We start from the raw sequence: 288,358 nt of genomic DNA, 5'->3' as shown, positions 1-288,358 counted from the left end.
TAAAGAGTGACCTTGCTTATCACATTGAATAAGAGGGACCAGAAGTGGTCTGTACCCAGAGCATTCAGCTAGGTAAAGGTAATCATATTTTGTAGAGTTAGGCTTAAAGTGCATGGTGCTACAGTCCAGCAACAAAGCACGTTGCTTATGTTATGGGAATAAAAGATGCCTCTCTATTGCAAATGGTACGTACGATGAGAGTCAGCATGTGTCAGATCCTCAAAGCCTCAGCCATTAATGAGGACATCAACCTGTGTTACCCATTACCTGCCTTTTGAAGGGGCTAACTGCAGTCAGCAGTGAATCACTTCATTTGGAGATGAGGAAAAAAGTTAAAGTTTTCTAAGGACACGAACCAAAATGATTTATTTGACATTCATACAGCTGTCTGCTTCACACCAGCAGAAAAATTGGCAGTTTTTGTTTGTTTGTTTGTTTGTTTTTCCTGTTCTGCCCTGTTCACCTCTGCCATGTCAGCTGAAGGCTAACAATCCACTGATGTTGTCAAAGCCTTGCTGACTCCTAAGGGGGTCTGACTGCCTTGAGGAGCTTTTCCTCAGATGCCTTGAGCAGGCAACTACAGCAAAGTGCAGCCCCCGCAGCTGTTCAGCTGGACTGAGGGGCAGTACTGGTGCAGCCTCCAGCTCCCATTCCCACAGCCCCACACACAGCTGCCCCCTGGCTGAACCACACCAAAAACCTGGAAAAGGGGCTGTCCCCATTGGCATGGCACAACCAGTGTCGGAGTCCCTCAGAAAGCAATGGCTGAGGGAGGCATCTTGCACCCAAGGGCAAGTCCAGAGGCACAGCACACCAGTGGCTGCCAAATGGCTCATACCCACGGGTATAGCAGCTGAGGGTTTAAACACTAATTGGCACAGAGATAGAATTAATTCTGTGCTGAAAACGCCTGTTGTGTGGTGAGGACTGCATGGAGGGCTCTGTGTGCCGCACCAGGGTGGATGGATGAAGGTACCCCCACACGGGGTGTCTGGTGACCCTCAGGACTTCCTGCTCTGACTGGGGAGAAGCGGGCTCTGCTTCAGGGCAGGACAACCGCCTGAAGACAGTGCCCTGCTCTGCTCACCTAGGAGTCACCAAAAGGGTTTCAATGAAGCCAAGCAGTGAGATGAGCCAGCAATGAGGCAAAGCGCCATGTTGATGAGATGGCGTCTTGCACCCGTGTGTCCTGGGGCGGGCAGGAGCAGCTTGCTCCCCCCAGCCAGCTGTGCCACCCCACACTGGGCTCCTTCCAGCAGTGCTGGGGCTGCCACGTGTGGAGGGGCCAGCAGCCCGGCAGCATTATCATTGTGGTGCTACTGCGAGCCGTGGTTTGTTGTCAGTGGCGCTATGTTATGATAGTCATTATGGTTTTAAATGACTCATTTTCCACTTAACTGTATTATTGTGGCTTATAGAGCATCTGGAGCTCTGCAGCAGTAAATACATCACTTTGCTACAACAATATACTAATCTATTTCTTTGAAGGATTTAATTCAACAAAAGACAGTTGTCACAGGCAGGTGCATACAGACACCCAGCCTGTGCCTCAGGGCCTGGCCCACCACACCTTCGTCCTGGTAGCGCACCAGCATGGGTCAGAAATATCATGCTGCTGGCATATCTGCAGAAACCAGTCTACATGTCTTTAGTATGACTTGCTGCAGCAGCGATTTGGCATCTTTTTATGAGACATAGATTGCCAGATATGTGTGAGAGACTCTACGTTTGTGCCAAGGTGGCCTTTGAGGCATTGGTGTCCTGGGGACCAACGTGGCTCTGCTCATACCAGTCGGTCCTGACTAATAAAACCCCTCTAGACTCTTCGTTTTATTCATTTTATTTCGTTTTTACTCAGCTTGAGCTGAGCTTTGTGTGGGCACGGCCGGGAAAGCGGCTGCAGAGGGCAGTGTGGGAGAGAGAGACAGCCGAGCCGACATGGCGGCGGGCTGCCGGCCCGGAGGCGCGCTCGGACGCTAGAGGGAGACGCCTGCCCGGCGGCGCCTGGGAGCAGGCTTTTTGAAGCCCGAAAGATGGACTTCTGGGTCTGTTTGCTTTCTTAAAAAGTCTCAAACAGATCTGTCTCTTCCACGGCCTCCCAGGAGCTCTTGTGCCGGCCCGCAGCGAGGCGGCAGCTGGTGCCCCTCAGGCTGCTGTGGTGTTCTCAGCAAACCTCAGCAGTTCCCACTTCTGATTTGAGACCCCACAAGGTGTTAGGATGAGAAAGCTCTAATTTGATGTTATTTTGATAAAGGTATTTAGAGAGACATCTCGAGGAATGCAGAAAATTGAAGTAAATACAAACAAAAAGCAACAGCTGTAAGTTAAACTGTCACCGTTGGTGAGTTGAAAAAATGAAGAAATAAGAAAAGGAACAGGTACGGTAAGGCTCTTAAAATGTACTTATTTACTTGGTATCAAAAGGCACTGTAAACTCCTGTCTTTCTCTGTCAGTACCTCTGAATGCTGTCCCTCACGGATTGGGTGTACCAGACGGTGGAACCAGGTTGTCCATGTGGCTGCGAGCCTGGCGGCACAGGTGGGTTTGGCAGCTGGAGAAGGTGGAATGGGAAAAGCGTGAATTTTTACCTCAAATGAGGAGGGGAGGGCTCTGGGGAGCAAGATCAACTCTTGGTCTATTGCTCTGTGCCAAAGATTAGTTTTATCTGATACATTTGTTTGGGAAGGGTGTTTGTAAATACCCTCATGGCACGTCCTTACCGGCTGAGGCAGCGTGGATGGCCAGCAGGTCAGTGGGTGCCGGGGCAGGCAGCTTGTCTCTTGCTGTGCTCTCCAGGCAGCAATCACTCCATTTTTGTACCTGGATGTGCTGTATTCTCTAGCCTGTGTATAAGAAGGCTTTTCTGATTGAAATAGTGCGCATCCCATCTTGATGTTCAGTGTGCTAGCCAGACTCGAGCTCTGCAAACACGGGGATGCAGCCTAACCATATTGAATTACAGGTACAATTTGTCCTCACTCCCATGGTATGAAGATAAATTAAATGTGTGTTGTTATGTAGCATGTTTCTGCAGATGATTGCTTGTTGCAAAATTGTATTTCAAAGCAAAGAACTAGCGGTTTGAGTTTTGATTTCTTACCTCATCTGCTAGGGACTCTTTAAGAAGGTCATATTAAGAATCTGTGCCTGCTTCTTTCTCTGTGATAAGACTCTCTCAGCCCCTCACCTTTTTCCTCCTGTAAAGAGCATGGACGTCTGCTTTTGGAAATTCTGCGTGAGAGGTTTCATGGTGCAGCTTTGGTTTTATTTGTTTCCCGTTCTCCCCCACTGCATTTGCTAATGTCCATCAGCAATGTGCTAAGTCTGTTCTGGCAGGTTATTCAGTTATATCTTTAGGTTGACTTGAATTTGGAGGGATTACAGTCAAAGTGGGCATCAGATTTTGAGAATTATTCTGCAATGACTGCAACAGAATTAGCAGCAATATAAAGCTAAACTCTATTTGGCATCAAATTAATTTGTTCCCAGTCTCCACAGTGTTGTGAGTTTTACTCTGAATGGCACCAAGACTTCCTGATAAAACAGGGAACAGTCTATCTCCAGGAAATCTACCATAAAGTATTTGGGTCTCTTTCTAATTGACTGTTTACATGAGTCTCCATTAAATTCTGGCATCCAGACTACAGTGGGATCATTCTGGACTTTTTTTTTTTTTTTTTAATGCACGTACTTTTCACAACTTCAGTTTTACTCAAATATGCAGGACTGAATTTGCCTGTCACTGCAAGGCTATATCCAGAATGTCCTTGACTTTCACTTCCAAAATACTTTGCATATGAATGTCTGCAGCATTTTGGTGAGTGAGCTAAGCACTATGTTAAACCTAGTGAAACTGAAAAATAAGACAACTCTGCAACACTATACTTACCAGGGATTTATTCTTTTGGTTTTTGTTACCTTAAACATATCCCACTATTGAAACTGCAGTGAAAGACCATCGCATTGCAAGCTGAACTCCTCGAGACAGGAAAAAGACCCTCCCACAGATATCTATATATATATTGGATGGGAAACAGTAAAAAGAGACAAAAAGTGATGGTTAAATATAGGTTTGTAGGATTTTCTTTTATCTAGAATACTAGATTAGGGGTTTGGGTTTTTACAAAGGAAGATGAGTTTGCTGTTTCCTTTTGTCATGTGGCTGTCTTCAGGCAATTCTGAAGGATTCTTGGAATGGCTTAAGTATTGGCAAACAGGGAGTTTAGTGGCCTGTAAAAACAGCTGATGGGTATAAAAACAGTGCATTAACACTAGCCTGGAAGAGGATGTTTTGAGAGGATGGTTTATGAGGATATTTATGATTTTAAGGAAAGGACAGAGGATTGTCTAACAAGTATATGAACAGAATGTCAAAAAAACTATGAGTGGGAATGATCTTTATGTAATAGAGTACTTGGATACAAAATAAAATGTTTTTGATGTGAATATCTGAACCTGCAAGTGGTGCAAAGGCAGGTTAAAGGCTGATGAAGCTTGTGATTATTATTATTATTTTTTTCTGTATTGTAGGTAGCTGAAGGTGATAACTCTTCCATTCTTTAGCATCAGAGAAATCCCAGGAGTTCCTAAATTTGCCACAGGTAGGAATTTTTTTTATTAAATTTGTTACTGGAAAAGTTATGGCAAAATCACCTGTTTTGGTTCACTAAACAAAACTGTTGTGCTTTTATTCCAACTGTGGAATAGAAGGGAAACAGGCTACTTGGCAACGTCACCAGTTTGGGACTGTGAATTTTTGTATTGTCTTTTCAGCTAAGTAAGACACTTGCAGGATTACATATTTTACCAAGTATCAAAATAAGTCTAATTGTCCAAATTTCTCTATTATATAATACATTATGCTTGAATCCCCATCCTGTAGATCTATGAAAACAATAAATAAAAAAGTCACTGTTCTGGGTAGAGAATGCAACTCTCCTGCTAACTTAAAAGGACAAAACAGGAAATGTCATTTTGAAGTAATGTTAAAGCCCCAGCACAACTCCAGTCTGAGATTGTTTGCCACCAGATCAAACAGAAAGCTGGGACCATACCAGCTTTAGGAAGCAGAGTTCAGCTCTCTGGGAATGGTAACAAAGCTATATGTACTCCACAATGAGACAAGTTTCTCAGGGCTGTTAAGTCCTGGGTATTCTCAGTAACCAGACTTTCAGGTTCCCAAAATGCTGGCAGACCAGTCCAGCAAACCCAAAGCAGTTTCTAATGAAGGTATTTTCCTTTGAAATTTGACCAAAGGCTCACTTCCCATATTTTCCCTGAGAGATCCACAGACCATAAATTTGAGTGTACTGCCAGCTTTGGTAGGTGCAAGTTTCTGAAGGCTGTTGGTCCGGTAGCACTTAAACTAAATTCCCTTTCACATAATTCGTGTCTTCTCTGCCTGTGATGTGAAATCCCTGCATCCTGCTAGCTGAAAATATGGGGGAAATTTGCCTCTGTTGTTGGAAGCTAGTATATTTCCACGAAGCATTTATGGTTTGGTTCATTGCATTTTTTCCAGTGTTTTCCTGAAAAAAAAATCAGCAGCTCTAATTCTGCCTCGTGTGTTTAGGTGGCAAATGCTGCAGGGCACAGCCTGGCACACTGAACGTGTGCATGCGGTACTGAGCCAGCTGAGTCATAATGCCTGAAGTCGTAATGCCACAAAACTCCAGATTCTCAGTGAGCCTTGTAATGCTTGCCTTAGGTATGTTTTCCACCACGTCACAGAAAATACATCACACCTAGCTGAAAAGGCTTTGATACTTCACTTACGATCTCATGTAGCTACAGAAATGACACGGAGGGGAGTTGCTGCCTATTGCACCAAGAGGGAGCTCAAAGCAGCTGCTACATGTTGAGCCATGATGACTTACACTGTTCCGAACAGGGCTATTTGTTTGTTTAGATTTACTTAGTCTTGGATCTGAGTTACCTGTGCTAGACTGTGCAATGCAGGAAAACCAGGCTCACTACCCAGGTATGAAACATCCAAGACTGCACAGATAGCCTTGCCTTGACAGGATGGGCTTTGGTGCCAGAGCTTTTTCAGTGGTTTAAGTGTTGTCCAGTTTTTCAGGTAATAAAGAAACACTTAAGGCATAATTTGATGGAAGCTAACACCAATAACCTACCTTTCAGGTGAGCTTCTGCTGTAGGTAGGAGGTGATAGCATGGTGGAAAGTAGGTAGGCATTTGCTTGTAGGCTACAGCTGCTCGAAGGCTGGCTTCCTTCCTTCCTTCAGTCATCCTAATCCAGGCTAGGGTACTGAAGAATACACTTAGCGTTTTACAGCACCGTAGAAAATACTTGGAGATTTGCTCTGAAGGCAGAACTTTGTCAATCTTGTGGAAAGTATTTTTATTCCTAGAGGTCTTGATAAGTCTTGGATTTTGCTGATATCTTAATGTGTGGAGGGCTGATTGTCTAATGGTCAGAATGACCTCAGAGCATATAATATCTCCACATCTCACACACTTAAATGTGTGCTATTTTTCTTTTCCTGTTTTGTTTGTTAGGATGCCTTCAAGAGGCATCTTATAAATGGGGAATCTGGCCAAAGGAAAATGAAGTCCAAGACTGCATAAGCTTGATGAAGGAGGAAGTGAGAGCTCAGCCATGGATTCCATAGTCTGTCCTTCTCCCCTCCTCGGTAGACATTATTAGCAGTCTTGTTATTCTACAGAGCAAGTATCCAGATGAATTATGAGTTAGAAAGGAGAGAAGGGATATAGAATAATGTTTTAAGCCCCAGAACAGGTCACTTCAAACGATGAACGACTTTTGTTTTGTTGGAATTCTTTCCAACATTGCCAGTGCTCATGCTGCTCTTTACATGAACAAAAGGCTTGTCTATTCTGGGTTGCAGTGCAGCATTTTTTGCCTGCCCTAAATTCACTTAATTTTAACTTAATCACTCCATATTTTTTCATGTTTCTGTGAGGCTACCATATTGCTGTCTCAGCAGTAATAGTGAGAAGTTGAAAGAAGTTAATCGTGCTGAGTAGCTCAATGCCTTATGGTTTATTATTAAGAATAAAGACAAGTACTCCACTATTTAATCTCTAATGTGCAGTTAACTTAATTCCTAATCCTCTAAAGAGATGGTGTTCTTCCTAATGCTTTGGCTTCTGCCTCGCTTTCAAGCTGTGCACGAAACTTAAAAGCCAAAATACTCAGTGCTGAGAAAATTTTAATAAATGCATGCATAAGTCAGTCTGCATTTGCTTCTGCTTAAACATTCAGGGAGAGAAGTTTTCCTCTTACTAGCGTGCCTGACTGAAATGAATGCTTAGGGGGCTGCTTTCCTGTTCTTGTGCTACTGACACCTGGTGCAGCACACACAGCCTGGCCTGATACGGGATTAGCTTAGTTCTCTGCTCTAATTGTTGGTAACTGTCTAAAATACCTCTTTCTCCTTGTCTGCTAGTTCTTTTCTTAGCCTGGCCGCCTCCTCCTCCCTATTATTTTCAGAGTTCCATGCTAGATCTGACTGAGTATTCACTGAGGACATGTGGGCTGTGCTACAAGTTAATAAGCTTCTGCAAGCCGTTAGTTCTTTACCGTGATAGTTTTCTTTACTTTCGGTGTATTATGGTGCGGTGGCATTTAACAAACAAGTGTCAACTGCAGAGTTTTGGTATTGTGCTTTCACTCGTGGAAAACGTTGCACTTGTCCCTGTTTACTCTCCATCTATAAGCTGGGGTATGAGCCCCAGAATTGTCCAGACAACATCCGTGCTCAGGTTATGTTTTCAGACTGCATGTAGATGCCAAAAGCCTGTTGTTCTGGTATTTTGTTTTCATTGCCTCTCCTTTTTGGCTATGTTTAACTTTAGCCTCTTTCAATCTTCCTGTTTTACTACTATCCCGCACATTTGTTTTATTCCATTCAGCTAATTGGATTAATGCACTTAGTGTATTTATTGCACAGTATTGATTTGATAATACCTCTCCCACTCTTCACCATAATCTCTGTTTTTCTTGGACAACACTAAATGCTTCTCCACCCCCACCTTTGCAGACTTCATGGATAACATCACAGCAGTGATTAAACCCCCCTGAAGCTAATCATGCTCTGCCCTGCAGGCCCGGTGTGCCTGGCTGACTTCTCCTTAGCCTTCAGTGCTTAGGAAAGTGTTGGCTAATGCTTTCAATAGCTGCTCAGTGCTGATGTAGATGATCTCGCAAAATCTGAGGCTTGTGTTTTTGCAAGTGGTTAGTCACTTGAGTGCTGAGCTTTGGTGCCTTTGGGGGAGGTTAAATACCTCAAATATTTGCTTGCCTATGCTTACTTTTCAATGTTCAAACTTCTGGCAAGAGCTCAGCATCCAAATTCCCCAATGACCTGTGAAAATCTCTGCCTAAGTGTCTAAAGCATGTAAGTCTAAAGCTTTCCTAGAGTCAAGAATTGTTTGCAACATGCAAACACTGGAATTATCAGTGGCTTTCCAGAAATTATGGCAAAACAGAGCCTGTGTTGATCCCCTCTCTGTTGTTGTTTGACAGTCAGGTGCGTGTTCACGTATGTGTGCTATGCGGAGTTTTCAGCTTCACGTGTATCTTTATTTTTATCCCCAATTCCTGAAAAAAAACATGTTCATTATATAGACCGCACTCTCTAAAAACCTGAAATGGTGTGCTGGGCTGGACAGTGGTTTTCCCCAGCTTCTCCTCAACTGAGCTGAGGCTTCTGCCTACCTCATCTGCCTTTGCTTGCCTTCGTGTGGCCGTGCTGAGTGCAGCCGAGGCCTCGTGTGCTGCCGAGGCTGTCTGAGGCTGGTCCTGTGCAAGGAGCTACTTGCGCACAGGATCCTGGCAGCTCTCCCATCTCCTTCAAAACAGCAGCATGATGATGAAATAGTTTGGTGCAGAGGGAATGGGAAGCAAAATGCTCTGCCTGCCCCTTTTTGGAGTTGATCTGGCACTTTGGAAATAGGGCTTCCGCTGCTCAGAGAGGTTGTGGAGCCCAGAGCAGAGGTTAATGCTTTCTCAAGCAGAGAGCGTGCTCTCCAGGTGTAGGCAGTTTTATTTTCTGTCTCGCTCTGCAGTTGTTGCTGAGTGGTAAAAGATATTTTTATTATACTAAGGCAGTTGTAAGACATTACCTCCATTTGACAGCTTCTACACCAGCTTGCTCCTCTCATCAGACAGATCCATTTCTTTACTCTCAATATCAACACGTCACTTTTCTGAGATCCAAAGCTGTGGCATGAGGAGAGGACCATCAGAAAGTAACAGGCTGTGTACACAGGGTGTCTGGGAATGCTGTCACATGGCTACCAAAGGAAGGTGGGGTTGTGGGGGGATTTTTGTGTGTGTGCTCTATATGACAATACATTGACTGCAATTTTAAGTTAAAAATAAATCATCTTGAGACTAAAACTGCAACCCAGAACAGCGAGTTCCTTGGGGTAATTTGCTTGTGTTAGTGGGAAGTTAGAGCCCCTAACTCTCCCTGGAGACTGGCAGGGAGGTTTTTGTTTGTTTGTTTTTAAGAAAAAAAAAAAGGCAGGGAGGAGAAGCCTGCAGTCTCTGCTTGCTTCTTGTCCCTTTCGAAGCCAGGCAGTGTCGTACCTCCTGTAGAAAAAGAAGCTGAGTCAAAGCAATCTCTCTAGAGACAGTCGCACATTGGGGTTTTATAGCCTCATCTTCTACAGCTTACCCTGAGCCAGCCTCCCCTGTATGAGGCTGTGACCTATTTAATTCCAGACCCAGGAGGGAGGCGAGTGCTGGGTTAGGGCAGAGGGTTTGGGTTGTGCTGGGCTTGCTTGCTGCTGCGTGTTCCCATGTGGCCTTCTGCTTCCATGAAGCAACTCAGGTAGTGCTTCATCTTGAAAGCTCAGCATTGCTGCGTTTTTACATACAGCAGACAAATATCTCATCAGTGCTTTGAGGTGCTACATTAAGCTGGTTTCAGGACAGCTTTGAGGAAGGAAACATTTGGGATGCTTTTTTTTTTGCCTAAAAGTGTTGCTTGAGTAAAAGTAACTCCTTTTCCAAGTGAGTTTCTGCTGTCTGTAACGCTTCTTGCAGCTTCTCTCCAACTCTAGGGCAGGCTGTCAACAGTTACCTGTCACTTTCTTTCTTTTTCTTCCTCCAAAGCATTTTCCAGGTTAACTTTCTTCCCCCTCCCTTTCTGCAGGATGCCTGTTCTCTGGGAGCCCCGTGGGATGCTCGGCACAGCCTCAGCACCTGGAGCAGGGCAGCAGGACTGGGGCTGGGTGAGCTCACAGCAGGATTTTGGGGTTGATTGCTAGTGATTTCCATGCAGCCTGGGGACAGGGATTAGCAACCAGTCCCTTTTGCATCTGGAGGGCTGGGGCTGTGCCTTCGGGGCAGGAGTTGCCAAGCAGTGAGCGTGTGCTGCAAAGAGAAGGGCCTGGGGAACTGTGCGGGGCTTTGGGAGGCAGGAGGGCATTAGGTCGGATGGTGCATTAGCTGGCTTTTTTGGAGCAGTGGTGGATATATCTAAGAAGACAGACCATTTGGAAAAGGCTGGAACTCCTCTCTAGGACCAAGTAGAGGCCTAAGAAAGGTAGGGCAGGATGCCTTCTGTCTGTTACCATCAAAAAAAAAAAGGCTAATGCCTGAAATAACTCTGATTTTCATCCAGAGTGAGTGTAAATGCATTTCTGACTGGCTTGTGTTTGCTATCTGACTTGAGCTCTGTCGCCATATAGGGCAAGGAGAGTAATGCCCCCTGCTAAAGCTGTTGGGAATGAAGGATTTTGAGAGTGAAAGATCCTTTAATTGTCCTTTAATAAGGCTGCTTCCTTTTGAGCTGGGAAGAAAGCAAATATTAGCTGCTGCTTCAAGGGCTTAAGCATATCTGAACTTCGTTTTGCAACATCTCATTTCATGTCCCCTACAGATACCTTGCATGGTATCTGTACTGCTGTCATCATCAGGTGCTGGATGGTTGGAAGTGTTAGCGGCAGAGCTACTTTAATACTGAAGAGTGAAGTGCCAGACCCTGCAGCGCAACGCATGACAAATGGCTTCTGCTAAAGCAGGCTCTTCAAGATAAAGCTAAGGGACCTTGGCCCTTTATTTCAGGATGAGCTTGGACATGTGGCACTAATGCTAGTTATATTTGTGTGCCGTTACTAGTGTAATGGCAGATGAAACCATTTTGTCTTAGGAAATTTCCTGTTTTCTGTGCTGTAATCCACAGTGATGCAAGTCTGAGGAAATGGGTTACTCAGCACAACAAAACCCTGTCTGATGAGAGTTTTCTTAGGAGCTCTAGCGCCCAAGCTAGATTACAAAGGAGGAGGACGTGCTATTGTAGCCATACTCCCATGAGAGCACCTGTGTGATCCTTGTTTTCTATTGACCACAACTGTGACCTGCAGAACTCAGCACAGAAATAATCCTACTGTGAGCTGCTTTTGATGCCGAGAGATGATTCTCAAATTGTGCAACTCCCTGTTTTCTATTCAAAGATTGTGCCTGAGTTGTCTTTCTGCATTTGATCCACTGAACCTTTCTCTTTTGTTTCTTTTTTCTTTTTTTTTGCCAGTTTCTGTTGCTTTTCTACTATGCGCTTCAGAGACCGAAAATAGCTACACTGCTGAGAATGAGTAGGGAGGCAGAAAAGCAGCTGGAAAAATTGCTAGTTGTATCTGCCTAACCTGAGCCATTATTTGACAAAATAAACCTTTTTCACTTCCTTCCCTTGCGACAATTTATCTCTGACCAAAGTTTCGCTTTTATTTCTTTATTAATAAATCTATTTACCCCTCAGTGAAGAGGATTACTTACTACTCTAATTTGCTAATTCTTCACACCTTATTTTTAACAGTGTAATAGGTGATAGCCTGTTGTTTATGGGAGGCCCAGCCTTGGGCTGCAGCTAGCTCGTGAGCTGTGAACAAATGTTTTTCTAGTCTGGGAACTGTCTTAAAACAGCAGTGCAACGCTCGTGAAATGGGAGTATAAACTAACTTATAACGTACTGTTCTTCTGTTGTGATGAAGCAAATACTTCACAAGGCAACTGAGCACCTCCAACCAGCTCAACTGCCTGCATCCGATGTGTGTAGCTGTGGGTGGAAGTTCTGGTGGTGTTCCTGAACAGAGTGCAAACAGGCTTGTTACTGCCTGGCTATATTCACATCACTGGGTAGAAATAAGTCTCTGTCAAACCGCATTGCTTTGTAGTGGCTGACCTTGTTTAAAAACCTGAACTTACAAAATAGGTTTTGTTTCTGCCAGTAGTTTCTCGGCAAGTTAAGTCATGCTTGGCAAGTACCTGAGGGGCAGGAACATCCTCCGGTAAAATTTAGTATCGGCCTGTTTAAGGTGAGTACCACTTCAGCTCAGCAGAACCAGCAGAGGAGAGCCTTTGAGGTGCTTAACCAAGGGATTGGTGTCAACTTTTGGGAAACAAAACAACCATACTTTCTCATTAAATAAATATAATTGAAAAGCTGCAGTACTGTATATTTTTGGTATACTTTGCCTGTAAAATGTCTTGAAGTTTGATGCAAGCTCTTGAGGAGTATTTACCAGAGAATGCATTCCCCATGTAATGAGTTGTCTCGTAGCTTCAGTTAGGTGAGATGGAAATACAGAAGTCCTTAAATAGAGGAAGTGGCTGGGACGCCAACCTGCCAGGGCGAGCTGCTGGGTCAGTTAGGCTGACAGTTGTCTTTGTGCCGCCCGTGGTTTGTGTGCAAGTCTAGCACCAGACTGTCTAAGCAAGATAAAACTGGTTATGATTTTAAGAGCCATGAAAGATGTATTAAGAGCCAGGTTGTAACAAAAATGGAAAAGTTTATATAAATGCAAGTGTCTGGTTGCACAAAAATAACAGCTAACAGGTGGTTAGTACTAACAAGGTAAATAGAAATAAATTATGGTTTGGATGCAGTGCTGTTGCCTTGTTGGAGATACCTAGCGATTTAATAAGCTCCAGGAACATAACAAATTCCTAAGGGCCTGGTCCTGCAATGCACTCTGCAAATGGATTTAATTGAATTGTAATGAGGCTAGTTATGGACAACTGTTCCACTTACACGCAGCTTATTGCAGGATTAGGTTTAAACTCCTCAGTACAACATATGTTAGAGTGTTACTTTAAAATTAAAAATTTCAAGCTTTGCGGTGGGCTTGTGGTCTTCAGAACCTATGAGGTTGACAGTATACTGAAAACAGTGGCATGCCCTGTGTTCCTGTGATAAACAAGCAACTCCATTAATAAAGAATATGTTCCTACATCCTTAAATATTAATAGCCAAACCTGGGACTGTGAGAGAGATCATTCGGAACAAGATGTTTTTTTTTATTCCTGGAAGTGTTTGTGTATTGACAGTTTTAAAAGAGCAACAAACACCTCCAAATATTTGTTTAGAAATAAAATTGGCTATAGGGCTGACTAATGTTGCTGAGGATTGGGATCCAATTATGTGACATATCAAAGGAGACTGGCAAGCTCAATTCCCTGAATGGGAGCTTTGAGGTAAGATGTGGTCCCACAATGGCAACTTGTGCCACACCATACAATTTTCATCCTGAGATGTTTTCTCTGGAGGTGAGAGAAGCATGTTTTGGTAAATGTATGATTTCATCATCTTTTAGGTGGAAAGCAGGCAAAGTTTGAGGCTTCTATATGAATCATGAGTTGAAGTCATTTAACCTACATCCCGCGTATCAGGTACTTTTCTTCTCACTGCAGACACAGTATTTGTCCAGTTCTAATTAACTTGCTCTCAGGCTTATGTATAAACCTCTGCTGAAATATAACACTATAATTACTGCCCAACTATTTTTAAATAGGTAAAAATGACCTATCAATACATTATAAACAGAGATAACTGCATATTTTATTAATGTTTTCTGAAAGCGTCAATTATTTCTATTTGGATATCAATTAGTTTGCTTTTAAACAGAATTCAGAGTAGTAGCATTCAATTCACTTACTCTAAATTAGATGGCAGTATGTTTCACTTAATATAAATTGTGTGTGATTACTTACAATCAGTTTAAATCGATAAGTTTGTGATGGATTTTTACCCTGTGCTGTGGTTTCCCAGTAATAAATCCCTTGTTTAGTCCAGAAGGCATCGCTTCTTTTGGCAGCTTTCCACGCGTTTCAGTAATGAGTATTGGATAGGCACAGTTTTAACAAATCAGCGTTTAAGAAAAAAAAGTCCCTGTAGAGGATAAATGCATTTAAAAAAATCAATTTAACTCAACTAGCCCCAGTCCAAATGAACAGAATACCCAGCTTTAAGAATCTTAGAGGCCGTTCCTTGTGGCAGATACTTGTACATATCCTGGCCTAATAATTTTAAATTTATTAATCAGAATGCTTTGTATGTAATTGAAGGGTTGGAAACTTTGCCATAAGTTTACAAAATCCGTGGAGGATAGGTGCAGAATGTTATTTTAGTTTGCTTAATTGAGTCACAAGCTGGGTTGACTTGTTCCTGAGGCTGTGCCACCAATCTGCAGAAAACATTGTCTTTACCCCACAAGAGAAGGCTAATGTGAACCAGAGGAGTTGTTCTGGAAAATGTGCATTGAGGTCACAGAGCATAATAAAAGACATCCTCTCATCTCCAAAATGGTTTGTTTGGATTTGGGTTTTAATGGGAGTAGGGAAAAGAGCTCCAAAAGCGTTAGTAAGGCAGCAGGCACTTATGGATGGTGATGCCCTGGGTTTTGTGGATCACTTTGAAGTGATAGCTTGCTGGTGAGATGGGTGGGAAAGCTGCTTGTGATCTCCTACAAGCTGAAGGAAGACACAGGCACTAGTGGTGATGGAGCACAGTGAAAGCCAGCCTGGCTGCGGCACTGCACTGGCAGGAATGACAGCCTCCAGCCTCCCTTACTGTTGAAAATCCTGGTGGAAAATCTGTTGGTCTACAACATATACTCGATTTAATCACATAGGAATGGCTTTAGTAATTAATTGAACCAGAGTGCAGAAATCAATTTTCATCTTTCTGGAATGGAAAGCTGCTTCTAGGCCAGGAAGCTGTTCCCCATGTCTCCTGTGAGCTCTATTCTCAGACTCATTTATGCTGTAGTGTGAATATACGTATGCTCAGTCTTTCTCCCATTTCATGCTTCAGCTCCTGGTTATAAAAGGCACACACTAACAGAGTGTTGCTTCCCAAGCCTGAGCAGACTTCATGAAGCAATTCTTAGATGAAATAAAGCATGGAAATGAATTAGTGAAATCCTGAGCTTCAAAGACCACCAAAAAAGCCAGGCAGGGCCGAGCACTGCAAGGTCAGGCAGTTGGGAGGCAGCGAAGTAGTGAAGCTCTGCAGGAAGAGAGCAATGCAGTATAAAGCACCTGGTTGTTTGGTGTCAGCATGGTAGGTTAGGGCTAACTTGGATAAAACCTCTGAACTTTAATGCAAGCATCAGGGTTGAAAATGTACCATTGTTGGAGGCTCCTCCGAGAAACAGGTAACTGTTGAACCAGCTGTGGCAAGACTGCACAGACAACTTCCTGGGAAACCCCATGGAGCAGCTGAGCCTTTCCCTGGGATAAAACTTCAGCTTTCTGCTGCAGTGCCTCGAGAGACAGCCTGGGCCGTGGGCTAACCTGCCGTCAGGGGAGGCGTGTGCTCTGCAGCAACAAGCCCCACGCAGGTGCCTCCTGACTGCCTTGCTTCTGGGCTGGCCGTGTTTCACCTGCTGGCTGCTGTTCCTTTGTATACATCAATCCGTTTTTCATTCTATTCTCGAGCACTCGGGTTGTTTAGGAAGCAGGTGGCAATCATGGAGCTCCTGCAGCCAGAAGGGTGGTGAAGGGACATTTAACAGCATGGGTTGCCTTTTGTTTTTAAGGGATCTGCTGGCTGCCTTGGCAAGAAACAGTAACTGTTTGTGGCTATTTCTCTTCAGCAGAACAAAGTGTGCTGGGTTGTACGTTCTGGTCCTTCATCTGTTTTCCCTGGGATGGCACAGGGGTTCTTAGCGTTTGTTAATAGACTAACCTACAATCTCCACATATGTGCTCGGTGTGTTTGTGCCAGGCTTGTGCCCCAGGCCTTTCTCCTGCTGCTTTTTCAGAAATATGTTATTAGTCCCTCAACATGAAGGATTATTTTTTATCTGGGCTACCTAAGTGCTCTAATTTGTAAAGTAATTTCCACTGAATTCAGGTCTGGCATCAAGACTAACGCCAAAAGAGCTATTCAAGGTGTGCATGCATGTGTATAATTTTATGCTTTTAATTCATTTGATTTAGCTGAGGCTGTTAGATTCCTGTTGTTCACAGTATGGCTGACTATTTGTAGACTACATAAATTAAATATTCCTTTCCTGGTACTGTGTAACTTAACAATTAAAACTACTTAATAATATTCTCCCATATGATTCCATCACGTGCTCTTTAATCTCAGAAATACTTCACAGGGGTAAGGTACAATGCTACCACCCCCATCCCCTCCACCCCAATTTTTCCTTAAATGGCCCAAAGTTATATTGCACTCTGATCCAGTTGGCTAACTTACACGATGGCTGAGCTAATAAAGTCCCAAAGACCAAGTCTGTAGTCAATTCCTCCCATGCAATGACTTCACTAACCTTTTTTTTTTTTTCCACTATACAGACTGGCCAGCAAAGAACAACATCAAAAATTGTGTGTCACATTTATGGGATCTAAGATTGCTTCAGAATCAGTCATTTTCTTTATAATGAGGATGGATCCTCTTCCCAATAGCAATTCTCCTGGACTCCAATGTAGAACAATTTGTATTTATTCCTTTGGTGAACCATTTTAATTTGGCGAATAGATTAATGATAACCAGCTAATGAGACCACTGCGCATGTTGAGAATTTACACTTGTTCCAATAGGAATTGTGACTCTTGTGTGACAGTATATTTTTTCTGTCCTGCTTTGTTTGTGTGCCAAATGGTAGTTGTGTTCCATGCTCATCTCTCATGCTGTTTTTCAAAAGCTTCTGATGGTGGATACCACACTTGAATGCTAGCTGAATCTGTATGTATTCTATCATTTGTGGAATGCATATTTAAAAAAAAAAAAGTTTATGCAAATTAATTTCTTCTGTATATCCATTGGAACTTTAAATTTAGGGGGGAAATGTTTGCCCATGTTATTGTCATCGGGCCTCTCATGTTAAAAGATTTGTTGCAACTTTCTGTTACTTCTAAATCTAGAAAGCTATCTCGATCTGGAGGGTGTATTTTTACTCTTAAAAACAGGGATGTGGTAGACTAGACCAAACTGGCTACTTGCAAGGAACACCTCTGGAGCAGCTGTAGTTGATGCCCAAAGCTCTAGGATGGTATTTCTTCCTTCTGACTGCCTGTACTAAGGAATTGTCTTTCCATTTCAGTCTGCCTGCAAATCTGTCTCCTCGGGCTGCTGCATCGGAGTTTCAGAGTGGAGAAAACTTCCTATCCTGAACACTTGTAAAGGATTTGTTTTTTCTAAAGTTTCAGTAGGAGTAATTAACTGCTTTGTCACAGGCCATAATATGGACATGTGCTCTTAAGTAGTCATCTTTCTCACCCATATAGTAACCGTCAGAAAACTTCTCTTCGTGTCCAAGACAATTCACGGGGAGCTAACAAGCCTGCTCTGCCACTCGTAAACGTCAGTTTCAACATCGCATGTGAGACATGTGACAAGTGCCCCACTGCCTGTATCTCATGGCTTCTGTGAGCCAGGGCACGAGGAGGTTTGTGTCCAACTTGCAGTGTGTGTGGCAGGGAGTCAGTCACTTCTACTCGGATAGAAACTGGTTTTGAAAAATACTTGCCTGAGAGGAAAGCTGAAAGTAATTGTAACACATGAGACCAAAGTTGGAACCGTTGCTGATAGGCAGTGAAGAATGACTGTCCATTGAAGACAGTGCCCATCCTTTTCTCTTTATCACAGTGTCTGGTTTACAGTCACTTGGCAGTAATCGCAGCAGTTAGCATTTCCCAGCGTTGGAGCCTTTCAGGTTTCATTCCTTCAGTGCCATAACTACTGGACTTCCTGACCTGTGCTTTAAAGCCCCTCTTGAAGTGTTGCAAGGCGATAGTTTAGGGAAGAAATATGTTCATTACGCTAGCTTTTACTCCTTTTTTCTCTGCTTATGGAATCCACAGCAATTGCACAATAGCAACTGATAAGGAGCCCTGTGATCTTAAGTGGAGTTACAGCGAGGTACACAAGCCTGTCACAGTGGTGCCTAAGGGTTTGCAGTTACCTTCAGCATGTTTACTGCATCCAAAGCAGGCCAGATGAAAATGGGTTCTTGTGATGGGTATTCACTGGCCATATATCCATGCTGCCATCTTTGCTTTTTTTTGGTATTGCTCAAGACCATTTGCCAGTGCATCACAGTGCTATTTTTCTTCCTGTGCCTTTTAGGCAAGTATCTGAGCCAATGCCTGCAAAAAGTTTTGCATAAGGCTGTTAGCAAAATTCCTACCCGTAGCCACCTACACTCCTGCTGAAGCCTCTGGCTGAGCAATCCTGCTGTCTTCAGTAGGAAAGGCAGCAGCTACAGACTGCAGCTGAATCCTGAGAGGTAACAAGCCTGCAGTCAGGCTGTGATTCGCAACAGAAGCAATTTCCTAAACTCTTCACCCAGGAAGGACGCATGTGCTTAGTGGGTGCAGGATGCCCTGAACAGTGGGGCATGGGTCTCCTCTCCCACCTCCCTTTGCAAACTGGTGTGGAATAGTGTACCTGGCACATTGTTAAGCACTTTGTGATGCAAGGCCAGTCCTTTGCTCTCTAAAGCTGCTTTGTGTGAACAGACTGCATGCTTTCCCCTGGCCCTTGCATGTGGCTTGAAACATGAGGATGGTTCTGGTGGAGGTACGCTAGAACACCTTGAGATTAGCCATTTGGAAGTCTGATTTCTCCATGCCTTTTAGAGCAGTGGTTCTTTCCAAGGATTCATTAGTATGCTGCTGTGTCACCGCCCAAATGCTTTTCGTCTTTGGGTAGCTGTGCCCGTTACTACAGGCTTGCCAAACATCTCAGATCTTTGCCGTTGTTACAGCTGATCCATATTCCTATGGATGATTTTGCATTTCAGTGTTGTGAAATTTCAGAGGGGACTCAATTGCCTTAGTTTTGCCTTCTGCTCATTAGTCACTTCTGGAGACATCCCTGCTAAAGCATACTGAACTCTGACAGGTAATATGGCTGCAATCGGAGGAGGCAAAAAAGTGTTCTCTGCAAAAACTCTTCCTCCCCTTGTTCTCCTTTCTCCAAGAAAAAATACATGAGCTGGAGGAAGCTGAATCCAAACAGCAGAAGGTGTTGGGTCCTGCTTACCTCCCAGGGAGAAAGGGGAGTGACAGGTTTAAACTCCCTATTGCTCTCCTGGCTTGCTGGGAGAGTTGTGTGCAGCCTTGTGTCAGAGGCATGGGAATCTACCCAAATGCTGCATGTCTGTTCATGTGACAAGTAGCGTTCTTTAATCGTGGATTGGTGTGAAGGCAAGCTACCTGAAGGAAGAAGTGGAGTCAGAGGAGAAGGAAGCATTGCTCCACCAGAAGCTGGGAGGTCTCCACTCGCTGCTTTTATTTTTATGCTTTACAAAGAATGGACAGGAAGAGCGTGAGACTCCATTCATAAATAAAATCCTTTTTGTAGTTTGCAAACTCAGGCAATTACATTTGTGCTCAGTTGGTGTTAAGCCACTGAAGATTCAGTGCAAATGCATTCAAATTTCCCTCTCTCCAGTCTAAAACCATTTATCTCACGTGAGACTGGGAGGTAGCCTCTTGTGAAAGTACCTGCTGGTGAACAAGTGATCTGCTAAAGAAAATACATGCTTCTTTTACAACTGTATTTTAAAGATTTCTGTATGTGCTTTCTTGTGAGGAAGTGTTTTCTGCAAGGATCTTGTGGTTCCTTTGGTGAGAGGTGACTTGACAAATGGGCTGTCCCTGTAAACAGAACAGCTGTGTTTTCTGAAGTATTTTGATCCACGTAGAAGGGATAGATTTCCCCCCTCCTCCCCCCCACCCACCAATTGCATTCTTAGGTTAAGTTGCAAGTCTAGTGAATGAATCAAGGACTTGGCTTTAACCAGTCCCTACTAAAAAAAAAAAAAAAAAAAAAAAAGAGTGGGGAAGCATTGGGATGAGGCTTGTGACATTTCTTCTCCCCTCCTCCCATCTCTTGCTGTGAAGGTGATAGTGATAATTTTCTGTTGTCAAAACATTTCACGGAATCACAGAATCACAGAACAGTCTAGGTTGGAAGAGACCTCCAAGATCACCGAGTCCAACCTCTATTTGACCAGTGCCTTGGCCTCTGTGTATCTAATGACCAGTGAACTTGAGTTGAATGTAGAAGCTTACAGAAGCTTAGGTGGGAGCTTGCAGGTTAGCTACAAGACAGAGCTGCTTTTCATAGTGGCTGTGTGCTCAAATAAAAAGGTGTTTTTTTTTTTTTTTTTTTTTTTTTTTCCACTGCTATGCTTCTTGACATTTTGCAGCTTGCATCCTCTCTCTGCCTTCTGACTTAGAAAAAGAATTGTCTGCATGGTTTCTGCTGTGGTATGTCTTCATTTCAATTGCAAGCTGTGGCTATTAGTATTCCACAAATAACCATTCAGGCACTTGGGTTTCTCAGCAAAAGGAGAACTTAAAACAAGAACGAATGTGATATATAAGATAGATGTTTTCAGGAAAGCTTATGGGTTTTGCCCAGAGACTGCCAGACTTCCTTAGTGACCTGGGTTGATTTTATAATTGTCCCCCAATGTTTTTTACATGCAGTTTTTCACTTTGTAAGAAGGACAGATCATTAAACTTGTGTTGTATTCTTATTTCCCTCACCACCCGCCCCCCCTAACACCACCACCATTAGGCACAGGGAGATTTCCTATTGCTTAATTACCAAAAAACAAAAAGGAATTAAGTGCTTTTTCCTGAAGGAGCTTGTACCCATGGGGACCTCAGGAGCTCAGGGTGCTAGGAGGGAGCCCGCTGCTCCTCTTGGGCTGTGACACTCAGTAACCATCCCCTGGCTCTGTCCTGTGGCTTTCTCCTCAGCCTTGTATTCTGACTCCAGTTCATCTGTGTCGAATAAGCATGGATAAAGCTGAATTGCTGAGTCCCTGGGACTGCAGTGGAGTTGGTACATAGCAGCTAACTCCTCAGAGAAGAGGAGCAGTTGGTGCTCGCCATGGCTGAGTGCATCTGAAGAACATAAAGGAATTTGGGATGCACAGACTGTAATGTCTTTCATCTTGCTAGTGTATTACCCTACAGGATCCTTTCCAGTAGCTTTGAAATTTTTCACGATTAAATGGAGGTCTCAAGTGACCTATTCACTTGTCCTCCCGTTCCTGTAAGGGCGGGAGTCTTGGATCACTGGACTGTTAGCACGAGGACAGCTTTAATGCAGAGAAGTTGTTTGTTGTGTTTTCTTTCTATTTTTCTAATAGTTGATTTGGGCTGGTTCCAGCCCAAATTTATAACAAAGCCCTTCTGTATGTTTTGAAGGGCTGAAGGCATAATCACTACTTTCTCATTTAAATTCTAAAATTGCCTTTCAAATCTTACCTTTGTCATTTCTTTTGTAAAAGTCTCTGGCCTTTTGAGGGATGAGCAAACACAGTTTCAGTACTGTGATTTCTGTAAAAGGCTATAAACTACTCCCTGTGCTCTTAACACAAAATTTACATAATCTCAAACCGTGCTATTGAAAGAGTAACTTCTAACCACTTTACTACATTTAACTTCCGTAAAGTTGGATCCCTGTCTGGGGAGTGCTGGGGGATGTGGTTTGCTTGCTTGCTCTTCATGGTTTGCTTTATTTTTAAAGCTGTAGTTGGGCAAACGAGAGAGCAAGGTGCTGCTCTGCCTTCATTTGCTTCGGATTGCTTCTGTGCAAGAGAGATGCTCCCTCCATGGAGAGTCGCAGCGCTCAGCTGGGAAAGACCAAGGTGCCTGGCAAGCACCCCACGAGCAGCAGTGAGGGGAATGGGGAGCAGACCCACAGCCCAGCCTCAGAGACGGAGCACCGATTCCTAGAGAAGAATGAAAAGGTGGCAAGGAGAGAGGGCCCCTCAGTTTGCCCCTGCCTCCCCTTCCACGTTTGCCCAGGAATGGCGATACCTGTTTCATACCTTTTGTTTTGATTTGTCGCACTCAGTGCATCTGCATTTTTGCTGTTGTAGAATTTAACCTGCTTTGGTTTGTGTTTTCCAGGTAGCTCTGGAGATTCAACACTCTTTAGGTATTTTTCCTGTCTTCACTTTAAAGGAGAGGTGTAGGCAGATCTCCCAGCTGCAGCTGATGCAGGATACTGTCACATAAATCAGAGCATCAGAATGTGCTCGCTATGGAGGAAGGTCTGCTTTTTGATTATACTACCTTATTACCAAATATATTGCTCAAAGGCAAGTGTGGGGAGCCTTTCCCTTGCTAAAGGCTATGTAGACCTTTCAGATAACTTTGACAAGCTATACATTAAAACTCACAGTTGTGGTTTTTACCCCTTATGTTACTGTTGAACGATTTTGCTGTGGGCTTTCTGAAATAAGTAGCAAGCTATAGTCAGCCAGAGGGTTGCAGATTCACCACATAGGCTTGACAGACTAATAAGCATTCTCTTAATAGTGTCTAAGAGCTGATGCTGCTGCAACTGCAGTGTCATTTCTCAGCCTGAAGTCAGGTACTTCCAGACATGCCTGCCATGCTTTCCCAGCTGTGTTAGCCACGGTAGAGCAACCACACCTTGTTGGCAATGTTGATAACTGAGGGTATGTCTTACAGTGGGATGGCCAGGTATTTTTCTGGCCCTTAACTGCCACTCACACTATGTCTTTAGGAGAAGAGATGTTGTTAATGCACACATGCATCAGGATTTTGAAGCTGGGAAAAAGAAAAATTACCTCGTGAATAGAAGCCAAGTTTGGCAGATGTCCTTTGGGCTGTGTCTTTCCTTTTGAAAGAAATTTGGAGGGGGAGGAGAGCAGGGGAAGGAGTTTTGAGTGAAGATGAAAGGCTTCAAATATGTCAAAGCTTTCCAATTGATGGTTAAGTGAATGAGACGCTGAAATGACTTGTCTTTGGAGGTAGTGTAGTCTTCATCATTGGAGGCTGCTAAGGTCAGGTTGGGTAAATGCCTTTGAGGAAAGGGGCAGATTGCTGCTGATCCTGTCTGAGGCAGGGGGACCAAGGAGGAAACTTCTCTTCCTTCTCCCTTCCTTAGTATCCTGGGGCTTGCAACTCTGGAAAGTAGCAGTGGCCTAATCTTTGCAACTTCAGAAAGTAGCAGTGGCATCTTCTTCACGGTACACGGTGACCCAAACCCTCAGCATTTTTCCCAAAGAGGATTTTGAACGACGGCAATATGGTGCTTGCAGCAACTGGTGCTTCAGTGGTGAAGGAATGCCGGCCAAAGGTCAGCTGTGCTGCTTGCTTTTAGAGAACAGCGCTGGGGAAACATGCTTCAGGATATAAAACTGTGAAGGAACTTCTCTACTTGTTCGTTTTGTCAGTTTGCAGCTTGTTAGGAATGTGAGTAGGTTATGGGTGAGGTCTGTAAGTGTTACGTTGGAGCTTATCTCCCTCAAAGTTTGAGGGAGAAGTCTCCCTCAAGTTACTAATGACTTGTATAAAGGAGTGCGTGAGTATGAAAACACTAATGAAAGCATATAATGGCCTTTGCAGACAATTAAGTAGAAGATTGCTTTTTGGCTCTGGAAAGAGTAAACAACTGGAAAATTATGGTCATTGGACAGCAAGAAATCTATTTTTTGTTATTACTGTGTATTGAAGAGATCGGTAAACGACTGTTTAAACCTTGATCAGTCACCAGCCCACACAGGATCTCTTTCTTCTTCATTTAATTTCATTGCTGAGATTGACAGGTTCAAGTATGAACAGCTTTAAGTATGCGATCACTCCCATCTCGAGGATTTGCCTGGCTTTTTAGTTTTCAAATCTCATTTCAGAATACATTGCATTAAATGACATGAAATTACCAAGCACTTTAATTACTTTTTTTGTTGTTGTTGAACAAACTGTTTTTATCTATCGCTATTGCTTACAGACTCTGTGGCACAGCAAAGCATAATAGTTTGCTGTTATAATGCCCTGGTCCCTAATTGTATTACGCTTCAGGATGTGAAGTTACTCAGCTACAGCTACTGAGGGACGCGCAGCGCAACTTCCAGTGCCAGCACTAGAGCTGGGTAAGACTCCTTCTTTGGAAATATCTCCAAATCTGCAGGGTATGGGAGGGCCAGCTGTGTGTCTCCAGCTTCTTTTGCAGAAGAGAAGAAGCTGATCATTGATTTGGAAACGAAGATGAAGGGGTTGTATTATATTTTTAGGTGTTGCTTCTAATATTGTCAGCGATGACTTGCTGCTGATGTAAAGTTTTGTAACCCAGGAAGGAGAGAAGAACAAAAGCAGGACAAAATGGAGTGAGGGATAAATTTACAAAGCTTCCAATAAAAAGAATGGTGATGAGGAAAGAATTGTTGTTTCTAATTGGAACGGACAGTGGGATCTTCCCATACAAATTACCATATCTAATTGACTTGTAGCAGAGTGCTTGCTGTGGTTTTCCTGCAGTGGTGTTGCTAGGAAATGTTGCTAGGCAACCATTCAATGACTGAACCGACCTTTAAGATAAATATATGTATTTTTTCCCCATTTTGGTGCTGGAGAGCAAACCTCTATTTTGTGTCTTGTGCTGGCCTTTCTCTGGGTGGTAGGAGCTATTTGGGCATGGGGATTTCTTAAATAATAGTCGGGTTAAGGTTTGGCAGAGCTGTTTTGCAGGCACAACCTTTGTGTTTAACGTTTTCAGGAGCTCAATTTATTCCTTTTACCATGAGCACCAAAAGTTAGTAAATAATGTTTTGAATAATTTATCTGATTAATTTTGTGGTTTTATTAAATAAATCATTGAAGAAACATTCTTCCTGGCTACACGGGGACAGGCAGGGTGACAGGAGAGCACAAGATGACTTGGTGCAGTCTGACTAACGGGAATTTAAAGGCTCTCATGTTGACTAGGCCTTCTAATAATAAGCCTGGTGGCAGAGCACAAAACAGCAGTCGGGACCTACTGGGAGTGTTTTCTTTTTGCCAGCTGTCTTTGAAGCAAATCCCTTTGTTTATTACCATGTTCGAATGAATTATTCTCTTAATTTTTTGAATGCTTTTGCTGGTCTGAAGTGAATTATTGCATTTCTTCCTCCAGAGGAGCAGTTTGAATAGACTCTGAGCCTCATAATTTTAAAAGTACCTCTAGTTACAAACAACTTGCAGAAAGCTACAGAGATATTCTGGGGTTTTTCTTGGCTAAAGTTGGAGTTTCAAAATGCTGAGGCTTGCTGAGTGAGCACTGAATGCCAGCCATAATGGAGTCCTATACGGTGTCACATCAGAGAGCCGATACAAGGGGGGCAGCGCCTGCTCCTCCGAAATGCACAGACATCTTTGAAGCTGTCAGGATCAGGTGTGCAGTCCCTTGTCAGCACAAAGCCGTGAGGAGGAGGAGGATCCTGAAAACTGAGGCAGAGCAAGTCGGTTTGTTGCTAGGAGCTGGATGGTGCTGATCCCTCTTGCATCCGCTCAAGTAGCACAGTGGGAGGCTGAAAGAAGAGGGTAGAAGGCAAGGGAAAGCACAGACCACCTGCAAGGGCCTCTGAGGAGAGAAAAGGGAAAGCAGCCACTTACTGCAGGGGAAGCAGGTTTTGCTCGGCTGATGCCCAGCAGCCCTACCCCATCACACACCGTGTGGCTCTGCTCCCTTCTCTTCTCCCACAGACCTTGACAGAACTGTGAACAAGGATATTCACTCCCCACCTCTAAACTTCTGGGTAACTTCATAACTGTCCCTGGATGAATGTGCAAGCAGTCTTGGAGGATGCTGTGGTTGATTTCCCCACCCCCCTCCCCCCACCCCGCTGTTTTTTTTTTTTTAAGGAAGGAGCTATGGGCACAGTACATGGATGAACAAAAGAGTCCAGAGAACTCCCCCTTGTCCTGTCTGCCATCCTTTGTCAGCCTCATTGAACTTCAGATCTCCCCTTCCAAATGTATTGCCTCCCTCCCCTGTATACATGCTATGTCCTAAAGGGAACTGATTTCTTTCAGTGTGTGGTAGAGGTGCCCCACTGGTGCGTTGCCTGTTTTGAAATAAACCCAGATATCCACCACTGTCTAAATTAAATTAGATTTGTTCCAAGCTTTACGTTATCAGATACAGATTACCCAGCGATTGCCTCTATTGTGCTTGTTGCCAAGGAGGTTGTCCTCGGGTTCTGCTTTTCCAGGCATTTCAACCAGTCTGTCCCTAGGTACAAAAGAGATGGACTCTTCCTGATGGAGATTTATCCATCCTTTGCACAACATCTGTTGTGGTGGAGGGATTTGTTTTCTCCCCTGGTTGTAGCTAGGTCAGAGTATCTGTGTCCGAGCAGAACAGTGGAAATGAGAATGAGACTGCCAGGGAGGAGGAGGACAGTCTTGCAGTGAATACCTCTGCAATAATTCCTGAAAGAAGGCAGTTTCTGCAGCACTCGAGGTGTGGTAGGACCATTCTTGCTATGTGGGATGATTAGCATGGAATTGAATTTTGAGTTAATCAAAGGCAGTAGTAGGGTGCAGAACTGACTAGCAGATGATTTCATTCTATCTGATCCCTTAAATAACAAGAGACCTTCAGTCCAAGTTTGAGAGGGGGCCCTCACTCCTGTGTGGTCTTGGGAAGGAGTCAGCGCAATGACTGGCCTTGCTATGGGAGCAGAATTCTGTGAGGCAACCCAGGGCTTTACTTATGATGAGGCAGACACTGGCTTATTAGCATTTGTTTTTGTCCTCACTTTGTGCTGTATGCCTAGGAGCAACAGTTCTCGTCAATTTGGCCAGACTGGAAGTATGAGTGGATGGTGACAGGGTATTTTGTAATGATTGTAACACCAAATTTTTCAATATAATAGGTTTAGTAGCCTTCTGATTACAAAAATAAATATAGTCTTCACTCTGAACCTACAGATGGACTTTCCTCATTTCTTGTTTGGAGAAAGTATCACAGATGATTGTAACACCTTGTAGAGGCTAAAGGCTTAAGTTTCTGTAGAAAGTCTAGAGTTTGCAAATACTGAACTCTTGGCATATGTCTGGTCAGAATGAAATTAGTGACTTTAAACTTTTCAAAACCTTAATTTGGAGGAGAGAGGTCTTCACTACCTTTCAACTGTAGAATGCCAGTCAGTTCTTAAGCGCTTTAGCAAGCATTTATCATTGCTTTCATAAAACCTACAGAAACGTAGTTATTTGAGATTTTGGCTTAAATACCCATTTAATACATAGATGTTACTTGGAAGTAAAGCATTAATATGTATTAGGCTTTGCAGTGTTAAGTAGACTCACTACAACATTCCTCAGTCCTTCCTGCAGGCTACTGTCCTCTAAAATAGTGTGCTGTTGTGGAGAAATTACTTTTAATTGAAAACATCAAAAATGAGTAGCTTGTGTAGCTGTGAGAAGGATTCAAAATTCTACAGCTTGCCATAGACTACCCCAGCTTTCAGAATATATTGATTTCACAGCATTAAACAGTATATGTGGTGTCAGGTTGTAGATGGAGAATGTGTAGAATGAATAATTTACCACCTAGAGAGAACGAGCCTGTCTACAGGAATAATAAGAAAAACAGCCTTGTGAACTGAGACTCTGATCTCAAAGCTGAGAGCTTTCTTGGAAGTGGGAGCATCTGATGTTGAAAGACCTCTGGAGGTTTGTATGTGAGAAATTCTGCGCAGCAAACAGGAAGAAATGAATCTCTCATCTCATGGTTTCCCTTCCCTGCCTGAAAAGATAAGCTCTACAGATGCATCTTTGACCTGGACAAGGCTTCACGTTGTCCTCCTTGGAGGAGCCAGGCTGGGGTTAAGGTTCAAACCCTCATGTGAACCCTCAGGTTCAAAACTGCCTCGTGATCCTGGGGCTTGGCTGCAGCCACAGGGTTAGGCAAGGGGAGATGGATTAGTTGCACATCAGAGGAAAGCCCTCTTGGAAAGACTGCCTCGTATTTAGCTCCTTCAGGTTTTGGGGTGCAGGTTTGTTGCCACAAGCACCCGGATGGCTGTTACAGAATTTGCTCCTGTTTCCTGTCGGTTGGGTTAAAGGATGAAGCCATCTGGAGAGTAGATTACCTAGCACAGCTAGTCAGACCTGGGGATCATTTCACAAAAAATGAGAGCAGTGGGTTTTTCCAGTTCTGTGGAAACACTGAAGTTTGGTACCCATGCAACAGAGGTGCTTTTCCATGAATCTTCTCACGTCATTAGCAAGGCTGCTTTCCAAGTGAGATTTTGGACCGTTTTCCTGTACTAATTTAATTGATACTGTTAATTAAAAGAAGGCAGTTCCTCTGTCCTCCTCCTTCACCCAAAACATACATATTCCACCTCCCCACACCATTCCTTTTGCTAATAGGACAGTACAAAAAGAATAAAAATAAGGCAAGTAGTAACTGGCAACAATTAACATACATTTCAAGTAAACAAGCAAGCTCTCACTTAGTATGATAAGTGAAGGAGGAAAGCAGAAGTTGATAAAACATGAAATGAGGATATTTTTCTACAAGCAAGCTAGGTATGGAAAAAGATCTGTCAGTAAAACATCATTCCTTCCCTCTCTTCTTCTCTGTCTCTTTAGCCTCCCTTTGCTTGGACTTATGTGAACGTTTGTGATTCAGAGGGTGTTGTGTCTTTGCCAAATGACCACAATTGAGGAATATGTGGACGTGGGCTCATATCCTGCTCCACTAGTTTTCATGAGCACATAGTTTCATGTTGCTGAGCCGCTAGTTCCCCTCTCTCTGTGAAAGGGGGTAACCTCACATGTCAGTTCAGATGCAGACCCTAGGGAAATGTATAGAAAGAGACTTCCAAAACCCAGCAGGTTGTATTTGAATCTCTGGGTAGGATCCCAATACAACTTTTTGACACTTTCTATCTGCAATGGCACTCAAATGCTCATGTCTCTCCTGAAAGCCAGGTTACACAGGGAAATTAAAATACATGCTGTGAAACTCTCTGGGATGCTTACAAGTGCTAATGGATATTAGTTGCACTGAATGGGTCAGTTTTTGGTTTTCCAAAATTAACACCACCACCCTTTATGTTGACTTGTGTCTTAATTTAAGGTACAAGTTCATCACAGCACAGATTCTTCACTGTAATTACTATTTTCAGTGTAAAAATGGAGAGTCCGGTGTTCTCCTTAGTTTACCTGAAGGGTAAATGTGAAGCAAAGCTCCAGTAAATTGAAGTTCTAAGTTAAAGTAGGATCAAGAAGAGGTTTTTAGTTGATTAAATTGTGCAAGCTGTAGAGGGTGATAATGTAGATGACAGATTGTGCTATTTGCTTGTGGGGCTGTAATCAGATAACCTGTAGGCAAATGAAAGTGCTTACTGACTTGAGCAGTTAGTGCCCTCCTTACTGTCACCATTGCTTCCTCTTGCACCTTTCAGAAGCCTGTAATGTCCCTATAAAAATGTTTTTGTACTATTTGAAAAAGCTGGTGCTAATTCGACTTCTGCTTAACAAAATGAACTTGCTTTGAAAGACACTTCTGGAAATGAAGAAAGCTCTTTTTCCATAATGGCTGCAGATTTTTAATTAGAGGCAAAGGTATTGCCACTGCTTGTTGCACAAAGGGTTGGAGCAGTACTTCACTTTCCTTATCTTCTTGTGTGACAAGAGTGCTAAGAATGTAGTGTAATATGAAGGCAGATCTATAGGCGCTGAAGCTGGAGAATTATGTGCGTGCCTTGGTACAGATCATAAGAGCCTCAGGTTGTACCCGCTCAGCAGGAAGAGTCCTGACTGTGCCGCAGGTGATACAGCAAGAAGGTGGTATTTGAGAAGACTATTCTCAAAGCACTCTTCTGTGAAGTATTGTTTTGCATCAGGCATGTCAAATTTTGCAGTTTCCCATTCACTTCAGAAATCCTTGCTTTCTGAATTTCTTCAGTTCATTGTGCTCTTCTGAGCCACTTCTTCCATTTTCCTTCCCAGGTTTGTTTCTCTAACTGGGAATAAGTAGTTTAACTTCAGGTTTTGTTAGTTAACAAACCACATGGAAAACTAGCACTTCCCAATGGGAAAACCTCAAGGGCTATTATCTGCACTAACCCCTTGCTCTCAAAAACATTCCCCCAGAAAGCAAGCAAATGATTCTCTGCAACTGCATATTTCCTGATCAGCATTACGTGTAACTGTGGCAAATTTCTTCAGTCCAAGAGACTGAAGATACCTGAACTTGTGATTCCTTAGGTGACCCAGAAAGAATGTGGGTCTACGTGTATCTTTGCAGGGTAGGTGATGTGGAGAAAACAGAAGGGGACCTATATCTGATTTACACCCGTGGCTTTGTAATGAGAGCACTTTGTTCTAGAGGTAATTGTGTGGGAGGGGATGCAAGTTTGGAAGGCCATGCTGGTAGCTTTAATTCTCATCTTCCTGGGCCACAAGAGGTTACAAACAGGTTTGGTTTGTCACTACTAAGTTCAGCCCCAGCCCTCTTCCCATACTAGCTCTGAAGCCCTGCAGCTCTATTCAGCCCTTTCCGTTCTCTTTCCCTGTTCCCATACCTGGAATGTCTGTGCAAAGCCTGGCTGTTCCCACCTTGATACCCAATAGTAGGATCTTGCCCTGAGCCCTTTGGAAATTCTGGGGAGGGGAGAGCTGTGCTGGGGCAGACCTGTGCGAAGTAGCCCACTGGGTTTCTGCTGTGTTACCAGCTGCAGAGCTGTAGTGGCTTTGCTAGCTGGGAGCCCCCTGGGATGTACCAAGAAGCTATGCTGGCTCTACTGCCTGTGCTTAGATACCCAAGCCCTGATCCCCCATCACACAGCAGGACTACTGAAGTACTTGCAAGAAAGCACAACGTTGCCTCTTCATTCAGCCTCAGACCTGGGGCAGCCTACATTGCATCCGGAAGGTGTGTTCAGAAATTAAAACAAGCTTGCGATACGTTTGATAGGCTTCATGAGTTTAATGCCTCTTGACAAACTGAATTCATCATGATAGTAAAATACAGGAGTTACTAGGCAATTAAATTGTTTTAGTTTCTAGGCAGGGTATTTAGTGAACATATTTGTCTGATACTGTGTTTTAATACTAGATAAAATTATTTCCTGCCAAAAACTTTTTTAAATGTGGGAAGCTAGAAATATCTTTAAGCCTAAAAGTGTTGTTTAAGAATTCATGAAAGAATATTGGAAAAATGCTGCAGAACGTATTGCTAACTCTGCTTTCCTTTTTAAGGGAGAAATCTTGTTAGTTGGAAGACCAAGTATTCATTTTTCTGTTAAAAATTAAACAGGGCTTTCTGCAAGAAGAGAAGTTTCTGGTTTTAGAAATCCATGCTGAAGCATATCAAATACATTGGTTAAAACTCAGAAACTGCCTATAAGCCTCTAGCTCTAACATCTGTTCAAGAATGAATAGAACAAAGAAAACATAATGGCTGTGAACAATATGAGGGAGATAGTATTCTTTCTCTTCTGAATAGGATTGTTTGTACCACAGTCACTACAGTAACATTTGAACGCTTCCCAGTAGTAAATTAAATAATGGGACTAACATCGGTGTTCTCTTATCTACTTTCAGAGTGTAAAGAATTCATCTGGCTTGCACAAGTGGCTATCTTTGTTCCTATGGCCACACACAAGGTGGTTGCGTATCGCGTTACTGGCAGTCAGGACTCTTCGAAACAGCCTTTATCTGCCCATTTGCTTTTGATACAGTTGTTCACAGCACTGCCGTGATAAGTGGAGAACAAACACGTGGAGCCTGTACGGTTCAGAAAACACACAGGGCCTGGGAGTCTGCTTGAATGCAAGTCTGCCCGCAGCAGCATCTGGCTCTCACCTGAGTAACGTTTTCTAGAATGAACCTGCAAGTGATACAGGAGGGCTTCCACATGCTTCATGCCAGAGTTTCTCATCAGCATAGATCCTTGCATGCAGCTAACTAGAAGGAAGAGGACAAAGTCTATACTAAAATTCTCCATATGCAGTAATGAGATACCTACGGTTATGTTTGACTGCAAGGGGGAAAAAAAGCTTTGAAAAGTGAAGGAGAATGATTACGCTATCACCAGCAGTTGTTTCCTTCTAACCTCAGGGATGGAGGCAGTCTAATGCCCCCCTAATGTCTTCAGTAATCTACTGAAATATGTCAATAGTATATAGAGAAATTGCAGAACCGATTTACCATTGTTTAAGTGCACTGTGGGACAGTAAGAAGTTCACAAAGCTACTTTTTTTGATTGCTTTCTGTTTAATCCCCAGGGAGAAACTTCAATGACATGCATCTGCAGTGGGTGTAATACTTTGTTATAATGCATCAAATTCATATTTTTGAGTCTGTACAGATAAATATTTTAGGAAGCCTAACTAAGGAAGTTGAGTATTTTTTCTTGTCCACAAGGGATTCTTTGGCCTCTGGAGAGGATGCTTCCTGGGTTAAAAAATGAGACATTCTTTGGTTATATTTGGCTAATGTTTGTTGCATAGACTCTGTGACTTGCTTATGAATTAGCATGAAAATTAATCTCCTTCTTAAGAGGATATATAGATTAGGGGAAGCTTGAGAGATTATTATATCCTGTTTGAGAACATACCAATTGAATAGAGCTTAATATTAGTCATCACCATACATTTCTATCTGGCATTAGCATAATATACCTGTATAGTAACTTAAGAATCTATTACTTTATTACTGAAGAGCATTCACATGTTTACTGCAATGTTTCAAACCATCACTTTTAGCTGTGAGTAAAAGTACGATTTAATACAGTTGTATTTTTGACTGAAGGCAGGTGAATATATAGTTAATAAAGTCTGTTGTACCAGTGCAGCTCTCTTTGAGAATCATCTTGGGGTGAAGTTCCTGTTTTAAAGGCCATAGCCACAAATGAGCTGTGGATGGAGAAAATGGTGCATCTCTGTTAATGAGAGAAGATTGGCTGCTTTGCTTTATGGATGAACGGGGGCTTTCTCTTAGGTTACATTAATTGAGGATAAATGGACAGATTTATGCCTGTAACTATGAAAAATTAAAGCCATTTCTATTTAACCTCTATCATCTTGTGCTCCATTATTTGTTGCTTCTTGTGGTATTGTCAAAACAACGTCCACAGAAAACAGTATGGCTCAAAGTACACTCGGGAAATGTTGAGACTGTCTTGTTTTTTTCCTTTTCTTTCTCAATACCTAACTGAAATTTTAATTACCATCCTGTTCTGACTTCATCTTGTAAGTAAGGGTTTGTGTAGCTGGTAATTTGCAGATGTTGGGAAAGCAATATTTAGAATATATTAGGATTTGTTTTCCTTTTTAGAATTGTAAACAATGTTAGTGTTGACCTATGTAGCCTCAGATTTTTTTTAAACCTAAATTGCTGCATTGGATACTAATTATAGAATACTCAAAAATAAATTAGTAAGCCCTCTGTAAAATTACATCAGAAGCAACATTATTTCCCATAACATTAATAAGCACTTTTTGGGTGTGATTTATTTTTGCAACAATTACTGTAAAGTCTCCTGGAAGATGTATTTCTGTGTAGTTAATGTAATATACGTGTATGCAATTTTCCATTTTAGTGCCTATTGATTGCTTCATTTTTCATCTGTATTACGCTATTCATATAATTTCCTTCAGGCTTTCAGAAATGGCAGACATCAAGGGAAAATTTTAGTGGCAATGCCCTATGGAAAATGCAAAAAAGCAAATAGATGAGTCTCAACGAAAGGACTGAGTTCAAGTGCACTTGTGTTGTGAGAATTTAAACTGCCTTTCAACCTTTTAGAGATCTGAAAATATTTTATTGAAGTAACCTTGCTTTCATGGATTTTACGGAGAGATGAATTCTAATTGTGAGTGGAATGCACATGTAAGAGAAGTGTCCATTCTGTTCTCTTTGGCAATCCGTAAGTTCAAAAGGTGAAGGTTAACGTTTCTCAGTAATGAGCTGTGTCGTTTGAAAACTTAAGTTCAAGTTATGAGTAGCTCAGGGAATTTATTGTAGATGAAGAGTCCCCCAGATTCAGACTTGCTACCTTAAATGCCCAGGTTTGTAAGGCACCCTAGTACCAAAATGTAAGAGAAGGTAAAAAATCTACCAGTATCCAATACATGTGCACTTAAAAACATTAAAAAACAAAAAACAAACAAACAAACAAAAAAAAAAGGCACACAACTCCTTATAACTAATTATAATTAATTGGTTCCTTTCTGCTTTCACCTCTCACAGCCTTCCCACAGCAGCGTGTTCAGAGGGGACACGTTCTGTTTTCAGTTCAGGTGGTGTAATGGTGGTTTGGACTTAGAGAAGTGAATCTATCTTCACAGCACTGAGTAAGGTAATTAAGTAACTTCTCATTAGTATATCTTTAGTGCCACAGTATGTAGCTGTTTATAATGCAGTTTGAGATAATGTAGTTAATTTATGTTACAGTGGCAGTTGCACCCATAACTGTTTGCTGTTTTAATGGTAACTTGTGTTTTTACAATAACTTCACAATGAAAAGGGTCAGGCAGCAGATTTGGCTGAAATTGAAGAGCTCAGGATCAAAGTTAGAGTAAAGGAGCCGACACCTAATATTTTAAGACAACATTGATCTGCTGAGATCGCAGGCGTTAATTAGGGGCATAGGTGAGAACAACTAACAAACTCATGCACAGCTCCAGACAAATCTCTCCATCCTAAATTAGGTCTATGTGGCCAGTCTCTTCTTGGGGAGAGAAGTGGGTGATTCACCCAAACTCTTAAGGTAAGTGCCATAATTTCAATTGATGAAGGTAGGAGAGAGAAATCCAATATATCCAGGTTCAGCTCAGGTTCAATAAACATTGTCATTTTTGTCACAGAGAACAGTAGCATCAGAATTGATAAACTAGTCTACCAATATGAATGCATGATTTTCAGAGGGGCCAATAAAGGAGTTAGCAGATACCCAGTAAACATTTTTAGATGGATTTGCAAACCTGACTTCCTTAGCCTACTTTGAAAAACCTAGTGACATTAAGTTTTCTGTATTGAAGACTTTTGCAAGTTACATGGATGAAGTGTTGTGCCTTTTTTCACTTTATGCATTTTTTGGTGCACATAGCAAAATGTTTTAAAGAGGTGTTTTCTTGAGAAGGGTAATTTGGAGGTTATATTTATGCCCTTCCAGAAAGGTCAGCCTCAGAACTCCCTTGCGAGATTAAACATGGGGTTAGAAACAGATATTAAACAAATTGTATAAAAGGCAGAAGTTCAGCAGTCTCTTCTTTGAATTTCTTTAAAGCTCTTGGGTGAGCACTGTGTTGTGCTTGTGATATGGCACTGTGCTTTCTACCTTTGCTGTAACCTCCACTTCAAATTCAGGTACGTCTTCCAAGGCTGCTAGCTCCCACAGCCTCAAGGGAGGAGAGGCTTCTAGCACTGAAACCTTTCAACGGAAAAATACATATATGTCTATATTTATATATCTTTTTATAATTATTTTTATTGCAGCCTTACCTTCTGTGAAAGCTTCTTTTCCAACTTGATCTTCCATTGGCTCAACAGGCTCTCTAACAAGGTTCTGTTTGCGCAGAATCATAGAATCACAGACGGGTTTGGGTTGGAAGGGACCTTACAGCTCACCCAGTTCCAACCCACTGCCATAGGCAGGGATGCCACCCACCAGATCAGGTTCCCCAGGGACCCATCCAAACTGTCCTTGAACACTTCAGAAAAGTGGCATCCACAACTTTATTGAAGGGTTTATTACTGAATGCTAGAACTTTTGCAAGTCATCCCGCAAAGTGTTTTTGGCCTCTCTTGTGCTAACTCTACTGTCAGCCTGCCAGAGTAGATTATGCTATTTTCTCTTTGGGGTACAATTTCATTTTCCTGAACCTTCCATGTAGTGTCTTTATGTGACCTCTCTGCCATCTGCAAGGATCTTGCTCTTTCTGAGTGTGCTTCTGAGGTTTATGGAGTTTTTCTGAATGTAGTTCAAGTTGTTTGCAAAAGTTGATTGCAAGAAGTATTTTTTGCTTTTCTATTATTCCAAGGTGGGCCATGAATTTAAATACACAGCAGTCCATGGGCCAAAGATGAACGTGAACAGGAATGAAAAGTGTGTCCTCAGTGCTTGCCAGGGCCAAGTCAAGAGTTTTTTTTTTTTTTCATGTGGTTCGCTAATTAGCCACCTTGTGAAATAGTCATTAGTGGTACTGAAAAATGGGTGTTGGCATTGTGCCAACATACTATGCCAGACATTTATTTGACATATATTTGTATGTGTTTGTATGTATTTGACATTATTGTATGACATTTATTTGATGCACATGGGAGTATCTGATTCTCCCATTACAGCTGCATTTGTTGCTACTGAGTTTCTCTGTTGTCCCTGAACACTCCAAAATTGTGGCTGCTCTCAGCAATAGGCAGCTGGGAATATTGTTCTGTTCTTATATTTCTCTTTTAATGCCCGGAAGGTGCTATTGTATACATCCATTTGTGTTGAGAACAGGGACCTGGGACAACTGTCTTCGGCTCTTACGATGCAGCCTCATCAAGCAGATACTTGTGTGCATAAAGCAACTGCATTGGTTTGCCAGCTTTCTATACCTGAATACCTCTTTTCCTCATATACTCCAAGCATTTTAAAAGCAAGATTATATAAAACACTGGATGTCCTCAGGAAAAGAGATCTTTTGAAAGATGAGGCCTTGTAGAACACGTTTTGTATATAACAACCTTGAAACCCTGGTTAAAGCTATTGGGAAATCCTCACTCCTTGAGCGGGTTTTGCCATGCCCATGATGTAGATAGCAACCAATCTTTTTAGTATCATTGACTCTTCAAATGTTCTCCTGCTGCAGGAACGTGCCGATTCCAACTGCACAGACTTTGCTTCTGTTCCCTAAACTGTCATCCGTTCCTGTCTTTTGGTGGGGCTAAGGAGCTTCATGATTTGATTTATTTTGCCATTTTTAAGCAAGTTTCTTAGAGTAGTACATGCATGTGCTGTTCTACATTTTTCTGGGGGTGTCATAAAAATAAAGAGGGGATTTTTGCCAGGGAGGAAACAAGCTCAGAAGAGCTGAGGGTAGGAATATTTAATTACCACTCTGCTTATTGCTTGACATAACCCACTAACGTTTTCATTGACTTCATCAAAGGTGAGTACAACTAACAACTATAACTTTGGCTGTTTTTCTGAAGTAGACGAAGTTATGAAAGCCTTCCTAGCATCTTTCTACACTATGGTTTTGTGGCAGTTTCTTTACTGGGAGAATATAACCTTATTTTTCCCTTGAGCAGGGAAAAGTTGCTCAAAAAAATCTGTTGAGATAAATCTCGAATGTTTTGGTGATGAGTTTGAAAGGAGGACTAAAGTGGAGGGCAAGAAACAGAAAATTAAGAAGGCAAGTTATGTCGTCCATGAGCTGACTGCTTTCAGGAGGACCAAGACTTTTTTTTTGTAGCATACCAGAAAAGTTTTGTACAGACACAGATTCAGGAAAAAGCAGAGCAATTCAAAGATCATCCGTCTCTTCCAGTGATAATAATTTCTTCGCTTTTATATCTTTTATATCTCCATGAATCTAAAAGCACTTACAAGGAAATTGATATAATTTTTCTCCATTAGCCTGTGGTCAACTAATAGCTGCACTAGAAATTGAACTTGAGTGCTGGGTTGTCAGTCCAGTGAAGCACACTGGTACTGGGGCTTCTGCCAAGCTCAGGAGAGGCGACTCCTGACTGTCAGAAGTAGTTATGGCACTGAACTTAGCTGGCTTGTATTGCTATAAACCTTCTTCCATTCTGGATCACAGGTGGGTCGATATGTGGGGTGTGTGCAGTGTGCTACTCATGCTCTGCCTCAACTTATGAGCCAATTTGTTCAAGTTTTGAACTGGGCAAAATGGTGAGGAAGGCAGTTTTTTTATTATTATTATTATTATTATTTTTACAAGACCTTCTGGTGGCTGGTCTGATTTGTCTTGGGAAGAGAGCAACCCTCGTAAATGTTTGTCTCAATATTATTATAGCTATCCAATGATAATGAGTGAAAAATCCCAAATTCTTTTAATTTCCTGAATCTGTTTTTATCAGATGAATTCTTTTTTATAGGTACCAAATTTATTCAGGAGATTCATAAGGAAACCCTTGAAGCTATAGTTGAAATCCTATATGTCTGAAGCATAGGCTGGTTGTTTTTTAAAGAAATAAAATACAACACTAGGAAACTAGTCAAAAAACAGCAATTTTAATACATCAGAGAGTGGTGCAATGACTACAGGCTGATTAGCTATTTCTTGTCTTCTGGATCAAATTACTTGCACGTAAGTAAATCATATCTGAATCCCCAAAACAGGTTTTGATATTATCAGTGGATTATAAAATGCTTGTAATAAGCATGATGAAGCAGGTATTCTGTCTTTACCCAAGGAGCAGATTAAAAACTTACCCTAGGTATGTGCAATAACATGAATGTATGTCATATCTGGATTACTTTTATATCTTCTTATTCCTGTTGACAACAAGAGTCAGATGTACCAGATATGCTTAATCTGGAAAAGTGTCAGCACTATCATTTATTTCTGCTTTCATATTTCCTGCACTTCTGAAACTCTAGCCTGCTGATCTGATTTCTCCTGGCCATACTTTTCTGTGTATTCTTTTTCCTGTTTCTCTTGCTTTGTGCAACTCACTGTATATAATCTACATATACCTTTACATGGCTCTTCTCAGAGGAAAAGAAACTACAATAGGAAGTGAAGTCTGGTAGGTGGAATGAAAGTAGAAATAACGTACCTCATGTTTGTGACTGTAGGCTACTTCATGGCAGATCTGTGTTTATTTTAGGAGTGTCTTAGTTACTGTTAGCTCTTTTATGTCTTCCACATTTTAAGAAATTTACTGATGCTTTTCATATAGTAAATGGAATGATAACATCATACAGTTTTAAAAACAATTGGAAGAAAAGCCACTGTTTCATACTGAAAACATTTTAAACTAATAAAAAAAATCAAAATCAGAAATAACAGTTGAGAACAAATGACACTTTTTGAGTGGAAAAACTTGTAATTTAAAATACTGAATTCAAAATCTCTCCTGCTCTACGTTTCCTGTGAGAGTCATAATTTCCAGGTTATTGATTATTTGGAGATTGATATATCATAATCTCTGCATCGGAATATATTCCACTTTGTGCAGTTTGAATTAAATCTCCCATGTAAGTGAATGGCCACGCTCATCGTAAGTCTACCAAATAAATCCCTCAGATCTGATTTTGTAGTAGCACTCTGGAGGGGTGCATGAAGGTAACATCTGCCAAGGCTGAGGTATTGCAATAGACGTTGATTGGTGGTTTGGCCAGAGTATAAAACCTCCCTTGTCTGTCTCCATGGTGTTCCTCTGAGATGTTGTTTCAGAAAACATTTGCAAGGAGTTGTATTCTGGAAGGGGGATGATAGCTGAAACCATGAATATGAGAAAGGGTTGTAGGGTGGAGGTGGGGGTCTTTCGTTGGTGGAAACAGGCCTGAATTTATGCTTAAGGAATGTAAGTAAATGAGGAGGAGGTCAAGGTCCAGTTCCTCCTGTAGGAGGACACCATTCAGGAATCGAAAGCAGATCTTGGTGTAAATCTGTGGGAGGGACCGATCTCGTGTCTATGGAGAGAAGGAACAGTCTTTAGCGCAGACGGACTGGAATTTGCATAAAGACGCAAGGTGCAGCAAGCAGCAAGCTGAAAGGGTACAGCCAAAGAGCTTGTGTGGGACCATCAGTTCAGCTTTGTTTGGGCAAGTTGAGCCAGGGCTGCAAAAGCAGTGAAGGCATAGGGCTCTCCAGATTTTACTATGGTCTGCAGTTTGACACAGAAAACCTCTGCAATGCAACCACCCATCTGATCACTTCTACCAATACTGCGTGTTCTTATGGTCCTTGAAACAAACCAAAAGTGAAAAGAAGTGTATTGTGTTTTTTTTTTTTTTTCCCTCTCTGACCTACCTTCCCACCTGTTTTTGTTTTGTTTTTTCATATTTCTGGATAGGCTGCACCAATGGGCTGAGGTCAACTGCATGAAGTTTAACAAGGCCAAGTGCCGGGTCCTGCACCTGGGGCGTAATAACCCCAAGCAGAGCTACAGGCTGGGAGATGAGCGGTTGGAGAGCTGCCAGGCGGAGAAGGACCTGGGAGTGATAGTGGACAGTCGGCTGAATATGAGCCAGCAGTGTGCTCAGGTGGCCAAGAAGGCCAACGGCATCCTGGCTTGTATCAGAAATAGTGTGACCAGCAGGGCTAGGGAGGTGATCGTCCCCCTGTACTCGGCTCTGGTGAGGCCGCACCTCGAGTACTGTGTTCAGTTTTGGGCCCCTCGCTACAAGAAGGACATCGAGGTGCTTGAGCGGGTCCAAAGAAGGGCGACGAAGCTGGTGAGGGGCCTGGAGAACAAGTCCTACGAGGAGCGGCTGAAGGAGCTGGGCTTATTCAGCCTGGAGAAGAGGAGGCTCAGGGGCGACCTTATCGCTCTCTACAGATACCTTAAAGGAGGCTGTAGAGAGGTGGGGGTTGGCCTGTTCTCCCACGTGCCTGGTGACAGGACGAGGGGGAATGGGCTAAAGTTGCGCCAGGGGAGTTTTAGGTTAGATGTTAGGAAGAACTTCTTTACTGAATAGGGTTGTGAGGCATTGGAACAGGCTGCCCAGGGAGGTGGTGGAGTCACCATCCCTGGAAGTCTTCAAAAGACGTTTAGATGTAGAGCTTAGGGATATGGTTTAGTGGGGACTGTTAGTGTTAGGTTAGAGGTTGGACTCGATGATCTTGAGGTCTCTTCCAACCTAGAAATTCTGTGATTCTGTGATTCTGTGATATTGGAACTAGTACTAAATAATTGAAATTGAAATCATGATGAAAAGTGAGACTGCATTATTTTAAGGACCAAGCTATTTGTTTCTGAATGGAGAGGAGAGGATAGAGTTTTGAGGAGAACTTCCTGTTATGCTGGTTTACAATAAAGTAAAACTGAATGTTTACATAAGGTAAAGGAACCAGAGAAGTCTTAACTCTGGTATTCTGTTTGAAAACCAATTTCTCATGTTAATTAAACCTCTGCAGAGCAAACCTTATGTATGACATTTGGTGTTACAGATGGCATGGACTGGCTTCCTAAATCTCTGGTTTGAATCATTACTCCTGTGCAGTGTATGGTGGGCCAACCATGCATGGGATTCTTGACAAGGATAAACCCATCTGGCTCATATTAGCAGAAGCCAACATTTATTTCAGTCAGCTATTGAGTGATAGTCCTTTCAACGTTGCTCTCATTGCCAAGTCTACTTTCCAAAACTCCCGTGGACATTGCTGAATGTTGTCAGGACCAGTGATTTTTAATACTCCTACGACTGTCTCTCTTCTCTTACCCTTACTTTCCAAGTGCAAAACTGTTTTCTTCATCATCTAGGAGGAGCATTTCAACTGAATTCATATAGCAAATCTGGGAAACTCTTCCCATTTGTTCTGAAAAAGCTGTATTCCAGATGTTGGAGGATGGATTTTGTGAAAGGGAGAGTATTTGGGTGCACATGATGTGTGTGTGTTTGGTGGTTTTGGTTTCTTAAGCAGTTGAAAGAAGTCAATGAACAAGAATGCAGAATTTCAGCTCATAAGAATGAGGCATTGAAGTGTGTACAGGATCTGTGGGTCAAGAGGCAAACTTGGTGAACTTCTGCATATAATAGGTACTTTTGTACATTCACCTGTCCTGCAATGTGAACTGTACATTGTGCAAGGAGCACCAAAGCGTGTGCAGTGACATTAGGGAGGAAAACAACCAGGGAGGGAGAGTAAACCTATTTATGTTGAGATACATTGAACAATTGGCATTTACTTGAGGGTATTGAACTGCAGCCTGATTTTGTACCAGAAGACCCCATCTGGCTGAGAACTCGTAAGCAGTCCTGTTACATCTTCTGATCTTGCTCCTGGCTGATTAATCTTACTGAAGAGTAAGAGGTGTATGGAAAAAAACAAACTTGAGGAAAAAAATGTTTCTACGGTAACCCTGAGAAATCTCTTTAAAAGGAATTTGTTTCCTGTTTGACCCTCATCTGTGAGTACATTTGGATTTCATTGTGCATACAAAATATCTGGTGGTTGCATTTCACACAGTTCCTCTGTAGAACCACTGGAAATGTAAACAAGGTGCCAAAAGCTGAACTGCAGAGGGCATATGAGGAGTCTCTCAGCCTGGGGACATGAACCCGTTCTGCTAATCAGAGGAACAGGATTGCATCCATTATCACAAATTACAGTCTCCCTTCTATCCACAGAAGAGCTGCAGAGCCCATAACAGGCAGGATGATTCAACTTTTTTTAAAAATTTTTATTTTTATTTTATTTTTTTTAGTCATTGACCCATTCTTGCTCTTTACCATAATACTAGAGTATCCCAGAGTTCCTGTGTATAAAGCTCATGCCATTTTAGAGGAACGAAGCCCTATTACAGTGTCTGTGTTCATTACAGAAACGATAGCATCAGTGACCTTGAACAGAAACCTTAAGGTGGCAACTGTCTGCACTGTTCTGTTTGCCAGACAACCACCCCCACGACCACTCCATACAGAGCTGTTGTGGCCAGTTTTGCAAACAATGTGCAAAAACTCTTGTGCTTGGTGGGAGGGGGCGTCGGTATGTGTCAGAACTGAATGCGTCACCCAAGTGAGTGCTTCTGGATCCACTTGGTTGTGCTTCTCTGTAAAGTGTTTACATAAGTGCACCCAAAATAAATTATGTTCTGATTACTTCATCACTGTGAAGTTATTGTAATTGAGAAGATGGTCAGAGAAGAGTAGCTAAGAAATTAACAGGAACCTGAAGGATTTGATTAATAAGGAAAATTGCTACAAGGTGCTGAGGGTGACAGAGGAAGGGATGGAACATAATACACTATAAATATTTGAAGAACAAAATATGGAGAGGAATTATTCAAGAGAGAAACAAGGTGAAACTGGAGAGGTATGAAATAAATGCAAGGAAGAAGAAAATTCTTGACAGCAAGATGTTTCAGGCTGTGTACACAGTACCCCTGAGGGACACATGACCAATAGCATGTCTGAGAACTAAATTGAATAGACAAGGAACAATAACCTATAGTGGGCAGCCCTTTTATGGAAAGGCAGAAGGAGATGATAAGTGACTCAGACATTCGTGGCAAGATTAAGTGCTGATAGCATGGCCAGCTCTCTGGTATTTTAAAGTTAAAGTATCATGTAGGCGTGCAAATGGGAACAAGACAGTCAAGCAGTCTAGTGCATAGACCTTGTGGAAGGGAAAAGCTGAAAGCTGTTAGTCCTGTGATTTCTGAGGGAAAAAAAATCTGTCTGTCAGTACAGCTTCTAATTACATCTTGAATTAACGAAACATACCTCTGTTGCACTAAGAAATGGATTTTTAATACCTATGACTGTGTGTTAGACCTGTTCCAGTTGTTCCGGTGTGACGCAGCTGCTGGAGGTATGTGAGAATTCCCAAAACCACGTTGCAGGAGGAACCTTGTGTCTCTTAGTTTTGCTGTAGGGTAGTCTACCAACTGTTTGCTGTCTGCACAGCATGCTTAACAGAGAGCACATTCTCAAAACAACTGAAACAACTTCAAAGGGCAAACCAGACAGTTTCCTACCTAGGCACACAACAAGGTTTTATATGGAACGTCAAAGTGCTTAACTTCTCTTAAATGATCTCCACCCCTGGATGGGAAATCAGAGCTCCCTTCAGCCAGAGACAGACTCCTGCTGCCCTGAAGAGCCACGTCTCTACTCCTCCCTCCAACCACCTCCTTTCATTTAATTTCATGCTATCAGGTAGCATAAAATGAAATGGATAATCCCAGGGCTGTGTGATGTGTGTTTATATTACAATGTTTCTTAGTTCTCAAAAATCTTCTACGGGAACACATCCCAGTAGATCTGTATAACTGTCTTCAGTATTTAGTATAAATTCAATACTGTCCACAAGAAAGATTACTTACAACACTCACCTTGGATTTTTACTTTCAGTGAAGCTGAAGTCATGTCTTTTATTTATACAAGCATGTTATTATCTATAACCTAGTAAAGATGCAAAATGCATGAAATCAATTACCTACAGGCTTAAGAAATGTACATACATTTTTTTGTTTTGCTTTCACATTTGTTGAATACAGACCTTGTATTAGTTTGAATGTGAAAACACTCAGCTGACTCCTGTATGAAAATAAGTTTTGTCTTCCCTCTTTACCATGAGCCAGTTTTAAAATATTTTTTATTCCAGCTAGGAAAGTCACTTAATTAATAAAATTTTCAAATTATAAGGCTTATTAAAAATCATTTGTGCTCTAAGAGCTTATTAGTTTTTAAAACCTTCTTTTCAAGATAACTTCCAACTACACAAAAGGATTTTAATTTTAAAAAGAGTTTTATTTCCATTTTTCATTAATTTGTAGCTTGAGACAGGGTGTGGAAAGCGTTTAATTCAACAGAGCATTTCAAAATATGACTAAGCCTATAGTTTTTTATGACATGCGGAAAACATTGTCTGCTTATTTTGCAGTATGTTGTGCAAAATACTGAGAGGTCTGTCTATACATGCTAATCAAAATAGGTCTGGTAGGAATAAGCTTTTCCTGCTTTCTAGTTGTCAACCAGATTTCCATAATGTTTGTTGTTGTTAAAAGCCCTTTCTGAACTGCCTATAGCCTTAGGAATGCAAATAGCAGTAATGCAAAGCAATCAGGAAAGTTTTTGTTGGAGTCCTTTTGTTATTTTGGACGGTCTCTTTTGTTGGTTTGAGTTTTTTGTTTGTTTGTACTGACCATGAACATAATGAACGTTCTTTAACTTTCCTGACAAAATAAACATAAATGAGTCAGTAAACTATCTGGAGATCCATCCTGTGAGCAAGTCATGTCTGAAGGGTTGCTAATACTACTGCGCTGGTCTTGTTAAGATTTCTGTACAATGCAAGTCAGACTTGTTGTGTTGCTGGCTGGTTAATTAGCCTCTTACTGCACGGGACGAACGAGCAGAGTCAGTTTGGTCTCTGGGAGCTTTTGTTCCTGCTAACCCCTGGTTACCTGCAGCCAAAGGAACCCCGTTTGTTTCCCTGAGTGAGGGTGCTCACTTCGTAGGAGCCTCATTGTCCTACTTCTTGTGTAAACCTCCTCATGTTTCTTACCGATTCCTTACTAGATTTTTGCAGGTTGTATCTCCCCAGACAGAGCATCCCAGCCCAAGCAGAAGAAACTGCTGTCTGTCCGTCCTGTGAGCAGACCTTGTGTGCAACGAGAGCTATGTGGTGTGGTTTTGGGGTACCTGTAGCAGAGTGAGGGTCAGGCCAATGTGCCTTCTAACTGTCAAGAGCCTTAAATGAAGTCCTTCTAATTGGGACAGAGCACCTGAGTAATGTTTAAATTTAGGGAAGCAAATTCTTGCTTCCATAGGCTTCACTGGGACTTCTTCCATGTGTTGATTTCAGTGAATACTTAAGCGATGAGTTAGGGGATTGGAAACTGGAGCTCTTGTGCCAAACAATATAGCATTGAGCCCCAAAGACAGCTGGCAATCCTAAAACCCAGAAGGGTTTATTTTTACAATTAAAAAGTCAAAAGCTCATGAATAATGTATGTGGTTAAAACAATTGTGCACATTCAAAATGCCAGTTAATCACAGAAAGAATCAGGCTGTGTACTATACTTTAATGTTCACCATTGGGAAAACTGGGGAGTGAGGGGAAAAGGCTACTTCTCTTCACACAGCAACAGCAGCTGTACTTGGCTGGGGCAGAGGCTTGTGCTATGAGATCATTCTGGAAAACAAAATTAGTAATGGATCAAAGTTGTAAAGTTGTGATCTGACCTGTGGTTGTGTCACTACGAGTTTTCAAGGGAAGTGCATTCAAGTGTGCTTTTAGATGCTCATCGTCTAATGACAGACAGAATAAAGAGTAATTCATTAAGGAAAGGGCAAATAAAACATGACATATGCCACACCACTCAATTCCCAGTAGATAGCCAGAAAAATGTCTAAATTTATATCTTAAAATCCAGAATTGATTTAAAATGGATTTCTAAAACGCAGTGAGGGTTTGTGTATTGGTGTGCTTAAGTGGGATATACCATACCTGGGATGATCAAAGTTTTTATGTCGATTAGGCTCATGTTGGTTGAACGCATCAGCTGTGACAATTATATTGATCTTGCAGACCTACAGCTAGACAAGTTTGGGGAGTTCCTTGTTTTGTGTGGCAGTTATTTTTGTTGTTGTTGTTGTTTTGTTTTGTTTTGTTTTTTTGGGGGAGTGTCCTTCATGGCAGCTACCTTTGTACTCTAACTGGGAACAACCTAGGTAGATCTTAAAGCTTTAAAAACTCTTAGGGCTATCTGAAACTGAGGAGCCCCACAGCTGTGGATGCTGTCTCCCAGTACAGCTGGAGGCAGCAAAGTCTACAGAGATTAAGAGAAAAAATTATCTGGGACCTTGCGTCTTGTAAAAAACAAACAGACAACAACAACAAAAAAGGTTATATGTGACTTTTCCAGTATTTGACTAAAAGTCCTGTGGCACAGCAGAAAGTTGTCATGGATACTCTGACTCTAGGACACTAGAAATCTCATCTTTCATTGCATTTGTAATATCTTCACCACTTTTAAATCTGCTTTCAGTGCCATTACAAAGCCATCAGTGCCATCTTCAAAGTAGATGGTACAGTGCTATAGGAATAACTTATTCTCCTCAGGCATAGTGACATCTATGTTGTTTAAAGAACCCCCCTAGTGCCAATCAGCCATCACCTGAGCACCATTAGGACACTCTTTAATATAAACAAAGGTAAAATTTGTCGTAGTTTGACTAGAGATCCCTTACTGCTATAGAAGTGTAACTGCTTTTTTTTTTTTTTTTTTTGTCTAAGTGTTCTGTATTCCCTCACCAAGGTGAGCTATTTTGGATCCATGACATGGTTGATGAGCAAGAGACCTGCAACTCCAGAGCTCTTTGGTGTGTTTGGGAAGCTGGGAAGTGCTAGGATGAAAAGTTGACTCCTTTGTTTTTTTTATTTTAAGGATGTGGGGAGAAATTTTCTGTGGGTTAAAGCTGCAAACTGGAGAGCATAGGAAGTTGAAAATAAGAACACTTCTTAACCTGCCTTGGATTTGGAGTGGGTCTACATTTAATAGCCTGACAGGCTCAGCTAATTGCCAATTAGTGCAATACATCTCTATGCATCTCTCTAGAATTAATTTAAGCTGGGATCAAAAGAAGAAGCCAGGTGAATAGAGGATGGGTCCTGAAAGGCAACTTCTTCCATGTGTCCTTAACTATTCTTTGTATGAGCTGAGAGGAACAATAAAACCTGTTATTTCTAATAAGCAGATATAAGGAAAATTGATAAAGTATTTCAGAAAACTTAACTTTCATGCTAGATCTTAGTAAAATCCTTAAGTTGCCTCTCCAAATGAGGAAGCAGTGAAGTGCACCAGTATTCACACGATTCCCCCTTTTGGCGTTACCAAGAATGGATTGTAACTTCTGTGAGTGCATGGCATGATTCTTTGATGGCTTGAGTTTAGCAGATAGGTACCCAATTAAGGTCTGATTGAAAAAAATGTGTTAATAATAATGTCTTTAGGCCGCAGTTAGTATACTCTAACAAATCCGTGATTGGAGGTGCTGTTCACTTTGAGCTCTGCTGCTCTGTAGTAAAGAAATAAGCCTTGCTTGTCGTTGACTGCTACAATGGCCTGTGCCATTGCCTGTAACTCTTTATTGTGCACATCCCGAGCCAGAGCAGGCCTGGGGGCAAATACTGAGGCAGGTCACACATGGTAGGCTCACACCCTGTCCTGGGACAGTCACGGCACACCACAGACTCTATTCTAAGAACAAAGATGTCTGTGTGAGGGTTAAGACTGCAGAAGAGCTGCAGACAAATTCAGAAGAGAGTTGTCTGCAGGGGAGGACTACATTCCTGATTCAGAGAGGATGACCACATTGTTTCTAAGAAGGAAAACAGAGGGGATGAGTTGGTACATTTTCCTGATGAAAGTGCACACCACACTGACATCTCCTGCCTCATCCTGGCCCCGAGCTAAGCGCTACAGGCACAGAAGGCTATGACCCTTCTCTTTGGTCTGTCTGTTCTTAGCTCTGGGAAGCGAATCCAGTGACAGCACGTCCCTACAGAAAAGATTAAGAACAAATACAGCCTCCTCCAGAGCTGTGCTTCAAGGTCTTGTCCAGGGCCTGTTAGAGAGGATAAGAAATCTTCTTGTTGCCTTTACTGCGTTAGGTGCGTATTTTATACATGCAATGCATTTTTGCAGGAGCCCTCCATTACCTCTAGCTTTGTCTTGGTTTTAGCTGTGGTGTTCGTTATATTATATCCTACCCAAGTCAAATCCTGTACTAGTTTGTCTCACTTTCTATGCAGAGTATTATTCAATCATTCTTTGTGAAGTGAAGATGAGCAATAATATAATATCAGAGATGACTAGGCAAGGGGTAAACCCTCATTTCATGCTGTCAAAAAAAAATCTGTTTGCACTTTTCAACTTTTAAGTATGTAAATACAGGAAGTTAGCATTTCTTTCGATCAATATCTGAATTGGACTTGGATTATTTATTTATTTATTTTTGTGGCTGAGATGTACTAAATTGCATCAAAGAATGCATCTGTGCCATAAAATCACATATAATGAGTTTCTGAAAACGCTCATTGAAAATGGTCTGGTCTTACTTGAAACAGTAGTAATAAATACTGTAAGCCACACATCATACTAGGAGATCCAACAGACCCACCAGAACAAAAGACATTTAAGGGTGATTTGCCATAAGCTTCCTAAGAACAGAATGTTTCCAGCTGGGAGGGACCCACAAGGATCATCCACTGAGGTTGGTAGCAGTAGGACAATGGTGATCAGATCAGGCCTCTTTCAGGTGCTGGTATTGTCCATGGGGACAAACCAATGTAAAGACCCAATATTCTTCTGTAAAGAAAGAGAAAACTTTCTAAAAATAGTAACTTTTATAAAACAGTTTTGTAGGTTTGAGGGGTTACTACATTCTTGAATACCCAGGAGAAGCTGTAAAGCTGCCCTCACGATGAGGTTGAACACGTGGTTATGCTCAATCTCCACTTCAATGGATTTCCAATGATTAGCTTCAGCCTCAGGTATACTAACCATTCAAGGAGAATAAATCAAAAATGCTTAAAAGTTTTAGATATGCTGATAGCAACACCTACCTTCTGCATAGTAAAAACATCAAAAGGGAAAAGCAGGCTTGATAATAATGAAGTTTGGGAACTTGAGAAATTACAGAGGTCAATTCAGATCCCATTGGCCCTTGAGCAAAACTGTTTCAAGGCGTTTTAGTTCTTTGACCTTCTTTGTACATATTTGAATGCCACAGCTTTTACCTAAAGCATTCTAAAGAAGATTAAACAACCTTTTAACATCTGCTGTGTTCATAGTGTGTAGGAAGAGCTATCAATTTTGGTTGCTGTTAAGATGGATGGGTTTTTACTTGATTTGGAGAAGGTGTTTAAACATACTTTGTCTTATGTTTGTGTGTTCTATTATAGTCTGAAAATGGGGAAAAGATAGCTTGCTTTAATTTGGTGACTTTCATTCAAAAGGAAATAAATGCTTTAAAAACAAAGCAAACCACATCCAGAGGTCAGGTCTCTTGCAGGCATGAATAACATCATCTGTTTAGCAGCAAGCAGCAGCTCTACATGCTGCTATAGGGTAGGAATATGTCAACACAAAAGAAAACTGGGAAAAATTAGAGGACAAAAATACAGAGTAATTGTTTGAGCTCTAAGTGCAACCGATCTGTAACAACTGTGTGAAGAACTCCTAATAAGCATTGCCCACCTTCCTAGTTTTATATCTTGCTTATACCTTGTGCAACTCAGAGGGGTGATTTTGCTCAGGATGAAGCTACTCAGGGTAGAGAGGGCTCCTAGGACATCAGGACTTGGCATGTCCATGCTCATCTCCATGTTGGCTACTGAGTCTGGCTTCTCCTGGCCTGAACTGCTCAACTGCAAAAGTTTCCTCAGGTATGAAGGAGAGAGAAGAGGTGCCTCGAAGAAGGGTCCCAAGTCTTTGGAGGCACACTGTGCGTCAGTGGGCAGAAGGAAAGGCTCCAGAGGGCTCGTCGTTTGGGTACGGGGGCTGTTCACAGGCACTTCTTGGCTGCACTCATCCATGGTATTTTTGAGTCAACAAATAGCATGTAGTGAGGTGATGACTACTTCTGAGGGACATTGATCAGAGACTGCCAATGAAAAAGAGCTTGACTGGAGCAAGGAGCAAAGCACAGCTGTGGCTTAGAGCTGGGGAATTTGTCAGCACCCAGAGACCACTCATAAGTAACGAGCACCAGGGCCCTGGAGAAAGGGGCTGGGCGTGGGGCCAGGCAGTGTGGGTGAGAAGACCTGAGAAGAGTCCAGAACAGCAGTCCTCAAGTCCTTCCTATTCTCTTTTTTCATTCTGGGGGGCTGTGCATGACCACAGTCAGTAGAAAGCATCTGGCAGCACATAGCACTGAGGCCAGAGGGGAAGCCACCTGCACCTGACGGGACACTACCACGTCACTGGTGTCTGGGCTAAAGCGGAGCTCCCAATAGCGTGGCTCTGGTGACTTTTTGGTGTGGCTTTGGCTCTGATCCAGTGGAGGACCTGCATTGTTCAGTGTGATTTTGCCTCTAAGGCCTCTCATTCCAAATTCTAATCTGAATTCAGGGCTGTACTCTGCTCAATTTATAAATTCCACAGGGATCAGCTCATAGGACAGAAGAGCATCAGACATCGAAGGGGAAATGGTGTTGTTTGCAGTACACTCTAGTGCTGCTAATTAGAACCAGTGTTGCAGCGCTCTGATTCCTTGATGTTCACATAAATTCCCACTTGGGGTTTATAACCCAAGCTTCCTGCTTGAAATAGCCTCACAATGAGATCAGGAGAAACTCCTCTGGAGAAGTAAGTGCGGGTTTTTAAACTTCAGATGAAAAGCCTGTTGCTGAATCTCTTTATCCAAATTTTCCTCAACTTTAATAGCGGATTTAGCTGAGCACAGAATGCCGAGATTCAGCCTGAGTTTTCAGGGATTCAAATTTGCTGTTTCCTGATGTACATTGCCTTGCACAAATCAATTAGCCTGTACTGAGCATTGATTTTTCTTCCTGTTTTATATTTACATGCCTTGCTCAGAGCTTGCCTCTGCTGGGATTAAGGAATTGCATCCTAGTGAGGTAATTCTGATGATGAGGATAAAACTAAAGTTGAACAGCGCTTATTTCGTATCTGGGTTCTGATAATAGTGTTCTGTAAGGTACAGCAGAGGTCTCTCAGACAGGCTATCTGCATGTGCAGGATGCTTCTGCTGAGGAGCAGGAGGTTGACGAGTCTGTGACCGGCTGCTTTTGTACCCCACAGCTTCTGGGACAGGTTTCATGTGCAGCTGGATGGGACTTTGCATGCAGGCTTGAACTTCTTGGAATATCCTTACTGTCAGAGCCAGCAGGACTAATCGTGCTTCCTCAGTTCTGTTTAATTAAGGTAGTGCATCAGAGTGCAATGTGCTTCGTCCCAGGGATAAAAGCTTTTACAGCTCAGCATATTTGCAAAGATCCTCCACTACTCTCTCAGTAAGGAGATTAGTTGAGGAAATAGGTTTTGCTCCCTCAGGAACTGTGGTGCATTGCCAGTTTGTAAATACACAGATGCCATAAAAAAAAATCCAAATATTTTATCATGCTGTGATGTCTCAAACAAGGCTTTATATTCTAAAAAGCTGGCTTTGTTACTGAAGACTTGGATCTCGCAAAAGTGAATGTGTATGACTTAATTTTTTTACAGAGCTACAGCTAAAGAGTTGTAAAATTCTAATGGTGTCTATTGCTAGTGTATTTGCAGGAAAAAACAAACAAACAAACAAACAAACAAACAAAAAAAAAACACCATAAAACATCCTTCTATTGTAAACTTTATGCTGTATTTTCTGGACTGTGCTAGTCACAGTATAACAGTCTTCAGAATAGGGAAAATAGGAACATAACCAACCCGTACAAACCTTTGTAATTGCACGTCTCCTTTTGCTTTAGCTCTTAGCTTGAGTGTCCCAGATGATTTGAATTCTTATTTGGAGGAGAGTGATGCTGCCAGTTATTTTAATGTAGCTTTATATTTGTCACATGAGATATTTGGCTCAGAGAAATCGATTCCACAGTTTTGTCTTACTCAAAAACAGGAAAACGTGCAGCACACCGAGTGCCATGAATAAGCTTGAATTATTTCATGCCTGAATTTTCTTTCAAACTACAGTGCAACAAACAGCCTTCTGCAGCCTTCTCCCTAAAACCTGATGGTAGGTCGGACTGTTGACGCATGAGATGTCACCTGGCACCGTGGTCTTTGGGACCTAATCCCCTGCATTTCTGCTCACTTCTCACATAGAAGTAGGTCACTGCTCAGTTGCTTCTGGCGGTGCTGTATTAGGTGCCATTGTTCACCTCATTTTTCTTTGAACTGAGGATAAACGATATAATTTGCTCTAATCTTCTAGAACTGATGCAAAATCCCAGTGTTGAGGCAGGACAAAATGAGGATACACGAACCTATGAGGAACTGTGATGCAAACATGTTGGAGATTCCGGAGGTACGATGAATTTAACAAACACGTTTTGCTGCCATCTGGCTAAAAAGGTCCCTGCTGCAGCTTTGACATAGGGTTGACTTCTTTGAGCTTTATTGCCTTTCTTTCTAATTACAAGCAGATTCAGTATTGCGGAAATTCATGGACACGGTGGCTGCCCTGAGAGTCCACCCAGACTATTGCCGGCAGCCAGTATCTCGGCGCTGACTGCGTGCCCTGCCCATGCTGCTGCAGTGTGTCCTGCAGCAGTGCCATTTGTCCCCAGCTCCTGGGGACTGAGAGCAATCCTCCTGCTCTCTTGTCTCTCCCACTGGATAAAAAAGCTTAAAAACTTTGGGTCACTGCTTTGCGAGAGGCCCTGCTGTTTCCCCCCACCCTCCCTGTCCTCAGCACCCGGGTAAATGAAGCCAGACTCTCCTGGGAGCTGCGTTTAACAGTTCGCTCCGAGATCCTCGGCAGGAAACGTAGGTGGGGGGGAATGGAAAGCATCTTTCTATGCCTCACGATTTTAGAAGCCATAAATAATACAGTAGAACTTAAACTTTCCTGGAAAGCACTTTGTGTAATTTGAGCATTCTTCACCCCCATTTCTCATCCCTGGGAAGTATCCTGTTTTCTTGAACATTTGTTGTTTTCCTTTGGCCTAAGCCTGTCAGTGAGCAGCATCTTATTTAATGTGTATATAATAAAGGGATTGTCAATTAATAAAGAAAAAAAAAAAAGAAAACAAAAAAGAAAATGCTTTAGGATGATGATGAGTTACTGTGAGTTACTGGGATGATGATGAGTTATTCGAATTGTTGCCTTGTCCTTGTGGAGAGTCTGCCACTCAGACAAAGAAAATTTCTCAGGTTTGGTTTGGTCCCTTGAAGAAGAGTTTTGGCGAGGAGGATGAAGGAGGGTCTGCCAGCTGTGATGTGGGCTGCACTCCTGCTGTCACTGTAGGACTCCCAGGAGACCTTGGCGAATGGCTCAGAACTGAGGATCTGATATCCAAGATGCCCCCTTTGGGCCGTCAGATTCATTAATGTTGTGGGCATGATCCCTTAATAAAAGTAGCAATATGAGGTAGTTTAATAGGTAATTAAACCTGATGAGCCAGGAGGAGGTCCTTTCCCATGCTGTGAAGTGCTCTGTGGCAGAAAGAAGCTATTCAAATCAGTCTGAAAGACGGGGGGTTTGCTGAGGTTATGAGGGCAGTTCAGTGAGGGTGCTGTACAGAGGACCACACAGCAGCTCTGGATGTTTAAGGGCATTACTATTCTGGGCTTTTTGCATGGTTTGAGTGTATGTAAGCCACAGAGAGTGCAAGGCAGGCAAAGCATCAAATTAAAATTAAACAAAAATATTCACCCACCTTGGACAAGTTAATGTGCACTAGACAAGTACATACATGAACTGTATGAACACCTCCCTTCAAATACTAGCCAAAACCATTTTCCCTGTGTATGGGCTATTTTTCTTCTTGTTGTTGTTTGCCTCTAGATTTGAGATGTGCTATAGACTCTGGTTTGCTACAGGATTCCACGTGATATCAGTGCGAACCTGCAGGCTGCTGGAACAGGCATCGGATCTTTATGGGCTGAATCGGGTTGCAGCTACAAAACACAAGCCTCTTGCTGGCTGAAAAGTATGGTGTGTTCTGTAATAACCATGGAATTATGTGCATCCAGGATTTGGAAGAGAGCTAAAACTGCCAGTTTTAAACCACTGTAATTGCATCTTACCTTTAGTGTATGTTATATTTCAGGTACATACAGAAGACTAGGCTTTGCTTTTCTTATCCATGATGTGTTAAAAGTTATTGTGTGTCTGCTATGGAGATACGAATGGGATTTCTCCCTAAGTAAACTGCCACCTAGTATAAAGAAAGATGTCAAATACTAGTCCACAACAAAAATCCAACTAATGGGTATCCAATGACTGCTTTTACTGTGTAGCTAGGTGTCTTACATCTCATATGCCATAAAACTGTTGTATTTTGTATCCATGCCTAGTACTGAAGGTGAGAGATGTTAGATTTCTCAGCCTCCAATATTCTGTTTGAACATGCCTTTTATCCTCAGCCATACATCCAGCAAATGCAGAGCCCAGTAAGGTTTTCATTTAAGGACCATATGGGACGCATATGGGACATTATCTCTCTGGTTGACCTGCCGTTTATGAAATCTTTTTGTTTGTCTTTTGCTTTTTTTTTTTTTTTTTTTTGTGCCTTCCCTTGAAATTCAACTCCCCTCCCCTGATACCATTGTTTGCTTGCTGGGGAAATGAAAAAGATGTGTCTACTGAGGGTTAAACTTCAGTTTGGGGAATAAGCAGCAGTAGCAGATGAGATCCCTAATAAGGCTCTCGCTTCTGTGAAAGTGCCCTTGATGATGCAGATGGAAGGTAGATCAGTATGGAAAACATGACCTAGATGTTCTTTCTAAGCAGAATACTTGCATACATGCACTTCATATATATTATGTTGTTCCAGGCATTGGCAGCTCTTTAAAGGAGCAACAAAAGCTCCTTATTTCAGAGAAATACCACATCAACAGGCTTATTTGCCTCAGTATAGTCCCCAGTGATTAAAGGTACACCTACAAGAAAAGCTGAAAGCTTTGCCTACAAGCCTTCCTCCTTGCTAATACAGCCGAAAGACCATTCATTATCCCACCCAAGGCAGAGTTTAAAAAACAGATCCTTTCCAGACTCCCTGCACTGAAAGAGAGAGATTCAGGCATGGTCTTGTTCAGCAGCAGAATCAGCTATACACCAAAATATTTTAGCATTTCAGCATGGATTTTTGTGTAGGTTACTCATACTATGCATATATAGACTCTTCATACTTTCTGTGAGCAGTCAGTTATCTGCTTATTTGGAGATTTTGCAAAAAGCTGTTTTGAATTATGAGCATTTTAACAAGTCTAATAGTCGAGGGTTCACAGATAATTGATAAATTACAGACACAAGTAGTTTGGATATGGATAGTTAATACTAGCTAGAGAATATCATTTATATAAATAGATCTATCGAGTTATTATAGTTCATGGTTTTAAAATAACCATTTACTAAACATCAACTTAGTTAAAATTAACTCCTTGTTGCCTCATTACATGGGGTATGTCGAAGTTTATTTTCTGTTCCAGTTGAATCATAGTCCAATTTAATGTTGTGACCATGTAGCTGTTACCAGAAATAATCTCCTAAACCAGAATGGAGCTAGATAAACAGCAAGACAACTCAGGCAGACTTGCACATATGATTACTGATGTGATTCAATTCAGTGAGCTACTGTAATGAAATTTTAAATACGGGGTTTAAGTAGGCTTGAGTTATATGCAGGTATTATCCCGGCCCTTTGCAGAAGAATGAATAGTAACTTCACTGAATGATTAAAGGGCTATAATGTGTGCCTTCAGACTCCTATTACACTACTGAGGCTATCCACAGAAATAAAATGTATCTTTGCATGCAATCCACAAACAAATGGAAGAATTAAATCCACTAAATAGTATTTGCTTATTCGCTTAATCGTTCAATCTGAGTAACTTTTGTCTTCCACGTCACCAGTAAAAAGTTAACTCCAAAGCCCAGTACTTGGGATCCCAGTTTTCCCAGTAGACTTGTAGGAGATCTTGTCTAAGTGAATGGAGCTCCTGACCTTCAACAGGACTCTCTGCAGTCTTGGAGTCAGGTGTGGTAAGCATCAGGAGTCTCCATGTAGTAAGTTTTCTGCCTGTGGATCTTTGACTCAGAGGGAGAGACCAGGCCTTCCAACTGGTGGCTGCAACTGGTAAGCTTAAGACCTATGGTCTTTAATTTCAGTTATTTCAAGGGATACTCAAACAAGAATTCAAAACAATTTGTATGTGGTTCCTCTCTCTATTAATCCTAAAAATTGATAGCTGGTATACTTCTGTGCTGCTTTGAGCCTATTGAATTTAAGAAATTCAGAAGTTTCTTGTGATCCTGTCCATGATTGTTCCTTAATCTGTAGTGAACTACCTCTGGCAGCTTAGCAGCTAAACAAGCAAGTAGCTTTTCTGGTGGGTGGGCGTTATTTATTTATTTATTTATGCATATATGACACTTCCAAAATGATCTACTCAGTTTTTACTTAATGCAATTTTGTACAGGCATTAAAAAAATCCATCCACAGAATTTTTCTATTCAAGATTACAAATGCTCAGTTTGAAAGCAGGCTTCTGCTGTTTTATCCACAAAACAGTCAGTTGTATATGTTTGCTCAGAGCTATGCCACATCCATCTCACTCTCCAAAGACCCTTTCCCTGCATGCCTGTGCCTTTCTTACCAGCTGGTACAGGAGATGGCTTACAGCATCAGAGGTGGGGATGGCTAAAATTATTGTAAACAATCCTTCTTATTCCTTTGTGCTGTACTGTTTCCGAACACCAAAACAATGAATACTGAGAAGGAAAAATATGCATCTCATATTAGCTGTATTGTCTTATCTGGTGTGAATGTGCCCTGAAATAGTTGTGAGCAGCATTTCTGAGCAGCCAAACCTTGTGGTTTTTCTGTGTGAATTCTGGAAACAGGAGGTTGTTTCCCAGTGAGAGCAAAGCAGTTTGCAAAGCTGCTGTTGGGATGTGTTCAGCCTCTCAGGCCTATGAATCTTGTTACTGTTTATTTACTAGACCTTTGTGGGTCATAATAACTGTTCTTTCTTTCCAGAACTGTCTCCTCCTTACCTCAAACTTTCTGTTTGAAATATTTATATAATACTAGTGACAGCACCATGGAATGAGTCAGCTCCATGCTGCTTACACTCCGTTGAATGAAGGGATGCCGAAGACATAATTTCTTCATCACTGAAACCTGTTTTTGACAAAATTTTAGAATTCAGCTCCTCCCCATAGGTATGTATGTCTAACCGATCTAAAGCAAAAACCAAAACTCACGTAAAGATCAGAGGCACACCACTATGCTGATAGGCTGTGTGCACCAACACTTGCAGGTGCAGGACCACAAGAGAAGCAGTGCTGTGGTTAATTGTTCTGACACCTCCTTTCCTTAAATGGCTCTGAGATGAGAACATTTTTTAGGGGGAAAAAATAAATTGTTGCATACAGTAGGTTATTTGCCAAGGAAATACCAAAAATATTTTTCCTGTGAATATTATCCTTTCTGCAGTGATCACTTTACAGGAATGCAAATACACCGTCCAGGCCACAGACAAACCCATGCTGGAACAGTGTCGCAGACGGTGCCTGGGTCTGGCCCCGCTGCTGGGTTTTATCGGCCCTTCTGTCCCAGCTCTGCTGCCCCTGGCAGGAGATTCAAGCATGTAGCCACAAGCTAGAAGCTTGCCTTAAGTCATGCTCATGTTTTCTCTTTCTCTGAAGTTTTGAGGAGCATAAAGATGACCTCACCCAAAATGTTCACCAACAGTATCTCTACCCTGTGAGACGACAGCTCTTGCACTCCTCACCTGAATCACTTCCCATCTCTCTGGTCTCTTCACACCTTCTTTCACAGAAAATTTACCCTTTTCCTATTGTGTTTCATAACCCACATTCACTGGCAAGAAGAAAGGACAAGTCCAACCTTTCATAAAGGCTGGGGAAAGAAAAAGGTAGGAAACAAGTTTAGGCTTTGGCCGTACATGTGAGAATTGCAAACCGTGTTTCATCCTTGCATTCCTCAAACACGTTTTTCCCTGTCCCAGCACCCCTCATCAGACCTGCCATTCCTGTGGCAAAGCCCTTCAGAAATAGCCATGCCCTTTAGGATTAATAGGTGTGCTTTAGTGTTTCCATCTGTAGAATGGATATTGCTCATATCTGGAGGTTATGGTCAGTGCTGATGGTTCTAAAGCTCCTTCAAGATATGATATGATATAAAAATGCAAAAGCTATTTATAGTTTACTCTCTTTTATATGTAATATTTACCACTTTCCCCTGCCTTTTCGTGTAGCATAACAAACAGTGTTCTGCTTCCTGAAAATGTGTGGTAAATCAATTGCTCAACAGTTTTTCAAATATTCTTACTTAATGTTAGCTTTCATATGCAGATTTTGGAAACTGTGTAAAATGTGCCTTAAATGGCAGAATAAAATAAATACCAGGGCTCTTACAGCTTTTTCCACCTGCCTTCAATGCCGAGTTGCCAAACAATTTCAGTGTTTTATAGCCTGTTGCCCCAAATCAAATTCTGTGTTTCTTTTGGTTTAAGGGCTAATAGCTTTTTGAAATATATTAGTGCTTTCTGGTGACAGATCTAAGATTAGCTGTTTATCCATAGTTCCAAGAGGTATTCTGTAATCCTGTGCCACAGTAAACTTTATGAGGAATTTTACAAGCTTTCATGAGTGCATTGTGTTTTTAAAATGCTAAAAAAAGCAGTTAAGGAGAGAAGAAAGCAAAGCACTGCAGGGTCTCCATCTGATGTTCCACTGGTCTGTCAGGTGCAGCATTGCTATCAAGGGGGGAAGGACTGCACGGCATACAGTGAGGAAGGAAACCAGCAAGCCTAAAGCTTTGAGTGCTGCAGAACTGGTTTACTAGAAGCATATAGGCCTTGTAATTATCAGCAAGCATGGAATAACTCTTCCTTCAGCTGGTTGCTGGCAAGGCAGCAAAGCTTGAGCATGCACTCAATAGCAGTAGCGCTCAGAGAATGATGTTCCTTCACTAATTTTTTTCACTTAATGGGATTTTTGAGGCAGTGTGAAGGCAAGACCTTTGGTCTGTACGCAGTGCTCTGCTGCAGTGCCTCGAGCAGGTGGTTAAGGCAGGGCGAGGACAAGGCAGAGCGCTTCTGGGGCTGGGGCCCTTCCCTGGGGCTGAGCACAGCCGTGTTGCTCGGCTCTACTGCAAACCAGGGGTGCAGTTTGAATGAAGCCCTCCTCCTCCTTATGTTTCATTCTCCTTCTGCACTGAGTGACAGGGAAATACGCAGGTGCTACGATAACATGGATCAAGAGAGACTTGGATAGACTCTCACAGCCTTTTTCCTTAAAAAAATATTCCTCTCTGCAAGATCTTCAGTCCTTCGGGGATGCATTTTAGAAGCAGGGGCTAGTACATAATTCTCTCTCTGCTTCCTTAAAGATGTCATCTTTCACCTACAACAAATGCTATTGTGGGGGAAGAAAACAGAAAATAGTTGGCCATTCTTCTGAAATTAAAGCAGCAATCTTCAAGGCTGAAAACAATTGCTTCAGGGGAACTCAAGAACTGCTTGGACCAGATGAAAACAGGCAGTTTGTATCAAGATCAGCAACTGTGTTATCAGGCTGGAGCTACTGGTGGAGATATTTGCATCTAACCCCAAGCAGCAGCTGGAATGGTGCTTCACAGGGCACGGGTGGTCTGTGTTTGGTGACAGAGAAGATAGCTTGAATCCTGCTTTCATAACTGGGGAGAAAATAACAGGCTGTTTTGAGCACTAGCTTTCATTTGATGGAGCAAGTTGTAGTTTTTACTCAGCATGGATGAGCCTGACGAGAAAGCACAAGTCAGCCAAAAGTGACTTGTGCTGTCCCCAGTCTCCTGCAGCAGCTTCATCTAGACATTAAACAAGAGAAGGAGGAGGGGGAGATGGCAGGTTTTGCCCTGAATGACTTGCCAGCTGAGAATGCTTGGAATAAAAAGGCAACTCCTACCTGAAAAGAGCTGCTTTAAGGAGCCTCCACTCTGGGTTTGGCATCTTTGTAGCCTCTGCCTCCTAAAATCCCCACCCAAGCTCAGAGTTGGGAATATTCTGGCAGCATTACTGAGCTGAGGATTTCAGTGTGCTTCTCAGGGCTGGCTGCTTAACAACAGGAAGATACAAACAGAAAATGTAAGTTTGTGCAGTATTTGTGCAAGAGGACACCTGCCCAAGATCCCCCTTTCCCTGTAGGCACCAGTTTTTCAGAGCTGCTTGGTGTGTTGGGATTTATGTGAAGAGTAGAGTTCTGAAAATCTAGCCTCAGTTTAGTGCCTATGTGGTCCATGACTACCCTGAAAAATCACCTTGCCCAATGGATACCCAGTGAATCAACAAGAAGTCTGGAATAAAACCTGTTTGTGTATTTTTTTTTCCCACTCTGACTTTCATTGAATCCCCCAGTGAAACAGTACCTTGTATTTATGAGGAATATGTATCTATGAGGAATTGCTGAGACATGCACTTGGTATGTTTAAAAATGTGCTTCAACAAAACATTTATTTTGTTCCGGGGAATCTGTATATTAAAAGGCTTCGTGATAGGAGGGAATTCAGTTGATTAATTCAAAGTATAAACATACATGTGTCTGTTTCTTGACCTACTTATGCTTATAAACATTAGAACTGCTTTGAAGTATTTCTTTGCTGGGATATAGACCTCTTGAAATTTTTATGAGACGTATCTTTTAAATTCTGTAACAAGAGCTTTTATTAATCTTTATCAGTGAGATTTAATTAGTGTGATGCAGTACAACATGTTGGCGTTCATTAAGCAGTTATTGCAATCTGTGGTACCTCTTTATTGGGAGGTTTACATTTTTTAAGGTTATAATACTGGGTATTACTTCCAGATGGTCAGCCACCATTCCTAGTCGCAGCAGGATAAAAGCTGCCGTAGCATGACTGTAACATAGCTGAAGCACAAATCCAGTGCAAGAGATACCTTCATTATCTAAAAAAGAATTACACGGAAAAGACTTAAAGAAACAAGTTATCTGTGTGCACTGCTTTGTAAAATTCACAGTATTTTTTTGTTGCTTTTTGTTTAAGATGATGCTATTTTTGACTTCAGTGGATGGAGAGCTGGATAGATAAGGAAGAAAAGGCAGGTGTTGGTTTCCACGCGTTTTTTGAGAGCCACGTGTGGCACTCCCAGGAGTCCGTGGCTTCAGAAAACGCATTGGGTCTTTCCCTCAACCCCAAGCTGAAAACTTAATACAAAGGATAGAGTGGTAAGATATTCTTGATCATGAGCTGCAGCCTCTAGAAAGTCCTCAGAGCCACGCTTAATGAGCAGCAGGGCAGGGATGCTCCACCTCTAGGACGTCTTCTGCTGAGTCCAGACTCCTACAGGAAACAAGATCAGGCCTTTAGGGAGAAAAACTAAACCTTGGAAGGTTTAGTCAGCCAAAGCAGACTGACCTATCTAGAACTTCATGCTATATCACGTGTGCTTCTGAGAATCAAATAAGGAGATACTGCAATGTTAGTAGGAGCAGGGGTATACTACAAATTAGGCTTAGTGAGATTTCTGGATTTCCCTGCTTTCTGTTGGCATAGAGGTGCTCCACTGGTGGTGAAGGGGCTATCAGCTGTGGGTTCACCTGGAACTTGAGTTTGATGCCAAACCAAGCTCTTGGTAGTAAAAGCTCTTGGTTTGAGCCTTGCCAGGTTGTTTTTAACATCTCTTAATTTTCTTGAGAATTTAGAACCCATTTTTCAAAGATCTTCAGGTATCTTTTTGTTTGCGCATGTAACAAGAAGAAATAATAGTATTTCCTACCTCAAATTAAGGAATATGAGGCAATTAGGTGCTGTAATAACATTGGCCATGTTTGTTATCTAGTATAATACAGAGAAGCAAATGGGGATTCTTTTTTGGTAGCACAAGAAGCCAATTTTGTGTGTTCAATAACTTTTATTTTTTTTCCTATGTTTTGTCAAAATTTCAGTGAACTTCTTCTCCCTTCCTCTCAGTTTTTTTTTTTTTTTTTTTTTTTTTGAGAAAGAAACTGAACCTTTTGAAACCAACTTTAATAAGAAAATTATGTAGGAGTTAGCATTCAGAGTGATGACCAGAATCTGAAATGCAAAGCAGCAAAACAAAAGAATATTTGAGCTATAAGCTATGATTTTGCCTTTTCTGAGAGAGCTCTTTCATTTCTAAATTCAGTCAAGATTTGAAGCCATTCTGGAAACTTCAGGAGTGCTGATCCTGGAAGATACTTATTGATAATCCTTGCAAAGATCTCGTTTTAATATCCTTGAGGGAACTCTAAAGCAACCTCATAAGCTAAAAGCACAATATGTTGCTTGTTTTTCACAGTATTTCACTGATGTGTCAGTGATGAGCTGTCCATGCTCACAGTCTGAACTTAAAAAATCATGAAATATGAATAGAATCATTGTAATGTAGAACTAAATGTGTTTCCAAACTTTGAAGATGAAATTGAGGAGAAAGTTACTTTTGTGCATTAGCTAGCCATTCTTGTAGTTTAGAAAATCGTAAGGCTGGAGATTAAGGGTTCACTCCTTGATGTTAAATACATGCTTAAATTACTGCCAAAAATGAATCCAGAAGGAGCACGCAAAGTACCATCAACTTTTTACATTAGCTCCTAAAGGGATATATATATATATTTATATATATATATCACCCCCCCAAGTGCTTACTAATTTTGTGAGATCGGGCCTCACATGATCAGTGAAATTCAACCCGGTCACTGACCCTTGCAATGCCAGCACTACTGCATTTTCTGGACCAGCATTTGGACTGCAGCTCCCCACAGAACAGCCTTATGCTTTGGGTCAGATTGCAGCTACAATTCCTGAACTGAGTGCGTGCTGCGTGCATCTTACAGTGGTTTTAGCATTTCAGATTCCTGCATGGAGAAGACACCAGTGTGAAAAATAAAGAAGACATAAGTGATAGGGATGCTTGAACTCACCTGACCTGTCTCGAGGGAGGACTCTCTCAGTGGTTTCAGACAGCAGAGAAATAAAAATAAAATAATCAGGAATTCTCAAATGTTTGAGAGAAAAATGAAAGGCTGGCAATTTCTGGGCATCACCTGAAGCCTGCAAACAAAGAAGAAACCCCATTGAAACAAGTACTCTAGGCAGAATATGAAGAAGAATCTCATGGGTTTAAATGGAAGCCTTGTTATTATTATTATTATTTTTATTCTCTTGCAGATCATGATTCTTGCGGTGATTCAAAGTCACAGGCTAATTTACGCGGGTAATATGAACTTTTCTAAGACAACCCAAATGTCTGCTTTCTTGTTCCACAAATGTAGACATTGAGGCTTCCCCTGTGGGTGCAGAGCATCCTGTTGACACCCTCCCTCTGCCGGCCTCTGGGAGCAGGTGGGAGAGGACTGAGCTCAGAGGAGATGCCTGCACTGCCTGCCCTGGAGAACACAACGCTGGCAGTGGCTCCAGTAAGTAGCATGACAATGGATTTTTCTGTGGAGTGGCAGAGACTCCAGGGATGTACAAAGAGTCTGCCTAGCAGACATGGCATCGTGCTGCTGCTACGTACTTTAAAAGTGATTTGGATGAGATTACCTCTGCAAACTAAGTTATTTTTGTATTTTTAACTCTTCTTGTAACTAGCCGCTAGTGTTTGCTGTATTTTAAGGAGCAGAGATTTTAGCTAAAGGATTACTATGTCGTTAATCAATCTATTGAATATTCATGATTTAGTGGATTTTTCCCCCACAGAAGGAGAGAAGTAATTATTTTGGCTAGCACTTGAAAAGCGTGTATAGGGTTGATAGAAACTCTTCTGTACTAGGCAAAAATAGAAATTTTCTATTAGACATTAGACAACTGATCTTTTCTCCCTGATACCAATAAATACCCTTTAGTTCTTTTTTTCTGTTTTGTAATATTCCATGCTTTTTTTTTTTTTTTTTTTTTTTTTGTAAGGAAGTAATGAAAGTGCACAAACTGAGGAAGAAAATGGAAAAAAAAAATGAAACAACCTCCAGTGAGGATGAGCTAGTCCTTGTTGAATCCCTGATTTCAAGAGTGGGGTCTTGACAGACATTTTCACATTTACTGTACGCTAATACTTTGGATAGACATTTACATTTTCTTAAGTCTCTTGCTGTGGTGCAAATCTTAAATAGTGGTTGGTGGAGTGTGTGAGGCTTGTTACCGTAAAAGTGGCAAATAAAACTCTCTAAGACTTACTTTGAAATCTTAGAAAGTGCGCATTCTTTATTATCAAAGCTGTAGCAATGGAGACATGGGATTGCTCAGCCAAAATGTGTCTGCCTTATCAATGCCAACCAAACAGCCTTAGAATCACAAGGTTTACATGTTCATTACATTCATGGAATTATTTACAGATGTTCCTGCTATCTGTGCAGACTCAATGAATTGAGTCAATGGTCCTGGTGGTCATTGAGGCCTCTTCACCTTTGCCTGCTGGCTAGTCCTGAGCTTGGTTTTTGCTTTCCCTTCCTTAAATGTTATTTTGCTGATGTGCCAGCTCCAGTTGAGTTATGCATGCTGTTCCATTTCCTTCTTATCTTCCATCTCCAAGGTCGATCAACCACATGTTGCAACCCTTCCACTGCTTCCATAAGTTATTAGTGTTTAACTACATTGAATGTAAAGCACAATTTTTTTTTTTATTTTTTTTTTTTACTAGGCAGGACATATAGTACAAGGGTTCTTCCTTGTAGTATTATTCCTATCAGTTCCTTTGTATAGGTATTATTCTGGCCAAGAGATCTATCTGTACCAGGCTGTTCTCAAGACTTTTATGACACAAAGCATATTTTCTGGTGTCCTACTGGTGTACATCCTTGGTAGATTTTGTCCATACTGGTTTTTGCTCTGTAAAGCATAGTGCTTTCTCCCATGTGGGGAGGCATAAAGGCATCTGCTGGCAGATATTAATGCAACTTAGTGATGCAGATAGCCTTAGGCTATTTGGAAATCTGGTAGAGTTGGCCAACTCTTGTGCAGAGCGTGCTAGCAAGTTGTTACTCGGGAGAGCTAAAGGGCATGTAATGATCACTGCTAATTCTTTGGAGTTTGAGCCCTAGCAGTTTCTAGGATCTTGATCACCAGACCAGAAGTGACCAGCTACAAAAAGCTGAGCAAAGTGAGATGGCTCCCTGTGAGTAAAGCAAGGGCAAACTCAAACTGTTGCTGCTGGTAAGAAGTAGTAAAGGTCCTGTGAAACATGTAATGTTGCAAAACAGTTTGGAAAAGGAGAGATCAGGTTTTTTTTGTAAGGTGTCCCCCTGTCCCCAATCCTTCCCAAAAGGCCAATGCTGATTCACATTAGGAGTTTTACGTAGGGAAAGAATTTGCCCAGTTGCACCTCCTCCCCGGAGGCCAACAGGAGAAAACCTCTCTTCTGTGGAATGGAGATGTTTTGCAGGTGGGCTGGCTGAATGTCCCAGGTGATGGCCGTTTGTCAGCTCACACGGCTTCAAAATCTGTACTGTTTAGTTCTGCCTTTTATATAAAGAAAAGCAGCAACAACAACAGACACTTGGGAAAGTTTTGGAAAATCATCTTGGATATGAGTGGAGCTGTTGAATGTGGGTATTCCTGATTTATTTACAGCTCATGCTGTTTCCCAAACAATATCTAACTTCAATTTATTTTTCATACAGGTTTTTGGATGTATTTATTTTGTCCTGGCACACTGTCTTCATGGCGACCACGCACTGTCCACAGGGCCACCATAAGGTGGGTTGTGGCTTTCTTCTTCCATCCCTGCTTTGTCTGGGGACTTACTTCTGCTCCTTTCAGAAGGGGGATGGTAAAAAAATGCTCTCCTTCTCCTTTAGCAAGGAGCTGACTGAAACTCTCAAATTCAGTCTGTGCTTGCAGATTGAATTGTCCAAGGGGGGCAGTCTAGAAAACAAATGTGAAAATGGGAAGGTTATTGCTTTAGTCAAGCAGCTTTACAAACCCTTTTATAATACCAGCCTGCATTCCTGGGACTTGAGCTGCAAGGATTTTAGCAAGGTTAGAGTTAATGTTTTTTTTGTTTTGTTTTGTTTCAGTTGCATGGGGTGGTTTTTATTTTTCATTTTTATTTTTTTGGGGGGAGTTTTTTTTTTTTTTCCCATTAGGGTCATATTACATAACAGCCACATGCCAAAATTTCTTAAATCTATTTTTTTTTTTACAACCAGTGTCTTATAATTAAAATAGGTCTTGCTGTTCCTTTATAATGCAACAACGCTTAATTCAGTGGGAGCACTGTGTAATAATGGACTTGCAGGAATGGACTCTACATCCAATGCTGCTTTAAAATAAGCAGCAGGTATTTTTCTGTTTATTTCTGAATATTCTGTGTCCCATTTCTGTTTTATTTCTCAATATTTCTGCCTCCTGACAGTCTAGAGGCAATGTGGCCTTGCTTTTTGGTAAACAACTCTGCAAAGTTGTTTTTTGTTTTTGTGCATTTTTTACATTACTATTATTGATAGAGGGGGGAAAAAAAAAAAAGTATCAGTAGACAGCTCTGGAGACAGAACTCTTATGTGCCAAAACACCCCAGACGACCCCCAAAACTGCAGGTGTAATGGTAAGCTTCCCCTCAGTGCCAGGAAAAAGCTTTCATGGTTTTCAGGAATATCTGAGGTAGAGGAAGCTTCATATCATCAAAATCATTCACGGTTTTAACCCTCTTTACCCTCTCAGGTGAAAGCCCCGTAAATGCAAGCATGGATGACCGACCGACTGCCTTGTTTCAACATCTGTCTACAGGAAACGTGCCCGACTCCCTTTTCTGTGAGATTGCAGCAGCATCCTGGATCTTATGGTAGAAACCATAAGAGGTTGCATGTACACTAAGTTTAAACTCCCAGTCCTTTAAAACAATTTTAGATTTGTTTGCATGGTGTTCCCCCCCCCCCCCCCCCTTATAATTATGGCTTGAAGGTGAGAGGGGATATTCTTGCACCTCGAGAAGGTGCCTTGTATGATCCAATGAGTCAGTGTTTGAGCTTCTAATCCATTTTCATGTCATCGTTCTGAAAAACAGGGCTGACTGTGGCAAACTGATACAGCTCTAAAGAGAGAGGCTTACTGCAGCTGTTGTTAGTAGCCGCCCACTCGGATGAGAACTTTCAGTATTCTGGTACTGAAATGTTGGATTTGAATTCCTCTTTGTGGTATTTAGCATTACAGCAATGCAAACCTGGGAGCGTAGGAGATAGGAGCTGACCACCTCGGTGCTTGATGCAGAATGTTTGGGGAGAGAAAGTAGGACGGTCTGCGGCTCGTGGTTAAACGCTTGTGTGGGGACAGCCTCCATCCATGTGGGACACACAGCGTCCATCGCGGGAAGCCCCAGAGCCACGCTGGCGCAGGGACCCCGCGTCGGGCTGGGGGCTCCTCAACCCCCCCGGCACGGAAACTTTCCGAGCAGCCGCTGCACATCCCAGCCAGCCGGGGCGTTACGGCTCGGGGCAGGCCGGGGGGGAGCCTCGGGGGGGCTGGTTTGAGGGGGGTGCGGGCACACGGACCCCTCCGGTGTCCCCCGCTGCCGCCAGGCCTGGCCCGGGGCCGCTCCCCCGAGCGTGCGCTGAGAGGGGCGGGGGCCGCTCCGCGACCGCCCCCAGCTCCCCGCTCCCCGCCCCGCCGCGCTGCGGCCGGGAGGCGGCGGCTGCGGCCGGGGAGGGCCCGAGAGTGGCCGGGAGGAGCCGTGCGGGAGCGGGGAGGGAGCGGGAGGAGCCGGGAGGAGCCGCGAGGGGCCGTGAGGGCCATGCTCCCCCCGCCCCGCACCGCGCCGCCGGCGGAGGCAGGCGCGGCGCTGCCGCAGGGCGCCCTGCGCCGGGCATGAAGTTACGGCGGAGCGGGGCGGGCGGCGCCTCCCCCGGGCGGCCGTAGCCCCGGGGCGGGCTCGGCACAGCCTCGGCAGCCGCCCCGCAGCCCCCCGCAGCGCGGCGCCGGTGCCGGAGCCGTGCCGGAGCCGTGCCGGAGCCGAGCGATGTGCGCGCCGCGGCCGGCACCTGCCGCCCCGCTCCCATAGCGCCTGCTGGCAGCGCGGCGGCTGGAGGTGCCCCTCGGGAAGTTTGATGGCTTCTTTGCGGAGAGTCAAAGTCCTGCTGGTGTTAAACTTGATCGCGGTGGCCGGCTTCGTCCTCTTCCTGGCTAAGTGCAGACCCATCACGGCCAAGAGCGGTGACTCCTTCCACGACGTCCATCCCAGGGCAGAAGTGGTCAACTTGACAGCTCACGGCATTGGCTCCATCCAGGATGCAGTGCTGAAGAGGCTCTCCCTCCTGGAGGACATAGTCTACAGGCAGCTCAATGGTAGGAGCGCGTCTGCTTTTAATGCCTTTCGGGCACGGGTGGCAACGTGAGCAGAGGCGGAGAGCAAGTGCGACGATTTCGTGAAGTTTTTGTGCTAGAACTGTGCCCTTTGCTGTGTTACTGTGAACGTGGAGCTTCAGCTGACTGAATCGATTTGGTATCTGATTTCCAAGTTCTGTTCGTGTTAAAAGCTCAGAGTACCTTGCACAGGATGGGAGGAAAGCATAATAACATAATGCTGGCTTTCAGGTTTGTAGTACTGGCCAGGAAATTACAGTGTCATGATTTCTACATCAAATGAGAAGAGTGTTCAGTGGCCAAATACAGGGTTGGAGCAGCACGGCTTATGTTGATTGAGGGAATGGCTTTAACCACTGCCGAGCTGTCCTTTTTGGACAGATCTTTTAAATGGCTAAAGCACGTTATGTTGTTGGAGTGCCGAAGGTCAGAAAGCAAATTGCACTGTCTGTAATAAGTTAAGCAAACAATTCAGTATTTCCTATGGCTTAGCCTTGACAGCTGCTAATTAAAACCTCAAGTAATGCTTCTCTTTATAGTGCAGCAAAGGGATTTCTATTAAAATCTCACCAGGTTCAGTAGTTGTGAAATGTAGAAAGGGAGTTTTAAAGATGCCGTGTGGGATAGAGAAACATGCTGTGAAGATGTAAGAAATCTAGGTGAGCTATCTAATTAAAACACCAACTGTGGAAGCTATTTTTTAAAAAACTGTTCCCCATAGATTCACAACTGGGAATGTGATCTCAGTCAAGTCTTCCGCTTCTTCCTTCGCATCTCTGTAGCTCTAAATGACTACCAGCTTTTGTATTGCAGAATTAGCAGAGTTAGTGTTTTTGGCAGTGTCAGTGTGATTCCCTCCCTGACTTTTGAATGCGAAGCTAATGCATGATTCCGTGCTGCGTTCAGCCAAAAGCCAGCGTGCATCGTGTCTCTGTGCTGGATCGGAGCTATTGCTGCTTGCACTTCAGCACCGAGGATGTGAGGCAGGTGGGGGAAGGCAGCGTACCCTTCTGGTGTCTGATAGTTGTCTTGGTCAGCATCTGTGCTTTGTTGAAGGTGCTGTATGAAAGGAGAAGCACTCAGCGGAGTAGGGAAGTGTTATTTTTACTGTTACTTTATGCACTTGCATGCAATGCCTGTCCTGCCCACGAGAACAGCTAGCACCACAAGACGTTGAGGCAGCATCGTAGGGTGACAGACAAGGTGAAATGAAAGAACAATAAGGGATAAGGTGGAGAAGTGTGGGTCATGTACAATGAAACAAACTCAGTGCTGGTGGGTACTGCTCAGGGCAGAAGTTTCCAGGAAGGTTTAGGCACTTTACCTGAAAAGGGGCGACAGCTGCAGTTCAAGATAGGAGACCACATGCCGGGACTGTGGTATCGGACCTATAATCATGATGCCATCTCCCAGCCCCCGGATTCAGAGGGAGAGCTGAAATTATAAGCTAGTGCTCTTCTGTGGAGCTAAACAGGGGGGTCCCTGCTCTGATGTGCTCTGAGGGATGCTTTTGGAGCTAGCTGGTGCGTGAGAACAGTTCTGGATGTGCAGTGTCGGTGGGAGGCTGCGTAGTGCTGCGGAGCAGCCGTGCACCTGGAGAACAGGGAGGCAGAGAGGTGCCGGCTGCGTTGCCCCTACCACAAATGTGGTACTTTCTTAGGGCAGGCAGGAAGCTGGGGACATAAATACGCCGTCCTGCCTGGCCTCTGCTTGCTGGGGTGATTTATGGCATTGCTGATGAGTCTGGCTGAAAAATAGCTCTGGTGTAGCAGTTACGTAACTTTGGGCCAAGTATATATTTGGTATGCGTGATTTTTAGAAAAAGTACTACGTGCTGTGTTCCCTGAGTGAAGTCTGTGTTGTGCTTCAGCAAGGCACGGGTTCAGAGCATGATGCGGGGGGGCTGTGTGAACCCCGACAGCACCCCCAGCTCTGAAAGGATGCAGCCACAGCCAGGTGTGCCGAGAGGGTCAGTGGGATGGAGGGTGTGAAGCAGCTGAACCAGCTTCCCTGCCAGGAGCTTGCTGAGCCCCCATCAGAGCTCGGTCTTCTCCTGGGTGCTTGTCAAATAGTTAAAGCTGAAATCTTAGTGTCTGTGTGAAGTGTGCAGATGTGAGCTCATTTCATTTTTTCTCTTTTTAGGATAGGAAGGTAGCATGCTGGTGACAAGTGCCAAACAAAGCCTGCCGTATGCTCTTCAACAAGTTCTCTACGCAACGTGTCCACTGAGAGAATTTATTCTGGTGCTTGAAGTTGTCTTTAGTTTTCAGTCTGACCTGTGGTTTAGCATGTATGAAATGTTTTAGTGTCCTGTAGCATAGCACAAGGGAAGCTTGCAGCTCAGGGAGCATTGGGAAATCTTTAGCCAGAGAGAGAAACTGAAACACAGTTTGGGTGCAATCAGCTATGGATTTTGGTCTGTGTTACAGGACTTGGCTGGATTTCAGTGCAAGCTGAAGCCATCTTTAAAAAAGTGATTTTTTTTAAAGGCTGCAATTCTGTACAGATCAAATGAGCAATCTGATCATGCCATTGCTGTGTTTTTAGTTTTTTGAATCGTGGTATAAAACATATCAGAAAGAACAGCTCTCTCTGGTATGGCAACCCTCATTTTATATGTGCGCCTGTTTATTTCTGTAAGTGCTGGCTATAAAAGCAAGCTAAACAACACTATATGCCTCTGGTCTGGTAAAGGAATGATTTTACACAATCATTCCTTTTGAATGATGTTCCTCTGCATTGCCATTCTGGAAGCAGCACCAGGACGGATCTGACTCCTCAGGGTAGATGCTCTTTGTGCACAAACAGCTGTCCCAAACGTGACCTGATCTGCTGCCCGCAGTGACGTCTCATTTTCCAGGTGATGCATCTTGCTGGTCGTGTAGTGTTTTCTGGCTGCAGTGAGGTGGCTTTGTCATTGCACAACTACGAGATGCTTGTTTCGGATGCTTTAGGAAAAGAGCACTGTGGGAATACTGAACTGGGCTGGGGATTGGTGATTAATTGCATCAAATGTAGCTTAGTTTTTGCCTTCGAGTCATTCATACAGAATCTGTGAGAAGACTTAGACCTGTGCAAATTTGTCTTTTCACTCTTTTTTGGCCTAAATCTAATTGAAAACTATACGCGTACTTTGTTCTTTTTAAAAACTTATTATTGCTCTTTAGTTCATTGCACAAGTCTTGTGTTTTTTGCCTCTTGATTTTCTGTTGTTTTTTGCCAGTCTCTCATCAGATGGCTCCCACAGTCACAAAGAAGTATGTTGGTGACCTTTGAATAATCTATTGAAATGGAGGTTTTTGTTTGGGCATGCGCTTATCTCAGAATTCAGAGGATTTTTAATTTCTGTAGTCATTCTATGGATGGAATTTTCTTGTTGAGTGCATGTTAACAGAAAGCTAATGAAGGTCTGAAAGGAACATTTGCATTTTATTTTGGATATTAACCACAACTTGTCGTCTTGATCCAAAAGTTTTTTTTTTTTTTTTTTTAATGATGGCATTTACATAAGTGAAAATTGTGGTCTAGATTACCTCCAACTTGGAGGTTCACACAAATGAACTTTCAGTTTGGGTCCTTGTTCACAAAGAGGGGATCTCTGTGCCTATGTAAAAGGCAAACTAGCTAGCTAGGGAGGAGCTGGAATAAAGACTCGGAATGAGTGCAGTCAGTATCTGCTGCAACCGTACGCCCCCTGAGAAGTGCTGGGGCAAGGTTCTTTGATTTACCTGCCTTGCCCCTTTGGGGCTATTGCTGAATCCCACTAATGACCAGGAGGAATTTGAGAAATTTGTTTGTAGGATCCTGAAACCACAAAGGCAGGTCAAACTTCTTAACACCAGATTGCTGAGTCCTGAGATCAGTGGCATATATGATGAGTGTCATGATTTGAGGAAAGCTACAGCTTACCTGAAGAGACAGCTTACAAAGATTTTTCTCACTATGAGATCCTTCTTGATGGGATGCCACTCGTCTTCCCTCCTGCAAGCAAGAGCCATGGGGGAATTGCCCAGCCAGCTTTGTTTGGCAGTTTTTTCTTCCTTGAGCTTTTGCATTTCTCTGCTCCGCTTCCCTTCATCCTCTTGAGGGTGAGCTTGATCCCAGCCTGGGTATGCAAAAGGGAAATGTTCACAGCAATGCAGGATGTGTTCACCTTGAGGCAGAGAGGATAAGGCTGCTGCATGCCCTCGGCAATGCCTGCCCAAGGTAGGAGGTGTGTTAGGAGGTTGGGTGTTGCCCGCCAAGATGCTGGTGGGATGTATAGAGCCCATCAGCAGTTTCTCTTAAGTGTGCAGAGTGCTGGGGCTGCACTGATGAATGTTCATGCCAGGCACAAGGAAAGAGCCTGGATATGATTTTGTGTGTTAGTTGGTGTTTGGTGTTTTTTTGGTTTGTTTTTGTCTTGTCCCTGTCCCTCTGGGTCTGATCTTACACTGAAGTGGGCAATCTGAACCCTGCTTGCCAGATGCTCTTGAAGTCAGTATAGGAACAGTGCAGTCATTGAGTAGCGCTGCCTGTAGGAGAATAAGAATTGCAGGGGGGAGTTCTCCAAATAAACCTGTTTTGCCTGTGGGGAAGCTATCACCCATGTCTGCCATTGCTAAGCACCCTGAGCAAATAAAAGCAAATTAGGTCTGCTGCTCCCGGGCTATCTGAGGTAGTTGTTTAGCCACCTCCCTGGTGTGCTGGGGTAAACATCTGCATGGCTACTAGAGCCTGTTCAGCAGAGCTCCGGGTCGTGGGTTAAAGCCTCCAAGGAGTGTGAAGGCTGCAAAGTCCCAATCCAGTGCTTTTTGGCTGATGTACAGCAACAGCTAAACCTAGCGAGCAATCAGCTGCCTTGAAGTCAATTAGACAGGAATGATGTGGTATCTTTCAGAGGAGAGTGGAAAAAAATGAATTTCAATATCAAAGTTCTTTAATCTGTGCTAAATATTAGTAAGACAAAGAACGCTCTGAAAGGACACTGCTGACTGACTCACCTTGTCATTTAAGTTTTACTTTGTAAACTTGCAAGAGATGATGTACAAGATCAGAAGGAATAAAAGGCATTTGCAAATTGCTGAAAAACATCACTGGTGTTGGTAGAGTGGCCAGCAATGAAGAAGTGCTGGAGTGGAACTGTCCAGAAAATGGGTGAGCAGAGGTTTTGTTTTTGATTTTCCCCGTGCACTCAAAAAATCCACAAAGTAAACTGCTGCAGTAGCAAGTGTTAAAAGTTGAAGAGGAACTTCAAATTCTGTGTCAGTTAAATAGGCCTATGTTCATTTTTTTAAACAAGCTTGCATCTGTGCTTTTGCACACAGAATTATTTGCACATGCTGAGATATGAACAAGTGCATGCCAGCAGCCTCCGTGCATACAGATTGTGCTCTCGTCTGCTTATCCAATTAGGAAATTAACTTTGTGGGGGTTGCATATGGGCATGGAGGCAGATACTGAAACACAGCCTTTTGCGTGGTCTTACTATCCCTCTTGTGAAGTGGCACTTAATTAACTTAAAACACTTTAGAGATACGTGGATTTACTTCCCATAAGAATAAGATAATGCTTATCTTCTGTAACACTTATCATCTTCAGAGTACATTACAAACTTAGCTAACTACCAAGTATAGAAAATTATATATGTAAATAAAGCAGATTAAAAGCTGTTCCATCAGCCGTTTAGTAGTATGTGGTAGTGTTACACCCATAGATTAGCAATAATAAAATTTCCTAACAGGTAGGTAATATATAACTAAAGCACTAAGAAATTCTCTGATTAAGATAAGCAGCTGAATGTAAAGAATAGAGAGTAGAGAAATGCTGTTTATAGGCGGAATGGGCCAAGCTTTAATCACGTTAATGAAATCAAATCAAAATTGCTCTTCATAGGAGCACAGCCTTGCTGGGCAAAATCCTTTGATATAAGAAATGATGATGTAGAGATAAAGTATACAGTGATATGTTGTGGTGGATGTGAGTGTTCTATTAACTGATGGTTATCACACAGGATCTGATACACTGTTTTCCTGGTCTATTCCACTGCCATGATGTTTTTGAAATAGAAACTAACTATAACATTTTACATAGCCTTATATAGCAACCTGATAAAAAATTACAGCTTTAATATCAATTGTATACCTAACAGATTTGGCTGTCATAATCGCCATTGTGAATAATGCAAATTATCCACATTCGGTACGTGCTTTTAAAAGTTCTCAGCCTGATGTTGGTAACTGCTGGAGTGTGGTCTGCGGAGAGAGTCTTTGGGCTCCTGAGAGCTGCTGCCTGTAAGTTATCCTTATCAGGTCAATGGAAATTGCATCCGATACTGATCAAAGAATGAATAAAATAATAAATACTCTTTGGAGAAATAATAGAGTTAAAAGATGAGGCTTCAGATAGTCACTTAGGAAGCATCTGGAAGCTGAGACGTTAACGTGACATTTAGTTTACAACCCGGCTGACTAGGAACTGATAGATAATTTTTGTTTTCAATAGTTGTTTGGCATCATCAACCGAATATTCACTGTCATTGGCAATGAATGAGTAATAAGCCACTAACACGTTTATCATGCAGAGACAACACAGGAATCATGAGATGCAACAGCAATGACTAGAAAATAGTGACAATGATGGTATTTTATTCTTGCATATTAATTCATGGCTGCCTGACTGGAGAAATGGAGCCTTAGCTCAATAATAAATTTTCCAAATGTACGTTAGGTTTAGGCTACCAAATGAGTTACGAGAGCTTGCAGGGGTATATTTTTAAGGATACAAAAAATCCAAAACAAAGCACAAAAAACAGGTGCTGTAATTATTATGTGAATTCCTATATTATTTCCCAGCCTCAGTCCCAGTCAGTAGTGAGCTTAATAAGAGACATTTGGAACTGGATGCATTTGGCAAAACACGGGCATGTAGTGACATTTCAGTGCCCGAAGGCATCCTGCCTGGCTTCCAGCTGCCACTCCAGAAGGGCACAACTCTGCTGTCGGTGGAGTGTCACATCTGCTGGGCTCGCGCAGCATCTTGGATACCCCGAGGCCTTTCGAATGGCAGCAGGCATTGCTTAGACAACAGTCCCACGCTTGTGCCTTGGAGATCTTCTGCTTTGATCAGAGAGGACAGACAGACAAAGCTGGCTTTAGGCATGTGCTGCCAATGAGCTTGGATTTTGGGGAGTCCTTCTGCTGTGATGTTGGCCACCATTTTCCATCATTACTTCTCTCCTGTCAAAAGTTGCACATTTCCTACGTGGAAATGCTGCACATAGCATATGAGCAAAGCTGCTGGTTAGTAAGGCGTAGCACAAAAGAGAACAGAAATGAGTGTTCTCAGGTAATTGAAAAGGTTTTACTCATTTGTGATTTATGCCACTAATCTTTATATAAAACTCAACAATCTGGCCCAGATGTTACGGCAGGCTGGCAGGCTGCTCGCTCACCGCTCCTACAGATGTGCTTGAATCCTGGGATAGGTGAGGACATTCTGCACGTCAAAATATTAAACTTAAAAGGGGGACGTTTTCTGCAGAAAGTCTGTAAGCAGTTGTTCAAACTGAACAAACTGCACGGTATTGACCCTACCAATCACTCAACAACAGCGATTCGACTTCAGTAACGTATCCTAGTGGTACAATGTTATTTTCCCTAAACAGTTTTGGGAGTACTAGCAACTGCATTCTAGCCCCCAGTCCCCATGGTCAAATTTCTCCAGGAAATTGTCGAATGCTTTTACATTTTATTGCTACAAGCATGGCTAGCTCTGCCTATAAATCTAATAGCTTATCGACCCGCATTCTGACTTTCACTGACAGTTATCTAAAAATAATGTGGTAATGATGCAACGAGAGCCCCGCGCACCACGCTATGCTAAAGGAGAGCGCTATGCAGAGCCTCGCGCTGCTGACATTGAACAATTACACGCTGTGCCTCCGATGCAGCCTCATGGCTTTGATGCTTGCGTTGGTGGGGAGATGCAAAGTTATCTGAAGAAGACAGATGATTCCCTGAAATCAGGAGTGAGTTGGATAAGATCACAGCTCGTGCCTTTTCCTATTAAAATTATCCTGATCTGTACTTGTCTGCATGTTACGGTTCGAGGAGTTCCTGTGGTGCTGGCCTCCCTGGCGTTCGCTCAGATGCCCAGTACCCACAGCCCGTGAAGCCGTGGGGTATCTGCCATGGCACAGCACTTGGTCAGGCCTGCAATAGGAAATAGCCGCAGATACACAGTAGCTGTAATACAGCAGTAATACGATAACTCGTGGTGAATGGATTTTGTGAAATAGGGATCTTCCCGGGTTGCACAACCCAGGCTGTCCTGTAAGGACACTGCTCTTCCCCCGATAGGGAAATGAACGATCTCTCAAAAGCCGGGGCTGTGGCATGCAGGGTAACTCCCCGTGCCTTGTTGCACATGGTTACCTTCTGCATGCAGTGCCATGACCTGTGTCACGTCAGCATCGCACGCTGAGGAAGGGAGGGGGATCCTCCGTCCCTCTTCCCTTGGTACCCTCGCCTTCTGTGCAAACGGGCATCTTGTGCCCTCCTCCCTGCCTGGAGCGCGATGGCTCCGTGCTTCTGCGGGGTGTGGGTGACAAGGCGGGGGGAGCGCAGGAGGGCTGTGTGCCAGCCTGCCCTGCACTGCCTGCGGGCCCTGCAGCGCCCCGGCTCCATCCCCCAGCGTCCGAATGGAGAAGAGCTGGGGAGAAAGCAGCAAAAGACTTCATGGGTTTTCTTTTTTCCCCATGTCCTCTGTGTAGCAGTGGTAGGGTCTCTTTGTGTTTGCAGGCAGAGGGAATCCAAATTGTTTTTCCTTGGCGTGTCTGAGTGCTGCTGAGGTACAGAAAGCAGAAAACTGCTACAAGAGAAAAATCAACAGTAGATTAAGGTCCTCAGCCTCGGCTGAGTTATTTTGGGTGTTTTTTTTCAACCTGCAGAGGGAGTGAACAGGCATGGGAGTTAAGTAAGTTACCTCACTGCTGAGAGACTTCATTTAACCTTTGTTTTATTCTTCATTTGTGTGTGTAGCTCTTCAGACAGCGTAACAGCCCTCCATGGTTGTGCGTGTTCTCAGAGCATGAAGATGAAGTGAGAAGGTTAATATTAAGGTGAAACAATTAGAATTCCTTTCTGGGTCTTTGCCCACATTACACTTTAAATTAAATCATAAAAGCAATCGTGTTTGCGCCAAATTACTAACTTTTTTTTATTCCCAAAACAATTACTTGATGGTACTCTCAAAAACACAAAGGAGAAAAAGTGAAAATCCATTTAATAATATTTAAAAGTTTGCTTATATTCTGTTATTGTGTTTAAAATAACTTTTGTTGACCTTTACCCTTTTTAGTGGAGTGTGTTGGAATGCTGAATGCTTTAAATAGGTCGGAACATAAAAACCCTATTCTGCTAGATTTTGTTTCATTTTTTCATATTTGCGCTGACAAGACAATAACAGTAATAACCAATACACTTTTCTAAACCTGCAGTCAAGGCCATAAGCTTTGCCCTTCGTAAGTGTAAACCAAATGCCGTAATGTGAAATTTCAGTTTTCTTGAAGCTGTTATTCATATAATTAGAAGGGACGGGTTTCACCATTAAGGGCACCAGGCATTCAGGAGAAAAGATGAATGTCTCAGTTTTGCCTCGAATCTTTGTGTGATGCTGGACAAATCACTTTGAATAACGTTAGAAAAAATCTGCAAGGCAGGGGTTCAAGTTCTCTTATATATTGCTGAGTGAATGCCTCAAGGACAGAACAAGATGAAGAGTTTATATGCGGAAAATGGGATGAGAACAAAGAAAAATTGACCGATGTTTTGGTGGTTTTTAAATGCTTGCAATTGGCATTAAAGAGGTTGGAACAGAAATCATGAGAAGGAACAGAAGAGGCATTTGCCTTGCTTCCTATTCCTTACCCTAACAAATGACTGGAATTTAGCCTTGATTAAGGGGTTACCACTTGTGTGCATTAAGACCTTATTCAGTGGCTGGTTCACATCCCATATATTCAATGCTATAAACCAGTGAGAAACAGGCCGTTCCCAAGCTCTTTATCATTTAGCAAGACAAATCATGCAACAGAATGAGGCAGAAGATGGGGGAGAATTAGACCTAACATTGCGTTCATTCTCTGTGTTTTTTGGGTTTTGGTTTTTGGACTCCTAGCCCGAGGGTCTCCGTGGGCTTTGAGGGCTGGGGAGGAGTGCAGGCAGCATCACCCATCCGCTGGCTTCCCCGGGTTTCTGCCCCCAGGAGGCTGTCAGGGATGCCTTGGTCCAGAAGGAGGTAACTGTCCACTGAGCATCATCCCCTAAAGGGACGCGCGGTGGCATCCCGGTTGTCAGGAGGTGGGGTTTTGTTGTGGGGCAGGGGATGCTGGTGGTGGGGCCGGTGCTCATCAGGTAAGGCCACTTTCATTGACCGTATGCAATGCCCGAGGGAGGACAGCTGTTTTAAGCTCTCGAAGTGAAGGTCAGAAACAAAACTGCAAACGATGTGAATAATTAAAGGACTGGGGGTGGGTGAGCTGCTTTCTCTGATGTGAAGGGCTTGGTTCAAGCATGGTGCGGTTTGCTTAGTGTGGTGGGAAGGGGCAGTGTGGCAGTGCCTTTGTGCAGCTGGTTTGTGGGCACGTGGAGAGCTTTTGTTTGGAAACCTGCCCCTGTCCAGAGTGTCTGGAAGGTGGTTACTGGCCCTTCACAATGTCGTACATGAAAGGTGTTACTGGGGTCAGGTCATATTGACTTCAGTTGCCTTTGGATCAAGCGCTGAATCAATAAGCAACTTTCTGAGGGAGTTCAGTGTCTGTTCTGCACAGACATTAAAGGGGGATAGACAGTAACATGGGACTTTACACTTTCATCAGTCTTTTCTCAGGATGTTGCTCAACTTTCCAATACTAATTAATGCTGTGTTCCTTGTACACATTTCCTCCCTACTGATGCTGCCTGTTTGATCCAGCATCAGACCTTGCAAATTAGAACCAGCTGCCAGGCTGCAAGGAGGAAAGAGGCAATGAATGGCAAGGAATGGAACTGCGACATCACGTCCCAGTTTGAGGCATCTGGCATAATTTGTGGGTTTTGTGCAGCTGTATGGAAAGTTCTGAAATTCCCCTGAATGTCCAGCTCCAATCATAATTACTGGAACTGGATATCCAGAAATACCCAGCTCCAATTATAATTAGTGGAACCGGATGCCCAAAGAAAGTCCTTCACTCCAAAGTCACAGACCCAAGCGTAAGCATCTCTGTTAGCATCTTGCTATGAGGCTGCCCAACCTTTCCTATCCTGAGAAATTGCTTTCATTTGCGAATCGTTTTTCCAATTAGGCTGGAGTGGTCAGATATTGTCAAGCTCCTGTTTATCTTTAATCTCAGCAAACTGGCACAGATGTTTCTGGAGATGATGTATGAAGAAAACTCGTGCCATTATTCCTGTGGTGGGACAAACCTGGTGCAAAGGGAAGAGGAGCAGAGGTACTGAACTGGCAGCTGTGAGAAATGGGGCTGAGAAGCCAGGGGAGCAGTGAAGGGGGGAGAGCAGGAGGCTGACATGTGTGGGTGACACAGAAATTGGTGGGGAGGAGGAGAGGGGGCATAGGACAAGGTGTCCAGTCAGGGAGCAGCACCTGCCTGTGTGGGGATGCCAGGGGCATCTCTGTTTTTTACGGCAGTGTTTGGGTGCAGCGCGGTTGCTTGGGAGTTTTGTTACAAGTTGTGGAAAAACAGTGGTCTGAAAAACTAAATAAATGTTGTTTTCAACTAGATATCTTCTGTACATGAAGTATAACTAAAAAGACAGGTTCCTTCCAGAAACCTTAATACTAAATGCATTTCTACAGGTTTTGTGATTAAAGCGTTAACATGGTAGAGTGTTCAGGAGATGTGTGGATATGAAGCCCGGGCAGTTATTATTAGCCATGTAAAGCAAAACAATACAGTCACTGTGGAAAAATTATGGGTTTTGTGCTGAAGCACTTTTTTAACCTTTGTTTTTACTGCTCTAAAAATGAAGCAGTTTGTTTCTTAATGTAGGCTTAACGCTCAAAGTGTACGCAGGCTGGATTTTCACATCTGAATGTATGAAATGCTGGGCTATTAAAATCTGTTTTAACGATCTCTTTTCCCATAACTCCTAATATTTGCCATTTACTAATTATGATGTGCCTAAGTGTTTCTCATTTGTAGTTCATATTTTAAATACTGCAGCTGTCCTAGTTCCCAGCTAACTACTGGTGATTTTTTTTTTTAATTGAGTAGTATTGGCAATTTTTGCAGGTTGGCATTAAGTGTTCACCTTATTCATTAGAAAGTTTTTGATATAAAGGTCCCCGGTGGAAGCAGACATAGTTGGACTTGGCAGTGGAGCAGCAGTGCTGCAGAGCACATAGATTTTCAATGGGCATTGGTTTATGTCTTAAACTCACGCTGAGTCAGTGAGGGCATACCCAGGGGTGGTTGGGGTGAAGCAGTTTTGGATTTGCAGCCTTGCAAGCTCCCCAAGGTGCCTGTGGGGACAAAAAAGGCAGGTTTTTCCTCATGGTCCATCCTTCTGCACCAAGGGCAGTGTGATGGGGCTAAAGGCACCAGGCAATCTAGTTAAAGGCCCCACCAATATTACTGAGGACATTAACCTTAAATTCTGATGGACCTCCCTGCAAAACAAGGAGCCAAGAATGCAGGGAAAATGGAAAGTAGTAGTAATAATGAAAAAAAAAGGAAGCAGGGACCATACTTGAAGGACAAGGGGGAAATATGCAATTCAGAACAATATAGATGTTCTGCAAGCAAGAAAAGCCCATTAGCTCAGCTGTCTGTCCTCCTTGCATTTCATTTTACCTGAATTTTACCTGTTTTTTCCTTAATCCAATTTCTCGATCACCTTCACCAGAGGCAACTCCAGCTGTGATTTGACAGCTGCTACTGTCTTCTTCAGTGTGTGCTGCCAAAAATCCCAGCTGATTCTAGGGCTTAAGGCACAGTGCTGTCTATTTTCCGTATTTCTTCCCATTATAAAATGATATATTAATATTAATAATGCCCTTTCTAAATTCAGAAAACTCCAGGCCTTTTGCAATTATGTGTGTTTTTTTGAATGAATGTCTTTGGGAGGTGCATCCTGGCAGCAAGCACGGCAGCATGAGCGTGCCCCAGAATAGAGGCAGTGCTCTGGGGCTGGGTGAGTGGGCAGGACTCACGTCTGGAACCAATCCATTAAAGTCTTAAGGAAGCTTGAATGCAGGTGAAAGCTTTAGGTATAATCTGGATTTTTAGGATAGGCTGAATCTAAACCCTAGCCATGGATGTCCTTATGGGTGCATGTGTGTCTGAGCTGTGCTGGTCAGACCTAGGTTTACATACAAGGAGAGCTGGTCAGGCGTTTTTCAGTGAAACAGATTTCATTGAAAAATGTCATTTCTCAAAACGGAGACTTTTCGAAGGGAATAGTCCAGGTCCAGCCTTGAAATTCTGGTCAAAGAACAGGAAATCTCTTCTACAGCAACCAGTTACTGAGACCTGGGTTCTTGGTACCAGGTAGTAAATTCAGTTTCATTCAGAAACATGAAATAAGTGGATCCAGGAATGGTTTTGGTTCATCCAGACCCTGTAAGGATGGTATGTGGGATCGCCCTTCTCTTGCGCTTTGTTTTTTGGAGGGAGGAAAGCCATGCACACGTTTTGGAGGGGATCACTGCACACCGTGGTCCTAGCAGCCAGGGACCTCAGTGCCACGGCGTACCTGGAGCTCTCCTGCCCCTGCTGTGGGCTTGTCCTGGTCCCTACCCCTAGGGGAAGGGAGTGCTGAGAGCTGCCCCCCGCTGGGTCCCTTCGCACACCTTAGCATATCTCTGCAAGAGACAAAACTGGCGCCTTCTGTGTTCAGTATGGGTGCACTGTGGGATGAGGTTATAGGACTCTCTGCAGCCCCTGCAGCTGGTTAAGGATGCACGGGAGGGAGAAGGGCTGCCCCGTGCTCTGCCGAGGCAGCGCTGCGGCAGCCGTGCAGGTGCCTGCCTGCTCGGCTGGAGGAGGAAGGCAGAGAGGTGCTGCACCGGGCGGGGTGCATGAGAGAGACCGGGGGCAACACTAACAGGGTGAATAAAGGTGGCTCCCACCAACAGAATTTTTCTGCTTGAGCTCATCTTAAAAATCAAAGTCTAGGCAAGTAATTAGAGCTCTGTTATTGCATGTTGTTACGGTGCGTTTCCGAGGAGTTAATCTGCAATGGATTTGTCAAGTTTGTTTCCTTCTGTCTGCTGTCCAGGCTGTGTTTTCAGGAGGCTCCCGTGTGTCCACCTGACGGTTTGCTTGCAGGGTTGAGGTTCAGCAGGTGAAGTTGAGTCCAGACTGTCACTAGCCCATGCTGCTCCTCCAGGACACACAAATGTGTTCCCCAGGAGACAGGAAGCTGTTAATGGGGGTTTAATAGTGAAATGATGACCTGTGTCCAGCCTTTGGGCTTACGTAGGGATTTGTACGACTTCCCTGATGGGAGACATCTTTTGCCTTATTTAGTTGGAATAGAAATATAGATACATATTTATATGTAGACATACGTACCTGTTGTGCTTGTCAGCTCTCCTGGTTTTTCACTTCACATCCAGTGAAATAATTCCTTCTGATTTAAAAGAAAATAGCTGTGTGATGTGCTGTAGGTCCTTCTCATGCAGAATGTTAGCAACCTGCCGTAGCTCCTTCTGCGCACGTTGGCAGTCCTCACGTGGCTGCTCAGCTTATTTCTTGCTTCCTAGCCATCGGCTCCCTTTCTGCTGCATGGAAGGCAAAATGCTGCTTCAGTTAGAGGCAGCATCTGACCTATAACTTCTTGCTCTCTCTTTCCTCCAAAAGGTTTTCTTTAAAAAACAAAACAAAAAAATGAACCAACCAAAAAAACAAACAAACAAACAAAAAACACAAAGCACACACACACAAAACAGCAACAAAAACCACAATATTTTTTTATTTTTTGCTTGCTCCTTCATTTCCTTTTCTCAAGCCTCCATGCTGAGTCTTGGCTTAAAACCTTGAGCTGAAACTCAAGAAGTTGAAATAAAGCTGATCTAGGAGTCTTCTGGCTGGATCAATGGAGCAAAAGAACAGGCTGAAGTTGCACAATTGTGAGTTAGAGCTTCGTGGAACGTGCTGTGTCAGGATCTTGTACCATGTGATTATCTTCAGAGGTGCACAAAGGCGAACGCTTTTCCAGTCTTAGGAAATTCCTTTATTCGTGAATTTTAAAATGCTGTTTTTTTCTCTTTTAAATGCTGATATGGACATTCTAGTACTAATGAAATTCTTGTGGTTCATTTTCTTTAACTCATTTTTTTGATGTTACTAGATAAGTCCTTTCAGTATTTGCCTTCTGTGAGCACTGGAATTTCTTTTCATGCCTTTGAGTTGCCTTTTCTGCAATTTGCACACTCAGTTGCTGGGAGCTTCCTGCAAGGAGCTGAGTGGCAGTAGTGGGGTGGGATTTGCAGGACCTGGGGTGCCCTGAGGGAGCTCAGCTCCCCCCCGTGGAGGTTCCTTGCGTGTTTAATGCAGCTGAATTTAGAGGGTGCTGCTTGGTTCAATCACCACCACCATTTTCTATGCATCTGTATAAGGACAGCTCCAACTGCTGGTTTAAAACCCTGTAAGCCTGTCTGGGTCATGAATGAGTCTGACAAGTGGATCCTGCCCAGTTCCCTCCATATGGGTGAGCTGGGAAAAGCCCGAGGAACCCACTCTCATCATCACAGGTGCACACTGCATTGCTTCCAGTGGCTTTGGCAGGGTCAGGATCAGGCTTGTCTTAGGTGCTTCGTTACTTGGCCATACGGATTGGAGGCTGGGTGCGGAGGTTAGAGAAATGGAAATTTAAGGTCTGATTTTCAAGCCCAAATCGGTATGAGCTGGGCTTCTCTCACATCAGTCCCTTGAGCATTCACAGTCTAATTGGAGAGATTTTTTCCCCTTGCTGTGTCACTAAGACCCTTTGTATTTTGTTTGCATTATGTTAGGTCAGGGACTTGGATCTTTAGCTGTGTACCAAATGCAGAACTGTGTGGTAGATACCTGGCAAGCTTTCATTCATTTGTCACGTTTCAGAGTTTTTTGACAAATAAATACGGTTTCATATTTATACCCATGCCAGGAATAAATCAAATTAGTCTGAAATTAGCTTTTGCTCTTACAATAGTTTGCACATTTCTAATACTAAGGAGATAAGGAAAGAGGAGCAAACCTGCTTTGAAGACCAGCTAATTTCCATAGCAGGCAGAGTGACCTACTTAACAGGAGGGGGAGAGCGAGCTGAGTCAAAAATGGACTACTTATTTATTTATATAATTTTAAAGTATCTGCGTCAGTGCTCCTCTGGCCGAGTCCTCTCCTGGCACTCGCCTGACAGAGCTGAAGAACTCGGAGCCGAAGAAATGTCATTTGTCCTTCAAGAGTTCCCTTTGTGTTAAAAGACTCGTGGTGGTGCCTGGGCAGAGCTGTGCAGGTCGGTGCAGAGGCACTTGGTAGCTGACAGGCTTCAGATGGGGCTTTGGGGGAATGTTAATCAGTTTAGCATTTGTAGGAAATCTATTGCATTGCTTCGCTTAAATGAGAGGGAGCAGCATGCCTTGCGTTGGGGCTTTTATCCTGTGCTCTTGAAAACCACACTTATTTGGGAACGTCCTCGCAGAGCGCTGCCAGGCGGCGCAGCAGATCTGGAGATCCCCCAGTAGATGGGCTGGAACAGCAGATGGGTCGGGAGCTGCATTAGCTTCTATTTTTACACACTCCCTGTTGGTAGCCAGGAGAGGCATGAAGTTGAATGTATATATGTGCCATCAGATAAATAGAGAATGCACAACTTGTGGCTTTTTTTTTTTTCTTAAAAGAGGGCTCCCTCTTTTCTCGGTCTGATTCAGAGCCAGTTTTGTCTTAGGAGGAGGTCTGGCAGCTCTGCGAAACGTGTCTGGAAGGTTGGTGCTGCTCGTGGGGCTGCAGTAAGCAATGTGAGCGTGCACAGCTGTAGCTCGTTGCCCTGGCTGTAGTACGGACATTTCCTTTGGTGTAAAGTCAGCGTAACATGTGCCTAGCCCAGAGTGACCGTGACTTGTATACCAGGCAATGAAATACATGAATTTCTGTGGGAAAAGGTGATTAGGCAGTACCAGGGATCTTATAACTAGTTGGAGAACTGACGCTCACTTGGTTGCTGGAGGCTGTTGGCCGTGTCCTGCTCTCAGTATTTATTTACCCCACTGCAACCAGGCTGCCTTTATGGCTGTGTCAGCACCCACAAGTACTGGCTTGTGTTCTACAAGTTGTGTTTTGCATTGCTACACCTGCTGACAGTAAGCTTATTTGGCTCTTCCTGGTTCCATACTGAAAATGAAATGGTTTGGGTTGGGGGGGTCCTTACAGACTATCCAGTTCCTACCCCAGCCATGGGTAGGGGCACCTCCCGCTAGATCAAGTTGCCCAAGGCCCCATCCAGCCTGGCATTGAGCACTTCAGGGATGGGGCATCCACAACCTGTGTGGGCAACTTCGTTATATCCAACCTAAATCTACCCTCTTTCAGTTTTACTCATAACTTGATTTGCAGCACCAGCAGAATTGTTCACGTGTCTAGGGCCTGAGTTGGGTACATCTCATGGATTAAAAGAAGCTGTGATGATCTGAGCTTTAAATGCTGCTAAGTTCATTGATACTCCGCTCTTGCATTTAAAGGAACAAGATGTTCTGGTAGTCAGAATGGGGAGGACAGATTGTTGGTCTGAGCTTGTGATTGAGACAGTCTTGACTGAGCTGTAGCAATGAAAATTTGTTCATTTATTCAGAGAAGATACTATAAAGTTTTCTTTGCTAACCCTGCGTGGTGGTAATATTTTATAAGAGCAGCGTGCGCCTTGTCTTTGCCTGAAATATCTTCTTCCTTTTTCCCAGCACTGGAGTTCAATGAGCTGAAAACTTCCCTGCCCTGTGGGCAGTTGCATTTCACTGGGGCCATATGTTGAGTTTGCAAAGCTCATTGGGAACTCAGCAGGATCTCTGAACCAAGTTAAAAATTAAGAACTGACGAGTAGGTGAGAAAAGACTGCTCGCAGCCACCTCAGGGCGTTCATGCTCCCATATCAACTTTGCTCTACACAATTATTGTGCCCTGTTTCTTTTTTAATAGCATTTCTATTTCTGTGAGTCAAAACTTAGCTCTTTCTAAATTCCCCTCTTCACTAAGAATAGCAAATCTGAGAAGACTAGAGGAAGTCTTGTGGCCTGCTTTAAATGTTTTATATGTTTTAAGTTTCATGTAAAAGAAAAAAGTTTATTGACCAGCTGCAGAGAAGAAAGCATTTCAATTCAAGCTAACAGAGTCAAGCTAATGGAGAGAACAACTGCTCTGCTGCCTAAAATACCACCTGATTAGCTGTTCCTCAGCCTGTCCCCGGGCTGCGCTACACGGAGACGTGAAATGGCTTCATCCTTTTCTTTCTGTGAGAAGCAGACTCTGAACTGCATGATACGAAGAACATTTGTCAAGACACGTGAATCAAATGCTTTATTCCAGTGGGAACAGCTAGGTTCTTTGCGAAGGTCCAACTGCCCTGCAAGAGCTGAGCTGGTGACGCAGCTGGGAAGGGGCTGTGGCAGCAGCAGGAGGTGAGCAGCAGAGCCACGAGGTCAGTGGCAGCAGGGGCTCGTCCCCCTTTGCAGTCCCGTGTTTGCAGGAGGCCGTCATTTCCAAACTTGGCCAAGCGGAGGGACCGCCTTCCCCAAGGAGTGCTTCCCATTATCTTTTAGCAAATCATGAACTTGCTAACTGGTAACTTCCGAGACGCTCCCTGCTTCTGGTGAGGTGCAGTGTGTACCTGCAGAGCTCTGGCACATCCGCTCAGCTCATCTGCCTTGTTTCCAGGGTTCTAGTTAACTTAATTTCTCCATACAAGAAGCATTTTATTTTATTCTTTGCTCCCCCACTGCTCTGTATTTCTAGATTTACTGTACTCTATTTCTGAACTGGAATTGACTAGAGCTGCAGCTAATATTCTGCATGCGAGAGCAAGGCCTAAAATAAGGAGAGATGCTTCAGCCAGACATTAGCAAAATGGCATCAAGTGTTTGCAGTATGTGTAAGTATAATTCCCATGATTAATGTTTAAAGTGTGGACTGCTGTCCTCAGATAGACAGTTTTTCATACCCTTGATTGAGTGGTTCTTATTTTTCAAAGTCCTCTTCCCACTGTCTTTCCTGCAGTGCCTTGGTGCTGCAGAAGGCAAGACTGGAGGATTCCTTTGGTCTCCCAGATTTCTGGGTTGCTTCACAGGATCTATAGAGTCTCAGTGTGTCAGAAAAGGAGGTAAGGTGCTTAAAGCTGAACACAGAATGACATGGATCATTTAAGCTGCCTGTGGAACTTCTGACCATTAATTTTGTTAGTGTGAGAATCTAAGTTCTTAGGAGCAAATATTATCCCTGAGGATGTGTCTTGCCTGTGTAGGTGGGGTTGCAGATGGATTTTACCCCTTTTCTCTGAATGTGCAAATTGTGGAAGTTTTGGAATTCTCTCTGAGCAGAATTTGGCAAGCCTGTGCTCGTTCCAGCCTCCGCTCCACAGCTATTCCTCTTGCGCAGTGATCCTTGCAGCTCAGTCTTTTCCAGTCTTGCTTGATGGACTCTCTTGTTTAATTCCAGAAACCGGTAAGGCTTTGATAGATATATGTTTTTGGTAGCACTTGTACTTAATGTGGATGTCGATATGATGCACTTCAGATTTGTGTGTGCCGATGCTGCAGAGTATAAACCGCCCAAACTGAAACGTAAAACATCAGACATTTTACAGCATAATTGTGTCATTAAAACAAGTTGTGTCTATGGTAAGAATGTAATGATTCCTCTCAGAACGATTTATTTTAATACAATATACAAAAAACACAACCTTTAATCAGCTGAACTGTTGGAGAAATAATAAGTCAATGCTTTCTTAGCCACGTAGCCATTTGTTTAAATACTAAAACAGGTTAATTTTAATTAAAAAAAAAAAAAAAGAAGCATTTTCACAAGGTGCTTATATAATTCTGAAAAGCCAACTAATTCTTTGCATAGCCCTGTGTGGTCAATTAGAGAGAGGTGTTAGCTGAGAGGTGTAAATCTGAGATTCATGTGACGGGGCTCAGGGCCACATTCAGCATCCATCTGTCCTTAGTAGCACAGGCACTGGTACTGATATCAGCTACATGGGTGGCCTTGAACCCGCAGGACTCGGGGCTCGGGGTGCTCATGTCCAGGTGCAGGTTGCCCTTCTGAGCCGTGCTGGGGGGAAGCTGAGCCCTGGGCCACGTCCTTCACCCCACTTTGGTCAGGCATAGGCAGGGCTGAGCAAGGGCCAGTCCCACCCCGAGCTACAGCAGGATTAATGGTCATGGCTGCAGCTGTAACGTATTGGTCACAGGTCGTGGCTTGTTTTCATCTGCTCGCAAAGCTGGTCTGACCCTTACAGTGCTGTTGGAGCCAGCAGGAGAATATACTGGGGAAGGAGGATGCATGCTGCCTCCCAGCCCCGCAGGGGAGCCTCGTACCTCCTGCATGCCCAGCAGTAACGCAGCCGGTGGGCAGCACTGTGCTTGCGCTGTGTGAAAGGCTTGCAGGCAAGAGATCGTTGTCCTAGTGGTGTCCACACTGCTTGAGGAAGGTGCTGAAGAACCCATTCATGTTTGGCACTGACAGTGGTCGTGAAAGACCAAATATTGTCCAAATAAAGCAGTTACCAAAATGGGATGTTTAGTACTAGTCAGAAAGCCCATGAAGCTGTGAGAAGTGGCTCCTGTACATCAGGATTCATTCTGGGAAAGGCTGGTCTGAAGGCAGGACTTGCAGATCAGTGCAGCTTGCCAGCTGGAAGGTCTCCTAACAGGGAATCCAAAATCAAAGCTGTTTTATTGTTTGTTGTTAGATATCTGTCTTCAAACAACTGGTAAATGAAGTCTGAAGACTTGGGTTTTAGTACGGTACCCTCTTGCCTTTAGCTGAAGGCAATTTGTTCTGGGTAATGGCTTCAGCTGGCTGACGAACCATTTCCAAGGTCTTTGGGGTCCCTCAGCCGGCAGTGACCAACTCTCACAGTGCCCAGAACATTAATCTGAAGTCAGAGGTACCAAAGACATTATGGGACACTGTGAGTTGGTTTCATTTCACAGCTGAAAGCCGAGGCACTGGGGAGGTGTCTCCTAGGGCTGTGATTTAATCTGTAATACGGCTATAATACACAGACGCAGGAAGAATAAATCTCCCCACATCACGACACTTGCTTGGGGTCAGCAGACTGCTTCTTTCTCACCGTCTTTTAATGCAGTTGTTTTGTTCCTGCTGAGGTTATGAGATACAAGGATTATGCTTTATGCTTTGAAACCTAAAGCACGTCTTACCAGCCGCTCCACGTGGCCAGCAGTGGCCAGACCGTGCTGAAGCCTGGTGGTAAATGCCCCGGAGTTTCTGTCCTCGGTATTTGGTAGCTGGCGAAGTTCAGCTCCAGGGAGGGAGAGTGCAAAGACGGCTGAGTAATGATGATGACAGTGTCCTTTTTGAGACATGTTTGTCCATGCCATAGGATAAAGACATTCCTATGGGCACAGTGATCCAAATAATAACAGCGGAGCTCTTGGATGCAGTTGTGAGCGGTTGAACAGATGGGCCCTTGTGTGCAAACAGAGCGTTTTATGCGTTTGCTGGCACAGTAGCCAGTGAGTCTGTTGTAGGAATGGAGCTTCAGTAATGCCAGACCCTGGAAAAGCCCTGAAAAGCATGTTTTCTTGAGAAAATTAATTAACTAGTTGTTTTTTCCTAATACATGTAGACTTACAACTTGTGCTGTTACATGTGGAGGTTCTGCATCACTGAGCCTTACGATTTCTTCCCTCTTGCTCCTGTGATGCTCCTGTGGCTCCTTTGTGCTGAAGAGCAGCAAAACCACCGTGCTGGTGCCTGTGGGATGCCCACCTCTGGCCTCCCCTGCCTGCAAGAACGTCTACTGCTTTCCTCGAGTGCGTGTTAATGAAACGCAGCAGATTTCTGGAGCCATGGAGCGGATAAATAAATGCAAAATGGCTAAAACGTGGAAAAAGGATGGATGCAACTGCTTTAAAAGGGTTTGTGACTGGCTGCTGGCATCCTCAGAGCAAGGCTGTATCATATAAACTAACACTGTGCCAGCTGGTGCTGCTGGACAGGGCATAGCATCTGTACTGCTGGAAGAGAGAGAAGGACATTTGTAAGGGCCGTGATCCCCAGCAACTGGGGTTGGAGAGAACTTGTTTCTTAGGTGCGAGAGAGGGTGCAGGTTTTGATTTTGAAGGCAAAGGAACTTACTACGTTGTGTTTGTGCTCTTAAAACCTTGTAGACTGCACTTCATGCTGCTTGATGGGTCCTTGCTCACGTGGCTTTCCAAAGAGATCATGGGGCTGGTGTTACTACATGATCTGAGAGCCAGAAGAGGTGACTTTCACAATTCAGTGCCTCCTGTTCAGGAATGCAAGTAAAGGGGCAAATACTCCAAGCAGTTCATTGCAATTTAGCTTTCCTGGAGGGGTAGAAAACTCAGAATGCTGCAATATGTCGACCTTGAAGAAGAAAGGAGGTAGAACATCGGGGATGCAGCAGTGCCCCAAAATTTCTCTGGTTTTGGAGGCAAAGTGATGAGGAGGGGTTTTGTTGTTGTTTTGTTTTGTTTTTTCTTTTTTGCAGCCCCAGCTTGCGGCACAGCACCGCTGGTAGCAGGCATACAGCGGTGGCGGTGCAGCAGAGGTGGGATTTGACTCAGTGGAACAGCCTGGAACCAATGCGATCTCCCTGTTAAAAACAAACAAACAAAAACAATGCCCTGCAATTAATGACAAATAATATAGCCCATACTGTATGGAATTTAACGTAGAAAACTGTAAGAAAGAAAACCTACGCTTAGGGTCTGTGAAATCAGGCCTTTATGTTTTTTAATATCCTTAGTACCTGTTTTCCAAGTACTGCTTGATAGTTGCTTTCACTTGCTGAAATTTGCGGTCTGGCTGTAGCGTACCTGAGAGCTTTCAGTCTGTACCAGGCCTGTGATAAGCAGCTTCCTTTTGGCAAGAGGTCTCTGCATTCCTCCCACTGCTCTCTCTTTATGGCTTAATTTCTTCTGCTTTGCCACAATTTGATTTTATTTTACGGCTTGCAGCATGAGGTCCCTGAATCGTTTGCGTCTGTTAAACAAACATCTATTTCTGGGATTGATGTTTTAATTTAATAAAACACCTTCTAATGGGGGTCAGCTGCAGCTGTGAATTGGTAATGAGCACTTGTTGGAAGCCCTGTCAAATGGCAGCGTGTAGCAGAGTGCATGCAAGGGTGTTTGTTCCAAGCCCCCGCAGGTGGGTGATTTGTTGGAGGGGCTTCGTGTGGCTTCCATTCCTCGCTGTACTGCTGGTGTTGGATCAGCCGCTCGCACTTGTACCACCTGAGCCACCTTTCATGCAGTCTTGGAGCCATACAGGACTGATATCTGTACGAAGAAAGTGGTATTGGAAGCTCAGGTTTTGGATCAGGCTGGATATGGTTGGATCTGATATGGATATGGAAAGAGCAAATATATATGCCAAGGAGCTGGATATTAAAGGGGGTGCTTCTAGGAGCTCAGCTAGGGGAGGCTCTTTTGTAACACACACAAGATATTGCTCTAAAGTGTCCGAGAAAATTCAAGTTTGAATTACAGCACACAGACACAAGCAGTGCTTTTGTGCCTAGCCACTGGGAAGAGCCCCAGAGCAACTGTTGTTGACCGCTAGCTTGGCTGGTGCAAGCGGGTCCAGGTCAGAAAGAGATGCCCGAGAGCACCTAGTGCTGGCTTGGGCTTAGTGACCTGTTGCTTAGCATCAAACGTTTTGTGATCATCTGTGAGGATTAGAAAAGCCCCAAGACACAGACTGCTGGTCCAAGTCTTTGTTTAGGTAGAGAGTGTGTAAGCCAGCTCACAGGATTTTCATTGAAGTCTGCAGCTAGAGATGTTAACTGGGGACTTGTTTTGTTTGCTAAAGCAGCACCGAGTGATTCCAAGCTGCTGGCTTTGTTCTTGGCCCTCAGGACATCAGGCAGAATTATCTTGTATAAATTATACAAGATATATATATTAGTTTGTGGATTCTTTCAGAATGTCCTTTCCCATCTTTGCTAATCTCTAGTAAATCAGTGTTTTGGGAAAGAAAACAGAGGCATGAAAAATCTCATAGCAATGGGTTATTAATAAATTCTTCCTTAAGCCTTTCATTTAATTTTTCACTTTAATGTGCTCTGTTCTACTGCCAGTCTTTGGTTAGCATGTTGAAGTGTTACTCCTTTGCCAGAAGTTTCCAAATAGACCTGGGATGGAACATTAAACATCTGATAAAATTTTGTGGTGCCCTCCCACCCCATAGAAAATTTGGACTTCCTCCAGGTGGAAACAAACTTCTAATGAAAGCCAACGGGCTCTTTTCTATTTCCTTTATTTTATTTTTTTTTTTTCCCCAGAAATAATTTGCCTTATCATTATCTTGCAAGCTCTAACCAGGATATTCCAAGTGAGATCTGCAACCAGAATAACAAGTGCATTCTTATGGAAGTGCTGCCTACTAGGTTATAAATTTCACCATAACCTCTGATTTTATTGCAAGAGAGTTGTCAGGGATGCGTTGGACAACAAAAGCTTTGATCATCTGGGTTAAATTTCAACTGGCAGTTTTAACCGGTGAGGTTTTACACCTTTGTAAAAACCCACTGACTCACTGCCGTCACTTGGGACGGGCGGTGCATCGTGCTGTAGCTGCCCTGTTTTTTTCATCTGCTGTTCCTCAAGAGGCCCATCACTGGCTTATTTGGACCACACGTGTGGCCCAGCAGGTCAACTCCAATGATCAATGCCCATGTGTCCTTGACGAGCGGTGTTACACTATAAATATTTTTCTTCACTCTTCATGTCTTCCTTTTCCTTCCTATTCCTCTTGTTCTCTTTTTTTTTTCCCTATGCTTTATACTTATCCCCTCTTTTTTCAGCGATTATTGGAGTTGTGCTTTAGCACTGGTTTAGGGTTTATCACGTGGCTTAAACCGAAAATTCACAAGGGCACCAATCCTGCAGTGTCTGGGAGTTGTAAGTCTCCATAGGGGAGCTGGGGAGGAAGGAGAGGAGTGATGTGATGGGGAAGGTCTAGTAGAAGACCTCTGGATACAGGCAGGAAGACACTTAAGGCAGAGCTGAACTTGTCAACAAATGCCATAATTATTTTGATTGGTTTAGCTGGTGTTGGTACCCCAAGTTATGTAAACGTTACTGTCTATTGACCACCCACAGGCACCTGTTCTTCTCTAAAAATGTTGTTGATAGCTTGCAGTGAGCATTATGTTCCACTTATGACTGGAGCTTTGCACATAAATAACTTGTTAAGAGCTGTGGGAAACCTCCTGTTGTAACCATGGTCCTCTGATTGCAGGGAGTTGACTCTTTCCTGTGCTTGCCTTGTATTTCTCTATTAAGGACATACGATTATCCTGCAGCAAGTGGCATTGCTGTGCAGAGAAATCTATGCTTGCTATCTCCAGCCTTAACCATTATCATGAGAAGAATAGATTTCTCCTCTTCTGTGTATTAAGGACATGTTGTGACTTTGTGGAATCACTGCAGGAGTAAATGATGTATGAAATGAGAAATCTCTGCTCAGCGTGCACAGACACAGCCAGGGCTGTAAAACGTTCAGCTCAGATGCAGCCAGAAAAATCTCTGAAGTATCCAACGTGAGCCCCAGTTCTTCCTCTGGTAAAGCCTGTTTCCATCACTGTTGGCTTAAAGCTTTTCCTGGTGCTGTCACAAGTCTTGACTGATCGTGACAGGGAGAGATGTCGGGGAGTTGGACTCGATGATCCTTGTGGGTCCCTTCCAGCTCGGGATGTTCTGTGATTCTGAGTCTGCTCCAAATGGAGAGCTCACCACGTGCACATGATGTGACTGTTTTCCTTGAGGCCAGTAGTCGAGGACAGATGCTCCCTAGCTCGGGAGCTGTGGACCCCACCTTCCTCGTTTTCCCCAGGTGGCTGATGTGGACGAAGCTGGCAGGTGTTACGTGAAACTCAGTCCAAGCGAGTCTTGGAAAGTTTTGCAGTTTCCTGGGTTTTATTGCCGTATGTGGATAAAGCCTAAGGGCCGAGGTTAAATCTGCATATTGACACGCAGCTGTCTTTCCTCTGGCCGCTGATCCTCCTCCTTTATCCCCCAGGAAAGCACGTGCTTCCCTTGCAGACAGCTTGCAGCACAGGGTGAGAAGCTGATGGGTAAGCCCACTGCTCGGGCTGCTTTGATGACCAGTGTCCAAGCTGCGCACGGAAAATCGAACACTGCTGCTGAAGGGCTCAGTAAGGCACCACCTCCAGATACAGTGCTTGCCAACTTGATCTTAGGAGCGTGTGAGGGGATGGCAGCTTACTGAGCTCAGACAGTTTCTTTCACTGCTGTTACTGCTTTGCAGCTTATCCACAGCACTTCTCTGGTGCCCAAGAGAGATGGGTCTCGTGGACAAGAAAGAAGTACTGCAAGTGGTGACAGTCCTGCAGCTCAGGCCATGTGTGCTCAGCCCTGCAGCATGGGAAGGAGGGTGGTTACTAGACAGCTAAACTAACTGAGGACAGTTCAGTTGGGTGAAAAATGCAGAAGTGATTTTGAGAAAACTTCAAAATTTACATGTCGAATCTAAGAAATTTTAAGGAAGAAATCTCAGAAGCAACTGTAGAAAAGGTTCACATCAAAAAAGGATGCAAAATATTTTAATGGTTATTTCAGTGCTTTGGTGCATGGAACAGCCAAAAGGCATGTAGTTTTTTACACTGAAAAGTGGCAGCAGCAGGAGTCTAGAGCCCATTGTAAGGTAGGTTCACTGAGCTAGAAATGTAGCACTATATGTACCTTCTAAAATAAGCTCAGCTCCCTTTCTGGAAAAACAGATGCTTTGGTTCATTTTGAATCTCTGTAAGATCCTTGCAGATAATTCAGTTGGAGAACAATTTGGAATAATTCACAAAGGACATTTTTCTTCCCATCTTTAACAATGAGGTAGAACGACAGAGAGAGAACTCCCTTGGCTTCATGCCAGCAAGCTGCATCAGTGTTCCTGGGAGAGTGCCTGGAAGTTGCAAAAAATACATCATCTTCTTGGCCAAGGCTGGATGAGCTATCAGTTGAACAGAAAAAGAACATCTCTGTGCTGCTGTACGTGGCTCCTTCTTCCTACTCTGGTGTTGGAGGTGAGCCCTTTCCCTTCTTCAAACTTCCATTGTGACAGGCAGTTCACAAGGCTGTAGGTTGCTGCTGTTCTGCCTCGCTCAATGCTTCAGGATGGTGTGAGCGATCGCGTCTTGAAGTGACGGTGACTGCGTTGCCTCCTGTCCAGCTGCTCTGCAGAGCCCTCGGGCTGCCATCGTGCCTCCCCTGCATCCTTCTGACCCTGGTCCCCAGTGGCAGACACACCTTGCAAATACATCGCACATCGATGTGGGGCTGGGACTGAGCAGAGATAACTCCTCTTAATGTCACTTTTCTCTGTCAAAATGTTAGGTATGGATAATGTGGGCATGGCTGGCCTCTTGCATCCCTGCAGACACCTTCCCTGCTGGTTTTGGTGGTGCTTTCTTGCCACATTTGTCATGTGTGGGGAAAAATGGAGGTGTTCTCTGCCATCAGCTCCTTAGCTATCACCCTTACCAGGTCTCTGCCAGGGACAAATAAAACTAGTGAGGGAAGAGAGGTGGTGGAAAAGTATTTTTGTTGTTGACACACAGCTGTGGTCCTTTGTGCTTTGCTGTGCTTTCCAGTCATGCTTGGTAAGCTATAAGAGCTTCTCAGTGATCGCAGAATGATGTTCTTCATATGAGACTTGTAGCAAGGGTACCTGCCAGATCCTTCAAGGGTTTTCTTTAAAATCACAGATATATATGTATGGTTTTCTGTTGAGAAGAGAGCTTTATGGAGAACTCATCTGGGGGCTTCCAGCAGGCTCTGTGAGAACAGTTTAACATAGATCCTCGCACCATCTGATCTGTTATCAAGGACTCCTCTACAGTGATGCAAGCCTGGCTCTTTTCTGCCTTAGAGACATTGGAAGCGCATCTGTCTGTGCGTGCTTGTCTGGAGGTCTGTTGGCTTTCTGCATGGCATGTGGTGCACTTCTTATTTTTGCAGTGCCCTTTCACCCTTGACCTTCTCTGCCTCTGCGGACTGAAAACAGCTAAGCTGCGTGTCCTCCAGCTGCTCTCATCTGTGCCTGAGCACGTGCTCTAATGCTGTTGGGTGAAACCCAGCTTAAAACTTCCACACTTGTCCTTTGTGTTTCTGGGGTGAGACAGCTCTTGTGGGGCTTTTACCAGCACGGCAGCTACTATAGTGCAAGAGGTTTTTCAAGACTGCTATATCTGCGTCTCAGTTTTTTTTTCTACTCATTGCACACCGTAGTGGGGTTACTGTTGTGCTGAGACTTCTCACCAATGTTATGTAGCTTTGCTAACGTTTTATATTCCACTTGCACCTCAGTGCTGTTATGTCTGCAGATTTTTTTCAGTGATATGAGTTTGTTCTGTGCTGGCAGAAATAGCAGCTCAATAACTCCCGATTAGTTTCTGACCATCCCTCTTTTAACCTTCCTCTCAAACATGGATTATTTTGGGTACCAGGCAATGCAATGTACTGCAGTGACTAACTGAGCAGATGATATATGAGTAGATGGGGAGGTATCTGCCGTATGGAGTTCCACTAGCAATCTGCACCGACAGACCGCTGCGGCTGGCAGCACTGCTGGCATCTCCCGTGCACAAACGGGGTGCTTAGCCCCGGGCTGCCGCACTGCTGGGGTGGCCTTTCTGCACCTGATCAGCAGGTGCGAGCACACAGTCATTGATAACATGCAAATTGTCAGGGCATTTACATTTTAAGTCTTTTTACCATTTGCGTTTTGTAATGCATGAATGCTAGAATGTTACCAAGTTTGCTATAAATGGAGAAAAAAGCTAAGTTTGCATAGCCTGATTTTTGTTGTTAGAGTACAGTAAAGACCAGGCTATTTCTTTTTCCTGATAGACTCTGATCAGTATGTCCCCCAAAGCAATGGCACTGAATTTCCTTGTCCTTTAACATAAAGTCTAACTTGTGTCATGTAGGCTTCGCCAGGAGGAGATACCTGAGGACTTCCCTTTTGGGAAAGACATTTTATTTTTCCCTGTGATAGACCTGCAAAGGGCCCAGTGTAGTGAGCACAGCACTAGTGCACAGTGAAGTCTCTCTGAGGCTTTTAATTCAGTAGCTTTGTTTTTTTCTTTTTTTTTTTTTTTTTTTTTTTTCTTCTGTTCAAGCTTATGTCTATGAAAAACGATAATTAGCTGCTTTGGTTTAGACTTCCATCACAGTCTAATGGGCTTAGATGCATGTTTCATAGTGAAATTCGTAGTCTGTGTTAAAAATACAACCACAGAACTTGACTGGGGTAATGTAGTAATGCTGGTAGAGAAATGTAATACACTTGTGGTAGAAACCACATGTGCCTGGAAAGTTTCAGAGCGTGGCTGTGAATGGGAGCCTCTCTGCCTGGATTTTGAACCGAGGAGGGGACATCCCTCTCCTGGTTTCTGCGGAATGGTTCAATAAAGCTAATTTTGTGACATTGGGCAGGACCTCTCCATCAGGGCAAACTGACAGCCCTGGAGGCTCAAAGCCCTCTTTAAATAATCCACAGAAGAAGCATTGCATAGTCTGTAATTGCAAAAGCTTCCCAAAGAAATTGATGTCTTTCATAAGTGTAGTTCATGGAGCCTCATTTTTTGTGTGTGTGCAGGCTTGCTTCACCTAATAAAGCCAGCTGTGTGTTGTGCTATAGTTGTAAATCCTGGAGATCAATGTATTTCTTTTCCGTTTAACAACTCGGGAATGAATACAGCGCTGCACGAAAGGCGATGGTTAATGGTAGTGGTTAAGCAAGATGTTACAGGCAGGTGTGGTAGGTAGATAAGGCACCAATCCCATGGGCAAGTCTTGGTCCTGATTTATGCCATCCCCTTCTAGTAGCTAAACCTTGACTTCGTAATGAATGCCTGGGACGTTTGGGGGCAATAAGAAGTGGTTTTGTCTTGATTTTCAGGAGGGAAACATGCATTCACCCATGTGCAAGGAGCATAGCATTTGAGCTGTCTTCCTTCCCTGTGGGGAAGGGAAGGAGGAGGCCAGTAGTTACCGCCCGTCGGGCAGCTCTCGTGCTGCATTTTGGTGTGTGCCCTGGGACAGGCAGGCGGTGCGGCTGCCAGGAGGCCGCATCTGTTCCTCCTGACTTCTGGGAGCTCACACGGCTCCCTCCACCCTGCTCCCGCAAAGGAGGAGAGGATTTTTCAACCCACAGGAGATGATGATGTGCTCAGTGATCGTTATCCTGTTAAATCTGTACCCTTTGATTCCTGGCTCGCCAGGCAAATGCGCCTCGCGGTGTTTCAGCCGCAGGCGTCCTTCCCCAGCTCCTCCGCCCCCCGTGAGCCCTCCTCAGCTTTCCTCCTTTGGCCACCTCCTGCGGGAGAGGTCTCCCACCAGCAGCACATGCTGGCAGCTGGCCCTGGCTGTGTGACAAAGGCGCCGTGCTGGGGCGGGATGTCCTCGCTGGAGCTGGGGGAAGGCTTTGGGGTCGGGAGCTGTGCTAATGAACTGTGTTGCTTAAGGCTCGGGGAGCAAAAGCCGTGCACAGAGGTGCTGAGCGAGGCTTGTGTGCCACTAGATTTTCAGAGCAGGCTGTAACTGGATTAAGTCGTTGGATATACAATTTAGGCAAACCAGACAGAATTTAATCTTCAGAAATCCTGGATAATGGCTTGTGTAAGTTTTCCACGCCCAGGGTCAGTGAGTATTTGGGATATGTGCAGCTCCCCCTGTCCCAAGCAGCAGCAGAGAGAGCAGCTGAGAAGTGCTGCAGCCCGAACCTCCTGATTTGTTGTGCTGCTGTTAATGCTAATGTTGCACTGTTTACGTTAACATAATTACATTAACATAAACAAAATGTTTATATTAAAGTCATCGCAAGGCAATAATCATTCTCCTCCTTTTCCTGTCTCACATCTCCATGTTGCACAGTCTTTTTCATACCTTTTAACAATAACTTGTATCAAAATAACAGCAAAAAACAGATCTGGGAAGTGTAACTGATAAGCAGTGAGATACTTCATGCTGGAGCAGGAAGGGTGTCAGTCTTTCAGATATGTTTTTGAAAGCAAATGCTCCTGAATCTTGTTTTCTGCATAAGGAGATTCTCAAGGGGATGGCATCAGATGATCAATTCCCATTGAGCATCAAAGGGAATTAAAGGATAAATTTTCAAAAGAATTTGTGGTCTGAAGGCCAAATTTCATCAGAAATCAGTAAGACTTAGGCTTTTTACACAATTCAGGCCTAGATAGTGGCATGTGCTTAAAATAAGTTCATTTTATTAGTAGGGCTGCTCAGCAGTGTATTAAGATAAAAAAAAATATAAAAAACACACACGTTTCTGCAGGAGTGCAATCCTACTGACTTTTGTAAAATCAAAGCATTTTATTTTCATGTCTTTGGAAATCTCTTCTTGATTCTCAAGGTGTAGGTTGAGGAGCCTAGCTTTAGCTGTCCAGTATTAAAAATCTTGATCTAAAGCATGTTCATTTTGCCCTCAGAAAGCAGGCTTTTCTTTTACTGTATTGAACCCAACAGTTAGAGTAATTATAATTAATAATAATAATTGTCTCTGATATTTTTTCTATCACTCTTTTCTACCACAAAAAGGATTTTAATACATTTTCTAAAACATTCACTCTGAGACAGAAGCTTGTATGTCAAGTTTCACCCTGGAGCAAATTCCTATTTTCAACTTGAAGATACAGATTTTAACAGAAATGCTGACAGCCTTCTAGCAGCACAGCTCCCACAAGAGCGAGGGGGATAACGCATGATGCTCTGGATCTTTTATGACGTTAATCTTTCCTAGAGAAGAAAGAGATTTGATAATCCAAGTACACCAGTCAGGAGCTGTTGGTCTCTTCTGTGTCTTGAAGATGACTGTTGTGTCAGGAAGTACCTAAGGCAGCCTGTATCTTTAGACTTGCCCACTAAATTATTTAGGTATTACTTAGATATTCATATCTGCTTTTGTACTGTATTACTTCTGCGAGTGTAAGAGACAGATTTATGTAGAACACTGAAACAAAAAGGTGATTTTCAAAGTGGGCACTGGAAAGGGTACCTTTATTTTGTGCACCTTTTTTATTTGCTGTCCTTGCTGTTAAATTATTACTTCTTTCATTTGACCCAGTTTGGGACAATTTGAGGTTTTTGCTTGCATGTTTGTTTCTGTGTGCTGTTGATCCTGGCTCTTACATGTATATTGAAGTTAAGCAAGTGCTTAATGGTTTTTGTACAGCAAAGTGTACGGCTTCTCTTGGACATGCAGCTCCAATCTGGGGGAGGGCTTTTTTATTTTTTAAATTGACTTTTGGGGGAAGATGTGTTGCATGCAATGGGAGTACTCATGTTTTAAAGATGAAGCACAAACATTACACCTAAGTAGCTGCTGAACCAATGCTTCCGGCCCTGCTGCTGCAGAGGATCTGTGTGTACCCACCTCTGTGTCCCCGTGGAAGGCCATCCAGACAGGCAGGAAAGCAGCTCAGGATGTGGGGAAAGGTTGTTTGAGCTAGAGAGGAAAAGCAGAGAGGATCAAGGGTGATACCCCGGGTAATGCAAGACCTTAGTGTGTCATTGGCTGGAGTCTTCTGTAGCTTGTTGAAAAGCCTTGCCTTTTTTTAGACTGTAAACCTCACAGACTCTGCCAGTCCTCAGACATGTCTGTATGCTCTGGGGTTTTCTCGCCTCCCTTTCCCCTCCTTCCTTTGACCAGAAGCAGAAAACAGAGCAGATGCAATAAAGCACTTCCATCCAAGTGAGCATTTGTGAGCTGGGAGTAAGCACGCAGCAGCCACCTGTGGCTCTGCTCCCCCTCCATGAATTATGCAGCTCTCTCCTTCAAAGCACTCTCTTCCACACAAAAAGCGGCTCCTGGGACGGTACTCGCCAGGATTTAGGTTTCCAGGAGCATCAGTGCAGTACCTTCCCTCAGACTTAAATTCACTTTAAAAATCCATTACAGGCCCTATTATCAAGGGCACCATTAAACCTCTGTAGCATTCATCTCTTTGGTATATATGTTAAGTGGATGATCTGTTTCCAGACTAGCAGGTAGTATGACACCATATATCACAAAGCTGCAGATACATCTGTGCCAGCAGTTAGACTTGGCTTGATTTGCTCAGATGCTGAGCACATGTAGTATCCTTCGATGCCAGATGTTGTCATGTGTCCAGGTAAATTTGGTAGGAGCATTAAGCAAAGCTGGGCAGATTGTGTTCTCCCATACAAAGCTGTCAGTCCTTACTGGACGGAGCAGGTGTACGTTTCCAGGTATAAATAGCAGCAGGTACCAAACCCGTGGCTTTCTTTTGGCCAGGCATCAGATTTCCTTTCTTGCCTGTACAAATCTGCCCCAGCATTTGTTTGTGTTTCATTGGCAGCATAGCAGAGTTTTAAGATCCCAGATCTACTTAAACATCTCTTTAGCTTTAAGCTTGTTAATAGTCACGGATTGACGTCTGTTCACATGCATAGGGAAAACCACAGTAGGCTACCAAAAGCACTAACTATCCCTTCAGCTCTTCTTCTTATACTTTGCAGTCATTGCAGTTATCCCTCAATCCTATGTATTTCTTAAAAAACCAAGGGTGTGTCATGAAGCTGTATGCAGTCCATACGCATTGCCAGCAGGATTAGTTTTCTCCCTGCCACAGGGCACAATAGGCTTTGTGCATCAGCGTCCTCTGGTTTGACCAGCAGAAGCATTCACACACGTACTGCTTAGGCTGTAGGGTGCCATGGGGTGGGATTCTTGCTTACCCCTGTGCTTGAGGGGTAGCACCAGCACTTAGGACCCCAGACCTTGATCTGAGAGATCTGCATTGAGGTTCTGGCACTGTCACAGCCTGGGACAAGTCTCTTGGTGTGTGGTCGCGTTGCGTGCTGGGGATGTGCTGGGTGAACGGTGGCCAAAACTGCAGTGGTGCTGCACCTGTGCTGTGGCAACAAAACCAGGATTGCATCCTGGCGAGGACGATGCTGTGCCGTACCAGGAGGAGATCCCTGCCTTTATTCATCACCAGGGCAGTAAACATCTCCACAGCTGTGAGGGTCAGGCACTGCAGGAGCTGCCAGGTTGCCCACTGGACTTACACTTTCCTTGCCCCCCTGCTGTGGTGTGTTCGGGGAAGGATTTTGAGGCATTAGGTTTGCTGCTGGACAAATTGGGGTTCTGCCACTTTCTGCAGGCCTCCTGTGACCTTAAGGAAGTCATTGGCCTCAGATCCTTGTAAATTAATGATATTTTCAAATATGATTTAAGATGTAATAAAATTAGTGGAAATTGGAGTCTAAATGCACTTAAAGACCTGAATATCGGTTCTTGTCTCAAAATTCTTGCAGAGTATGGAAACTGTGTCTCACATGCCTAAAACAGGGCTCTGTCTTGCCCAGAGGATGGAAAACTTTTGTATGTCTTTCTGTGCCACAGCTGGAAACATCCAGGCTATAAAAGAAATGGTTCGTAAGAGGAGAGACGATAGATATTTTTTTTGTCAGCCCGTATAGCCACCAGCTGGCTCTGCATGTATGCATTTTATATGCAGCACAATTCAGTATGGGCAGGCTTTTTGCTGTTTGCAGTGAACTCCATTCAAGGTAAGAAATATATTTGTGCTGCCTCAGTGGGAAGGAAAATCTGTTGCTTCGAGGACGTAGGCTGCTTCAGTGTGCTGCGGCACGTGTGAGCATCATGCACCGACACAAGATGGAGTGGAAGCGAGTTAAGAGCTCCTGAGATGACAAATTTGCTGATGTACGCCGGCTTCGAAACGTGCAGCTCGTGCTGTGAATGAGGCCAGGGTGTGTAACAGGTTGTGATGTGCTTCAGCAGTCTGATGAGGCGATGACATGGGAGATAACTTGGGATATAGTAATGTGCTTGGATCCGCTCCAGCACACATGCCTTGTCGCTTCTGTAGTGCCTTTTCTTTAATCTCCACACATTCTTCTCCTTTCTTATCTTAATCACGTCTTGCCACCTTCGAAAAGCAGGCCTCTGATATTACTGCTATTTTATTTAGTATTTGTGCTAGCATTGCACCAGCTAGATCTGTTGTATGGTTTGTTTATTTTCAAGGGGTGCACAGAAGTGTTGAGATATTTGAAAAATAGCAGTTTTTCCAGAGAAAAAAATCTCCCTATGAAACTGCTGATTTTCATTGTGAGTCCATTAAAATGTCACTGAGTGGTGTGTGTTTTAGAGCAAAGGCTTTCTTCCTCTGCCATTGCGTATGCTGTATTTAGACTTGCATTTTAAGATCTGAAATGTTTGTGCCTCAAAGGACAAAGTCAAGAGGTCTGCTAGTAAATTTACTGTTGAGATAACATTGAAATAGGAAGAATGCCAGTGAGCTCTGGCAGGCATGTGTTGGCCCCCCGCTTGGAGGGCTTGCTTCAGCCTCCCCCCGGCTTTCAGCGCAAGCCCTGGGTGCTTTCCGGTTCCTTTTCCAGCCAAAGATGCTGAATCCAAAATTAAATACAAAGAGCCATTAATAGTGCTAATTCTTGCCTTTAATTATTATCATTGCTTATTACGGATGGAATGCCTGTGTCCCCGTGCTGTCACTTCTCCTCTCTGTCATCAGGCTGCTGTTGCAAGGCCAGCAGCAGCCCAGCAATGGCCTTAGTGCTGCCGTACCACCTGTAGGCAACTTGTCTGCCTACAGTGCAACACTCACCACCTCAAGAATAAAGAAGAATCCTTTATTTTGTAGTGCCTTAATAGCTGAACGTGTTTAGAAGCCAAGGCCCGTTGAGAGGTACAGCAAGATGCAGGAAACCCATGGTTCCTCTGCCTGGCTCGGTCGTTGCATTGCTCGTTTCTCCATCGGGCTGCTGCCCTCGCTGCTCGACTCCTACCTCGGGCTTTTATGTGTCTGCGTGCTTCTGGGTGCTGTGAGTGCTCCTGCTCCAGCAGCTGGGGAACTGAAAACTCGGGTTTGACTTTCAGGGTGTGACCGATGCCATCTCAGGTGGGAATGAGTTGGGTATCTGCTCAGCGACCTGCTGGGCTGCCGTACTGGGGAGCAGCAGCATGTGGATAACCTGAATGTTTTTGGGAGGGCAGTGGCTTTTGGGCATCCACTCCTTCCTAAAGCTCTGGCTTTGAGGCTGAAATTCTCCAGACTTGGCCTGGTCTGTCCTTCGTTAATTTAGTGTGTGGCTTTGTTAATTTAGTGCATATATGCCTGTGGACTATTTCTTAGGTATAAACAGACCTAGTGAGCCTCCAGTCTGAAAGTGATTTAACCAGCCCCTCTGTATTTCCGTAGAAATAATAGAACACACAGAAATTAGAAAAAGGTTGTGGATTACTTGCCTCTAAGGATGTTGAGGTGCAGGGGGGATTCTTGCTCTACCTTTAGCTGGAATGATTGTGTGGGGTTTAAGAATAACCCCAGCCCGCTGTGGTGCAAGGCTCGTGCAGCTGCTCGGTGCTTTGGGGTGGTGACTGCACCAACTGGAGCCAGGGCTGCTGTGGGGGGACTGGGAGAGGTCTGTTGGTGGGCTCTGCACAGCGCTGATGGAAGGGGTGATTAGACTGTCTTCCTTCTCAGACAGCTGCAGACAGCTCTAATGTGTTAGATAACATTGCTGTTCAATAACTGCATGCTAATCCAAACTCATCTATCTTCATTTACTATCCTGCTGCTCTGCTTTCCTTTTCTTTTCTCCTTTTATTAGTGTTTTGGTTGGTCGACATGATGATAGTTTATCAGCTCAGCAGGAGGAAGCCTTGGTGTTGCCTGGCCAGGAGGGTGCAGCAGGGATGCCCGTGGTGTCAGGGAGCCCTTGAGTCAGCAGCAGCTTGTCTCTGCATTATGCTGTTGCTCGTAGTAATAGTTAAATTAATTTGAGAGAGTTTAAATCCATGCTCCTGATCCTTTGTTCCTGCTAAAGAGCTCTGGGCTCTTCCAGGAACCTGGGCTCAGCTCAGCTGGCTGCATTCAGGTAGCAGATTTTCTACCTAAACCTCTGTGCAGAATCACTAGGGATTTTTTTCCCCCTTCTTTGCCAATAGGATGTTGCAGCTGCATGTTGTTACTTCTGTGTGGCTCTGTGAAGCAGCCTGTTTAAAAGGCTGATATGTTAGAAGTAGTTTAAATTGAGCTTTAGGGGGCTCTTGTTGGTAGATTGGGCCATGAGGTGTTTGCTAGCCAATGCCAATGTATGGATTTTGATTAAATTTAACATAATAATAAGTCACATGAATCGAAACACGATGTACTTACTTTAGACAGAGGAACAGTGACTGTATTACTCTGAATGTAGGATTAAACCTGAGGGAAAAAACGTGACTCAGTTTTTTCTTGGGCAGTAATTGGGATTACCTGAAAACTTTTACCAGAATCTCAGAATTTCATCTGTCACTAATAGCGGAAAATAGGACTTAGTGCTTTATTGCTAGGTCTGGTATATCACAGGAGTAGACCACATGCATGTGTAATGATTTGCAGCTGTTTATTTTAATTTTATTTGACTAACGTATAGACTAACCCAGAATTCACAAAGGCAGTTTTAATAAATGCCAGAAATACACACAGCAGGGTTCTTCTGTCTTTACATAAATAGCAAGTTACTTTCTGCAGACAATTACAGGCATGTAACATATGGGGAATTAAGGAATGAGGTCTGCAATTGCCCCATATTTATTTCAGAGTTCATATGGGAAGCATTTATCCTGCTTCGTTGTGGAGAGGCATGCCTGTGCAATCTGCTCTTTGGCACGAACACCAAGGGTCCTGCGTGGCCGCTGTGCCACCCCGTGGCTGACGCAGCCCACCCACAGCCCTGTGTTTGAAAAACATTTCTGTAAGGGCTTTCAGAGTGGCAATTTCACTGCCTTGTGAACTCCCGGTACAGTAAGAGGTAGGTGATGCCTAGAAAAGTTACATTTATAAGCATAAAGGTCAAAGAATAAGAGAAAAGTGTGATTACAGACACTGAGTTTCAACTGGTCAGCCTACTCTGGGGAGCTACGTGAGCTTCTGTGACAGCGATACCAAGAAATCGGTACGTGTTGCTCCTCAGCCACTAATAGAAGTATCCTGCTGGTAATTCGTGATGTACTTGCCTTTCCTTCCCCTCCTACCTTGTATAGCCCAGCCATAGTCAGCAGATGGGATTTTTTTTTCCCTGTATGCGATGCAAGCTCTCTTCTCCAGCCTTGATTGCAGAGGGATGTTCATTTTATAAAACTCAGGCAAGTGTTTTAAAATAAGTCAGTGGAGTAGCAGCCAATGTTGGCTGGAGGTGTGGATTTTGACATTACAGAAGATAAAGGCAGATCTGAGAAAACTGACTTTGGTCCCTGAAATCTAACAAATACAATAGTCAAATTGCATACATTTACCATTCTCAGATCCAGCATAGTTGGTGGTTACTGTTATTTTTATGTTTGCCCCTAACACACAGAGCCCTCAGACCAGGTTCAAATCCCTGCTGAGGCACACACCGAGTGATAAATTTGTACTGATTAACATCTTCCCAGAGTCTTGCAGTCACCTTAAATATATTGCATTTATTGCTGTTGTCATTAGCTATTTGTACCTAGGTAGTATTTAGGAAACCCAGTCATGTATCAAGATCCCATTGAGTTAGGCTCAGTACAAATAAACAATAAAATGACTCACACTGCTCCACAGACCTTACAGTTAATGACTTAACTAATTACTCTAATTAATCTGTGCAAAAATTGGAGAATTTGCCCTGAGACCTATTGAAAAATTAGTAAACGTATATTGTCCTTTCTTCTGTCATATATTCTCATCCTGAGGGTTTTATCTCTGCCCTTGATTATGTGGAAGCACAAGAATAGCTGTGCTGGGACGTAGGAGTAGCCCCAGGTTCCCACTTAGCCTTTATTTACTCGGAGGACCTTCCAGCGTCCATGCATTCCTGAGCCAGGGAGAGTGGGCTGGTATTTAACAGTGCTCAGTGGATTGTCTTTGGATTTGCAGGGAATCTGCACATGTTGGCTGATGCAAGAATGAAGATTATTTTAGTTTGTGTGTGGAATGTGTTGGCTTTCATTTCTCTTTGAAAAGGCTTGGTCCAGAAAGGATTTTTTATTTTTATTTTTGAGGCTGGTCTAGTTGAGCACCTTGTTTCTTAGAAGAATGCATGTATCTCGGAAGTGTGATAAATTATTTGGCCTAAAGGACATGATACTGTCCTTCTAAAGGTATCCTCTCAGCAATTTGACCTTTTAAAAAGGATTTATTATTATTTTTTTTTTTTTAGTTAAGTATTTTGTGTTAGCTCATACTGTATGTGCCTTTCTTTCCAGCCTTATAACTGTACCAATTTTGGAACTTAAATCTTGGTCAGGAGAGACCCATTTATTGTACTGTATTTTTGTGCATCTTCTTCACTCCCTTCCTACAGCGTACATCACTAAGCACCTGCATGCACGTAGAAAAACTCTGGTTTAAACCACTACTTACCCGCCTGTGACCAAAATTAGGTTTGTACCTTCAGGAATTGATGACAGGTACAAGTAAGTAACAGCAGTGATTTGTCACTGAGCAAACGTTTCCTGTATCTGAAAGGAGACTCATTAAGTATTCAGCCCCAAATGGAAGTGACCCTTAGCGAATTGCTCGCTGTTACGGAGAGAAAGGAATCTGTCTTAAGGCTTTCTGCGGCAAGGTGAAGGAGTACCTTCAAGTCAGACCACCACGAAGGCATAGCAACTTAGGTTCAGTAATTCAGATACTTTTTTTTAATCTGTAGAAGAAGGCATAGAACTGGCGAAGTATTGCAGTGTCTTTGGGTGCTGTCATGCAGGCTCCAAGGCACGTACTCTTTTGCCCAGAGATTGTGACTTTGGTTTGTGAGGCATGTAATGTACTTTAACTCACACAAATTAATATAATACTTTGCTTTGAAGTTTGTGCAGAGCATAGCATGGCATCAGCAGCATGTCAGGTTCTGCGTTATGTCCAGAGAAAGCTTTCATGGAGTTCTGAAGCGAAACTCAGATTTCAAATTTCAAAGTCCTGTGGTCTTTGTTTTAAGCCCATGTACTTACCTGAATTGCATATTGATGCCAAAGCAGCACTGGCTTCTGAACGTGTTTTACTTGGTGTTTTGGAGTCTGGATTTCTGATAGTAATATGTTTTGTCAATAATTTGAAAATGGAATAAGAGTATCTGGAGGAATATATACAGAGCAGCCTGAAGTCACACTTAACGTGGTTACATAGGAGAAAAGGTTTTGGTACCCAGGTGAGTGAGAGAGATGAGCTTAAGAAGAGAAGGCTGAATACTGTCAGCAATTAGGTACTTTAATAGCAATGAACATCAATTTTCCTCTCTCTGATAGGAAGGAGCTTTGTCATGTCACTGTCACTGGAGGATGCTTCTGAGGACCTTGAACATGTGTAGGGGTGAGATGCTCAAGATAACGTTTGATCATGGTACAGAAAACACAGGAAAAGGGAAAGGAAGGGCTGGGTGGCCAACAGGCAGGTTTCCTGGCTGGGCACCCAGGGCTGTGGTCTTGAAAGCCACTTGACTGTGGAGACAAGATTATGAGCTAAAAGTCGTCGTGGCATTGCCAGGTTGTTAAAGTGGAAGCAGAGATGTGAACTTCTGTCATAATGCAAAAACTTGACACAGGAAAAGCAGCAATGAAGAGCAGTTGCTTTGAATCTTTTAGTCTTCCTCTTGCACTTTGAGAATATGTACTATATGCTAACAACTTAAGCCCAAAATATGAGTTGGGAGAGCATCTTGCTCTCACTTCCTGCTCAACATTCCTTATTCTCTTTGAATTTTAGATCCAAGTTGTTCTCGGGTGTTGTCAAAAGGTGGCATATCCTTAATAAGTAAACACAGAGAAATGAATGTAATGCTTTTGTCTTTTCTCTTGACCTGCATCTGAAGCAGGAGCTATGTGCTCATAAATAAATGATTTTCCCAAGGAGAATTCGATCTGTGCCAACTCAGGGTGTGTGGGAGGCTTTGTCTTGTCAAGCAGGAAGAAAAAAAGTCACAGATTCTTGAAGGACATCTTTGGGAAATAGTGGGGGGAAAAGAATTGATGACCTCCAGGCCTTGTGTGCGTCAGGGGAGAGTTGGGACTCTGTCCTGCCAGAGGAAGATGTCCCTGGTTTACGCCCTCAGCTCCTTTTTCCTACCCAGAGCTCCCAGTAAGGTCTGGTTTTCATTCTCTTCCTTCCATTTATCTCCCAAGAATAGGATTCCTATTTTTTTAGGGGACTGTGAAGTAATACCTCCCTCTCCTGAGAGGAGGCATCTTTTTCATGGCATCTTTTCTACGGCATCTCCAGGACTTGCTTGAGCTGTGAAGGGATGGAGCTCAGGATTTGAAGGCTCAATGTCCACTGCAGCAACGTTTTCTGCTGGGAATCTGAATCCCTGGTAAGCCTGACCTGGAGAGGGAAAGAGCAGCTGAATGAGGTTGGTGACCCTTAGTATCTTACAGCCACCTTTTAGTCCCCTTAAGTCATTTAATCTGCTTAAGGTGAAGAGGGCAGACTTTGTGTGGTGGGTGTTAATTGGATTTCTCCCTTGATAGAGCAAGAGGAAGAAGGTATAATGCACTGAGCAGTTGCAAGATACTTCCCAAATTGTTTAGGATGCTGAATTGGGAGATTAATTAAAATACAGCCTTAATATCCTGTTTTCTTGCTGCATTTCTAGAACAAGAAATGGCAAAAGGTATTTTTTTTAATTACATTTTTTACTGTGAGTATCAACACCAAAAGAACAGCTGATTTCTGTATGCTGGGTAGCAACAGTGTTACTCATTAGCACAGGTTTTAGGGATGAATTATTTTATGTTCATGGGATCCTGGCTGGGACTCTCTGGCCTGATCATGGCTCCCCTGGCTGACTCGGGGGCACAGCGCGTGTGGCCCTGGGGACAGTGGGTACTTGGTGGGGGCCGCAGCCTTCCAGTGATGTGGTGTAGAGGGGAGACTGCCCTGCTCAGCGGGGGCTTTGAGGGACAGAAATGAGGTGCTGAGAGGAGTGGGATGTAATAATAAATGCCTGTGTGCTAGAGGGCTTGGGGAATGGGAAAGAGCGTTGAGTTGAGAACTGTGTGTGGGAAGCCGTGGTGCCACACACAAATGCAGGGCAGTTCCTCCCAGAGAGAAGGTTTGGCAGAGACGATGCCTTGTGAGACCTCTCATTTGCCATCTGGGGACCAGAAAGAAGAGAACGGTGTCAAGTGTGCTGTGTCCTGACACCGCTGGTACTCTGCCGTGGGGCAGGAGGCTTGCAGAGGCTGGTAGGTACAGAACACACCTCAGTGCTAGCTCTGTCTCCATGGGCTTTTTGTTGTCATCTTAATTGAATGCATTGCTATCAAAAAAGGCTACAAACACTCTGCTTTTGCAACAAACGTAATCTTGTCAAGCACTGTAAGGGTTGGGGCTGGCCCTCTGGATCCATCTGGTCCTTCCCAGTCACCGCACTCCCTGTGGGCCTGCTCTCAGAGTGAGGTGGCCAAAGTGAAGCTCTCGTGTGATCTGTGCTCGGGTGTTACCCATCCTTCGGTGCTGGTCGCTCAAGGGAAGAGCCTCTGGAGGAAGGCATCCTTTCTTCTGCCTGGAGAATATGATGCGACCTGTCCTAAGTCAAGTTCCTTCGCCCTTGGAAAAGACTGTGCTCTGCAGGATGTGCTTTAGGATTTGGGTGGCTTTTACTGCAGTAACATAGGCCAGATTTTTGTTCTGGAGGCAGAAAAGTTTATAATTTCACAAGAGCTCACATTCTGTCTCTAAACACTATTTTTTTCTAGCTAAGTCACCTTGAACAGATTATCTTCTGTGTTTGATCATCTAGAAAATTAGTGAGGTATGCTTTCAGGTCTGTTCTCTTGGAGTACCAAACACAATGGGACTGTGACGGCGTTGTACCATGTCCCCTCTAGAACCAAGTGTTGTACAAAATGAACAGGGACAGTCCTACTTCAGGTAGGATAAAATCCGAGTCTCATACTTAGCTCCCTCTCAGGAGTGCTTTGAGCATTAATTATGTTTTTAAAGCACTTAGTGCCTATCATCAGAAGCTCTCTATAGAAACACAACGTTAAACAGTCACAGATCAGTGACCTCTTAGGAATTGTTCCCGATGTTGCACAGAATAACCATTCATAAATTCACATTAACAGCAGAGAGCAACCTCTGGTTCTCCTTCCTTGAGACTCCTGTCTGGCAAAGCATTTAAGCTTATGCTTTACTTAAACACTTGAATAGTTTCCCCAAGTTTGCTAACTTGTGTTTGATAGGAAAGTAATTAAGTCTATGCCTTCACCTTTAGCAATACTGAGACTAAGTCATGATAGAGCAGTTGTAGCTTTGTATCTAAGAGGTGATGCTCATATATTCATTACAATAACACATAACTTAAAACACCTTGGACTTACTAACAGTGTTATTACAGAGAATGTAGATATGTACAAGAGCAGAGGCATCACAGTGGAGAATATTTCTCTCTGATGACCAAATTAATGCCTTTATTTCTATCCTTAGATGTTGCAAGTCATAGTGTGTCACCCCTCTGACCTATTTGCAAAGCACAAACAGATGGGAAGAAATTTGAAGAGCAAAAGCACTCTCTGGGGTGTCCTGCGTGTCTGAGAGCACTGAATGCACACCAGTAAACCAACAATAAATTGTTTCGGTTGCTGAGTGAGACAGCATCTGAGCACAGCCAGAGCAAGTATTATAAAAGAAATTAAATGCACTAAGCAAAACCCTGTAAAATAGACTTTCCTGACCTTAAAAAGTAAGTAGCAAGTTTATAGCTCAGTAAAAGGCAATTAGTGCAAAGAAGCACGTACACACTTGAAGATGCACATATTAACCCTGAGTTTCTCCTTTTACAGATACGCTAACATAATAATTACATGTTGGCTTCACTATGTTCTTTCTGTTTCGGGGAAAGCCTTCTGTGGGCAATGTCATCTCTATGACGTGCCTCTGTCTTTGCTAATTTAATGAGCAGGTTTATGGGTAGCCCAGGGAGGGATGATACAGAGCAGAGAGACCCTGTAGAGAAACTTGGAAACATGCTGAGGACCTGTCTGAAAAGTGGTATTTCTGAAAAGTGGTGCAGTCCTGCATACTCTTCCGTTGCTGTCTCCCAGCTTTATGGTTTGTCATCTCAGTGACGTAAGTGCTCATGGGTTAAAAATATCACCTGCACTCCCTGCCCTTCCTAAGAGAAAATTAGGGGGGAAGGAGGAAGTTTCTTGGTCAACCTCATCAACTGGGGAGATCTTATAGCCTAGTGCACTAGAGCAGTTTGGTGACTGACTCCAGTTTTTTGCCCTTTCCCTTTCTTTGGCTCCCAGTGGCTCTGCAGAGGTGATGCCCTGTGCGTGGGGCTGACACAGTTTGTGAGCTAAGTGTGTAACCTATCGCATAATGACAATAACTGAAATGGAGTATCCACCTTTGTGCTTATGATGGCTGTACTAAAGCATGGTATTTCTTAATTTCATTCCTTACTAAATGGTATCCTTTGTTCTCTCTATCAACAGACCTATCTATAGAAGGAAATGTTTTACAAAAAGGAGAACACGAACATGCATTAAAATAAACCACAAACACCACCAGCAAGTTATGGAAACATGATTTAGAAATAACAGATTCCTTGTGGCAATGAGAGTGCAGAACATGATTTTTAACCTTTGAGTGGGACTTAAAGAATGTTGGCTTGTGCTTTTGTGGGCTCTGTTCTCTTTGTACTTCCAGTACATATTTGTTCCTCCAGTTCCTGGGGGTACCTTGCTGCCGCTGTGACTCTGGTCACAGTTTCTATGGGGGCAAGGTGGATTTAAGAAATTCTTGATTCTTTGTTCTTGGCTGCATGGTCCTGTCCTGGCACTTCAGCTTGGCACTTCTGGGATGTGCAAGGAGCAGCTCTGCCTGGATGTGAGAGGGTTGTGGTGGGGTGAGAATGGACTGCATTGCCCAGAGAAATTGAATTTTACACTGGAGCATAACAGTAGCTATGCTGAGCCAAACAAAAGGCTCATCTGACCCTGGGTTTCTGGCAGTGGCTATTGGGAGTGACTGCTGAGGAAGAATAGTTTGCAGAACGGCCCCACAAACCTCTGCATCAACACAAATGAGGTGATGATTTGCTGCTGAGGGCAGAAGAGTTTGGGAACTTCTTAAGCTGTCTTTACTAGGAGAGATGGTATAATGAGCAGTGTATCCTAATTTTTGTTTGTGCTTTCTGGTGCTTGGATTGGGTCTCAAAATAAATGAGAAGATGCCAACGTACTGCTCCTGCCATCTTTTCTGAGCAGGTCTTGCATGTAGCCCTGCCTACTGCCAGGCTGATTTCCACACTGCTCAGATGGGAATGCAAGATCACTTGTGCTTGCTTGTTTTGCAATCTGGCTAGTAAGAAGAAAGTTTCAGACAATTGCTGACTTCCTCACTCAAATGGGATCTTGGCCGATCAGTATAAATATACTAGATGGCTTTTACCCTTGACCTTTCTCATTCAAGCTTCTGTGTCCCCAACTGTCTGATATGCACTGAGTCAGCTGGCATGTATGAGAATAGCTTGGCTGCTTCAGCAAAGTCCATCAAGTGGAGAATTGCGCTTAGGTGTTTGCTGAATCAATACCCCATTAGGTGCAAGGACCAGGGGCCTTGTATATCTTTTGAATGGTGATGTACCCTAAATTGATCTTCTGAAGTTACTGGAATAGTATCAGGCTTTTCATGGGAGATCCTGCCATGGTTTATATTGTATTATGTTGGTAAGCTACTTACATAGCCTCCTCTTCTGATATTTCATCAGGCTTCAGATAGCTGTATGTTAACTCATTGCAGAAGTATTGCTGGACAAAGCTTTCAGTGTTGCTTTTTAACCTCGCTGCTCCCATCAGTGTAGAGAGAAGCCATGACACTGTGTTCCTGGACAGAGCATTGACTTCTTGCAGAGCATCTGTAATAGCATTTGTGTGCCTCGAGTTCCTTGTCCTGGAACCTCAGCAGGTAACTCCCACACAGATGGTTTGCAGTGGAGCAGCCAGTCCTGCTTACATGTTGATCACTTGGCCTTAATGGGGGAAAGTATGCAAGTGCTACTTGCGTTCTTATTGCTACCTGAGCGTGATGGTATTTTGTGATGGCTAAAGCCAACTTAAAATAACAGCAAGGAGATTTCATTAGATCATTTTAAGCAACTGATGGAAATTCATCCCTGTGTGTTGGTGGGGAAATGGTTGTTCCTGCATCCCAGTAAGATTGAATCCTTGAAAGCAGGCCTTAGGCAGGGCTTAATAAAGTGAGCTCTCTGAAGCTCTTCAACATGGATGCAGTGTGCCTGGAGTCAGCAGTCTCTCTAAATGATCATTTTGACCCTGATTTTTCTTTTTGTTATACATAGCGATCTACTGCTACTAGTGTTGTTTTTCCCTCTCTCAAGTAAACAGCATGTATTTCCAGAATGTGATGGTCCCATGTGCTAGTCAGAGATATAAATTTGTATTCATGTCATAATGTGCAAGTGAGATCGCTACAGCACATTCTTTTCTTTGCTTTAGTGCAAATGCACTTCATCTATCCTCCTTTGCAGATCCACGTATGTTGTCTGGAAATGAGAGTCAGCTGCTGGTGCTGCATATGTCACTCCACTACTTGGCAACTGCCTCAAAGATACCAATACCTTGCCTGCAAAATGTACATCCTTTCTTACAAGACATCTTGCACCCACTGATGTAATGATGCAGCTTATTACAGCGTATTTAATTCCAAAGAGCATTTTGAACTGCCTGTTATAGGAATCCCTCTTCTTCCAGCTGATTCAGGATACCTTGGGTGCAACCACAGCTGCTGCACACCATGTGCAGTGGGGCACAAAGTGAAGGTGGGAAGAGCACAGGAAAGTCAGAGCCATCGGAAATCCCCACGTTCAGGGCAGCAGAGTGTAAATGGTCAGTTTGAGACAAACCTTTAATAACCGCAAGTGATTGGCATCTTGGTTTGAGCCTTTCATTTGAAAGGCAGGGCTCCCAGCAGCACAGCAGCTCGTGTGGTGGTTGTGTTAGTACAGGCATGGGAAGAGCATTGCTCTAATGAAGTTGCCAGGAGTGCTTCATACACGTCCTTAGGGTTTCCTTAGGATATAAATCACCTCCAGTCTTGAATTTTGTATCTGAATAAGATATTTATGCGTAAGTCTACTGTTTGTTCTCCCTGCTGAGATGCAGAAAGCTTTACTTAGCCAGGTCTCCTTGGTCTTCTGATTCTCAACCAGTTATGTTGCTAAATTTTTATTTTTATTTTTCTCTTTTCTCTCTCTCTTTTTTTTTTTTTTTTCTCTCAACAAGTAACTTTAAAAACGTGCAGCAGAATCATAGGCACTAATATCTTTGGACTTTCAGGGAGCATAGATCTATGTCCAAGCTCTTCTACTAGTCCCAGGTTTTAGAATCAACTATATCATTCCTTTGAACTGAATGGCCTCAGCCAGCTGAAGGATTTCTGTTATTTTGTGCCTGAGGTGAATCTTGATCAGAAAATTATTTTGCAGCCAGAACTTTGTAGTGTAATGGCCTAAACAGGGCAAGACTGGCTTGGAAATTCTCCTGATGACTGTATTCTCCTTGCAGCAGGTGTCAGTCCTCCCTCTGGCTCTGAAGGTAGTTTCTCGTGTTTCCATTTCCATATAGATTAGGAAACTTCAATTACCTGTATGTTTATGTGTGTGTATATATATACACACGTGTATAAATATATATTTATATTAAAACATTTCTAACCAGACTCCAAACTCTCTGCAGTCTGAATGTGCTCCTTTCCATTGAGTACGAGGTGGGAGGAAACCTTGGGTGTTGCCTTACTGCTTCTTTCACGATGTAAGCTCAGCAGTGCTTAAATCATTCTTGATATAGATGTCGATCCAACCTGTCCTTACTACATTTAACAATAAGGAGCTGTGCCTGTCCTGGGCAGCCAGTGTTGGTGCTTGCATAGCTGGGCTGCTGGGAAATGCAAACGATTCTCACCCACCCACCTGTCATGATTACTTAAGTGAGCTCTTAATGGTCTATTGGACCAAGTCTGTTTTAGTAAGAATTATTCAATTTTATCTACACAGGAGCTTTCTTATAGATTAAATATATTGGATTACAGGTAAAATATGCTGTGTTTTCAGTTTGTCTGTGCCTGGTTAAAATCTCTGCTTGCCAAGCGTGGGCCCAACAGAATTCATCTGCTGCTGTTTTGAGTTCACATTTGTCGTTCAGTGAGGTTTGAAATTTTCTTGAAGCCACCTTTTGCCAGTCATCATTTTTGTGTTTATCTCTGCAGTAACCCAACAAATCATTTGCATGGCAAAGGACGCCAGACAGCTCTGTCAGATCATTGCAGCTGCTCTGAAGGAAATGTTCAGATGTGCTAAAATACAGCTCACTGGAAAAGTACTGTCCAAATGGAAGTTGATAGCATTGATCCTTTAGCAAGGGGGATTTATCAGAAGCCTGCTGCAGCATTTGATGTTGAGGATATACTGGCTTTTGATGAGTGGCCAGCCCTGGGAAAAACATACCCAACACGTACACCGAATAAAATCGTGGAGGGTTCAGGTGAATACTGATTTTTATTTTATTTTATTTTTTTTTCCACTGGACTCTACTAAATACCAAGAAAGTGATCTTGTGTCTTCTAATAGCTTTACTGCTACATTTGGTTTCCTTTGCAAGAGTTTAAGGATGTTTTGGGAAAGCAGTGAGAGCTGATGGAGCCCGTTGTGTTTTGTGCTGCCTGGACACCTTCTGCAGCCCCCGTAGCGCAGAGCTGTGTGCTGTGTAGGTGTGAGCTGCAGTCTGAGGAGTGGGCATTATTTAGTGTAATAAACAGCAAGTCTGAGCGAAGACTGGATTAAAATTGTGTAAAAGCTGCTGCAGGGAGAAAAAAGAAAATGTGTTGCCAGGTCTCAGCCTCCACCAAAGCTGGAAAGGAAAATTGGTGCCTGTTAGTCTGCCAATTACCCTTATCTTTAATGAGTCCTCCTTTTAATAGGCTGTATTTGCAGCATTCAGCAAGTCAACACTAAAAACTTCAGTGGTTTTCCGTAATTTCTAGCATTACCTATGACATTTGCCCTTTGGTGTCTATTCTGGTTTCTCGTAAAATACTCCTAAAAGCCTATTTGTTGTATCCTTTCTTTCCCTCTTCACCAAGAGGTCACACAGAAGCCGTATCAGCAGTGTGACACAGCACATACTAGGCCATTCACCTAATCTTTTCTGATTATTTATTTTTTTTCCTGAATCAGAAATTTCTTTTTACCCTTCAAATCTCTGGCTGAAGTGAGGCCAGAAGTGCACGTCCCCGTGAGAGCCATTTGGGTTGGATGGTCTGTAGAGCTTAGTTCAGGAAGAGCTCTACTTTTCAAAGCCATTTCCTTTAATTTTCTCTTTATGCTTCCCTTATTTTCAGTTTCAGAGGGTTGTTTTTTGCATTGATTTCTTCTTGAGAAGGGACGACTTTGTGTCCTTTCTTGGTGAAGGTGTAGGCATGCGGCTTTAAATCCAGACTGCATGCACTGTCTCACATAGTGGGATGGCATAAACAAATGATGAGGGATGCAACTTACAGTTTTTGCTTTTTATTTGCCTTTTCAAAAATCTTTCCTGTGTGATTTCCCCCCTTCCTTTCCCTTCTCCACCTCCAGTGTTCAGGCTCAGGACCCCTGTTTTTCTGAAAAGCCACTCAATTTCAGATGCTTTTCTCTATTCCCTGGCCTTCTTAATGAAAGAAGTTTCCTCGGCTTAAGTTTGTCTAGGTAGGGTTAACATTTTCTTTCATCTAGGCTGACATGTAGCAAAATGCTTTTCCAACAAGCCTGCTGCCTGGGGAGCCTGTTTGGCTGGGCGCTTTATAAATGAAGGCTGTGTATCACATTATATTGTATTTTACCAAAGGTTTTCTCTATCCCTGAAAGCTCCAGTCTCCTTATGAAACATGATGCCAGTTTAAGAAAGGAATAATATATTTACTGTAGCTGTACTCAGTCTAGGAATAATTTGGCTTCAGAGATTAAATTTTTATATCATCTTGAAGAAAACCAACTCTTTGTCAGCCCTCAGGGAATCCAGTGTCTGGCCTTTTCAGCAGGAGGGGCTCAAATATTAGCAGGTATAAGTGGTGTCTTTTTTTTTTTTTTTTTTTTTTTTTTTTTTACTTCTATTCCTGCAGCACGAGCAATGCACTCCTGTTGTTTCAAAGTACAGATGTTTTAGGAGATTTTGAGAAAAATCATCTTTTCATTTCTAAGCTACTTGTTGGGTGAATGTGGCTTAAGGATGACTGAAGCTCAAAAGTGTTCAGAGCTCTGATCCATACGGGGCATCTAATCTAGATGCAGCCCATTACCATCTCATGAGCTTGCAAAATTCACTAGGGAGCCTCCAAAGATCAGGCTTTTTGTGGGGGCTTAATGCTGTTTATCGCTATAGATAGGCTGGAGCAGGCATCAGGAAAGATGTTTTGGCAGCAATTCAGCACTTCTGCTTTGGTGCCTGCCCAGAATGATAAAAGATTTGGTCTGTGACTTGGAAAGGGTTCTGACTGTTTTTACTTCTTAGCCCAATTCTTCAAGGAAATAAGCTGACTCGATCATGCTCTTGCTGTTTCTTGCTCTGTGTGTAATTTCTGGCACTGTGTGCCCGTTTCAAGCAGGTTTGGCAGAGGGCTGGAAGTTTTAAAAGAGCAAAGATGCTGCAAGCACGTTGCTAGTAAGAAGCCACAGCAAAAGGCTGTGCTGAAAACCAGCCCTGGACAGTTGTGTGTTGGGAGCGACCGGCTTCAGAGGCGATTTCGTCTCTGTTTCTGCATCACCAGAGGTGCTTAATCGTTCATTTGCAGCGTTACGCCATTTGAACATGGTACAAGAGATTGCTGGTCCTTCGAGAACCAAATGGTGTTTCCATGCAGGCTGTGAAGGGCAGACAGAAAACGAAAGAAGATGCATGTGCCACCGCCAGGAACCTGCACGTGTAGCTCTAAGCTCCCAAGCAGTTTGCTTGGCTCTGCTGGCTGGGCATCGGAGGGGTGTCCCGGGCTGTCCCAGCTGTGGTGACCTGGGAGCACAGTGACCAGACACCCCTTGGGGGGGGGGATTTTGGGTGTTCACAGCCTCTCTGCCTTAGGAGAGCCTGAATCTGTTGACCCTGCACATCGTGACCAGTATCCAGACCAGGCTGTTGTCTGTGCAAGCAGGGACTGGAAAAGCAATTCAGAGAGCATCAGGGAAGACAGGATTTGGGGGATTGGACTAGATGATCTTTAAATGTCCCTTCCAATCCCTAACATTCTGTGATTCTGTGAAGGGGAGCAAGGAAAGGAGGGGACACGATTGCATGCGGGAACCCTATCTGAAAGGTTCGCTCCTGGGAAACACAGGGGTGTTTCTGTGCACCTGGCTGTGGGTTAATGCAAATCCCAGGATGCTCTGTGCTGAGGAACAGCTTCCTCTGGGCTGAGGCTGATTTCTGAAATTGTCAAAGATGTGTAAGGACTGTGGGATTGTGTCCTTCTTTGTGCAGCCCTAAAACTGAATGACTACGAGCAAATGAATGGATTGATGGGATGAGGGTTGCTCTATCAGTTTCTTTTCAGTCCTGCCTCTTCTGAGGCACCTTTTCAGCCCATTGGAAACCAACTTCCTCCTTCTCTGTTTGGATGTGAATTATCTTTCTTACTAAACATTACTTGAATCTTGCATCTAAGTGCCATAAACCTAAGTGATGCTCCAGTTGTACGGCTGAACCCTTCTGAGAGCCTCAGCTGGAGGGTGACATGCTGACCAGCACACACGTCGATCCTCCCACTTGCATTGCCCTGGGGAGTTGTGACTGTCCCTGCGGGTGTTTTTGCTGTTTTGGGTAGGGAGTGGCATTGGTGGCCTCGTGGCATTGCCCTGCCCAGCGCATACGAATCAATCACCTTCATTGATGCCTTTGGTTAAAGGACCTGGATTTACCTCTGCTTACCAAGACAGGATTCGTAGTAGTAGAAGGGCTAAAGCATGGGCATGGAACACAGAGAAGTTACATGCAGAAGTAAGCTTAGGGGAACGTAATGAGTGAGTAGAGAGAAATGTGCGCTGGTATGTTGGTATGTGTATGCGTTTAGTTGTCTCGACCACAATCTTGGAAGAAAGCAGTTAATGGCATTATAAGCTTGTCAGTCAAAGCTGCTGAATATTAAGTCATGTCTTGGCATTTCTCTGGTGCCTCTGCAATAACAGACGCTTCGTTTTGCTAGGACCTAGATGTCCCAGCAGAGCCTGCTACCTTGTGACAGCTGAGGGCAGGGGCACAGGTAGGTCTGTTTTTACTCTGCCTGCACCCTGACTGCATTTTGGGAGAGGTGAAACATGCTTTCTTCTGGAATGAGGCTATATCTTTCTTCTTCTATATCTTTCTTCTGGAATGAGGCTACAGAGGGGCAGGGGAGGAGGACGTCATTGTGCTCCCCAGCAGTTCCCACCCTGTCCTCCACGGTATACCCTGCTGGTGGGTGAGGATGGAAAGTTTCGCTGGAGAGTGCCAATTTTTTTGCAGCCTGCAAATTTCAATGTAGCCAGCCTGATTCCTTGGCAAAGATGTCCTTACTCCAGGCACCTCCTACTGCTGCTAATCCTAGCTCAGGTCCACCAGGCTGAGCAATGCAGGATGAGCTGGTATAGCTAGCTCCTGTGGCTGTTGGTGTTTTGAATACTGAGAGCTGGATTCTTCCCATCCCACTTCAGGTGTTGTACTGAGGTAACTGGGAGTCCAGTTACCTCAGTCAAGGCAGAGACGAGCACCTCTGGAGACTGGCTCAGGTCTGGTGGTGGAAGCCTTGGAGGGGTGGGTCTTTCCCTGCTGACTTGGAGTAGGGAGCTCTGCGAGAGGTGCTGCCTTGGTCTGAGTGCAAAAAAAAATATAATGAGTTGATAATAACCTGAGCTTATTGTTCTGGTTTTGGCTAGGATAGAGGTAATTTTCCTCCTCGTAGCTGATACAGTGCAGTGTTCGTGATTTAGGATGAGAATAATGTTGATAACACGCTGACGTTTCAGTTGTTGCAGAGCAGCGCTTACACCAAGCCAAGGACTTTTCAGCTCCTCGCTCTGTCCTGCCAGCGGGCAGGCTGGGGGTGCAGCAGGAGCTGGGAGGGGACAGACCCAGGACAGCTGACCCCAACTGGCCAAAGGGATGTCCCATACCATAGGATGTCATGCTGAACAATTAGTATGGGGTGGCTAGGGGGACAGCCTGCTTGGGGCTAGGCTGGGCATCGGACAGTGGGTGGTGAGCAATTGCGTTGTGCATCACTTGTTTTGTACACAGTAGTAGTAGTAGTACATTATTATTATTATTACTTTCCGTTCTTTTCTGTCCTAATAAACTGTCTTTATCTCAAGCCACAAGCTTTCACTTCCCCCCCCCCTCCCCCCCCCGATTCTCTCCCTTATCCCACTGGGGGAGGGGGGGTAGGGAGAATGAGCAAAGGGCTGTGTAGTGCTGAGCTGCCGGCCGGGTCAAACCTGCCTCAAACAGAGCGTGGTGCTGTGATGTTAGCAGCTCTGACGGCCCACAGGGTGGGAACCCCAGGTACCGTTGCCCTGTGCCTGGGTCCAGTGTCCACAGAGCCTCTGCCAGCCCTCGCCCAGCTCTGAAAGCCCCCACCTCTGCTCAGCCCTTCTGGCCACTGTGTAGTTCCAAAGCACCAGTAGCAAAAGCACTGGGAAGTGAGAAATCTGGTGAAACGAATGAAGAAAAGCAACATCAAGCTTTTAAAGCCAGCTGGTAGATTTTGGAGATACCTGTAGTGGAAGTAAGGGCAGGCTTTGAAAGGACTTTATAGCTCTGCGTTACAGTCTTTCTGGCCAAGAAATGTAATTGCCAGGCAGTAAGATGATTTCTTACAGATAGGTTTTGGTAGAAACATTTCATAGGGTAGATGAAGGAGGAGGAATTGAATTTATGAACTGAATTCCATTGTAATGTATCTGTTAGTGATAAAACCCTCAGCTGAGCAACTAAGGAAGATGTTTTATCTTTTTAGAGTAACAAGAAGCAGGACATGATCTAGGGTACTCTGTGGGAATTTGTGCATTGGCAGGTATGCTGTTCCTGAGTAGAAAAGGTGTTTTTGATAAAGCAATAGGTGTTTCAGAAGAATTGTCTTTTTGTGAAAATATTAAAAAAAAAATAAAAATATTGGTCTTGTTGTTTTGGAGTCCTTGTCTGAAACCCTGGACGCTGCCACAAAAGGAAACTGGTGTCTCTTCTATTTGGAAGTGAGCTGACCCTTCTCCTTCCCGCTGCTTGGGGTTAGGTTTGCAGAGTGGTCTGTTGGTCTTCCGCAGGCACAAAGGCTTCCCCTTAACTATCTTTATTGGTGCACTCCTCGGGCTGCTGCTGAGCTTACAGATGGAAGAAGGCAGCTTGGGTATGTAATCCATCCCCATGTCACAGTCAGCTTCTCCTCGCAGTTGATTTGTTAGTACTGTCCTCGGATAAAATCTAATCAAGCCCCGTGCGGTCAGAGAGACTCCATCAACTCTCAGAAGCTCTCTAGCAGGGAGGGCTGTTTAGAGGTACCTTGTCAGAAGGAATAATAATAATTTCCATTCAAGTGTTTCAAACTGTGATTTATATTCATAGGTGATTTTCTTACTGCCTCGCAATACTGCTTTTTAAGGAAAATAGTGTTAAAATCTGTATCTTGTAGATGGGCAGGCAGCGTTTGGTCTGGGGCAACAGAAATCCACAGCAGGTTTGGGAGCTGGGCCACACGCTTGGACCACCGTGCCCAGGGAACAACCTGAAGGTTGCTGTCCTTTCATAAATACCAGTGGTGAGGACAGTCCGTTCTGCTCTCAGAATCAGAAATCTGCCATTAAAACAAAAAGTAATATATCCTGGTGTCTTAATTAAAAAAAAAAAAATCAGATTTTTTGTTTTCTGACAAAGAAAAGTGTGAGTCTCTGCTAATGAAAAATATTAAAATTCCAGGTGTCCTGTGTAATAAATAATAACATGAGCATGAACTTGGCTTGCCACAATCAGCACCAAATCATCAGTATAGCTTTTTTTTGTGTGCAGCTCATTTTGAACTTTACCTATTTCCTTGAGCTATGCAGATATAAATAAATAATTCCACTTGATAAAGGTCTGGGAATGCTATACTTTAAAAGATAAGAAGCTTTGAGGGGAAATTGTTTTTAAATCCATAGCATTTGTATGCTGTTCAGTGTTCATACTGAGCAAAAATTCATTCAGCTGGCAGTTAACCAACCCAATTTTATTCTTATTCTGTGTTCAACCTATGCTTCTCCTGGGGACATCTAACCTTATATGTAATTACATCTCGTAGAGTGGGAAGGAGGTCTAAATAACCTTCTGAACAACTAAATAAATGCACAGATCCCTAGGACAGGTTATCGGTTGGATGCAGGTAGTAAAGCATTGGTAACAGTAGGCCTGAGCCATGAAGAATTTCAAAATTTGAATCATTTTCCTTCCTGCGTCAGACCAAAGATCTAGAATTGGAAATGTTTTCAGAAATCCAAAATAAAACACTGGCTTTTCAGATTGTTTTTCTTTCTTTGTTGGCTTGGAATTAACAGTGATGAATTTAACAGTGACGGTGGCTTTCTTTCTCTCGAGGTCTGTCCAAGTCACTTGGTCTCATTGAAGGCTATGGTGGACGTGGCAAAGGTGGGCTTCCAGCCACCCTGTCCCCTGAGGAGGAGGAGAAAGCTAAGGGACCCCATGAGAAATACGGCTACAACTCCTACCTCAGTGAGAAAATTTCACTGGATCGTTCCATACCAGATTATCGTCCAACCAAGTAAGTACCAGTTGCTTCATGAAGGAGGTGTTGCCCAAGAGCCAGGAGTGGTGGTTGCTTTCATGTTCCTGGGCGAGACTGTTTGCTCTTCCCTGCTTGCTGTCCGCCAGGCGATGCTCAGTAATGAGCAGCCAATGCAGTTTGGCTGAAATCGGGATTGTTCATAAAGACAATTTATCAGGGAAAAAATCTGGCTGGTTTCTTCCCACTCTTCTCTCTCTACTTCCCTGAAGCAATATATTATTTTGGGTGGTAGTAATGTGGTCAGAAGCTCACATCTACCCTCATCAGCAAAGAGCTGTTTACTGAGCTATTGGCCTGTGGTGTTTATTATACTGTAAACACGTGCTAGGACTCACCCTCCCTCCTCCTCTGTCAGCTCCTTCATGTCCCTGCAAGACCTCCGGGGCTCTCCGGCTGCCTCCGCGTTCCTCCCAGCGCAGTCCTGCTGCAGTGCTGCCGGGGGATCTCCTGTTGGCTTCAGTTGTCCCCAAAGGGATGCTACGAGGCAGGGGGCTGGAGCGCTGTAACCCTCTGGCACTGCTGTGGCAGGAGGACGGCATGGGAAAAGGCTTAAAATACTGAGCAGAAAAAGTAACAGCTATCTCCTGGCAGTGACGCTGCTGTGCAGATGCCTGTGAAGGGATCCCAGTGGCAATATGCTCTCTATACTGTTTCACCAGATGACCTTTTAAGGTGGTGGTGATGATGGTGATTACCTACTAAGCACCATCTCACTTTAAATGAGATGCCAAATCATTGTTAAGAGTGCGAGAGAAGACATACTGTAAGTTTATCTTCATGAAAGTTAATTTTAGATATGGCTAGTAAAGTGCTCCTCAGAATAGGAAAGCGTCAATTTGTTAAGGCTGGAGTGATAGCTCTGATTAAAAAAAATAAAAATAAAATGGCTGAGAGAGATTTAGATTCTGAAAAAGACGTGTCTTATGTCTGTGTCATTAGGGTGGTGCAAAGCTATTGCTTGGCATCTGCAAACCACTGAAAATCATGCGGCAAGGGGATGCAGCTACATATCTCCAGCATCCTCGCAAATTGTTAACGATGTGAGAGCATGGAGAGCTTTTGTTCCTTCACTTCTCTGCATGCTGCATGAATTTCAAGCAGCCACTCATAGTTTCCAAGGCTGTCAGCCACTGACAACAGAAATATTTGGATGTATTTTCAAAGGAGTGGAGGCCCAGCCTCCAATTCTGCTGGTACGGTTTGTCTGGACAAAATGAATTGCAGGTAGAAATTGCACCTTTGGCTGTATGATATGCAAATCCCTATACAATGACAAATCCTTGAAGTGAGACCTTCTCTAGCAGTTACCTGAGTCTGAGCTTCTTATTTTCATTTCTCATCTAGAACTCTGACTTCTAGCAGAGCCGGCATTACTTTGTGAGAATTAATTTGAGCATTAATGTTTTTTCAGATCTTCTGGGGAAGAAAAGGATTAATTCTGACATTTTTAGGTTTGCATTGTATTTTCCTCAGTACCACTATCAGTCATTTCACAGGAGGGTGGTGGAGAGGACAGAGCAGACACAGCAATTTATTAAATATGCGTAATTTTGGAGCTAGACTAACATTTTGGAGGAGAGAATTTGTGGGTACTGCAGTTGCATAACTTAGTGTATTTTATCTATGTAAGATCTTCAGGATGGTGTTTTGGTTATTGCTGCTTTTTTATTTTGAGTTCAGTTGCCTTGGTGGTGTAAGAGAGCAGTTGGTCTGGTTGTGAAATAGGTTTTGATTTTGCTGGAAGATTTGAAAAGTTTCAGCTTTTTTCTGCTTCTGACTTCAAGATCCATTCGCTATTTTGTGCATGCAATTTTATGGCTGATTTTATGAAGGGTTTAATGCAAACCATTTAAGTCAAGTATCCTGGTCTCTGATTAAAATAGATTCAAGTCAAAGGAAATTAGCCTAAATGGTTTTGAAATTGCAGCATTAGTGGGAAAAACTGTTGAAAACCCTCCAGCTGATAAGCATTACAAAGCATGTATTAGTTTTAAATATAATAGTGAGGCTTATTTGGTTCCACTAAAGGCTGTTCGATGTCCGGAATGCCGATGGTCGCAGGCTGCTCCTAGCAGTGGCTGTCACTCTTGTGATTAAGTCCTTTTAATTTTCTATTTTTTTAAAACAAAAAGATGAATGAGATCAAGTGTCGCTCTCCTGAGTGCTGAGCTGTGCTGGGTCAGACCTCGTGGTTCTTTTTCCTGCCTCCTGTTTGTGACTGTGGCTAAAGCAAAGGGAGATTTAGGGGAAACATGACTCATTTTATAGTTTCACTACATTTCAATGCTCTGCACCTTGTGGTCAACGTGGCTAAGGAGGGGGAGGGGGGTCAGAGACACAGGTGTCCCTGCTCAGGGTGATCAGCAAGCAGATGTTGGCAATGAAGAGGTATCAGGAGTCTCAGCTAGGGGCCTTTGAGTCCCTCCCCGAAGCAGTGGAAAGGACAGAGGCCGCTGGCCCTGGAGAAGACCCTCCAGGAGGTGCTGGGTGTGGGAGGGTGCCTCAGAGAAGCTTCGGAGAAGATAGGATTCTTCCCTTTGTGATGTCTATTTGTAGTTGATCGGCAAATTGTGGCTGTAAAATGCAGTTTATTTACTTAAAAGCTGAGGCTGCTCATCTGGGCTGGAAGGTAAGAAATCTCCTCTGCTCTTCCCCCCCTTGAGCAGTACTGGGCATTACATTGGATGGCTTCCTGAAAAGGTGTTGCTGATTGTATGGATATATGAAAAGCGTGTGCGGTGCTGATACTGCGAGGCAGTTGTGCCTGTCAGACCTTGAGCTGGTTTATGTTGTTTCTGATCCTGGCCTTCTCCTGACTAGGAAGGAGTGCTTTTGGAGTGAGTCAGGGAAATATTCTGCTTTCCCCATCAAAGCTGATTCTTTGGCTAAAGTAAGCCAGAACTAGTATTTTGGGGCAAGGGTCCCTAAGTTTGAGTCAGCAGGGGTACAAGATAGCCATAAGCAACGTGCTTCTAGCTAGCTTGATTAGGTTTTTGGACTTTAAGATGAGACTTACGTCTGTTCCAAAAGTACCTAAGGTGTTGCCAGTGGACTACAGAGCTTCTACACAAATCTTCCAAAAACGGGCTGGAGATATTTTGTCTGTCCGTGTTTTCCTGCAACAACTGGGGAGGATGGGGCTGGTCTGTGAGATTTCTGTTTGATCAGTTCACAGCATTTTCTGCCTGCCTGTGAAGGTTTTGGGGCGTGTGTGTGTTATGATGATGTATTGTTTTCTTTATTGGATGTGAAGCATATTTACATGGGATCCTACAGGCTGCTAACATTTCCCACTTTGATACTAGATTTTATGCACCTCTATTTTTATTCTGTGTTGTATGATTTAATGGGAGCCCCTCTTATATGTAGCAGGAGAACAAAAATTGCTGCGTTAGATCAGCCTGGCTGTCCATCTTATCCGGTATCTAATCTCTGATAGTAGAATTACCAGATACTTCAGGTTGAAGAAATCATATTAAGGAGAACTATGAAATAATCTGCCCATCTGGTGCGTTCTTCTCTATTCTCTCTTCTCTATCCTATCTAAAATAAATGTGGAGTTCTCATTATCGCTTTAAAAGTCTGCTCCTCTCTGGAATCCTGCTAAGCTCTGATTCAGTGGTGTTTTATGGCATTATGGGATTAAGGAGTAGATTTAAGAAAAATAATACCCACAATTGTGAGGACTATTGAATCATTGTGTGAAGATGACATATTCCTGCTGCTGCCAATCTCTGAGCAGCTGTTCTCATGCAAGCAAGCTTCAAGTCAACACAAGATATTAAAGTAAGGAGGAAAAACTGTGCAATTGATGGGTAATTTCTTCAAGTTCAGTCTTCAGCAGTTTTGAGGGTTTCCTAGCCAGGAACCCCTGCCTCTTCCCACTGCCTGCCTTTAATTCCTGTATGTGGCTCAGGCAGAGCATGGGAAAACATTGAGGGGTTAGGGGATGGTGGTGCCTGGGGAGCATGATCTGCTTTTGTTTGCTTCACAGCATGCAGCTGGTAAAAGGTTTGCGTTTATTAGCTGGTCCACATGGCCTCAGAGCATTGTGCTGGGCAGAGCTCAACCATCACCAAAGCAGTTGCTGAAGATTAAACAGTTATATATCACTGACTCAATTTTAATTTTTCCCAGTGGCGTGTCTGGGGGTTGAGTCAGAGCCATTACACTCAAGTGTCTCAAGTGGCTGAATCACCCTTTTATTTCTGTAGCTGCCTTCCTTGGGAGCCTGGGAGCAATTGGGCTTTTTAGCACCATCTGGCTTCAACTGGTTTTATTGCCAGAGACTTCTGTGTAGCTCCTGGTTGAGGCTCTTTCTTTGAGTGGGGCATAGTGGGAAGGACAGAGTTATAAAGGAGACTTTGGGCTGTTCTCTGACAACTTAAAGGAACTAGTCCTGTTTGTGACTTTATTTTTATTTAGTGATTGAACAGGTTCTGGGGTGGAGAAACTGCTGTAGCAGGAGGCATTGCAGCCTTTGAAGTCTCTTTGCACCTCCATAGAGTCCCTTGGCCTCTGCCATGGGGGTTCCTTGGGTCTCAGCCTCCACTTAGATTACAGGAGTGTTGAAAAACCAGACAAATAAACTTTTTTTTTTAATACTCAAAATTGCATACAGCTTTGGACAGTCATGAATGCAGATATGACTTGGTTACATCAGAAGTATCCAGGAGCATGGACCATGGAGATCAGTAATTCAGTCCCTTGCCTGTGAGATCTGCCTTCGCATCTCTCTTATGCTGGACCTGAGATGTTCTGGTCCTGGTCTGGATGCTGGCCGTCTCTGCCTTCCACAAAGATGCTGAGGTCGGCAGTGGTTTGTGCCACAAGGCTCAACCGGGGCCAGGAAGATCTGGAGGTTTTGTGTCCTACAGTATTTATCTTCTTGTGAAGAAAAGCAGGTCTCTGCCATAGTGGAAATAACTAAAATGACCTGGTTTTGCAGGTGCCTTGATCTCGATTTTTCTCTTTGTACCAAGATACTAGAATGTGATACTTTCTCAGCATATCTCATGACTTGTGCAGAAGACTGCCCTGTACTTCATGCACCTAGCATTGTGTGCATCATCTCATTTCCTTCTCAAACTGGAAGGTATATGAGCTCCCTCAAGATTTGCTTGAAACCAAGTGTTTATTGCCTCTTCTTCCCCCCTCAAACGAGCGTATTTTTCCTGTTAAGTGTGGCTGAGATCTGCAAATATTGTAGCAAGTGAGGGAGCTCCTTATTGGTGTTTCCTCAAGTTTCTTTAGTAGCTGAAACATTTCTGGAGTCACACACTTGTGATATTATGCAAGTTGCTTAGTCATGTCCTGCCCTAGGGTGTTTAGCCAGGATTGATGAAATGCGTCTGAGGAGAAGGACAGTGCTTAAAAGACAAAAACAAACTGTTTGAATTAACACTGGTGATGTTTGCTGAGAAACAGTAGTCCTTGCCGTTTATTGCAGACCAAGGAGATGAAATGAGCTTTTTCTTTTGTGTGCATGATACAAGCTTTTGCAAAGGGTTTCTTTTTTTCTTTTTCTTTTCTTGTAATCCTGTCTACAAACAATAGCAAGGAAGAGGCAGGATGTATTAATTTTCTTCTTCAAGTAAGCGAAGGAAAAACTAGCAAGGAACCAAGGCCATGTAAGGAGGAGAAAAGCCATGATGGTGTTTCAGATGAGAGGTCCTGCTTGAATAGTACATGGGAGTGTCTTAAAATATACTTTCATCTCTAGGGAAAAAAAAAAAAAAGAACAAAAGCAACAACAGAATTAGGGGTGTATCTTTTTTCTTACGCTCAGCACTGACACAGGCTGCTCAGAGAAGCTGTGGATGCCCATTACCTGGAGGTGTTCAAGGCCAGGTTGGACGAGGCCCTGGGCAGCCTGATCTGGTGGGAAGTGTCCCTGCCCATGGCAGGGGTTGGAACTGGGTGAGCTGTGAGGTCACAGAATCACAGAATCATCTAGGTTGCCTAACAACCCTTCAGGTTGCCTAACAACCCAACAGAATCATCTAGAATGCCTAACAACCCTTTCAGAAAAGAAGTTCTTCCTAATATCCAACCTAAACCTCCCCTGGTGCAACTTTACTCCATTTCCTCTTGCCCTGTCACCAGGCACATGGTATAATAGACCAACCGCCACCTCGCTACAGCCTCCTAAAGGTACCTGTGGAGTGCGATGAGGTTGCCCCTGAGCTTCCTCTTTTCCAGGCTGAACAACCCCAGCTCCCTCAGCTGCTCCTCGTAAGACTTGTTCTCCAGACCCTTCACCAGCCTCGTTGCCCTTCTCTGGACTCACTCGAGCACCTCCATGTCCTTCTTGTAGTGAGGGGCCCAAAACTGAACACAGTACTCGAGGTGCGGCCTCACCAGAGCCGAGTACAGGGGGACAATCACTTCCCTGGACCTGCTGGCCACGCCGTTCCTTATGCAAGCCAGGATGCTGCTGGCCCTTCCAGGCTGAGCCATTCTGGTACTAGATACTTGTGGTCTGAACCAGCACTGTGTGAAAACTCTTGCCCTTGGCATTTTGTGGCTTCAGCATGGACAAAGTAACACATTCCAATGCTTAGAAAGATGCCACCTGAACATCATCTGGGACAGAAAGTAAAGAAACCAAGTAGTGGCCGTCAGCGTCAAGGCTCTGGAGTAAAGGAAACATTCCTCAGAACAGGGTTCAGCTTTGCTGTTCAGAGACAGGTTGCTGGATATTTTCTACCCAGGCATGCTATCCTGCCCGGTCTGTCCAATCTCTGTGTGCTTCTAGGGCTCTGTGTTGCTTTACACATCTTTAGCCTGCCAGGCTGCACATGTTCCTTGTGCTCTCCAAAGGAACGCTTGAGATTTTGCCAGATCTGTCCCCTCTCTGATGTGAGGTTCGTGGGCATAGGAAGATACCTGTGAATGCAGCAAATCCAGCTTCAGAGTTGAAAGGATGTGGCTCTTCTTTCCCAGCTTCATCAGCTACGTGAGAGGTGACGAGCAGGCGCCCGGTCTCCACGCAGCCTGGCACCTCCAGCCCCGGCAGCATCTCCCGTGGGCCTCGGGACAGTTCATGACAGGGAAGAGCCCCACATCTGGCTGCTTTATCCCAGTGCTGCTTTTCCAGCCCTGATACAAACCACTGCACTATTGAATATGTACTGGTATTGATCTTTATTCTTTAGTGTATCCCAGTATGCATATATGCAGGGATTGGTATTGGACTTCCAATAGCTGTTTTTCTTGAAAACTGGGCAAGAGAAGTCTCTAAAGACATGCTTTTCTAGCTGTGTTCGGTGTTTGCTGATTAATTTAACTTCCTACTGAAATGTTTGTTTTTACCTTTTATTCTGGATGTAGATAGAGACACAGAACAACTTTCTTTTTCTTCTGAAGTAAAGATCCCTGAGGTGGGGTTTGTCTGACAGCTACATGTGCTCTGCATGGAGTCAAATTGTCAAAAGCCTTTGGTGCTTAGAAGTCCCAAGCATCTTTTTTAACTTTATTGGTAAGAAAGTGCTTCTGGGAAAGTAACTCAGAGTTTGTTCAGTGGCTGTTATGGGATTCTGTTAGTATCGTTATTCTGCATCAGTGTAATCTAGAAACGCTGTGACCCTGGATTTGTATACACAATATTTTTTTTTTATGCAATGGATTCCACTAATTGTCAAATTTCCCTTCCTGACTACAGAATTATTCCCCATTCTTCTGAGTTTGGAACATGATGCTTCAGGGAAGACTAATGTATGTGAAGTGTGCCATAAAACATTTACTAGTGTAAACATAAGTATTAAGCACACGCTTTGGAGGAGGATGGCATTAGTATAGTTTAACAACCAGCTTTTGCCCTCTTCTGAACTCCTGCACTGAAAAATACCTGCGTTAGAAAAACTTCTGACTTATGAAAATAAATGAACCAAATTAAGATTTGGATATGCTTCTTCTAAATTGCCTTCCAAAGGAAACAAAACTTGTGTGTTTGTGCTACCGACCTGTCTGTCTTGCAGAGAGCTTTTCTGTTGCCTCGGGAACTTTTGAATCGGTTGTATATGCACAGCCAAGGCAGGCAGAGGAATGAGTCAAGCACCGCTGTCTGCCAGCATTGGTCCTGAAGCCGTTTGTTTAGGTCTCCAGCATCCAAGGCAGTGCAGTGTGTGTGCAGCTGGCTGGGAAGGGCACAGGGATGGGCGGCAGAGCCGAGTGACACGGGGAGATGGGTGAGTCCGTCCTGCAGTCGATGGCATGTTTTTGGAGGATGGTCAACCACAAAGCCTCAATCTGTTGAAATAACTTAAAAATTCCTTACTTTTGTCTCCTCCTCACTGTCCACAAGTTGGGGCCATTCATTCAATCCTCCACTGAGGGTCTCCCAATGACTCTTTTTCTTCATTTATGTGCAATAGCTTCTGTGCATGGGGAGAGATGGGTAAGTGGATGTGACACTCATAATGGCTCTGGCTTTTATGTCCCTTAGACATGTCTGAACCTAATAACTTTATTGCAAGAGCCTGTCACAAAAATAAATCCTATTCTGCACATCCTGTTTTTACAACTTAGGAGATCATTTCTTGTTAGAACTTGCTGAGTAAGTAATGTGCACTTAAAATGCCTGTATGTACCTAAATATATAAATTGTAATGCATGTTTTTGATACCCCCAGTTGTAAAAAAAAAAAATATATATATATATATATAAAGCACAACATTTCTGAGAAGTAGTTACTGGAAACAAGGTAGGAATTAAAAACAAACAAAGAAAAACCTTTCATGAGGAAATTCAATGAGTTTTAGAAGTTTAATGATCAGAAATACAATTTATGAGAATCCTGTGCTCTGAATGTGTAAGCATAAAACTGTACTAGACAGCGTTATGTCTTTTAAAATTCTTGAATAATAGAAAATGGTTTTCTATTCCATGTACTTCATAGGGTAGATACAATTGATTTAATATTGATAATCTCTTTTTTGCAAGAAGACATGTGCAACTGAATCAGCAAAATAGGACCTAAAATAAGCAATCAATGAATGGAGCATGATTAGGAAGTGGCATTATGAATAGCAGTCTGAACACTTGCTTTCTGTTAAGCTTGTTCATAATCTTTACAAAAGCCAAATGAAGATCAATTCATTTCCTGGTGAAGCTTTATTTTTGTGAACGGAACTTGAATGAAGCTTGTTCGAAGTCAATAGCTCTAGTTTGTGGAATTATTTGTCATCAGTTCAGAAGGATATGGAAGTCCTTGTTTTTCTACTGAGATTTAAAGACAGAACCCGATACGGGTATACGAGTAAAAGCTGAGAAGCAGTAAATTTGGCTGGATTAAGGGAACTTGAGCACGCTTCAACCTGCCTGGGTGCACACAATGTGTGCGTGGAGACAGCAGAAGATTGTAACATGATTTAAAATGTATTGTGTTTTAGTCACGGTGCCTTGCAGCCCGATCCTCAGTGAATCATTCAATCCAATCAGTGCACCACTGATATATAAGAATTTACCTCCCAGGTTTTCAGCTGCATTGATACAAAGTACATAGCAGTTTTCTGTGGCGAGGCAGAGCATGTGCTGGGCTGGGAGAGGGTCTGTGATTAGCTGCCGGCTGCAGGCAAAAAAAGAAAAGTCAAGTCTTGGATGTGTATTAATTAATGTGTTGAATTTGTCTGTGCAGCTGGGAGATGATTTTGTGTGTTGGGTTTTACTGGCTTCCCACAAGACCTAAGACAAAAGCCAAACAACATTCATAAGGTGAAGAAGAAAGTGAAGAGGACTCCTGAATCTTCTGACTTTGTGGCTTTTGGGTGTTTGCTAATCTTTAGCAAATATCAGATGTGGCCCCAAACCTCTGGTTGCGTATAGATAGACGACAAGTGTGTATTGGTAAGGTGTGGACCACATATCACTATGAATTTCCATACATGTTTACTGCTTTTTTTGGTGTCTGCTCACAGCAAATATATCATAGCCATTGCTGCCTGATATGTACCTAATAAGCCAGTCTGTATTTACAGCCTGAAGTTGCACTGTGCTTCTGTCTCCTCTGGGAGTTGTTGGATGTGGCAGGGTGAGAAAGGAGCTGACTTCCAATGTGTTGGCCTTTAGATCCTCCTGTTAGTATTTCAGTTGCAGCAGCAAACAAATCTATAGTCTTAAATCATGTTGTTTGGGTTTAAGTAATAGTAAAAGACTTTTCCAAAGTGGCTGTGCTAGATAGCTGTGAACCTGTTGTCATTTGGATGTCTGTAGATAAAGGCAGGCATTGAATAGGCTTATCAAAAAAAGAAAAAAGGTCTGATAGCTAAACTATGGGGCACACTTTAAATTCCTCACTATACCACCTCCAGCTCCTAGTTAAAAATTACAGATAAGCTTTTTGATTCTTAACCCTGTAGCAGTTCAGGTTGTGTTTGGCTGTATTGGATTATATTCCTCTCTGAGCTGCCCAGTAGCCTTGTGAAAGGTGTTGTGTTTTGTACCCACGTGAGCTGGATTACCTCTCTTCTGCATGCTTGGACTTTGTGCCTGTCAATTTTGTCTCCCAGTGTTGTCTATCTTGTGCTTTCTTTGTGTGTGGTTCCCCCCCCCCCCCCCCCCACCCCCGCAGGTGGGGAGTGCAGCCGGTAAGAGTATAAAATTCATCATCCAGGAGCAAATTTAACCACAGAACAGCAGTGGTGGTGTCTATCTTTATCTGTGGAATAGAGAGAAAATTCTGGCATGTTGGAGTGTATGCTCAGCCTCTTGTGCTTCTTGCAGCAGAAAACAATTATTTAATGAAAAACAAGACTACGGACAATGTGGCCGGTCATTGCTTTTGAGCTTCATCCCTAAATGTCTCTCCAGTCTTCCAGAAGCTTCTCACCCTCTCCACGCTTCATGTCCCCTGCCACTAACGGGACAGCAATATTTTTTAGCCAGTTAGTTGAATTCAGTTAACTAGTAACCAAAAATGGAATACAAGTAGAAATGCAGACCTAAATCAACCTCATCCTTTATTTTACATCTCTTTGGTATGGCTTCTGACTTGCTTTTTTTCCCAAACCAAGTGGCCCACGTCTGTTACCCAGCGGTAGGTGGTCATGGCCTCCGTGAGCAGTCTGTGCTGTGCAGGAGGGTTGTGGTGGTGCTGGCTCCAGCAGGCTCCTGCCGGGGCTGCAGAGCTCCCCCTGTCCAGTTTTCACCACGCAGAAATTCGCCACGCAGGGCTGAGCAACACCCCTCTGCTGGAGCTGGTCCAATTTTGACAGGTTATGTAAACTTAGGAGCTGATTTCTGTACATAACGGAAGAGGTTGTTTTAAATCCTCCTCATCCTGCCAGTTCATAAACCAGTCAGCAGAGTGGATCTGCTATTACCCAGAAAAGTTATCTCTAAAAATCAGCTATTTCTTTTAAATTTATCACTTTTATACTACCTGTTAGAGCACTAGCATTGTTCCACTCGGTGTTTAAGGCACCACAAGTGTTAGTCACTTTTCTTATTCACTGCCCTAAGTACATACAGTGGATGTCAAAATCTTGAGTTTCCATGAGATCTATTCTAGTAAGAAGCTCTGAAGGTAAGGCCATATAGGAAGGGTCGAATGTTAATTTTGGCGGGCGAAGCTTATGGCTGTGACAGTTCCATACCAACGTACCAAAGCAGAGCTGTGAAGCTGTTTATGTGAGGCTGCTGGCTGCTTGCTGCCCCAAAGTCGCTGTCCTGAGAGATGCTGCCAGGGCGAGGGTTCACTTCCCAGTAAGTGAACCCCAAAAGTAGCAGCATCAGTTACACCTGGCAGCAAGATACCCATATCTTGGAGAGGTGGAGTAAATTGTCCTTTGGCAATGCCAGTGTCTCTCTGCTGACCTCAGAGGAAGCTTTGACTTCTGCCTTAGTCTGATTAGCCACATCCAGTGTTGTGTCTGTGTGATCAGCTACATGAGCAGCTGACACCTCTAACAGAGGGTGTCAAAACATACACTGTTAATTTACAGTTTTACATTACTGCCTTTCATCTTGTGACCTCTGAGCACTTAGAAGCCTGTAATGCGGAGGGTTTGGTTGCCCCGTCGTAGCAGAGTCAGCGTTGCCATGCTGGCTGGCACGGTGCCGCTCCTTCCTCGGTGCAGGCGCAGGGGCTGCTCAGCACGGTGCTGGTGAAGTCAAGAGCAGACTTTGCTTTGGATCCGTACCCCACAGGAGGTCAGGGTGCTTCTCGCCCTGATGACGTGATAGCTGTCTTTGTAAAACGCTATACACAGCAGTCTTCAAAGCTTGTTCCTTCAGTCCGTGCCTATTTTGACAATATTCAGCATTCAGCTCTGTTTGGAGTAGACCGTTTTCGAACAAACTGACAAAAACCTTAAATTTTCTTCCTGTCTGTTGTGTGTTGCCTGGGATTACAGATAGGTCAACAGACTGGCAGAGCCAGTGCTGTGGGACCTGTGGGTTTTGTTGCTGAGTCCCACTGACCTCCTGTGGTCTTGGGGTTCACCACCTAATTCCTTGATTCCCTCATTTAAAGAGATGATAACGTTAACTTTGAGTGGCATCAAGTACTGCTTAAATTATCGGTGTCTTAGTTAAGAGGAGAGCAGGCTCCTTCTCCTGAAGACTCCACGGACCTCAGAATCCCCAGTTCTGTGGATTTCCGTGGTGTCCAGGGATGTCCAGGCTTGGTCCCAAGGGAGGTACGTTTGCCTCCTTGCAACGTGGCCCCATGGGATGAAAGTACTGGTCTGTGTCTAGCCCTACCTTGTCATGCTGTATGTTGTCCTCGTGGGACTGCTGAGGAGCAGGCAAAGAGCCCAGGGGCTCTATGCAGGAAGCAGAGACAGTGGATGTCATTACCTGAACTGTTCTGAAAGGTGTATACCTGGTGAGAGGCACCCAAAGGCTGCCTGTAGGACTGTAAGCCAAACCACGTTAACCTGCTGCTGGGACCCTGCTACACCAAAACAGTCCTGGTACCCTCTCTGGATAATGGGTCGAAATTTATAGCATATCTTGTATGGGGATTGCTCTGACAGTGCAGCCTTGGGAACTAAAGGATCAGAGCTTCCTGTGCACTGAGAGATGTATTGATGATTCCTTTAGTTGCAAGACAATGTTTGCTCCTGCTTGGCTTTACAAGAGCTTAGCAAAATAGCAATCTATGTGATAGTAATTTAGGGGAAAATTCCACTGAACGTGCAGAAATTTTAAACCAGTTTTCTTTTATGCACCTTTGCTTTAATGTTGCAATTATATATATCATTGTAGGAGATGTATTTAAAAATACACGAGCTTATTAAGTTGAACTCTCTCTTGTGCTAAACCACGTTTTGTAGGAAAATCTACAAAATCGTGTAAAAGCTCTGCCAACATAGTTGAGTACTTTTTCAAGCCTAACTGTTTTTAAGGGCCATAAGTAACAAGAATCATTTATTCTACTAATCAAAAGAATATTTGCCTATTTAAATATTCAAACCCTCAAGCCTTATACGAGAATGAAATGTCAGCAAGGGATAAGCACGTTAGCTGGATTTATTTTGTGTGATGGCCAGCAAAGAAATGATTAACAACTAACTTTAAGAGCCAGATTTGGGAACTACTCAGTGCTCAGAATTAAAAAATAAGGGAGGAAGAAAATCTAGCCACTTTAATATGTAGGAGAGGAAGAAAGCTGTGAAAAAGCTATCATTGAGATCTTTTATGAAGAACTGTGGTATCCATAATCAAAACCACTAAAATCTTTGCCTACTTTGTCTCTCTCCACAGGCAAATTGGAACAGGGTTGTGCCCATTTTGTGCAACCTTGCAACTAGCATGGATTTTCATGCCTACTTCTTTCTGTCCAGTTCGTGGCTATTTATTATGGCTGATCACATACAAGAGATGGAGAGGGTCTAGAAGAGACCCCCATTAGTATCTACAGGGGTAACTTCATAGGATGCAGAAGCAACAGAGCCCTAAAGATGGGGGCTGTTCTTCAGGCACAGGTGTTTGCCCTCCTCCTTGGTTCCTGATGTTGGCATGTGGAAGGGATGTGCTTTCTGTTCCTTTGTGCAGTGCAGGAGAATGGTGTGTTGAATAGACCTAAAGGGCATTTCTACAGAGATGAGTAATGGTGTGGAGTCAAAGCTAATGGTGACGTAGCCATTAGATAGGCTGATCGATCACCAGCATACCTGAACAGCTGTCAAGGCTAGCTCAGGGGGCTTCTGCTGCTGGGACCCTCTGCCTGTGGCAGCCACCACAGCAAGTCCAGCACTGGCTTGTGGCCATCGATGCATCCCTTATGTAGAGAGCAACAGAGCTCCGTGTGCTTCTAAAACCTACCTTGTGTGATGCTGCCTAATGTTTTCCTGTGCTAGGCATTAGTCAGACCAATTAAATTGTTCAGGACAGCAGCCTACTGTTACCGTGTTGACCTTTTCTCCAGTGTGTATTTTTCATACTTGACATCCGTGCAGAGCCTGCCTGTCCTGCCTGCCAACACAGAGGCTGTGCGTGGTGTCCTGGCCTTCTGTGCTAGAAGAGCAGGATGGGGAACGCTCCCCCTTAGGGGTGAGGGGAGGGCACAAAGCAGTGGGCAGCCCAGGGAGGGTTGAGCATCAGCAGGGGGAAAATAGGAAAAGAACTTACTCTAACATGATAGAAAGGTCATACAGCAGACTTTTAAGTTCCTGGTCTGCTGGTAATTCATTTTTGGGCAGTTGCATGCATTATTCTGCATCACCTCTTCATCTGTCAAGTAGTGACCGTTCCTGCTGTGGTGGAAATGGGAAACTTAAAGCCAGCACCGCAGGTAAGCCTCCAAGTAGGGTGTGCTATTTTTCTCTTAATGTCAACAGTCACGTTGCACTGACGTTGAAAATCAATAGGAACTGATGTTATCTGGTGCTGTCCCACAGGGTAGGACTCGTGTCGTGGGGATTTTCAGCCTGCTGGTGGCCTTTCCTACTACACAAAGTATATAAAAAGTTTTTCTAGCTCGTCTTGGTTATTGAATGTAGGATGCTGTAAACCTCTCCCATGTTTTGTGGGGCACTGAAAAGAGATGCTTCTATGCATACAAGGATGCTACGTGCGTAGAGGCGGCTGGCTGTCTTGGTGGTGGCGTGGGGCAGGATGTGTGCCATGGCACGAGGTGAATGGATGCAGTGTGACTCCCCGAATGCTTCCCGTGCCTGCCGGCCGTTCTGGCAGGCTGAGCTCTGCCCTGCCTGCGACACAGGCTCAGGAGCTGCACCGTCCCTCTGTAGTTTGCAGCGGTGGCACCTGAGCCTGGCCCACGGTGGCTGGATTCCCTTTGCTGCCTTTCTGCCCTGCATGTCTTTTGTCTTGATGACTTGCCTTCCTGATGGTCTGTGCTGGGACACGCTGCCCAGGGGGTTCCTACCGGAGCATTGTGTGCCTGTTGGGCAGGCTTGCAGGTTTGTGTTGGATTGGGAACCTCAACTGCAGCTTATTTGGGTGGTCTTGAAATCAAGGGCAGGCAAGTGGGGGACCCCGCACAGGTATCACTGCACTGCCTCTGGCTTTCCCTCAATTTTTGCTGCTGTTCAGGTACCGGTTACCTGCGTGTTTGAAAAATAACAATGCAGCTTGGGGGAAGATGCAGCTGTCTCTTAGCAGGCTTTGATGTGGCTTCTGCTGTCTGGTTTGGGCACGGTGGTCTAGCCCAGGAACCCTGTGTGGTGCTTGCCTTGTGCTGCAGGGCATGTGTGAGTGCTTCCTTTTACATGAAGATTTTGTTTTTTGTTGGCATTTCTTAACACCTTTTATTTGGCTTCACTTGCTGATGCACCTGCATCCCGTACAGCGAGGATCTACCGAGTGGAGTGTAGAGTTGGAAATGACCTCTGGAGAAGGGTTTGTGCTGACGAGGCTGTTGCGGAGACCAGCTTTGGGGCATTTGCAGACCAAATGGACAATAGCCAGATCTGCAAGAAGAAGCTCTGTGAATGCTCCAGAATGTGCCTGCGGTATTTCTGAGGTAGCACCAGCCTGGAGGAAAACAGCTCCTGGCAAGAGTGTTGTGTCTGGTCCTGTACAACGCAAAACTGTCTCTCAAAGCAGATGGTGAGTGTTTTGACCTTGTGTCTTAAGGCACAGGGGGTGTGAGGTTAGGTTTTTCTCTGCTTTCTTTAAAACTGTGGATTAAAAGCATCATCAGGGCTCTGTGTCTGCAGCAACAGATACTTTTCCTTCAGTGATGGTTTTCCTAATATCTCTTTACCACCTGATATTTCCTCCAGCTCATTTGTGTCTGGATCTTGACAAAAACCTCTGCGTTTTATTGCACCCTCATTGTGCAGTTGGAGAGATGGCTTCAGACAGCTCCAGGCTGGATGATCTGTGGTGCTTTACAGGCATGAGGAATGATTCATTAGAAATACATCATTAGGAAATTCAGGTTACTGATGGATCATTTTCAGACAGCCTGTTGAAGCCTACTTCTTGACTAGATCCAAGTATTACCCTTAAAACACTGGGCATATTTGGGACCCAGGGCACATCCATCCAAAGCAGACTTCTCAGATTTATGGAGTTCTGCTTTCTCGCTAGAAATGAGAACAGCTATACTTTCTGCTTAATGGTTTTTAATCTTCACTTAAAATTTTGGTAGGCATATTTATATATGGATTGGGGAGGAAGGACTCGGAGACAGTACAGCAGGGACAAATTAGGAAAAAAGGATGGTCTTAATGATTTGAGGTTCTGTGGAAAATGGATGCGTGTGCTGTCAGGGGTGGATGACTTGAGTGAGGCATATCAGAAATGCAGCAGATAATTTCTAGAGTCAGTGATGAATACAGCCTTCGATGCAGCATCTGGGATTAGTGGTTACTGAATCTCAGCACTAGCAATATTTCTGCTTTTTGTATCTGGAGAGGGAAAATACCCTGGGAGCAGAGCAAGCTGCCCGGCTGTCCAGCTGCTCCTGGACTTCTTCTGTGGGCTAATGTCTGTTTTTTTTCTGGAGTACAAGATGACAGTCCTGTTCTCCATGGTTAGGGTTTTTGAAAGAATATGATGTGTTATTGTCTTAAATTGTGTTTTTTTTTTTTGTTGTTGTTGTTGCTTTATTTGTGAAAGGTGCTACCTAATGGCACCTGCCATCCCTAGGAGATGCACCACACGCAGTGTATCGAGTCACAGCATGGGCATACAGATCTGCTGCTAGCTCTGTGCCAGCGTGGCTTAATCTGGAGCTGAAGGATCAGGCTGCTGCGACTGATGGGTGCCTGCTCTGCGCTAGGATCTGTCCGTGTTCCAGGCGAGGTGTGCTGGTGGCGGTTTGTACTGGGGCAGTGAAGGTGCCGAGGCCGTCTGAGGTTGGTTGTCAGCCACCTGATAGTGGACAGTGTGACTCAAGGTGGTTGGTGCAAGATGGAAATAGCTTTGTGCTCTGAGAGCCAGTTGATGTGCATTAATTAACAGAGTGGATCACGTTAAATCACGGAGCAGAGAAGCACTTTGAAATGCCACTTGCCATCTTGTGGCCTCCCTGTGCTCCAGGAGCGCTTGCTGTGATTCCAGGTTATTTTTCTGCTGTGGGATCACGGAGCAGTAAATGACATGATATCCCTTTTCTGTCACCCACGCAGCCAATAAACATCCTAATCTCAGTTGCTGTGCTGAAGAGTAGATTTACAGCTATGTGGTGGGCATAAAACAAATGATCAGACGATTCAAAGGCAGCCTCCTGCAGCAGACAGGCATAGTATCAAAATGTGATTTTTTTTTTTTTTGTTTTGTTTTAAAATTTGCTGACTTGATTAATACAGCCTGACATATGGCAAGCTGTTCGGCATAAACTCAGACATATTTTCCCTCCCCCCCATCTCCCCTCCTCATCCTTCATTTGTTTCTGAATGGCTTCTTGCATAAAGAAGTCACTGTGAAAGATACCCCCTGTAAATATGCTATAGTTCATGTGCTTCCTTGTGTGTTCTCCTGATTGCAGAGCTGGGCTTTTGTGTAAAATAAAGATCTTGGATTGAGAAAGGTGCAAGTGTCCACAGTGAGGTAGTGTCAGGTTCTCTGCACCCATCTGCCTTCTTGCTCGACCAAGGATGGAGTAAAACCCCATGAAACCCCATTCTCCTGTACTGAAGGACAAGCAACACTTCCCAGTGAAAGCTCAGAGAGGTCCTTAACTTAACCCCCCGATGCCATATGTTAGTAAGGCAAAACTTCCTGAGAGTTTTGTCAGCATGATTTAATGGGACATAGTCAAGCATGATTTAATGGGGCATAAAATGCCTCTTACTCTGATATCCCATTGATCTAATTGAGACACAAAACCGTAAGGGATCTGATTCTTTTTGCTATTGATTCATGGTATTTTGATATAAATCCTGCAAGCAAGTTCCAAACTCTGTTTAACTGAGAATAGCAGGATTTAGTGGGGAAAATGTCAGTGTGTAACCTGCGCTATTTAGTTTACAGGTGTTGGCAAGTAGCTGGTGTTGTGTGCTTTACCAGTCGAGTGTTCCTTGCCTACCAAAGAGGGAACTGTGAGGGATCAACTGCAGTCTACTTGAATTTTCTCCAATTTGTGCTATTTTCTGATGTAAAAGGCCAGGTATTGCCCTTTTGTAAACTGGCACGGTGCCTGTGTCTGGCAGTGCTGCCTTGAGTCCGCAGGCTGATGTGCGCTCTGCTGCTGAGCACCTGGTACCGGGAGGGGCACAAGTGTCTGAAACAAGCTTTTGGTAATGATGGAAAACTGGAAGTGGGCAAATGTCAGCTTAAGAAGAGGTGCTGGCCTATGAATTTCAATGAATTTCAGTACATGACACCAGCAAAGATATATTATGTTGGTCTCACCATTGTAATTTTTTAAAAAAGTAAAAGTTCTCACAGTGCATGCAGTTGTTGCTTTGGAAATCCAGTTTTACTGGACTCAAAGTTGCTTGCAAGCAGACTGGCCAGGGTGTGAGCAGAGCATTAGAAATAAAACCTAGGATCGTCCTCTTAGAACACACGAGGAGCTGTAAAGGTCTTCCAGCCTGTGCAAAAATGGATTTCCTTTGGTGTTAGTTCAGGTTCTGAATAAGCTTGGCAAAAACCTCAGCACAACAGGCTTATTCTAGAGCTTCTCCCTGTTGCTGGTTAGCCTCAAATCCCCCTGAGGATGTTCTCGAGTGTCACATTTATCTCATTAGTTGCAAGTCCCCGAAGAGACAAGCCCATGGTCTGGGCTGAGGATGGCAGCTGTGCCAGAATCGAGCTCTGGCTGTGTGTGTGTTCCCTTTTGTGTAATTAGCCAGTCTTGAATCCTGAGTCTAGATGTATTTTGTCCTGGGAGCTGAATTTGGAGGGTGCTGTCTGGCGATCAGCTGAATGCTTTCTCACCAGAGGGTGATGAGCGGGGGCAGGAGGGATGATACCTCAGATGTGGTCTGGTAGCTGGGCATGCCCGGGGACTTGTCCCTGAGCCCTTTGACATTGCTGCTACTGGGACCCAGGCTCGGTGCTGCCTGGCTGTGCTGTTCCTCTCTGTTTCACCTGAAACACTGAGCGCAGTGGAGTCCAGATCAGTCCCTTTGGTGCTTAAAATGCTTAGAAGGAAAAACAAACCAGCCAAACCTCTTCCCATCTCTAGTAGTCATTATTCCTGCTGTTTTAACAAGTTCTCTGCTGACCCTTCTAATTATGTTTGAGATTGAGCTCTTCTCCCCCCTCCCCGGCCCCACGAGAGCACAGAAGCACCAGGTGTTCTCCTGCACGAGTGTTTGTCGACACGTCAGCTCGTCGGTAATGAACCTCTGCGGTGGAGCCTGGGGGCTGCAGCCCAATAGCACGTGGCTGCGGGCAGGGAGCTTCCCTCAACAAAGCTGCTTTTTGCACCATAGAGGCCCGTGTGAGGAAGGCTGGCAAACTTGAGGTTAATTTGTTTTCAAATTGCTGCCTTCCCCACTCCTGTGGTCTCAACCAAAGCCGCCTGAGAGAGAGCACAGTGTTTATGTGAAGCCTTTGCCTCCTCCCGCCTGCCGATAGAGAACTGCAGCTCTGTGCACACGAGCAGTGTGGGTATTTGAGGTCCCCACTCCTTCCCTGACTTATCTCTTCTCCCCATATCTTTGCTCGCCTGTCCTTAGCAACCAAGTGAGGAGAACAGTGATAAGAGGAGTGCAGGGTGAATGCAAATCATCAGCACACGAACCTCATAGGACTCGGTGTGAATTTTCCTCCAAACCACTTTGATCACAAACTGAGTTCTTTGTTCCCCAGAAATGTGCACGGGGGGGGAGGCTGCCCAGAGGCATGCAGTCATTAAAAGGAAATATTTTTGATCCCATGACCACTGTTCCTTCAGTTTAGCAGGTGTCAACATATATAGAAAGCAGACTTTTAATCTCATAGTCTGTTCAGTTCAACTTTTGTGCAAGGATTTCAGAATCGGTTGTTCTTTCACCCCATTGTGACTGTTCGTTCATTTTAAGGAGAGATCTGCTTCTTCAAAGATATTTTTTGGCATTCAGTACGTTCCTGTTTGTAGAGAGCTTGGATTGCTTTAGGGTACACAACAGTTAAATCAGGAAATATATCCTTGTTTTCATCCAGCATACTTGTTTAACTAAAGAAGATCCATAAAGAACCGTGCTTCTGTTAAAATCTTCATCTCTTGTGTCTCATTTTGGAGTCTAAAGAATGCCTACAGTTGCCTAAGAAACACCCAGTACAATTAAATACAGAGTCATTGTTGGCGAGTCAATGAGCTTGAAGCTACGCCTGGATATCGTTCCTGCGTTAGTTCTTTCTTTGCTTATCTGGGCAGGATTTACTCGGTAAACGCTCATTGTAATTCTACGAACTCTGCTAATGTTGCATGTCTAATCCAGCATGAATGGGGAGAGGGAGCAGCGAGGCTCATTTTCTTGTTCTTCCTTTGCACGTATTTATTACAGGGAAAGATGGAGAATTTAAGTTGCTTAAAGTAGTTAAAGATCGCCTGTTTGCTTTCTGCAAGTGCTTAATTAAGGCTAGGCTTTTATTTAGGGTAAAGTGTGGCATAAAACATCATCTGCATCTCATTGGGAACTGCATGTGCTCCTCAGAGAGCTGTGGGTTACCTGAAAGATCTCTTCCGCTTAGAGCTACCACAGTTCTGCTCCGTGTGTGTCCTCGGTTGTGATGCCTGGTGTACACGCATAACGTGAACCTGGTGCTTGTCAGGGATGAAGCTGTCTGGTAGGTGATATGGGAACACCTTCCACCTCTCTCTGTCTCTGATATGCGGAAATGTGCCTGAGCAGATGCCTAGCCACCAAAATGATGCTCGAGTTAAGTGGTTACTCCTGAAACCCAGAGAAAGGGTTGCAGATCTTTTTTAACCTATACTGTCTGTGAAGTACAAAGACACCAATTCACAGCAGTGCTCTGCTGGGATATGTCAGAGACTGAAATGTGTTCAGAAGAACCTATAAAGAGAGCTAAAACACTTACTAAAACTATTTAACCAAGGGTCATTTTGTATTCATTTTGTTCCAAGGCAAATGGGAAGAAAACTCACAAATGCAGTTTAAGAACAAAACTAACTTTGAGCAGCTGTTAATTGTAGCACAGAACAGGAAGGTGAGGTTTCTCTTTAAACAAGGAAAGACTTTCTCTGTTCTGGTGGCTGTCTTTTGTTATGTGCCTACAGACATGCATGGACACACAAATGCAACATGAGTTAAGTGACCTGTGGCTTTGCACCCTGCCCTTGGTGCTTTCCAAGCCTGGAGGATGCTCTGTCACTGCTGTCTTCCTAGAGAGCAGAGCTGAGGTTATGCCCAGGCACTAACATACACACTGTGCAAAGCAGTGCAGTCTTGTCTCTCGTCCTCGCAGTGTATTAAACATGTGCCTAGCTCTGAGTGCTGCAGCGTGTGCTCTGCTAACCCTGTCTTTCTCCTTTGTGCTGCAGGTGCAAAGAGCTGAAATATGGCAAGGACCTACCCCAGATCTCCATTATCTTCATCTTCGTGAATGAAGCGCTGTCGGTTATCCTGCGGTCGGTGCACAGTGCTGTTAATCATACACCAGCTCACCTGCTGAAGGAGATTATCCTTGTGGATGACAACAGTGATGAAGGTTAGTAGCGCTGGGATCTTGGATCTCCAAAACCCTCAGGCTGGGAAGCTGAGGTCCACCATAACTCCGCTCTCACTCTCCCTCCTCAAAGGGAAAGGGGAAGAAAATATGATGGGGGAAAAAAAAAGGGGCTCACAGGTTGGGATAAGGACATGGAGATCACTCACCAGTTACTGTCACAGACAGGCTCAGCATAGGGCGATTAAAATAATTTAGAACCTATTACTAATAGACTAGAGCAGCGAGAAACTAAAAACATCTTCCCCTTATCCACCCATTTCTACCTCCTGCCCATGACTGGCACAGGGAACCGGGGTTGGGGGCTGAGGTCCAATTGCAACACTTCATCTCCACTGCTCCTTCACAGTCACTCTCTGTCCCTGCTCCACGTGGGGTCCCTCCCACGGAATGCCATCCTTCCTGAACTGAGCCTGCGGGGGCTGCCCACAGGCTGCAGCTCTTCAGGAACAGCTCTCACATGGCTCCGTTTCCAAGGGGTCCATCCCCCAGGGGCAAACTGCTCCAGCACGGGTTCCCCATGGGTGGTGGCTCCCCCCAGGCTCCCTGCTCCTGCGTGGGCTCCTCTCCACGGGCTGCAGCTCCGGCCTGGGGCCTGCTCCTGCGGGGGGCTCTCTGTGGGCCACAGCCTCCTCCAGGCCACATCCACCTGCTCCACCGGGAGCTCCTTCACAGGCTGCAGCGTGGAGATCTGCTCCATGTGGGACCCATGGGCTGCCGGGGGACAGTAAATCTTAAATCTGTTCTCACAGAGGCACAACCAACGTTGCTCACTGGCTCATCTCTGGCCAGCAGCAGGTCCCTTTAGAGCCAGCTGAAACTGGTCCTTATCTAACCTGGGACAGCTTCTGGGCTCTTCTCGCAGAAGCCACCCCTGCAGCCTCCCTGCTACAAAAATCTGGCCATGTAAACCCAATATAGACCCACATAAGTCAGGCCATGAAAAAATGTGGAGGAAGATGTTAGGTTTCCTGTGTTAGATACTCATGTTTTGGTTCAACCTTCCTGCAGTCTCACTGTTGAAATGCCTTCCCTTCTGGCTTTTAATAACACAGATTTTCCAGAGGTTAAATGTCACAAGGAAGCATTTTCAGACTCGAATTCTTCCCAGATCTGTTCTTCCAGTGTGTAGCTGGTAACATCACTTGAGCAGTTACAATCTCATGGAGGTCAGCAAATGGATGTTACTTTGATTACTGCTGCCTTCATTTACAATGCATGCTTTTAATATTATTTTAAAAAATAATAGACATGGGCTGTGAATTCTATGATGAGAAGGGAAGAACAGCGAGTCTGAGAGGTTGCTCGTCTGTCTGCAGTGAGATGAGATGGTACACAGCAAGCTACTCAAGCCTGCAAAAATAGGCACTCACATCCCACAGTAATGAGCACCATAGAAAGCTGATGAATTATAATTACTAGTAGAAGAAACAGGAGGCCAGCTCCACAGCTGATGGAAATCACAGCAGCCCTAGTGCAGAAGCTAGGGTCATGCACACCAGTGAAGCTGTGGGATTTCAGAGCTGGAACAATTACAATAGTGAAGAGGAAGCACAGGTGACCTGTTGATGCAGTATTTAGTATTGCCCAGTTTGAAATACCACAATGAGATGCTGCTACTCAAAACTGAACCATGCCAATGGGGTGAAGAGAAGAGCTCTCTTTATTAGAGAACCCCTTGGTAATAATTACTGAGCTTTTGTACCCACTGCTACACACAAAGAAATATGTTTCTGAACAGCCTCCACCAGCCATTCAGTATGCAGCACTAATATTGAGTCAAGGACTCTGGAGACACTATTGAAAGACATGAGACAGTGAAATGAATCCTTTCAAAAAGCTTCATCCCCTGAGTAAGCTGAGACTGCAGCTGGTGTTGAGGATGGGGAATGAAATCTCTTTATCCACCACTGAGATTGCAAACCAACGTTTTCCTTGGCAGCTTGCTGCGAGGGCTGTGGCAGTGCGAGGGGGGTTTGGTGGTGGGGCTGGGTGGTGGCAGGGTGTTGATGGGACAGCACTACGATGGTAGCTAAAGCCTGGTGTGTGCTTGAGCACTCACAGCTGTGGGATTTCCTCTTTGTGCCTGTTTTAGCTGGGCTGACCAAGGTGCCTCGGTTGTTTCTTGTGGCACCCACCTGGCCAAGGAGGGACATGCAGGTAGAGGAGCTACACTGAAGGAGGAGAAATGCCTACAGCGTGTGTGGGAGCTGGGAAAAGCCAAGCTCCTTGCACACTGAGGTAGCATGCTCTGTGCATCCCACCAAGAGGGTGCATTGACTGCATCAGGAGTGTAAGCATCCAGGGTCCCTTGTGAAAGACCAGGGTTGGGCAAAACGTGAGCACCAAGGTGCTTCTGTCCTCACAGACCTTCCCGGGGAAGTGTAAAAGGAGAATGGGAGTAGGGAACAGTGTGAGGGAACAGGGTGGTGCTGTTAGCCAGTAGGGTTAGTTAATAATGTCAGTACTACGCTGTTGTCTTTGTAGGCATCGTGACAAATGAGATTTTTAAGGAGGGATTTGAGGAAGATAATGAGGTAACGTGGCAGATGTTTATGGAGAGCTCATCCCAAGCGTATAATAGTCTAGTTTTCTCCTGTAAAAGAAATGATACAAACAAATACATATCTCTTGGACCTATGCGTTCACTGTCTGCATCTTCAAGGAGTTTCAGTGACAGCAAAAAATTACTAATGGCAATAATGTTGTCATATAGTTCACACTAATGGTAGGAAATAATTGTGAGCAGCAATAGCAACATCTTGCAGTTCATACTTTGGATATTGCAAATAAAGTCATTGTAATACATGGATTTATCTTCGATAGGAAAATAATTACAGGAAAATAGATTCTCGTAAGCTGTAAGATTTAGCGATGGCTCCTGGAGAAGCAAGTGCTAGTGCCAGGCAGCAGGGGTGGGATTGCATGCGGGTGGCTTCCATTGAACTGAACGAGGAGTTACTGGAGCCTCTTGGTGAGCAGCTGTGTCTGTTTGAGGGGTGGCCTCTGTGGGTGTATGGCTTATCGCAAAGCCTTTGGGCTGTTTTGTACACCAGGCAGGAGACTGACCTTCAGAGAGCAGCAGCTCAAAAGCAGCTGGGCTCCCAGGAGCAACCTCTGGGCATGTCGCTGAAGGCTTACAGGAACCTGTAGCTATGGGCTGCAAGCTTGGGGGTGCGGGGCTCTGGTGCGTTTTTTTCCAGGGAATACTTCTCACAAACATGAAGAGGAAATACAGGTTGGGAAAAGGTTTGGGAAAATGTTTTATGTTACCCGGATAAAGTATTAAAAGACCCTTGAGATTTTCAAGTCAGCTTCAAGTTTTAAAACTAGTCCTAGGGATGGAAGTGAGATGTGCATACCCTGGGCACCCGGGTCTGGTGCCTGCCCTTCAGGCAGCCCACTGAATGCTTACAGAGATGGGAGCAAAGCCTCTTGGTGTTTTGCAGTTTCAGACTGGAACAAACTGCTCCTGAAGGCTCCGTAGACACTTTTTGCCCTCAGCTTTGTTGTAATGTGATTTGTACAACAACACTGCACAACACAGAAGTATGCAGTGAGAGATTAAAAGTTAATAAACGTGGATGTTCTGATTCTTCCTATCTGAGCTGTAAATAGATAAAAGATAATTTATTGTAACAGGACGAAAATCTGTTCTTCAAGGAAGAAGCCTGGGGAGTTGTAGTTTGAGTCCTTTTCCCCCTAGAGCTGCACATTATACTTTGTAAAGACTTTTTTTGGAGGCTGCTTTTGTTTGTGTTTGTTGAAGGGGTGTAATTACGAAGTGAGTGCGCAGGTTGTGTTTCTGAGTGATAACGTGTTTCGTAGGTTGTTGGAGGGATGCAGCAGCATGCCCCTGAGATGCTGCGTTATCTCACAGTTGCACACTTTGTCTGAGTCTGTTGCTTAATCAACACCTGCTTTTTTTTTTTTTTTTTTTTTTTTTGCTGCCTGCCTTCTAATGTTTTTAATCTGGGATAATATCTCTTTGAAAAGCAAACCTTCTGGTATAAAAGCAGACTTTTATTCAAAGGTTTTCTTAGAGTAGCTGACTACACCCAGGTACACATGCTAGGGGTTGTAATTTGCCTCCATGTGAAGTATTATCGGTGACTTGATGTATCACTGTCTGGTTTTGCAGCTGGTTTCAACACCAACAACAGTGGTTTGTGTGCACTCTCCCAGGAGCTGGCTTGCTTGCAGTGTGCGTGCATGTGTGTTGAGGTCAGTTTTTAACAGACTTGCAAGAAGCTGAGTCTTAGCTTTTCCTAGATATTGGCCTAATTATTCTAGTTGCTCAAACCTGAAGATGGGTTGTTTAATTGCAGCTGACCTGGTGCCATCCCACTGGCAATCAGGACTCAGGCTTTCAGTCCCTGCTGAGGTGGGAGGGGAGCAGCAAGCCTTGGTGGTTTGTCCATATTTCTTTGGCTTTAATCAGCCAGAAAGTTAGAGCTGAAGGCACTTTGTGGGACCAGCTTGGCCTCTATCTCCATACAGGAATTGGTTCATGCACCTGCTCCATTTTCACAGTTTCATATTGAATATTTGCATGCAAACATTGAAAGATCCAGAAACTCACCTGGATCTGAGTCTTGCTGCCAAAAAATTTGCACGTTCATTTATTGACTGTTGAAGGAGTTTCTTTAGTGGGTTGCTGTAGAATTCCAGCCCAAAATAGCTTCGGTGTTTCAGGCAAGCGAGAGCGCGGGGCAGAAGGGAGTGCTGGTGTTCCCATGGCGCTGGAGCATTCCCAGGCCTGACCCGTGTGTCCTCCAGCCTGCAGTTTCTGATAACAGCACTGGGCTCTGTGGACTTTTCCCACCAGGCTCAGCCTTGCAAACATTCCTGTGTTTTCCTTAGGGGTGTGGAGGACACGTGGTCTGCTCCCTAGGCCCAGCTGAACGTGGTGTAAGAAATTTTCTCCTGTTGGTGGTTCCTTTGGCTCCTCTGGTGCCATTGGTCTTTGCTCCTTTCTTTCTGTGCCACGGGGTAGTTCCTACCATTGGTTCTGGGGGCTTTAACTGGGGCAGGATTAGCAGCACGAAACACGGAGCAGTGGATGTTCCTTTGGTTGTTTCAGGACTAATGTCCATGGCATAGTTACTTCTAGTGGCATCAGATGGTTCAATTTCTCTGGCAGGCCTATTTCCCAGAAAGCTCATGTAGGTGACAAAATACTTTGCAATACGTAACATAAGTCATTGTAGCTGACAGCTGAGTTTTTTAATAGAGCAACAGGTCTATTGGATTCTACTTTCTTGGACTCGCCCTTCAGTGAAGATCAATACGGACAGATGGAGAACAAAAGGGAGGATTGAAATTGAACCTGCTGGCATTTTCGATATGGTTTCTTTCTGCAAATCTTCCCTCTAAGTGGCTTGTGCAATGGCAAAGACCAAATGTTCACAAATGCCTCCATGTGCAAGTATTGATTGTGTCCGTAATGACTGAGATTCAGGAATGATGTGGATGTGCTATGAAGGATGGCCCAGGTAGGCATCCATGAGGGGTGCATGGGATGCCATAAGATATAAGAGAAAGGGGTATCCAAATTCCATTGCAGTGCTCAGCTGGGATCAAATTGCCAGTTGTAGCCCCTGTAGATCCACCCATACTGTTATCTCATGGGTTCATGGGCTGCTTAGACACTCTTTTGGTTAGGAGGGATGAGGCAGTGGTGTTTCTGAGTTGGATATCATGCAAAAACTGTCATTGGTGCAGTATCTTGTGGACATTCTCATTTTCAGCAGTGTTGCTGTTGATGCTTTTCAGCATGGCCATGTCAGTCCTGCAGGGATGACTTGATACTCAAGTGGGAATTTTGCAGAGCATTCCCAGAGAGTGGGATTTCACTTTTGATCCCTGATACTGTTTTTTTTGTTGTTGTTTTGTTTTGTTTTCCGCACCTGAATTTCTGCACATGCTGAGAAACAACATCCAAAGCCCTCCCTGCTGGCTGGGTGCTGGGGAGGTACCTCCTCGTACCGAGGCAGGTGTGCCACGTGCTCATTGCCTGCTGAGCACCGTGCCTTCCTCCTGCAGAGCTGCTCACAAGTGTGAGAGGCTGCCTGAGGCCAACATAGGTGTGCAGCCATCCTGTCATGAGGGCTTACACAGGCACGTGAGAAAAGCTAATTCTTGCCAAAGAAGGCAAGTGCTGAGGCAGACTGGGAGGGAAGCAGGGGAACCAGCCCAGAAATCTGTGCCAGGTTGCGCAGGAGACCTATAGCACAAAGAGGAGCCACATTTCCTGTGTCTGGTTAATGCTTTTGTCTCTGAGCAGTTCTCCCCTTAGGAAGCAGTCCCTTAGCGATACTCGTGGGTAAGGGAGGGCAACTCTGGCCTCTGCTGATGGAGGTGCAAGGTTAAAATGATGCTCAGTCCCAAACTTCAGCATCCCTTCCTGGTCACAGGGGGTCCAGCCTCGTGGTGTTTGACACGTGCACAGCTGTGCTATGATGGCCTGCGTGCTCCTTACCTGTTGGCACCCAGCACCCTTTCAGGCAGGAGGAGGATGCAGCCGTGGCTCCCCTGGGAGTTTCTGCCCATTACACAGTGCGATGGGGTAGGCACCTCTCAGGCTCCACCTGTCACCACACTGAAAAGGTGAAGTTACAGTTCTTCCTGGCTCACTAGAGCTACACTCTCCTTCAAGCTGGTCATGAATGTTTTTCCTGTTTCCCATCAATGGTGGAAGCTTAAAACTGTTTTTTTTTTTTTTTTAAATGTGTTTCAATTATTCAATCTAGTATAATGCTATGGTCTGCAGTATTAATGACAAAACACGTGAAGGGCTCGTACTGGGCTTGTGGGGTTTCATATGCCAATGTCCCTGTCTCCGTAATACCATTCAGAAGAGTTGTTGTCTCCATAAAACATTGGTTTTTCTCTGAGTAGCTCAGCATGAAATGGAAGTTGCTGAGTTATGTATGTATGTGATGCAGATGCATTGAGTTGAGGAAGGGGCTCATTTGCTTTATTCTTCTTATTCCCATTTCAGCATAAAAGAGAAATGAGACTTTGGGGAAATTGATATGTTAGGGGAATAATCCCAAAAAGGCAGTTTGAAGAAAGCACATTTTATGTACTTGGAAGAAGGCGTGGAGGGAAAGGGAAGAGAGGATCCCGTATCCTTTGATGCGATCTCGAGCTAAGCCCAACAGATGGGACTTAGTGTTTACTTTTCTGCTCTCCACTGCTGTTTTCTTCATGTAGGAACTACTTTGTTGCTGTAACCTGTGGATTATGTTAGTGGTGATCTGGTGATCGTTTTTTTTTTTCCTCTTTCTTCGTGGAAAAGGGAGTATTTGTGAGGGGTACAAACCGACCAGGAGGTAAAAGGACCAAGGCAGAGCACTAGAAAAACCAGGCCCAGAGTGTGGCTTCTGTAACGGGAGGCTGGTGGCTCTTCCCACCAGGCTACAGTACGTGTGTAGTAGGGCACATTTGTTGGAAATTGGAATTTCTTTGTTTGTTTTTACTGTTGGGCAGAGTGTTTCAAAAGGTGGAAGGGTGCACGTGACAGGTTAACGCATTGTGCCCCTACATGGGATGGTTTTCAGTCTTATGAACCAAAACTAAATCTTAGTCTGAGAATCTCAAAGATTCTCAAATGGGGCAGTTGAAATTTTTGAGGCTTTTCCAAATCGTTGAGAAAATATACTGGTATTTTCCACTTATTGCAACCCTTCATAGACTTTCACCTTCAAAAATCCAGAGTGGTGTTTGTGCTCAATTGACAACTTAAGTACAGAGAAGTTTGGTGCTGGTCATAACTGCAGACCAACGTTGTCTGGTTCCAGTAAGTCACGCTGGTGTCCATCAGTACAGCCGGCGGGTTTCAGGTGAAAACTGCTGTGCCATTACAATGGGCTCTCTGGTACTTCTCCTCTAGAGGAGCTGAAGGCACCGCTGGAGGAATATGTCAACAAACGATACCCGGGGCTGGTGAAGGTGGTGCGCAACCAGAAGAGGGAAGGCCTTATCCGCGCGCGCATTGAGGGCTGGAAGGCTGCCACAGGCCAGGTCACTGGATTTTTTGATGCCCACGTGGAGTTCACTGCTGGCTGGTAGGTGCTCAACCTCGGGGTCCCGGTTACCGTGTGTGTGCACGGGGTGTCCACTGCCACGTGGGGCAGTCCGTTGTTTTGTAAGGATGTGTGTGAAAATCCATGGCATGTTAATCCTGTCTTTCTGTATTGAACGGCCACTGATGAAATATGTTGAGATGACATAAGGAATATCTTTCCTTACTCTTGTTTTCTCTAATCATTTTCTATTCCCTCCTTGGATGGACACCCCTCCCCATCCCCTATAGTTTGTTTTTGAGGTTGGTTTCCTGTTCTTTTAGCCCAAAGTACTTTAAGGTAAAAATAAATAAATAAATAAAAAGCAGACAGCAAGGGATTGAAAGAGAAAGCGTTTCCCGCATTCTTGCCCTTTGCAGCTGGATCCCACTGGGGAAGGCTGATGTTTTAGATTGATTTGTTTCTTCTGCAGCAAAGAATAAGTGCAGAAGCAGCGAAAGGTATTTCATAAGGACTTTTTTTTTTTTGGAGAGATTCAAAACATTTGAGTTCAAGTGGTTTAAGCTTCTGTGAATCTAGATCATGAGAGGAAACTGGGAGTGGCTTTTCTCTCTAACAAAGTATAAAAAATAAATAGTCCAAGTTTAAAAAACTGGAGGTAGAAGCTCCTAACTTATGTCTAATTTGAACAGAGAGCAACATCCACTAGAAAAAGGCTTTAACAGCAACAAAGAGTTCTGTGCAGTTACTGGATTTTTCGTAACAACAGCGTATGTGAAGAGTGTATTTAGGAGTTGTTTCTTATGTTGATATCTGTATTCCCAGCTAAACATTCCTCTCAAGGTCACTAAGTCTTCACACCCAATTTTATTGATATACAGAGGAAGCTACAATTTACAGAGCTCTTGAAACAGCTTTTCTAGGGATAGAGAGGGAGCGTTTTTGCAGCACGGGCGTGTCTCTCTCTGGTATTTTGTACCTGCTGCTATTGCTGGAGGCACCAAGAGTGGAAGTTGTTCCTTGTGTTGGCAGAGCAAACCTGCTCTGTCACTGGTTCTTGGGCTGTAGAGGTGAGGCTGAGCATAACCCTGCTCTGAGCACATATGTATGTTCCCAAGCTGAATTTTGTAGCTATAGAGCCTTCTTCTTGAGCCTACTCCCTACCTGTATCTTTTGATAGTCTGTATTTCTTCTATGGAAAGTGTCTCCAGGTGGTCATTGAGCACTTTTTCAGAGCCTTTCCTGGCTGTTGCATCAATCCATACTGCAAGTCTGGCCCTTAGCCCTCAGGTTTGGCTGATTTCTTTGCTACTTTAATAAAGGTATCAGGAAAGCTCAGTTTAAAAATATAGAAATTTTGAAAATTAAAAAGTTCTGAATGTGGAATTACTCCTTAATAATGCTTTTTTTAAACCAGCATACCAGAGAAAACATGGTGTACTGGCTCTGCAGGAAGAGATAAGTTGTAGTTTTAGAGGTTTAATTCATTTCAACAGCTTAACGCCTTAGTTTGTGAAAATCATTTTTTCCTTGCGCTGATAGCCTCAGCTTGTCCATGAATTTTCATAGAAGTAGTCAGTTGTGTAGGAGAGTGCTAAAACTCCCTGAACACGCAGGGCTGCATCCGTGTACTCCGACTGCAGCCCCATGCAAGGGATGCGTCCAGGCAGGAAATCCCATCAAACGCAAGTGCTGAAACCTCTCGCTGCATCTCCCTCGTGGCTGACAAAGCTTGGCAAGCCTTTCAGGAATAACTTTTTAATCCTGGCAGTGTAAATGCATTGTCTCTGAGCACAGTGTCTGTGCTGACAGAAGCAGAGACGAGCGGATCAGTAGGATGGGCTGTGCATTGCAGCCCAGGGTTGCTCGCTGGCACTGAGGAGCCTCGTGTGGGTCACCGGCCCCCACTGGGTGGGTTTTGCTGCATCTCTTTGAAGGCGTGATGCCACTTGTGAATAGCAGCAGAGAGATGTTCACGAAATTCCCTTTTATTTACTGAACGGTGACAAGACATATTTCCTTATCCTCGTTTTAGTGTACAAGCTGCAGAAAAGCAACAGTGTCTGCAAACTAGGGAGAAATTAACAATCTCTTCCTGCACTTCGCTTCTTTTTACCGCCCAGGGCTGAGCCGGTACTCTCGCGAATTCAGGAGAATCGAAGAAGGGTCATTCTTCCCTCCATCGACAACATCAAGCAGGACAACTTCGAGGTGCAGCGCTACGAGAACTCTGCCCATGGGTACAGCTGGGAGCTGTGGTGCATGTACATCAGCCCCCCCAAGGACTGGTGGGATGCTGGGGATCCCTCGCTGCCCATCAGGTAAGTCGCAGAGCTGGGGACCACTCCGGTTCTGTCAGTGAGGTGTGATGGGGCAAAATGTGGAAAGATAAAATGAGAAAGCCAGCTTAGAGAGGCTGGATATCAAATGGTAACAGGAGGCAGCTCAGAGAGGCTGCCTGTTGGGCTGTAACACAAGCTGGGGAGGGGTTTTCCTGGGGTGCTTTGGGAAGGGGTGTTACTTGGTAACGATGTGCAGGAACACGGGGGGCTATAGGAACTCTGTAGATCTATACGGTCTTATGTTTAACTGCATATGACAGTCGCTTTACTTCAATTATAGCATTAAGTTTTTGCAAATCATAAGGAATGAGGTGATTATTCCTGTATAATGAGCTAAGTGTGAATTCATGAAATATGGCACCGGGTTTTCTTGAATAAAAAGTGCATTTCCCTTCAGGGTAAACTTTAAAAAAATATGTCTTAGCTTGTTCCAGTGCTGAGAGGCCTGCGTGGTTGGCAGCTCTGAAATGTTGCCCCAGCCCCTTCAGGCTTCAGGTATGGGACAAAGCATAAAAGCAGGAGGGGAGAGAATAGCTCAGTGTGGGTGGGAGGCTGGGGTTGTGCTGCCCACAGAGTTCAGTTATTTTCTCTTGACAGCCCCTAAATATGGGGAATGTAACATGGACACTGTTGCTTCAGGCTGTGGTTTGTGGAAATTGGGGCACAGGAGTTAAAGGGAGCCAGGGCGGACAGGCAATGCCTCCATGCCCTGCTCTGGGAAACAGCTTCTGTACCCGACCCAGTAGCCTCGTGGTGATGTTAAATAATTAAACAACTTACTAAAATAACGTTATTAACATGCACTGGGGGAAGGATTATGAGAAAGATAAATGGATAGTGTCCACAACAAAAAGCTAATGGAAAAATACTGTCTCTTTACATTATGTTGTGTAACCACATACAGACCAGAAATAAATGACTACAGTTATTTTTTTGTCATATAATGCTATGAAAGCTATGCACTTCATGACAGTATGTGTATGAAAGGGATGCCAGTGCAGTACCCCATGTAATTATGCGTGGGATTAGAGGAAATTCTTAAATGATCATCTACAAAGGTACATTAGTTTTAGGGTGACCTTTTAGGATAAGAGTGGGAGTGGAAAAAGGCAGTTTGTTCCTTTGGGGGGGATGTGTGTATGTGTGTCTTGGTTTTCTTTGCTTGTTTCATATCTGCGGTGCATGAGTTTTATGGCAGCCTCAAGAGCAATTCCTCTGCCTGAGACAGGGGCTCCAGCGTGCCTGTGAGCCCCGGTGTGACAGCCCCTACCAAATATTCAGCAGTGGAGACCAGAGACAGACAGCAGTGGGAACACGTTTGGAGGCAATTTTCTCTCATGGATAATTCACAAGATATAATTATCCAGGCAGAGCGCTGATGGCATGAAACTCATCTAAAATATGGCCTGGTCCCAAACTGGCCCCAGGTTGCTGCTCTGGCCAATAATTTTCCCACAAGAAAGTCTTCTTGAATGACTAGGACTGCTATAATACCTGGATTCTGTAATACGTTTTCTGGACTATTTTTTCCATTAATATTTAAAATTCTGATACACAAAGACACCTTCAATCTTAGCACTCTGTGCATGCATTTCACAGCTAGACTTTCCTTGCCAGGCTTACTGACCTCCTCTGGCTACTTTCTGCCTAGAAGATAAAATTCTGCCCAGCGTAATGTATCATGTCTAAATCAGTCCTCATGGAAGAGGCAGACAGTAACTGACATTTTAAACAATCACCATATAGATTCTTTTCTGCATCAGCATGAGCTCTGGTGAAGATATTTGAATTTTCTAGTTCAAATGTTGTTAATTTGTATGTATAAAGGAATAAACGCATGCTTACATATCTGGAAGTTCTTTGCACTAGGAGATGTAGCCAAGATTTATCCAGTCCTTTGTTATTCCTGTCCTCAATAAATGTTTACTGAGGGTCCAGAAAACCTGTGTATCAAGGAAGAACAGAAGAAAGATGATGCTTTCTGTGTCCTGCCCCACACAGGTTTTTGGGAGTGCTGTGAAACTGCACATTGACCTGATCTGGCAGCAGGTTATTCCCAGGGTGGGATCTGCCTCCTTGTGGTCTCCAGGACAAATTCATTTCCCACCTGGCAGATTGTGATTTTCTGGGGGCTTCTCAGGGTATGGAGCCTGTCTGCTGCTGTAGCAGTGCTGGGCTGTGAACTCCAGCACCAGCGATTTCTTCTGCTTGACTCATTTAGTGCATGCTGCATCAGGTTTTGTCAAAAAGCAGCTTTGGAGAAATTGCTGATATCTGGAAGATTTATGGCTAGATCTGCTGATTGCGCTCCAGTTGCAAGACTCATGATTTATAATTATGAATGTGACATATCGATGGCTCCAGGGGTCTGATTCAGGAAAACAATTAAATGCACTCTTGCATCTTTGTCTCTTCAAGAAGCCAAGTAAGCAGACAGTGCATATTAAGCAGGCTTGAGGATGAGGACACTTACCTGAACATGGAAATTAGGGGCATTGTGCTTTTCTCCTGGCACTTGAGCACATAAGCCTCCAGAGAGAAGAGACTTGAATTTTGGTGCTTGGCTGGTGGGTCCATCGAGAGTGCTGTGACCCAGGTGGTCCCACCGGTAGATTATTTAGGTCATAATGGGTTTCCTGGCTTTGTATTTTCTGCACTTGTCTGGTGGATCTGCTCAGTTTGAGAGGACAAAAGCATTGCTGAATAGCTGTAACACTTAGCAAGCCTCCTTGTCTGTGTTGAGGCTGAAGGAAGGGTCCTGGGTGCCTTCAGAGGTGGCAGGCAGGTGTGCGGGGGCCAGCTGGGAGCCAGCTAGCAGCTTAAATTGGATTTGGGATGGGGCTTGGCTGCAGCTGTTTTATGTGGTACTTAATCTTTAGTGGTGTTGGAAGACAAAAGCGCATGTAATTAGTATTAAGATCACTGTGAGAAGGAAATGGTTTTTGAGAGCTATGGATTGTAAAAGAACAGAAAAGCTGGTGGTGTTTGTTTCTTTTTCCTAAGGATGAAAATAATGCGGGTTAACCCACCCAATTACCTGCTATCTCAGCCTCAGCTGCTAATGGATTTGCTCTTGTAACATACTGATGAAAGAGAACTCTCATCCTGGTTGTGTAAATGATGCTGAGTTTGAGATGGAAAGAATAAAAGGGGATTTAGGTTATTGAATGTCACATGAGTGGAGTGAAGGTGCCTAATTCTGCTGCTCACCAAAACGCTTGTGGTGTTCCCTATAAACTGCCCCTTCAGTCACAGGCTGCGAATAACAGATCTTCCACTCTTGTCATGTTTCATTTGTAGTAAGACCATGGGGATTGGTGGTGATGGTGTTATTACTATTATTTTATATATACTTATGTTTTCAGAAACAGCTAGATATTTCCTTAACTGCTTCCAGCAGCCATCATCCCCTGTTGGCTTTCGCAAGCACAAAACCGTGGTGTTCTCTTTATTTTAATTGATTGGTGTGTTCTTTCCTCTTTAATTTAGCCACTGAGACTTTTTCCAGGCAGCTGTTACAGCCTGAAGCTTTTGTACATGCGGGATATGCTCAAACCTTTAAATATCCACAGCAATAAAGCAGTTCTCAGGAATAACTTCTGCCGTCATACAGAACGATGCAAGTGAGCCTTCATGTTCAGGATGACATTCCTGCAGTGTGGCTGTGCCTTTGCAGGGACAGCATGTTAGAGCAGCACATCAAAACCTCTGTAGATAGCTCTAGACAGGCTAGCTTAAACTGCTGTATTTTCACCAACTTTTGGAAGCCTTGTTAGAAGGCTTCCAGCAAGTCTGAGTTGTTGCAGACTGTTACATGCGGGTTATGTTGTGAGGGCTGGGCAGAGTTTCAAGGATTATTTCTTGAGGGCTTTGTTTTTGAAAAATCTCAAGCTCCCTAGGAAGCTGTTTGTACAAACGCTGCATATTTTTAAAAATTAGTGCTTCCTGACTTTAACTAGCATCTCCGAACTGCAGGAACGTTCCCATTTCTGTGTAAAGACAGGTGTAAAATGTTCTCACTCCTCTGGTGTAGCTGCTTTGGAAGTCAAAGGGAAAGCTGATTTCCATAAGAGCCAGACATGGGGTGATAATGCTAACTTGTGTTTGGAAACCTCACCTGGTATGTCTGAGAAGATGCTTGAGCGCAGGTGTTTGCTTAGAGGGATTGGATGTGTGTGAATGTCACAACAGCTGCAGAACACTTACGGAGCTCTGTAATGGCTTTATATAAAGTTTAAATCAAACACAAAGATAAAATAATGGTTCTGGTGACCCGTCTCTGTCTCTAAAGCCCCTTTTCATAAGCAGATCAAAGAAAACAAAGCCCTGTGTTGACCACACAAATGTTTTCTAATCTTTGAAGTCTGATTCCCCTCCAAGCCCTCTACTTGCTGCAGTTGCTTGTCCAGGGGGATAACATCCTGCTGCCACGTTTACAGCAAAATCCCCACAGCCTCAGTGAACGTTGGAGCCGACCTTAGACCAGTCCGAGATCAGCATAGATGTACTACCACAGGTAAGGGTTTGTGAGTGTCTCTGGGAAGAGAGCTGGTACAGGCACCTTACGTAAACATCTGAATAAATCAAACCCTGGCTGTCTTTGGTGTGCTTGCTGGAGACTCGTGCTTTCAGGTATATCACTCTTAAAATTAAGGCCACTCCTGACTGGCTCAGGTCAGAACAGAGGCCTCTGAAAACTTGTAAACAGCCTACCAGAAGACATAAAGGGATTTTTTTTATCAGTATTTAATTTGGGGCAGTCTTGCTTGGACCTATATTCTGGGAGAGAGAAGGTTTAGGTCAGAATCCTGATCTCAATAAACTTTGTCATCCATCTCTGGATTAAATTACAAACATCAAGCGTTTTACCAGCTTCAAGAGTAGTTTTACAGAAACCTTTTTGGTTTTATCAGTGTGGGCTTGCCTTTAGTTATGAGGTTGTTGGTGATGATTTGAAGCCACTGGGGGGGGCGGGGGGGGACGTGGGGGGAGGGGAAGGTCTAATTGACTTTCCTGATTTAGTCTTTAAATGTATTGGGGAGAAGTGAACCCCAACTCACTGCACAAAGTGTCTTTCACCAGAGTGCTAATTTTAAGCTCTCAGACTTCACAGAGATTCCCTGTGGTGTGAGAAACCTGCCAATGAGCTTTGGATGGTTCGAAGCTCAGAGTGCCTTTTTATGTCATGCCTTTTTATGATGAATTCTCTGTCTGGTCATTTTTACCATTACATAATTTAGTACAAAGCTTAAAGGAAGGGTGTCTAATAATTCGTAATAGTGTCAGGTTTTACAAGATGAACAGATTTATATAACTGCTTCAAAGACTATAAAGCTCCTGCACCCGAGCTTTAAGCATATGTACATGGTTAACAGTAGCCTATGTGATGACCAGCTGTACACGTTTGTTAGTGCCACATCTAATTTCAGAACATTTATGATTTTCAAAAAACTGTCCTTGATTGCAACTGTTGGCCGCAGCCAGGAGCTGGGCTTGATCCAAACCCCACTGGCAGGGATGGCGAGGTTCCCACCTAACACCAGGGTTGGGGAGTGGACCCCAAAAGCTATGTGAATTTTCTATAAATTAGAGAAAAGCTTCTGAAGGAAAGGATCAATGTTTCTGCAGCCTCTGAGCATCATGGCCAATGTTGTCACTGTAGACAGCAGCGTGTTGTGACACAGTCTTGATGCATGGACCTAAGTGGGCTCATGCTTGGCCGGTTTGGCCAAGTGACCATCCAGAGGTGGTTTTTTTGTGCACTTTTAGGTAATGGGGTTTGGGTGCTGGTTGCTGCTCTGGAGGAGGCTGGGTTTCTCCTGGGATGGAGGAGAGCCCTCTCTCTAGTCCCAAGCCTTCAGGCCAGCTTGGTGCAGGTTTAAGTGGGGGCTTGTTTTCACCGAAACCACCACTCCACTAAACTGGAGTCTTGCAGGTAAAGCTTCAAGACCTTCTTTGGGCACTAAAGTCAACAGGGAATTTTCCTAAACTGCCTTTCTAACTGGGCCAGGGACAATTAGCCTCCAGGATTGTCCTTTGTGGAGGTGAGCAGAGGGTGGGAGAGCAAATCCTCCCTCCTGAAGGGAGTCATCATTTATTGATATAAAATGCTAATATAAGTCATTTCCATGAGGAAAGGTGGCTAGCCACGCTGAAAGATTTTGCCTTTGTGTTTTTAAGGCTTTAAATAAGAGAAATGTTTTGATTAAAAGGAGGAAAAAAGAAAAAGCATGCTTCTGATTTAAAAATAAATAAATACTTGCACTGACAGAACTTCTAATCTGAGCCCTAGTCACAAAAAACAGCCTTCATTGATGTCAAACTTGCTTTAGAAAAGGAAAGAGTAAACAGGATTTGGCCTTTAATTTGTGAAGGGTTTTGATTTTTCAGAGGCATTAAAGAGACAGAAAAGATGGGTATTGAATTATTTAACAATTGCTAGTAAAATTAAGCTTCAGTCAGCCTGCTTTCACAGAAATAATCTTATGAATAAAAACAAAACAATCTGGGGCAACACCAATATACAGTGCTCATATCCCGCTGGCTGAATTGTTTCAAAGTAGTCCATGAAGTGGTTTTGCAAGTCAAAGCCAAGTGGAGCCTTTTCTGTGGTCTGTTCACACTTCCCCTAGGAGAAAGCTGCTGTTGATGGATTATACAAACGTCTTTTCTCTCTAAATCTGAAACCGAGGGGAAAATATGCAAAAAGGAGTTGGGGGAATTTGGCTCTTTGAATTTATTTTTTTCTTTAGCAGATGGCATTTAAGTGATTTATTGTCTAAAACCAATCTTTTCTCATTAAGAAGCAAGTATTTAATGACTTCTGAGGTGGGTATTCAAAACAAAGAAGTGATAATCGAGGCAATCGCGCCCAGTGACAAAACATAGCAGCCCTTCATCAAACAAACTTAAAAGAGTGTTTGAGAGCAAGTGCTGAGGGCTATGATTTTCTTTCATGTGCACTTTAATTCACTGTCCTCTTCAGTCAGTGGCACATAAATAGGCATAGTTTAAATTAAAGGAAAAAGAGATCCCTATTATCATACCCACCGGTTGGAGCAATAAGTGTTTGATGCTGGCAAGCTCCCAGCTGCCTCCGTTTGGGAGCTCTGGAGGTTTTTAGAAATTCTGCCTCCCAGAGCACCCCCCTGCTGGTGGGCTGTGCTGGGGAGCCCAAATGAAACCTTGAGGTTACGTCTCCTTCCCAGTGCTTGCAAAACATGTATGCATGGGTGCAGGCAGCAGGCTGGCCATTAAACATCGCGTGTTTAATGGCCAGAACACATCCTGGGGGTTGTTCACTAGAGCCGTGTTAGCAGGCCCGGCACAGGGGGCTGCAGCCTCATCTCGGTGTGCTCGGTCCGGCCATCTGTGGCATCTGCAAGTGCCTAATTTCCATGCTGGCTGGTGAGCTGGGACAGCTGTAGCCACTTTTCCTTCCCGCTTTCCAGCACACAAACACAGGTGTGGAAACTTGCAAGAGGAAAATGCCAGGGAAGGGTGGCTTTGGTAATTCCTGGTGGCCTTGCTGCTGTCACTTGTTCAGGGCGCTGCTGAGTCTGCCTATGTGGGGTTTTCTGATTTTTATTATTATTATTTTAAATAATTCTGGCATTTCAATTTGATTTATTTTAGCTGCTTGGAGAGGTCAGAACTAGCATTGCTGTTCGGGCCGTGGTGCTGATTGGCTTTGCAGCAGGCAGGACGAAGGGCACAAACCTCCCCGCGCAGGGCAGCAGCCCCTTGCCTGCTGCCTCGGTTGTGCTGGGGGTGAGTGTGGCCAAACGAACGTCGTGGGGACCTGAGGATCGCGGTGATGTGAAAGGACATCTGATAAGGTAAAAGCTACCTGGAGAGCGATGGGAGTGGATAAGGTGGCAGAGTGAGTCTGTAGTTAGGGGGTGATTAGGTGGCAGCAGAGAAGTGATTCCACAGGCAGCCTAGCCTGTGTGATGGATGTCCTGGCCGCCGGCTCTCTCCTGCTGCTTACTCTGAAGACTTTTCCTGGGAGGATTTGTTTTACAATCAATTCAAGCCCAGATCAAGCAGTAGCTTTGAGAGCACTGTTAGGTACAGGTTTAGTTTTTAGCAGCCATTGCTGTTCTTCATGGCGTGCTGTGTGCACACGTCCTGTGGATGGAGGAACACCACGCTTTGAAGGAGACAGCTTGTCTCCAGAACACAGCCCCACGTCCCCATCACTTTTCACGGACGGTGACACATCAGAAAAATGCAAACTTCAAACCAAGCACTGGAAGTTGGAATTGTGAAGAATATTTCAGGCTTTGAGAAGAGGCTGTTGGGTTCATGGAGGCAAGGGACTCCGGGGTGGTGGTCTCCCATCCCCAGACACAGAGGTGCACCCACCCTGGTCTTCAGGGAAGAAGAACTGAAAAGTTAATCTTTGCTGCCTTCTGCAGCCAGGCAGGGGGCTGTGGTGCCTGATGGAGTTGTGTGTTATGTACGTTGGGCTCCTTCAAAGAACAGGCTGAGGACTGGCAGACAATGTTATTGCTGAAGATTTTTGCATTCATATGGAAATAAAAACACTTTCAAACATGTTTTAGTTGCCCTTTTTTTTTTTTTTTATTTTGAGGCTCCAGAATGCAGCTTTCATCAACATCTCTAAATTACTGCAAGTAGTGACAGCCTGCTGCCTGCAGAAGCACTGCTGGGTTGTAGAGCCCTTCAGCACAGCAGCAGCTTTAGAAGAGCAGCATCTATAGAAGCTTTCTGGAAGAGCATCAGCTGAGCTGATCCTAAAGGATCTGGTGGGGGTTGTCACTGTCCGTGCTTCCCCCAGCATGGGGAGCAGCCTCTGCTTCAGCTCATGTATTTTAATCCCACATGGAGGGAGGATGTGGTGATGGAAGTCCTCACTGCTCATTAAGATTTTTTGGGGTCCCCAAGTCGGAAACCTGCTTTGCTTCCAGTCCCAAGATGATCCAGGGAGAACAAAATGCTCCTTGAGGGATATGGGAGGCTGGGAGCAGGGTTTTACTCTGATTAGCTCTGTGGCCGAGCCTCTCCTATGATACGATGGCTGAGGAAGCCTATTTTTTCTATGCTGGGCACCTTGGTGTTTAATGAACACCTTTCTTAGATCCCAATTGTCTTGTAGCTGCTGTGATCCTTAGAAGACGAGTGGGTACTTGCTAATGAGCAGTCAGGCTGGAGGTGTTCTTAGCTTGATCTGACAAGCGCTCGCTTTGCTCTGATTAATGCCTGGGTGAGCTCACCTTTTTTTTTCTTTTTTTTTGGAAACTAGTTCAAACCTGCTGTGTTGAAGCAAAGAAATGGGGTGCCTGTAGGGACAGCTGGAGGAAGGGCTTTGCTCTGGGCTTGTCTGCCCTGGAGTAGTGGCCCTGCAGCCTGTCCCCACCGTTCTTCAGCTCTGTCTTTAACGTAACAGGCATGGAGGCAGGGATGATAATCTGCTGCGGAGTCTCTGTTAGCCCAGCACGAGCCAATAGCAAAGCATCGCTGCTCAAATGTCAGTGTAGCACGTCCTCCTAGTTCCTTGTCCTTTCTATGTGATTTCCTCTCAGGAAAAAATAAATCAAGAGGGAAGAAAAACAAGTGTTTAAGCATTAATCAGCTGTCGGTGGCTTTGCATGGTGCCTGAAGACCGCGAAGTTTTGTGGCTGCAGCCAGCCCATCTGCCTGATGGGAGAAGTGGGCTGGAGGAGGCTCCTGCCCTGCAGGATGGGGGCATCGTAGGCTGGGCAGAGGGGTGGGCTGCTCTGTGGCACCCAGCATGCTGCCTGTATTGGCCCTGAGAGGTTCCTCACTCCCTGGAGAGAGGGAGGCTCGTGTGTGACGGTCCTTGTAAATTCTTCCCCAAGTTGCTGCTTGGAGGTGTTTTGAAAGAGGTCTTTCCTCTGCTAAGTGTTAGATTGATGTCAGCAGAGGCAATAGTCTATTCTGTTACTGTCGCTGCCGCCGACACCACTGCTCTATTTTTCTTTGCAATTAGAAAAACCATCAATCATTTTCACAGATGTGCACCTTATAATTGCCTTCTCTTGCGCTCCCGATTTAGTGTAGATGTTCTTGTCAAGTCCAGCCCTGGGAGAAAAGAGCAGCTGACAGGTTTCTGAGAGCTCAGCAGAGATTCTCCATAAGCCCTCTGTTTCCATGTGGGATGTAACGACCATGTGATTTAGTGTTTCTGGCTTCTCTTTTTAGGGGAAATAAGTGTGGTTTAGTTTTTTTTTTCCTATTGTAATGACAGAAATTTTTCTTTAAGCGTGGCAAGGCTGGGTGCCAAAAAGCAGTGTCTTGAATTCCTTGCAGTGCAAACTTTCAGCAAGCAGAAAAACGAAAGAGTGGGAGAGCTGCAGGCTCTGGGCAGGGGCTGCTTGGGATGTTGAAGCTAGTGGCAGCCCTGAGTGGGACTGGAGCTGGACCTTAAAATGCGATGAGGATGGTTGTGGCCAAAGAGACAGGTGCAAAGGCTGACGCTGAGAAGGGCCTTGGGGAATGTTTTTTTTTTTCTTTTTTCTTTTTTTTTTTTCTTTTTTTTTCTGGGAAATCAAGAAGTTCCTCCGTGCCCAGTCAGTGGGCTGCTAGCACTGGAAGAGAGGAGACAACAGGGTTTGATGCGAGGCTGTTCGGGGAGAGTGCACACAGCAAAACAGTGGTGTTGGAGACCTCTGATTGCAGAGGGATCAGATGGTTGGTTGTAAGTGGTGCTATTATGGTGTTAATTACATCAGCCTGAAAAGCAGGTGTTAATTTGGTTTAAAACAGAGCATGAGGTGGCCCACAGCAGTTCCCCCAAAGGTTTTACTCTTCTCAGTACAGCCCGACTTTCACAATGGCTTAGGATGTGTTACTGCATTTCCTTTGCTTCTTGGTAGAGGAAAGGGATGTGAACACTTACTAATGTTACATCACCCCAGTGTTTAATGCTGTCTTTTTGGTTCGGCTGACAGCTGTGTGAGAATCTTCTCAGAAGCAGGCTGAAAGTATAAAGAAAAAAGAAACTGCATGAGCACTGGGTTTTGTCCTTGCTGTTTGTCTGTCGGCATCTGCACCTAGACGTGGGCACTAGTGAGTCTGGTCAGCACTTCCAAGAGAAAAAAAAATATCTGTTTTTCTTTGAGATCACGAAGTTTGGTGCCGGTATTTCACCTTCATCTGAGTGAGTTTCTGGATTTAGGTCTGTTGTATCTAAATGCTATTTTGTTCTCTTTGTATTGTAAAGCTCTCTGGCCGCTGGTCAACAACCGTAATGTTTCTTCTGTAATGGTGCTGCTGGGGGAAAATGCAGCTGTAAGGAGAGAGGGAAGCAGGCAATATGTGGTCCTGCCTACTTTTGGGGAATTGAGCTCTGACTGAAGGATGGAAAGTGGAGGGAGAGGAGAGATTCCATTTACTTTAGGAACAGAAATGAGGAGATTGGGGAAGCAGATGGCTGGCTTGCTGCTAGCCACAGTTGATTGTTCCAGCTGATTTGGGGATGGGCACACATAGGTATTGCCAAGGAAACTCACGTGGGTATTCATGAATACAAGTATAACAAAGGGTTAGTAGTTTTACTGGACTGGTACAAGGCTGATGGCCTCTTCAGGCCTGCGACACCAAAGCGGCGATCAGAAGGGACTTAAGGCTGCGTGTGGTGAAATACTTGCCGCGTTGAGATTGCTGCAGAGGTCTTGACATAAACTGAGGAGCTTTGCAGGCCTGTTAGTTATCGGGGCTGTACGACAGAGGTACGCTCTCCATTTTAGCAAGAAATAGCCTTGCAGAAAGACAATGCAGCATAAGTTTTTTCCAGCGAGCAGTCCTTCCCTTGCTGATTTATGGTTAGCTTAGTCAAGAAATTCCTGCATGCCTAGTGAAATGGGTTCATTTTTAACTGTGAGGGAGCATTTCCTTTTTATATAGTAGCTTCTTTTTGTGCTTTTGTGAAATAGGCTTTAACATAGAAATAAATCATCACAGCATTACTAAATTAAAAATAAGTATAAAACCAGGCAGTGCCGCAAGCCAAGGTTAAACTTGGATCAGGAGATAAGATTATAGTTTCATCAGTCTTTCCTCCCACTCTTTGCTTAATTTGGTACTTAAATGAACTTAATAACCATTTCAAAGTTATGTACACCCAGCTGCTTTGGAGAGTAGTCTCCTGGTCCTCATGTTCTTATTTTGGGTCACGCGCATCATTGCACTAATGTGCTATAACTGTACTCCTAGATGCCACAGTTTATTTGGAAGTAGAAGAATTACGCTTGCTTGGAGCAGAATTGAGTTTACCTATCTTCTTTATAAGGCAAAAGAAGTAAAACATTTTCAATCGGCATTTTTTTGGTTGATTTTGTTTACTTGCATCTCTGTCCCCATAGCTGTGTTTTAAAGGGTGTTGAATGACAACAGCATTTGGAAGAAAACTTACCACCAACAGGCAACTTGGCACCTGAACAGTCACAGGGACAAATTGGCAAAGGTATATAGGTGCTTGGTGATGTACTGGTGCTATAGGGGATTTATAAAAATCTATCCAAAAATCTATTCCTCACTATCAGTCTAGTCCAAGAGATGTTTTTAACAGTCTTGCCTTTCAGAAACATTTTATCCCTTGAAAGGCTCATCTTTAATTACTCTGCACCTCCATTCCTGTCGGTTAAAAGAATGTGATGATTTTTTCCTCCCGCTTGTCTTATTTCATTTACTGGAAGTGTGATGTAGCAAAATACTCAAGCATGCTCCTAACTCAAAGAGCTTAACCAGGAGTGTTTAAACGGTGCTAAATGTGAGCTACTTGGTGAACTACTTTGCTGAGCCTTGACCGCTGTTTATAGTGGCTTCTGTATGGGTCTTTTTGCTATTTGTTTGCCGTAATCTTCATCAGTTGTCTAGATGCCGTTGCTAAACAAATGAGATGATAATTAGCATAGCAACATCAGAGGAAGTTGATTTTCCATCTGTAATAAAGATGATGATAATTAAACATGCATGACCTCATTGGATTGAATATGAATCAATTAAAACTGGTTGGGAATTATTTTTCTCCTGTGATTTTTTTTTTTTTCAGAGAAAGCAAGAACAATATGACAACTCCTAATGAAAAGAATTTGAGCTGATCTGCACCCTTGTGCACCTTTCATTTAAAAATGAAAACGCTGTGATTCTTCAGGGGTGGTATATTTAGTGGTATCCCCCCCGCCCTACTTGGTGCAAATGTCCATTTTGATGAAGTTTTTCACCTGGGGGGAGGGAACTTTTCAGCTATTTCTAGCACTGTTTAGCAAAACTCAGATCAAACATGTGCAAATGCTTTCTGTGTGTGTGTCCAGGGAGGCATATTCCACAGGCACTGCGGCCAACGGGGTGCATAAATTACTTTTATAACACATTTTAATTTCCTGTGCATGAGTGAACATTGCAATGGAGCAGTTTATTTTAAAGGAAAGTGATATATTAAAGGCAAACTGCAGAGATGAAACAAAAAGGGAGCTGAAATTGGAAACCCAGGTTTGGTGCCCCATCAAGGAGTTGGTGATGCATGTGCCCTCAGCACTTGAAGCGGGACCCAGGAGAGCTCCTCTGGAGTGCAGGTGGGAAAGGATTGCGTTGAGTTCCTTTTTGCCATTTTTTCAAATATGAGATTGTGGTAGCACTGTAGCAGTCGCGGCCAAACCTGGGGCTTTTGGTTTTGTTTTTTGAGAGCTGTGTGACACGTCCTAACTGGCAGCAAGATGCAGCCTGGTTTGGTTCAGAGCATTGACCTGGAAAATGGGAAACCAAAGCCTGTGCAGTCCTAGGTCACTGTTTAGCATTTTGGGATACGCTTCCAGGCCTTTTGGTTAAAGCTCTTCTAATCTGTATAATTTATCAAACATAAGAAGGGGTTGAAAGCAAAATGCAACAACCCTGCTGCTGTGGTGAGGACGCACACCCCTGGCAGGTAAGCCCTGGATTCAGCTGCTGCTTTGACTTTTTGATGTCTTGGTTGAATATCCTGAACAGCGAGATACTCAGCATGTGTGCTGTAGGTTAGGGTTATCTTTTGGTCCTTTTCCTCCCTGCCAGTAGCAAAAAAAAGAAAAATAAAAATCCCATTGTATCTTGTGCAGAATAAAAGCAAATGCTAAAATATTGCCTTTCCCTTCCCCTTCCAAAAGAGTTTTCTCTTGACTGTCCTCAGTAATTGGTAATATGTGGGGTGTGTGTGTGTGTGTGTGTGTGTGTGACTGCTTAAAATCTAAACACGGTCCCGTGTGCTGGTTGGGGTTTGGCACTTGACTGCCAAACATTCATGATTCAAACTCTCAGATCACCTTGTATCTGATAAATGACTGGAACACAAAGTCATATCTGCATGGGCAATAGTCCTAACCATACAGTGCCATGCATTGCCTTGCTTGAGGATGACATATGACAAAATAACGTTGCAGAGTTTGTTTGAATACATCGATTTAAAGTTACGTGTTTTCCAAATGGATTTGTTTTTGCCTGTCACTTGCGTCTTCCGTGAACATGGAGAACTGTTTCTGGAGAGAGATGTAAGATGATAGCATCAAAGAAATAATGTATCTTAGACTAGAAAATCCTGGTTTTATTTCATTTTTGTTGCATCCTGGAATCTATCTCATTTAGGCTTCGTTGATGCAAAATGGCCAGTTATAACAGAAAATATACCAATCTCACTCGGTTATCTTTATAGGCTTGGCTAAAATGTGGAAACTACTGTCTGCAGGTATCAAATAAAAAGGGTTATTGCAGATACAGAAATGGACACCAGCTGAGTTCAGATGAAGACTGCATAAAATGTTAAATCATTCTGTTTCGAATATGTTATCTTCCTATGCACCAGCCCCCACCCGCTCTCATCTTTCGTTTGGCCATTTCTACATAAGGCAGCTCTTTACAGTGGCTTCCCAGAGAGGAGGAAAAAACTTCCATGTTTCCTTCAGGAAATGTTTACCTTGAGTTGTTACCAGGCACCATGTGAGTTGTTAATGTAAGTAACATTTGCATCCAGCCCCATATAAGCAGCAGGGCTGTGTGCATGCTTGGTGCACAGGGATATGGGCTTTGACAATAGCACCTGGCTATATTCTGAGCTACATTTTAGGGGGAAAAGCGCGATAATGGGGAGTGGAGAAAGCTGTGCTTGGCTAGGAAAATCCTATGTGCTCCTCAATAGGCAGAGCTCTCAGAGATGCTGGAGGAAGAAGCTCCCCATGCTGAGGGTAATGCCCAGCAGGGTGGGTACATTCTCCATCTGGTTCTGTGGTCTTACAGCAAGAAAAAAAACTTCTTTCGGTTACATCCGTGCGCTTTGCTGTTGTATCCTGGTATCCCTGGGGCAAGGAGGTGAATCCAGGAAGGCGTGCTGGGTTGCTGCCATCATGCGTAACCTGCTGAGTGTCTCTTCTTGGTGGCCTCTGGGGATGGAATAGAACAGAACTGATTCAACCGGAAGAGATCTGCAGTGCTAGTGGTTGGGAGAGGGGAAAAAACATTTTTCAACTTGTAAGCTGAATAAGCTTTGCAGGAGGTGCAAAGAGACAGTGAATGTTGCATCCTGCCAGGTGGGCTTATGATCAAATTGTGTTTTAGTCTTGGAAGAGGAAGCTAAACACATCCGTTTGAAGCAGGTATTGATAAAACATAATGAATTTGATTGGAGTTCAGGGCTATATTGGGCTGGAAGCAGCAATCTGATAAAATGACAAGGTTTAGCACTGGGGCCTCTTACTCTTCATTAGGACAAATCTTGGAAATGAGCTCTCCCTTTTGCCTCTTAATTGCACTATCAAGGCCAGTGTCAAAAAGGCAGGATGCAAGTGACTGCTGCTGCCCAAGATGCTATTATAATTAGAGTAGTCCCTGAACCTCATCCAAACTTACAATGTAGTATCAATTCAGGTTAAATTGGGAAACTGAGCAGAAAATTGCTGTCTGGTGTTTTGAGTGTTTTTTTGCATCTTAACAATATCTGATATTGGATCATTATGTAGTGATGCAAAATGCCAACAAGTAACAGCACAGTGCGGCAAGTAATGACGCTGGGATATAAGAGAAGTAAATAGTGAGTGAAATTTAATTTCTTATGCAGTTTCATGAAATAGAAGTCAACTCAGGTACAGACTTGTTCAGATTAAATATAATGATCTGTGGCTGCAGCCAAACTCTGCAGGGAATGCATATCTATAAGTTGAGGGGAACGGGGGAGAGTTGCCATGGAAATACAACTGGTGTCATAGTTGCAGTGCATCACAAATGCCTCGTGTGTCATGGCTCATTTTCCAGAAGGCACAGGGAAGACCAGGAATTAAGGAGAAATGTCTTCAAATGTTTTCAGCAAGACACGTCTGGGACCGTGCAGGGACGGCTTAATAGGTAAACGTTTTGAGTCGTAACTGCTTTGTTGCAAGAGGGAAGCTGAAGGAGGGCTTCATGGCTTTCATATGCTGCCTCATCCCATCTCCTTCCAGCTGGTGCCACCCACAGGCCCTGCTTCGAGGCAAGGAGTTAGACGAAGGCCTGGCAGCAGGCCGCCCGGCCAGGCCTGGCCGCGGCAATGAGTGGGGCCTCCTCTGCAGGCCCTTGGGGCACAAGTGCCGGCTCCTGCCATGGTACGGCCCTCGCGATGCACCGAGCCAAAGGCGTTGCTTTCAAACTGGGCAACGTGTTCTTTATTTGAAAAGATTTATTTGGCTGAGAAGACCTGTAACTTCATCTGTTCTTTGCTTGCACGGCCTTGGGTTTGGGTTTTCGTCTATGCGTGCTCTTGAGAAAGTCGGCTCCTGTGCAAGGCATCGCCGTTTCCCACAGTTTAGGCCTTCCAAGCCTTTGGCAGCCCAGTTTCTTCCGCTTGTTTTTATTGCTTTAGCCTGTGTTCTCTTTCAGCCCATGAAGGAAGCCTCAGGTGAGTTTCTTGCAGTTGCAGAAATGTGCCTGTTTCTTTCCAAGTAGCTTGCAGGATGCCAAATGGTCCAGAATTATAGTTTGATCTAATCCTTTAATTGGGAATTAAAATGCTCACTGTTGTGTGAACTAGCACATTGCTTATTGTAAAATGGGATGAAGCACTGAAGGGTATTTTTCTTATTTTTTTGGTTGGGGGGGGGGGGGGGGGGGGCCCCCCCCCAGGGCAGGGCAGGGATAATTTCTTTACCATGCAAAAATGAGTAAGACTGCTGGACAAACAGCTTGGGTCTTTATAGCCTCTCTTCAGGTAATTATGGTGTAATTCAGGCTTCTGAAATAAGAAGCAAAGAAATAAATGATGATCTTGTCTGTATAATGTTGAAATCTCTCACTGCATTTTAAAGCAGTCCCATTTGCCATAGTGGCTAAATGCAAGCAAACGCATACTTGAAGCAAAAATTTATTGGAAAGACAGAAAATCAGAAGATTGGATGCCAGAATCCAGCAGGGTTCACCAGCTCTGGTTGTGCCTGGTTTGGGTTAGCTCTTTCTCTTTCTGGCATCACAGTTTGTCTGTGGTACGGCTGTAACAACCCCACGGTTCGTATGTGCTTGCAAAGTGGCTTTCAAGGCGTGTGATGGTTGCTTATTCTGGAGCAAGAGGAGTAGAAGGAACAGTGCTGAAGTCTGTGAACAGGTGCTGAACTACAAGCAGGATAAATGGGTGTGCTTTCAATCAGTAATACAATTGGCAATGAAATATTGCAGGTTTGTCTTTTGAAGTGTCTGTTTTGTTGAAAATTCAGTAACATCTCAGCAGGGTGAGACCCTGTGGCGTAGCACAGCCCCCAGACAGCATCTGAACTGTGTCTTTGAGTTGAAGTCTGCAAAATCTGTGGGTACAGCTTGTCTCCTGGCTTACAGACACTCTTGCTGCAAAGGTGGCAGCTAGTACAGAGAGCATGCACATCTCTCCTTTTTTCCTCAATCTTCCACTCCGAGCAACTCATCAACCTCAGCACTGTGAGGTAAAAAGTGAGTAAAATCAGAACATAAATCTTCATTTCCTCCACTGTAGTGATGATGCTCTCATTTTAGTCAGCTGAAAAATGCTCAGTTTTTGCCTAATCCCACCTGGGTGTGAAAGGTGGGCAGATATCCTGGAACTGCAGCTCTGGAGCCTAGTTTATTTTTTGAAGCAAAGTGATGCTCCTAAAAATTAAGTGTCATTTCTCTTTTCTTGCTGATATATTTCCTTTAGCAGCGAAGAAAGGCTGCAGAAGAAAATTGAGTAGAGGTTCTACTGAATTCAAAAACACTATAGTGATAAATATGGTTCTGAACAAACCTTCTTGTAGCCACAAATCAATTAATCTTTTTTTGCCCCGTGCACTCCATCCTAAGGATTTACTTTTTCATTGAGCTTTTGCTAGCTAGTGCAGTATACCTAATTCTTCACCTGGATAAATAACTAGTGGCATTTTTATTCTAAAGCAAACCGGCATTATCTTTCTTGCTGTGTACAAGCAAATGGAAAATAACCTTCATTTATTTATTTATTTATTTATTTTTTTCCCTGAGCAGCCTCTTGTGATTTGTGGCTTAGAATAAACAAGAGTTCTTGGCCTGGCTCTGAGCAGCAGCATGCTTGTCCTCTGAAAGCACTTTGCTTTAGCCTTTTTGTTTGCAGTTACCCCTCGGCTAATGGTACACCGTGGATTTGGGTGCCAAGAGCTATCCCACTAGTTTGGAGAAACATGGTCAGTGCAGTGGGCAGGGGCAAGTTTGTTCTTTTTGTGCTTTGAGCCAGCTGAAAACTGCAATGGGTTTAACATGGAGCCATGGAGCTCATCAGCTCCAGAGCCAGCGGTGGGATGTGTGACCTGATCTCAGGGCAGGGATGAAGTGGACACGTGTGTCCCTGTGATAAACCATGGAGGCACACTTGGTGTGGTGGCAGGCTGCTGCACATGCTGCTATAACAATACGAAAATAACATCACTAGGGCGCAAGACCATGTGGTGGCGTTGCCAACTGTGTGGGTTCCGATTTCTGGTGCAGGTCTGTGCCCATCCTGTGGCGCTGGGAATTAGGGCAGAGCTTCAAGTTAACTTGCTTCAAGTTTATCAGCAAGTGAAGTTAGCTGGAGGGGGAGAATTGCTGTGCGTGTCTTGACTGTGCCAGCTGCCCACAGCACCCGGCACAGGAAGGCCTGTAGGGTGCCCTGTGTGAAGAGACTCCTCGACACAACCCTTTCCCACACCTGTATGGTATGATCTGGACTCTACCCTTGTTCCCTGAAAAATGCAGGGGAGAAACAATGAGAAATAATCTCCAGTGTTGTGTTTCAGGCTAAACTTCAAAATACTAATTCTGAAGGTCTTCCATATGACAAGCTTAATTCCAGCTGTGAACTTGTATTATTGTGCAGTTTATTAATTGCCTCTGCAGAATGATTTTTTTTTTAGCTCTCTTTTTCTAGTGACTCCATATTTGGGAGGTGGCTTCAACAAGACGATCACCATCCTCATCCTGCAGCCTAAAAACTGAATGGCGATTCTGTTCTCGTTTCCATCCAGATTATAAAGGTGAAGGATGCTGTGATGCCCCACTTTACTCTGTTGTGTGTTAGGAAAGGCAGCTGAGGAAAGGCAGTTTGACATCCTTTGTGAGTGCAAAAGATTGTGTTGCTGAAGTATGACAGAGAATTTGGATCATGAATTGCAGCACCACCCGCATTTTGCTCCTGTGGTTGCCCTACAGAAATATTTCTAAGAGGACAGGGCACGGTAGCAGGAAGCTGGAATTGGGATTGCAGAGCTCCCAAGAGTTCTTCTTTCATCCCTTGTGGATGCAAAATATTGATTGAGTTCTAAAATCCCAAGAAATAGAGATATTTAAAATCTCTGAAGAGCTCTTCCACTCAGAAAGATTTTCTCTCATTAACACCCAACATCAAGGATGCTCCCTGAAAAGAATCTTCCCTGTATATAACTATAGTGGCCCATTAAATATCCTGGTTGGTTTGTGTCCTGCGGTTTATGAAGGAGAGTTTTTCTTTCTGGTCTCTAAGTGAGAGGAAGAAAAGGCAAGGGAATAGTAATTAATTGCAAGTACTCTTTCAAAAGTCATGCAAAGTATTAGCTGCTGTAAGTGATCTTTGTGGAAAACACCGTGTTTTAGATTTCCAGCTGGTGAAAAAGGGTTTTTTCCACCCCAGAGTCTGGCTTATTAGGTTTAACTGGCAGATGGTAAAACCTGTTTGCTGTTAGACATGATGGAGAACAAGGTGGAAGAGGATGGAGGCAGTAGGATGCAGAGGGGCTTGCTGGGCTATCTTTTCTGTCTCGAAGTATCCTGCTAACAGCAGTGTGAGTCATACGAGCTAAAATTAATTTATAATAACGTGAAACTGTCTTAAAATGACAGAGTTTAATAATTGTAAACGTTAACCACATCTAACAGCAGATGTAAGCCAGTAGCAGATGGTTCATAAAAGTATCATATCGGTTGTGACCACGTCAGTTTAATTTATAGATGGAACTGCAAGCCTTTATCGCCAGCTTGACCAACTGAATCTCAAATCTCATTCTGGTCAATGAGATTTTTTTTTTTTTTTCCCCCTCTGGGGGTGGGGAGAGGTTTTCAGTTAACTCTTATTTATAATGCATGGCCTGGTCATTTTTTCCTTGACCTGTTGAAAATATGGTGGGTGCTTTTTCTCTGTATCACAGTAATTCTCATAGAGATGGCAAACAAGATTAAGCTTTTAATAGGCATGGACCAAATACATGGCAGCTGTGATCCTTGTTGCAAAGCCTTGAGACTGAATACCTAGAGAAGGGTGTGCACAGGTAGAGTGAAGCATAGGAAGCGTAAGTGGCTCGCCCAAGGCCACACATCAGGCTGTAAGGAAGACAGGAATAGAGTCAGGGGCTTGAACCGTGGGGGCAAAACACTAATTTATATAATCTCTCAGCACATTTGTTTACTCTATCTGTCTAAACTAAGCTCTTTTGCAAGGCAGTGTGTGCACAGTAGGAAACAGAAAACAAATGATCGTGTTGGGAAAAAGTGCATTGTGTTAAATGTCATTCCATGAAAAATCTGCCAGGGCACGACGTATCTTCCTAGAAGCACTGCATGGTGATGCAGGCGGGAGCTGGATAGCCCCAAAATGCGTGAGACCACCAGTAAGTGGTGGCGCTTTCCTGGGCTGACCCCACCACTGCTGGTGTGACTTCACAAATAAGAACATCCCTCTCATTCCAGAGCTGGTTCCCTGGGGCCATTGTGCCCTGAGCAGGCCCGGGGAGCCCGTAGGTGGTTTTACGAAGCTGAAGTCTGCACTGCTGCTAGCAGAGGAGAAGCAGAGGTAACAGGCGGGTCATTTTTCTCATCTTGCAGCAGCTGGCTGTAAAACACACGTAAATGCACAGGCAAGGCACACAAGAAGGGTGGTGTTTTACATCTTCTGTCCCCAAGTCACTAACGGTGTCCAGTTGTGGAGGGGAGAAGTGTTAAGAAGCTGTGGCCAAGTGCAGAGAGTTTGTATTGATTTCATTCAAATCAAGGCTGTTGGGACAGCCACAAACATAGCACGCCTTTGGGAAGATGGAGAAAAACAGTGCTGCCTTTCTGGAAAGCTTCTTTCTTCAGGACAGTTTTGGAATAAACATCCTTCTAATTACTAACTGTAGATTGTGGGTGGGATAAGCCTGTAATGGCTCAAAAGTCAAAGGTGTGGAGTTGACCCCAGCACACCTAGGACCAGCCCTTGGATGAACACCACTTTAGGATTTGAGTGGCTTTGAAGGGCTTGAGAGGATGAGGTGAACATGGGGGTCCCATGTCTGGGAGATTTCCTTGGCCCTAAGGACACAGGTGGCCTTGCTGTCACCACTGCGAGCTCCTGGGAGGTTCCTGGCTGCAGAACTGGGTAAGGTGGCTGTTGCATTTGTTATATCAGGGCCCAACCCCAAAAGCACAAAAAAAAATCAGCAGGGAAGAAACCTGAAAATCCAGCTTGCTACTGGTATCCCTTAACGTGCTTCAGTGAAAGAGCTGCATTGCTGAGAATAAACAGTTGACCAGCTTAGTTATCTTCCGGTGGTAATGCCTCGCTGTTAACACTGAACCTTTCCTGCAAAACTGGGAAGGCTAATGGGACTGCAGAACCATTTTCCTCATTCCTCATAGCAGTAAGAGAAAGGAAGGGATCTGCCCCAAATTCAGGATTCTAGGCATCTAGGTCGACTTTGAAGATGTCTTTTGGTTCTGATGACCTCTAAGCACTGTTAAGTGACTTGCTTCAGTGCGTCAGCTGAGGTTTTAGGATACAATTACTATTCATTGTGAACTAAAACTTTGTGAAATACAATAATCCGTTTGCTGTAAATGAGAACATTTGCAGTAGTTCATGAAGGCCAAGTGTTTGGTGGGTTTGTCTGGGAGCACTGACAGTTTCAGTGAACAAATCCTCTATAGGCAACTACTCCTGCTCTGAAGTTTCAGGCTGTATCTCATTGTTTTCTTACCAAAACAAACATGTTCTCACCCAACGTGAGTCTTCCTGTGCATGCTGCTGAATATTCAGCCTCTGAAACAAGAGAGGGGAAATAAATGAAGCAGTGGAGTTGAAAATGCATCTTGACAAGAACAAGGAGAGCTAAACTCTCCCAGCAGTTGAGCTGGGATTCTGATGGACAAAAGGAACTGAGCATCCTCCTCACCTGTGAGATTCAGCTCTGTCGACAGGTTCACAGAGGTTGCTGGTAATGGGCACCTAGCGGTATTTGTCCCTTTCAGCAGTAATAAGTATCAGTCAAATACTGATGTATCTATCTATTTCCTGAAATTTCATCAGAAAAATGAATGAGTTCTGAATTATTCACCATCTGTTTTACATTTGGGCATCGGGCTTGCACTTCTCTCTCCTTTGCCGTTGGGGACTAGAGTGATGGAGGAAGGGTGTATCTCAAACCTGGCTACCATAACCTTCTTCCTTTGCTCAGCAACTTTGAAACACTAATATGTAATGCAGTGTTTTCCCTTCCTTCTGCTGCTATCCCCCCCGGACTTTTCCACCCACTTGCGCAGTCAGCGCGTTTTGCTCCCCCTCGCATATGGCGTGCATAATTTCCCATATATTAAAAACCCAAACCAGGAAATATTTAATGTTCCAAAAAATATAACAGTGAAATTAGAAACATCAAAATATGAAAGCTACTGAAGGGGAAGGGGATTCTACCCAGGAAATAACAAAGAAATCTGTCTGTAACGCGTCCTGTAGCAGTATCTAGATAGAGCTCTTTGAAGAGCTGCGTATTTATTCAGAGTGACTTCAAGTGTAAGGCTTTAGGAGGTGGAGTGAAAGAGCCTGGCTCCATCGTCTTGGTCAGTGCCTTGCAGGCATGGGATGCTGTTAGCAGGTCTTCTCCACCAGGTGTGGAATTTGCTGGGGAAGTCTCCTTGGTGTTAAAAAGCAAGAGGTTTTGGGAGGGGTGGTCAGAGGTACTTGGGGCTGTGTTTGCAGGGTCTTCAATCAGTCTGAGACCGCTCTATGCAGTGAGGATGTCCGTGCTGCTAGGATCACACGAGGGTTGTTTCCAAGGCCCCTTCTCCTCAGGGACCTCTGGGCCCTCTGTCAGCCCCCACAGCTGCCCATCAGTAACACAGATGTTTCTCAGAGGTGGGGCAGAAGGATGTTATTTAGAGGTTATTTGAGTTTCTAGCAAATAATGCTCCAAACCAAAAAGCTCCAGAATCTGAGATTAGATCTGAGATCTGCTCAGTCCTATTATTATCATTACCATTATTTGAAGGCTTTTCAGTTAAGTAAGTACATCTTACATGCTTCCAACATATGGCCTTAGTAAATGATTGCCCTATTTATATCCCTGGAGTTTTGTCAAGCATCTGTTCCAAGCACAGTGTGGCAAGCATGAAATTTTTGGTCCCACAAATGCAGTGTACTGTATGTATCTGCTAAGAAGGCAGATGTGATTTTTAGGTCAAATGTCTGGAGCAGGCAGTTTTATATAGTCATGTTGGCAGTTGCCCATACATTGAATAATATTTCCTGTTAATCCTGGGACTCGAGTCTGGTTTGTCTATGTGATGTTGCGGTGGCAGGGGGAATGGTGGACTCTTTTCCAAAGATGTAAATGTGTTGGATCTACGTGACTCTGGGTACAGCCTGCCTCAGATGGGGGCTTTTAGTGAAGCTGAATTATTTTTGAAAATTTTGCCTAGTTAAGCTCAAGTTCTTTACAGTATCTAGCTTTCAACTAGCACGCTGCAGTTATTGCTGCTGTGTTAATTCACACGTAATGGGAAATGGTATCAAAGGAAAGCAGAAATAATGTGTGTCATTGGGATAGCGATGCACTCATGAATACATCTCATGAACGTTTATGAAATTCCTTTTGCAGATTGCCAGTTCATCTGAAATGTGCTTTCTTTTTAGTTCACTCATGCATGGAGTAGCACAGAAATCTTGTGCTGGTTGGAAATGTCAGAAGTCAAAAATTTGATGCCAGGTTTTTTGCTAAAATGTTGCATTTAATGAAGACTGAAGGGAAGTTCCTTTCCAAGAAAACAGCGTTGGAATATATGTTCCCTCTGTCTCTTTATGACCTGTTGTAATAAGGAATGTATTGATTGTTGAGGCATTGAGGATCATGTCAGAACTATTACAGCTAAAAAATAGTTCAGGCAATTCATTTTCCTATCTATGGAGTTTTGTAAGAATAATCATATTTAATGTAATGAAAATTCCATCCAGCTTAGTGTCCTGCCTCTGCCAGTGGGTGACAGCAGTGAAAAATGAGTGTGTAAGGCAAGCCCAGTGAGTGGTTCTTCTCCCACCTTGTGCTACGAGTGATGCCAGATTTAGCACAATTTGTACCTATGTTGAAAATGGGCCACTGGACCTGTGCTCCAGACATGCTGAATGTTCAGCTTTTTCCTTGGCTTGTGTGGCACCGCATGCCCAGCATCAGTTACATTTCTGATAGCATTTTCTTTTTGTAGATCCCTTTACTACATTCCTGCCTTGTAGTCTCGTCTCTGTAAAAAAATAGCAGGTAAACTCTTCCCTACTGGAACTTTTAGTCTTCTAGTTCACTTTGGAGCATTGCACTTGACTTAACAATTTTTCCTTTTTTTATTTGTTTCTTGCAAAACTGACATGGTGGTGGAAGGAAGAACATGAAGAAGTGTTAGTAATTTGCTGGCAGTACTCAAGTTCCACAAAAAAATTCCAAGTAATTTTAAATCCCTTTCCTGGGCACAGGAGATGCGGTGCAGATGTGGAACAGTGAAGTGGAGGGAGCGCATGCTCATCTGTTCAGCAGGATGTTATTTTCCAAAAGCACAAGTGCCGTTGTTGCTATTCAAAGCTTCTAGGTGTATCCTTATACAAATTTTGCTAAAAGTGGGCTTCAAATATATGCTGGTATTATAAATGCTGTTCTCAGGTCCCTTTCTTCTACTCTTTTGTTGATGGAAAGACCTCTTATACTACTAGTCTTACTTTCTGAAGTGCTGTATTACAGTGCATTCCATCTTTATGTAAATGAAAATATTTTAAAAAATAAAACTGAATGTCTGTAGTTGTATCGCAAGATAGTATTTGTGTGGAGGTGAGTACATGTCAGCGCTCAATTCTAAGATTCTTTAAAAATACAGATACTTGAAGTAGAGACTGAAACTTCTCTGGATGCTTTGGTCCATGCTGTTTTACCTGAAGCCGCTTACTGCAGGGCTGGGGGCAGCTCGAGGTGCTTTGGGCTGAGATGGAGCAAGTGGTTGGGCACTTTTGGGTTGTGTGGAAGGCTGAGGGCTGGCTCTGGGATTGCTCACCACGTGTGGTGGCTTGTAGTGCACGTCCCCTGAGCTCAGCCAGCCACGCGCTGGTTGGTGCACGGAGCCCAGGCTGGTGCTCTGAAAATGTTGTCTCAGGAAGGACGGCTGGGATGCAGAATCCTGGGTGCCTCTGTGTAGGTCATCTCCCTAGTGAATTATTCTCCCTGCTGTGGGGAAAAATAATCCAATCTCAAAGGCAGTCCTCTCTCCAGCACTCATTTTCTTTCTAAGCTGTGCTAAGCCACTACGTGGTGCTTGTGAGCATCCCCAAGCAGGTAGCTCCTGGTGTAGGTATTTGGTTGAACTAAATATATTTTCGGATTTAAGTCTTTTGCGAAAATGGTTGCCCATCTCTGTCTATGAAGTCCACGTGTTACTTGCCTTTAGCTATTGATTTCATGTAGAAGGTGTTTGTTTCTAGGTGAAGATATTTCTAGACAGAGATTATAGAGCTGCAGGCAAGTGGTTATTATTGCAGTGGGTAAAGTAAAACTAAACTGTTCTGATAAATAGCTGGTTGAGGGTTTTGTAGAATCTCTCTAAATGCTGCTTTCTCAGAAAGCCACCAAAGATCCCAGTAGACCCAGAGACGTTTGGGTCTCTGCAGATCTGTGGTGTTTGACTCGTTGTGGCTAGTCCCTTAAGATCAAGGCTTAGGAGGTCAGTGAGAGATTTGTTTTGGCTTCTTCTCAGAATGCATCATCCTCCTTTAGCCATAGACTATTTGCCATTTCCCATAGAAGTGTCTTGTTGATTGTTTATATTGGCCAAGTGGGCGGCTGATAAAACTATGCAAAATGGTGAAGCAGCTGGTGCTTAATTGGTGTGTTCCTTATATAGCTGATTGGCCACGCTCTGATCTCGCTTCAACTGGGCTCGATCCAGAGGCATTCAGTTTGTGCTGGGGGTTTGCTGGGTTTGTGTAACTGAGAACACAAAGTTGTGTTACATGTTTCTGCTTTAATTAAAACCTGCTGCTGCTGAAAGAGGTGGGGACAGACACAGGGGGCTTAGCTTTTGGATGAGGGTACCAGACCACTGTCAAAATCCTGATGATGGTGGCTAAAACCCTTTCCCCTCGGCAAGCCAATTGCAAAACTGTCTCCTCTTGAGCCCAGGCTTTCCATTTGTTGGAAGGGTCAGGGGGGTGTTACGATTTAGGCCTTGTGTTATTTGTTGTGTCAAGGGCTCTGCGATGGGATGTGCTGTGCAGGAGGAAAAGCTTGACTTGCCTGGTTGCACTGGCATATCTCGGAGTTACAACGCCTATGCTCAGCTTCAGTTGGCAGAGAAATTCCTGTTGCCCCTTCTCTTCTTGGAGGCAGCGAGCTTCCAAAACAGGATTGAGATTAGACCTCCAGCCTCTGTCAAGTCTGTATGCATTTCTGTTTGGCAGAGATATCTCTAAAGAAATAAAGGAGCCTTGGGGCTTGGAAAATTCTGTGCTCAAATAGAGTGCTGAGAGGTCAGAGACGTGCACGTTGGTCTTGTATCTGTTGCTGCTCCTCAGGGTGTAAATCAGGTGTTGTCAGCAACCGTTGCTTAAATGTGTCTTACTGTAATTAAGAATACCTGCACCAAATAAGATGCTCTACCTTGTTTGTCACCTGCTGCAGTTTGTACAGCATCTCTGCCCACACTGCAAAGTGTGCAGGAAAATAACGAACAAGGTTTTAAGTGCTCCTCTGTAAGAGTAGTTGTGATGCTAAATTTATGCAGTTCTGACTACAGAGCTACAGAAATCTTTTCCCATTAAGGAATTATTTACTATTGCATTTTTTTTCTGAAGCAGCAGGATTAGGATTTGCTGCTCTTCAGTCTGGCTCGGGTGGAGCTGGGGGTGGTTGGGCAGCGATGGAGCGCTGCCTGTCCTCCTGCAGAGTCCGTTGTGGGAGACGACCTTCCTTGGAGAGTGCTGCATGTTATTTTTTCAATCAGAATGGTCTAAATCAAATAAAAGGGTAAGTTGGAAGAGGTCAGTGGTAGGCATGAAAATAGTCTCATTATAACATGCAGAGCACATAGAGTTGGATGGGGAAAAGGAGGCTCTGCTTTGTTAGGAGGCACAAAGGGCTGTTTGCCATGGCATTGGCCTCCCTTTTCTGTTTAGTTTCAGCTTCCCTTAAAATTCCTGCTGTTTATCCACTTTACTCACATGGGAGCCAGAAGCCTTCCTGCTATTTTCTGTCAAATTAAATTAATGGGGAGAAAAAACAACTACACAGATGCTCCAAATCCCAGGCTAATACTGCTGAGTTTTGGCCCTTGTATCTTCTCGGTGCGGTTCAAAAGCAGCCCTGGAGACACCGGGGCACTTGGAAAGCCAAAAGAGCAGCAAAAGCTGTGTTTAAACCGAGAGCTGGATTTTTCATGTTAGTTCTGGAAGGTGAGATGTGGGGTAAAATCCTTGATTTGCCTGTGATCTCTGCAGGCATGTGCATGACCAGGCTAATTAGCTGCAGGCAACAGACAGGAGGTTTTCATTGAATAGGTTGATCGGTTGAGCTTTTTGATAAAATTACTGTACAAAAAAAAATGTTGGGAAGCTCTGTGAGTGCGAGGGAAGATTCTGCCCCATCTGCAGCTCTATTAGTCCAGCAAACCACCGGGGAGAGACAAGATGGAAACTCAGCTGCTTGCACAGAGCAATGGGCGTGTGTTTTGGGGATTTGGCATTTCGAGGGGATGACTTGAGTTTTTTAAGATGACTTCAAGCTTTCTCTCTGCCCTGTAACACTTCACAGCCAGCAAGGGAACCAAAAAATCACTCCAGAATAAATCGCCCCAGTCACAAATAGTGTCAGGAGCTTCTGCAGCCGCTTCAGGGCAGAACCGCTGTGTCCCATAGGCGCAGATGCGGTTTTTGTGCAGGGAAATGATTAAGGCAGAGGTTGCGACAGCCGCAGCGTGGCACCAGCCATCTGCTTATTTTTTTGCTTGTTGTATTTTCAAGTATGGAGGAGAGCCAAGGGAAGAGGGAAATGGGCTTCTGGTTTTAACCATATCTAAGAAGCCAGATCATCCTTCTCTAAGCTGCTTTTATTTGGCTCTTTGTAGGCAGCTCAGACCTTCTCCTGGCACCTCTCTGATAGGAAGTGCTGTGCTCTCATAATTCCTCGTCCTGCACTTTCTTTCCTTCTCTTTCTTGTTACGTGGATTATTGAGTTATAAAGGAATTTCTCACAGGCTCCAGATTTAGGGCTGGAATCCCATGGCACTGTTGGGATTTTTGCAGAAGTGAAGCTCTGTGCATGTGTTCACCTTCTCTCTTAACTCTCACCCCCTAAGAGTTTTTTTTTACAAATCTTCAGGTGGATGGAAGCAGTTTAATGAGTATTAATTATAAAGAGCTGTTCTGGCCTCAGTGAAAAGCTGAGGATCTGGATCAGGGTAAGAGTGAAACATGGAACATGAGGGATCTGAAGCCATTGGAGCTACTCATGGTCGATGCCAACGACGTGCTTAGGGTTTTGCTCAAAGGACTGATCCTGTAGAAAATATGTACTCAGAGCTTCGTTTGCTGTCAGCTTTTCATTGAAAACATATTACTAAACTAGGTACTGAGTGCAAGATAAAGAGCAAAATCTGCCAAACTAAATTTCTAAATGCTAATGTTAGTTGAGAACATTTTTTGTGTTGTTTTTATTGCAATTTGGGAGGTACCCTTTGAAATGACTGCCAGCAGGACACTTTGTTTCCTGTACTCCTGCTTCTTCTGCTAATGCAGCACATCTAGAAGCATAAAGGAGTAATTTTAAAAGTGTATACACTATAGAGTGTTTTATATGGCAGTGTTATTCTACTTTTTTAAAATCACTAGGCAAAAATCTCTAAAATACATCATGAACCATCAATATGCTTTTCTTAATTCAGATGAAATTCTTCAGCGAGAGCCTGCCGTCCCCAGTTTAGTCTCTCAAATGTTAAAATGTCAGATTTTCACCTCTTAAATAAAGTGGGTATGGTAAAGTGGGATATCAGTGAAAAGGTTCTTCAGCATAGCACCAATGCTGAAGTGTTCAGGTAGTTTTCACGTACAGACTATGAACCTTTTCATTACATCATGTCCCCTGTAGGTTATGTACAGGTTACCCCACTGCTTCAGAAGAGTTTGTTTTTGCTGTTCTCTCCCCATTTCTGGTTGACCACCTAGGGCTGCAGCAGCCTCCTTCTGCACCTGGTAAAACAAAAGGTCTGGCAGCCAAGGGGTTAAAACTTCTCTTGCTTCCTCTGCTTTTCTCTGCTTTTGTAGTGGGTTTATGTGGCAAAGTTTTGGTAGCAGGGGGCCATAGGGGTGGCTTCTGTGAGAAGGATCTAGAAGCTGCCCCATGTTTGGTAAGGACCCCACTGATGACCAGAGCTGAGCCAATAAGTGATGCTGTTTGTGCCTCTGTGAGAGCATATTTGAGATAGGGAAAAAAACGCTGCGCCACACAGCAGCTGGGAGAGTGAGAGGAGTGAGGAACAGCCTTGCAGGCACCAAGGTCAGTGAAGAAGGAGGGGGAGAGGTGCTCCAGGCACCGGAGCAGAAGTCCCCTGCGGCCTGTGGTGAGGACCATGGTGAAGCAGGATGTCCCCCTGCAGCCCATGGAGTACCACAGTGGAGCAGGGTTCCATGCTGCAGCCCGTGGAGGAGACCATGGTGGAGCAGGTGGACCTGCACTGACGGAGACTGCGGCCTGTGGAAGGCCCCTGCTGGAGCAGATTCCAGGCCGGAGCTGCAGCTCGTGGAGAGGAGACCACGCAGGAGCAGGTGACCTGGCAGGAGCTGCTGCCCGTGGGGGACCCAGGTTGGAGCAGTTTGCTCCCGAGGGATGGACCCCGTGGTACGGACCCATATCTGGAGCAGTTCTTGAAGAGCTGCTGCCTGTGGGAAGCCCACGCTGGATCAGTTCAGCAAGGACTGCATCCCGTGGGAGGGACCCCACAGCACAGGGGACGAGAGTGACCGAGAAGGAGCGGCAGAGAAGAATTTCTATAGACTGACCATAGCCCCCATTCCCCCGTTCCCCTGCGCCGCTCGAGGGGAGGAGGTGGAAGAGGGTGGATGGGGGGGGGAAGGTGCTTTTGGTTTCTTTCCTTTGTTTCTCACTTCTCTAGCTCGTTAGTAATAGGCAATGAATCTTAGTATCTCCCTATGCTAAGTCTGTTTTGCCCATCGCAATAATTACTGCGTGATCTCCTTGTCCTTATCTCAACCCTGGAGCCCCTTTCGTCGTATTTTCTCCCTGTTCCTCTTTGAGGAGGGGGAGTGAGAGAGAGGTTGTAGTGGAGCTCGGTCGCCCACCCGAGCAAAACCATTACAGCTTTTTACACAGAATGCTAAAATCAGTGCATTTTTGTTGTTGTTGTTTGTTTTGTTTTCTGATTAAAAGCAAAAATGGACTGAAAGTGCTTTTCTCTCTGGCATATGACACTCTGTAAGGAGATGGCATAACTGTTTCTCCATGTGATAAAAGTGGCAGTCATTCCTTGCATGTGTCTTTTATCTTTTTTTTCCTTCCCACTGATAATTTTGCACAAACAAGAAGTCTCTGCAAAGACGCTTTACAAAATGCAGTTTAACTTCTCACGTGGCTTTCCAAGAATCAGCAGCGTGGATCAGAGTGCGTGGAACATGTTGTTACGGCATGAACTCATTGCAACTCCTGGTTTGGTTCAACAATCTTTGGTTGGATTCATCTTGGATTTGCAGGATTCCTCAGACAACCTGCTGACAAAGGTTCCTGCCTGACTTCTTTTCTAGGAGTTCAGATACTGGCATTGACTCCCTCCGTTTTTTTCCAGACCATGGATTCAATCACAAAGTCTTGATTTGTTTAAAACCTGCAGCGTGCTGGAGGTCTGCCAGGGCAAACTGCAGATCCTGTCCGCCAAGGAATCTGGTGCTGCTTAACTTTTAGGCAAAACACAAATAAAAGAATCAGCCTTTCTGCTGGGAACATTGTGGTGTGGGACAAAGGCTTCGTTAGCAGAACACGAATGGCAAAGCACTTAGGGTTCCTTGTGTAAGAAATTCACCATTCTCCAGAAAACATGAGCAGCTCCCTTTCTGCTCCCAGCTGCATTTGTATACATCGAGCTACAAAACTGCATTGCGCAGCTGAAAGACCGACCACCTCGAATACCTTCTTCCCAACCTGCACCGTGGTGGGTGCTGTGCTTTTGGGTGCATTGTGATGTGTGTCTGTAGCGACGGAACCCCCTGTACCCTCGGTGAGGGGCCCAGGGGAGAGGAGCCAGCCTTCCTTGGCCTTCCTTTTAGTCTTGGGAACCTCGTTGCCAAAGTGGTTGCAAATTGCAAGAAAACATCTGCAAGGGCAGCTAAATTAACATTTATGCTGACTTCTCCAGTTTGGCTGTGTGTAGTCAGCGAATGACGTTTTATTCCTCCGGATGACACTTTGAAGGGGAAAAAGGACCTATGTTCCTTTGCTTCCTGAGGATGCTGACTTCAAATGAGCTCCTGTGGCATTTTGAGTTACGTGTACAAGTGAAATCCTGGCTCTTCATCAGGTCCAATTCTTCTTGGGCTGATGCTGACTGTACACATGGCTAAGCCCATTCATCCCCATTTGCACAGTTGCCTAATTATCAGCAGCCAGAGAGTGCAAGCTGGCTGATGATGTGCACTGGCTTCTCACATGAGCAACCCATAATTTGAGTACTTTTTTTAATGTTGAAGGTGAACTCTTGACACCAAGGAGTTTGCTGATAGCTTTGCCAACAGCTTCGTGAGGGCTCTGAATCCATGTTCTCCATTTAGAAAATTAATACATTTGAATTTTTTTTTATTATTTTTTTTATTTTTTTTTAAGAAAACCAGCTCTGAGGGGGGATCGCATTGAACATGCCTCATTCCAGCAGAAGTACGTCATAGGCTAAAGTGCCATGCTGGGCTTTGGGACTTGTAGGGTTGGGTGATCAGATGTGTAAGCACCAGCTTGAAGATTATCTATTGCGAGCAGATCAACTATAACAATTTCATTGCTTGCTCTGTGATCTGTGTTGCTTCATGGCACCTTTTCAAAGAGAACTTGCATCAGAAGTAGTGGTCCCCGACCTGTTGTGCATCTATGGGAGGAAGTGCTCAGAGCCTTAAAATTTTCACTGGGGTGATGAATGTACCTGGGACTGGATGTGATTACTGCTTTTGAAGCTGTTGGCTCAAAGTTGCCTGAGCCTTAAATAGACAATTTGGTTAAATCCCTTCGTAAATATTGGGACATTTGATTTGTGGTTAGGTAGATTTACTCTAATCCAAATGGAGGTGAATCCAAAACTGCTTCTGCACCTCTGAATTTCCTCACCTGGCAATCATCTTTACTGACCTTGCTTTTACATTTTGATATAGTTCTTCCCATATTCATTTTTCTTTTCTATCTGCTTCACTCAGTGTTTAAAATAAACCCCAAACCCCGAGAAATGAGAATGACATTTACTATTAAATGCTGGAGGCACAAAATATATCTGTTATATTTCTCAGGAATTGTGCTTCTGTGCTGTGGATGCGTGAAGGGTAAGATAAACCTGAGAGTTGCCCTCCCTACGAATCAGCTCGTATCAAGTAGTTGTCAAAATAAATGCATTACTCAGCTTCTTTGAGGTGCTTACAGGGCTATTTCTGTGCACTCTCATTTACCCACAAAGTGAAACTGCTCCATCTGTCAATAACCATTACTCACGTCCCTATTCTTAGTAACAGCCTATAGTGAAAGCAAACATGTTTGCCCAAATTCTGTCTGCAGAAATGTCCATGAAATTCCCAATAACTTCTGTCTCCTGAATCTTTAACTTCAGCATCCATTACAGCAATATATCTGAAAGCAACGTGGACCTGTGCAAAACTAATTTGTAGCGAAGAGCTCAATCATCAGCCAATGCAGACTTCTGATAGTGCCTTTAGTTTAGTATTTAGGAGAAATTTAGGTTTAGGAGGTACTTCTATGTGTCTGAAGGAAACTAGGGCCAGTACGTGATGTGGTTCCACTGTAGGTTTGAGAGTGACTGTGCAAAATAACTGTCTAGTGGAAGAGGTGCTGGGTGCCTGCCTTCATGAGTGTGGCTCTGTGTAATGTGGCATTTGTCTTTCGCTGCTCTGTCATTCACTTTACTTCTTAGGGACCAGCAGAGCTGGCAGGGGACTTAACGCTCTGTTCCTAGAGGAAAAGGGAATTACTTTTTAACTCTAACTTGTGACATTCCATAGAGCAGTTTCATTTGCGTGTGTGTCCCCAGATGCATCATCGCTTTGGCTTGCAGCATCTTTGTTACAGGCAATGATCCATGGCAAGAGAGGGCTTTGTCGTGGCTGCTGGGTTTGGGTTTGAGTGGTCAGAGTTCAGAGTAAGAATACCATTTCAGCCATAAATAGGGTAGGTTTGTTCTAGAGTGATGCTCACATTCATAATCAAAAAGCCAATCTTCATATTATCACAACCTTTTCAAAGACAGTTTAACCGTAGAATTGTAGTTTTTCCCATTTTCCATTTAGTAGTTACTTGAGGCATATTTTAAATCTGAGGAGGAGTACTTTGGTGTAAGCGCTGCCTTCGAGAACTCTTTTTGTTTTTGTGTGATTAGTCATGAATGCCTTCCTTGTGATTTTGTACATCTTCATCATAAAAGGGCAAAAAGTAGCTGCACGGGCAGGATGGAACCATCCCATGTATGGCATCTCCCTTCTGGAAGCCTCAGCTTAGCCTGGTCTGTATACGTGAATGTCGCTGTGGATGTGGGTGGTGGCACAGCCTCCCCCATCTGTGTCTTAGGAAGAAAGCAGTTGTGGCTCATTTTTCTGCACTGAGCTCATTCCTCTTGGTGCCTCTGTGTGAGGAGCAACTGAGTGCAGAGCCCCTGGGGAGTGTTTGCTGTGACATGGTAGGCTGGTGAATGGATAGGGTTGTGCTGACTTTCCTGTCCTAGCCCAGGGCATGACATGCTGCCAAAGTCTTGGTTTGGGTCCTGAAGGAGTCTGCAGCAGCTCAGACCTTCAGCCCCGATCCTTCAGGCCCGGCTTTAACCAGGCATGCCCTGTTGCTGAGTTGGGCTGGGAATAGTGTCTGAAGCAAACGAGAAATTTGTTTACCTGTGAAATTTGTTCCTGTGTTTTCTTCTGCTAGGTGGAGAGGAGGAACATGACTGAGAGTCAGCCACTTTGCTGCCCTTGAGAAAAAATATATTCACGTTAAAAAAGAAAAGTAAATAACATGTTCCTGTTAAGTGCCTGTTAGTTATACATATTACATCTAAAAGTAATTATCATTTAATTAGCAGTCTAGCGACAGTGGAAGGAGATGAAGTTACAGTTGCATTGCATTTATTGCCTATAGCAAGCAAAGGGACGTGCTCTTGGCAAATCAGCTCCTGCAGGAGCCATTTGGACCGGCTGCTTGCTGAGCGCGAGCAGCTCCATGGACCTGAACCTGTGGGGGGCTGCAGTGTGCAAGACAGTGGGGACCCAGCAGTGCTGGTACCCAAACGTGCCTGTTGCAAGTTTATCATTACTGATGCCTACTTTTTCCACAAGGAATTAGTTGTTCCCATTTGAAAACCCTTGGGATTAGGATTAGGTGCCAGATGAGGTGAGCGCGTGCAGCCTGACACACAAACTCTGGCCTCCATCTCGGGTACTTTTAAGTATAAGAATTTCCTTTTTCCTTACCTTTCTCCTGCACCAAATGTTATATTCTAGTAAATCAGGTGTTGGAAATGCCAAAAGATCATGTGTTGAAGTGAATAAAGAACAAGAAGACTTTCAGCTTCATGCAGTTGAGACCCAGCCTTAGTCTATCCTCATGTCACTGTGATTTCCAAAGTGGTGCAAATGCAAGTCCCCGTGTCTAGAACTACCTAAAAAATATTGTTTTGAAGAACTGGAAAATGGTTTAAAACTGTTCGCTGCCTAGCTCTGTGTGTTAAATCTAAGTGTCTTGGAGAACTGATGAAGACGTCTCTTATTCTGCTCTGCCCAATGAGGTGGATTTTGGTCCCTGCCAATTAGCAGAAAAGAGGTTTTAAACTTCTTCTGGTGAAACTTTGAAGCTAGTTCCTGACGTTGCCCTGGGGAGTTCTGCATATCTAGCATGGAATAAGTAGGTCTGATTTGCAAATATAAACACTACCCTTTTACTGAAAAGTTCATGTGAGACTGAAAACCCTGAATAAGCTGTTCAGGAGGGTGCTTCCCACTTGCGTTGAAGAGGCAAGTGATAGTCAATAGCAGGAAAAGACTGTGACCTTCTCTTGATTAATCTTTAAAGGTGCATGCATGCTGTACCTACCGTGCGTTAAGCAGTAGCAGCTTTCCCGTGCACGGCATGGTGATGCACAGTGTGGGAAGAGACTGGGGAGTGATTTACTCTCACCTCCCAGCTCAGATTAAAATTTCAAGCTGCTTTGTTTTGCTAGAATTTTACCTCATGCTGGTTAGCATGTTTTAACTAACGAGATATAAGAAAGCACCTATTTTCCTAGGGCAGACAAGGCTTTGTGGCTTAGCTCCTGGATTTGATAGCAAGATGTATTTTGTCTGGATGCTCTCAGTGCAAGTAAAACATAACAGCAAGTTCCATTATCTGCATTGAGTGTAAGACCTCTAGGGGACCAGTCATTTAGGAAAAGTAAAAACAGGTTAACTAAATTCTGTGCCTTTTTGACTCTTCATCCATGCTAATCTGTGCTCCCTTGTATTACATGTTGATGTGCAATAGCTTTCCAGACAGGGAAAGTACTTTTCATACTATTTTTTACATATTTTTCAGTGGTTTCCAATATAAGCCAATATATATGTGAAAATCATGCTTTGTTTTATCTCATCCTTCAAGTCTGAGGCTGTAGCCTCTCCTGTGTGACCGTCCCTAATAAATCACTGTGAGGGATCACTATTATTTTGCCCATTTCTGCCTTTGTGGATAAATGGGTGACCATAAACTGATGTTTACAAGCATGCAGTCATGCTACAGTGGCTTGTGGGAAAGCGTCTTTCCTCATGCCCTAGGCTCACCACTGCAGGCTCGGGGCTTTGCACCAAGTGTAAAAGACTGGATTTCCCCCAGGTGCCTGTCTCTGTGCTGCCTCTAGCAATAGCTCTGCAACTGCCATTAAATCAGCTAAAATGAAGAACCATCTTTTAAGTTTATCCCAAGGGAGAATCTTGTAATTGCAACGATTTCCTCAAAACCATTCCTGAACAGATACTGAGTCCCATTTGAAGGGTAATTATCAAATTAACCTTCTCCAAGGTGGCTTCTTCAGTGCTTGTACTCGAGTTTGCCATTTTTAGGCTCAAAACCACACACCTCAAACACTGTGGTGGAGCATTGCTCCCTGCGCAGACAGCTCAGAGAAGAGCCCAAACATGGTTATGCTTGTAAAGCTTCATGGCCCTGGGTGAGGATCATTCCCATCTCACAGACATTGGTCCAGAAGGGTTTCTCAGGGGTGGTTTCTTCTGCTGGGGTCCCTGCAAGACCACTGTGAGAGATGGTGGGACAGCCGGCACGTGACCTAAAAGTCTTCTGCTTCCACATGACTGTGGAAACAGGGTTAAGCGCACGGGGCCTGTGGGTTAAAGCTTTCACCCAGTCTCTCTGACCTGGCACACCATGGTGTCGTTCAGGCTTCTGCCTCATTCAGTGTGGGTGATGTTTGTAAAAGGGTAGATAAATGGCATTTAGTCAAGTTCTTAAATGTTTTGAGGGCAAATGAGGTGCTGCTTCTCCTTTACCTTCTGCAAAGGGCAGAGGGTTGGAAGTGCAGGGACCATGGCGCTGGTAGATGGGCTTCAGTGTTGGCATTAGTCAAAATCTCTGCAAGCAAGTGCTGATCCAGGTGAGGGAGATGTTTGGGGCTGGACTTAGAATTCATATGAAAAAATATGTACAGCTGGGGACTGTTATTACCTGCCCATGAGCAGCCGTATTTTGACAGCCTATAGCAGCACGCATGTCTGCAGGAAAAGCCCTGATGAAAGTGCTGGAGAAAATGGGAGCATGGAGATGGGTGTTCAGCAGGCATTCAGTGACATCAAGTGTTGGGACATCCTCGGTTTTTGCAAAATATGCAAGGAAGGAAAATGCTTTTAGATGATGACCTTGGCAGCATTTTTTTTTTTCTCCTGCAAGGGAAATTCTGCAGTTGAGTTACAGTCCTGAACCTTGGACATGTAATAGTAACCTGTTTTAGACTCACATGCTGTATCTTAACACACCTTGGGCACAGTCAGGGTGTGCACGCTGCTTTCATTGCTGCTGGTGGCCTAAAGCAAGGCTTGAAGCAGAAAACTGTGTGCACAGTTCCTTACTTGTAAGGTTATTATCTGCAAATGCTTTTCTCACCATAGATTGCTTAAATGTGGGAGGGGTCCGATGTGTAACAACAGTGATAGATAATTCAGCAACTTGAATGCGGAAATCACTGAATTGATTTATTAAATGCTTTCTCTCAAGAAAGCATAGATGAGGTACAGAGAAGTTCAATAATTTGACTGAGATCGCAGGGTGTGTCACTTCTTGACATGGAAATCAGAGCAGGCATACAACAGGCATACAACAGCGACAAAGTCAGATGTATCTCGAGCAAGGTCAGAGACATGGTAGACATAATAGATATTTTCAAAAATACAGAGTTTTCGTAGCTTCTGTGTCATTAAAAGTTAAAGTCGTATTAATCTCAAATAAATTCAGGGAAGGCATTCAATCTAGCATCTCTTTTATGTGGTATCTCTTACTTTTAATTTGTTTCACAGATTCAGTAGTACTTAGCAACCGTGGGAAAATAAACCCATTTGAAACAGACAATTAAACAAGGTCACTGGGGCAGGGAAGCTAGAATTATTCAAGAAACAACTATTGCAGATGCCATCCTGGGAATAATATTAAGCAAGGTACGCTGCTGTGGGCTACAGTGCCTTTCCTTCCTAGAAATTTTATTGCATTCTCTTGAAAGCCATTCAGCTTTTATCTGCCCACACCATTACACAGGCAGCGAAGGGAAGCTGAGAGCCTGGCTCCTGCCTGACTCTGCATCTGCACTTAGATGCCCCTCCATGGGAGGCAGAAACAATATATATTTCTCCTTCAGAGAGGCACTTCATCTGTGACATTGGTTTTTGGGCTGTTGTGATCAGCATCTTGCCCTTGCACTGGTGTGTGGTTGTTGGTCACCTCCCACAGCTGCCCTGGCACTGCAGCACCTCCATTACTGCAAACTTCTTGAATTAATTATTTGAAGTTCATTGTTAAAGCAAATGCTAGCTCTATAGCAGGCATGCAGGCCATGTCTGCCCTGTGTGTTTGCTTTTTGGAGAAGATGGACCAAGGGGAAGGGGCGAGATGGCCACTGGATCTTTTGCATGGCTGTTGTACTTGCAGGGAGGAGGCTGGGGAGGACGGTTCTGCTCATCCTCGTACCCTCTGCTGCCTCCTGGAAGTGGCTGAGCCCTTTCTGAGGACAGAGAAGGCAGAGCAAAGCATGGTGGGGGGTGTAGGGCCAGGCTGGGGACAGAAGGGAACAGCCCCTTGCTGGGAGAGGCCTGGCCAGGTTTCTTCAGGCCCGTGTCTTGTTCTGCCCGGCCCCACCACCTCTCCTGCATGAGGAGCTGTCCTGCTCTGCTGTGGTCTTGGTCCAGAGAACGGGGTCACGTCCAGCGCCGGGCTGTGCCTGAGCCCATCCTGTCACAGCATCACCACCCTCGTCCCAAGGGCAGCTCCCAAGGGTTTTGAACAGTCACTAGCTCGAATGCGACTGAAGGCCAGGCTTGTTTCACCATTCACTTCTAACTCATTCAGTTCCTCTCTTCCATTTCTGACTGTTCCCCAGCCCTAAGTGACAAGAATTTTCCTCTGCGACCTTGCTGTAAGACATTGCAGGTCCCCATGAGACCAGCATGTTGCCTGCGGACGCCCCAGGGTGGCACTTGGAGTGCTCAGCAGAGATGCTGCTCCTCCAGCACCCCTGACGGGCCTGTAGCATCCAGACTGGGTCCAGTGCCACCCGGCAGGCTGGGGTCGCTGCAGGCTGTAGTCACCTCGTGGCCGGACAGTTCCCAGGCACAGCCCATTGCCAGAGCAAAGGGGTTTGTATGGCCTCTGCCCACAGAGCTCTGCTGCCCACGGGCAGGAGGTTGGGCACAGGGGAGCTGAAGGGATTAACTCAGTTTTATGACCAGAGGGGTCTATTCTTAATGCCACATCATTGTATTTTATTTCCACACACGTATTCTCTTGCTATAAAGCTTAGTGTTATACATCTTGGTCTTTATTCTATAATACGTTCACCATCCCGCAAATTAAGAAACATAGAGGTGCACAGCGCCGACAGTCTTTTTTTGTTTGAAAATTGGGTTCTTAATTTCATCTGGGGCCAAAAGAAAATTGCTTTATCACAGATTGCCATGTAAAAATAAGTAACGATCGTGTTCTCCTTAACCCTGCTGTACTCAGGGAAATAATTCACAGGCTACTATTGGAAGCTATGTGCTTACTTTCACCAAATTTGATAATTTAACTTAAATTTTCTACATGCTATGAGTGTGTTTTCAGCTCTCCTGAGGCAGATGTGATCACTGTGGGATGCAGGTGTAAATCCAGTGCAGGACTGGGGGTGAGATCAGAGCTGATGTTCCTCAAGTGGTAAGTTCAGGCCACAAGCGCAGGGTCTTCCCGTGTTTTCTGCTGAGATGCTGGATCCCACCAGTGACCGACCGCCAGCTGAAATGTGGAGGTGCAGAAGAGGAAAATTGTACATAGTTTGGAAGTCTGAAACCTCAAGATGCAAGTGAAAATGTTGAGTTTAGTGCATTAAATGAAGAATGGCAAGTTTGGGAGACATTAATGGAAAATTACATCTTTCTAGGTATGTGAAGTACCATTGCATATGTGCTACATGTGGTGCTGTGTCTCCTAAAGCTATGGGATTGTGTTGTTGAAGGTAGAGCAGCTCCATGAATGATATTTATTAAAAACAGTGGCACTTTAATGGAAACAGGCCACCCCAGCAAATTCTTAAAGCATGTTCTCAGTCTTCCTGTACTCAGTGGTATGACCACTAATTATTTTTTTAATATCTTTTTTTTTCTACATATTTTATAACTTGTGCTTTAGCATAAAATTGGAAGCAAAATCCAATTGTGTAGGAAAATTAATTTCCTTGAATTGAAGAAGCAATCTACTTGAGACTTTTTAATCATTAGATGGTAACTGTGCACTAAAGAAAGGAAGACCATTAAAGTAACTTAATAGACTAGGATAAACATTTTCCCCTGTATCTTCTTCATCTTTATTTAGAGATTCATGCTGAGGATATTTCATAAAAGCTGTTCTTCTTGACCTTTTGTCACTTGCTCTATAGAGGAGCCAACAGAAATAACAGCAAGGAACTAACGCTGTGGATTTTTGGATACAAAACCAGTAATTCTGCTAAACATCTCTGTTCATCCTTTTCTGCCAATTTCTGCTTTTCCTTTCTCATTAAAGAAAAAACAGCTATCGGGACAAATAAATGCATTGAGCCGAGCTGAGCTGTGTGATTTTTAAAAACAAACTGTGTTAATGCTTTTAATTAAGGGGCAGAGGAACAAGAGGCTTTATCAGCTCTTTGTCTGCAGGCCATAATTTCATCGTGGATGGGCTATCTATTATTGTAAATGTCCACCTTTTCGAAGGATTTACTACAAAATCAAATGGTGTTTTTATTTAAATTGTTGAGTGCCGCATGATTCCTCATTTATTTAATATGGAGGCATTGTTACAAAGAAGAATGTAGCACTTAATTTGTATTGCTTGAGGGATCTCAGATCCGCTCGGGAGCGCTGCTTTGCATGCTTCATGGTTATCATTTGTTGAAAACAGAGTGTGCAGGAAAATGAAGAAGAAGAAAATGTGAAGGTGAAGTTGCAAAATCCCCATCAGGCTATTTCTGTAAGCATTTTAGAAAGGATCAGTGACTCTCTGGTCTACAAAAAGAAGGAGTGTTGCAAAATAATGACAAAAAAAGCATTCTTGTGTGGCAGTCTAGGGCAGGAGTGGACAGTTTGGGTAACTTCTTTTTCACAGTCCTTTAAATTTGTGCTTTATGAAGCTTATAACAGCATGGCCAGCTCCTGGAACCGGTGGCTTTTCAAATGTTACAGATACCTGGAAAATAAGATTATTTTATTTGTACTGATTTAAAAGACAACAAACAAACAAACAGCAACAAACAAACAAAAAACACACAAAGTTTCAAAAAAAAAAAAAAAAAAACAACCCACATACTGAGTTTCAAACCCCTTTGGTCAAGAGGTTAGATTTTTGTTGTTAGATGACTGTGGCATGCCCTCACAGTGAGAGCACGGGGCTCTCCATCCCTACCAAGTCAGGCTTTGTGGCTGGCACCCAGTCTCTGGGGTACAGCTCCCGAGTGTGGCTGTTGAGGGGTGTCTGGTTCAGAAAACCTTGCTCACCTCACGGGGAGCTCCCAGAGATCCAAATGATGGAGTCAGAAATGCAGAAAGCTTTGTTGTTTTTTTTTTTTTTTCCTGTCAGTGTGACTGGAAAAGTCAAAGGTCCCTGTGTCCACCACATCTGTTACCCATGGAGGGGACAGGCTGGGTTGTTCCTACTCAATGTAAAACCAGAGACACAGCTTCTATTTAATTCCAGCAGGTAATGTAGGATAATGGAGCTATTACATTTGGCATCTCTATCGTGGTTATCATTTCAGAAAGAATTGTTTCTGCTAATGGCAGTTAACTTGCTACAAATAAAGCAATAGAATTGAAATCTTAAGTACTAGAGTGGCAGCAAACCATGAAACATTACACCGCTTATTGGAGGGAAGGCTGAGCAGGCTGTCAGGGAAGAAATCTATTGGGGAAAAAAAAAAAAAAAAAAAAAAAAAAAAAAGCTCAGATGGATTCTGATGCTAACTAATTTAATATGGCAACAGCATTTAGCTGTTCTACCAGTCTATTAAAAGTATTAAAATGCCTATAAATAATAATACTTAAGTGGCTAGAACTCTTCATCTGAGGAGCTCTGGGGTTTCACAGGGACAAACGTGGCCAGCTGTTGGTGGAGCCATGGTGAGGCCCCTGGGGGTTTATCGTGTGCTGCAGCCACCTGCATGCACCAGGGTCCCCCAAAGGCTGCTCTGGGAGTTACAGGTGTGTTGGGCAGCATGGGTCTGATCCTCTCCATCTCTAATCCACGTCTGGGTGAGTTTGAGGGTGCTTTCTTCATATGTGGTCGCTAAGTGCTTTGTTCATTCAGCCTTGAGTGTGCCCCACGGTGTGGACAACCCATGAACTGTGCTTTGAGCCAGGAATTTGAGGCCATCATTAAAATATGCCATACTGTTGCCATGTTTCTTCCTCAGAATCCAATTTCTACTTCATATCTTTATGAAGTATCACGAAGGGGTTGCCACCAGCTAGCAGAAAGTATGCGTTTCTAAGTAGCCTGAGATTCCCAGAGATGTGGGCTACCATTTGTGTTAAGCCCTGGAAGTGTTCCCCAGGTAGCACAAGGTGGGCATCCTCAGGCAGGGAGCTGCAGAGATGATGGCCCTCCTGTCCTGCATGTGGCTTTGTTTGCTCAGGGTGGGAAGGAGGGATCCTGAGAAAACAGCAGTACCTTGGCATGGCTCACCTGCAAAATTTGTCATCTCCTCCCTGCTGATCTATTCAAGTGGATCTTTGTTTTTTATCCTGACAGCATGGATTCAAATGAAAGCAGGTTAAAGGGGCAAATGGTTTTTATATTTCTATTTTAGTACAGAAAATATCCCAGGGGGTAAACTCTCCACATACCATAACCACAACAGATTAGTGTATCCCCAGGCAGCAAGGGCATAATGATACGGTTTTGTTCAGTGCCATGCTCTGTAGCAAAGCGTAATTTTATGGAGAGGGTCACAAGTGTTTAACCGCTCACAAAATACCCCAAACATGATCTCAGCTTGTGGAAATCAGAACAGCATCCTCATCTCTGGGAAGCTGTATCAGATGGAGATCTGACCAGCGCCTTGCAAGGTAACGAGGGAGGGACGGTGCGTGCACATGTGACAACAGGGGTGGTTAGTAAACACAGCCATCTACTGTGTCCTTGAAATTGCATAGTTATTATAAATTAACCCCTGACACTGAGTTTTCTCTCAGTCTTTCTGCTTTTTACACTGATGTCGTCAGTACTGGTAGTACTGCTCTCATTTTCCTCTGTTATTTTCCTTGGCTGGACTTGCTTGGCATGCTTTCCTTCCCTTGCCTGGACTGCTCCTGCAGCGGTAGGGCTGAGCAGCACTGTTAACTGGGGGGCATGAGGGTTCACAGGGTCAATGTGAAAACTTCCTAATGCTAACCTAGAGCACCATAGATAGTAGTGGAACTGGGCAAAAGACACAGCAATGTTTCTGTAAACAGTTGTCCTCAGTTTTTGAAGAACTTGCTTATGGGTCGCTCTTGTTGATAGCTGTTGGCAACCCCTTCGTGATACATTATAAAGATCTGAAGTAGAAACTTCATTTCACAAATACTAGTGTCTGTGCTGAAGTTGACTGTGTTACTAGACATGCTAGAAGAAAGTAAGAGGAAGGAAATGCCAGTATTTTATTTCCTTCACATATGGTGAATAGAAACCCAAAGAAGTTGTGCCCTTTCTCACAGACATAGCAAGATGTTTGTGACAGAGCAAAGACCTGAAGACTTTTCAGTAATTTAATCCTAGAAAAACTTTCTTCACTCTGTACACATTGAAGCAAACTTGCATTTTGGACAACTTCATTGCAGTGGTGAGATAATGTCTCCAAATACACAGAGCTGTCACTGCTGCAGAGCCCCTGCGATAACTGATGTTGGGGGCATGTGGAGCCAATGGGAGCTTTGCAGAAATCAGCCCTTCGTCCACTAAAAATTAGAAAATGTCAATAATCTGTTCCATTTCTGTTGTTTTTCTTTTCATACAGGACACCGGCAATGATCGGTTGCTCCTTTGTTGTGCACAGGAAGTTCTTTGGAGAGATTGGGCTCCTCGATCCTGGGATGGATGTGTATGGAGGAGAAAACATAGAGCTCGGCATCAAGGTTTGTCATTCACCTGGGAGAAAAAATGCACCCAGCATTATTTAAGGAATCAAAAGCAACGCTTTAACAAGTTAACATAAACAGTTGCTAGAACGCTTCAGGGGAACTGAGCATTGACTTGATTTATAGCATTTTAAATTTAAAGGGGAATATGATTTGGTTTTAGGGGTGAGTGCAATTTATTTCTTTTCCTGGGATGCTTATCTGTGTGACTTCATGCAAAAAGCTACTGAGATGAAATGGCATGCTAACACAAACAGGCCCTAGTCAAGCTGTCACATTGGTTACTCTAGGTTATAGTTCTCTTAAATATCAGGAAAAAGATGGTGCTGTTTTATCATGAGAACAGTCTCAGGGAGGCTGGTGGGACTCTTGAGAGTATCTCAAGAAGACATGATGCCTGAAAATATTTTACAGGCATTTCACAGCTGCAAATAAAATATGTTCATAAACAGGCAAAATGTGCTTTTAAAAGTGAAACATTAATAGCCACGTTTTCAGAGCTGTCTCAGTAAATCCATACAGACATTCGTCGTTACAGCATCTACTGAGACAACATCACTTGATTACTATGTACAGTATTAGACGTGGTTTAGCGATTTGAGTGTTTACATACAGTGAAGTGATTCATAAGCAATGAATTCAGTGTTCAGAAGCAACATGGGATGGCAAAGCCTATGGAGATTTTTCCAGGCATGGTTTAGAGTACAGCACTTGTACGTTAACAAGCTGATAGGGAGAGACTTGAGACTTATAGCTGGAAAATTGAATTGACTGTGGTGTTGTAAAAATGAAAAATCATTGTTCAGTTCATAGCTTTACAAAAGGATATTTGCTTTGCTGGCAAATCAAAAGAAACTTTAAAAACCTATTGTTATTGGCTACAGGGAGCAATAATCTCATTTAAACAAGGGAATAGAAATTAAAGGCTTTAAATATGCCACATAGCTCTTCCCCTTATGAAGTAATTATTGTACATCATCATGCAGCTTGCTTCCTGGGTCTAGAGAGATCCAGATCCAAACAAAGCTTCTCTTGTGACTATTCTTATTTGTTTGTCTATGGAATTTTTTTAATATCATCATTGTGGAACTAGCCTTCTCACAATTAATATTTCAACCCATCTGTTAGGTTTTGGGGGGATTTCATGGAAGATTGGCTTCTTAACTAGAAAAATAAGATGGATATCTCAGGGACAACTGATGAACATATGTCCTCTTCTTTTTCACATGCTGAACTTTTTAGAATAAATATGTAATAAACATCCTTTTGGAAAAAGATAATCCCTCTCTTCCCCCAGTGACTCTTCCAGGCTTCCGTTTCCAACCCATATGTTTCACTGCTGTTTGCACACTCATGTGTTGTGTGTTCTGGTCAAGGCTTTAAAAACATTGCTGGTTTTGACAGCTGAAGTACCTAGGAAATCTACCTTGTAAGGCTGTTTAAATAGTAGATTTTCAAAGATTCCTGAGCTATGCAAATCCATTTCAGTGCAAGTGTCTTATGTGGGCAACCAAGAGCTCTGTCCCATTTCATATGCATTAATATGTGTTGGCCATTGTGTAGGTAGGTCAGGTAGCTCATACGGAGGGTGTGTTCTGTTGAAGGTGTGGTTATGATTGCCAGATATTTCAAGTTCTGCTTCACAGTAAGATTTCAGTTATAAATAGTTTACCCAAGGCTAGTTGTTGGTTGTATAAGGAAAGAATAATTATGAATTCAAACAGATGTCAGGTCTCAGATGGATCTGTTTCTAATAGTCCTGGTGTACATAGGCTGCCAGCCCTTCCTCACATGCTTGCAGCTTACCATGGCTGGGTCTGTAGCAGCCATCTCACGTTACCAGTAACGTGGAACTCTTTATATTCAGATGGAACCTTTAAAAAATTATTCATGCAGTATTGAGGCTTTTAATGCTTTTCTGTGTGTTTGTTTTGGCTGTTAAATAGCTGGCTGTAGTTGGAAAAGCAGTTTGGCGGTTCCTGGTTTGTTTCAGTGATTCTTAGATGAAAATATTTACAGAAAATATTTATTTTTCTTTTGCTGGTGATACAAATTCTATTCTGAGAATCATGCGGCATTTTAAAAACATAATATTCACGTGTTACAAAAAATGCTCAAAGAACAAAAAATGAGATGATAAACCCATTGAGGCTATGAGAACAAAATTGAAAAATTACAGCATTTCAGGCAAAAACACAAGCCAACTGTATTACAGTAAAATTAGAGGTAAGTAATCTGAATAACAAACTGAAATAAATAACTGAGGAGGTTGGGCTGTCCTAACCTAGAAGGATGGCCAACCGTATGCTAAGCAAGACACTCTTTTTATAAATATGCTTTGCATATTCTAAAATAAGCTGTATGTATCTACATACAGTGAAATATGGGCCATATGCTTCTTTTGGTTGCTGATTTCAGTCAGCTCAATGAGAATATTTCTCTGTGAGCCACTTAGAAAAACAAAACCCCATTACTCACATTCACAAGGTAGCTCGGGGCTTGCTGCTCTCCCTCAAGTGCCGGGGAGCATCCTTGGGTTGCTCAGATAATAATAATAATAAAGCCATTAAGCGTGTTGTTGCCCTAGGCAAATTCTTGTTCTGCTCATGGGGTAGCTTTGGCTCTGACAAGGGGAACATGTTGTTCTTTGTATTATTGTATTTTCTTTTATCACACTGGAGTGTCTCCAGAAGGTTGTGCTTATTCTCCTCCTCTTGTCCCTGATGTCCACTACTTCACTTCCTGAGGCAGAATTGACTCTAATTCCCTTTTTCTTGGCAGAGAGCACAGAAGTGTTTGCTAAGCAAGACAGTGTAGGCTGATATTTCAACTGAGAGATTTTCAATGCATTTTATTTTTCTAAAGTGTGCCTTGCAATCAAATTATAACAGTGCAGGATCGGTCTTGTTGCAGTGACAGCCACAAGGACCAAACGTTTGATCAGCCTGTTCCTGAGTTCGTAACTCCCCACAGCAAAGTGTTTGTGGAAATCTTGTCCTCGTGCCGAGCTGGTGACTGGGCACCAATGCTGGTACAGCTGCTGGAGCCTGGGTGTATGGAGACCATATCTCATGGTAGTGCACTAGCTTTTGACTTTTTGAAATTTCAGTACGGTAGGGACTTGGTACTTGGGACTGAGTCTCCCAGTTGCCTTGGCGGAAGATATAACTCTTGTTTCCTAGTGCAAGGCATCTGTAGCTTTCATGCACTCTCAGTTCTGTTCAGAAGGGGCTAAGAACACAAACATCTCTTGAAAAATTGCCATGGCCCTGGTGACTGGCCTGCTCTTGGTCTTGCCATAGAAGCACATTTTGCCGGGGCTCGCTGAGCTCCCACCACCCGTCCTGGGAGCACGCAGGTACTGTGGACCTGTCCCCTGCTCCAGGCCCACCTCCTTCTCTTGGGCTCAGAAATACCAGCCTGCTCTCCCTGAACAAGCTTTCATCCACCTTTATTAACCCATTGCTGTATTGAGCAGGTTTCTCCTCTGATCTTATGAATCTGGTACTCAATTCCCATGGCTTAGAAGTGCCAATGCTGTTCAGGGACCCCACAGCTCCATCTGTGAATTTTGGCACTTCTCTGACAATTTCTGCTCCTTTCATCAAAAGTTTTTATTTTATTTTAAACTCTTTTGTGGCTCTGGCTTTTAGTGACTGTGTGACTAAGCAGAAAGACTGCTTTTGTGGCATGTCTCACTTTTTCTCTGCGCAGAGGGTTTCGTGGATTTTCATGGTTGGTCACAGACATTCACTAAAGATGCTCTGTAAAATTGCACGTGTCTGTTTGGATAAAGATGCAAAAGGCTAGTGCGTGACTGTTGCCATGATTTCGAAGTCTGGGATGGGTTACAAGGCTGTTTTCAGAGGATTTTGTGCTACTGTCATGCATTGCTAATTAAACTTATTTGAGTTGTCTTTTAGAGATTAATTTAATCAATAAGGATATTATTACTCCTTTGATGGTATCATTTGTACGAATTGTCACTTGAAGAAGGCAATTAACTGAGAATGCTTATTAGCTGATCCATCCCACACCTTATTTGTGTAGTAAGAATCGATTATTGAATTCATTAAGAAAAGCACAATTCAGGGATCCCTTTGAGGTTTAATGACTGACTCAAGCCATGTTTTATTATGAATGTTAAGTTGTCTGAAGTTTGGGTTGGGTCTTTAAAAACTGTTCCAGAGGAAAAGAACAGTGTGCCCTCTTGTATCCCAGATTTTTTTTTCCCCCCAGATTTGTCATCTCACTTCATCAGCCCATTTCATCCATGAAGGAGCCCATTTTGCTTATACAAGTACAATTATTCCTATGCTGAAATGTTGAGAGGGTCAGGCCCTCAGATGAAAAAAAAGAAAAAAAAAGAAAAGCCACCAAATAGTTATATTTAGACTGCACAAGGGAGCTTGCCTCTTTTTGCATTCAGAAAATCAAATCCTTGTTTTCCTGCATACATTTTCCATAATATTATGTTACATCTTTTTGTTACGAAGAATGAAGTTAGGATACTTAGAGCAAGCTTTTCTTCTGGCATCCATGGCTTTGTGGGGGTCCGGGATGACGTGTGGAGGAAGGGCAACCTGTACCCAGCCCTATGGGAGGCAGGAAGATCCCCCATGGGATGGCGGGTGGGAGCAGAGGAAGGATGTCAGGGCAGGACTCTGAGTCAGGAGAAAGCAGCTTTGACTTTTTTTTTTTTTTTTTTTTTTTTTTAATTAAATATTTGAGAACAGGCTTGCTTTCCCAGCCTGTCTGGGAACACAGGCTCCCCACATCTTTCTCTGATATTGTGCAGATCCCTGAAATGGAGAGCAGTAAATGTGAGTGTAATGGGGAGCACATAAAAGGATGGATATTTGGGTAGGTTTTTACTTGCAGAAACCTAATATTGAAATTGTTATTGCCTGTCATGAAAGTGTAAAAACTATCCCCGGTTAGGGTAGAATTTATTTGTATAACACCAACCAAAGACACAGACACCCAATATCAGGTGTCATGTTTTGACTCTGTGATGTGTGCTACTGCTGTCATTCCAAATGCGTTTTGCTGGGGCTTTTTCTTTGATCATCTTCAAATGCCTCTCTCTTTCAGTTCTTCTGATTAATATATTAAAGCCTGGGTGCAGACAGAGATAACTGGCGGTAGGCAGCACCTGAAATCCTTTTTTCACCGCCCTGTCCATCAGCGTGGGTGTGAATTACAGCATTTCTCCGGTGCCTGTCACATCTGCTGGCATCACCAGCCGCTGCGCGAGGCTTGCAGGATGCAGTGCTTGGTGGGATCTGGCAGATCGGTGCTGATACATTGTTACGTTTGTTATCTCTTTGAAAAATAGGAGGCTGAAAAGCATGTAATTTATTCATAAGGCTTTATTAGGCTTGTGAGGGTTTGCCGAGTTGCAGTAGTTAGGGTTGAATCGAGTTGCTCATGATGTGCAGGGTTTTTTTTCCCCCTGTCTGCACCTACCTTTGCTGAGGCTGAATTAGTCATGAAACTATACACATGGCAGCGAATGGTATTTTTGGAAAGTGGGGGGACAAATTGGCCCAGACTTCTGAGGGAAGGACTTTTAGGTAGGGTTTGCTGCAAGACGCCTCCCAGGCTTTATTGGTGGTGGGTTACGGGAGGTGTCGGCACATCGGCTTACTTGCGTTTCTGGGTGCAAGGAGAGAGGACGTCCCTGTGACTAGTGGAATGCTTTGGGGTAAAATCACCAGCTATCAGTTGCTTATTGTTACCGGAGGCTGTACTGTTCAAATATCCCCTCTTCTGAAATCCCTGAGGATTGCTGCTGAAGAACTAAGAATTTTGAGACGTTGGTTGGATGCAGATGGTGCAGAGGAAGCCCACATGGTGGGGGGATGTTCAGGTGCGGCCTTTGGCAGGAGGGGAAGGGGATGAAGCTCCAAGCTCACCTCCCAGGGTAAGGGATCTTGGAGCTACGGCAGGACCCTGTTTGAAAATCTGCAGGGGGATAAACCTCGGTGAGAGTAATGGGAAGGGGCATCTAAGGCAGGGAAGTTTGGTTTTAGAGACGTAGGAGCTATGGCTGGCCCAGCCTGGTCTGCAGGATGAAGCTGAGTGTGGAGAGAGATTTTGGCTCCCGCCTTGGTTTCTAGGTTTCTAAGCACAAAAAAGCCTCTCTGTGGCCTGGAGCAGCCATAGCAGAATGGTTTGATGCAGGCTATCACAGATCTGCCTATAGCTTTCCAAGACCCCAGAGACTCCCGCAGTGTAGGAAGCGTTTAAAGAAGAAACAGAGAGAGAGAAAAAAACAAACCTGCCAACAATATAAACTTAAGACTAGCTTTTAAGAAGTGCTTTATCAGTCAGGCACTGAAATCCACTTAGAAATTGGGGCTTAAGGCTCTTTCCAAATGAAAATCGAGTTAACTTGGAACAAAGTAAGAGGCAGAGTAGAACTGACCTTGGTAAAGGTCTTAGAAATGTAGCTTCAGAAATGGCAATATAGCAGCAATACATTACCTTTGTGTATGGGCAGTCTGTTTATTTGTACCTGTATCCCTGCTAGGGAAGTTGATTTTGCTCTTCAGAGTGATTGTTGTGTGGTTGGAAGAAATATTTCCATCATTGAACAATATCCAATCACTGCATGCATTTATTTTAAGAGCAGAAATCAGTACAAGTATGACTTCAGATCCTATGTTTGGCATTTTACTTGTCAGTTCAGTATTTACTGTTGGTGCTTGAAAATGCTTTATAAAAAGCTGTGGTCTAGTTTTCCAAACTGGTAAAATGCTTTTCATCAAACCTATCTCCATGGAAATGGAGCCATATTTTGATTATTTCCTAAACAGGCTATAACCCTCTGCACCGGGAGCTGGGGAGCAGCTCTGCTCTGGCAGCCGCAGCGCCAGGGTGCCTTATAGCTATCCCTCCTTGGGAAGGGAAATTGCAGGCAGGCAGCCGCAGAGCTCCTGTCTCTCCCTTTCCTCTTGATAGAAAATGATTTGTCATCCCTGCCTGTTACCCACTGACAGATGGGGAAAGGTAGAAGAGGGGGAAGGGACCACTATTTTCACCCCGGTTGATTCTAGTGTTTTTACTGACAAGTTGGTTTTTAGGCCAGGAAGACACTGATCATCTTTGCTGGGAAAGATGATAACTCTTTGTGGGCAATAGGCTGTGTATTGTGGTTGAGATTCACTGGTGGATGAAGAAATCCATTTTAGGACTCAGCCATGCCTTATCTTCACTTGAAACAGGCAGATGTCAGCTATTTACTGATTTTTCACAGGATTGATGTGTGCCTTTGGCAAGCAGTAGTTAGAGATCTGCCAGACCTTGGTTTAACACGCTGGGCCAGAGGTGGAGTCCATCCTGTCCGGCCTGGGCAGGGAAAACCAGATATGAAGAGCAGGCACAGCACCACAGTGGCTAAAGGGGCTGCGGAGGTTCACAGAGCCCAGCAGTGTGGGTTATTCATGCTCCTGGGAGGGGCTCGGAGGTGCTCATCTTTGGCCCCACTCACCTCCTGTTGAGCAGAGCCTTCCCATGTTGTTTCTTCCACTGAATTAGTTGTAACGGGATTTCTTGTAACAGATGTTGTCTGGTTGCTCCAGGAGCTCCACAAGCCCAGGTGCTCACAGCCCTGCCCACATCCAGGCTGGGGGCATCAGACGCCTCCAGTACCCCGAAGACAGGCTGATTTTTTTTCCATTACATGCTGCATTTGCTCTCAGTCTCTTATTTTCACTCTTTCCTGCTTGTTGCTCAAGGGGTGCATCCATTCCTGGCCATGTTCCCTCAATATTCTGTGTGGGGACACATGAACCCCCCAGGCATGGGGCAGTACCTGCAGCACAGTGCAACTCAACTTCCCTGTAGCAGGAGCGATGCATTGGCTGGCTGGGCAGGGACAATCTGAAATATGGGATCCAGGTTGCGCCTTTGGGGTATTCATCACATCATCAGGCATTTTAAGGACTGCGTGACCCAGGGGCTTGTTGGCAGTCACTGTCATGTGTTGTGTCTGGGAGGTAACGGGGTTGGCATAGGTGAGGCCATCAGGCTTGGCATAATCATGTTTTGGATTTCACCCTCTGTTCTTGCACAGAAATAAATTACTTAACTTCAGCAATTACATCAGCAATGGGCATGAGAGCTGAAAAAGGATTCCCTTACCATTTAAACTGACATATTGTCCTCTGTACCACAAGGTGCGTTGGGTTGCTTCTTTATGAGTCTTCTGGGCCCTGCTGAGTGGAAGCAGCCTGGGACATCCCTTCCCATCCTCCCTTCCCTGGCTGTGGTCACGTTTCCAGCACTGAGCCCTCATTAACATGGGGGATGATGCATGAGCCAGAGCAATCCTGGTGCTGAGCACCTGGTGGCTGCAATTCACTCAGGAATCGCTGAGATGCAGCAAAGTTGGACCCCCTGAAAGCCATTGTTTTAACATCGCTCCCTGGAGAACAACTGTCCTTTAAGTATTTCTGGGTGCTTGAAACAATAACTCTCTGAAATCTGCTTTCTTCTTTCACTCATTGCTATACAAGGTGAGCAGCAGCATGTTTACTGGGGTATAAATTACCCTATAAAACAAAAACCAGGCTCATCTCTTCCTAAAAACCAACTCCAAGCCAAACTGAACTTTGTCTTTTCACAAAAAGCACGCTTGGGAAATGCCAAGAGAAAATTTGACATGAAATTATGTGCCAATAAATGAGGCTCATATTAAACTGAGATGAGAAATGTTTTTTTTTTTTTTTTTTTTTTTTTCCATCCCATTATATTCATAAAGCTTTCAGAAAGCTCCCTGTTCATCATGAGTGCAAAGGCAAGGTTATTTTTTTCTTTTTGTCTGTCCTTTCTTATGAGATAGCCTGACTTGTGATGCACTTTCTGGGACTGTGGGACACCCTGGTCTCTTCCCTACCTCATCCAGAGCTATGGAGTTGTTTTTATTACTCTCACCAGTCTTTGGTGAGGTGGTAGTGTCAGACCTTGGAGCGGTCCAGTCTTATCATCACTGTGCTTTGGTTTTGCTTCTTTCCCCCAAGGATAAGGCTCTCTCTCCACTGATTACAGATTTCTCCTAGGCCTGATTCCTGTTGAAAATGTTATCGCTGCTGTTACACTTCTGCGATTTTCAGCCAAAAAGCTTGTAGTTAGAAGTTCCTGACCAGCTTTTAGTGTGTTCAGTGTCTCAGTAAGGCTTTGCTGTCATCCTCTCTCAACGACTTTCAAGTCAAACCTGATAGTTTTTACAAACAAAAATGCTGTTTTCCGAGAGCCCCTGCTGCAGTTGCAGTCTTGGCTCCGAGAGCAGTTCCAGCCATATTTCATGTTCATCCGTGCTCCTCAGAGACACAAAGCGCAGCTGGAAGGCAGCTGACAGCCTGATGGGTGATGGCAAGGAGTGGAGACTGCTCTGCATTTCCATGTGTGTGTCAGTCCCAGCTCTGCTGAATCAGCAGAAGATAATAGTGACAACACTGGCTTAAATGACCAAGTGTTGCCCTAGCCCTGTAGCAATGCCAGCTTCTTTCCCAGATTAAGGAAGCCCTCTCTACCGGGAACTCCCTGGCCTCCTGCAAGTGTACTTGAAACATCTCAATTTTGCTGGAAGACTCTGTGTGTCCTCCTGGACTCCCCCTTGAACATCCAAATCCATTTGAGGTCGGTATCCTACTCTTTGGGATTGCTTTATATCGTTTTCTTATGTCAGCTTTTGGCCAGGTTTGATGGATTGTTCCATTTAGTCACCTGTTTCTCCAAGCAATTCAGCCCAGCATGTTCGTATGCCAGTCACCTGCCTCCTGACCTTTTGCTTTTCGGTGTTACTGGGCGGGATTTGCTGCCGTGCTGTCACAAGCTCCAGCAAGCAGTGAGTACAAAGCAGATATAAAACACTTAATAGGGATAGTAACACTTGGTATATGATCATGCCCAGCTCCAGAGCTTTGCAGAAAGCCCTGGAAGATCTCTGCCTTTGGCACATTGTGTTGTATCCAGCCAATGGCTTGCTTTGATCAGAAAAAAATCCCGTATACTCAAGCTTCCTTTGCTTGTTTTACCATATTCAAGTTAGCTTTTATGTGTGTGAAGCTTGACTGGGGTAGGAATTGCATTGTCTTGTGTTGGGAAAAGATGTTAATGTCTTTGGGCTCTGCCAGCATTAATGGCAATGGTGAGAATGATCAGCTTGTTTGGTCATCTGCTCAGATCGGTTGGTTTAGTTTTTCTGCTGCTTTTTCAGTTCCTGCAGACTTGAGTGACTGCATCAATGTGGTGGGGAAATGGGGACGCAAAATTCCCAGCAAAATTCAGTGAAAACTAATCATTTATCTCCTTCAGTCATTCGAGAAAATCTTCTCTTTCCTCTTGTGACAAGCAAGAACCTGGTGCTGGATGCACATCTCTTGATGTGCTATCGCTTGAGACTCGTCCTGTGCATCACTGAGAGTAACAGTGGAAATAACCAGACATGATTTATGTTTCCCAGTGCATTTATCCTTCAGTCTGGTGTGTCCTTGTGATGCTCAATGGCAACTGCAGAGGTGGTGCTCTGTGGGACTCATTTTGAGCGTCATTCACAGTCAGAGCTCCCTGTAAAGTGAATACTATCACAGCAGTGAACTTTCTGGTTTCCCCGTGGTGTATTTATTATTCATAGCAAGACAATTGCCTCACAGATGATCTAATCACTATGATGCACTGCTGCTGTAATGCCTAAAGGGTAGTTAACCCCAGTAACACTGCACACAGTTTTCATTTGTCTCCTTGACTTCAGGGTTTTCCCAGGAGTCCAAGGGCAATGGAAAGCGTCGCAGTTTGACCTCCACACTGCAAGCTGGTATTAAGCTGTCAGCCAAATCCCATCCTCAAATTTTGTAAGGGTTCAGGTGTTTGACCAAAGCTTCCTTGGCTTTGCATACGAACTCAGTCACTGAGGTATGAGATCCCACGGAACAAAGGTATATATTTGTGTTTTTTTCTGCACTAGGGATTTTAGCAATTCTTTCAGCATCCAGGTTCTCCCTGAACTGTTTAGATGCAGCCAGTACAGGAAGCTGGTGAGGTCAGTCATGTAGTAAAATGAAATTCCACCTTTGACTACGCAGGCTGTGATCCAGCAAAGCACTTAACTTTTAAGCACCTGGGAAGTCCTCTTAATTCCTATCGCATTATTGCTCCTGCTTAAATGTAAGTGCTTCTTAAGTGCATTTCTGGATTGGGACTTTCTAGAGTTGAACTTGAGCCATAAGGGTTAATATTTGCAAAATGAAATATGCAGCCTTATTTTATTGGAGGAAAATGTATTTTTCCTCATTATTTATTTTTTTGCCCTCCAAACAATTCTTCCATTTTACGAGCTAATTAACTCATCTAGCTTTAAAATATAAGAGCATCCTTCTTGGATTCTGTCATGTGTCACCACCTTCTAGAGAGTTATTATATCTTTTTTGCACAGAAGATACTGGGAGAAGACACTGGGAAGTAAACTAACCTGTTCATTGAATAAATTTATATCTAAAGCTGCAATAACAAAACTATTATTTCATATTCATCTACAGACACAAAATATGTATTAATTAACCAGAGTACTGCTAGTGGGCATATGCAAATGAAGTGGCATCAATCAAGCCAAGATCCCTTTCTTTTCCATTTTTACTTTTGGAGAAATACTTCTTTGTGCTGACTGTAGTTCCTCAGTATCAGATCTGTGCCTTAAAGCTCAGTGCTAGGACCAAAAAGAGGAAGAATCAGAATTTCCCAGTGCTGCAGAAACCGCTGCAAATAATGCAGTTTATAATAAAGAATTCATATGTAATCCCATAGAGAAGATAACAGTCTAGATCTGCCTCAGGCACAAAGAACCCAAGTTTATTTTCACCGAATGGGTATTTCATTCTGTCAAAGCCATAGAGTTAAACAGAGGGGGACAATTACAGATGAATTCACATTTGGACTAAATATATCTAACTTAATGACAAAATAGGAGTTCTAAGTCTATAGCTCAGCTTTTCCAAGTCTGTAGGTGATGGCAATGCCTGGAGCAGCACATAACAAGGTCTCCCACGCTGGCCTGCCAAGTGTTTTTTTTAGAAGGAAAATGGTCCTTCCTGTCCCCAGGGTGCCAGCTGCCGGGACGTCGGGTGCTTCAATGTGAGGAGGGGTGCTGGGGATGCTCCTGGTACGCCAGGCCTTCAGTATTTCAGGTCTTTGCCTAGCATTTTGCTCATCTACAAACAGTGGAAGGTGAGGACCTCTCTGCAGGAGCAGGAAGGGCGCTAGTCTCATCGCTGAGCCACGGAGCATAGCAGCCTGCCTCCACTGTATCTTTTATCTTATTTGTTGCTTTGGTGTCATTCAAATATTGACTGTGTCAAGGGCTTATCAGTGTTTTTATAACTGCTTCTGAGGATGCATTTTGTTTACCTTCCAAACGAAGGATCTAGGCTGGATTCATATCCAGCCAGGTGAGCCATGACTGAGGGTAGGGGCAGTAACTTAAAGTGCTTCGGAAGTGCTAACATAAACATTGCTGGCAAAGATGTTGACTGGTAATGAAAATCTTTACTGTATGGTCTTTTCCATCTAGAGATGCCAAGCAACCTACCAGGGTACCGTTCAATATTCTCCTCTTGGTTGTGGGATCCTGTAGTACAAAAGTGTCTCTTAGCCCCTGTGTTAAGTGCTCTGTTCGTCCCTGGTGTCTGCCCGTTTTGTCCCTGCAGATCTGAGAGAATGGATGGAGAGAAACGATCTGAATCCTGGGTTTGGAACATCCCCCTGAGATTTTCCATGGGTCCTCTCTGCTGGTGGGACTCATTCCCCTCTCCCCAGTCCTCTGCAAGCAGCCATGAAATCCAGGAGACCAGATACAAACCAAACCTGAGGATCAGCTGTCCACCATCACTCTGGTTTGCTTTGGTTGGCGTTGCAGCTCTAGAGTTACAAACAAATGCAAAGGAAGTCTGCATTCAGGAGTGAATTGTTTCCTCTCTCCTTCCTGGGATTTTGGGTTTTAAACTGTAAAAATGTACAGAATTACATCTGTTTTCTATTGAAAACGTTAGCTTTGGCCATTTGTGCTTGAAACTTGGTCTGTGTCTGCAAAAGGCTTATGTTCCTCCCTGGATTTTTCCAGGATCGGGAGCCAGTCCCTGGGTTTTGGCTGTGAACATAGAAAATATTCCTGTAGCTTTGCTTTCTGCTCAGCCAGCTCCTGTAACATCTCACCATCCTGGTGAACTCGTATTCTGGCAAGCTTTGTTTTCTGTTCATCTGTGCTTGCTCCTGTGGCATCTCCAGTGGGTGCTTAGACGTAGTGAGTCAGAGGAGATGACACATTGCTCCTGCCCCAGGGGTTCCTCTCTCGCCTGCTTTAATGGCCATCACAGATGTCTCCATTACACACAATCTGAAAAACCCAGAGCTGGAAAAAAAAGGTAGAGCTTTCTGACCTGTCAGCCAGCTCTTGCACTGAATTATCCTGACAGCCCCCAAGCCTTTTGCAGCCATACCCGAAGCTGCAGGCAGGGCGCAGTCTGTGGCCACGGGCCAAGACCAGCAGATTTAGCCAGGGCACCTAGAAGGGTGACCAGCCACACTTGTCCATTCCAACCCCCTTCACAGCTCTTTCAACCCACGTTATCACAGGGTTGCAACCTCATTCCTAGTCCAGGGTCATCACGGCCACCAAAGACCTGGCAGTTTTCCTGCATTTCTGCTGCCCACACCAGGAGGAACCAGTGCCTGGCACTGGCACCGTTCACATGCCATGGTGTCAGGCGCTGCCTCTGCTCACTGCCAAGCCAGTCGGAGCTGTGGCATCACTTCCCTGATGCTTCACATTAATAATGAGCATGTATCTTACTGATCTTATCCGCTTTACTTGGACTTGACTTGTTGGCCAAGGGTTAGCTCCATGTGTGCCTCAGTGTTGTCTGATGGCCCATCTCCCTGTGCTTCTGAGGCCGTGGCGCAAAAGGTTCAAAATGTGAAAGACTTAGTAATTAGACAGGTTTGTTTTCTTAATAATCACTTCTTAGGAGGTCTCAGTTACTCAGATTTGTACAAATTGCAGGAATACAGACCTTTTTATGGTACATTTTAATGGTAATTTTTGCTGACAGTCAAAATCAGCCAAGTGAACCATTTTGAAAGCCTTTCAAAACTGTTCATTTATATCATCTGCTGCTTTTGTCAAATACATGGAAGAATGTCTTGTCATGTCTTTTACAAGAGTTATGTTGTCTACTTAGATTACAGTTGAGGAGCAAACAGTTGTTCAGCTATTACCATTTGTATGATACAAGGAGAACATTCAAGCTCACTAACAAGATGGTTACCTCCTCAGCTGAAACTGCCATTAAATAATTTCTTTTTCCTAATGCACAAGCTCAACACTAACTGAAGTGGCATCCGCTGTGGACTTTGGTCCCCAGTGCAAGCAGGAGGCCATGGAGCTGGATTCTGGTGAGCAAAGCATCCATTTTCGCAGCCTAGGTGAGGTAAGGAACCAGAGGCAGGTATGGCTTTAGCACATTTCGAAGACTCTTTGTGGAGCAGGTTTTGGTGTTGTGGTGTGTGGCGAGGCGATGAGGGGGAGATGTCCCCCCACAGAGGGCAGCCCTGCCACTGCAGGTGGCCTCTGGCAGGGCTCCCCGTGGTGATTCCAGGGAAGGGAGCTGGAAGAAGGTAAGGAGTGTCCTGTGTGGGCAAGACCCCATCTCCCTCAAGGGTGAGATGCTTCTGACAAAGCGTGTATCGATGAGAAGTGGGTGTGCCCTTCTCACCATCTTCCGTGGCTCCATAAGCTGCTGCTCTTGGTAGAGATTTACACATCAGGCCAGGGAATGTAGCTGTACTACTTCCATTTCAACCAAAAGAATGCCTCTGAAGTCTTCCTAAAATCTTTGCTGACCTTAAAGGCATTTACGGGTACAATGTTTTCATTGTTTTCAAGGGACACATAGATATTGAATTGCTCTTCTCCTTGTCTCTTCCCAGCATATTTCTGAAAAATAAAACTAGGAGCTATCATAAACTTGACCTAAAAACTGAGTGCCCAGGTGACACGCATCTGTGCTGACTTTGATTTCATTAGGTCTGGGGGAACGTCTCATTCATAGCGTAGCAGTCTGTGTGTTTAATGGATTTGCTTGGCTCTTTCTGTGACATACATAATGGGAAAAATGTGTTTATTGGTATCAAATTTAGAAGACCTGAAATGTTTAAGAGGGAGATATGTTCAGTGCTTTTGAAAACATGGTATGAAATGGAAAATTGTCAGTTTTGCTATCTTTGCAGAAGTTCTCTCAGCTTTACTGACCAGGCTTCTGTAATGTGATTATAATCCAAGTCCTAAAAACCTGAATACATAATAAAATGCCTACGGCATGTCATCATTTTCAGCTATATTACTGTAACTGGTGTATATATCTAAAGGCTATAGAAGAGGGAGGAAAATACAGAGAGAGTTTTAAATTTTGTAGAAGTTGAAACATCTGAAGGGGGAACTATAGCAGTAATACATGATGAACCTCTTGTTTTTTTTTCTTTCCTTCTCATAACATTACATCTTCCTTTTTCTTCTACAGTTGATATGACATCCAGTATGCAGGTTTCAGAAATAAAATGATGATTAACGAAACAACAGGTGTTTGTAAACTCTCCTGGTTTTATAGCACCATTTGAAGTAATGCACACCGAGTGCAAGTAATGCACGCCTCAAGCAGATACACTTAGGTACAGTTTGAACTGCTGATAGATGAATGGTTATATCTGGTGTTATATCTGGTAGAGCTTATGTTCTGTTGTACTCCTCCTGATGCTGTAAATTTGTGTAGATTTATTGAGGGAGAGGAACAATATTTTTTTTTATAGCTGCAGGAGACCTGGCCTAAGGCTGAAGATCTCTGGACATTGCACTAAGGGAATGTTATTGCTTTCCCTGACTTTTTCTGGCTTAAGAGCACATCTCAAGAAGTGCAAATGAGATTTTTTTCCCCCTGACTTTCTGTATTTCAATTCCAGTTAAGAGTAAGTCCTGAAGCATTTTGAAATCAGCTGCTTTCATTACTGGAAAGCATTGCTGTAAAGGAAAAAAGAGGACCTTATTGCAAATGAGCAGCGTGTAGTAGATTATTCTCATTGAAAGCATTTAGCTCTTGGCAAATGTGTATCATGTGTATAGAGCAGACCATAAAGGATATCTGATAATGTTGACTGATGAGCATGAAAAGCTCATTGTACAAATGCTCTTGGTAATCACCTGGAAGGGTCTGTGGTTCTCAGAAGTAAGCATATGTGCAGGTTTCTTGGCTGATGTTGTTTCAGAGGCATTTGGTACTTCAAATGGAGAAGTATTGTTATGATTGACCCGCATCTGATGTAGGGTCATATGTGCCCTGCTGATTTCTCTGCTAGTGTCTGTCTGTCTTTATGAAACAGCCTGCTCTGCTTTTAGTGCAGAGACTTGAGGGTGGGTGCTTGTTGTGGGCACCTTCTGAAAATATCATATCTGCATCAGTGATGATTGAAAAGGCAACAGAAATGCAGGGATTTATCAAGAAAGGAGCTGAGAGTAAAAGCAAGGACATTTCCATGTCTTCCCCCACCCTGACTGCGTTGCGTAGCTCCGGGCCTCTGTCTGGGAAGCAGTGAATTAGAGTTGGAAACGGTTCAGAGAAGGGCAGTGAGGGTAATGGGGGGCATGAAGGGGCTCCTGCATGGAGAAGAGCTCTATGGAGAGGGCATGCAGAGCCTGGATAGCAGAAAAGAACTTGGTAAAGCTGCAAAATCCAATTTCCATCTCATTCTACTGTGTGTGCAAAAGCGGTGCCAATTCGGATGCACGAGCTGTGGCTGTGCAGTGCTGCTGTTTGTACTCCGGGCTTCCTTGTTGAAGGGTCTCCTCTTGCATCTCTTGCTGTAAAATCCTGGAGGGGGATGTGTTCTTTGTAACAAGAAGAAAGAGTTAGAGTGATTCATCCTGCTTAAGTATAACTCCTGCAGTGGGAGTTAGGATAGGCTGGATGCCTCCGTTTCGGGTTGCTGAGAAGAGATGCATCACACAGTCCTTATCTGACCTCTGTATGTATGTCCTCGCTTCACAACTCGTGTGTGTTTATGGGACGACTCCGGGAAAGCCATAAAGCCCAGAAGATACACACAAGTTTACAGCAAGTAATTTCCAAGTTGTTTCTATGCTTTGCCGCTAGCTAAATCATGATATGCAAGGAAAGCGCTCAGCAGCAGAACAATTTCTTCTGACAGAGCAAATCATCTCAAAATCTCCTTGCAGGAGAGGTTAAGCACAGCAGACCCAGATCTGTCAAAACTGCACTCATTTCATCATTTAGGCAGTGTCCTCTCCTCTGCTGTTGGGAGTGTGCTGTTCGTTAACCCCTTACCCCCTGTCTTTCGCAGTCCCTGTCCTTTAACCACCTGTTAATCAGATGAGCACGCCTGACTTCCTCCTCCTCCTCCTCGCTGCTGTGCTTGCCAGCCCACCAGAGCCGCTTAAAAGTCAGCATTGACAGACATTACAGATTTTTCTTTTGATTTTTTTTTCCTGCTGTTGCTCCTCATTTGACCCTTCACAGCATCACTCAGAGGTGCTCAAAGATTATATCTGTTTCCGTTTGTGCAGATCCTGCATTTGACACTCCAGTTCTGCAGCAAGGGCTCGTGCGTCAGCGTTTTCATTTGGAACCACTTTAGAGAGGTTTAGATGTGCTTTAAAAGCGTGCGCTAATCTGGAAGCTGATGTACAGGTAGCACAGACATTCACACTGGCATCGATGAGTTGTGGAAATGCAGCTGATGGAGTAGGCATCTCAAATGCATTTTTTGGCACTGCTGTTATTGCCAAAATTTGTTTTTTTTTTTCATATGAACAGTAGGTTAGAGAGAAAATGAGCAGAATCAATGCTTCAGTGGTGTTTAGGTGAAAAAAAAATCAATGCAGGAGACACTTATAGTCTCAATAAGAACAGCTCTGAGAAATTGTCTCTACCTTAGAAGAATCGTTTCTCTTGTAAGAGCAATTGTTGCTTTAAAAGACAGAAAGAAAAAGGAAAAAATTGAGGGCTCCTGAAGTGGGGAGAGGAACAGCAGACCCGCTGAGAGGACTGGTCCTGGGGCTGGGTCAAGGAACGACAGGTCTCAGCAGACTTAGCACCAGCAATACATGAAATGTCTGAAGCCAGCAGACCTGATACCATGAGCCTGATCTATCAATGTGAAATGGTTCCTGCCTTCCAGTGAACGTTGTGACAGTCAGTCCACTTCTCTCAAGTACTTACTAACACACTGTGTAAGAGCCAGGCACCTGGCGCCTAAGAAAACCAGTTGCCTGTTTCTTCCTTGTCCATCATCTCAAATATAAGTTTAGCTTTTCCATGCAGCATTGGACCACCCTGTGCTCTAACTGATGTCTCCTCACATCAGCTGGTTTTGGGTAACCAGCTCTTACCCTAATACGGTGCGGTTTGGGGAGCTGCCCTGTGCAGGGCTCTGCAGAGGTGGGAGGACCTGCCTGTAAAAGCCTCATTCCCAGTGTGTCGTTTTCTGCTTTCTTTTCTATATCAGTTTCTCTGAAAGGCAATGCTATTTAAAGAGAATAAATGTTCCTCCCAAGCATGTACAAATATAAAACTTATTTCATAACATCTTGCCTTGCAGTTCCTACACATTGCATAAGAATTGCTGTTTAAATTATGGTGATGTCCTGGAAGTGGCATGGTCAGATCTTAAAGGAGTAAGCGAAGTTACTTTCCTATAAACATGCGCAGGGCAGCAAGTACTAACTGAAGGTACTAGAAAAAGTCAATTTTCTGTTTTTATGCTTTCTGAGCTGATCCATAACAAATTCCTTGTAGACAGAAAATTGCAACTCCTTGGTGTTAGCTAAGGGAAAATCTTAAAACATAAAATAGAGTGAAAGCACCTGTTTTCATTAGTTTCGCATGTATAAAAAGGCGGTCATTATCCAGGCATTTTCCTATTTCTCTTGGCTATCATTACAGTAGGTAGAAATTTTCTGTCAAAATGGGATATGATATTACCTGTGATACCAGATCTCTAGGATTTTTATCATTATTAATAGCACATCCTCAGAGCAGAGTATTGCTGAATTTAAGGAACCGCAGAACCCAAGTTTATTGCCGAGGCTGTTTGATGATGAAATAGCGATGATGAAAGAGCAATGGTGAGTATGCAGCATTAAAATACAAGGCCTCATACCTGCTCAGAGCACCCCGCAATAAATCTTTCGAGTGTCCAGAATGCATTCATAGGCTCTCTTCATATCCAGAGCAGGGACCTGCATCCAGCACCAGGCTGCTCCTTGAGTTCTGCGCCTCTCCTTTTAGGAGAGCAAAATGGGATGGGGACATGCACACGGTTTTCCTTTATGATCCAGTTGGCTCATCCTCGTGAGGGTTGTCCTGGACTTCTGCTGCTTGTGGTGTAAATGTTTCCAGTAAAACTGAGTGGCGTGACATCAGCCTTGTTCTGCTGTCAAGGTCTTTGGAATACGTGTGATCCTACCCACTCATGACACAGAATATAATACCCTTGGGCAAGGGGGTTTTAACAGAGTGTTTTCCCTGAATGTTTCATCAGTCTTCTGGCTTCTGTTTTGGTAATTGCTACTGCTTTGAAGTAATGCCTGTGGATGGCATGTGAGTCAAACTGTTGCTCCCAGTGGAACTGAACCTTCCTCTTGGTGGTAAGATTAATGCTGCTGGTAGTGATAACACTTTGCACTTCTCTAGGTCAGATTTTCTGTAGGAGAATCACACAGCCCTTTGATGCTTGCTGAAGCCTCCAGTACCTGCTGATTTTCATGAAGTGGGATCAGGGTCTGTTCTCCCAGCTTTGCATCTCCCAGGGCACACGCTCTGGAGCCCCGGTTCCTCTCCAGTCATGCCTGTTGCTGTAACACCCACTCTGTAGTTTCACAGGTGACCAGAAGCTAGTGAGGAGCTTGGGGCTGCTCAAGGGCTGTTTGTGAAGGTACTAAACACATGGCCTGATGTCAGTCCTTGGGACCACAATGCAGGTGAGCTGCACCTCAGAGCAGGCAAACCCATCTCTGCCCAAACTGCCCTGCAGTGCTTGTGCTGGAGCTTTCCTGCCCTCCCTCTGCCACTGCTCGGTCAGCTCTCAGGAGCACAACCTGATCAGGTTTTCTAGAGGGAGGTAGAGGATTCAACTGGAGTTATTTCTAGGGGGAGAAAGGACAGTGAGATTTTCACTTCCAAGAGCTGTGTGAGTGTCAGGCTGAAGCTTCAGGTGGGGTTTTGCTTAGTCTGTAGGGTAGCTGCTGGGTTCAACAAGGATAGCTGTGGTGCTTCCTTGTATGAATGGCTCGTACCAGCATCATCATCATTTATGTATGGTCTCTGGATGAAATATGCTACATTAGAGTTAGGTCAGAGGTTGGACTAGGTGATTTTGGAGGTCTCTTCCAACCTAGACAATTCTGTGATTCTGTGATTAACAAATATTTTTTGTTCACAAAAAAATGCCATAAGGAAAATCATCTCCCTGCCTGGTGTTGCTCCAACCTGTGAAAGCATAAAGAGAAACAGAGACTTGGTACCTCTGCCCTGCATCTGCCCTGTTGAGCCAGATGTCACAGAGATGCTAGGCTGTTTCAAACAAGTGTTCTTTGCTGTGGGTGAGCATTACAAGCTGAGATGTTTGTGACGTGTGAATATCTGGGGCTGGGCAATATATTGCATGTTATGAAATGGGTCCAAAAGGGAGGTGCAGCAAACGTGGCAGTGGGAAGGACGGCCACAGCAGTGTGTGGAGCACTGAAAGTCTGGGACAATGCATTACTTAAACCTCTTGCTGCTGTGGACAAAGTAGCTCCTGGTGTTTTTCCACAAACCATCGTCTTAATCCCCAGGGAAGGCAGGTTTCTAATTGAGGAGATGCGTGCTGTGTGTTCACCCCGAGCTCTGATTTATGTGAGCTGCTATTGGAATACATATTCATGACACTCTCTGCATAAAGTAAAGCAAATTATTGTTGTGAAAATATATAGGGCAAGAATCGGTTCAATTTGTTACCTCCTGAAGTGTCTCTTGTGATTCTAATGAAATGCAAAGTGGCGAATTTGGTTTTGCATTAGTTTACCGAGGAGGGAAGGGTCATATGTTACAGAGCTGTACTTCTACAGATGGGGCGTGGAGGATTAATAAATACTTACTGGACCCTATCGTTTGCATTTGGTCACATCCCCAGATAGCTCTCTAGCTGACATCCGTGTGTGACAACTCATCAGTTACCAAATCCACGCTGTGCATTCCCAGGGTGTGCGTGTAATGCGTGCTGATGTAGCTCTGAACGTACCTGAAACCAGCGGTGCTGCTCCCAGCCCACCCCCCGGAGCACAGTGGGGTGCGCTGGGGTGTCTGTGGCTCTGGGGCTTCGGGGTGCCACAATGCTGTTGCCTTTCACGGTGTTTGCATCAATATGCACGTGTAAATATTTTATGGGCATATAAAATTACAGTCCGTTCATTAGTTCAAGAGGAGGAGTTTGAAATTGTCTAAACTGGATGAGTTGTTCCCTATGCACTGTTAGCCCAGCCCTGCAGCTGTCCAGCATTGTTTAATATGAGTTTCTGTGTCTTGAGTAACTTGCCTACCTGCATATGAATAAAAGACCTTGTCCTTCATCAGCGCTGCCGGAATCAGGCAAATTAAAGAAACGAGGGAGAGGTGGTGTTTAGCAAGCGTGAGCCTGATTTCTGATTAAATATGAGCTTTTAGCATACTATGTAGATGAGATCTACCGTCAAATTAATACACTGTGAACTCTAAGTAATTACTTGAAAGAAAGAAAAGCTTGAAATGATGGATTAGTTGCTGGCGTGCCGAGGGTTTCCCAAATGGAAGGCAGGTTGCCGCCGCTTCTCTCCCAGAGGGAAAAGTACTTTTTGAAGACAGAGACTGGGTCTGTCTTGTGCAAATTCAACCTTCTTTCCTTTTCCATTTGAATTATAAAATGTTTCTGTTTGTTTTATACACGCATTCAATTGGCTTTGAGAAGGAACGCGATGTTATTTACAGTGCTTTAGCCTTGTACTTTAATCTGTTTTTTAGTAGCAGAACAAATTAACTGCTTTCTCCATCTCTAAAGAGAGCTCTGGTTCAGAGCCAGCTTAGCCTCGAAACAAAGGATGCTTTTAGTCACCGTATCTTCCCAAGCTTCCCATCTTCAGTGGATTATTTTATTATTCTTCCTCTGATTTCAGATCAGAAGTGGATATGTTTAAAGCTATATATTTACGATATGCTAGGCATAAGCCTCTGAGAGCTAATGCATCTGGGCTTTATGTAATTTAGGGCGCCGCACGTTACTAGAGATCAAATGCTTTTCCAAGTAAGTGTGTTTTGATACATGTGAAATCCTTTTAAGTGGCAAATGCTGCACCAGAAACCAGATGCAGCAAGCGATTATTGATACTGGAAATTAACATACGGAAAATTAGAAAGCTAAAGAAAACTCCTGAAAGGCTGGGTTTTAGAGAGAGAGTGGCATCCTGCAGGCTTAAAAAGAGATGCAGGCTGATCTCCCTGGTAGGGGAGAGCATGCAACTACTCCTACACCGTTGCAAAAGATGGTAAAAAATAATGATGATAACAGGAGTACAAGCACTAAAGAGAGGCTTTTTTTTTTTTTTTTTTTTTTTTTTTTTGAAACTGGTTCATTGGTTCAGGAGACATCAGGCTCATCTTCTCCAGGGGAAGCTCTGTCAGTCTGGTGTTAGAGAGATGCTTATGGTCTGAGGAGAGCCATGCCATTGGTAACACAATCTTCTCGTGCTCTGAAGTTTTATTTCAGGAATTTGGAAAAAAAGTGATGGAGAACCTGAGGGAGTTGCAGGCAGCTGGCTTTGGATGAAGCTTTCTCAGCAGACCCTGCCAGGAATTTCATGACCTGGTGGCAGTGAAGTGCCCCAAAAGCCGTTTGCTTCTGCCACTGGCTAACATTATCACAGAATATATTCTCTCTGTGCTGGAAAGCCGCTTATTGAAACTTTGCCCAGCTTGATTATTTCCTGATTCCTTGGAAAGGATTTAAGGAAAGATCATGCTTATAAATTCACTTGCATTTTTCCCCCTGCTGCCTTCACAGTAAAAACCTAAAACTTCACATAAAATACATTTTTTCAGTTACAAATCATTGGATTTCATGTGCTTTCCCACTTACATTGTTAAAACATAGATTGTGCCATGCATAAAAAGGCTTAATTACTTAAGACTCGTTAAAAAAGAGAATGCAAACCTTTCCTTACTTTCTCTATGTATTTCTTTGTGCTGGTTTCAGGAGGAAACCAGTGGAAGCAGAAACCACATCCCCCGGCCCAAAAGTATAGTCTGGACCTTGGTGAAGCTTTTCAGAAGTCAGAGTAAACACTGTAAATTCTTATCCCCCTTTTAGTTCACATCCCTTGTCTCAATTTAACAGTTGTTTGGCAAAGCCAGACACAAAATTCCTGAAATAAAACCAGATGCAGCAGGAGTTTTGTGAAATAGTTTTATTGAAGAGAGAGGGCACTTGGAATATTACTTTCCTGACAATGAAATGGAAACCTTTTTTAGAAAACTGAGAGTTTTTCCTGCTTACAAAGAAGAAAGGCACGATCTGTGGTCACTTGAAAAGGGACCTGTTTCTGTGCAAGGTTTACTCTGAATTGGCTGCAAAGTCACTTGGAAGAAAACATGAAACTTTTTCAGCCTGGAACAGTTTGCATTGGTTTTATGCAGCTTCTTGGGTGATGGAAAAACCGTGCTGCTAATAGACCTCTTGCCTCAAAAGAAAACATAGTAGAGAACTTTTATAAGCACTTTAAGATCTTGTTTGAATATTGCATGATTTTCCGATAGTTCAGGGAACACTGAGGTTTCTCAGTGGTCCTTCCCTGCTTCCCACCACCAGTGAAGATAGGGATGGACCCATCTGCCTCTGCTGGCCATTCCACTTTAAAGCACCAGATACTTGCTAGCAGTTCAAAGTTTTAACAAAATAATCCCAAACCCCCTTGTGGGTGTGAGTTGTTTGAATCCAGCTGGGTGAGAGTTACAGCCACGGACACCTTGTCCAAGGTCTCAGTGCTGCGGCAGACACCTTGCTTCTGTAGGCAGCAGGACGGGGGTCTAAAACCCCGGGTCAAAGAGCCTTTTGAATATTTAGAGCAAACATCTTCTGAACACAAAAATACACGAACGAGAAACGTTCTCTATTCCTCTGGAGAAGCCCCAAAACTGGGAGAAAGTCTTCCAGACCTTTCCTTCAGCTCATGAGCTGTCTTCTCCATCAGCCAGCTTAGACAATATCCATGGTCCCCAAATCTCAAATAAAGCCAGGGACCTGGGCAAACACTTCTATGCAAAAATAGTCCTGTAGAAATAGCTTTCATGAAAGCTCATATATATATAAACAAGTCCCAACTTGGCATGGTGCTAATAGCTATAAGCAGTTATTAGAATTAATTAAAGTATAATACATAGTCTGGGAAATGAAACTCAATTTCACATTCAGTCTTTAGCCTAGTTACACCGTCATGAACGTGGTAATAAGTGTTGAAAATGCAGGTGAGTATCATGCAAATTAAAGGGAGGATGAAGTATTTTCTAATTTTATCTGGGAAAACACATTAAGGGCTGCAGTGGGTCAGCTGGTGGAGAATTAATCACTTCCCAGCCCCTGTGGCTGGGCTTTTGGGGAGCTTGAAAAGCTGCCTATTCAATCAGGAAAAATAAAGGGAGTTTTAGGCGTTCTAGGCGTTTTGCCCAGCAAAAACAAAAGGTGTCATTAACTGGCTGCTAGTGCCTAGTTTTTCAAAGTTAGTTTTCCTTTAAAACTTTTATTGAAGCTATTTTTTCTCATTTTTTTTCTCATGTAAAATAATCCAAGCACAGAGCTGAAATGTTTGTGCAGTGTGATTACTCCTTATTATCTTTATGAAGTCTAAAGTAATACAAGAAAATACTGACCTTTTATGCTGAGCTATCTAACGGCATTTTATTCTTACCATACAGCAGCCAAGAAGTAAGCTTTCTGGCTCAGTATGTTACAATTTTTTTCTGTCATTTTGTTGTTACAGTTATGAACTCTTGTTGACTCTTAGGCTTATTTTTTGCCAGCAGAACAGACATGTCCTATGGAGCAACCGAGCTTGTGCAGAGAGCAGTCCGCTAAAAAACACACAAAAAAACAAAAACAAAAAACAAAACAAAACAAAAAACCCTGGCCTGGGTTGCAGGCTCTTGGATGGGTCCAAGCCATTCCAGAAGAGGTGAAGCCAGCTCGCTGCTTTTATAGCTGGTCTACATCATTGAATCTGGCACAGAATAAAAATCCTGCAGCCTGGTATGGCTCGGCTCAAATATGAGCCACCCAGAAAGGCATGGCTTGGCGTGGTGCCTGGGATGCTCCTGGGGACACCGGGTGAGGGCTAGGAGGTGTGGGGCTCCATTTGCTACCAGCCTGCCTCTCCTCGCCCCTCAGCTTCATCCCCTCTGAAATGACCAGAAGGTGTTGGGGTGCTGGCTATGGCCAGGACAGCAACGTGGCCATGGTTTAGGTTGCCTGTCAGATCCAGGCCCCAATTGCCTGATGCACCTAGGGCCACATGTGTCCCTGGGCTTTCACTTCACTTAGGGCTGCAGGAATGGGGCTGGATTTGTTGTTTGGCAATTTGGAATGGATGTGGAGGTCCTACCTGTTGCTAATTCGGTAGTTTGGGTCACTGCCATGGATATCCCACTGCTCCAGTGTTTTTCTGGCCTGGCTTTTGTTCAGAGGAATGGAGTCAAAGCTCACCCTCCTCTTCCTCCTCCCTCCTCACACCAGCGTATTCAAGCAGGACTGAGCCCACAGCCCTCAGATTTTCTTTCCTTAGAAAGAGAAGTAAAAAGTAGGCTGGTGTTTTGGCCTCAGACTGACCTTGTCTTCCTCAAGCTGACGTGTGGTAAGGGTTTCACCATGTCAGATGAAATCACATCTGACCTAGAGTGTCTTATTACAGCTGGTTCCTGGATGAGATGTATTATTATATATATATTTTATTTTGTGATTTTTGCATAGAAGTAATGTTAGTGTGTCTCTTCTACAAGCAGAATCTCTAAGGACTTGCCTGTGTTTTTGCCATCTCAGTGCTCAGCGTTGCCTTCTAAGGGTGTCCTCAGTGTCTCTTGATCTTCCCATCACTCGAGGGCGGCTCTGGAGTGACTGTTCAGAAAGGCAGGTTGTTGGCTGGGTGATACCCATTTCAGAACTTGTTTCACCACATCACTGTGACAAGCGTATTCTACCTCTAATGCAGCTTTTTTCAAATAAATAAAAATTTCAGCACTTCTTTTTCACTGCAAAGTGGCCAACAGACACCAGTAAAGTATTCCTTGGCATGTCAAAGACAGAGAAGGAGTCAGTGCTAACATCCCTGTGAAGGGAGGCTGCACAAATCTATCAGGTATACCTCGGCTGTTAGGATCTGCGAGGGACTTGGTGGTTCCTGTGGCTGTGGGGTGAGATGGAGTTGTTGCTTGATCTGCTGTTTGCTGGAAATACCCATTTCAAACTCTGCTTTTTTCATGCAGTTTCATAAATGTGAATGAAAAGCCATGCTGTAGCAGATTCTGTGTATTTAAAAGATGAGGTTTACAAATGCAGACAGTTCAGAATTTAATTTCAAAGTGAATTGTGTTAGGTTTTATGTTTTTATTTATAACTTGCACATGGTCGTGAAAGCCACAGGCAGCCAGCTATTGAGGCGAACACTGCAGAATTGCACCACAGTTGTGCTGCGTTCTCGTGTTCTGCTTTCTGCTTTGTGTCATCTTTTATTCCAAAAGATGGGAGGATTCCTGTGCACGCTCAGCAAGATACCTTCATGTCCAGAGCAGACTACCTTTTGCTTATTTTTCAATTAACCATTTTAAATGCTAGAAATGATGGCAAAATGATTTAAAAAAATAAGTAAAGGAAAACCATGAAAATGATGATTTTTTGATGTTAAAATCACAACGGAAAAATGAATTTTTCAATAGCCCATTTCCTGAAATTTTTCAGGAACGTACTTATTATTGCTTTGCCTCTGAATTCAAACAATTCCAAGTGTTAATGTTTTTAGTAAATCCAGGAGCTACATATTTTGTGCAACATGACTCACCTGGGATGAAGCTCATTTCTGGGCTGTTCGGGCCAGTCAGTTGTCAGCAAATGTTGATGTAAGGAAGGAGGGTGTCACCAAACTATAAGGCTTGTTGGAAGCAGTGAATAAAATTAGTTTTATGATCTGAGTTAAATCTTTAATGAACAATCCACATTAAAAAAAAAAAAAAAAAAAAAAAAAAAAAGCACATCCAGAAGGACATTTTGATTAGCAGTCTTGGCTTTGGTGGCACCTCATAAGTGAAGCTGCAAGAAGAATAAATGAGTCCTGTCTCTTGCTTTACCTTTTGTCTTAATATCACAGCTTATACGTTTTAAGTACTAGCAGTTAAAATAGAAAAAGAAAGGAAAGCATTTGTCAGAGAAGCATCAACGTGGCAGCAAGGACCGCAGTCCTCATGCTTTCATCACTTAAGTGCTTCTTCCAAAGTCTGTATTAAAGTCAAAACAATTTGAGAAGGGGACTACCTGGGAAAAACAAACAAGAGAATATAGAATACTGAAGAGAAATAATATATATTATTTGCAAGAAAATATATATGTTGTGTGCAAGGAAGCAAATTGAAGATGTAGCCTGTCACAAAGAAGAGTATTTGTCTTCAAGGTTGTTTAGATAATCCTGTTCCTCTCTGTGGTTGTGTAACCTGCTGTCACCCTGCTTCCCTGCAGCCTCTTCATTCTTCTCTCTTGTCACTTTGAAGTTCTCACTGGTTTGAATACCAGGTTCAGTGTTTCCTGCTTTTGATGCTTATTCAAACTGGTTTGGACAAAGCTGATAGATTGACAGTGGCCTTTATCTATAAAGCAAAGTATGAATTTTCGTCAATAGAGAATGAGGGTTGCTCTCAGATTTCATTTTATTCTTTCACCCTAGTTAATTGTGGGCAGAAATTGATGTGCCTGTCTGAGCAAAGTTGTGCGAGAGGCTGCCTTTCACTTCCTTAATTGAATTCCTACATGCAAGGAACCTTTCGGACTGCTGCGAATTCAAAACCTGATTGCATCACAATGAAGGACTGAGCGTCCCTGGTGAGTGCCGACCTCGGATGGGGCCGGTCGTGGCACCAGGTCTGCTCGTGGTACCCCGGATCTGCCCAGTGCCCATGCTCCTGGCAGCTGCCCCAGCAGCTTTGCTTTTGCCCTTCCTGATAGGTGATCGTAACGGTGGAGCTTAGCATCACTGCAAGTCCTGGCTGCTTGGGCTGAGGGAGAGGTAAATTGGGGTAGGGCTCATAATTAATATAATGGGGGAATAGATACCATGCATCTCCCTGAAGGTGGCTGATTCCATGGACTGGGTCTTGCACGAGCTGAAAATGTAGAAATCTGGGAGTCTTTACATAAGCCGGAACCAGCATGGCTAATTGTTTCTCTATTTTTGCCCTGTTCACAGCTGTAATATGTTCAGAGAGTAAATGGAGAATGCAGGCTTTTCTCCACCGTGATGATACTTAGTACATTTGAACATCCTGGCCAGGTCCAGGCTTGCATTTCATTCCAGGGGTGTCATGTGTGCTGCAAAGCAGTGCTCAAAGCTGCAAAATGACTTCTCTGCAGCAAGTCAAACTGAATGCTGTCAGTTTGAGCCGCCTGATCAGGAAAAAAGATCCATTCCATGTCTCTTGTGTGCCATTTATAGGGAATTTTCCTGTCTGGCTGTGGTTCTTTCTAGGGTACGAGCAGGGACAAGCTGTCCTGTAGAATGGAGAGGGGCTAGAAATAAGCAACGAGCAAGTGTTTTTTTTTTCTCTCTTTTTCCCCCCTTAGTGCCTCCTATTCCTGCTTACTCTCTACAGTAAATGCAAGATACCACCTATTTCCAGTGCATCAGAAAGGTCAGTCCTTTGCACAAAACCAGCCCTTGAGATCTGTTTCAGGCACCAGCTGTTTCAGGATCCTTGTGTAATTCTGAATAACACATCTATTTTCTTCTTCAATTCCCCATCTTTAAAATGAGAATAAGAAACTTTCTAATGTGTCTTTTTGTGCAGCAAGTGAGCAGCAGAGAACATCCTTGGACACAGTGCTCAGCAAATGCAGATTCCAATTACTTGTTACTAATTTGAAGAATAATAAGTGCACATCCCCTGAAATGCCCAGCCTCCTGTGGCGCTATCAGATGATGATATGCAAGGTTATTGTAACACCATGTAATTGTTACAGGCTTATTAGTGTCACACTTACTGTCAGCATGGAGGATTGGGTGAGCTTCCGCCCCCTGATCCTGGCTGAAGGCCACTGTGGGTGTTGGCTGCACTTCTGCCAAGCTAAACTCTGCTGCTGGCTGCCCAGCTCTTATTTCTCTTCTCACTTCTTTGCAGATCAAGTCACAGAATCACAGACTGGTTGATCTTGGCAGGGACCTCTGGGTCCATCTGGTCCAATCCTGCTGCTCAAGCAGACCTACCTACAGCACGTTGCCTAGAACGATGTCCAGATGGCTTTTCCCAAAAAAAGTTTCCTAAAAAAAAAGTTTCCTAAAAAATATCTTCACTTGGGCCCTTTTTGGCACCTGCAACCATAAGGTGCCATCAAGAGCATGTTTCCAAAAGCTTGGGGCTGTCGCAGTGTGGTCGGCACCATGCACGTGTCCTGCCTCAGCCCTGTCAATGTCACTCCTGGGCTGTTCTCTTCCAAGGGGCTGTGGGTGCTGTCTATGTATCAATCTTACAGTGTGTTTATAAGACAAACATGTATTTTGGGACGGTCTTGAATATAGTTAGAAGAGACTGAGCTTCCAGGTAGGTTGAGAATTTTTTGAAGTGCTCAGCCCATGGCCAGTGCTGCACCAAAAGCTATCACAGGCCAACCCAGTGGTGGCTGTGTGGAGATGACAGCCCAGCAACGCTGTCATCTGTGGTGGGTGTTTTGGGCTGTTTGTGGTCTGTGTTGGAGCATTCATGCTGTTATGACCTTTAAGGAAACAAGAAAAAGTAAGCTTGAGACGCTCTTAGGGCTGACATTGCTGAGAGTCTGTTAGGGTTGGGAAGGGAGATAAGAAATCGTTTGGGATATCCTCACAGATTTTAATTTGCAGGGTCCATGTGCTCGCCTTGACATGCACGGCGGCGCTGGGAGCCCCTTTACTGAGCTAGGCAGCAGCACAGTGCTTATTCATGGGCTTGCTATTAATACATGCAATAACTCATCATGGACTAATTAAGCAGCTCAATTTGTAAAGGAGGCATAAGGGAATTGGGTATTGGGCATTTGTTTAAGGAGCACAAAGCAGTGTTTTGTTTTGGGCAGCCGACCGTTGTGAATCCCACTGTCCCCTTGACACTGACAGCAATTCCAGCAGCGGTGCCTGTCAGCTGCGTAGAAGTGCTCTGTGCTAGGCTGTCACCGCGTTCCAGATAGCAAATACTTTTGACTAATCTGGAGTACCTCTGAGAGCAACAGGGAACACTTATTTTCAAGGTGACTTGGTACATCCTGGCTTGGAAGCTGCCAGCTCTGAGCCCTGAAATTCCCGATAGCAATCACGCTGCCCACCTCGATAAATAACGCAGATGTCTCTGATGTGAACAGCTTGTCTCTTAAGCAGCTTTCCTAAGCCTAAAGCTTTGTCAAAATTAACTGAATTTGGGTTGCCTGGCTTCAGTTGAATCTCAAAATGAGCTGAGATGCCAAGATTCAATGTGCTTTTTCATAAAAAAACTGTCATGAAGGAAGAATTGGTCACAAGTGTTCAGAATCTCCCTCAAAATTCTGAGATGGGGAGAGGAGCAGCAGCACCACTGTTAGTGCTTGCAGGAGAGGTTCTCGGCGATTGGTAAAGCTACTTACAGCAGACTTTTTGGCTTGAAAGGACACTAGCAAATATTCATGGGCTTTTCTAATACCTGGAGCTCTGTTTAGAAGCTGTGGACCTAATGCTATGTTCATTTACCCAAATTCTTCTGGGTGCTTCTGTCAAAGCAGCAATCCTGGCTGATTTGTCGGCTGCGTAGTCTCTCACACGCATTATGTGGGTGTCCTGGAAATTACATCTTGTTTACTTGCCTTTAATAGACAATTAGGATGAAGTGTTTCTACAAAAGGGGTAAAGAAGTTAGCAAGTAAGAAATTTAAATTCTCCTCACTGGGGAGACATCTGGAATGACTGGCAGGCATAAGTGTGTACCTGTATGGCACATGGGAAATATTATGACAGTTCAAACTGAAAGCAGGCTTTGGTTTTTGTACTTTTTTTTGTATATATACTGATTTTTTTTAAATAACTGTGGTGTGGAACATGGCTTGGATGCTTTAATGGAATCTGGAGAGCTCAGTAATATGCTTCAGGTCTGGATAAAAGAGAAGAAAATTGCTTCTAGCACTTTTATGCTCAAGAAAAACAAAACCAAAATCAGCCCTCTGTGATGTCTTATCTATAATATGTTATCAGTGTGAGATCTGTGTGTAGCTTTCGTAGAGCTCGCTGAGACTTCTCAGCTCAGAAAAATCTCACAAGGCTGGACCATATTCTGAGTTACTTTTAATGAAAAAAAAAATAGAGGAAGGGTCTAGGAGGACAGGTTGACTTGGTCTGTCCCAACACCCAGGGAGTTGAACAAAGGTGGTAGGAGCGTGGAGGTTGTGGGATCTCTGTCCTTGGAGATGCTCAAAGCTTGACGCAGTCCTGAGCAGCGTGCTGTAGGCTGCCTGGGCTTGGACTGGATGGTCACCAGAAGTCCCTGCCAGCCTCAGAAGCTCTGTGATACTGTGAGAAGGAGAAATAATAATAATAAAAAATCCCTCTGGATTATATATTGTCATCAGACAGATGCGTTTTTTCCAGCACTGGGCATTCTGAGGGCAAACACATAGAATTGCATGGGGAATTCAGCACTGCCCTCACCTTGGTTGGGCCCCGTCTGTGGCATGTCCCCACTCAGCAGCAACTTCGGGGTTCACTGAGTACCTCGGGACAGACGGGCAGACAGTGCTGCTCTGCTCAGCTGGGCTGAGCTGGGACAGTGAGAACTTCAGAACAGCATGGCAGTTCAGTGGCAAACGAGCATTTATGTAGCACCAGGAATTAATCTCCAACTCCCCCCCATTTGCTTTACCTGCTGATAATTCTGTCCTGTATGATTTTCAGCGTGAAGCCCTATTAGCTCAAGCTGCGTACAGCGCCTTCATAAAACCGAACAACAGAAGTTAATCTTTTCCCTTTCATCTCTGTTCCTGTGTTGGTTCTGAGCAATAGCTGTGTAAGTTTTCACCCTTTTTAGCATGCCAAGCGTTTCCCCCATCTCTTTATCTTCTATTTTCCTTTATGTCCTTATCCTCCTTTCTTGAGACAGCCTCATCTACGGGGACCGCTGCGCTGCAGATGCAGAACAGCTAGTCTGAGGAGGTTTAAGAAAATAGTTATCTGAAGATTAAGAGGAGATGGCAAGCAGCCGGCTCTAGTTTTATCTGCTTTTGCTCCTTGTTAATTGCCATTGGAGAGAAAAAGGGGTTTTATGTTTTCAGTGATGGGGAGCCGATAACTTGTTTAATCTTTCAATCTTGCTTGTTCCAGTCTCATGACTCACACCAGAAAGGAAAAAAAAATCTCTAAAAGTAATCACACGAAATATCCACCGAACGGCTCCTTTCTTTGGGCCAAGCTTCTTCCCCTTGTTCCCCGGATCAAATTAAGCTGGAGATGCCACGCCAGCCCCGAGCGCTGCAGTCAGTAAGCTGCGAGTGTGGGGCAGAGGTCCCCTGAGCTGGCGTCACGCTGCTCCTCTCACGGACCCGTTTTGCCCCGTGATGCCTCTTGCATCATATATATTAATTTTGAAAGGTGGCATTAGACCTGAAGGCTTTCTGGCTGGCCCTGAGTGTAGCCGTGTGTTGGCAGTCGGTGTTGTGGGTGGTTGTGCACACGCAGGCTGTTTCTGCAGCAGGGTGCAGGAAGCATTTGCTCTCCTTTTTCCTTTGCTTTGGATGTACCCCGCTGAAAGGACATGTTGACACATGCTGCACCGAGGTCTTCTTTTCGGCTGCTACTAAAAATTCCTGCTGGAAGGAGCTCAGGAATTTCTTCCCCCTCGTGTAGTCATTTGCACTTAATTATTTTTATGAAGAGGAAATAACGAATTGCAGATGGCAATGGAAGAACCCTCCAGGAATGTGCCTTTCATTTTGGATATGCCTTTATACCATGGTTTGAAGCCAGTAGATTTAAGAGTTGGAATGAAATCACATGAGGCCAAGTGGCGACTGCCAGACACGATCTGCCCAGCTCCAGATTTTCGATTCCTCCTCTGCTTCATCCGGCCTCGACAAAGCGAAGGCTCAGGACGTGCCTGGCCTGCCCCTGCGTTTGCCCTCCTCAGCTGCAAACCTCAGCAAAGGGATGTCAGTGGGGTGGGGCTTATGGGAAACGGCCTAGTGATGTGAACCAAGGATTAACAGTTCGTCCCTTAAGATTTTGTTATCCTGTTTTTTTTATCCATTGATTATCCCAGTTCTTATCAGTTCTTGCAGTCCTTAAGTGTGTCACTTTTACAGGTTTCCAAGATGTTTTCTTCCAGTGTTAGTCTGCACATTTCCTGCTGATGATTTTCACTTTTTTTTTTTTTTTTTTTTTTGTTACCTGGGTGAGCTCTGAAACCTGTAATTGTTTGGTCAGCAATGGGCATGGCAATGTGAATCTCACTGTGACTGCACTTGTGTGGTGTTAGGGTTTGTTCCTGTAGTTGCTATAGCTGCAATAACACGTGCAGGGGGCAGAACAGCATTTGCAGTTCAATTCCTCGTTCTTAAAGCAAGGAGAAGTCCAGAAGCACAGCAACACAGTGAGTGGGATTTGTTGCCCTGAAACAGAGTCGGGTAGAAATTTGGCATTTAATCCCAATTAGTCTAACTAGTTCTGGAGAGGGGAAGCGGGCACCTCACATGGCACTGGGAGCAACTAGTCCCCAGCAGTGCCGGTGGCAATACAGCAGAGGGAGCCCAGGTGACCAGCAGGGACGAGGTGCCTCTTGTGAGCAGCTAATGGCAAACAAAAACGAGCCTGGCTCATAGCTTCGTGCAACAAATCCGTTAGTGCTCAACAATTCCACTGCTCGTGGGAGCAACTTGCGAGGAAGAGATGTGGCTGTGGGGAGCAGCAGGGCGTGTGGGCTGGATGGGGTCCCTAGGTCTGCTTATTAAGGACCCAACAACAGCTTGAGCTTCGTTCTGGTGACTAAATATTTTACCCCTTATTCAATGTCTGGTGTGGTTAGTCAGAATTTATTCATTGATTTCCATGGGCATCGCCTTAGGCCTCTAAAATGTGCTGCTCCCACGAGGCACATGCAGACATGCACTTGTCTCCAGAGAGCCAAGAGCATGGGAGTGCCAACCCTGACCAAAGCTCTTCCTAAATAGTCCCATCTGTGGATGAGCTGTATGAAATCCATCTCGTCTGGCCCCGTGTCTGGGCTGTTGTCAGAAACAAGTGCCTTCTGAGGGTGATTTATCACACCCTGATGTCAGTGGGTAACGCTCCTCGTGGAGATGTTCCTGTATCTTCATGTGCTTGGGAAGAATGTGATGATGAGCTTGGGTTGGAGATCTTGCTATTAAAACCCGGGAATGTAAGAGATGCTCCTTGCTAAAAGCTTTCCTGCTTTATTTATTCTCATGCAAAATCAAATGTAGAGGAATAGCATAGGCTGGCCTTGAATTTCAGGGAGGACCTTTGGTGGGACCCCACATGCAGGTAGGCTGGCTGGCTTGATGACTGCTCCAGACTGCACAGCCGTGCTTGCGGGGTTCACGCTGCCATTTTGCATAGTTAACTCAAATCCAGCACAAGTTTCAAGGCCTTGCAGCAGTCATGGCCCTTGCTGCAGGCGTGGTTGAGCAGGATGTGCCTTTGCTTCCCAGCTCATGGACAGAAATCATCTGAAGTCTGTGAGTCCTGTGCTAGCTTGAGCCAAGGGGTGGGTGTGCGCTGCGGCGCTCTTGGCTGCGGCCACCCCCTCCCAGCCACTGCCAAATCTCCATCTCATCCTCCTCTTCCAGCTTGGGCAGACGAACAGTGTTATTCTTATAAATGCCAAAAAAAAAGCACAACAGAACCCTATGAAATGGTTATGAAAGTATTTGATTTGTCAAAAGATTTTAAATACATCCTTTCTGGAACGGGGAGGGAATGGCAGAAAAAGAACAGTTTTCAGCTTTCTTTTCCTTTTTTGGTGTGTGAAAACTTTGGGATTTGGTTTTCATTTGGAAAATGTAAAAAGAGAAACACTACCAGTGTGAAAATGAAACACAACAATAGGTTTTGTTCAAAGCAAAGTGCTTTTGAGAAAAACAGCAACTACAATATCATTGTCCTAAGTAATTGTTACTGCCTTTTGGAAGGATTTAAATGCCGTATAATTGTTGATCTGCAGATAGTGTGGGGGTGCGACCCCTGACAACTTGTAAATTAATTGCTACCTTTAAACCATACATTTGCTTAACAGCTGCTATTAGTTCATTTTAAGAGATTTTACAGATCTGGGACTAAAATCAAGTCCCTTTGCCATTGTCACTAGATGTCTTTGGCAATATCAAGGCTTCAGCTACGTTTTGCTTGGCACTTGTGTGACCCAGTAATATATGATCTTAATGCAGATGAAATTAAATCCCGTCTCTCTCCCCTACATGTATGGAGCTTAAGAGAAATAAAAAGCATTTTTTTTTTTTTTTTTTAGACTGGCTTGCCACCACCATCACTGACTGAGGGGTTAATCACAGGCTTTGCTGCACAGGTTTGGTGGGGAGCATCCATCATTAAACACTAAGTGTGTATTCCCCCAGTGCTCCCAGTAAAGCAGTGAAATGACTGGTCAGACTCAAGAAGCCCTGAAAGAGCAGGGTCAGTGTTTCTGTTCTGCTCTGATGCCCTTATCTGCGACTCATAAGAATGAAAGGAAATTTCTGAACTGCAGTGCTTTTTGTGGAAACAGAGTTCCTGCTATCTGGTGAGCCTGCCTTGGGATTCCTGACAGGATTTCTGCTGGGGACGTCTGTGTCTGCCCCATCCCTGCTGGGCTTGGATGCGTGGCTGGCACCCAGCTCCAGGCAAGGCTGAGGTTTTCAGCAATGCTTTTTTTTTAAAAAAAAAAAAAAAAAACACCTAAACTTTGGGGCAAAAGGCTTGCCCCAAACACCTTCTGCAAGGCTTTTTTATAACAAGGGGGTGTCGGAGAAACAGAAAGCAGCGCATTGGTCCCTGGGAAAGCTGAGTCATCTCCCCCGGTGAAGGAATCTATCTCAAAAGTAATTATACAAAGATGAAAACAGTCAGCGACGAGCTCTGTACCAGCAGTTTGAGTTCAGATTCTCATTTCATGCCGCAGAAGGATGAGTAATTCTAAATAGCTCTAAAGACATTTAAAAGCACCCAAACCATAACAGACAGAATGCAGCAAATGAGAACAACGTAAGTTATTATATGCTTTGTGAGCATATACAAAGCCCTGTTATCATCGGTACATTGGTACACACGTTATCATTGTGTGTGTACCGGTAATGTGCTTTCTCTGGCGCGGGGCTGACAACAAGCCTGATCTTTTCTTTCCCCAGCACCGCTGAAGGCTCAGGCAGTCTTGTAGGCTCTGCGCTGGGTCAGCTGAGTAATGAAAACAGAGGTGCAGCAGCTCCGTGGCAGCGCTTTCAGCAGGCTACTGCTTATTCAAAAATATGTAGAACTACTCAGTGATGGCGGAAGAGTCTTGATCTCTGTGCTCAGACAGAAAGCTAACAGTGCATAGAAATGCCAAGGAGGCAGGAGAACCCCAGCCTTTTCCGATCCGGCCTTCCCATGGCAGTAAGAAGGCTGTGGGCAGCCAGGCGGGCTTTTTCTCTGCCTCCAGCACGATGTGCATAACTCTGCTTAACGGTGTGCTAGAGCTTGCTCATTTACAGGAAAGATCAATGAGCAGCTCATAGTTAAACTAATGAAGCAGAGCTCAGAGGCACTTCTCAGACCCAGAGCTCTCCACGTGCCTCAGAGGAGCAGATCCTTTTGCACCTGAATGCATCTTTCTAATTAAAATAAAGTTTTACTATTGCATTCTGATTGAAATCTCAGCCCTGGCATGTGCTGATGGCATTGGCATCTCCCAGGTGTACTGCTGCCGAGTACGGCATGGGGGACCACACTTAAGGCTGATTTAAAGCCTATGGAAGCGGATGGAAACACTTCCATTTTCTTTTAGGGGTTTGGCTCGCACTTTACAAGTATAATTTGAAGCTGAGCCAGGCTTTGTTTTAGAGGGGATTTGGTTGCTTTTTCATTGCTTTAAGGTTTGCAGAAACTTGAAGGCTGCCCGGCTACTTACAGTCGTGTTGTGTTTTTTAGTTTTTTTTTTTTAAAGCAATATTTAAAAAAAAAAAAGAGAAAAAAAAAAAGAAAGCTTAACATGCTGGTATGACTTGCCATCCCTCAAATGGCCTCAGAATGGCCTTTCTACATAACCTTGCTAGCGGGGAGGGATGCATTGAAGGCAACCTCTGCTCAGCATCTGATGCTGCAGAAACGGGCATTTCCAGCAGGTGTCAAAGAAAAATTTGGTAATAGCAATTGGCAGGAATCAAGGTGAGATCATCTGATTTTGTTCTTTGTTTCCATCTCTTACAGCTTTGTGTGTTTACAAGGAATCACTATATTTGTCATTTTAAACACATACAGACCACAGGAATGCTGATGAATCAGGCAACTAATAACAATTGGTGTTGAAATCTAAACAAATGGAACAAAAAGAAATGAGTCATAGTGTCGTCGTGACCTGAAGACACAGCACTGCTCTTTGTTTTCTTCAACATTTTTCACTTTTTACACTCTCGTTTCCAAAACTCATTATTTTGTTTGGGTTTTGAAATGTGTTTCAAAAAGTACTGAAAAGTTTCCAAAATTGAAGTTTAAAACAGCTCTAGTTGATGAGAATGTTTTGTTTTGGTAAATCTGAAATTTTGCTCCAGTCACACCTTTTACATTTTGTATAATTTATTTGAACTTTTGAACTCAGTGCAAAACAAAAAAATACATAGGCTGTCTGTTCTTGGGGGGATGGACAGCCCCATCCAGTTGGGCTGGATTCATTATCTGGAAATGCTCAGTTTCCTTTTTGGCAGAATTTCATTGAAATCAACATATTCCAGATTTTTAAAGAAAGATGTTTAGATCCTTTTGACTCATCTCTGGTTTGAGACATAGCCAGACCTCTATATGCTGAATTCACAACAAATGTCTGTAAACTAAAAATACGAGAAAAGAGCTGGGCACTCACATTCATGTCATTTGTATTCTTGGTATATTCATGGAGCCTCCTAGAGTGAAACATAGTGTATGGATGCCATAGGTCTATTCCTAAAAAACATGTCCTGTGCTATGGGTCTGGGCTTTGTAGCCTCTGTAACACGTTTAAAAAGAATAAAACAGAAGTAGCTGTTTCAGCAGAAAAGTTATTAGTGCTGGTGCACCCTTGAATGGGAAGCTTCGTATTCGGAGGCAAAAGCTGAAATGAGACATTTTCAATTTTATGATTTTGTCTGTGGAGAGAGTCCTTTTAATCTCAGTTTGATGAAAGCCAGCTCAAGATGTGTAAGTGATTGAGTGCTTGGATGAGGCAGGAGTAAAGCTTGAAGGGGGCTCCAAAGCGAGTTGAATCTTCTTTAGACGAAGCAGAATTTGGAATATGGCTGGGTAACTACCATACGCTTCCCTGTTTATAAGTATGTGATAGTTCATGTAGATAAACGGCTTGGGAAATACTTCATAGACGTGAAGGAAAATGTGGCAGAATAAATTATCTCAGTGACAGTTACATCAGGAGCACCCATCTTTTTCAGTCTCTCAGACCAAAATAGCTGAGAACAGTCTGGCCTCGTTAATTGTTTAGTGCGAATGGGTGATGTCTTTCATCTTCCTGCACTCCCACGAAGTGACAGGGATTGCATTTCCCACAGCACAGCGTTTTTCCAGATATAGTATTTTGAATAGATTGGTGAGAGCGCTAACAGAGGAGCATCCCACCTGGGTGGTGGGCAGACTTCTAGGACTTGCTCTTGTCCTTGACCACACTGCAGGGAGATCCACGAGCCACCAGAAGGCCATGTGCAACAGGTCGCGTTGCCCTTCCATCCCTGGTGTGCCAGGGCATTCTAACAGGTGACATGCAGTAGATTTAGGATTTAGGCTATCTGAGAGGGAACAAGAATGTGTCCTCCGTGGAGCAGCACCATTGCAACAGCTGTGATGTCCTGCCCTGTACTAGAGGTATATGCAAGCAGATCTGTGCTGGGAACTTGGACACATGGGTGGACAACATCATGAAGAACTTAAAACTTGCTGGTTTTCAACGGTGTAGTATCTGGTAACGGAAATATTTTGTCCCCACAAGATCTGGTGATTAATAACATGCTGTTAAGTTCTGATTGTGGAAGCCTGTCTGTGTCCCCATGCCAGGAGCTGTCATGAGTACTTCAGATGTAAGTCCTGGTCCAAAAAGAAGTGCTTGTTGCCTCTGGGGGTGTTGTTTCCACCAAACTCCTGTGGCTTGGTGGTCTGGCAGCCAAGTACTGGAAGTCCTCCTCTGCTGAATTGCTTCACTGTAGATGCAGAGCATGGAGAGCACAACAGGACCATATGCTGTACCATCCCTCCTGCATCGACACCACTTGGGTTCCTGCTCCATCCATTTTCTCCCATATGTCCTGACTTGTTCTGGAAGTTCTCACTCTTCACCCCCTTCTCATCGAAGCACTCTGCCCACGTCTTCTCAGCCACTCTCTGGAGACAGCTGATATGGAGGACCTGTTGTAGCACTGAGAGAAACCTGTCTGCGTCTGCCAACCCTGGGTAGGATTTTCTCTCCTCTTTTAAGAGAGCTGCTTACATGAAAAAATTCAGGCTCTTCCCAGACTCTGCAGTCTGTCTCTAACTGGGGGCTGGGGGAGTGAATTGCTCCTCTTTAGCAGCCTGGCTTCCTTCCCTGCCTCCTCCATTTAGCCCTCCCCAGCCTTGGAGCTGTTGGAAGAAGGGCTGGAGGAAATCACTTTCCCACCAGGCACAGAGTCCACAGCACAGATGTGTAATAAAAGAAAAAAATACTCTTTGCTGCTCAGCAATTGCAGAAGACCTGCTCTGGCCTCGTGTGGCAAAGGCGGAGAGAAGGAACGAAGCCCCCGAAGTGAGGCCATTGCTGCTTCTCTTAGAGGCCAAAGAAAAAAAAAGGGAAATCTTTTCAGGGAGAACAGCCCTTCTCCATGAGACAGCATGCACTATGCCAATCAAGGGATAATTTATTTATTTATTTATTTTTAACAGACCTCTTCCTATCTTTTGTTGGTGCCACCTCAAGCTGAGCACAGGTGGTCTCATGAGGCCAAGAAAGATGGCCCTACGTGCAGTGGTCATCTTGAATCCCACACAGCACCATCAGATTAAATGCCATCTTCTAACAGTGGCCTGAAGCAAATTAGTTGGGAAGAGCTGAGAAATGCAGCTACAAATCATGATGTGCAAGGTGTATCGTGGTCATGACATACAAGAGCCCTGGCCTGGCTCTTTGCCGGTTAGAACTTAGAAAGAGCGATCTGTTCTTTCTATGCTTGCTCCTGGAAGAAAATGTGAAATGTAAAAAAAAAAATCCACAGGGGGTTATTTGAATAAAAGGACTCCATCTCTTGCTCACAAAGTCCTTATGCCACTGGTTTCCTGAAGCTGGGAAGGACAATGAGCCAGACCACCATGTGCTTGCCCTGTTCTTTATTCTTACCTATGGACTGGCATGTGTTTGGCATTGGAGAGGCCAGACCTAGGGTACAAATCCAGCTCATTGCAGTCTACATGGTGTAGATAAGGCACGTGTCCCTGGAGACTGCACTGCACGAGGATATGATTTTCAAGTACTGGAGAGCTCTGCACTTCTGGGGCATGGGAGCCAGTGGTCACAGGCCAGTTGATAAGGATGCTTGGAGCCAGCCAAAATGGAGAAGGGAGAAAATGTGCAGTCAGACTGCGTGACTTCTTGGTGCTGAGCAGTCACAATGCTTTTGAGACATTTACAGCCGGAGCAGTGTGGGCCACAAGGGATTTTCTTGTGGTGAGAGGTGGGTGCCACTGCACGGGGCAGCCTGAAGTGCAGCCCCGTTGTGGAAAAGTTGAGAAACAGCAGTTTTGACTTAAAGACCATTTTCTACATTGAGTGTTTATTTTCTTTGTTGTCCCAGTCTGCAGCTGAAAGAAGTAGGAATATTCTCCATGGAAATGCCTGTTAAGAATATAATCACCATTTTCATACTTCCTGGTGCTTTTTGAGGCTCTCAGTTACAGAGAAAGGTAATTGGTTTCTTCATGTTAGAACAAAATATTTGAGTGTGTGTTCATAAGTATGTATACATATAAATAAATGAAAACATTCATTGTTTTCATCAACATGCTTCATTGCAAAAAGAATCCTTATGAGCTTTTTATTGCTCTCTAATAGCTATTCAGGTGACAGTCTGTCTGAAACCAGCATTGTGGGATTGTATCACTTCTACTGCAGTTATTTCTAATTGGCAAATCAAGGACAAGAGAAGTCAGGGAAGAATGGATAAGGACCGTGCTCCTGTTATTAAAATGCAATCTCGAAATTGGACTGTGCTGAATGAAACGTAGTGCCACTAACTAGGCTTGCAGTTTTTTTGCAGGAATTGAGGGCATCATTATTCTACGGAGGCCTTTTTTATTTTTATTTTTTTGAGGAAGAGTAAATTAATTAGTGATTTTAAAAGGGAATCTAATATAAAAATAGAAGCTGATGGATATTAGATGCTCTTAAACAACGATTAGGCATTTGGGGAGTTAGAATAGAGATTCTTAAAATCTGTTAAGTATTTAGCAATAGACTTTTATAGATAACAAGGGAAAGCACAGAACTGTGGTAAACATGCTATTATCAAATGAATAAACAGGATCCTACCAGATTAAACACAGGAAGGTGCTAGTGTATGTTTTTATGACACCATTTTGTATGTCATGCAAAATGTGAAAAATAAATACTATTAGTCCCTGAACTTTGTAAATACATCAGCGAACCAAGTCTAGCACCCATTCAGAAGTGTTTTCATTTACTTTGGCCCAAAGACGTCAGCTGAAGTTCCTGCGGCTAAGCTGTAGAGGAGTGGGAAATGACTGTTCTCACCATTTTCCAGCACAGAGATTCACTTGAGAGCATCAGCTGCTCAGAATAACAGTGCTTTTATTGCACATCTGAATTCCTTAAGGTTTATCCTTTGAAACTTGGCAATATGCTTCTGTAGCCTAACTTTCTTTTCCTGATTCAGCTTCTCTGTTATAACTTGTACTGGGTCTGGCTGGGATGTTAACTTTCCCCGCAGCAGCCCATACAGCGCTGCGCTCTGCACTTGTAGCTAGAACAGCAGTGGGATCACACCAGTGTTGTGTCTGCTGCTGAGCAGTGCTGGCACAGCATCAGGACTCTCTCTGACCCTCCTAGGGGGTGGGCAAAAAGTGAGAAAGAAACATCAGCAGGGCAGCTGACCTAAACCAACCAAAGGGATATTCCATACCATATGATGTCACACTCAGCAATAAAAGGTGGAAAAAGGAAGAAGAGGGGAGGGGTGGGCTCTCGTTGCGAAAACATCTGTCCTCCTCCCGAACACCGGCTACGTGCGTTGAGGCCCTGCTTCAAGGACGTGGTCAAGCATCGCTCATTTGTGGGAAGTAGAGAATAATTTCTTTCCTCTGCACTTCCACACAGCCTTTACTTGTTTTGTTTTGTTATTCCCTTTCTCCCTCCCTCTTCCCCTTTCCCTTTTTTCCCTTTAGTTGAATTGTTTAATTAATAATAACATTTCCTTAATAATATATATATATATATATATTCTCTTTAATTAAATTATCCTTATCTCAACCCGTGAGTTGTTCTTTCCTTTACTTCTTCCCCTCATCATCTGAGGAGGGGGAGTGAGAGAGCGGTTGCGGTGTTCAGCTGCCTAGCACGGTAAAACCACCACAAACTTTACTGGACATCTTTGATCAATTGAAGTAGAGACTGACCTTTAAAAGACTCCTAACCATGTCTTCATTGTCCACCAACCTGTTGCTCTTACAGACCTGTGTTTAGTCATCTAGTCTAGTGGAATCACACGGTGAATGTTCCCATTTCCTTTATGGTCCAGGAGACCTAGAAGACATCTCAGACCAGGTTTTTAGTCTGGTACCTGTGGACACTGGTTGTCTGGGAATTACTTTACAACATCTGTGAACGGGGTAGGAAACAGAAGTTCTTATATGCTATATGGTAGTCTAAGGGCTCTTCTCAGCTGGAAGATCTCACAGGGCTCAGAGATTAAAAACATTTGAGAAACACCCATAGTATAGATATTTATATTTCAAAAAGTCAGAAGAGTCCAACTGTACAAAGCATTCCTTGTATTTCAGTATATTGAAGGGACCCAGCTGAGGTCCCACTGTGGCACTAGGAGCCATCTACAAGGGTTGTGACAGCCTCTCTCCTCATGAGACTGTATCTCAGTTAAATTACACCATTTGTAAAAGAGGAGAACAAAAGACAGATTGCACAGAAGCAACTTGTCAAGATGCTCAGTGGAAGAGCCAAGATGATATTTCACAACTTTTCTACCTTAGCCTAATGATGTTCTCACTGGGATCTCTGTCTTAAACACCTCTCTGCAGGAAGTGTAGAATAATTGAGGCTGGAAGAGACTGCTGGAGGGCTGTAGTCCACTTCTAGCTCAAAGCTGGCAGAGCTTCTAGGTGGGATCAGCTTCTTCATGAATGTGCCCAGTTGAGGTTAAAGGACGGAGGCTCCACAACCTCTTGTCCTGGTGCTGGATGCTCCCATCGTGCATCTTCACTGGGATAAGCATAAGGAGGGTGTGTGCATAGGAGTACGGATAGCTGGAAAGCAAAATAGTTACAGACCTGGAGCTCACTGTAGGATGCACGTAAGAGAGAAGACAGCAGCCCTTGGGGGCTCACAGCCATGTACCCGATCAGCTGGTGCCATAGGCATGGAGAGGCTCCAGCTCTCCTATTTACCCCTCCACTTCCTGAGATGCTTTCAGGACAACATTGTACATCTGCAGGGGGGAATAAGGAATTTGGGATATTTCTTTTTTTTTTTTTTTTTTTTTTTTTTTTCATAAACACTGTCAAAAATCTCAGCACCAACGTGGTTGTGTGTCTGTGTCTTATCTTTTTCATAAAGCTCTTGCACGCACCCATCAGGTGCAGCCTCGTGCTAGATGGATTCGCAGCAGAGAGCCTGGTTTGTGTGTGTGTAGCTTAACCTTCAGCCAGGGCCCAGGGCGGTGGCCAGGCACTGTGCCAGCACAGAGCCCCCCCCCGTCTGTCCCTTCTGGGAAGCAGGACAGGAGGGACGTCCTGGTGGAGCAGCTTGTGACCTCTCTCCTGCCGCATGGCAGCCACGTGGTGCTGAAGTCACACAGGGACAGTGCAGAGCCAACAACTCACGGGGGTCTCGCTGCCACCAGATTGCCCTGAAGAGGTGCAGTGTAACAATCACAACGGCCAGCTGCCTTTTGCTGCGTGAAAAAACATTAGTGGTCATGCTGTGTGGTGTCCACACTGTGAGCACACCCCAGGTAAGCAGGGAGGCATGGCAGAGGCTTCGTGGCTGGGATTGTGGGAGCGGGGCGGCGCTGAGACATGCTGCTCAGGAAGGGTGCTGGCTGAACGAGGTGACGGGTTCTGCAAGCAGCCAAGGTGGTCTTTCAAAACCATTGTGATCTCTACTGTGGCAATTTGGTCCCATAGATCAAAGGAACAATTCGTGGTGTGTTACAGAAGGACTTAAGGTGAACCATTAGGTGCTTCCTGGGCAGCCACAAAGGACACCGTCCTGCTGCAACATGGGCACATAAGCACGACTGATGTTCTGTGGGGGATGGCTGAGGTGTTTGTGGCCGTGCTGGGAGTGGATTACTGATGCTCTTTGGGGCATTAATGCCATCTCAGATCTCCTAACGAAGCTGTGACCATGCTATTGGGTCGGGCCACACTCCACAGTGCAAGTTTGCGCTGCCTTTGCTGGGTTGGGCTGCATTAGGTTTAGGGAGGGCTCTGCAAGCAGGTTTGCCAGCAGATCTGGAGGATTTCCGTCAGGTACCCTGTGGATCTTTAATTATGACTAGTAATCCAGATGCGTAAGTTCATTGGAGGTAGGGAAAAACTGCTTTTGGTAAAGAGGATCCAGCTGGGTGCTGGGTAGCTCCTGAGTGGAAACGATCAAGATGCTTTTGCCTCTGTCATGCCTCTGGCACGGGCCCTCTGTGACTGGAGTACCTAACACCCAGGCACAAAGATGTGTCCACAGCAATCCTCGTCAACGCCATGGAAATCCTTTCTGAATTTGGTGAAAAGCTCTGACTGTTGGTGGTAAGAGAGAAAGAGCTGAAATCTTGGCTTTGGGAAAGACACTGGGAGTTGTGCTGCTGATCTCAGGGAAAGTGGGACTCCATATTCAAACAAGGCTTTGATCAGGGTTAGGCTGTACAGGGGCAGTGTTAATTAATGTTGGTCTTAATAAAAATAGGAGTGCAGCTCTGTTCTGAGGTGGTGCTGGGTGTAATAGGAGAAAAACCCCAATCTGCATTAGATGCATTTTTATTTCCATCCTGTCCAAATCCATCCCCACTCACTGCACAGCCTCAGTCTTTTTGGCCACTGCTTTTGTGTGGTAGATGAAAGGCTGAGTTCCTGGCTGCTGTGAGAAAGTTCAAGCACTCTGAAGTTAGAGAGCGAGCGACCATGCACCCAGCGTATGTCCACAACTAGGGAATGCTATGGTCTTGATTAAACCAACATCTAAGGATTGTGAGTCTGAGCCCCGGCCGCTTGCTCTGGAAACTTTAGAAGATGAAAGGGAGAGTCCAGATGGACAGGCATCAAAGAAATTGGATGGTCTTGGAGTAGGTCACAGATAGATCAAGCAGCTGTGCTGCAGCTATCCCCCGAATGCTGCCCCCAAAGACAGGGCTTCCAAATGTAAAATCACAGCTCTGGCTCTGCGGCTTTTCTGCCCTGAAGGGAAATGTTTCAGGAGTTGGCCAGACTTGAAGGAGTAGTGTTCAGCAGATGAAGGCGCCTACCATTGTTCAGCTGAGCAGCTGTTAGTAGGTTTTTCATCCTAAAGAGCCTTTGCGCAATGCTTCACCTGCACGTGTTCCAGAATTTTAAAAGAGATTTTTAGGGGAGGCTGAAGGCTGTCTGTGACAGTCAGTTTTCAGCAGTTTTGCTGATGATAGCTTCAGAGCCATGGCAATTGCTCAGGCTTTAAACTTTCACACTTGCTTTGACTTGCAAAGTATTCATTATTCCAAGGCACAAGACGACTCCATTGAAGAGGGGATTTGAACACTGCCATAGAAAATAAGCAGATGGCAGAGTGAATGGCAGAAATATGACCGAATGGCCCCAGTCTCTAACCATCTGGTTTGAACCTTCTTTTCCCATTTTAAACTTGCACACATTAAGTATGCTTGCAGGAGACATTGTGCTGCAAGGGGGAGTGTGCTGGGCAGTAAGTAGCATGCAGTAGTTTCATGCTGGGCAGATAGTTTTTCCCCTCTAAAACAAGGGCCAGGTGACAACTAGCTTCCAAATTCCACTTGCCCCACATGAGCTGCCCGTAGGTAATGGATAAAGTGATGGTCAGGTGTGTGTGGCAGCTTTGCATCGCTCCCTCTGCCTCTTCTGGGCATCAGTTGTGAACATTTCCTCCTGTCTAACACATGGTCAACTAAAACCCAGCAATACAGTTTGGAATGGAGCATTTTCCAAAGGAATGTGAATCCCTCTGGTCCCGATGCATCCCTCCTGCTTAGAGGTGCCTCTGCCTCGGTGGTGGCTGGGTGGCAGCAGGCTCCGTGCGCTGGGGAGGACAGGAGCCTTTGAAATCCCTCTTTACAGGAGCAAGATCAAAAACTGAGGTAAGGAGCCTTAGGGAAACCTGATAGTTTGTTTTAACACTCGCATTTGGTGTTCTGTCCAAGCCTAATGAATGAGAAAGACCATAGCGAAAACATCTGAGAGCTTAGGAAGCACTGTCAGTCTGGCTTAGAGCACTGACAGGGCACAAAGTCCCTCAAGCCTGTGTGTGTCTGTATGTGCTCGTGGGCATCTGCACCAAATAACAGACACACACAGACATTGCATACATTTCCTCCCTCTGTATTTGCATGTTCTGGTTTTGAATTCATTAGCTGTTCTTTTTGATAGGTTACTTGAGCAATTTTCTGCAGCGAGGGTAGGCTGAGTTGCATTAAATCATATCCATCTACGAGCATCTATGTAGGAGCTCGGCTTCCTCCCAGCGCCTTCATCCCCCATCTGATGAGAGGATATCTATAATTACTGATCACAAAAGCCGCAGTCGTGATGTGTTGGAGTTAAGACAACTGGAAGGCTAGGAGAAGTCGGTGAGCTGTCAGCTCAGGAGCTGCTCTAGCATGCTCTGCCTCTCTGTGCATAAATAATTCTGTTTCAGAACTGCCTCTTATGGTTAAAATGCTACATGACACTTTCCCCCCCCTCCTGCCGCTCCCCACGTGGAGTCATGTTAGTCTAGAGCACAGTCTATGGGTAATTTTCTCTAAAGGCTTTTTGTGCATGAAAAATAGATCAAAATTCTGTTGAACTATTTACGCTATTTCATTTTTACAGCTTTGACAGAAATGGTAGAAATGGTAATAGGAGAATGTGATCAAGAAGCTTTTGGTATGTTACTGGCAATAAAAACAAAAAATGAGCAGCCTCCAAGTAGATTGGGGTCAAATCCTGCAGGTAATTTCTGTCTTACAAGTGTGTAAAGCCTGGAGTGTTCTTTGCCTTCCAGCAGGGCTTACAGGTATTGTTGATGCTAGTTTTAGGCACTTGTCTTTTATGGGTATGTAATAATCTTTGCATTATACTATTACAACATAATCAAGTCCTTGTCGTGCTGCCAAGACTGATCAGATAACATCAGCGTACTGAGGAATTTTCATACTAAACGTATTATGAGAGGCCCATATTTATACCACAATAGCTGTGAACCACTTCAACACGTAGCTGGAGCTCTGTGCTGTAGGAGTGCAGGTCTCAGCCATTTGGGAGCTGGTGATACAAATTTTGGCTCCAGCCAAGGCAGGAAGTTCAGGTAGGAGAATATCTCTGCGGTTTCAATGAGCACTTGTGAGATGTGGATTTAAAAACGCTCCATTCCTCTTTAAAAAAATACAACTTTAGGAAAGGTTAAAATGACAAAGCTATGGTAACTCTGATGGCTGTAGCTTAACTTTAAAGTAATTAAAATGTCTGTCCCTGTTGCACTTAGAAGTGAAATGTTGCATTTTCACTTTTTCCAAGCCAGGGGGATGCGGACACTTGCCCTTAAAGCTAATCCTCCCAGAGCTGTGCTTTGTGATTGGAGTGTTTTAAATATAGCCAGCCCCCAAACCCATTCTTACGCACCTTATCAGGCGATAAAGCCAAATCAATACCTATTGTAGCCAGGAACGATGCACTATTTAGAACAGGTTGTGTTGGAATTGTTGGAGGAGCACAGCGTAAATTTTTCATTGGAAAAGCCTCAAGTTTGAGCAAACACAATTACGGTTTGGATGTCTCATTCTCCTTGAACTGTGGCAGCACAGAGAAATCACTGCTTTGCATTGACTTGATGCTTGCTGTATTCTAACGTCTCCAATATGTCAAATGTTAAACTGTTTATGTTTCTTGCAGAGTTAAGAGGATGAAAACCATCGCTATTACCCAGTATTGCTGTAGGTTAGGATTTGTGGAGTGAATTTTGCACCTGGGTTCCACTTCTATTTGGCATTTTTAAATGGCCAATATAGCAGGAATGACTTCAATAGTCTCAGCAGAAAAGCTAAGACATTTGGACACTGGATAATCTGGGCAGTCCTGGGGTTGGTCTGACACAGCATAAACAAAAATCTGTCTAAATCACATCATCCAAGAAGATAAAATGTGAAACAAGTAATATCCCCCTCCCCCCAAAAGAAAAATAATTGATTATTTTAAATGTAGTATTACCCTTTCATCTAACTGCCATTCTCTGCTTGACTGGATGTTGTCTGAGGTGACCAGGCTAGGACGTGGGCCACTCAGGAGGGAAAATCATATTTGAAAGAAGTGATCCTGTTGGAAAGGGTTTCCATGGCCTCATGGAGAGAAAACACGTCTACAAGTTTATCAACAAAATTCCTTTCCCCGTTTCAGCTGTAGGATGCAGAGTCTCTTTTACCTCTTCCTGGAGGTTTCAGAGATAATTTATTGGTTGGTCAGGATGAGCTTGTGTCAAGATTTCCATTGCAAGGAGGATCCCTGTTAGGTCCACGAGTTCAGACATTGCCCCTGCCCACATAGAGCTGCCTTTTTCTGAAGGCAGTGTACTGGATGGCAGATGGTCTGGTTGTTGGTCTTGGCTATAGCTACAACCCTGCATCCCTGCTGGATGGCTATAGCACAGTGGCCACAAAGGTTCACTGCTTTTATAGAAATTCTCACTCCACCAGTCCTCCTGCGATGTGATCTGTGAAAATCCAGGTATGCAAAGTAAAAGACAACCCTCTTCAAGGAATGCTTGTGTCCACCTGCAGAGATTATGAATACTAAATTCTGCTCCAATGGAAGTAAAATGTCCCCCAAAAGAGCTGGTTTTTCTTTTCTTTTGCTTGTTTTCCCCGCTCTGTGTGGTTTCTTAACTCACTTTCATGCAATTTAACGTAACGTTTCTTCTACAGTTCTTGCTGTGATCGCTGCAGTCAGGTAGCAACATTCACAGTGGCTTGAGGCAGCACTTCAGTGATGGTATGCCATACAGCACATACATACACTTACATTTGTATCTATAAAATAAAACATAACCCAGCTTGCTGTTTATGAGTCTTGCAACTTCAGATTGTCGCCCATAGTGCTGTGAAGCTGTGTATTTACCCAAACCGGTAAGTTTTTTCTAGAGAAGGTAAGGCCAGCACAGCACCTTTGCTCTGTGCTGAGGGTGTTGGGTACCAGGCAGGTGCTGCATGATCCTTCTCTGCGGAGGGACTTCAGCTGTGGAGTGTGGTTGTACCTGCTTCCGTCCGGGGAACAGCAGCAGCCATGCTTTGGGTACAAAGGATCACAAAGGTTTTGGGGAAGACCCTTCTTGATCTCATTCCTGCCCCCACTTCTGCTCTGACAACTTGAGCAGCGGGACGTGGGAGCAGAAGCTTGGCTTTAGGGATGTCCCCCCTGGTGCCCCTCTGCAGGGCGGGTGCTCCCCCAGGGATGTGGGGCAGAGCGCTGCCCTAATGGGAGTGGAGAGGGCAGAACTGCTTCAGATACACTGCTAGAAATGTATCTGGGAGCATGCTGTTTCTTCTGACAAAAGGAGTAATTTGGAGAGATACCCTATCTCAGAACCATATAAAGGAGCTTGTGGAGAAATTATTATTTCTTTGTCTTTTTTTTTTTTTTTTTTGTATGTTTCTCAATTTTATTATTTAGGTCTTTGTTCTGATATGTTCCATATTATTTTAGCTGCCCTGGGTAATTGTGTTTTTCCCTTAACTTAGGAAGTTGCTTTTAAAAGAAAGGAGGGGGGCGAAGATAAGGCAAAGCTGTTAAATGAGAAATCTATTGCTAATTAAGGTATGGTTTTGCTAATCACCTTAGAAATGAACTTATCAGCTGGAAAAGCCTGGAGTTTGTGTAATGAAAGTTAGGAGCATTTTTCCCCCTCTTTCCTTCTGTCACAATACATTCAGAGATTAAAAGTTTACCTGGCAGACTTATCCTGGCACCATTAGACATGATGTCTCTTTGCATTAACTGCAGGCAGGCTCGAGCTGTTCTAGGATACAGTTTAGTCTGAATAGTTAAGATTTGGCAAAGTTATAAGCAACAAAAGTCAGGATCCTGTAATGGGAGGTGTCAGTGCTCATTGTGGAAATCATGCCGAGCTCCAGCTTGAACACCGCGCTTGGGACCCAAGATAGCTGCCGTCCCTTCTACTTTTTATTATGATTATTATTAATGATATCCCAGGGGTGAGGAGGACGCATAGCATTATATAAGAAGCCACCCAGGCAGTGAGATGTTTTTTCATATGGGATGCTGATGTTTGAGAGGAGGAGGTGCTGCCCTGGGGCAGGACGTGGTCCTGATGCTCCATAGGCTGGAAGGGGCAGGATCCTAATTTTGCCCCTGATGTTGCAGAAGTCCTTCTCTTTTTCTGCGGTCAGCTTTCAGTGCAAAAATAAATAAATAAATAAGTGGTGAGTCTGAATTCCTTGGTACTGCTTGTGGCCATAGGAGAAGTGCAACATACGACTTGTTTTCACATCCCTGGGGAAGTTGCCCCTTTGTCAGTATTTTATGATGGAAAATGTTCTTCTTAACGATTTTATTTTCTTCTTCCCTGCCGGTGGGCACCGTGGCATAGCAAGTACTGGTTGTAGCAGGCTGAGAAGGAGAGCAAGGTTTTCTAATTGCACCAGCACTGTGAACCCCAAGGTGGGACACACATTCTTAGCCCTGCTGGGGCGGATGGACGATACCCTGAGCAGGGCTCTAGGTACCCTCCTGGGCAGTGAAGCTCCTCTGTGGCACCTTTTTCCACCTGTCTGGCTCCGTTGATGGTAGGCAGATAGTCATAGGTCCTTTCGTTTAAATAACGCCCCTCAAGAGTAATTGCTGCCTGTGGCAGGCAAGAGCAAAGCAAATTGATAGCTGCAGTGTATTACTGAGGGCAAAGGGGATCATGGACAGTAATTGTTCTTAACTGCTTCCTACTTGGGAAATTGTTTCTGTGGTTGCTGGAACAAGCTGGTCAAGTGAAATTGGGATTTTCTTGCTGTCTCTATTACACACACAAAGGACCATCTGTATGCTGTGTTTGCTGTGTTTTGTGGGCAGTATCCCGTTCTCTCTCCCGTACCAGGAGTGCAGTAACAGTGGAGGACATGTGGTGCTCCTCCCTCGGCTTGCTCGCAGTCCCGTGTTGCAGACCTGGTCTCAGTGCCCTGGGATGCCTCCAGCCACTGTGGTTACTACTGGTGGCCTGGCCATCATTAGAGATGAAGGCACATGAAGTGTTCTGCAACATGAAAACAGCTCTGATTTTGCCAGTGGAGGCCTGCAGGCTGATGGCAGAGGAGATGCTGGTGCCTTGCCTGGGAGCTGGAGGAACGGGATGCTGTTGATGCGGCTGTGTGCTGCATGCTCGCACTAGCTTAGAATCATAGAAGCATAGAAGGTTGGAAAGGACATCTAAGATCATCAAGTCCAGCCATTAAGTTAGCTCTGCCAACGTGCAGGTGCACCTGCACAGAAGTTCCTGGACCCTCCTAGAAGCCCTACTGCTGCACTGCTATGTGCCAAATCTGCTCCCTGTTGTGACTACCCGTGGTGCAGGTCAGTGTGATGCCGGCTGTTTGGTGAATGCTTTCACACAGCAGTGACACCTTCGGTCTCCCAGAGGGTGACTAGAAAGCAAAGCTGGGCTGCCCCAGCAAGAGCAAGGTGATGCAACCTCATGCTAACCCAGGGGCTGCCTCTCACATGTGCAAATGTTTCTAGAAAGCTGATGGCTGGTGCCATTTCAAGCCGCAGTCGGAAATTTCACAGCTTGAGAATTGCCGGTTTTCCACGCTGAATTCTTACAACAGTGACACTTTGCCTGGGGAGTAATTGCAAGTGTTTTACCCAGCAGCCTTGTGTAAAACACATCGAAGATCTCTGGGTGATGGATTTGTTTTCTGTTTGTTTCTCTGGGACTTCTTTACTAGAATTTAGTGTTAACTGGTTATTTATAAAAGCAAGCGTCTCTGTACATTTGATTACTCCTGTGTGTAGACTGATGGAGAAGTTACTGAGTCACTGTCATTTACTGGAGGGGAATGCTTCTATTTTTAATCCCGCGTCTCTTTACGGGTGGATGAATGGCAAGCTAATAGTTGTGTTGAAATTTGAATGTCAGAAAACAAGGGGAAACTTGTGACTTGCTCATCATATTTAACCTGCTATGTTACGTACTCCATCTTGAGTCTTTAAGCATGCCTTTACATGCTATCTATGCATATTTCTGAATTGATTTGATTGCAATTTGTTCCTTTGTAGCAAGCAATATAAAAGATTCTGCCGCATTAAAGAGGCTAAACATGAATTAATTTTACAATAACTTATTTTTCTCATAGGTCTCAATATTTTACTTCTCTTGATTACCCATCTTCTAAGAAACAGACAATTCTCAAGAAATTATCAAAAATACACCCATGCTGGACTGATGGCCCAGTTATAGCTGTTAGTTGCAGCAAACAGAGTATCCTAAGGGATTGCAGGTTTACTTGCTCTGAACAGGACAGACAACAACACAAATAAACCTGCCCTGAGGGTCTGTATGCCAGAGGAGAGCGCCTGGCCCTTGCCTATGGCACGTGGCCATCAGTGTCCGGGATGTGAGGCCATGGCCTCCAGCCCTGCCGGTGGGGTGCAGAGCCCCCTGGGACCTTTTGGTCACAGTGTCTCGCAGTTCTCTCGCGTCGGAGCCCAGAGATCAAGGTCTGGGGCATTTCTTGGTGCCTTTTATTGCTCCACGGCTGTGGTTTTTGCAAGGATAAAGCCTCACACTGAGCTTGTAGGGCCAGGGCACCTCTTGCTCTGTGCCCACAGGGGATGTCTCCTGTGCTGCCGTCCCTACAGACCTGTTCATGTGTGGTTCTGCATGTCCACAGGAACAAAACTGCCAGGCCACCTGGAAGCAAGTGACATCTTCCTGATCCACAGCTCGCTCCTCTGCTCAGAGTTGCATCGATGCCAGGGTGACTCGGCCACTCCCCAAGGAACGTTCCCATGTTCTCTTTGCTCCTGTTGTTGCCAGCAGAAAGGTTATAAAAGCCTTGTAGAAGCAGTTAGATATTTTTCTTTATAATGACAATATAGGATTTATTTAGGAGATAATAGAAGTATGGTCTTTCCTCGCATAAGTGCCTTTTTTGAATTAATTTTTTATTGATCTCTCTGGAACTGGCTTGTGGAAACGTATATAATCAATGCTGTTTTCACAAAGCCCAACTTTCTCTCAGTTTATTGCAATACGTGCGTTTCAAGATCGTTTGTACAGACATTCCAGAAATCTGGGAAAGCTGTCTAGCATAAAACTATGTGAATTATTTAAATAAAACACAAAAAGGCAATACTGCGCCCTCACTACCAGAAGCAAGCTTGCTAGAAAATGGCATTATAACTACATGACAGTTTTAAAGTTTTTAGAATAATTATTTTGCTCTTAAATCGTGATAGAATCTTACAAATTCCCCAGACTACAAAACTGGGTTGTGCTGGGTATCTCCCAGGACTGGCAGCTTTATGCAGCATTACGGATGGAGGCAGCAGCTTTGTAACCACCACTTGATGCTCCTGTTTCACCCAGCCACTGAGAAACTAAAGAATTGACCAGGCAAGAAACTTGGATGGTTTCTAGCAAAATATTGCCTTGGGGATATTCCTTTAATATATATATATATGAATTCGCTCCAGAGGCGCTCCAGAATTGTGTGTAAAGTCTTCAGAATGGTCAAACAGCAGAACTGGGGTAAGACTGGAGGTTTTCTGTTACATGTCAGTGCACCAGGTAATAAAAAGGGGCCCTGAATTTATGATGTGGGCCCCTGTGTTCTGCAGTAATCCAAGCGATAGTAGCATGAACGTCCAGATTATCACAAGGAAAGACATTTACCTGCTGCGCTGCCTGTTACTGTGTCACCAGTGCCTGGAGGTGCACGTGCCATGCACTTGGTGTGCTAAAGCAGCCATGTCTTAGATTTAAAAGAGCAGCTGATACAGTAGTTAACTAATTAAACCTTTCTAATGTGGTTTAATTAATATATATGTCATTTAGATGTCATTAAGACGGGAAGGTGCAAATGACATGTTTGGTGGCTTATCCATTGCTAGATATTGGCCAAAAGCTAAATGCCGGTGTGATACTGCTCTCCCTGGGCCCTTTTTTTGACCCCTATGAGGCAAATGAGGTGATTTATTTATTTATTTATTTATTTATTGTAAGGCAGGGAAGGCCTGGAGGCTCCTTGTGGTACTGGGAGAACGTATAGAGCAGGGTTGATAAAAATTAAGGGAATACAGATGGGATAAAAGGTGGTGAGCATGGATGAGATCCCAGAAACGCTGGGTGTTACAACAACTGTGCAAAAGGATAATGCAGAGCAGACTGCAAAATAGGCAAAACTGGGATTTTTAGGCGTGCCTGGCACATGTATTTATAATGATTGTCCAGTGCCTGCTGTCTTGGCTACGGGTCTTTATTTTCTGATAAATAACTTCTTGGTGAAGACAAACAGGGAGCAAAGAATGCAGGTATGGTGAGTCTTTCTGCAAATTCCCTTTGTGTGTGAGAAAAAGATCTCAAAATATTTTATTAACTTGTAAACTGTGATTTAAGGGAATTTTAAACAGCATGTGAAAGAAAAATAATGAACAAATGTTTTCAAGTGGGAGAAATCTGTCCCTGCCATATGTTTCACTGAATCATCCATTCCGCAGAAGGAGATGTTGCAATTGTTTGAACTGTTCGAGTCACTAATCCTTTTTATTTAGTAGAAACATCTCTGTAAAGTCGGCACCCAGTCCTACAACGCATTAGTACCACGTGTTGGATGTAGTCCTGATCCCACCAATATCAACGCGTGCTTTGCTCTGTCTGGGTACAGGTTCACTTCTCCCTCTGGCTCGCTATTGAGCCAAGGCCAAACCTGGCCATGGGTTTCCACCTGCAGCTAATGATGCGATGTTCTGCACTCATCAGGATGCTGTAGAAACCACAAAATCTCCTTTCTTTTTCATTAATGGGCCCTTTGCGGAGAGCCCTGTGCTGATGGAAGTGGTGTTTGGTTGTGTTGCAGGTGTGGCTCTGCGGCGGCAGCATGGAGGTCCTGCCCTGCTCCAGGGTGGCTCACATTGAGCGCAAGAAGAAGCCCTACAACAACAACATCGGTTTCTACACCAAGCGCAATGCCCTGCGAGTGGCCGAGGTGTGGATGGATGACTACAAGTCCCATGTCTACATCGCATGGAACTTGCCGCTGGAGGTACGGGCATTGCGCTCTTCTCTGTGTTTTTGCTTCACTGGGTCAAAATCTTGAACTATAGAGCATTTGGTCCCCTGGGTAAAGGAGAGCCTTAAATACCCTGGGTCACATCGTTAGCCATGGAAGTCAGCAGAGCTCCCTCAGCTTTGATGGAGATGCTGCAACACCTGCATAATTTGAGTATACTCAAACAGTATGCTTAGGGTTCACTTCAGCTTTGTCATGTTGGTTTCTCAATGTTAAGGCTGTATTGCAGAGTTCATCTCCCCATTGAGTGTTTACACAGCATAAGTTTATGTCATGACGCTGCTCTGCAGATGGAGTCTATAAAATAGGTTGGCAGATGATGAATAATGATGGTATCACTAGTACTTGAGGGTTGTCCCCTGGCTTGGGCAGGTCCATGCCATGTGCAGGCACACTCAGGTTCTCCCAGCACTGCAAAAGGTGAGGCCATCGGCACGTAGAAGCCATGTTCAGAGGTGAGGGATCAGAGGCTGGTTGCTCACAAAAGAGTTTCCCTCCCAGCGGCACCATGTTTGTGCAAGTAATTGAAGAACACTCTTTCTGAATACCTTTGGTGGTTATATTGATTTCCATACAGAAATGTTTAGACTTTCCTAGACCATCAGATCATCATCATGTTATTTTTCATAAAAATCCTGCCTTGATCCAGCATGTTGCATCTTTGGAAACCATGGCCAACGAGAAAGGTTCAGCATGCCCAAGGGACAGATCCTGCATGTAGATATTTCTAGGTGGTTCCCTGCATTTCTCCATAAAGATCTCTAAGCTCCAGGAGGACTTACTTCTGCTTACCTCTGGTCTTTGTGCATGTTATGTCTAGATCACAAAGCCCAAAGTCCTGCCTCCTGGCTCCAACCACTGCTGTTAGGGCACTGGGAGCACCCCAGGTTGGGCTCGTGCCCCTGTCTGCAGCCTCTGGGCCTGCCAGGAGGAGAAGAAGGGGCTGTGGGAATGGGAAAGCTGCAGTGCTCTCCAGGTGATGGGGGGATGAGGATTTGGGGTGCCCTGCAGAGCCTGATGCTGCTCATTCCCCTTATAGTGTATGTTAGCATGAGCATTGGGCTGTGCTGTAGATATGCAAGGAAAAATGATGCCAGGAGTGGCCTGACCCCTTGTGAGCAGATATTTACAGACACTCTTTTGGTGCTAGACATAAACACAAAATAGTCACACCTTGCAGATCCAACCCGGCTGAGAGCCGCTTTGGGCCTGGTCCTGCTGCAGCATCCCCAGCTGGCAGCACAGTGCTTCAGGGCATTTTGAAAAGTATTAAACATGAACTGCTGCTGCTGTTAGAGGAAAGGTTACATCCGGGGAGGTTTCCTGGCATTTAGAACCATGGTAGTTGCAACTTTGTACTGCATTAAAGAACAGCGGGTACCGGGGAAGGGCTGATTAGCTGCCTGCGCTGCCAGTTTGTCATACTGGGGTGGTGGAGAGGCCGGGATCAGTTTGTTGTTGGAGAATAGGTGAGTGGAGAGGGAAGGAGATGCTGCTTACCCAGGGAGTGGCAGGAGGGCACTGGGTGTGCTGGGTACTGCTCCAGCAGAGAGAGCAGGACTGAGAACTTTTGAGCCCCGCTTAAAAACAGGCTGCAAGATCCCAGTGCACGTGGGTAGGGCTGGAAAGCTGTCATGGGTTCACGACAGCTCATTCAGACCTGATGCCCAGACTGCTTCAGGTTGAGACATGAGGCACCCTGCTCCTGCTCAGGAGAGGCTTTAGGATGCAGCACAAAGGGATTCGCACACAGCGTGGAGCCACAAGTCCCCTACACCTCTGAAAAGGCAGCATCACATGAATCGACACTGCAGGTGGGTCAGGTTTGAGTTAGCCTGAGAACTATTTTTCTTTTTTTTTTTTCTTTTTTTTTTCTTTCTTTTTTTTTTTTAATGTAGGTCTTACCAATAAAATTGAGATTTAATTTCAGAGAAGCCTTGTTTGACAGGTGGTATTGTGCAGGGGGTTATGAATATACATTGAATTATTTTGCAATGCCATTATGTACAAAACAAAGCCGAGCCCCATGCTCTGAATATTTCAGTTGCGGACTGATTTGTGCTGCTGCTTAGCCTCACATCACAGCTCACCTATTCAGATTTCAGCCTGTCCTACCCATCTACACTGAAACTTTATTTTTACCTGTGAGCTACCAGTCACAGATTAAAATGGTGTCTTCTCTAAAGCAGAGTGAATAATTCATTAGAAGATCATTACAAGCATTGTAATGGAAAATTGCTTTCCCAGCTATAGTTAATGATCACTGGAAAAGACAAGAGCAGGAGCTAAAATAGAGTAGAAACCCAGACACCCGTAGGAAGGAGGAAAAGTGGCTGCTTTGTGCCGTTGCGTTCCTTCACCTGTCTGCTGCATTAGTTCCCCAAATTCTGTAATGGAATAAAAGGTTAAAGAGGAACTGCTCTCTTCAGCCCCTGCTCCTGGCTCCTGTAAAATTATTCTCCCTGGGACAGATATTGCAGCTTTGTCTGCTTTTAAATCAACTTGAGCAGTGGGGTTCCTCTGTGTCTCCAGGGAGACTATTTCACCATCTAATTGTCCAAACTGTCAAGAGGTTTTTCTGAGGTTCAGGCTCATCTTCTGTTCTCCTGTGATTTTTATCCTTTGTTGTTAGCTATATGATTCTCTTATATTTGAATCTTAAACCTTCCCTTTTGTTAAAATTTTTATTTTTCCCTTATTTTATACGTTTGTAACCATTCTGTCCTCTGAGTTGCCTCGTGGAAGAGTCTCACACCCTTGGCATGTAGGGGAAGGGTTTTGGTGCTTGGTGCAACGACAGGGGTTTTCTTTCCCAAGATTCAGCATGTGACCACCTTATAAACCCTGATATAAATTTGCTGTTAAGCACTTCTGGAATTCCACTATGTCAGAACTTAAATGGGAGGTGAGATTTTGTAAAAATACCTTGTTGTTGCTTTTGAAAAATTCTACCTTTTTCAGATTGATCCAAAGCCAGGGGAATCACTGGGAAGTTTCGCCTCTGCTACCTTGTGCTTCTCATATTTCCTCCAAAATCTTTTCCTTGTTTTCTTCCTTTGGGTTCTCTTTTTAAATTACCTCCCAGGACCAAAGTGCTTCCAGCTTTATTCTGGTAGCCACTGTGGGAATGCCTTCAAACCCTGGCAGGGAAGTACGTGTCATCTCCCCACTGTGGCTCTCTGAAGTCAGGCTTCTCTGATGATAATTTCAGCCTTGGATGTGCCTGCCAAGAGTCTAGGGGACAGCTTCTGTGTGGAGCTACTCAACCTTTGGCAGTTTTCAAGTGGATTGGAAATGATAGCAAGCATCAGTGAAATGCACTCATTTTCTCTTTTATTTTAAAGAGGAACAATTCATTGATGTGATGTGTTTGTTTTTCAGAATCCAGGTATTGACATTGGGGATGTCTCTGAGAGAAAAGCTTTGAGGAAGAGCTTGAAGTGTAAAAATTTCCAGTGGTATCTGGACCACGTTTATCCAGAAATGAGAAGATACAACAACACCATTGCGTATGGCGAGGTAATTACAGCTGGTAGATTCCTTAGATGTGACTGGTAATTATTACAGCTGATGAGGCTCTGATGACAAAAAGCCTCAAAGGAGTTGAGTGTTTCAGTTTCTTGTGATAACCTCTTTGGGTATCTATTTCTGATCTTGGAGGCCATACATAGTAAAATATTTTCATACCTCATTTACTGAATTGACACAAAATTATCTGAATTACCTATTGAGTCGATGGATTATGCAGCTGAATGTATATTTTTAACAAAAAAAATCATTTTATAAAACCCTTTGACTTAACCTCGGCCTAATTTCTCACATGGTCTCTGTAGGATACAGTGCATTGTCACAACAGCTTAAGGATGAGATAAAGCAAGCAGACTTAATTCAATCACTATTGGCTTTGAGACAGTACTAGGAATATGAAAACAGGCATTTATGGGAACTAATAATACTCTGTTGTAGTAGGTCTCACAGAATAGTGGCAGTTGAAGAAGGCTTTTTGAAGCACAGCCGGAGTACCCCAAATGGGCATTAATTTTAAGAAAGTTTTCTTATTGAAGTTGTTTAATGACTTCAAGCTAACCTCCCCAAACAAGCAATATTTTAAAGGCATTATTTTATTACAGTTGCCCTGTTTGGGGTAACTGGAGAGAGGGCATCTTCCCCTTCATGGACCTGGTGGTGGGGTTTGTAGCATGAGTCCAGCACTCCCGTGCTTCCTCCAGAATGTGTCTTTGAGTACAAGCTACCTGGCTTGTCAGCTCTGCATCTCCTCCTGCATCTCTCTGATGATTTGAAGGGCTTCCTTGTGCTATCTGGACTTCTTTATCCTGCCTTGTTGAACGCTTTGGCATTTCGATGGAATACAGGCAATTCTGCATTGATTTCAGGCTGCTGGCAACATGCTGACAGCAATCTAAAAATATGTTTGTTACCAGCACACATGACCAAATACAGAGAAAATTGTTCAAGGAAAGTTGGTTCCTTTGAATGGTGATCATTATATAAAAGCAGTCATCATTAGGCCTGTATTTAAAGAAAACATATGGCACGCTAAACCTTTCTCTGCCTGATTAAGGCCCATGATATAGTGCCATGTACTCTTTCCGTGGCCAGGCATTGCTGACTATCAATTCATAGCTTATATCTGAAGACACGTAAAAATGCCCTATTTATTTTTTTTACAGCTTCGGAACAACAAGGCGAAGGATGTTTGCCTTGACCAGGGCCCGCAGGAGAACCACACAGCAATACTGTACCCGTGCCACGGCTGGGGACCGCAGGTGAGGAGCCTGCATGTGCCGGCAGGACCTGGCAGAGGTGGATGGACAGAGGACAGTACGGATGTGCAACGTGTCTGTTGGCTTTGCTCTCGAATGTTTAAGGCCCTGCTTCTTTGTTGTTGTTGTTGTTGTTTTTTTTTTAAAAAAAAAACAAAAAAAAAAGGGTTAAAGAGATGCATTTTCCCAGCTACTCTTAGAGCTATTTTCTGGATTACCATAATCATGGCAGAGTTGCAAGTAAAAGCGTAATTTGAAAACATTTTCCAGACAAGGGTAAATAATGCTGAAAACAAATGGCCAATGAACAGAGCAGAGCTCACACAAGCAGAGCATTTTAAGACTTTTCTTTTCTCTTACCCAGCAGACTAAAAAGGTACCGACAGCGAAAAGAAAACAAACAGTGCTTTTTGATGGAGTGATAATTTGTCATTTCAGCTAGGCTGGGCTTTACTATAGTGTTAGTTTTCTATCACTTCTTTTGTCTCTCCAAAATCTTATGACCAAACCAGAACCTTCTTAACCTAATTTCAAGCTCATTCTAGATAAAAAGTCATGATTACAAGATTCACTCTACATCTCTTATCTTTTGGAGGATGTGTCAAATAATCAAAGTTAGTGATGATGAACTGATTTGGCCTTTTATGTAGTTGTATCACTGTGTTTTAAAAGAAGGCAGCATGGGAATGCTGCTGGTTTGATACCTGTAGAGTTAGAACAAAACAGAGTGCTCTGCTCTCTGTCACTGCTGCTATCTGTAAAGCCAACAGCAGACTCTGAGCTGGACTTCCAGGATCTGCAGGCTCCAGGTGTAATTTAACCATTTCCATGTAAACTTCTCCTGTCTGTTTTTCCTCTTATCTCTGCCCATATCCCCACCTCAGTATTTTGCCTAAATCATGTGATTTCCTTCATGTTTTTCTTTCTGTATGCCCACTGGCCATCTTCTTGACATGCAGATCCCCTAGACAATGCCCTTATCCCCTCCGGTCTTTAAGGAGAAAATATAATAAGACTCGTTTTACCCTGGAAGCAGAGTGGCTCTCTTATGATACATGTTTTTTCCAAGAATCAGGATGTGCTTTTTTTAATTCTTTTTTTTTTTCATTGCCAAAATCTTGCCTGGCATACCTAAAGCCACAGTCTAGCAGCACGTGTTCTTCCAGCACTTCAGCTCTATCCAGTGAGACCCTGGTTGGTTATCACCAGTATATAACAAGTTTATCTGACTTCAACCTCCTGCTTCTGTTTGCATTTCCCTTGTAAATGCTGTGGCTATCTATACTGGAAATGTAGCCGAGGTGGGGAGTTTGCAGGTAACAGACTCTGCAGTCTCTGTGCTTGTCCAGTGACTACTGGCAATGGGTGGAAGAGGGACAAACTCTTACTTGACAAGGCAGTTTCTTCCATTTTATTTCTTCCATTGGTAAGTCCATGCTCACTACCAAACTGGGAAACATTTCCCTGCTGCCTTCTCTGGATCAGCCACATTTGTGCTGATCATCTACTGATCTGCTTAGAAACTTGGGCAAAACTGTACCTGAAAAGTTGGCTGATCACTGAGTTTCTAGGCAGAAACCATCATCCACTTTCTCTTGAAAGAAGGTGAGTTGTGCCACAGGAGCAGACCCAGGACACCTCTCATGGTGGGATATGTCCTGCCAGTTGCTCTCCATTACCAAGAGGATGAGTTTTCCACAGGAAGCTGAATGTGGATTTGGGTGAGGTTAGGTGAGACAAACCCATCCCAGTTGTGCCAGGATGCTGAGCTAGGTATATTTAAGGCATAGAGTTTTCTATTTATTTGCAGGAGAACATCTGCCTTGGCATGTTTTAGCAAAAGCTTGCCCTAGCAAGACATGGATCCTGGTATCTGCACTATGTGGGGCATGTTCTTCAATCAGAAGAACAGCTTGTCATTCCACGCTTTGCTAGCTCAGTGTCGTGATGTATGTTAGTCTAACATTGGCCAGGCCGTCCAACATCTTCTTTTAACATCACAGCCCCAAACCAGAGCTGTCTATGCTGGCAGATGACAGAGGGTTTAGGCTGAGATCAGCTCTATAGGCACGTCTAACGCATTGTGAGCACCTAAATCCTGTTGAAGTTGTTGTGTGACAGCGAACTGCTGCAATGAAGCAGCACAGGAGGTGACACAGCAATGAGTAAAGACTCAAATCCAGCTTGCTGATAAACTCTGTTTGACAGATTTTCTATGCCCTTAAAGGTAAGATGCTGCATCAGAGCTGCAGCATGCCCCAAAAGTGCACAAGCTCTATAAAAATACTCAAGAGCAGTAGTTGAACTCCTGATCCCAAGGGCTCCGTGAGCTTGCCCAGCACCTCTGCTCTGGGTCACTTTGTTCTCCATGCATGTTGGGAGAGGAAAACTTCAGTTTCCTTCATAATGTTGCAAAAGAAAGCTTAGCACTGCATTTGCATTCATTAAGACCAGAACTGTGGAAATAGAACATAATCAAGACCACCCAATTAAATGCCTGCAGGTATTTGCATAATAAAATACTGCCTATAACATTTTCTCCTGTGAATCAGAAGGAAGACAGGGAGAGGAAGATAACTCCCTGCTGGAAAGTAGAGTTTCCCAATATATCTGGGATGATCTATTGAGCAAATTTCATATAAGGATCAGAGTTTTCCAGTTGAAACAAAAGCTGCTATGACCTGTTCACGGGCTCTGGTTGAATTCTAACCCATTATGGGTTGTAGCCCATCTTGGATATGGGTGTTGGTTGTTTTGTTTTCTCTTTGAATACCCAAATACCAAATGCCTGTGTGAATACCAGAAATATGCCAACTCAGTCTTGAAAACTGCCTTTAATTCATTGGCCTTTGCAGATGATAACTGGCTCCTTCACAGTGCTTGTGCAACCTGTACATGGGAGGAGGTCTCCACAAGGTGGCGAGGTAGGGGGGAGTTTTGTCTAAATCTCCACCTGCAAAATAACGTTAGCGTTACCCTTCTGCTGACATAGGCAGGAGGGTGAATTGTAGACTGAGATGGAGCTGAGCGGGGACTTAGAGCTGCAGGGTATGGTAGCTCTGACAGCCTTAGGGAGTATCTGGGGGTCCAGGTTGCTCAAGGAGGGTCATTTTTAGCTAGAAAATGTACAGCTTCAAGTGACAGGAATGTATAAAGAACCCGTTCTCACAATAAAGTCACCATCAGCTTTCCAGGTTCACCAGGCCTAAATAATTCCAAAGCACACCTCAGCCTGAACTGCAGACTTCAGGAGCTGCCTGAGCTGAGGATGGGGCCATGGGACTTCTTTGGGGTAGAGACAAATCTCACTTTGGTTTATCCTTGCCTTTAAACAGAGATCAGTCATCTGTGGTTGATCAAGTCGCTGCTAAATATAACCTAGCTGTTGCTTAAATGGACACAATTTTTTCTTAAATGACACAAACTGCCTGTTAGAATTTCTGGATGGAAACAAGCTTCTAAGTGCATTATAATATGAGAAACAGAATTAGTCTGACATTGCCTGCTAACCCTGGACTTTAAGATGAATGACTAAAAGCATTTGTGATTAATCTTAACAATGTTTTCTCTTCTGACCCGGTGTTCTGAAATAAAGCACTGCAGTGCTCTTGGTTCCCTTCAGCTCACCTGTTGTGCAAGCTCAGCACAGGTTTTTCTTCCTAGCCTTCCATCTCCGCGTCATCTCTTCCCTCTCCAGCTGAGAACCAGTTCTTGGCAGTTCTTTTGTTTCATGATACATGCAATTAGTTTAACTCCTTGAAAACGCTTTTTAAAAGTAGCTATCAGTGAGTGCAGAAGCTTTGAAATCAGCCTTTTGTAAAAACACAGGTGCGGCACAAAAGAAATTGGACTTTTATTACTACAATTTAATTAATGGGCTGCGTGTTGTAATTTATTACCGGGAATATAATTAGAGGTGATGTAAACACTTAGTTCAAATATCTCATGAATATATATATATATAAAACACAAGGACTTGCAAACCTGTTGGGTTTTTAGCATGCCGGGTGGTGCCTGTGTTCAGGTAGTGGCTTACAGACTCCCTTCTCTCTTTGATGCTGCGGCCCATCACATCCACGCTTAAATGTTTCCCAGTTGAGGAGCAGGTTTGTTGGCTCAGCTAGTGAGGGTAAGCGTGTATGCTCTCTGCTGGCATTTTTACAATGCAGAGACAGCGGTGTCACCACTCCTGTTCCCTGCCACTGAATAATGTTGGGATTTCAGTAGAAACCTTCACTTTTTGTAAGCTGTCCATCCCCACACCATGATCCTGTCCACTGTGGCTATGGTATGTCTGTGGATGAGCAGCCTGAGGCAGAGAGAGAGGGCACTTGACTCTTTGGGGAGAGAATTTTTCCATTCAAATCAGGGCAGCTTGCATTATGTCTTGAATTTCTGCTCACTCAGTTGATGATTGATAATCAGTCCAAACTAAGTAAGTAGCTTATGGATGGTTGCAGTTAGGTGCAATGGATCCCGTACCTAGTGCTGAATGTGGATGAGAACCTGGCTTTTTCTCACAACACCTTTGTTGTAGCATCTACCACTGGGGGAAATCTGGGGGTTTTTCTTCTGTTTATTTTCCCTTTACCTTCCCAATCTCCATGTTTTCATTCACTTCTCGGTCAAATCATTCTCAGATTTCAAGATGAAGTATCCTTTTATCCTGTAATTATATTGAACGTGCTCCTAGATATTTTTTTTTTCCTGATGGCTTCATCTTTTAAGTGATACATGATGAAAACACCTTGCTGTAATGATGTATCACACTAATAATATAGTAATACTTCATTGGAGTGACAGAACGATGGTGATATATTAACATGATAGAAAGTACTATAATACTATAAAACTTAAGATAATGTTCACTCAGCAGAACATTTCATTTAATTATAGGATAAAATATGTTTTGCCCATTTAAGCATCAGAACTTGGGGACAAAACCGTCAATACTGAGGTCATCCGGGACACTGTGTTGTCAAGGGTGACAAAACAGCACGTCGGGTGAAATTGGGCTAAGGAGAAAATAAAAAAGTTGCTAATTGAAGATTGCTCACTGCAGAAAGGAAGCTAAACAACCCTAAATTATTTTCCAATAGAGTCAATGAAGGTCATCGAGGCTTTTATTTCCCAGGTGCTAAGACGTCTAATTAACTTTCTACCATCCCTGAGACACAGCCAGCCAGAAACAATAATCAAAGAAGATGTATTGGTGGTGCAGGTTTGTTGATGGGAGATCAGCCTGAGTGATGCACGGGGCATGTGTGCAGCAACAAATTGTAGGGCCCAGAACCTCATTTCAGAGTCTAAAGCCTCTTTTTATTTATTTATTTATTTATTTTTTATTCCAGACCCCCATTGTGATGGCACAAATCCTCATTCTCAGATTCCAGAGCCTCATTTTTAGTGTTCAATCCTCTTTTTTTTTTTTTGGATCCAGTAACGCAATTAGAGATTGAAACCTGCCTTTTTATAGCCTAAAGCTGGAAATGTGTTTGGAAGATGCTGTAGGTATGGATCTGTGTTTCTCTCTGGGGATATGGCCGTGGGCTACTTACACAGATCAAAGGTTTCAAGACCTCAGGATTGACCATTTTTAAATGGCTAGCTAGTTAGCATTTTCAAGCTGTTTTTCTCTGGTCTGTCCCCTTGGTCAGTCTGTTTTGACTTGTGCCCTGTGCTAGGCTGAGTAACTCCTTCAGGTGCTTTGCTTGGTCCTTGAGGCTGACACTGCCTAACAGGCAAAGAGGTGTAGATCACTTAAGGGGTAGGCGTATAATGTTTTAGGGCAAGTAGAGCAGAATTTAAAGTTGGATCATTTCAGTGATTTGCCTTTCCACAAAGCCAGGAAAACGTGTTTTTTTTTTTTTTTCATGAAATACCATTGGTTCTTACTGGTTATACGATGTGGACTATCCTTAACTTACTGCCAATGGAAAATACGTAGGCAAAACCTCCTCCTTCATCAATGAAATCATTTACTTCATAAAAAGACACACTTTTGCTACCTTTAAGCACCGTGTGAGGAAATAATTAGTGACTACAAAGAAGCCTTGGGGGCTCCAAGGGAGTAGCCTTGTTCCAACACTTGCTGGCGGAGGTGGCATTTTCAGGGTGCCCAGTGTGAGAACAGGATGGACGGTCCTTGCAAGGCGTTTGAGAGGAGAAAACCAGTGTGGTCCAACAGGTGAACCTTTGGTGGAAGAGCCTTCCTGGCACCTCCAGGAGGAGCTGTGAGGAGGAGGAGGAGCAGAGAAGAGCCAAGACTTTTCAGGTGGTGCCAGGTGGATCGGGTGTGCTCCTGGGCAGGAGGGCAGGATTTACACAGTTGGGTTACGTTGCTGAGACTCGCACGGTGCAGAGCAGTTTGGAAGGAGCTTACTGAAATCCTGCCCATGGTCCTTCTTGTACCGCCTTGAGCCAAGGAGCGGTGTTAACCCTGGGTATCGCTATGAGCACCTGCGGTGTCGATCAGGCAGAACGGAGTAGCCCTCGCTCATTTAGCTTTCATATGTAGCTGAAGAGCAAATTCTCACTGCTTGCCTGGGGCTGCACCAGCCGCATTGAAGCAGGAAGGTTTGCTTGAGCTGCTAGTTGTTGAGATGTAGAATTAGTGTAACTGCTTAGAAGGTTTTAATGGCAATGGCCCACCTAATTTATTGATATTATAAAGCATTTGTCTGGCATCTTCGGTTTCTAAATAAGGCTCAGGTCTTATGCAGGTGATGAGTTGTCTGGAGCTGCTCCGTAAGATGTTGGTCAGCGTGGTGATGTAACACTTCCCATCTCTTTTGGGGCAGAAAATGCTGGTTAGCTCCCCAGAGCAGCCTGTAGGGCCATCTCAAAGGTCAGCCTCTGCTGTGTGTTATCTTCCCTTTTACGTTCAAGAAAGACCCAAGGCCCAGTGGTAGCAGGATCAGTGCTTTGCCACCCCTTTGCCTGAGTTCTTCACCCCCTGCTTTGGTTTGGGGTTGGGACCCCCAGCTGCTGCAGCGGGCTTGCTCTGGAGAGGAGCGAAATAATGAAAGAAGAGTTAAGACATCAAAGGCAAGATTCCCCCAAATGCATCTTAGACCTTACAATTATGAGTTAGACGGGCTTTTTTGGGAAATCATCACTTTCACCTTTGAAGTACTGAGGAGGGACGGGCTGGATCCAGCATGTGACAGTGCGTTGGATCCAGACATGTTCGGGGCTTTCTTTGTCTGGTTATTATACCTAGTAAATGACACATCCAATAGATGCACTTGATGCATTTTTCATAATACTCATGTTTGTTTTTCAGCTTGCTTAGTCTCCCAGCAGCCCCCGCCCCTTTGCCTTCCTCAGGAAAGATTTGATTTTTGCTCTACTTATTTTTCCCAGCACATCAGGCGATAACGTGGAAGAGCAGAAATCGTGTTGCCTTGTGAGCATGAGGCCAACTTTCTGAAGACAAACTGCCAAACACCATAAAAAAAAAAAAAAAAAAAAAAAAAAAAAAGTGTCTAGCATGCTAATTTTGGACATGGTAGGAAACATTTCAGAAACAGGAGAAGGAGGAAGGGGTAACATGCTGTCCATTTGGGACCTCTAGGTGATTTTTCTGTCTGTCAAGGAGAAGTCTTGGGGTGGTTTTTTTGTTGTTGTTATTTTTCTTCTCTTTTACATGCCTCTCTCTTTTTGCAAGGCAAGTGGCCTCATCCTCTGGGTTGGTGCTCAAATACTAATTCAAATGAATTGTGTGGTTAAAAACATTGTCACTCGGAGAACACCACCTCACTTGAGGCTTGGCTCATGGAAACATCAAACTGATAAAAAAAAATGTGAATTTGAGCCTTTCAAGCTGAGCTGGAGATTCCCAGGGAGTCATTCTCAGGTTGCTCCTGCCTCGTGCACAGGGAAGCTCCCTTGCTGGGAACGTGGTGCCACGTGAGCTGAGTGTGGAGGTGACCAGGATCCCTGTCCTGTGCTTGGGCACCCTGCATCTAGGGCAGATGGTGGCAAGGCTGGGAGGAAGAAGAGGAGGAGGAGATGATGGTTATGGTGCTAAGCTCTGCAGGCTGTGCTCCTTTCCAGTCCTGCTGTTCCAGCACAGCAGTTGGGATTGCTGCAAAGCCAGAGACACGTACTCCTGTGCACCATTTTGCAAAGGGGGCAGAAGAGCAGATACCGCACCAGGGGATGGGATGGGGCAGTGCTGGGCTGTGTGGGCTGCCCTCTGCAATCATACTGCAGCTGAATCCCCATCTAGGGATGGATACTGCTGGCAAACGGGCGTCCATGAGCTGTAAAGTTGCAGAGGTCTTGCTTTGATTGGCAACATGTTGGCCAGCAGCTGGGAGCAAAATGCAAGGCAGAGGGGTGGCGGGGAGGGAGGGGTTGGTCCCTACAACCAGCACACAGGGGGAAGGCAAAATGATACTCAGGCACCATAACTGTATCTGCTGTTGCTAGCTCAAGTCAGACCCCTGTACATTGTTTTAACTTGATTTTCAGTGTTTAATTATTCTAACAGAGATAACCCGAACTCCCAGTGTGATTTACTGTCTCTTTTTAAGCATCTGGGTCACAGATACGCTCAGTTAATTAACGTGCTGAATACTGCTCATTTGTCTGCTAGATAATAGATTGATTCATAATTTAAATAAGCAGCTGTGTATATCTTTCCCCTGAACCATAAACGGCAGGCCGCTGTCATTCATCTCCTTTCACTCCTGAATTTAAATATGTTTAGGGAAATATTTTGGTGGGATTCCTTAAACAGTGGGACTGCGGGAGCCCTTTGTGTGCGGCGGTGCCAGCTGTGTGCTGTGCGCTGCCCACCCCGGCAGCGGTCCCCAGTGTCCCTATCGCCTCTCGCTGCTCCCCAGGACGGGTCCATGGAGCAGTGCAGCTGCCAGGGGTGTGACGGCGGTCAGATGCCGGCAGGATTACAGCAGTCAGGTGCAGTACTCGGACTTTGCTTCGGTGCTGAGCCACAGGGGAGGTTCTGGGCTTGCATCCCCAGGGACCGGGGCCAGTTGTATATTGGCCTTTGGCTGGTGTTGCTGCCTGGCTGCTGGTGGAGTTGCTGGAGGGCTGCACCAGACAAACCAGCGGCATCGTTTGCCGGCCAAAGCAAGGCTGGCTTGCCAAGAGCATGAGGAGCTGCGAGCTGGGCCAGCATGCCTCACCAAGCCAGCTGGCTCTGGCCAAAAACCAGGGGAAATCGTGCATTGCCCCAACCCACAGGTCTGGGAGAGGCTGCCCTGTGATGGGTTTGAGTCTTGGAGTTATTCTCTTCTTTTCTGTGTGCCCTGGCTCCTTACCTGCATCTGCAAAATAAACATCAAGAGAAAAAGGCTGGGAAAAGGTGTATTCTTTTTCCCTTCTTGTTGATTCTTTCCCTGTTCACCATCCTCACTGTTTTTTCCTGGGGCTCTGCCTGGTTGTCCTCTCCTGCGTCACTTTTTAATGATACTCCAAAGATAACTGATGGTCTTTTTCCCCTGCATCCCTGCCCACAGCTTGCACGCTACACCAAGGAGGGGTTCCTTCATCTCGGCGCCCTTGGGACCACGACTCTTCTGCCCGACACCCGCTGCCTGGTGGATAACGTGAAGAGCCGCTTCCCTCAGCTCCTCGACTGTGAAAAGGTCAAGAGCAGCCTCCATAAGCGCTGGAATTTCATCCAGGTTTGTTACGAGCCTGCCTTCAGTGCTGCTTCTCTCTTTTCCCAAGCTATGGCTGTGGCACGTTGTCTTCAGTATGGGACAGCAGGGGATGAAGATGAAATGCCGTGTGTGACAGCAGGTGCCAGGTCCTGAGACAGAGGCAAAAGGTTAAGAGGGATCAGGGCAGGGGCAGTATCAGCAGACAAATAATTCCAGTAGAAATTTCCTTTACTATCACTCAGGTATATGTAACCTGCCCCATGTACGACTTCCAGATTTCTTTGTTTCTTACAGATAACCTATGGTGAGATACATGAAAACACACTACTTCTGTCCCAAAGCAGAGAGTTAATCATATACAGCCCGTGGAAGGGTCACATCTTCCTAATGCACAGGATGCAGCCATGCTATTTAAAGGTTACAGATACCTTTTGGTTGCTGCTGTATTAGGGATCCATGCTGTTGGTGATAAAGGTTGCTCCGTTCAATCCCATTGATTATGTTGGAAATTATGTTATTGCTTGAATTGCATTACTGCCCCACTAAGTGCTGTGCACTTTCCAGCCACGCACGAGGACACAGCTTCTCTCCTGCAGTGCACGGTCCTGGCTTGCTTCACACACAATCCCACGTCTTAAATTTTTTAACTATTTTCTCCATGTCTGTAATTTTAGAATGGTGCCATCCTGAACAAGGGAACGGGGCGCTGCTTGGAAGTGGAAAACAGAGGAATGGCTGGCATCGATCTGATTCTTCGCAGCTGCACAGGACAAAGGTGGACAATTAAAAATTTCATCAAGTAAAGGGTGGAAAACTCCGAGGAGTCTCACCTGAAATACAGCTGACTTGGACTGATCTGACTGGACTCCTTTGGAAAGGACAAAATATCAAAACAGAGCTTTATTCATGTTATTAGGAGAGGACATGGGGGAAATGGGCATTTGTGTCTTTATTTTTATTGTATATTAGTCTCCCGCAGCTGATTCCAACTGTGTGAAATTGGGTCAGAACTGCTATTTTCTTCTGGCGAGCACTCTAAAAGGTACCACTTATTTCTGTTGGAATAAGTGTAATAAGCTCATGCAGTCTTGTGAGCATTTTACTGACAGGGAAATGTTGCTTTCCCAGATGACTCCAAGCTCTCCCAAAAGGCCAGCTAGGTTTGCACTGTGGTCAGAGTCAAGAGACCCTGCATATATCTGCATGGCAAGCACAAAAACTTGCTTGCTTGTGAGAGGAAAATGTGGCCAAGCCCCAGACAGGCTGTGTTTGAATGATGTGGTGTTTCATTAGGTTCTCTCTCTCTTTTCCCTTTCTTGCCCCTACATCTAGCAGCCCTTTTCTTGAGTGTGGAAGAAGCAAAGCTCTCAGAGACGCCCTGGTAGATCCCACAGATCTTTCCAATCCTTAATCACAGATGTCATTATACAAAATCCTGTCAAATGAAAATACTGACCTCCTGTTGTCCCCTCTCCATTGCCCAAGTGATGCTGTTTGCCAAACCAGCCCCGACCCCTCCATTTGTGGAGACCCCAGATGGGTTCCCTGTGGAAAGACCTCAGAATTTTTCCCCACAGGCGACTGCCTGCCAGTTTTGGGGTCGGTCAGATGCACGCCTGGTGCGATGTGCCCTGTGGCAGCCCAAGCACTGCACAGCACACAGCAAGCTGTTGGCCAGCTGGGGACCTGGAGAGCTGCAGGTCTGTCTTGCCCCCCGGTGGAGCTGCTGGCCTGACACTAGCCCCTTGGGGACCCCTTTCTATCCCCCCCCTCTTTTTTTTTTCTGCTTTCAGGATGGGTGCGCTGATGCATGCAGCAAGCTGAGGGCAAGTACCATGAGAGAAAGTCCTGCTGAGGCTTCCCTCCCGTGGAGGCTATGGGGCTTGTCTTTAAGGCGTCCTTGCTCTGAATGAAGATACCGGTAACAGTGGTCTCTTTACCTTTGTAGCGGCATAATTTTCTTCCTGAGGCTCGAGCACATCTGTCCTGAGGCCTGGTCGGCGTGTGGCTACGGCCAAGGTCCACCCCAAACCCTGCATGTTTCTGCAGTCCTTTGTGGGTGATGGAGATGTAAGGAAGGGAGAGAGAGGGCAGGAACCAAGAAATGGCAGCTTGGCTGAAATTCTTGACCTTGGAGTCACTTGAGGCTTCTTAATATGATGGGGTGATCTCACCTGCTTTTTTTGACCCAGAGTAATCTTGGCTACCAAATCTACCCAGGCACTGTGGGAGACCATTGGTCTGGGGTCCTGGTGTCTGGCTAACTGGAAACTGGAAAAGGGAAACATCTTGCAAAGTTGTTTCACATGGATGCTGGACTAACGGGTGGATGCAGGCTTGCTCAGTGGAGAGGGGAAGCCAGCCCATCTCCTGTCCTTCTCACGGAATAATACTCTTTCTGGTTGCCCTCTGGCTAGGGTGCACTAAAATATATTAATATATGAGATGTACGTGTAAATATGTTCCCAAAGATGGGATGTGCACAGAGTTGTTTGCTGCAGAGCACTCATGCCTGTCTTCCATTTGCATCAGGATAAAGCTACCTGGGTGTTTAATGAGTTTAATTTTCAATGCCATGCAGCAGGTTTATAACTGATGTTTTAGTAATTTATTGAACAGAAACAGATATATTTCATTGTTCCTTCTACAGCAATGAGCATCACATAGGACTGATTGTTCACTTACGCGTGACAAGATTCCCTCATCCATTGGAGTTGTCTCTGATTTTTTTCCTCTTGCCTTCCTTATTGAAGTAAAACCTCTTAGTTGTCCTGAATTGCAAAGTAGGGAGTCAATGTAGAATTTTGCTCTCTTACTCGCTGTTGCATCATCTCTTGTGTAATAAATTTTAGCACTTACAAAAACGACACGATCACGATGTCTTTAGATGCATGATGTATTTCCCCTTGCATTTGTTGCTGCCTTCTAAGAAAAGCAGTTTGCTAATGAAGTGGACTCCAGGAAAGTCTGGGGGATTTGAGACTTTACAGCTAGTGGCCAAAATGGTAAAATGCCCTTTAATTGAGCAATCAGTTTGCTGTCAGTAATCAATGGGAGCCACATATTGTTTGGTGTTGGGAAAACCCTGCGTATTTGGGGAAAAAACAACCCAAAATCCTTTGGATGTTGCCTATGTTATCATTCACGGTTCTCGGCTCAGCTCTAGTCCTGCCAGTGCTCAGGGCACCAGCAGATGGGCTTTGTCAGATCTAATCGTGGTGGGACAAGGTGTCACCGCCCCCAGCCGTCCATCTGCTTCAGCTGCTGGATCTGTCCCCATCCCTGTCAGCAGAAAGAGATGTGTGGCTGCACCTCGGCTCCGTAATTTGCAGGACTGGCTTCAGCCACCAGGCAGGGGGCTTGGCTCTATGAAACACAGCGGATCGTTGGCTGAAGTCACTTCAGGACAGCCGCGTGGCTCCACTCCAGAGCTGGCAGCCCCTGGCAGCAGCGGGTGCATCTCCAGCTGCATGGTGGCGTTCGGTGCAGGTGATGTCCATGCTCTTGTGAGCTTGTTCCAGGTGGCACAAACTGACCTGATGATGGTGATCCCAGTGGTGATGGGCTCTTTGATGAAAAAATTCAAAGATACATTTCCTTCGTGCACCATAAAGAAAGCAAATGCCTGAATACCCGACAGGAAGGTGATGGTGGAGATGAACACTGCTCCAGGACCTCAGCTGGGGCAGAAACCTCATTGAGGTGGTTTGCCTGTTCTCACTGCTGTACATAGAGTGCTTTAAAATGACTGAAAAACAGCGGCATGAGTAAAATCAGGATTCAAATGGAGAATTTTTTCTGCTGTGTCTGTGTAAGTGAAGTTCTGTTCTTACATTGGTTTGTGACATGCAGAGATGATTGCTGAGGCGATGACCTGAGGTCTGCACCCTCCTAAACCTTAGAAATCTGTCTTAGGAATCTGGATCTAAATGTTGCATCTTGCGCTTATCTCTAATAATATGTTAATTGCTTTAAAAAGTGATATCGAAGTGGTTCTTATTAAATATATGATTTGAGCCTTGCCTCTTGAGTGATTTTAAAAAGATTCACTGTTGATGAGATACAGAGGCAGTCATTCTTCTCTGTTACTTATTTAATAGAAAATTGCTGCTGTTTTAATGGAAATTCCATTTTAAAAAGAAATGGAAATGAAGGAGAAATCAAGAGAGATGGCCGATGCAGATTAACCTTCCGTTTCATCCATCCGTGCCGGCTGCCACTCACCAAGATAATGCAATTACATTCAAGAAGCTGAAAAGAGATGTTACGCGGTAAAACAGCATTGCTTGCAAATGTACCCAGGCTGGATGTTTCTAAAAGTAACCTGAAGCTTGGGGCACTCCTTAGACCCAGTTTTTGCATCCATGTTGTCCTAAACCACAGGTCAGCTGGTGATGTGGTTCCCAGATAAGGACAGCAAGGTCCGGGTAGTTACATGCCCCGATAGCAGCGAGGTATGTCTGTGTGTGCACCCTGTAATAAAGGCATTTTTTGTGATAAGAGCAGCAGCTCTCCCACCTGAGCTGAGGACACAGCAGGCTGTTAGCATGTGTCCAGGTAAGTGTGGCCTCCAGCCTTGAGCTTGTTTCTGCAGAGCGTGCTAAATAAAGCTCCATCACCCCTCCTGAAGGGTGACTCAAGATGGATGGTACAAAACCTGTGTTTGTGTTGCATGCATTTTGCATGCTCAAGGCTTTCTAGGAGAAAAGGCCCAGGTTAGAGAATGGCATGATCCCATGTGCCTTCCAGCAGATAGAAGTCAAGAGCAAACCTTTGCTCCTTAGATCCCCTTAGCAGGACCTTTGTGCTGGGCAGAGAGCCAAACTTGCAAAAAGTTCCCTCTAATCCCTCAAATGAAGTTAAACTGCTGTCATTTCAAAGTCAAAGGTTTAACTTGTGGATTCCCAATAGTAAAGCCTCTCTACTTGGCCACCGAGCTATTGGGGCACTCATCCATGCTAATGGGTACAGAGTTAAGCACTGTGCAGGGTGAACTCGGGCATTTTGAAATCTGCACAGCCTTTGCAGATGAGAAACCATCTTGCTTTAAGATGGGGAGTGGGGAAAGCAAATGTGACCACTGGGAATCTCAGCTGGCTTTCTAAGGATGTTAGGATGAAGTATTAAGGGGAGTTATCTGTTGTGGTAAACCAAAATTATCTGCAGATGGTCCCTAAGTATAGGAAAAACTTAGTGCCATGCTTAGGGACATAAACCCTTGAATCCCCATCAGCCAAGTGACAGGTGTGGTACTGAGCTCCTCTGTATTTACTGAAAGGCCAAGGCCTCCTAGTGGGGGTGATCCTGTGTTTCTGGAGGATGTCCTTCCTGGAATCATGCAACAGTTCCTCTCTGTGTATAAATCAGAAAAGTCCCATATTATTAATGGCTTTGACTCTTCCTACAGGCAGGAGCCAGGCATCACACTGAGGTCATCCGGGTTTGCAGCCAAGTCAGCTGGTGGGACCAGGATCTCAGCTGAACGTTTTGCTTAGAAACAAAGCGATGGCACCTTTCTAGCACCACATTAAAATAAAATGACATGCCAGAAATTACAGGCTCGAAATCCAAGCTCAGCAGTCTCCACTTACCCAGGACACCTTGGTGAGAGTGAGCAGTTTGACATGTCCCATCCCCTGGGGATCACCACAATTAGTACCCAACGATGTCTCCATGTCTCGCTGGGTGCAGCTCTCATGGGCCCCAGCTGCGACTTTGGCCTGGGTGCTTTGGGTCACACTTGGAGGTGCCAAAGACACCTGCAGGCCGTGTGCGGTCAGCAGGAGGCAGCACCAGGCATCAGCTCTGGTATCACCTGAAGTGCTCAGTATTCTGAAGGCACGCAGGAATTGCTGCCTAGAACAGCTATCCCAGTCCGCTGTGTCAAGTGTTCTTCCTCTGGCAGAAGAGAAAATAGCAGGAAAAAAGATTGTATAAGCCATAGAGCCTTCCAGAGGAGGAGTTCCTTATTTTATTCCCATCTGGTGGCTCTGAGACGTGATGGGTAATAGCTCTCCAAATGTATTTCCTGGCTATTGTAATTCTAGGTTTTATTGTTATAGGCAAGTATTTCATAGTTAGGCAAGAACCCGTGCAGGAACTAATTTCTTATTGTGCTCTTCAGAAATCACAGCCGGGAGGAAAATTAACAGCAGAGTGGGGACAAGGTGATTTGCTGTGCAGAGCTGCGGAATTGGCACCCAGCAGTAAACTGGTAACAACTTCTGGCATTTTGAGAGCAGAACGGCAACCGTGAGCATCCTCTGAGCCTTGCAATCCCCCTCTGAGGAGGCAGGGTTACCTCCCTGGGCCCCGAAACTGTGCTCGGGACCTCAACCCTGGGAAGCTCCCCAGCGGTGTGTGCCCACGCAGGGGATGGAGCGGAGCCTCCCCGCGGGTCAGTGCCACAGGCAGGAGCTGCCCGAGGCTGTGGAGATGCTGAGCCGGGGGGGCACCTTGGCTGGCTGCGAGACGCCCACCCAGCTGCTCTCCCTCTCCTCTCTGCAGCAGGGCTGAGGGAAGATAAGACAGAAGAGCTTGTGGGTAGAGATAAAGACGGGGAGATCGCTGCAATGACCGCCACAGGCAAAACAGACTTGGGGAAGAATGATTTAATTTTTATGCTGGATAAAAATGGAGTAGGATGATGAGAAACAAAAACCGGCTGTGGCTTCCTTCAGGCCATACCCAGGTGGTGTGGGGTCCTCCTGGCTGCAGCATGGGTGGGTCTCTGCCCCCATTCCTGTCCTTGGCACTGGCTGCAGGAACTTCTGTCCCAGCACCCGGAGCTGCTCTGCCCTCCTCCTTCACCGACCTCGCTGCCTGCAGGGCTGCGTCACTCACTGTGTTTCTCGCTCCTCTCTTTCAAGGCTGCCAGGCAGAGTTTTTTACACCTCCTTAATTCCGTTATCAAAGAGGCACCACCAGCTCCGCTGCTGGGCTCAGCCTTGGCCAGCAGCGGGTCCGACTGGGGAGCTGGCGGGGTCTGAGTCCAACCCTGCTCTGACCCATGCCCGCCTGCCCAGCCAGGCCCTGGGGCCAAGCAGGAGCCTCCACAGCCTCGGGGGTAAAGCAGGGGCAGCTCTGGCTGAGGGAAGGATGAATTTCAGTGCAAAGGCGTGTTGCCGCGTTGCCCCTTCCTATGTTTTCTGCTTTGGTGCTATTTTTGTTCCACTTTGTCTTTAGCACTGTCTTGTTTTACTTTTTGTGGCCGGGGCAGCCTTACATTCCTCTCTTTGTTCTCAGCAGGTGTTTGCTCCATCTCTGGCCTTGCTTGCTCATTTATTCTCCATGTGTTTTCTTTTATTTGCTCTCACTTTCTTTTGCTATTTCTTTTGATTGCTTATTTCCCCTTCTGATTTTTTTTTCATTCTTTCTCATTCTTTTCTGTTTCATCTCTTCTTTTTTACTCTTGCTGCTTTCCCTTTATGCTTGTTCTCTCTCCCGTTGTTTTGTTCTTTGTACATCGTTTCACTGTTTAGATTCCCCATCTCCCATTTTCCTCTTCAAGTTTGCTTTTTTGAGTTGGAACTGAGTCAATCTGTGTTTTTTTTTTTTTCTGTCTTTAAATTTTAATCACAGTGCCTATAGGCCAAATCCTTTCTTTTATTGCTCATACGTAGGCATCGGCACGGCGAGTTACAGCAGCTGGTACCCATCCTGCCTCTGCCAGCTTTGTGGTGCTTTGACACAGGTGGGGTGGTGGTCGCATGGCCAAAGTGGTGTTTTCCAGCCCCTGAGACCCACCTGCCATGAAAAGGTGGGCAGTGAGTAGCTCCTGCAAGCCTGTGGTCCTTCACTGCAACGGTCCAGATGGCCCAGGAAAGGCATTATAGGCAGGTGTGGGTCTAGGAACCTGGGCTTCCTGCAGGCTGTGATTTTGAATAAGGGGAAAATACAGTAAAACCACACAAATACTCTACCAGCCTTTGCGCTTCCTCTGATGAGCTGAATGAGAACAGAGGAAATCATCGGGTCCTCCTGTCCAGACACCCTGTACTACAGCAGTCAGCAGTGGGGCCGTAAGCACGCCACACCAAGGGAAAAAGCCAGGAGCTGTGCATGGAGGGGAGAAAAGTCAGGAAAGGGAGATGGCAGAGACAAGGTCCGGATACAGTGATCAGGAGATGGGGAGGTATCTGGGATGGAGCTGTCTATGGCCCTGAGGAAGACGCCCAACCCAGCATGGGACCTCGGGAGGACTCAGCCCTGTTGTGCCCAGCTCCAGTGCCTGGGTCACCCCCGCCCGTGCCTGGGTCACCCCCAGTGCATGGGGCTGGGCCAGGAGGCACCGAGCACCTCCTGTATCCCTGCAGGGTAGCCGTCCCCAGGCCTCTTCCCAGCCAACATTCATCCCACCTGGTCCCGGCAGCCACTGCTGGTTCCTCAACACTTCCTCAGGCATCGCCATCCTTGCTGTCAGAAATGGTCTTCACACGTCTAAGGTGAGTTTTTCTGCATGAACAGCAAGCCTGAGCCTTTCTGCCTGCCCCAGCCACAAAGGGGAGGCTGGATGGATATTTTTTCCTGCCATTTGCTTTCACCTTTTTGACATCTGCAGCCTGGTGTTTTGTTTCTCCTGGTGCAGAAAACAGCAAGCTGTGGCTCTGTCATGCTTCATAGCCCCAAAATCAGCAGCTGCCCCTCACCCACCCATGACCACCGGAGCCAGGAACTGTCCCCAGCCGGGAGCATCCCAGGGAGGTGGCAGCAAGGGACCACCCGGCTGCTGAGCCCGCCTGCCCGGCACCGCCAGGGGAAAGCGTGGCCCCACTGTAAATCATAAACTCAATTAATTATAGGCAATCTGTAGAGCAAGGTCACGCTCTCACATTTACTTTCTCACTAGAATAATTTCGTTGACCTCCCCTGTTTAAGTGTAACAGCTCCTGCTGAGCTGCTTTGTTGCAGTTGATAGCAAGATAATTATAATCCCATCAGTGGTTAAACTGTTTCAATAGGCAAAAGACACACTCTTCAGGCCTTTGATGGATATCTAACAGCTCCCAGAGATTTGATATTAATCAGCTGCTATCTCTTGACTGCTGGGAGGCAAGTGATCAGTGACAATAGCTGGTGAGGGAAAACATGATTTTTCAGAGATGCGCATGTAAAAAAAAAAAAAACAATGTTGTGAAAGGAGAGAGCTTGTGGGCTGCATCCCAGTGGCTGTTACACACTCCAGCCTGGCTCACTACAGATGTGGCCTTGGAGCTGGGAATGCAGCTGGAAATGTTGCTCCGAGCCCTCAGTGATCCCAGTTAGCACCAATTTTCTTTTGCTGCGAGTGAGGGGATGTGACAGAGCATCTGCCTGGCCTGATGCGAGGAGGGGGGACTTGTCATTAGTCGTGCATGAATTATTCAGCGGTCAGGGTTGCAAGGTAGAGTAAAAAATGCTGGTTAAAATGTTACTTGAGATTTAATTGCATATGAAATCAAGGCCCCAAAGCATATGAGTCCTTCCTGGGAAAAGGTGGCAGGTAAAAAGTATTTGTCATTCAAGCCTTTAAAAATCAGAGTGCTTAAAACCTTAAAGTCAAACTAGCTGCTTTACATGTTTTAATGAATCTCCCCCATGCTAAAAATTTGTGCGTGAAATTGCTGAAAGCAATAAGCTCATCCATTTCTCTGCAATTTTGCTATTAAACTGCAATGAGACAGACAATCGAGTCAATAATGCTAATACTGTTCTTTGAAAGAAGTCAGCTGGGCTTTGAACAGGAAACTCCTCTTGCGTAGGAAGGAGTTTTGCCCTAAATACTTGGGATCTTAACCTATGTAATAGCATCCTATAATACATCTTGTTAAAACATGGGGCTTCTGTGAGACTCCAAATAACTGAACAGTGCCCAGGAAGTGTTATTGTTTTCTAATGAGGCTGATTATTCATTATTATTATTGTTATTATTATTTATTATGTAATCTTGTTAGGAGTACATGCGGTTCTGTTGTTTTTTTTTTTCTTTAATTATTATTATTTGTGTGTAAACATTGAGAGAGCTTGTTGTAACCATTGACCTGGAAAACTACCTGGGAGGTGTTTGCTCTCGCTGCAGCATTTCATGCTTCATGACTGTTACTTTTCAGCTTTGATGTGTGCAGCATGCTCCAGCCATTTATTGTGAGACCCCGCATGCCCCGAACCACACAGGTACCCTCATGCTTGGAGCTGCCTGGAGACGTTGATGCACCTGAGATGGAGCCAGGTGAGAGCACTTGGGCACGGTCCTACAGCAGGGCAGAGCTGTGTCTGCTCTGAGGCTGGGGAGATGACCCCAGGCACTGCTCCTCTGCCTGTCCTGGTGCTGGTGCCCAGCCTGAGCACCTGACCAGGGGCAGGCATTTGCTAGACTCAAAGTTATCTAAATAGGACAGAGGGGCTGCTTTTAGGTGCTTCATGTTTTGACTTGTGCTCTTCATTTGCTCCAACCTTGTGTATGAGCAAGCAAAGCATGGCCATCTCCTGGCTTAGCTGCAAAGCTGCTGCTGTCCCCTTTGCAGCAAGGCTCCTGTGGGACCATCAACTTGTAAGGCCCAGTGGTGCTGGCAGATGCCTCGGAGCTGCTTCCTTCTCTCAGGTGGCCTCAGGAAGGTGGCCAGGGATGCTGCCTCTTGCCCATGGGGCTGGTATCACCTAAGTGCAGGCCTTGCCCCATGTCCCAGGGCAGAGCCCTGCCTGTTTACTTCTCCCTCCTGGAAAGGAAACACATCACAGTGAATGTGAAGAATTAAGAATAATTAAAAAACAACAACAACAAAAACAATAACAACAGGCAAGTTGGAAGTCAAAAGTGCAAGAGGAACCCCTTGGGGAGGTGTACAGGATGGGTGTCCGCATGGGAGGCCAGGTCCCCAATGGCACCGGGAGGCCACAGCCCCACACAGGCAGAAGGAGCGGCCACGCAGGGACTGTCACCAGTGGCACGGGGTGATGGGTTGTGCCCTCCCGCAGTGTCGGTGCCGGGTGCAACCCCACAGAGCTCACCCTGCACACGTAGTGAGGTGCCACCTGCATGGACGGGGACATTTGCACTGTGACCGCTGCCCCGTGCCACAGATGAGCATCTCTGCCCACACGGGCACTGCGAGGGAAGCTTCTGCGTGGGCTCAGCACGTCTGTGCGAGATCACTGCACAGCGATGAAAGCTGCTTCCTCAGTGCCACCGTGTGCCTGAAACCCAAACAGCCTGGTGGTTCCACAGCATTAAAAAGCACAGGGTGGTAGTAGGGTTGTGAGCAGCCCAGGACTTGCCTACAGGGCTAGCAAATCCTAAATGGGGGCAAAAAATGGCTTTGGAACAATGGTACAAATGGCTCCTTGGTGTGCAGAGGTGCCCTGGTGACTAAGTGCCTTGTAGGAAGCTTTGACCAGGGAAGTTGGGCTTTGCCTTACCAAAAGATGTCTGTAAAGCTGGTTTATGCTTGCACAGATGGAGGCAGGAGCATGGGACAGGCACTGTGTCTGGCATGCACCCGGTCTGGAGTTACCTGCTCGGTAAATATGGCAAGAGCTAGTGATAAACAGGAATGGGAGCTGTGTGTCTAAAACACGGGGCCCTTACCAGGAGGCCTCCTGCAGAGGTGCTCCTCTGGGGTCAGCCATGCATCCCAGCTTGCTGTATGCAGAAGGCAGACGTGTCATGGTGCACGGCACCTTTCCAGTCCAGGTTTGTCTGCCCCCCGTTATGTATCCCCAGTCAGCAATGTCCCAGCCATAGTCTATCAATCAGGGATTTACAATTTCAGGCAAGGAGGAACGCTGCTCTCTTGAAAGGCCCTGTGGGAAAGGGAAGGGAATTGTCCTGCCTTGGGATGGCCAAGCTGGACGTGCGTGGTGGGAACATGGAGCTACAGAGACTTCACCTCCAGATCCAGCTCTGCCCACTTCTCTCCTTGACCCAGGAAACTTCTGTGATATTTGCCCGCCCCAGCCCACTGCAGGGAGAGGTGAGGGAAACACAGCCCCTGATGCTGTGCAATTGTGTTATCATCAGCACTGCTTTAGTCACAAATCCAAAACACAGCACCACACAAGCTGCCATGAAGGAAGTTAACTCCATCCCTGCCCAAAACAACACAGAAGTTTAGTGATAATTTTTGGCAGATTCTCAATTAACAAGTGTAAGTTCAGGAACTCTGGTGCCTCTCAACTTCCTCACAATGAAGCAGCAGCTGCTCACATGGGTTATAATGCAAGCACAAGGTGCCCAGGAAAAAAATCATGAGTTTTTAAGATGTGGTGTTGTCAGGTGCTGTCCTGCCTGACTCAAATGCTTTTCCTGGATGCAAATACAAAGCCAGTTGCAAACCTGCATTGACAACTGCTCTTCTTATCTGCTTTGTGGATGGTGCTTGGCTGAAAGCACACGGTATGAGCGGCAGAGCCGGCTGCAGTGCTTTGTGAGCCCGCAGCCTGGGGCTGCTGCTCTGTGCCAGCAAGTGGGCACTACAGCTTGTGAGCTCTGGGGTTGCTGCTGTGTTAGTGACCCATGGCGTTTCCACATTGCCCAAGGGTGAGAAGCAGGCCAAAAACATCTCTGCCTGCACCCAGCTTGTCCCTTAGCTGTGCCTGGACTGCTGGGGCTGAAGCAGTCTTTCATTTGTGTGAATTTGTTCCAAAAAGACAAAGAGGCTCCATCTAGTTGTGAAATTGAGTATTTAGCAATAGCCTCAATGCCTCCGTTTGGTGTTCATGGCAAGTCGGTGTTAGGGAGCGGTTCCCACGTGTTAAGGCTGAGGCAGGAGGGAGGAAGAGCAGGCGGGGTGGTTTTTCCTGGCTGGTGTTTGAGCCTATTGCTCACTGCAGGGTCGCAGCAGCCTGTATCTGCCGGGGTCCTGCCATGGCCCCCAGCCATCCCCAGGACTGCTACCTGTCACTTGTCCCCATCTCAGCCCAGCGAGATGGCCCTGCTCAGGGCTCGCCAGGAAGGGCCACACTTTTTGGGACCAGCTCTGGAGAGGTCTTGGACTTTTCCAACACAGTCTCATGTGAGCCTAATAAAGTCCATCTGAAATACTTGGCAAACCATCAGGGGCAATGTCAGAGCACTAATGGAGGCATCTCTGCACAATGCAAAATACAGGACGGTCTTTAAAATCTGCCATTTGTACAGTAGAATCTGGGGGGAAAAATGCCTGGATTGCATAAAGTCTCTAAAAAACTCAGAAGACCAGAGCAGATCATCTGGCATTAGAACAAACCAGCCCAAAAGAAATGTGTTTTCCCTGCTGAGCAGGCAGCGGGGGCTGGCGGCAGTGGGGACCCGCTGTGGGTGGGCTCTGCGCCACTGGCCCCAGGAGAAGTCCCAGAGCGCTCCTGGTAGAGGTGCTATGAATAACCGATGGCAGGTTAATTATTTAGACACTTGGGGATGAGAGATGGGTGTTTTAATATTTTAGAACCGTCATAGATCGTTTGAGTTTCCATCCAAGAGCTATTGTTAGACAGCGTGGTGTGCAATTGCAGCTTCACGTACCAGGCTGTGATGCGGCATAGAGGGCTCTTGCAGCGGCTGGTAGCTGAGCAAGTGGCTTGCACAGCCCGTGCAGAGGTAGCTTTGCCTTCAGCAGTGCTTCCCCATGCTCATGCACTGTGCTGGGGTCTCTGGTGCAAGCCACTTGTGATGGCATGGACTATTACAGGGGCACAGACACGTGAACCAGTCAACCTATGAAAGTCTTGAGCTCCTTGAGGTGCTGAGCAGGAGCACGCACTGAGAAAAACAAAACAATAATAACCACCACAACAAAAAAAACTGCCTTTGAAAATTGCACTAGACGTGTTTTTGTTTGTTTGTTTTTGTTTTGTTTTAATAGTAAGAACAAAAGCCCTTTAAAAGAAGCCACTGGTGCACCAAATGAACTGTCTTCTCCACAGGCTTCCCTGCTTTGGTCTTCTCTTCCTTCTCTGGGTCTGGTTTCCGTGGTCTCCCTTGCCAGCACGTCTTGCACAGAGCGAGGAGGGGCAGAACCGAGCAGCCACGTGCTGCTGGCTGACTTGCCAGGCAGAGCTGATCATGCCAGCTGAGTGGAGAGGACGTCAAAAACCTTCAAAGAGACTAAATCACCCCTCGTTCCTTAGCAACATACAGGCGTTTTGCAGAGAAAAGATGTAGCTGGAGCTATTTTGGCTTTTCCTTCTTTGCTTTCCCTGCCCCTAGGTCCTTATAGTCTTACCACAAGTAATTGGATGATGAGAGCACAAGTATAGCAATGTCCTCCTTCCCTCCTGGGTGCCTGTGGCGGACACAGCTGTATTTGAAGTCTCGCTGCTGTTCTGCTGTTCTCATCCCTGGAGTACTGTTTATCTTTGGCCTCAAGATCTGAACATTATTCCAACAGCTGAGATGCAGGAGGGAAAAAAAAAAAAAAAAAAAAAAAAGACCCAAGTGAAATAGTCAGGAAAGGCACCATCCAGGCAGGGTCCTGCAAGGAAGTGACCAACGAGGGCCTCCAAGGCTGGGGACAATGCACCCTGGTGTCACAGCAGCCTCCTAATTTCCAGGTTACATAGCTTGTCAGACAGGAGTCATCCTCTGTATGCCTGTAAAGGCTGCAGGGACCTTACCTGGAACGTCTAGCATTTTGAAGGGGAAGGTTTATTGCTCTTCTGGGGGCATCGCGTCTCCTCTAAAAGTTTCTTTACAGCCGTTATGGAGCCTGCCAGCCTGGACCTATCGGGGCTCTCCTGCTCTTCTCAAGTAAACACATTTTAACTTTCCACCACAAGAGGTCCTCAGGATCCTAAGGCAAAAATATCTGAATGTATCCGGGAGCAAGGTTTGGAAGTGGAGTGTTGTTTTGAAAGGGAAAATGCAGCCAGTATCCAGGTGGTGGGCAGGAAAGGTTGCTCCCTCTCCCAGACGTGAGCTATCCCACAGGTACCTTACTGTTTGGGTTTGGACCCTTGGGGTGAGATTTCAAACTTTCTTTGCAAAAGTGGGAGGAAGCCAAGGTCCTCACAGCTTCTGTTCCAAGAGAAAGCCAAACTGGGAGAAAAAAGTGAGTTTTAAGCAACAGGATGCAGAAGGGCTGGCAGCTGTAACAAGGTCATTGCCTCTACAGCAGTTGGGGTCACTTCATTAGCTGCGATCAGGGGTCCACATCCCAGCTTTTCTCTTCCTTCCTTGTTCTTCAGTATCTTGTATCCCTGCTGTGAGGCCAAATGCATTTCCATTAACACATGTGGCAATGTTTTCATGGGCAGAGGAATGAGGAGTGATGTTGCTGCTCTGGGGCTTTCCCCAGTTCAGGCTCGTTTGTCCTTTTTCTACGCCCCACAGTAAACAAAGCTTTTCTCCAGCACATTTCAGTACTGAAATGAATGGAGGTGAACTACGGGACCGCTAAGAACAGAGTGTGTTTCTGGAGCAGATTTAAGGCCAAAACTGGCTAGCAGGCAGACAGCAGCATGTTTGATTTAACGAGGGCTGCCAGAAGAGTCTCTGTGCCCTTGTCCTTGTTCTGTTCTGCCTGCGTAAGGAGTGGAAGCGGGCACCAAAGACGGGGCTCGTTAATTTGCAGTGTGCCTCAGAGGTTGGGTTTGAAGGCAGGTGAATGGCTCTTACAATTCAATGCTGCAAAGACGCAAGCCTGGAAACCACAGGAAGGCAGAAAGCAGAGATAGGAAGCAGGGCTGTGAACCGTGGTGATGAATGAGCAGCAGC

The 288,358-nt window shown here is 44.4% G+C and overlaps 1 protein-coding gene and 1 long non-coding RNA gene across 3 annotated transcripts; both read left to right on the top strand.

Annotated features, from left to right (window-relative positions):
- The first annotated feature begins 2,474 nt into the window (after positions 1–2,474).
- LOC118176165 lies at positions 2,475–42,788 on the top strand. Its single transcript, XR_004755287.1, has 4 exons — positions 2,475–2,539; positions 4,532–4,602; positions 34,248–34,356; positions 41,907–42,788. It is a non-coding gene; the product is annotated as an uncharacterized LOC118176165 (long non-coding RNA).
- Positions 42,789–67,984: 25,196 nt separating this feature from the next.
- On the top strand, positions 67,985–274,117 carry GALNT17 (polypeptide N-acetylgalactosaminyltransferase 17). Of its 2 annotated transcripts, XM_035342923.1 has the most exons (11): positions 67,985–68,635; positions 124,527–124,710; positions 146,588–146,754; positions 154,670–154,844; positions 156,926–157,123; positions 201,839–201,956; positions 258,060–258,245; positions 261,654–261,791; positions 262,964–263,059; positions 272,545–272,712; positions 273,366–274,117. In XM_035342923.1, the coding sequence occupies exons 1-11, from the start codon at positions 68,398–68,400 to the stop codon at positions 273,492–273,494; spliced, it is 1,797 nt and encodes a 598-aa protein (XP_035198814.1). In that variant the 5' UTR covers positions 67,985–68,397; the 3' UTR covers positions 273,495–274,117. The 2 variants fall into 2 exon arrangements, with proteins under 2 accessions (XP_035198814.1, XP_035198815.1); XM_035342924.1 differs by lacking the exons at positions 67,985–68,635; positions 124,527–124,710; positions 146,588–146,754; positions 154,670–154,844; positions 156,926–157,123 and adding exons at positions 187,804–187,825; positions 188,048–188,055 and having other exon boundaries at positions 201,836–201,956.
- The last annotated feature ends 14,241 nt before the right edge of the window (positions 274,118–288,358 follow it).

Source organism: Oxyura jamaicensis, chromosome 19 (assembly GCF_011077185.1).
Source record: "Oxyura jamaicensis isolate SHBP4307 breed ruddy duck chromosome 19, BPBGC_Ojam_1.0, whole genome shotgun sequence".
NCBI lineage: Eukaryota > Metazoa > Chordata > Aves > Anseriformes > Anatidae > Oxyura > Oxyura jamaicensis.
Note: the sequence above shows the minus strand (reverse complement) of the source record. Positions and strands in the feature narration are given on the sequence as shown.

Excerpts from the sequence above, each read along its gene's own strand:
- GALNT17 (XM_035342923.1), top strand. The coding sequence starts at position 68,398 with ATGGCTTCTTTGCGGAGAGTCAAAGTCCTGCTGGTGTTAAACTTGATC. Across the intron at positions 146,755-154,669 it reads GGATGACAACAGTGATGAAG|AGGAGCTGAAGGCACCGCTG; the intron begins GTTAGTAGCGCT and ends CTTCTCCTCTAG. Across the intron at positions 263,060-272,544 it reads GCCACGGCTGGGGACCGCAG|CTTGCACGCTACACCAAGGA; the intron begins GTGAGGAGCCTG and ends CCCTGCCCACAG.